The 222,636-nt window shown below is 42.2% G+C and overlaps 10 protein-coding genes across 25 annotated transcripts; 5 read left to right on the top strand and 5 right to left on the bottom strand.

Moving 5' to 3' along the window:
• Nucleotides 1–4,891: 4,891 nt before the first annotated feature.
• Nucleotides 4,892–44,811, top strand: atf6 (activating transcription factor 6). 2 transcript variants are annotated; one of them, XM_015971446.3, is made up of 16 exons: nucleotides 4,892–5,130; nucleotides 7,176–7,252; nucleotides 7,401–7,479; nucleotides 9,356–9,453; nucleotides 10,101–10,218; nucleotides 10,391–10,597; nucleotides 12,301–12,470; nucleotides 21,734–21,919; nucleotides 24,730–24,821; nucleotides 25,831–25,977; nucleotides 27,974–28,069; nucleotides 28,188–28,278; nucleotides 28,864–28,934; nucleotides 29,649–29,760; nucleotides 32,965–33,049; nucleotides 43,144–44,811. In XM_015971446.3, exons 1-16 carry the CDS (start codon nucleotides 5,031–5,033, stop codon nucleotides 43,338–43,340), a joined length of 1,926 nt encoding a protein of 641 aa, XP_015826932.3. In that variant the 5' UTR covers nucleotides 4,892–5,030; the 3' UTR covers nucleotides 43,341–44,811. The 2 variants fall into 2 exon arrangements, with proteins under 2 accessions (XP_015826932.3, XP_015826931.3); XM_015971445.3 differs by having other exon boundaries at nucleotides 28,861–28,934.
• Nucleotides 44,812–45,014: 203 nt separating this feature from the next.
• On the bottom strand, nucleotides 45,015–50,894 carry olfml2ba (olfactomedin-like 2Ba). 3 transcript variants are annotated; one of them, XM_015971441.3, is made up of 8 exons: nucleotides 50,487–50,894; nucleotides 50,133–50,396; nucleotides 49,863–49,970; nucleotides 48,906–49,058; nucleotides 48,286–48,511; nucleotides 47,185–48,063; nucleotides 46,846–47,022; nucleotides 45,015–46,768 (listed from the first exon to the last, which is right to left on the bottom strand). In XM_015971441.3, exons 1-8 carry the CDS (start codon nucleotides 50,655–50,657, stop codon nucleotides 46,155–46,157), a joined length of 2,592 nt encoding a protein of 863 aa, XP_015826927.3. In that variant the 5' UTR covers nucleotides 50,658–50,894; the 3' UTR covers nucleotides 45,015–46,154. The 3 variants fall into 3 exon arrangements, with proteins under 3 accessions (XP_015826927.3, XP_015826929.3, XP_070410226.1); XM_015971443.3 differs by having other exon boundaries at nucleotides 50,133–50,325; XM_070554125.1 differs by lacking the exon at nucleotides 50,487–50,894 and having other exon boundaries at nucleotides 50,064–50,349.
• A 189-nt stretch (nucleotides 50,895–51,083) lies between these two features.
• On the bottom strand, nucleotides 51,084–56,495 carry LOC107393225 (torsin-1A-interacting protein 2). Of its 2 annotated transcripts, none has more exons than XM_015971448.3 (9): nucleotides 56,357–56,495; nucleotides 55,682–55,776; nucleotides 55,514–55,588; nucleotides 55,238–55,378; nucleotides 54,942–55,088; nucleotides 54,709–54,861; nucleotides 54,457–54,585; nucleotides 54,176–54,349; nucleotides 51,084–52,364 (listed from the first exon to the last, which is right to left on the bottom strand). In XM_015971448.3, exons 2-9 carry the CDS (start codon nucleotides 55,740–55,742, stop codon nucleotides 51,598–51,600), a joined length of 1,647 nt encoding a protein of 548 aa, XP_015826934.3. In that variant the 5' UTR covers nucleotides 55,743–55,776; nucleotides 56,357–56,495; the 3' UTR covers nucleotides 51,084–51,597. The 2 variants fall into 2 exon arrangements, with proteins under 2 accessions (XP_015826934.3, XP_054586068.2); XM_054730093.2 differs by having other exon boundaries at nucleotides 56,381–56,480.
• Nucleotides 56,496–56,500: 5 nt separating this feature from the next.
• Nucleotides 56,501–68,563, top strand: LOC107393226 (torsin-1A-interacting protein 1). Of its 2 annotated transcripts, none has more exons than XM_070554127.1 (8): nucleotides 56,501–56,711; nucleotides 59,484–59,603; nucleotides 60,293–60,466; nucleotides 66,092–66,196; nucleotides 66,292–66,423; nucleotides 66,582–66,668; nucleotides 66,740–66,784; nucleotides 66,871–68,563. In XM_070554127.1, exons 1-8 carry the CDS (start codon nucleotides 56,654–56,656, stop codon nucleotides 67,656–67,658), a joined length of 1,509 nt encoding a protein of 502 aa, XP_070410228.1. In that variant the 5' UTR covers nucleotides 56,501–56,653; the 3' UTR covers nucleotides 67,659–68,563. The 2 variants fall into 2 exon arrangements, with proteins under 2 accessions (XP_070410228.1, XP_015826935.3); XM_015971449.3 differs by having other exon boundaries at nucleotides 66,546–66,668.
• A 585-nt stretch (nucleotides 68,564–69,148) lies between these two features.
• Nucleotides 69,149–75,143, bottom strand: LOC107393227 (uncharacterized). 3 transcript variants are annotated; one of them, XM_054730095.2, is made up of 13 exons: nucleotides 74,474–75,143; nucleotides 74,247–74,395; nucleotides 74,078–74,169; nucleotides 73,713–73,950; nucleotides 73,535–73,600; nucleotides 73,386–73,454; nucleotides 72,695–72,778; nucleotides 72,521–72,612; nucleotides 72,368–72,426; nucleotides 70,019–70,192; nucleotides 69,896–69,930; nucleotides 69,662–69,778; nucleotides 69,149–69,324 (listed from the first exon to the last, which is right to left on the bottom strand). In XM_054730095.2, exons 1-12 carry the CDS (start codon nucleotides 74,670–74,672, stop codon nucleotides 69,671–69,673), a joined length of 1,365 nt encoding a protein of 454 aa, XP_054586070.2. In that variant the 5' UTR covers nucleotides 74,673–75,143; the 3' UTR covers nucleotides 69,149–69,324; nucleotides 69,662–69,670. The 3 variants fall into 3 exon arrangements, with proteins under 3 accessions (XP_054586070.2, XP_015826937.3, XP_054586071.2); XM_015971451.3 differs by having other exon boundaries at nucleotides 69,149–69,778; nucleotides 74,474–74,672; nucleotides 74,834–75,142; XM_054730096.2 differs by lacking the exon at nucleotides 69,662–69,778.
• Nucleotides 75,144–78,700: 3,557 nt separating this feature from the next.
• Nucleotides 78,701–171,338, bottom strand: xcr1a.1 (chemokine (C motif) receptor 1a, duplicate 1). 3 transcript variants are annotated; one of them, XM_070554123.1, is made up of 5 exons: nucleotides 171,270–171,338; nucleotides 170,080–170,476; nucleotides 169,656–169,855; nucleotides 80,495–80,750; nucleotides 78,701–80,410 (listed from the first exon to the last, which is right to left on the bottom strand). In XM_070554123.1, exon 5 carries the CDS (start codon nucleotides 80,392–80,394, stop codon nucleotides 79,375–79,377), a length of 1,020 nt encoding a protein of 339 aa, XP_070410224.1. In that variant the 5' UTR covers nucleotides 80,395–80,410; nucleotides 80,495–80,750; nucleotides 169,656–169,855; nucleotides 170,080–170,476; nucleotides 171,270–171,338; the 3' UTR covers nucleotides 78,701–79,374. The 3 variants fall into 3 exon arrangements, with proteins under 3 accessions (XP_070410224.1, XP_015826938.3, XP_070410225.1); XM_015971452.3 differs by lacking the exon at nucleotides 171,270–171,338 and having other exon boundaries at nucleotides 170,080–171,223; XM_070554124.1 differs by lacking the exon at nucleotides 171,270–171,338 and having other exon boundaries at nucleotides 170,356–171,223.
• On the top strand, nucleotides 81,001–106,762 carry fyco1a (FYVE and coiled-coil domain autophagy adaptor 1a). 4 transcript variants are annotated; one of them, XM_015971455.3, is made up of 19 exons: nucleotides 81,001–81,096; nucleotides 81,496–81,555; nucleotides 82,196–82,306; nucleotides 82,658–82,764; nucleotides 82,904–83,029; nucleotides 83,387–83,493; nucleotides 85,814–85,957; nucleotides 88,161–88,254; nucleotides 88,348–90,801; nucleotides 91,973–92,065; nucleotides 92,617–92,735; nucleotides 92,812–92,979; nucleotides 93,819–93,971; nucleotides 94,075–94,295; nucleotides 95,276–95,429; nucleotides 104,050–104,136; nucleotides 104,212–104,422; nucleotides 105,104–105,213; nucleotides 105,335–106,762. In XM_015971455.3, the coding sequence occupies exons 3-19, from the start codon at nucleotides 82,246–82,248 to the stop codon at nucleotides 105,408–105,410; spliced, it is 4,485 nt and encodes a 1,494-aa protein (XP_015826941.3). In that variant the 5' UTR covers nucleotides 81,001–81,096; nucleotides 81,496–81,555; nucleotides 82,196–82,245; the 3' UTR covers nucleotides 105,411–106,762. The 4 variants fall into 4 exon arrangements, with proteins under 4 accessions (XP_015826941.3, XP_015826939.3, XP_054586062.2 ...); XM_015971453.3 differs by having other exon boundaries at nucleotides 81,003–81,096; nucleotides 82,193–82,306; XM_054730087.2 differs by lacking the exon at nucleotides 81,001–81,096 and adding an exon at nucleotides 81,115–81,286.
• ghrhrl (growth hormone releasing hormone receptor, like) lies at nucleotides 117,511–182,458 on the top strand. Its single transcript, XM_054730100.2, has 13 exons — nucleotides 117,511–117,635; nucleotides 156,232–156,337; nucleotides 156,724–156,831; nucleotides 160,331–160,422; nucleotides 161,030–161,133; nucleotides 173,212–173,344; nucleotides 173,458–173,608; nucleotides 176,022–176,082; nucleotides 176,272–176,341; nucleotides 176,549–176,640; nucleotides 177,374–177,503; nucleotides 178,895–178,936; nucleotides 181,008–182,458. The coding sequence occupies exons 1-13, from the start codon at nucleotides 117,582–117,584 to the stop codon at nucleotides 181,107–181,109; spliced, it is 1,245 nt and encodes a 414-aa protein (XP_054586075.1). The 5' UTR covers nucleotides 117,511–117,581; the 3' UTR covers nucleotides 181,110–182,458.
• Nucleotides 182,459–184,747: 2,289 nt separating this feature from the next.
• Nucleotides 184,748–196,573, top strand: LOC107393231 (fibropellin-1). Of its 3 annotated transcripts, XM_070553921.1 has the most exons (22): nucleotides 184,748–184,939; nucleotides 185,296–185,442; nucleotides 185,532–185,598; nucleotides 185,673–185,840; nucleotides 186,010–186,135; nucleotides 186,321–186,546; nucleotides 187,144–187,291; nucleotide 187,335; nucleotides 187,483–187,605; nucleotides 187,705–187,827; nucleotides 189,696–189,818; nucleotides 190,084–190,206; nucleotides 191,517–191,642; nucleotides 191,948–192,076; nucleotides 192,265–192,357; nucleotides 192,495–192,590; nucleotides 192,686–192,781; nucleotides 194,498–194,593; nucleotides 195,392–195,493; nucleotides 195,582–195,687; nucleotides 195,776–195,892; nucleotides 196,013–196,573. In XM_070553921.1, exons 2-22 carry the CDS (start codon nucleotides 185,305–185,307, stop codon nucleotides 196,089–196,091), a joined length of 2,406 nt encoding a protein of 801 aa, XP_070410022.1. In that variant the 5' UTR covers nucleotides 184,748–184,939; nucleotides 185,296–185,304; the 3' UTR covers nucleotides 196,092–196,573. The 3 variants fall into 3 exon arrangements, with proteins under 3 accessions (XP_070410022.1, XP_015826942.3, XP_015826943.3); XM_015971456.3 differs by lacking the exons at nucleotides 187,144–187,291; nucleotide 187,335 and having other exon boundaries at nucleotides 184,750–184,939; nucleotides 186,321–186,461; nucleotides 196,013–196,563; XM_015971457.3 differs by lacking the exons at nucleotides 187,144–187,291; nucleotide 187,335 and having other exon boundaries at nucleotides 184,750–184,939; nucleotides 185,721–185,840; nucleotides 186,321–186,461; nucleotides 196,013–196,562.
• Nucleotides 196,574–197,935: 1,362 nt separating this feature from the next.
• On the bottom strand, nucleotides 197,936–207,086 carry LOC107393232 (cytochrome P450 2J6). Of its 2 annotated transcripts, XM_015971458.3 has the most exons (9): nucleotides 206,751–207,084; nucleotides 206,494–206,656; nucleotides 205,109–205,258; nucleotides 204,876–205,036; nucleotides 203,874–204,050; nucleotides 199,924–200,065; nucleotides 198,795–198,982; nucleotides 198,573–198,714; nucleotides 197,936–198,444 (listed from the first exon to the last, which is right to left on the bottom strand). In XM_015971458.3, the coding sequence occupies exons 1-9, from the start codon at nucleotides 206,952–206,954 to the stop codon at nucleotides 198,269–198,271; spliced, it is 1,503 nt and encodes a 500-aa protein (XP_015826944.1). In that variant the 5' UTR covers nucleotides 206,955–207,084; the 3' UTR covers nucleotides 197,936–198,268. The 2 variants fall into 2 exon arrangements, with proteins under 2 accessions (XP_015826944.1, XP_015826945.1); XM_015971459.3 differs by lacking the exon at nucleotides 198,573–198,714 and having other exon boundaries at nucleotides 206,751–207,086.
• Between the last annotated feature and the right edge of the window lie 15,550 nt (nucleotides 207,087–222,636).

Below are 222,636 nucleotides of genomic sequence, written 5' to 3'. Positions count from 1 at the left end.
CACTTAATTAACCCACAGAAAGTTTCTAATGTAAAATTGATTTTAATCTCCTGTTTTCTTTCTCGGAGGGGATCCCTCCTGTGTTTACCTAATTGTTAGAATGAGTCCTGGTCTGGGATCCCCCCTTAGGTCCCCCCCTCCCACTCACACCCCTGTTCACAGTGCGGGGTCATGTAGGGGTGAAGCTCCTGGTACCTCAGGAGGTTATTCAGAAGTCAAGCCTCGCTGAGGCATTCACAATGTTGAACTGCGGAGCGGGCAGACGCTCCGTCAACGCCGGGCTGCTGACCACTCAGCAGGCCCTTTGGGCCGCCCTGCTAATGGGACAAGCCCCCCCCCCCCCCCCCCCCCCCGCCCCCAGCTCCACCGTCCTTGTAACGGCGACCCATAAAGGAACACAGGAGGATGCTAACCAAGATGAATGGCATTTTTTCTCTGCTCATTCTGCGCTAATCAGAGCTTTTCATTTGTTACGGCCTCACGCCAGCCCCTCCGCCGCAGCTTCCATTAGGGCCAGATAACATATAAATTCATTAAAGTCAAAGAGAGGCATTAAAATGGTCATTTGTCAGGTCTCCCTTTGTGTGTCCCTAATGGTGGCACATGGTTCAAGGCATTGAGATGATTTTAGATAAGTTTTTTTTCCTTCCCTCGCTCACAGGAAGAGAAGGACGTGGGAACAAAGAAGAAGAGATCTAATGCAAAGTCCAACATTGTGTTCTTTTACACGTTTTCTGACATAAGCATTAAAAAACATTCAAAGTCTTTGCTTCCCCCCTCTGCGTATTTTCACTTTTGCATGCTTAATAACATTTTTCAGATGTGGATTTCTTTTTTTTTTTTCATGTCAGTTACATCAAATGTTTTATTTGGATTATCTAGTCCATCCATCAACTTCAGATTGCAGCTCCCCCACTCCAGAACAAACTCATCGTCAGTGAAGCAACCCTTTGCGCTAATCCCTTTGTATTCACAGTCACATTCCCGCCAAACAATGTCCTAAAACCTAATCCTAAACCAAGCTCAACAAACCTACAGGCCACCTGTTTACAAGCACAGAGGAGCTAAATAACCCAACAGTAAAAAGAAATAACAAACCACCACCTTTCAAACATTTTCAAGTACAATGGTGAAAAAAATCACCCGTTCATCAATGCATTGGTTTAACACAAATTCCAAAGGATCAAAGTTTATTTGCCTTTTGCCGTTTCTGTTTCTGGCGGTCTGGATGAAGGTTCTGGCAGCGTTGTCATGGGAGATGATTCTCTCCATCTGCCTCCACTGTCAGTAACCCATCTCCATCATGCTTTATCAGAAGGAGCTGCACCGCCCCCCACCTTGCTGGACCCCCTTCCCCACTCTGACCCCCCCTCCCCTCTCCCTATACATAAGCCTGAGATGATAAGTGTCCTGACTCTTTGTGCGGCCAGGATAAGACAATGCCACACAGCACTACAGAACATCATCCATCTCACGGCTCATCAATCTGGCACACAAAAGATGAAATGTGGCTTGGGCGAAGCGTTCTCTCTTTGCTCAGAAGTAGCTTGTTTTTTCAACTCTTTTTATCTTTTTTACTACATTTGTGGACGATTAAGACCTTTATCCTCTGCTGTGTAAAGAATTGTTAGACTATAGCACCAAAATGGGACAAAAATAACTACACCAACAAAAAGTGTCTTAACTGTCAAGTATCGTTTAGCTTAAAAACAACTAAATTGAAGTTGGAAGTTAAAAAGTGTCTTGGCTTGAGTGTCCTGGGCTAAAAACTCTGGTAACTTCATCTGCCTTCTGTTTCTTCTCTTCATTAGGCTTGCATTGTCCCCAAACCAGCATGCTGCTTCATTTCTTTGTTCACTTCACACAGAGCTTTCATTTCCAAATGATTTCTCTACAAGCTATCATGGTGATGGTGATATTTGAAAAACAGTTTGCAGTGGAATTTTTTTTAACGGACTACAGTTTGAATTCTTCTGAACACAAATATGTTATTGAGACAGCTTTTGCTCTGAGTGTTTGAAAAAAACGAATCAAAATGTATTTTGGGCAAATCATGACGTAGAAAAGGGTAACGAGAAAAGTTAGGCCTTTATAAATGATAACATATTCAGATTTAAATTTCCAGTTACCATAGTATAGTTTTTTTTTTCAACACAACATGTTTCAAGAATCGCCTGTATGTTTAAAGGTTTGGGGCAGTCATTTAATCAATGCATTTGCAGTGGTCTTTAGTACAAATGAATGCCTTGGAAGCCATACTCAGGGGGAAAAAACAAGTGCCTGGTTCAGCAGAGAGTGGCAGAACACAGCAGGATTTTTGGACCCTTATTTCCTAATATTTAGAAAGAAAGAAAGAAAGAAAGAAAGAAAGAAAGAAAGAAAGAAAGAAAGAAAGAAAGAAAGAAAATTATCTTTTATATAGCGCCTCTCAAGATAAAAATCATGAGGCGCTTCACAAGAACAAAATAAAGTAAATTAAATATATATATATATATATATATATATATATATATATATATATATATAAACAAATATGGTTAAAATGAGAAATTAAATTGTGATTAAAAATGTAAGGAAACGGAGAGACAAAATTAATAGGAAATCAGTGGATCCCAGGAAAGGCAGAATGAGTAGAAAGAGCAGACTAAGGAGAGGGTAATGGTGGAGGTCACACCAAAGCCAGTCTGAACAGGTGAGTCTTCAGCTGCTTTTTAAAGGAGACCACTGGGTCCACTGATCTCAATATCAGAGGGAGAGAGGTCCAGAATCTGGGGGCCACAGCAGCAAATCTGTCACCTGGCCCAGCCATCCAGGTTTTAATAGAGTCTAAGCAGATGTGTAACAGATGTAGCTTGGACATCTCATGAGACTTAAAGGAGACGTACAATTGGATGTCATCTGCATAAAGATGGTAGGAGATTATTTTAAAAGAGCTCAGGATGTGCTGGAGAGGCAGATAGATGAGGAAGAGAAGAGGCCCCAGCACAGAACCTTGCGGGACACCCTGAGTTAGGGAGGTGGTGGAGGACCTAAACTTGGAGACAGCCACAGAGAAGGTACTCTCAGACAGATAAGAGGAAAACCACACCAGAGCACTTCCTGATAGGCCTACCCAGTCTCTCAGCCTATCCAGTAGAAGGTTGAAAAAGCACTGACATTTGCAACAATCCATTGAGATTTTTAACGCGCTCTGTTTCAAATAGTTACATCAATATTTTGCCTAAATATTACAACATGTAGAAAGCAGAATTGACTTGTACATGTTGGTTCAGTTAAAATACACACCAAATTGTAGAACAATGAGACCAAAAGCCTTAATCCATTTTGCTCTAATGTTCCATAAACCGGTCCTTATCAGTCTAACCTGGTAATCTGCTATCCACGTCTGTGCGTTAGCAGCTTTCCACACAATCAATATGATGAGCCTTGCACACCCAACATTAATTTAAAGCACCACTCCAATCAGACTCTTATTTTTGAACATATGGTTTATGCTTTCAGCACATATTAAGGCTCTGTAGGATCGCTCAGTCACAATGTAAACTTGCCTGGGACGTTATTAGGACTGCTAATGGTAATTTCTTAACATTTTTTAAATCACAATTGCCTATTTTTGCTCATTTTAAACATATTTTTAAACATTTTCTAAATGCTTTTTTATATTTTTACATTTTTTGTTTTTGTGAAGTGCCTCATGATTTTTATCTTGAGAGGCGCTATAGAAATGATGTTTTCTTCTTCTTCTTCTTCTTCTTGAGCAGCTGAGATTGCTGATTGGGTTTCAGACTGGGCTGTAGGTTAGACTCCGGGCAGATGGTTGACCTTTACATTAGCCTTCACCTTACAGTAATAAGTTAAGACAGACTAGGGGCTTGTTCTTTTTGAAAAGAGCTGAATCGGACCACCTCAGGTTAATCTCAGAATGGCCTGAAAGGCCCACAAGGGATTAGGCCCAGTGTGCACCTGCTGCTGATTTTTAACACACAGTGTCTTTCACTACTGAGACCAAGCATTTTTATAACACACAGATGAAGTAAATGATTTTGAAAGCATTTTCAATCAGAAATTTACTTTAAAGCTAGCATTTAATGTCACCATATGGACACATCCTTCTTTTTTGCTTTTGTGACACTTTAAGAAAGACCAAAAATTCAGTTATAGTCACTGCAGACCAAGTGATAGGACATGTGGTTATGATATTAATGTAAAATTCACACTAGATGTGAAACCTCAGCACCACATTAGCCTGGTGAAAGAAGAACCTGCCAAATCTGACGAAGAGGCCATGACCAAATTGCCCTGTAGGAGGTTTAACATGGGTTTCAAGTCAAATACAGTTATAAAAGTTTAGTTATTTTGAATTATTTAAACGTTTTCAATATCAACTTGCTTAAGGTGCATAGCTGCTCCACTTGAGCACAAACCGTATCACGATCATATTATGCACCCTAATGTACTAAACGTGTTTGTGTATAACTTGGCACAATTACAAGACAATCACAACTCAAGGTCCTCTTGTTTGTTTGACGTGTGCTTTGACAATGTTGTTGAGAAACATGAAAAGTCACTATAAGTAATGTTTCAGTTTAGAATTTCATAGAAATCATGCAATGTTCAAATTTTGCTCTCATATAAGACATATCAGTGTACACCTCTGCGTAAAATCTCACAGATGTGGGCTTAAAATATTCAGAAATTACTGTATAATTAAAAGTTTTAATGCGTGAAAGTCTTGTTATATGCCTTCACGCGCATAGATTATTAACTGACTGACTTCTTTTTCGAAATCAACTTGAGAAAACATACCACTCTGCCAGGCACGCTGTGCAATTCTGCCCTCTTGTGGCTCACTTGGGCAACCACAGCTGTTATGCAGAATTCTGGTCACTTACCCCTCGGCGGCACCCGTAGATTTACGGTAAATACAGACGTGTATTTAGGTGTCTGATGGGTAGTCTCTCACGGAGAATGTGACTCGTCGTTTAGGTAACAGTTTTTTTGCAAAGTTACACTGATGAGTTCAAAGGAAAATGTCATCCGACTTAATGCTAGACTTGGGAAATTGTCAACAATCGTCACTGATGGATAACGACTCGGGCATCTTGTCCATCGACCATGGAGGAGAGTGGGGTAAGATATGATTCTTCTAGAAACAACCACACAGGAAGTTAGCAACACGTCGCTATTTTACAAAGAAAATGTTTAGTAAATGACTGGGGAATATTTTAACAGGTCCCTTTTTAAAATTACCAGATTGTATTTGAAGTATACGTTTTGAAGATAGTTTCAGTATCATTTATGTCTCAGCTAGCCGGTTAGCATTAGCTAACCGTGGATGCTAAGATGCAAATATTAGCATCTTGACTAAAACTTAAAGTGCCGTATCTTAGCAGGTGTAAGAGGAGCACTGGAAAGTAACTACTCGGTTTTGAGGTTAAAAGACGTTCCAAAGTGTTCCACGTGTTTCGCATGATGTAACGATTATGTAACGTTGTATACAGGAAGACTATTCACATATGAATCACAGACCACATGACATGATCAGAAACGAATGAGTTTGAAATTTAAATCAGGAAGTTTTGTTTGCTGTGAAACCATAATTGTTCTTTAAATGTTCAAATGGGCCACGTGGTTTTGTCTTAAAAGCACTGGTCTAGCATGTTGGAGCAAGAATTAATAAAGAGAACTGAATAAGTAAAATAACGTGTGCCTCTCTTTGATGATTATATCAGATTGCTGATGTAACTGTGTAGCAATTATTGTTGACAGGGTTGTTTCAAGGCTTCAGTTAACCCAAACATTATACATCATTAAAATATTTGAAGGACAGAGCAAAGACAGTTTACATGTCTTACATAATACTGCATGCTTGATGATGTTTACATTTGCAAAACAAACTCCATCCAATAACAACTAACCTATAAAGTAAGTTCAAACTGCATAGCATCTCTAAAATCTTGTCTACTTATAATGTGCACAGTAAATCTATCCAACATAAAGACACACTTACACAGATAAACAGTTTATCATTGCATTTCTGTAATAAGCAGTAATCGTCTGGCCCTGAGGCAAATGCTTTGTTTGCTTGCTTTGTTGAGATGGACCTGATTGTAAAGCGCTGTTGCTAAATACCTGGTATTTTATAGTACGTTATGGTTTTTCCTGTAATCAATGTTTTCATACAACTAACAGCTTGTGCCCTTTTCAACTAAACAATTTACAAGAGGGGAGTAGTATTAGTTTTTTTTAGAAACATGGCATTAAAAATTTGACAAACTACCATTTCATCAACAGAAAAAATGTTTATACACAAATTGCCATCCTTGACATCTCCTGTCCTGTGTTTTGGCTAAAACCATTAGATCCAATGAACATCAAGTCAAATAAAATAAATGTTTTGCAGTTCTAGTTAAATGCATGATTTTCTTTTGCTGAGACATAATAATCTCGTTTATCATAAAAAAGGTTCCCTACTACTGGAAAAACATGTTAGTCACAGCATTTTGAGGATATTGCTACAGAAATGAATGCTTTCCTCAGCCTGAAGTCAGGACTAACATCAATTTACCACAACAATGCAGTGTTATTTTCAGATATCGTTGCCTAAAGCCATACTCTTCCAACATTTCACACAAACAGGAAAAAATGCTCAAGGGTGAAGGGCAATGCTCTGAGACTCTTTTCCTATCTTACCTTTTAAATAAAGCTGGATCACAGTCCGTCATCCTAATAAACTGAAACTTTTAAACAGGCCAGGAAGCATCAGAAAGTACTCCGGCATCTATAGTTCAGACCATCTCAGTGTTACTAATTTACAAAAGCATCAGTTATATGGCTTTATTTATAAATCCACCCAGTTAACATTTTAAATTCGTTCTGCAGGTTCAAATAAAAATCAGAAATTGTGGGGGGAAATAAATACCCGTGTGTTATTTTGTACAATGCCTGAAGCAATCCTTTTATTGTTAACTGCTAAATAAAGTTAAATCAAAACAAACTTTAAAAATGTGATTTGTGCATCTAAATTTTATTGACAAAACACTTTTTGGATGCAAAAAGACTTGTACTTCATGTCATGTTTGCAGTTTGTTTTCTTTCTTTTGTCATTTTTACTTTTGTCATTTTTAATTGGATTAGAACCAGTTGGATTGGTGTATTTTTGTTCTGCTACACAGATATAAGCTTGTTTGATGAGCTGGGTAACCTGGGGGATGCAGACGAGCTGCTTGAAGCTCTGGAGAGCGGCGGCTATGTGAGTAACCTCTGAATAAAGATGGAAAACAATGTTTGTTCACACTACAGGTTTATGTAATAGACTCATAATTCTACATTTGTTTTGGGTCCTTGCTGCATTTTACTTGAGGTTAAACGTTTTTCAAAGATCCTCGTTTGATTTTCAGGCCAACGCAGGTCCAGATCTGGACATTGACATCGATATTCCTTCGTGGGATGAAATTGAACCAAGAAGCACCTGCACAGGTAAAGTAACACTAGCATGACCATGCGTGTCACATCTGGATCAGAACATTCATTTATTTCACCTGAATGGAACAATATTGGTACAAGTGGTTTTGTTCATCTGTTGGTAAAATATAGGGATGCACCGATCAGGTTTGTTGCTGCCGATCACCGATACCGATATCAAAGAATGCTGATCACCGATCATCGATACCAATCACGTGGATTGGCCAGAAATTTTCTACAAGATTATGTAGTTTGTAGCACTCATTATAATCTGGGAATAAAGGAAATGTAACCTAATCTAAAATGGTCTGATCGGTCTGCTTTGATCTATTTTGAAAACTCTGATCAAAACCGATAGGGGTGCTATCGGCCGATTGGGATCAAATGCCGATCCATCGGTGCATCCCTAGTAAAATAAACAAGTTATGGCTTACTCCAACTTCACACTGGAGGCATCAGCAGTGCGGTATGGCGTGCTTCACTGTGCATCAGTCTACACCGGGAGAGTCTCAGCTGCAGAACGACTTCTCCGCCATCTTTCTCGCTGGACTCGTGGGAGCACAAAATCCCTCAAGATTTCAAAGGTCATGGTTTGTTTATTCCATTCGCCATTAATCCACAAAAAAGAAGAAGGAAATCACGTTGGGTATCACCGTTTGATGATGTCATTTATGATGTTGTTCCCCTCTACTGCCAGGATTAAAGACATGAAAAAAACACTACTGGAACAATACTGGGACCAATTAGGTCATATGTATCGACGTAATCTACGTATATATTAAATCACATCGCTACGGTAGTCTTCTATTTTCAAAATTACCAGACATTTTACACTGAAACCATGTGTGATTTCCTGTGTGATGTTAACTGCAAAAATGTTCATGTCCAAGCAGCTTGAAGTATGTTTATGTATTTAGCAGATGCTTTTGTCCAAAGCGACTTACAAGTGAAATAGAACACAATCCTATCTTTAGCGGCGCAGCGGGGCTAGGCAGCTCAAAAATAACCAATCAGAAAATAGATGGAAATGCCGTCTGTACCGCGCAACGCTGTAGTTTTTTAGCTGTAGTAAAAAAAAATGGCGTCTGGTGACAGCGCAGACGTCTTTCTTTAGAAGAAACGCTTTTGGTGATTCCACTTGTTGTTGTTGTTGTTGTTTTAAAGACATTCAGGTCATTTAGAACAGAGGAAAGAGCCGCAGCGAACTCCATTTCAGTCGCCATGTTTATGACAAACTCTGCGTTATGGTGTGTGACGTTACGCATGCTACTCGGTGCTGATTGGCTCGGTTAGAATTGTCACGGGGGGGGGGGGGGGGGGGGGGGGGGTATTTGAATAGGAGAGTTCCCAGACCCTTTCTGTGCAGAGTTAAACAGAGGAGGAGTCTGGCAGGCCAGGCTAGCTGCTTCTAGGATGAACCTGATCATTTCCACACCGCGACCTGTTCTGATCAGCCCCAAAGACTATAATGGATTCAAATGTTTTTTCTGCAGGAGAACTGGAAACAGAGTTTCTCTCCTTGAATACATTTAAAACCAGACCGAGATCCCTTGAGATGGATTCGCTGTGTTGTAACTGCCTTCTGTAATTTTGTACATAACATGTCTGTAGCTGAAAAAATTGTAGCTAACTTTTGCTGCCTCTTGGCCAGGACTCCCTTGAAAATGAGGTGTTTAATCTCAGTGGGACCTTCCTGGTTAAATAATTAATTTGAAGCGCCGCTGATGCTTCCAGTGTGACGTCGGGGTTACAGTTGTTCATTTCTTTTTATGTTGTTTTATGATTCTACTGAAAAAAGGTGATAAGAAATGTTAGGACCCAGGTTAAAAATATGCTGATTGAGCAGGTATATTTACGAGGTGTGTGTGTGTGTGTGTCCTTGTGCATCCAGATGGTGAGGTGAGCGTGGACTCTCTGTCACCAGCTCACACTCTCAGCTCCGTCCCCTCTCCTGCCTCTCTGGAAGTTTTGTCTCCCTCTTCTTTCCAAGTAAGACATGTCCTCCTCTCTTCTCCCCACCTCATTTCCTGTATTTGAATAAAATTTCCATTGTAAATATGTGTCATTGCCATTGGGGTTATTTGCGTATTTGCTCATCTTTCTGTGCCGCTGGGGTAAAAAGCAACATCTGTTCTTATAGTAATCAAACGGCAGCTCTTTGCATTTGGGGAGTGACACATACGGACTTGAAAAACTTATTAACAGACGCCATTAACACCTTGTCTTGGTAATTATTAACTGTCATCTGAACTGAGTGTCAGCCCCTCGTTAACAAAAGGTGCTGACAACATCAGCCACATTAGAATAATTTAGCAGGCAGATGTTTTCACAGCGTGTCAAAACAAAGACATGGGTCAGATATTTTACTCTGGACTGACAGTCAACACACGTATTCATTCTGCTAATCCTGACAATGCAAGGACACGTTTATCTGCTGTAAGTCTTTCTATGTTGACAAGGACACTTGATAGATTTTATCTAATGCATCTTAAGTCAGGGGTGCTGAGGAGGAGATATATATGTTTATTCATTTAAGTAATTCACTTTGCTGCACCACAGCTGATTTCTTACTGCTGGTTCTTAAAGAAGAGTTTATCAGAGTCAGGATCCTAAATTAAATCTGCTTCTCCATCTAGGATGAGGCTCTGTCTCCACAGCTCTCTCCAGTGTCCGTCTGCTCAGAGTCCAGTGGCTTTTCTGAAATCTCTTTCCCACCGAAGAAAGCAGCAAAAAGGGCCACTCAGGGGACGCGAGGTGAGGAAAAATCTCTGGCTCTTTTAGCACCAGTTTGAGTAAAAATAGACAAGAGTCTCATCAGAAAATGACAGTAGCATTTTGATAAACAGTTCTTTTAAAAAAAAAGAACTGTGCAATTATTGAGTTAATATTCATTTTTTAATAATCATCCCACTTGACCACATTGCAGTAAAAGCAGCTCAGCCTGTCAAAAGGCCCATTCAGACGGGAACAAGGATCGCCATCCAGCCCAGACCTCTGATTACAGCTGTGCCCTTGACCCCAGCAGCAGCGGCTCCTTTACAGGCCAAGACGATCATCATCCAGCCTCTGCAGACCACCATGCTGCCTGTGGTTAAACCCCCTCCAGTTACCATTCAGCCAGCGCCCCCTGCAGGTCAGAGCTCACACTGCAGCACTCTGAGCACAAAACCTTTCATCACTCAGCTTTGCACGTCAAACCGTTTCACTAGTAACATCTAGATGACTCGGTATCTCATCACTTAGAGGTAATACTATTTTAATGAAATGCTTTGCTATGTCATTTGGTTGGTGTTTAAAAAATGCTGTTTTATTCTTGACCAGTAGAGGGGGTGCTAACATTGGTTAATATGAAATCTCCAGCTTTAGTAAAGAGTACTTAGTAAGACTCATATTTTTTTCTTAAGAAGGTATTTTTAATTTTGGCTGGCATTTGTTATTGTCCGAAATATTCAGCCATGATAAACATTAAATCAATACTGTTTTCTCTGTGCTGCGCCTTGAAGTCGTGATTGTAGCTTGTAGCTTTTGTGGTTTAGCTTGCCTGGTGATGTTACATCAACAGTATCTAGGCCAGTATAAATACTTGTGTCATAGCTTGAGACCCCAGTGGGTGGAGAATCTGACCTCTCTCGCGGAGCAATAAAATTCGTCTTTTCCTTTTGACGTGGTATTGTCCAAAAGAGCAGATGCTTACAAAAGAAAATTCAAGTTCTGAGATGGATGTCACACCAAGCCCAGTTTGTTGACTGTTAGAAGTTCAGCTAATTTCTCAATGCTGTTAAAATTCCCTACAGGGGAACATCAATTATTCTTCAAAAAAAGAGATGATTTTTATAGATTGTGGGCAGTAATTTGTTCCTGAACTAACAGCTGCACTCAATATTTTTAACTGTTTTTGCTCTAGCTTCATAAATCTTTTTACATTTTGGATAAAAGACGAGGTGTTGGCAGCTCCTATATTTATCAGCAAATCTAACACATCCACATGATGAGCATCGACACGCTGTTTAGAGATCGGTGGGTCTGTCTGAGCGATGGTCTCTGGCACAGATTCAGGTTCACTCTTGGCACTTTCGGCGTGAAACAGAACATGAATCAACACAGGTTTGTTGAGGTTTTGCACGTTTATTTCACTTTAGGGCTGAACACACATGCATGTTCATGCTTAGTCACACACCTCTCAGTTTGGAATGTGAAGATTTAGGACCACAGGTCAAGATGGCGAACATCTTCTCCACCTGTACTCGAAGCATTTAGATCTGTGATAAAGACGGGAGGCTAATGTAGGTCACCAGAGGTGGGGAGAAGAGAGGTTGAGGGAGCAGGACTTAATTTAAACAGGTGGGTTAACATTTGTATTTATTCTTAAATCATTACCAGAGATTCACAGAAGTTTTATGAGTAAAATGATGAGAGTCCAGATCATCCACAGACCATACCGCCCCATAATCTGATGTGCTGTTTTGTAGTTTTAAGCGTTTATCTTGATTAGCTGCAGATTTGATTGCATTTCAATAGTTCATAGAGGTAAATCCACCCTCATACTTTGCATTTATTAAGTTAGTCCTCTGGGATTTAAACCTGGCGGCAGCATTTGAACAACCCTGATGGAGTTTTGACCCATCACAACAGCTGCATACATGCTAACATCAGAACACTGGTTAAATATGATCTTGTGTCATACGCAACTCAGTTTAACCCTCTAAGAACCAGAATGCACCCAGATGTAACGATAATGACAGTGTGCATTAATCAGTGTTTTCACACTTGAACGGATGATTACAGTATAACGTGCACCTGTAATTTGCTAACGTGCATACGCTGTGTTTCTCCCAGGCCTTCCTGTTGTGCTGTCTCAGCCAAGCCAGTTGCTGCAGATCCAGACGCCACACGCCGTTCCTGGTAGTGTGGTTGCCATACCAACGCTCAGCCAGGACAAGCCTGTTCCTGTAGCTGCACCGCCACTGGTTTCTGTCACTCTTCGGACCCATTCCTCAGATGAAGAAGTGAGTTAGTTAATGCTCAGATATAAGCTATATCAACAGGTGAGGACACAAACGTGCGCTTCAGCTGTGCATATTTTTGTTTACGTAGTTTAGATTTGTTTGCTTATAGTCAACTCTTGAATGTGAGACTATAGAAAAGCCTGGAAGATGAAGCCTCTTCTCAGTGACTCTCTTAGCTTTATACAGAGTCAGTCTTGCCTTTATTTTTTTGATGTGTTAATGTGGTTCCTAGTTGACCTATTTCTGTTCTCACACGTTGAATAAATAAAATAAGCCGTTTCTTCTGACGCTAAGTTTAGGGAAAAGTTAGTGATTTGTAAACATTTCAAGGCCCACTGCAAGACCTGACAGATGTGTGGTTGACCAAACAAAAAGTCAAACACAAGCTGTTTGACATCTTTGTGAAACAAGTTTTGTTTGAGTTTGGGCATTTTGGAAACACATGGCTTAATTTAATATCCTTGTCAGCGATCTGCCCAAAGTGGAGGAGTTTTACCTCCTTCTCTCCATTTTCCTGTCGGTTCTGGTGGACTTTAGGTTTGACGGTTGATTCCTTTAGTTGCTGTAGTACTGTCGATGTGCTAGTTAGCAGTTTCAAATGCAATAGTCTTTTTAACAATGTAAAATACCTTTAGACATAGTGTTTGAGTGCGTGCGCTTGCATGCTGCTGCACAATTTTGAATTTTCTACTCCGACGAAGATGGGCGCCGTTTCCCTGTATGAAACCACGGCATTGTGGTTTTCATGGTGACATGGATCCAGTCCAACCCAACCACCTTTATCTTAACATTATTTTGTATTATTTTCCTTATTTTTACAGACTATTAACTTTAATTTCTCTTAAAATGTAAAAAGTGTTGCTGGGAAGGCATTTGTTCCTTTTATAATTGTGATAATTGGGGTATTTTCTCACCAAAATGGGAAAAGTCATTACACTGCACGGACCATACCACTCAGTTTAGGCACTAATGGCATTTTATTACAGATCTCCAGACCAAGAACATTTTAATAGTACACAGAAATATAAAGATAAGTGTTATTGTTTTTGTGTGAGCAAAGAACACATTTTTTAAAATGAGCCAAAACAGTTAATGGAGAGTTCAAATTCAAAGATACTTTATTAATCCCAGAGGGAAATTATTAGAGTTTCAGTACACACAATTCTACAGTGGGGATGGGGAGCTGCTGACGTCAACTGGGGCTATAGTCGGACGGTGGAAGGAGTACTTTGAGGAGCTCCTCAGTCCCACCTACGCTCGTTCCGAGGAGGAACCAGAGCCGGGAGACCTGGGGATGGACTGTCCAATCTCGGGGGCAGAATTTGCTGAGGTAGTCAAACAACTACACAGCGGCGGAGCCTCGGGGGTGGATGAGATTCGTCCTGGGTATCTCAAGGCTATGGATGTTGTAGGGCTGTCATGGTTGACACGTCTCTGCAACATTACATGGTCATCGGGGGCAGTTCCTGTGGAGTGGCAGACCGGGGTGGTGGTCCCCATCTTTAAGAAGGGTGACCTGAGGGTGTGTTCCAAATATAGGGGGATCACACTCAGCCTCCCTGGAAAGGTATACTCCAGGGTACTGGAGAGGAGGGTCCGATCGATAGTTGAATCTCAGATAGAGGAGGAGCAATGTGGTTTTCGTCCTGGCCGTGGAACTGTGGACCAGCTCTATACCCTTGCAAGGGTGATGGAGGGGGCATGGGAGTTTGCCCAACCAATCCACATGTGCTTTGTGGATTTGGAGAAGGCTTATGACCGTGTCCCCAGAGTCACCCTGTGGGGGACGCTCCAGGAGTATGGGGTGGGTGGCTTTCTGGTAAGGTCCATTCAGTCCCTTTACCAGAGGAGCGTGAGTTTGGTCCGCATAGCCGGTAGTAAGTCGGACCTGTTCCCGGTGAGGTTTGGACTCCGCCAGGGCTGCCCTTTGTCACCGGTTCTGTTCATTACCTTTATGGACAGAATTTCTAGGCGCAGCCGTGGTGTGGAGTGTGTCGAGTTTGGTGGCAGGAGAATCTCGTCTCTGCTTTTTGCGGATGATGTGGTCCTCCTAGCTTCATCCAGCTCTGACCTTCAGCTCTTGCTGGGTAGGTTCGCGGCCGAATGTGAAGCGGCTGGGATGAGGATCAGCACCTCCAAATCTAAGACCATGGTTCTTGACCGGAAAAGGGTGGCTTGCCAACTCCGGGTCAGGAGAGAGGTCCTACCTCAAGTGGAGGAGTTAAAGTATCTCGGGGTCTTGTTCATGAGTGAGGGTAGGAGGGATCGGGAGATCGACAGGCGGATTGGTTCGGCGTCTGCAGTGATGCGGACGCTGAGCCGATCTGTCGTGGTGAAGAGGGAGCTGAGCCAGAAAGCCAGGCTCTCGATTTACCGGTCGATCTACGACCCAATCCTCACCTATGGTCATGAGCTTTGGGTAATGACCGAAAGAACAAGATTGCGGATTCGAGCAGCCAAAAGGAGTTTCCTCCGTAGGGTGGCCGGGCTCAGCCTTAGAGATAGGGTGAGGAGCTCGGACATTGGGGAGGGACTCGGAGTAGAACCGCTGCTCCTCCGGATCGAAAGGAGTCAGTTGAGGTGGTTTGGGCATCTGGTCAGGATGACATACACCAGAATCACCAGGATGTATGTTCTGTTTAGAACGCAGGTTTTTTGGGTGTCGTTGAACCTTTTGTGTGTTTATGTTGGGTGGGAGCATTTTTAATAATTTTAAAAACCTGTTTGTTGCTTTTTCTCTTTTTTTAAATTCTCCTTTTCTTTTGTATAGCTGTGTAGACTTAAATTTCCCGTGCTACTGATGTACAGGCACGTTCATTTTCTTGTTAGACTTCTGTTCTGCTGCAGCAGTTTCTGATTTCTTTTACTTGTCTGACCTTGTAGTTAAGTTGGCAAAACGAGTTCTACCACCCCACCCCCTCTGTTATTCTGCTTTATTGTTAGCAGAACATTTTCATTTAGCTTCACCACGACACTGCCAAGCCTTTGACTGGAAACAAAGCTGCAAAAATACATTTGAATTCATATAAAAACATGATGTAATTGAAACGTATGATTGGCTTTGTAATCAACGACGTTTTGGATAGTGACAGCATGAAAAGTGTCCAGGTTTTTATTGTTTAGCACTGAACAAAACCTCCATACACATGAAAGTAAACAGCTTCAGCCATTACCTAACATCACAATATTTTTTTTTGCGTTAGTCTGGGAAATTCTTCTAGAGTTTAACAATGTTGGGACTTGTCCAGTGATTGTGGGTACAAATGAGCGTGGAGACACTTTTTTGTGCCAAGCTGAGAAAATGATTGTAAGAAATTCTTCACTCCAAAATCCAAAACAAACATACCCCTTTGCTAGTTTTTAAGCCAATCAAGTCAATAAAGTTGACAATAGGTGATCCAAGGGAGGAGGGTGTCTGAACATTTTTATGATGAGGAGAATTGTTATTCTTTGTTTCTCAAGAGGAAATAGTAGAAGGTAAAAAATAATAGCGGTAAAGAGCTTTTTAAAGTTTACCCAAAAGGGCAGGTTGTGATCTCAGCGCTTCGGGGATTTCACTTTGAGAATCTGATTATTCACACACTGTGTGAGAGTGTGTGCTGCTGTGTTTGTACCCACTGCAGCTGTGCTCACTGAGGTTTGGATGGTGGTAAAATTACTCTAAAATGATGACATGTATGTGCCAGGTGTTGCTGTGTCTTCAGTATGCCTATGGGCCTCACTATATTTGGTCCGTATAAGCCCGGGTGTTTAAGTGGCTGCTGACGATTACACGCCTCAGGCAGGTGGTGTGAAGGGCGAACCCTTTTGTGACAGCTGTAAACAGCCATCAGGGATTGGGTCAGTGTGATGTTGTAGGCTACTACACAACCAGGGATTTAAGTGTGTGTGCGTGGCCCATGTGTGTGTGCTCTTGACAAAAATAGAAAGAACAAGCTGGAAAGTTGTTTAGGAAGAAACTTCTAGAGATGTAGTTCTGGTTGTAACTCTTACTGAAGAATTTCCTTTCAAGAAGTTGGTGCTCTGAAAAATTCTGGATACGATTACCTCCTAAGCAATCTTTAAAGGGGTCCTAGAATATTTATTTATCTTTACATTTGGAAACTGTTTTTTGAGCTTTTATATAACACAATGAAACTTTGTTGAGGCTCTAAATGGCCCAGGAGTCCTGATAAATGCAACCCTTTTTTGTAACGCCTCCTTCACACTGGAGGCATCAGCGGCGTGGAACGTTTACTTGCGTGCTTCGCTGTGTGCCAGTCCACGCTAGAAGAGTCTCAGCTGCTGAGCGGTTTCTCTACTGTCCTCCTAGCTGGACTCGCTATACCACAAAGTTGCTCAAGACTTCAAAGGTTCGTTTACGCCATCCGCTATTAAACAAAAAGGAGAAAGAAATCGCTTTTGATATTGTTTGATGCCATATATAATGTTTTTCTCTCCACTGCCAGAATTAAAGCCATGCAGAACACACCTTTGCCCTTCCCAACCAGTGCTGGGAGTAAATAAACCATTAGGTCACTTGTGTTAATTTACATAGGTATGAAACCGCATAGCTATAAAAGTCTTTTATTTTGAAAATTACCAGACATTTTACACTGAAACCATGTGTGATTTCAGTGTTTCCCCTAGGAATATTTCCAGCTGTGGCGGGGGGGAGGGGGGGGGGGATTATGACACGTCTCTAAAGTAAACATTTCTAGTGCAGAGTGGAGCCAACTCTTAGAAGCACTGATTTGATCTCATTTCAGAGAAAAATAGAACAGGTCAGATGCACCTAATAAATAAAATTACTAACAAACTCAGGAATCTGTTTCTTTGCTTCATTGTTCTGGTGCTGAGAATATCACTAATGCGGATCAAAGGAGATACACAGATAAATGCACCTCTTATTTATTATTTGGAGACTACATTTACTGCAGCTGGCAGAGGCAGAGATTTTTTCTATTGATACACGGAATTTACAGAATCATTTTAAATTTTAATAGGGGAAGACTGCAGGAGGCAGCGGTAAAATACAAGGGGTCCCCAGCAAAAACAAGAAACTTTACGAGTCTGATGAAACCCGCTGGTTTTCCTTCAGGCAGTCACAGGGCAGCTCCAACGACCCAGTGGCTGTGCTGGGTCAATGTTATCGAGCTCAGTCCGGCCCGGCGGTGAACGAGCCGAGGCGACGTCATGCTCAGCTTAAGAAGAGGTGTTATTTTCCCGCTTCAGAAGAAGCGTCCAACGTGTTTTTACGCTTTCTCCGAGACATGTCACGTCGCTAAGTTGTTAGCGCCGCGCGTTAACACGTCAATAGTGCAGCGTAGCCTGCTGGAGGTTTTAAGGGTTCAGATGAAAACACCCAACCTCTCAGGCTCTCACACATCAATCTTAAGTTGTCACTGTTGTGCTCACGTCGTAATACAGTATTAGATGCGGTTAAAGTCAGACATGAGAAAATGAATAAATTTTACATGAATAAGTGATGCTTAGCCTGGTGGGGGGAGGAAAACCTGGCCTAATAAGCACTGGAAGAAACCCTGTCAAGATCATCAACACTCATTTATCTTAACGCTATTGAAACATGTAAACCAAAAAGCATTATATCCACTGCTACCTTTCTAATTTTAAACTCAGTAACTTATGCTGTGACTTCACCTTGCCCTGCCTGCTCCTCCTTGCTGCCCGCCGGCTGTGATCACAAGCGACAACATAGTAGACATTCCCAGCAACCTTGTGGAAAAGGTCAGTACCAGCAATTCAATTCAAAGAAACTTTATTAATCCCAGATGGAAATTAGAGTTTCAGTACACACAATTCTGAGATCAGACATACATACATCGGCATAGACACATGACAAGAATTGGTGACTGGTCATTCGCAACCCGAGTCGCGCTACATTAATAGAGATCAGAGGGGTTTACATGAGGATTGGGTCAGGTGGAGGGAAAAAAAGGCACTTCAGAGTTACCCTCCACAGGGAGGGCAGCTTTGCTATGCAAAAAAACACCTCAGACAGAAATGCAACAGACTTCAGACATTACACAACATAAGTGTCCACTAGGTGGGGTTGTAGGGTTTGGGACTCTCCACACATCAGTGAATGCAGCCGCAATAAGCAGCGCTCGTCACCTCAGTCTGGACAGGGGTGGGAGGTCATTGGGTTTAGAGGGCACTTTGACTCCTGGAACGATTCAGCGGCCTTCACAGCTCGTAGTCCCGCCCAGGCTGGGATAGGGAGACAGAGTTGCCATGGCGACGGCAGCATTCCACATTTCTTCCGAGGGGGAGTATTCGTTTCAGCCTCAAAGGCTCATGGGCACCAGATTCAGATAAGAAATTGTTTTAGGGCCAGACAGAGATAATTTCCTCTCTGTCTTAAAGTTCTGTTGGTCCTCAACCTCTCTAAATCCAATAATGGCGTAATTAATCTTAATCGCATCCATCTTTTGTGCCAATGCATGAATCTCAGCCAATGTTCCAAGCTTACGACTCATCTTGACAATTATGAGTCTGTGCATTCACAGCGCGGTATAATCCATCCCTGAGCTCCGGGAAAGAGCCAATATTCCTCGACAGCTCGTTAATTTTCTGGTAAGCCAGGTAACCTCTCAGGCCAAAAAGCAGGAAACCTGACACCAACACCACGAATATCTACAGACAGTTGAGATAAGCAAATCAGGTTCCACTGTTTCCAGGAGTCCATGATATGCCCAACTGGATCCGTCCCAGAGGGGCACCTGGGAGCCCCTTCTCCCGTACTCATCGTTGAAAAAATTTTGTCAATCGCGTTGAGAGACTAACTGACTAGGTCCATTTTAGTAATTTCAGTTTCCAGTTTTCCAGAAAAAATGCAGAAACGCCGTACACCCAGAGACCGACAAAGAGCCTTGGGATAAGATAGGGAGAGGAGGAAAAAAGCGTCTGTACTCTCCAAGAGCCGGAAGAAGAAGTAGAACAGTTTGACTGTTCTACTTCTTCTGTTTGGCTGCAGTCAAACTGTCCCCAGAACAGTTTGGCTGCAGCCATTACAAAATAAATTTTTTGCATAAAGCAGGTCGAAGACAACGCAGACTATTTGATATGATACCTTTTATACCCAAAGCTGCTAATATTCAACAACAAATAAGTAAAAGTGGTGTTGAATTCTAGAACCCCTTGATAATCACAAGTTCCTCGACAATATTGTGGATGTCTGTCTGCTGGAAGGTGTCGTTCTCCTCTCGCCAGCTTTTGCTTACTTTTGTTGTTGAGCAGGTGTTTTTCATTTGAGTGACACCCAGTGATCAAATTAATCACATTTCCCCTTTTAAATTCATTCGATTTCTCATCTAAGTTGATCCCCACAAAAGCAGTTGGGGAAAACTTTCCCAGCGTTGACTTTTCCCACCGAAAAGTCAAGAGTTTGAGCCAGAATTGGTGTTAACCTCATAACCATTCAAGAGGACTCTATTGTTGAAAAATGCCACTCCGTCATTTTAAATGCGCTCGGCTCCAACTTCCCCTCCACAATCTCGTCATTGCTAAGGCAATATGAAGTCCCCTATTCCCCACTCCTCACTCCCAGCGTTCCCAGGCTTAGGCTGGTGGCACGGCTCCCAGTTTTGGGGCTGGGAGACGGAGGGGTTTCTCAGGAGACGGAACACAAATACAGCAATCCAAATAACTTAATCACCAGCAGAGCTATTAGGCCCAGGATACTAAAGATTTACCCCGAGGAGGGCGTTTGTGTTTAAAAAAGACCTGTGCAGTAGTGGCTGCAGACCGGATGAACAATGAAGGAGAGTCTCCGACATCAGTTGTGTTCATTTAAAAGAGGTCATGTCAAAATATGCAGTACATGTGTTTGCATGCACCTGTGATTTCAGTTTTCAACTCACTGATGTCATATGGGAATGAATGCAATATTTAGTTTATTCTTGATTTATTGATTAATTTATTTTCAATTGGCAGCACGTGTTTAATGTTTAGGCTTGTATAAGAGCAGGGATGCACACTCCTGGTCCTGGAGGGCCAGTATCGAACAGGTTAAAGTTTTAACCCTGTTTCAACACACCTGATTTCAATCAGCAGGTAATCAACAGGCTTCTGCAGAGCCTGATGAGCTGCTGCACAGGTGATGCAACCACTGGATCAAGTGTGTTGGAGCAGAGAAACCAGGATTGGGCACCGCTGTATTAGAGAAATCGTCACATAAACAAAGACTAATGCTGAAAACCATCTGTTTATGTGCAGAGTGACTTTGTGTTTAGGAGAAAAATGATTGCAGTTCCACTCGCTATGGATGAACTCCAGACCTATAGAGGATTTGTTTATGTGTCTAATGTGAGCTCGATTCTGAAAGATGGAGGCTCTCCATAAACACACCCCTCGTTTCAAAACAAAGGCATCTCTGGTGACCTCTTGACCACTTAGGTTGTGTTGTAAATGTTTACATGTGGGAACCAAATCGGGGGCATTTTGGGGCTTTTTGTTACTCAAGTAAGACAGCAATTATTTGTTTAAAGTGTTTTTAGCCTGGTGACACAACTCAAACACATGTTTATTTTTCTTTCTGTTCGTTATAAATTGAAACAGCAGTGAAGTTCATTTAGGTGCCGTAAATAACAAAGCCAATCCATCTCCTTCTGTTCCAAGTGCTTTTTTTTGTGTTTCTTTGATTTTTAGTTGCTTTTTAAAAATGTAAACGCAACATTTAACACCTTGTGTTGTTTCTAGGGTTGTTTACAACATGTTGCACATGTCCTGACCTCATGGACTGGATAAAACTCATAAATATAGAAGCAGTTATACATACTGATGCAATAATTTTCTTTTGCATTTCATGGTATGCATAACTCACTTTATACTTCTATGTGTTGTGTGTAATTTCTTAAGGAGAAGAATGTAATAAATGGAAAGCATTTTTTATGCATATTGACATAAAAATCTAGACAAATTTGGTGTCATGAGAATTAAAGAAAAATAACCTAATCAGCCCAACAAGTCAGGGACCATGTTGTCCATATTTTTCTTTAAACATCTTTGGTGTGTTCTTGCTGTGTTGAAATTCTAATTCCATCTTTTAGTTCTTTTTAAAACACAGGTTTTATTTTAGCCGCAAACGAAACGTTGCAGGTAAATAAAACCTTTCTGTGTTTTAAAAAGAACTAAAATATGGAAGTCAGGGACCACTTTCACTAACACTCCTTTTCTCTTTGAAAATGTGTGTTTTACACATAAAGGATGAAATAGGTGAGTTATAAATGAAGTCATTCATAGTTCTTTTATTCCGATTCTAGTCAAAGTTCTCCCAGAGGCAGCAGCGCATGATAAAGAACCGGGAGTCTGCATCTCTGTCTCGAAAGAAGAAGAAGGAGTACCTGCTCTCGCTGGAAGCTCGTCTGAAAGTGGCGTTATCTGAAAACGAGGTGCTCAAGTGCGAGAATGGCAACCTGAAGAAACAACTGGAGGGTCTGCTGAGTGAGGTGAGAGACTAGTACTACACTACAGGCTGCATTTCTGCAGAGATGAGGGAGGGAGTGCTTTGCTGAAGTGCATAAAAGTAGCCATCCATCCATCTTCATCCGCTTATCCGGAGTCTGGTCGCGGAGGCAGTAGCCTAAGGCAAGAGGCCCAGACTTCCCTCTCCCCAGCCGTCTGGGCCAGCTCCTTCGAGGGAATCCCAAGGCGTTCCCTGTTCAGGTGAGAGACATAGTCCCTCCATCGTGTCCTGGGTCTACCTTTAGGTCTGGTTGGACGTGCCCGGAAAACCTCACCAGGGAGGCGTCCAGGAGGCATCCTGACCAGATGCCCGAGCCACCTCAACTGGCTCCTCTCGATGTGGAGGAGCAGCGGGTCTACTCCGAGCCCCTCCCGAATGACCGAGCTTCTCACCCTATCTCTAAGAGAGAGCCCAGCCACTCTTCGGAGAAAACTCATTTCGGCTGCTTGTATCTGCAATCTCGTTCTTTCGGCCACTACCCAAAGCTCATGACCGTAGGTGAGGGTAGGAACGTAGATCGACCGGTAAATCGAGAGCTTCGCCTTCTGACACAGCTCTCTCTTCACCATGACAGACCGGTACAACACCCACATCACTGCAGATGCAGCACCAATCCGCCTATCGATCTCACGCTCCAGTTTTCCCTCACTCGTGAACAAGACTCCGAGATACTAAAACTCCTCCACTTGGGGCAGGACCTCATCCCTGACCTGTTTTCCCTCGCCCGGACGTGGGTCACTGGGCCCCCCTCTGAAGCCAGGCCTGGAGGTGGGGCACGTTGGTGAGTGCCTGGTGGTCGGGCTTTCAGCCATGGAGCCCGGCCGTGCACAGCCCGAAGTGGAAACGTGGGTTCCCCTTCCCATGGGCTCACCACTTGTGGGAGGGGCCAAAGGGGTCGGGTGCAGTGTGTGATGGGTGGTAGTCGAGGGCGGGGACCTTGGCGATCTGATCCTCGGCTACAGAAGCTGGCTCTTGGCACGTGGAATGTCACCTCTCTGGTGGGGAAGGAGCCTGAGTTGGTGTGTGAGGTTGAGAGGTTCCGACTAGATATCGTCGGACTGACCTCAACGCATGGCTCTGGCTCTGGAACCAGTTTCCTTGAGAGGGGTTGGACTTTCTACCACTCTGGAGTTGCTCCCACTGAGAGGCGCCGAGCAGGGGTGGGCATACTAGTTGCCCCCCCCCCCCCCCCCCATCTTGGTGCCTGTACGTTGGGGTTTACCCCAGTGAATGAGAGGGTAGCCTCCCTCCACCTACGTGTGGGGGGGGACGGGTTCTGACTGTGGTCTGTGCTTATGCACCAAACTACAGTTCATACTACCCACCCTTTTTGGAGACCTTGGAGGGGGTGCTGGGAAGCGCTCCTTCCGGTGACTCCCTCATTCTGCTGGGGGACTTAAACGCTCACGTGGGCAACAACAGTGAGACCTGGAGAGGTGTGTTTGGGAGGAACGGCCCCCCTGATATGAATTCGAGTGGTGTTTTGTTATTGGACTTCTGTGCCAGTCATGGATTTTCCATAATGAACACCATGTTCAGACATAAAGGTGTCCATATGTGCTCTTGGCACCAGGATACCTTAGGCCGCAGCTCGATCGACTTTGTTGTTGTTTTCATCTGACCTGCAGCCGCATGTCTTGGACACTCGGGTGAAGAGAGGGGCGGAGCTGTCAACTAACCACTACCTTGTGGTGAGTTGGCTCAGCTGGTGGGGGAGGGTGCCGGTCAGACTAGGCAGGCCCACGCGAGGGTCTGCTGGGAATGTCTGGCAGAGTCTCCTGTCAGAAGGAGTTTCAATTCCCACCTCCGACAGAACTTCCAAAATGTTCCAGGGGAGGCGGGGGACATTGTGTCTGAATGGACCCTGTTCCGTGCCTCCATTGTTGAGGCGGCCGACCGGAGCTGTGGTCGCAGGATCGTCGGTGCCTGTCGTGGTGGCAATCCCCGAACCCGCTGGTGGACACCGGCAGTTAGGGATGCTGTTAAGCTGAAGAAAGGGTCCTTTCAGGTCTTTTTGGCCTGTGGGACTCCAGAGCCAGCTGACGGGTACCGGCAGTCCAAGCGGAACATGGCTTGGGTGGTCACCAAGGCAAAAACCCGGGCATGGGAGAAGTTCGGTGAGACCATGGAGCAAGACTTCCTTACGACTTCGAGGAGATTCTGGTCCAGCATCCGGCGCCTCAGGGGGGGAGCAGTGCGCTACCAACACACTCTATAGTGGGGACGGCGTGCTGCTGACGTCTACTCAGGATGTTGTGGATTGGTGGGCAGAATGCTTCAAAGACCTTCTCAATCCCACCGACACGTCTTCCAGTGAGGAAGCAGAGTCTGGGGACTTTGGGTTGGCCTCTCAAATCTCTGGTGCTGAGGTCACTGAGGTGGTTAAAAAGCTCCTCTGTGGCAAGGCTCCAGGGGTGTATGAGATCCGCCCGGAGTTCCTTAAGGCTCCGGATGTTGTGGGGCTGTGTTGGCTGACACGGCTCTACAATATCGCGTGGACAACGGGGGAAGTCCCACTAGACTGGCCGACCAGGGTGGTGGTACCCTTATTTAAAAAGGGGGACCGCAGGGTGTGTTTCAATTACAGTGGGATCACACTCCTGAGCCTTCCTGGTAAGGTCTATTCAGGGGTTCTGGAGCGGAGGGTCCATCGGGTTGTTGAACCTCAGATTCAGGAGGAGCATAAAAGTAGCAAACTAGAATAATAAAAAAGGAAAAAAAAAATTGTACTTTTAGAGATGATTTGAGTCTGCCGTTTTTATTGCTAATCTGTTTCCATCCTCTTTCCTGCAGAACACAGTACTGAAGGCAACGGCGCCTAAGAGGAGAGCGGTGTGTCTCATGGTGGTCCTGGTGTTTCTGGTGCTTAATGTTGGACCGATGAGGTGAGTCCCAGACGGTGAACATCTGTATTCCTACATGTTCTCTGCACAGTAATTTGATTTGGTGTCCAAACCAGAAGAATGCAGATGATGACAGATACCGTCGCTCAACACTAAGTGTACTGCAGAGATTGCACATGTCTTTGATTACTGGAGGAAAATAAATGGGAAACCCCATGACTCAATGTTAGATATTTTATAATGTAAAAGGTTACTTAAAACAGAGATGAACATGTATGAATGATGTAACATTTTCCAATTCATTTCAGCTCTGAAATCCATTGGTGAATTTATGAGCGCTTGAACTGAACGTGGTCTAAATTTAGCCAGAGATGCATGACTGCATGTGAGGTGCACGTAGCCACAACGTTAGAACTAGGGTTAATTCTCAGTGGGATCCTATTTTTGTGTGAATACTGCTGCGTTCTACTGTTGCTGCCTTGGGATTTTATAGGACTTGGTGATTAATGAGTGAAAACGATTCAAAACCCTCCACTGGTTTGTTGTAAAAGTCCATATTTCTCTCCAGGTAGAAAGAGGTCAGAAGTATGCAACATTTTCTAGTGGTAATTTTTCATACCTCTGCTTGTAATAATAACAAATGTGACACATTGTAACCTGTAATGTAAAACCACATTTGGGGTTAAAAAACGAGTTTGATTCCACACATTTAACAGATGAAGGGATTGTGCGATTGCACAAACTAAACCTCCAACAAGAATGACAGCTTGTGTGTTTTTATTTCACAAAAATGTTTGTTTTTGCCCTGGAAATGTTGTTTTTCCACAAAGATATAAGCGTTTAGTCACTGGATCTGATCGTCTACTAAAGGGAAAACCCCCCTTTTCTTCTGTTTTTTTTTTTTACTAAACCTCAAACATAAACCTATCAAGCTCTGTGGAAAAATGAACTTTTTCTTTATGTCATCTCCGCTTAAGCCTTTGCGTTTTTTATTTGTCTTCCTTTCAAAAGTAAATCCACTTCTTGATCTTTTTCTATCATCTGTCATCAGTCTGTTTCAGGATGGCTCCAACACCAACTCAAAGGGTTTTCCTGTGCAGCCCAGTGGCAGACACCTGCTGGGTTTCTCACCAGAAGCAGACTCTGATGTGATGACAGACCCTCAGCCTAGCAGCAGAGCATCAGTGATGGCAAACGGGTATGAAGTCAGACCACACTAGCACAAGTCACATCGTCGTGTTTACTTTTTGTGTTCGTGGACCAGGAAACACCTGTGCATTTGCTCGGTCTGAACGAGTGCAGCTGATTTTCGCGTGTGTAAACATGAGCAGCAGCTGATTACCAACTTTGTCCGGTTGACTGCCTTTTGATTGTCTGCAGGCCTCCTGCTAGACTGCAGATACCTGTGTTTGAGTAACAAGGTGGAAAATTAAGGCCAGAGCTTGTTTGACATTAAGCTTTATATTGTTGGGAAGGGCCTATTTTTACAGGCTCTTGTATATTTATCTTACCTTTTTTTTAATGCCTTCAAGGCTTAATGGCGACATTTGATAATTGCATGAATAACATTGCTGTTTGGCACATTACCTGAACCCATACGTCAAGGGGAATGTTTTGCAAGGTGGTCAGAGCATCTAAACGTCTCCATGGCATTACCAGATTTCTGTTATGCAAAACATTCATCAGAGCTATCAGGTTTCTCAGCTACATTTAACCCTCCCACTGTCCTAATGTGTGTGACCCCTCGAGGAAAGTTGACCATTGAGCAGGGTTGATGGTTTATTCCTTGGGTCCATGTGGCAGGGGCGAGGAGTGAGCACCACCTCACCCCTGCCATGTGGACCTCAAGGGATAAACCATCAATCCTGCTCAATGGTCAACTTTCCTCGAGGGGTCACCCATAAAGACAGAGGGAGGGTTAAGCAACTGAGGCAGACGGGAACACATTAGCCTTTACAAATGGGATGATGGTCCCAAACGTGTGATTTGAGGTGGATCTGGAAGGGCACTACTCAGCCTAAAACAGTGCTGCACAGCATTGGTTAATTCAACTCACCTGAGCAGTTTCCCTGCCAGGGTGCACCCCTCATAGGCCAGGGGGGTGGGTGATCTGTATGCTGCGCAGAAAAAAGCTGGTGTTGCTGGACACTTAGGTCAGTTTTATGGCTTTTTGGCAGACTGAACCAGGAAAGGGCTGCGGGCAGCAATCAAGTACACCACTCCCGACCCTACCCTATCAGCGGCCACAGTCACAATGTTGGCCCAACTCAGCCTTGCCAGAAATCTCAACAGAGGAGGGACTAAAAAGAGGGAAAATACCGAACCGTGCTCTTGGAAAAGGTGGTCGGGCTCAGCTGCACTAACCCGAGTTACTCTGAGTAGTGCTCTTTGAAAACTAGCTTTTGAGAGATGATGAGCAGTCTGAGTTAGGGTCCCTCTGAACATGAAGTTAAGTAAGTGCGTGCGCGTGTGTGTGTGTGTGTGTGTGTGTGTGTGTGTGTGCGTGCGTGTGCGTGTGCGTGTGCGCTCACTTGCCGGAGGCCCCTTAAAAGTTGTGATCAGGCCACAGGGGTCTGACATGTCTCATGGAACTGTTTCCAGGGCATTCAGAGACTCAGTCCAGCAGTTGGCTCACATCAAAGAGGCCCAGGGGAAGGATTATGTTGGTGGTATATGTTTTTTCCTAACAAGCCCACCTCAGTTGGGCGCTGGCTGTGGACAGTGTAGATCAGCACCTCTGGGAGTTTAATCATTCACTGTTAGAGTCATTACACATGTGATTAAAGTCAGAGTAACGTCTGAGTGCCGCTGAGCAGGAATAACTTAGCTGCAGCGTATGGTAACAATTCTGCTGGGTGGTAGCACCAACCCTAACTCTGACATTTAATGATAATCATGTGCAGGATTTTACACGGCTTATGTGTTTGGCTTTGTGATGCAGATGTGAATTTCTGTGCATGAAGCTCTCGCACCTCAATACACATCAAAAACAAACTCAGTAGCATAATTTCTCTTGGCGTCATTTGGGCTACTGATATTGAAGCCATATTGGGTATTTTAATTACAAGCAAGGAAATTATCATGTTTTGCCTCATGCTTTGTTCTGTATACATTTGTTTTCATCAGATCAACTTAAACGTTTGGCTTGTGGAGGTGCATGTTTTCTGTTGTAACAGCTTCTGTCTGCGTTTTAGTGCTGAGGATAAGGCGCTGATGGTTGTGAAAAGCCCCATCTTTCTCAGACCGCCTCTCCCCTGCCAGCCTCCTGTCAACAGGACAAAGTGCATTGAGTAAGTGATGAAATGCTTTGCTGCTTTACATCAGTGTGTTTTTTTAATGTAGGGCCACCGAATCGCTCTGTTTTTATTTCAAATGAAAGAAGAAAAACTCAACATGTTAACTTGACAGGCTGGCCCATGAGTTGAGCGGTTGGGTCCATCGTCATGAGGTGCAGCACACCAAATCCAGGCGCAGCCTCAAACCCAGCAGACCCGTTCTGGTAAATGATCTCAGCATGCTTTTAAAAACACAAACACCCATCTACCTGATACTAGAAGTGTGTATCCTAAACGGAACTACTATGTTATCCAAGCCTGAACTTTTATCTAGAACTCGTGTCCTTTCCTTCATCAGTGTTCCTTCTGGTTTTTAATCCCTGAAAAAGTCAACATAGCACATGGAGAGCTAATGGATTAGGACCCCCTGCTCTTTTCCCATCACTTCTCTTTCTCCAAATCCATCACAGCAGGACCGTTCCTCACAGAGCTGCATTTAGGGCCCCCATTCTTTTAATTTCTGTGAATAAAACAGATGAATGTGTTTACGTCTCTCATGTTGAGCAGTTTTAACTCTCAAACGTTCATTTGGCTGCTGAAAAAGATTTTTATTGTACTTATTGAAAACTTTGTGTGTGTTTTAGAGTCATGTGAAATTAAATCGGCTCATATGCATGTGTGCTTGACAATGATCTGTTAGTGTGTTTATGTATTATACAGTGTTGCAGATGTTGTGTCGAGTTTTCTTAATTGTTTCATTTAATTGATATAAATTTGCAAAAAGTTGACTCGGTTTGTTCTTCCAGCAGAAAGCCGAGGATGAGGAGGCTGATGTGGCTCAAATTGTGACCGTCCCGTACGCTGAAACTACTGAGGAAAGGTGATCAAAGGTTATCCGATGAAAATAAATAAATAATGGTGTATTTGTTTTCATACAAACATGGGGGAGTCAAGTTGTGGATTTTACTGCTTTTTTTTATTTATTTTTTTTTAGCTTCCTGAAACCTGCTTGTGTTTTTAAAATGTAGCGCCCAGACCTGATATTAATCACCAAGACCTGGATAAGAATTTATTTTAGATTTATTAATGGTTACGTTTTTAAAAAGAACATTAATTTTTTTAACTTTTGAACTGATAAATATTCTAAAATCTAATTTTCTTATAAAATTCCTGAATTTGATTTTAAAATCTGCTGTTTTCTGTTGTCACATAGATTTTAATGGTTTACGTTGTTGCTGATCTTGCACCTGGAAAACACATTGAATTGCTTCTGTGTTTGAAATGTGCTATACTAATAAAGCTGCCTTGCCTAAAACTTTTCTGTTTATGAAGTTCCACCAATCCGTTATAGCTGAGAGGAGATTATTGCAGCTTTATATATGAAAAACTTTTTGTTTAGTCTCTGTAAGTATTATAGAAACAGCGACATTTCTTTGTTTTTCTTTATTTGTAACATTTTAGAATTTTTTGCCAGAATCTAAATATTTGGAGCTTGATAAAGGGAATCAAAGTTTTACACTAAATAATAATATTTGCTAAATGCATTAACATTTTCTTGCATTTCAGCGTTAATATTTGTGTAATTCCTTGACAGGACTCCGGGCAGTGAGCTGCAGGTTTATTATGCTCCTCAGCACACCTACAGCGACTTTTTCGATGAGCTCAATCGTCGCCCCGACACCTTCTACGTGGTGTCTTTTCGAAGGGTAAGTTCAAACTCATGGAGCACATGACTAATATCTAGAAGACAAATAACAACGAGCTCTCACACAGTCTGACTCAGTGTTTAAACTGATGACATAAAGTCAAACACAATTCAACTTTAATGGAAATTTTCCCTGCCTGACATTTTTGTTCCGTTTTTGTCCCAGTTTTAACTTGTTTTCAACACAATCATTATATAAAATGACTAATGCTTTATACCAAGGCTGAGGTTCAAATCTTAAATAATAAGTTTGGCTTGTCCTGAAAAAAGAGTCCTAATTTAAGACTGAAAGCTTCGGGATGGGTGGAGCTGCTCTTATCCAGCTGTTTCCTCCAGCAGGGTTCGGTCCATTACAGTCATTGTGTTTTAGAAATATCTAACATCCCCAGCTTTATTCAGTCTGGTGAGAACATTTGAAGCATGTGGTCAAAGATCATGTCCGTTTTTCATTTGCAAATCAGAAAGTTTTGGCTAGAACCTGCCATGGAAACAGCAAACAGAGTGGTAACAAAGGTGTGTTTAAAACCCACTCAGGTCAAGTCTTGAGTTCTGTTGCAGCTTTGCTATGCTGAAAAAGTTTTAAAGATTCTCCAAACTCCAACTTTTTTATTTGATTTTATCTCAATCTTGAATTTTAAATGGTAGGTACATTTTATTTTGTCCTGTACCCTTCTTTCATTCTTTTTGTCAAACTTCATAGCAACAGTATAAAACTGTGGCACTTTTGTCATTTCCTGGAGTAGCATAAAGAATTAGGGCCTTAAAAGTAGAGCTAACTGAATATAGATAGAGGGATAGGTAGATGGATGGAGAGCGAGAGGGGGGGGGGGGGGGGGGATAAATACAGGGTATCCTCGGGTCCTTAAAAAGTCTTAAATTTGCTTTTCCAAATTTAAGGCCCTTAAAAATACAAATAATCCTTAAATACAGTTTCCAAAGGTCTTAAATTACCAAAGGCCCAATAAACAAGATTCTTTTATTTCTATCAAATTTTCGTGAATTTCTAGTTGGTGTTCAGCATTTTTTGTGTATAATATTGGCGTAAGCGGAACCGTACACATTCAGTTGGTTATGAAAGGGTTAGGGGTCTATATTAAATGAGCACATTAGCTGATTAAGCTAGTGGGAGCTTGCGCCATGGGGAAGTGCAAGTTTAATGGTAACTAGATGGCTAGTCCCACATTCGCGATGTGGTTAGCACCGGTTCCGGGTAATAGTATGGTAATTATAGCTTAAATTTAATTTTTAAAATAGCTTAAATTTAATTCTTAAAATAGCTTAAATTTGGTCAAAGTGGCCGTAAAAAAGTTCTTAAAAAGTCTTAAATTTGGCTCCCTTAAACCTGCAGATACCCTACAAATAGATAGAAATAGATAGATACATATGAATATAGATATTATATGGATGCATATAAAGATAGATATAGATACATATGGAGATAGATATAGATAGATGGGTAAAAATATAAAAGATAAATGTAAATCAAGTTCTTTTAAGTAGTCATTCATTAGAATAATACCTTTGTTTTGTATTTAGTCTTGAATGGAAATCCTTAACCAATGCTTAGTGATGACATTTATTTTAAGGTTCTTTAAAATACTGTGATTAAGATTTATTTTTATTTAGATTAACCTTTTTACTTTTGTTTATTTGCTTAATTTTGTTTCCTGGGTTTCAGTGAGAAGTTTGTTTTGTTCCAGTCGTAATAGACAGCCAAAGCTCAGTATTTGTTTAGGTCAGACTAATCACCACCCATGGCTAACTTTTTCCCCAGGAGATGAAAACGTTTAACAGTTCATCGTGAATCGTTCTGGCCCTCTCCAGCAGCTGAAGTCACCCTGAGCAGCATTTGGGTTAGGGTTGGGTCACGTTTAGGTCAAGGTTGCTGTAAGCTATGCGTTTGTGTAGCTACAATGATGCAATGGAAAAAACACGGATCTTGTGGTAGGGAAAAATCTTGCAGCACTTTCCTAGTTGTTTTAGCACCTATAGCCAATGTTAATGTGCAGAGGTGAGATTGTGGACACACTGCCAGCTTTTGCCAACTTTAAATGGATCTACAACACACGGTTCAAGGAAGTGCAGTCTGCTGTCATGAGAGCAGCTGCTGGTACATCATTTTGAGAAATTGAAAGATTGGGCCCTGTCTTTCCCTGCCTCCATTCTCCTTACAGTTACACATTCTCATTTGCTTTTGCTGGCTTCTTACCTCAGGTCCACATTTGAGGCATCAGTGGTGCGAAACAGCTTAATCGTGTGCTTCGCGGTGCTACACCGGGAGAGTTTCAATAGAGCAGCTTCTCTGCTGTCGTCCTCGCTAAATTTGCAAGATCACAAAATTCACTTGTGACTTCAAAGGTCACGGTTTGTTTATGACATCTGACATTAAACCAAAAAGAAGAGGAAGATTTTGTTTGATGTCACTGTTTGATGTCATACAAGATGTTGTTCCTCTCCACTGCCAGGATTAAAGCCATGAAAAGCACACGGCAGCACTTCTCGATAGAAGCTGGGAGTAAATAATCCGTCGGGTCACGTGGAGACGTAAACTACATGGATAAGAAATAGCATTTCTGCAATAGTCTTTTATTTTGAAAATTACCAAATGTTTTACACTGAAACTGTGTGTGATTTCCCGTTTAGCCCTAGGTTATCTGCAGATACTGATGTGTCCCAGAAGCGGCTTGTGGCAAAAATAGAGCCACGGTGTGACTGTGTTTCTGGGCCAGTTTGGATCAAAGAAAAGTTTCGTTTTCCTGTGTCACAAACTATTTATTTCATTTTATTCTGTCACAATTTCATTAAACCTAGTTTTTGATAACTTCACTTAAACAGAATTCTTAAGTCTGCTTGACTCTGCTGTGCTCTTCAATCTTTAGATCATCGAGCTGTGCTTGTATTTACAGATTGGTGCAGATTTCATAACTCCAACATAGAACTGGATTCTTTTACATAAACTATGTAAAACTTGAAAACACACAACTTAGCTTACTTCCCATTGAACCATTCACAGTTCCATCGCATGGCCAACAGCTTCAGTTGTAAAGTTTCTGGTAAATTTTCTGGCTGTTTACTTTATAACATCTCCACAGCTTTAATGAATAACTTAAAGCTGATTACTGATAAACACATACAGCCAGCATTTTATTCACTTTCAAGTTCATTTAATCTTCCACCCGATGACCTCCTTTCTCTTTGTTCTCAGGATCATCTCCTACTTCCTGCCACCAACCACAACAAAGGAAGTCGACCCAAGATGTCTGTCGTGTTGCCAGCCATGAACATTAAGGGTGAGTTCTGCTGCACAGACACAACGTTTGGAGCATTTGGTCACTTAAGACTGCATGACAGATGAACGAGAAGCTGGAAACAGATCCACAAACGTGTCTCCCCACATGAATGCACCACTGCTGGTATCAGACGTGTTCAGGGACAAAAAGAAAACTACAGGAAATGTTTTTTTTTGGGGGGGGGATTAGATTTTTAGGTTGTCTTCTTGATTTTGTTGTTCATATAATGCTTCAGTGGAAGAGAAATTACCGTAATGTGTTCATTTTAAACTTGCTTTTTGACCTAAGACTAAAATTAACTTGTTTATTTTTAAACCTTTTAACCTCACTTTAGCTGAGAAAACGATAAATGGCCTGACTGTCGGTGTCTTGTTACCAGATGCTTCCTTCCTCTGAGCATTTTATACCATCTCTAATATCGTTCAGACTCTGATGCCGTTATATTTAGCAGTGCTACAAAAACATCTCTTTGCTTTTAGTTTATTTTCATTTCCTTATATTTTAGTGACTTTTTTTTTCTTTTAAAGTAAAAATAGTTACAGAATTTTGAAGTAACTTTAAGCTGTTTCCTCTGCCCTACTGGTTGAAAGTGGAATTACAACTGCTGTAAACAACCCTGCAGCACTCTGCTTTAGCTAGCTAACAACAAGCTAACACGAGCCAACTAATGCCAAAATAAACCATGAAGTCAAATCTTTTTTCTATGATCACTATTTGTATTGCTCAAAAAAGTGTTCCTTGATGTGTTAACTTAGAGTTTTCTATATGGACTTGATGTTTTGTTTGGAATTTCTAATTATTTGAGACTGACAAGAGCACAGTATTTTTTCCACTTTGGTGATGTAAAAGGAAAGTTTAGAAGTCTGTTAAACAATAATTCATCTTTATAAAGCCAGTTTTTGTTATGTATTAATCTTTTAGTCTGCCACAATAAGGTAATGTATTTAAATAAAAATAAAGTAAAATAAAAATCCATCAAAATGAGGGCTTTTCTCAGCCTTTAGTAGGTGGGATTAAAAAAAGAGATTTATTAGGTGAATTAATGACACCACTAGTAAAACGATCAGCACAGTTGGACAAAAATATTATTATTTGGTAGCAACAAAGTCAGGTCACCGTCGGTCTGTGATTTTGTAGTCTCCTTTAGCTCTCTCAAATTAGTGTAGACCATGCCGATGTTCACCAGGGGCGGCGTTAGACCCGGCTACTTGGGCTGAAGCCCCGGATGTTTTATGAAAAGCCCCGGATTTAAATCGCAGAAGTAACATGCAGTACCAAAGTCCAACAGAGAGGGAGCAGCTGGCAGTAGTTTGTATACAGCCTGCCTGAGCCTCCACCACTGAAGAAGAAGCCCTTCAGCAGCCGGCTTCTTCTGCAGTGCCTGGTTTCTTCTACACTCTGCCTGAAACGCATGAGTGAAGATGGACATGAGGACGTGTTTTAGCCAAAAAGTACCGCGACAGAACCCCAGCTTTGATGAGACTGGTGCTGACTCAGGTTTGTGAGTCTTATTTGAAAATCTTTGTTGTGCTGCTGGTTTGCCTAAAGTTAGCTTACTATCAGGTAACGTTGTTGGAGAAAGAAAGGGAATATTTACTATCATCTCACACTAAACACTCACAGGAACAATACTCTGCCCTGAATATGCTTAATATGTAGCTTCAGATTAAAACCTATGTGGTACAAGACATGTATATTTGATATTGACTACTGCGTGTCACGTGTGTGCATGCGTGTATGTGTGTGTGTTAAGCCCCGGATCTTCTTCAGTCCTAAATCCGCCCCTGATGTTCACTCTGGTTTTCCCTCTTTGCTTCGCCTCCAAAGACATTACTCTCATACTTTTACTTCCAGGCTCCACCATGAAACCAACAAAAGAGTAAACTTCTTCTTTTTCGTCGTCTTGTTCAGAGAGAGAGAGAGAGAGGGAGAGGGAAGAAAATTATCTTTTGTATAGCGCCTTTCAACATAAAAAAACACAAGGCCCTTCACAAGAACAAAAAATTTAAAAGATAAAAAATTATAAAACAAAGATTTAAAAGTACGGTTAAAATGAGAAACATTTGTGATAAAAATGTAAGGAAAGGGAGAGAGAAAATTAATAGGAAAGAGGGAAATCAGTGGCTGACATATTGATGATCGGCGAGCTGAAAATGTTAACTGCTAGCTAGGCTTGGGTGGTATCCAAATTGTAGTACCGTCTAGCTTCCTCCACATTTTACCAAGGTGTACGCTATTACCGAGACACTTTAATCAAGTGGAATTACCAAACTGTTGGTTTAGACCTTCACCGTTCAGAAACGGAATAACAAATATGATTACTACAACAACAATAACATGACACACATAATATTAAACGCAGCTATTAAAAAAATCTTTTTGCCTGAAAAACCAGCATGTTTACCGGCTTCAACCGCCGACTGCAGAAAACCTGCACCCGTTTACCACCCGGTTACTTTGGGGCTAGTCGCGACATCTGGGGAAGGCTGGCAGCTTATTTTCCACCAGAAAAGTGCATTGTCGTCTCTTTTAATAACAGGCTCCAAACTGCTACATCAGCTACGGCTCGCTCCGCTGCGGTGCCGATGGGGCGTTCTTCTTTTGCTGTCATCTTTTGTATCAGAAATACTCCCAAAGTGCAGAAGTTGTGGTTCTTTTATACACCGAGTCACCTGGTCCACGAGCTACCATTTTTCTCTCTGCGCGGTCACATGATGACATCACGTTCCTAAACTTTATGGAACGTCTCTAAAAGCTGGACAAAACATTTGAAACTATTTAAGTAAAATAGAAAATAGAAAATTTAACCACACCTCTTTTGTACATGAAACAACTTTTATTTATCTTTATTTATTTGAATGAGGCGACAGTGGCACAGGAGTTAAGTGCTCGAACTTAACTTAACCCACGTTGCCTGCTGGTGGTGGTCGGAGGGACCGGTAGCGCCAGTGCTCGGCAGCCTCGCCTCTGTCGGTGCGCCCCAGGGCAGCTGTGGCTACATTGTAGCTCATCCCCACCAGTGTGTGAATGTGTGTGTGAATGGGTGAATGACTCATTGTGTTGTAAAGCGCCTTGAGGGGTTCCAGGACTCTAGAAGGCGCTATATCAAATACAGTCCATTTACCATTTATTTATTTATTTTTAATCTTCGTCTCCTACGTGCAGTGATATTTTCATGGCAGTATTGGAACTGACACTGTAGCTATTTTTCAACATTGGCTGTATACGGTAAAGCCGCCCAGGCCTACTGATAGCCTAACAGCTGTAGCTGCATGCTAGTGATGAAACATGACAACACTTTCACATTATATTTGGGTCCACGTTAGGGATGGGTACCGAATTCGGTACTTTTTAAGGTACCGACCGAATTCCACAGTACCGACCGAGCACCGATTCACTTCATTTGAAACGGTGCCTCGTTTCGGTACCCGTCCTTCACAACGAGAACTTGCCTAGACAGCTGCGCATGCGCAAGAGCGTTGCGAGCGTCGCTGCGAGTGAGTTGTACACAGAGCAGCTCCGGTAGGTAAATAAAATGTTTAAGATAACGTTAGCTTGATTTGTTAGCTTCCGTTTCACCAATGGTGCGTTCGCTTTCTCCTCTGAACTCCGAAATTCCGACTAGAAGAACATGAACATGCTCTAAAGTTTGGCTTCACTTTACTAAATGCGACGGGTGATTGGGTGAAGATGAAATCAGTGACAACGATTTAAGTGTGAGGCATCATCGTTTAAATCTGCTCCAGCAGTTAAATAAACTGTTTTAAGATAACGTTAGCTTGATATGTTAGCTTCCTATGCCACCATTGTTATCATCTAATGGTGCATTCGCTTTCTCCTCGGAAATTCTAACTTCCCAGTAGGAAAAATCAAATGAAAAAGGACGGTAAAAGGAATGAAGATACACAGTAAATTTAGTTCACAGTAAAGATGTTTGCTTCAGTTTAATTATCAACTTATAAAACTACAAGGACGATGTTAAAATACAAACAGTTGTTTGTTATTTATCGTGATATTTATCAAATTTGGTTATATATTGAGAAAAATATATATTTAATTATAAAAGAGAATTAAAAATATTAAACACTCAAAAGTATCGAAAATTGGTACCGTTAAGTACCGGTATCGATTCGTAGGTACCGGGAATTAGTACCGGATCGATTCAAATGTCAAAGGTACCCATTCCTAGTCCACGTCAGATTTCTGAGCAGAGACGTAGCTTGTCTCCCTAGGTGGTGATCCCACTGTGCTTGCTTCTAATGGCTCGTTTGAGAAGCAGCTACCCATTCATTTGACCGCAGACGCGCAAAAGGAAACCAGCAAGAAACATTTTGACACTGACTTTTACTTTTGAACGCTCGGTGAGAAAATACCTTGGACTTTCTCCTTTGCGTTTGCTGCCAAATGTTTTCCTTTATGAATCATTAAGACACACAAACACATGTTCTTAATTTCAATGAGCTCATCTAAAGTTTTTTCAACGACCTTCTGATCTGTTAGGCTGTCAGCAGAGCGACCTGAAGTCACGTCATTCGAGGTGTCTGGAAAAAGGGCAGCAAACATTTCATTTTCTGAGCTTGTTCTGTTTGTGTTGTCATAAAGACAGCCTGTTAGTTTTGGCTGCTTATTTTTTCAGATAGATGAAAGCATCCTCTGATTTCTCCTCGTCTGCCTTTGGAAAAACTGTTATGATTGTTGTTTAAGAAAAAACAAAGGAGAGGGAGTTGGTGGAATATGAGCCTCTTAGTCAGCAGGAAAAGTACGCTCAGACATAAAAAAAAAGTATTTTCCTGGGAGAGTGTTGGATAAAGATTGATGAAAGTAAATGTTGTTCTTGGTTCATCTTATCACTGAGGAATGTTGAGGTCCGTATCGGTCAGACGACCCACTGAAATGGCAGTAAATAGTAGAATCCAAGATCTCCTCTTCTACTGATGACTGAAATAACCAGACAATGGTGGCAGTCACGGAGAAATATTAGGTCTCAGAAAATCCTCGTTTGACCTAGAAAGACAATTTAGGTTAGCACGATTCGTTGTGGATGCTTGAAAATAAAAATCTAATGTGCTATCACCTGGTTTATTTTTTTGCAAAGAAATGTAAATGTTTTATTTTGTTAAAGATAAAGTTCAAGTTTTTTTTTCTGCACATTTGCAGTGGTCTAGGATAAATTATAGGGATGCTCCAATCCGATCACGATTAGAAATCGGGTCCTATCACATGACTTTGAAAAAAATCATAATCGGGTGAAAAAGATCAGATTAATTGGAACAACAATGGCTCAGTTTTAATCCCAACAAGTTCTTCTACACCAGTGTTCTTTGTTTTTTGGAAGAAAACACCATTACATCACACAATTTACAGCAGGTGAGGATTCAGATGATTCAGACACCATAACATGCAGCTGTTGTAGGCTAACGCAGAGCTAACGTGTCTATGTATTTTGGTGGTGTTTAAAAGCGGACAGCGAAGGCAGTGGAACAGCCACTTGTAATGTGTGCATACTGGGTATTCAACATGCTGGAAAAGACGGCTGCATTAGAAGCAGCCTTCAAAACGAGCTACTTTCCCCTTCTGCTTTTTATCCCTTCCGGCGTCACCACGAGAACTCATCGGTCTGCATTAAGTCCCAGTTCACAGCGACGTCTCTAATAAAATCACAAAGCCAGCCAATAGTGAAAGATAAGTTCATAAACAGAGTAAATGCAGACGGACAGCAAAATGTTGTAGTTTCTCATTCTGCAGCACCTGAGCTGACCGCGCCGGTAGCTACGGGTGTTGTGCAGATAAAAGTTAGCCTGTCGGCCATGACGCTGCATGCCTCCCGTCACAGGAACACGCACCACTTGGTAGAGCAGCAAAATGAGGATGTAAACAATTAAAAATATGAGCAACTCTGCTTAAATATATTCATAACATGTTTTTTTATCAATATACTTCTAAATGAGGTTTTTTTTTTTTGGCAGATAAACTAAGGAAATAACATAAATACAGAATGAAAGAAATACCTAAATTATATAAATAATTTAAGGATAACTTAGATGTGTTTCCCTTTTTTCGAGTAATTTGAATGCTTTGCTGAAGTATTGGATTGTGACTCGATAATGGCAGATACTCAGAATTAAATGACTCGGACTCTGATCGGGAGCAAAAAAATGTGATTGGAACAGCCCTAATAAGTGAACGCCTTGTGAGTCTCAGTGGGCAACAAGCTCATGTGCTCCAGTTTCAGGAAGTAGGAGTGAGCCAGAGCAGAGGGAAGGGGAGCAGAACGCAACAAATTTCTGAGTCTTGTTTCCTGATATTTGGACATCTCGTCTCTGATTGGCTAACGTCAATGCAGCTCGACCACTGACTCAGTTTGCTCTGCATCGTTGATGTTTTATCTCCACAAATACAAGCCAGGAGGAGTTCTGATGTGTTGTGGAGTTGCTACTGCTAACAGTTAGCTTTTACTAGACACAGCCTTCCCCATCGTGAGCCAAGATGGGTGAGTCCGTGAATGCTCATTTTCAGTGTGATGTAGATCTGTCAGGCTTTTCAAATCCGAGCATTTCTCATATTTTCTATCGGCAGGCAGCTAATCTAGAAAAGAGGTGTAGATTATTTTCATATTCAGCCTGTATGTGAACTTCTCAGTGAACTTGGTCTAAATACTCCTTCTACCTCTTAAAACAAGCCAGTATGGCTAATTGTGATCCTTTATCACAACACACAAGGTGTGTTCCCTCCTTGGTCACACATGTCCCACAGAGGACAGCCGTCAAGTCGCTTATTTGCTCTTTGATGACGTTATTTAAACTTTAAAGCGAAAAGTGGGAATGTTTATATGAGCAGGATCCTTAGAGAAGCAGAGCCATGGCACCCTTTAGGAGGCACGATTGCTCCACGCTGGAGGATAATTCTTTCCAGCTCTCTGTTAGAGCTCTCCCATTGGAATGTCTTCGTTTTACAGCCACTAAATGGTTTTCATCTGGAGGAGGCGGATTGACTCTGCTAATCTGACGGATCCTGGTCAATAGCTAAATGTCAAAGTTAAAGGCTTTCATGTAGGCCTTTGTGTGTTTGTGTTTGACTTTAGCTGAGGGGGTTGGATTCACTCCGAACATTCTTCTGGCTACGCATCGGCTCCTTATAAGGACTGGAGGTTGTGTTTATTTAATGATCGGAGTTTGAAAGTAACATAATCACACGTAAGCGACATGTTTGGATGGCGATGGAGGAGAGGAACGTTTTGGGGGTGACATCATGTACAGGTGGATCGACGGAAGTAAAAGTAAACGGCGGTGACTCCCTCCTTCAGTCATTCTTCATGGTGTCAGATAAACAAGAGGCTCTCTGTAGGATTAGAGGTCAGCCCCTCAGATCTAAACAGAACACTTTCTAAAACACAACACCCTTTTATTTACCAGCTTAAATGTTTAAATTTCAGCACTATTTTAAGACATACTCAGTCCTCTGCCAGAGATCATCTGCCTCAAACGTGTTTGTAGCTTCTTTATAGGCCAGCTGTGTCCGTTCTGGATCTGAACAACGTGTCCTCGTTTGTATCTTCGAATGAACCTGAGCAGGATTTATTGTATGTGCTCAGTAAGATTAACTAGGAAGCAAGACTGAAGCTTTTGATAGGCCACATCATTAGATCATCCCAAAAAAACTAATTCCAGCTAATGACTGTTTCCTTCCTTGTGTAAAAAGGAGGAAAGGGAAAAAAAGTCCTCTCTCTCTCAGGTTTCCTGATGCACTCATGGATTGCTGCTGAACATTAGGCTCTTATCGGCATACAGCGGCTTACTGTGTGACTGAAACTTTCTGGAACATTTCCACATGGCACAAATAAGTGGCGGTAATAAGGCCACGGACAGTTGGAAGGCAGATTTGGCAGCCTCTTCAAATAGTTGCTGTTTGAAGGTGGACCGTGTGCTGGTGTTTCAGGTTTCACTGCTCAGGTTTCTCAAAAAGTTAAAGATCACTCTTTGATAATCTGTTGAAGGATGGATGGAAAAAAGAGGATGGGGTTAATAATGCTTGGCTTATGCTGACATATGGAATAACGTACATTTAATTAACTAAGCCCAAAAGTCTATTGACTTCCCCATTAACTGTACTTTTTGTTTACAGGGTATCTGCGGGTCCTTAAAAAGTCTTAAATTAGCTTTTCCTAATTTAAGGCCTTAAAAGTCCTTAAAAATGACAAATAATCCTTAAATCCAGTTTCCAAAGGTCTTAAATGACCAAAGACCCAATAAACAAGATTCTTTTATTTCTATAAAAATTTCCTGAATTTCTAGTTAGTGTTCAGCATTTTTTGTGTACGATGTTGGCGTAAGCGGAACCGTACGCAGTCAGTTGGTTGTGAAAGGGGGCTTTTTTTTTTTTAGATGAGCACATTAGCTGGTTAAGCTAGTGGGAGCTTGCGCCATAGGGAAGGGCAAGTTTAATGGTAACTGGATGGCTAATCCCACGTTCGCGGCTTGGTTAGCACCGGCTCCAGGCAATAGCTGGAAATTATTGCTTAAATTTAATTTTTAAAATAGCTTAAATTTGGTCAAAGTGGCCTTAAAAAAGGTCTTAAAAAGTCTTAAATTTGGCTCCCTTAAATCTGCAGATACCCTGGTTTACTATAGTGCATTTTGCCATTAGCCTGGCAAACCATCCTATGCAGAGCAAAATCATTGTGTTTTGGTAAATGACGGTCTAGACGAGAGGCATTCAGTTAGATTGTTTGTTGGGCCAAATTGTCATAAGGCTTTTGCCAGCGGGCCGCTCATTTCCATACTCCATCTCTTGTAATATACCGTTGCCTTTTGTTTTTTGTCAGTATGCACGCAGTTCAGAGCGATATTGTTTTCCAGGGGCAGCCATGCCCACACTGGCAACCCTTTGGGGGCACCACTGCTCCAACTCAGCACCAGCATTCAACAGCCCAGTTACTGCTCATTTTTCTCTACATTTGAATGAGTCACAGAACTAATAACGTGGACTGAATGTGCAGTAAGTCGACCCCTATAAAACAGAGGGAAAATATCCATCATGATCCTGCTTTATCTTTTCTGGCTTAAAACCCAGTTTTCTAATAATTGTTGAGATGCAAGCAGATAAAATGCAGATATCCTGATTTTTTTTTTTCATCAAACACTGAAGCCTCTTGAAAAGTTCACTGCAGGTTCAAAAGGATAAGTTTAGCCGGCAGATGAAGATGGATATTAACCATTGGTCCATCTGCAGAATCCTCAAGCTGCAGAAGAAGCTCCTATATGGTACTCTTTAATGCCGTGCACAGGTGTCTATAAAAACTGCTACAGCTTTTAAACTACTTGCAGCATCCAGACATTTTTAAAGACAGCCAGAGCTGCAAATCTGGGTCATGCATGAAAACTGAGTGAGGTGTGCTCCAGATGAGGAATGTTATCTCACCAGAAATGCAGCGGAAGGCTGCTGTTTTTAAGCCTTTAACAAAAGTGGTACTACGGTGTTTCAGTGTCTGGTTTTGAACGACTTAGAGGGATGTTTTTTCTCTAGTTTGACTGTGGGAGGCTAGGATCTGTTTCCAAGTTAAAATCTGTTTAAGGACAGCCTCATTACTTGTTTGAAGTTTGGGATGGTGCTGCAAGAACACGCTGTCTATCTGAAACAACAACAACCTGTACACATACGTGGTTGGAGGCTTTACTTGAACACAATAACCTCATTCATAAACAGATGACTTTCAGTCTTGCCTAAGCTTCTGATCCGCTGAACACAACTGCAGGGACCCTGACTCATCACCAGTGAATTCTGTTTCTCCCTCCCGTTTTTCAGTCAGACTTTTCTCATTTTCTGCTCTTAGGTTTGCATGTCCTGCTCTTGTTTAGGGTTGTTTTGTTTTTCTCCACGATGGTGAAATCCGGTGTCTGAGTCACCTCTGGACTCCACTTGTTCCCTGACTTGTTACAACAATACATCTTACTCAGAATGCAGGTTTTATTTTTAAATCATGTTTTCTCAATGAGCAGAAGGAAATGACTTCCCAGCAATACTAATGAAAGTTTGTGTTTTCTTGTTTTTGTGGACTGAGAGCTAACAGCCTTCCTCCTCTCTCCTCTCTGATACAGACAGCATCATCAAGGACGAAGAGTTTGAGGTGATGATGCAGATCGACTGTGAGGTGACAGACACCAGGATTCTCCACATCAGATCCTCCAGCATCCCACATTTACTGAAGGTCAACCACACGGACACGTTTTACCAACACTCCACCACCGACAGCAAGGCTGTGCCTCCTGTTGGTGTCCTAATGGGCTCTGCATAAGATCACTCCTCTACCAAACCCAGACCTACAAGAATAAACCTCAGTTAGCTCACGTTTTTATTGATGAAGAAAAAGATTAATCTGTGATTCCGTAGATTTTATGTGTTTTTGGTTTATACGGGCATGCTTTGCAGAACTGTAGTTAAAACACAAATGCAGCTTGGACTTTTGCACCGCTGAGCCTCGTTCCCGATCAGGGCTGACATCTGGGGCTAGTGTGTAACGAGATCAGAGCAGAGGCGGGCTTCTTGTGCAGCAACACCGACTTCTCCCTGTACCCCGGACTTCCTGTGTGAACAATAATTGTTTGACAGCAGGGAGCTGAGCACTGACCCCTGAGTCACCTCATCACAACAAAACACTTTCAGCTCCCCTTCAGGCAGCCCTTTATTTCCCCTCTCAACAAGTTTGGGTTAAGAAAGAAACATTTGTGATATTATAGTTTAGAATCAAGTTGTTTTATAATGAAGACGGGCGACCTTTGTTTGTCTGATTTAAACTAAGCTGATTTTTGTTTTTGTCTTGTGAAGTAAACCCTACCTGATTTATCATCGGCAGGAAATGATGCATTTAAAGAACTCAGGAAGATCGTCTGACGGCCTACAGGCTTTATTTAAATATTCCAAGTGCTGTTTGCAGCACTTTGACAAAATGCATTTAATACGTGATTTTTGAGTTTTGCACTGTTTATTTCCTTATATATAAATAAAAATTCTTTATTTTTTAAATATTTTATGAATGTACAACAATGTTTAAATACAACTCACTCTTTTGTTTTGTCAAAAAGAAATTTCCTACTTTTTTTTTCTTTGTGGGATTTTTATTGTAATTGTCAACAGAAACCTTTGATATTGTGTTTGTAAAACCATAAATGGTGGATGGCTACATTATAAATGTAAGTGCATACAGATTTCAGACATGCTGAGTTTTATAAGGTTACATTTTGTTTTTTAAATAATTTAGGGAATATTCTTGAACGGTCAAGTTGATGCTTGATGTGCAACCACTGTTTTGTAAACTAAAACCTGACAAATATTATCTACTAATTGTTACAATTTATCATAAGTTATTGGTTTATTGAAGTGCAGAGAAAGAGCGTTTAGTTTTAATGTTAAATGCCTTAGTCTGGAGCCCTTTACCGTGAAAACCTTTGATAATAGATATGATTAGAAATGGTAACTCCTTTTCAGAGATTTTTTGGGGGGGGAGCTGTGTTGACAGAACAGCGTTTACTTTTCTAAATATTTCTTCCAGCATCATGTTTTCATATAGTTGTTTTCAGCTCCTAAAAAGTGTAGAAAAGCTGTTATTGTTAGTTGCCAGGTGTTGTGTGAAGGTCCTTTCCTTTTTTCAGTTTCAAACAAACCCGTCAGAATTTGGATTCTCCAACCGAGCTCGAGTAATAATTTGTTGTGACTTGTTCTTCTGTGTGTTTTAAACCAAAATAAACACTGGATTTTCTTTAACTTTATCAGAAAACTGAGCACTTCGTGTTTTCTTAGTTTAATTTTTGTGTGAAAGGCTTGAGTGTTCGTGATGGGCCCTCCTGCAGCGATTCCAGAGAATTACAGCCTTTCACATTCCTTCTTTCTATGTCTATTTATTTTTCCATTATTTCCTGCAAATCTTTGGTTAAGCAACTCTTCCAGTCTTGAGCAAAACAAAGTAAACATCTTTCGTTAGCATTTCCCGGCTTTATTTGAGTAAAATCCTGATTATGGTGAGAGAAGAGGATTTATGAAAGCATAGACCTCGCTAGCCTCTTAACATGTTATGAACCAGAGAAAAAATAAATGTACAAAACATGACAGTTATTTTGTTCCTCGAATGAAGGAACCAATTTAAAAAGTTCCCTAAACTTTATATGTCTAAACAAGTCACAGACCTGTGTAGATATTTTCTATGTGGTCTGACCCAGCAATATACAAAATGAACAGTCAAAGCTTGCATACAGGAAAACTTGAAGGGATTTTTGGGCCATTTTGAATTATTTTTCTGAGTAAAAGTTATAATTACAATCCGGTCCATTGTAGATTGGTATGATCCTCTCATTGTCCATGTGTCTTGTTTTCCAAAAGCACAGATTTACTCTCACAAGTGGAACTTTACAGCTTTCACTGCAATGATCTACCTGATATTTAGATTGAATTTGAATCCCGATGGACACAGAGATGGAAATGAAATGAAGAAGAAAGGAAGAGAGGTGGGGAGGGAGTTACCCAAAAAATACAACAGGTAGAAGGAATCTGCAGAAAGGGAGAGGAAAAACAGAACCAAAATACAAGATAAGTGAGATCATGAGTGGCCTCTGTTCTGAGAAATAGCTTTTACTTCCTTCAGAGCGGCTATGAACACAAGACCTAAACGTACTGCTGCCATCGTAAATCTAAATATCACAGTAGTTTATGCAAACGTAGTTTTAGTTACTCATGCATGGCCATCAGTTTTGCATTACATCATTTTTGTTGCAGAAATACTAGAAAATCCTGGCAAAGTTGACCCTTGCACGCACCGTAAGGATTATGTTTTGCTACCTCTGGTGATACAATTGTAGACAACCATCAATGACTTCCTATGAGTGAAATAGCAAAATTTACATCTTTTTCATGGAAACACAATTCAAAATGTCTGTAAAAAATCCACTTGACTGAGGAATCTGGATTTGTTTTTTTTTTTTGTTTTTTTTTTCATACAAATGAAACTCTATAATGGATTTATACCGTTTGTACATTTGGCCTCGTCTGATTAGACCACATGGACTGATCCACAATCCATTGAGACCGCTAACACTTAAAACGACCCGTCACGCCTTCGCTAAGGGTCTACATAAGCAAACCTGATGTTGTACGTGACTTGGTGCCCGTTGTCCCACGCATACAGAACACCCTCCTTGGGATTGTAATCAATTTGGGTGGTGTAGGTGTAGTTGTTGATGAAAGGCATTCTGGGAATCATTTGAGTGTTCGTGTGTGTGTCAAAGGCATACTCCAGATTGGCGTCCCTTCGATTGTAGCTGTCAACAGCGTACAGGACGCCGCACACGATGAAGCAGTTCCCAAAATAGTTCCGTCTGAGCCCGGTCCTCCATGTGGTCTCCCTCTGCATGCTGAGGTCCGACGGATTCAGTCGACTCAGAACGACCACTTCTTGCAAGAAGCCCTCATCGTCCATCGCTGGGTAGATGATCCACAGGCCGCTCTCGTCCACGGCGAGGTCGATGTCTGAGTGGCTGCGCCAGTCCCATGGTGACGACGACTCCTCGAAGAGGGCGTCGTGCAGCATTGTCCAGGCGGCCACATGCCGCTGCCTCAGGTCAAACTTGATGATGTCCCTGGAGAAGGCCCGGTTGTAGAAGAAGGCCCCATCATAGACCACGTGGCCTGTACCGATCCAGTTGTAAGGAAGCTTGTAGGAGTTGGTGAAACGGCCTTAAAAATAAAAAAAAACATGAGATCTGTTACGAGAAAATAAAAAACGGCTTACAACAAACTCTTCTAACACTTACCTTGCTTAAAAACTTCCAGATTTTTAAACTCCAGGAGATTGTTCCCATAGTAGAAGTCCGTAATGTAAATTTTATCATCAGCAGACGTTGGATCTTTCATCCACGCTCCCTCCATCCTGCCGTAGGTGTTATGGGTGACTGGTTCAGAAATACTCGCCAACGTGTCCTTACAATCCCCTGAGAGGAAAACCCAGAGATGCGTAAGGGAGGATTTAGAGGTAGATATTACCCAAACCAGTGCCAAGGAATCAGAATAATCACAATAAGGTACATCGTGTGTATACAGGAGTTGTTTTTGGCAACATTAGTTGTGGTTGCAAACTCAAAATAACCATGTACCAGGTTTCCGTGAAGTTGGTTCTTCCTGTCTTTGCACCAGCTCCCGTCCGTTCTGGTTTCCTTCCTCTGCTTCTTCTTCCCAACTAATCTTGTATTTCTTTCTGACTTGAGCAGCTTGTTTGCTGGTGGTTGTGGCTTTAGTGGAAGTAGATATTGAAACAGGAAGATGAGTGTCATGAGGGAAAGCTGAGCCTGAAACGTAGGAAGAATTGTTTTCCTCCTGTGGTGTCGTGGCATCGGTCTGTGAGGAAGTGAAGAATGTTGGATCTGAGGATGGACGGCTGGTTGTTGAGGCGTCCGCTGTGATGTTTAGTCTAAGTCTGCTTGGATTCGCTGCTGTACTGGCTCTTATGGTTTGTGTTTGATCTTTTTGATCACGACTAGAGGTTTCCATCTCGGTAAAAGGTCCATATTCTGGTGTTACTTTGGTAACTTGAGGAGACTGGGGTGTTTCTTTAGGAGCGACACTTGAAGAAACAACTCGTGGTTTAGCCGTCGCAGGAAGTAGCCCCTTGGTGATTCCTGGAGTGTCTCTTTGGGTAGTCTGAGGTGACATATTTGAGGTCTTAAGTATGTCTGCTGTATTGTTTGATCCAAGTGTGACATCCCTCGTGGTGAACGTGACACGTTGCGTGTCTTCTTCTACCGACTTGGATCCGGTTTCACTGATTATGTCATTTTGAGTCTTTGAGATCAGCTCGGTTTCTTTTGGGTTTGTTGATTGGGCGATCTTGTAACTTTTAGCAAGACCTTTTATCTTTGGTCGATAGGATCTCAGTCCCACTCTGGTTCTGGGTCGAGGAGCTCGGTGCAGAAGAAGATTCTCTTCGATGAAGAGGTTAACTGGGCCATCGCCGCTGAAGGTGTCGTATTCAAAATCTAAAAGCAGAAAAGAGGAAGGTCCAGTAAAGTTTACACATCTTGGAGAAAAATGAACTATAAGTCACAGGAAGCCACAAAGCCCCAGCACTGATGCAGTAAAAAGGTGACTGCAGAGCAGCTCACAGACGGTTCTGTTATGATAATCCTCTGTCACCATCTCTCAGGGTTCTGATGTCCATGTTCTCCCTCTTTTCAAGGTGAGAGCTGGTTAAAACTTACAGTTCTCTCCTGGTTCTCCGTCATCTGCCACCATAGGATCTGTCTCCGATTTGTAAAAGGTCATCCCTCTGATGATCATTCCATTGGGTCCAACCTTCGAACCCTGGGTATTCTCCTTGTTCCTCATGCTAGTGGAGGTCGCCTGGGGTTTCACCTCAGTGACCTGACCAGAGCCAGCTGTCTGCAGGATGGGCGGATTCTCCATCATAACCTTCTCATCATACTTCTGTTAACAACAGAAAATACATTTAAAGTCAAAAAGATTCATTCTGCAAAAAGACGAGGCTCGACATCTGGATCTGTGTTCACTAATAACGTTATGAGATGTTTAATAAACAGCTTTTGCTCCTAATAAACATTTATGTTTGACTATGATTTGATGAATTGGTTCTTGAGATGAAAGTTTGCTCATTTCTTTGGGCAGATGTTGCAGATGTTAGGATGACCGAAGTGATTTCTGCCTGATTGTCTCTTATATGAGCCATTCTCATATGTATTTCACTCCTACTGTAGTTTAGCAGTTTCCTTTATACACAAATCAAAAAACTTTTGTGTTTGGTAAAATCTCACACTTGCAATGTTTTCCTAATGATCTATCAGTGTGGAGCTGTCACTCTTGCCTCTGGATTTTGATACGCTGCCGCCCTGCCAACCTCCTCACGTCTCCTCTTGTCCTGATGTTGATGAGGAAGAGGAGTTTCTGTCACTTCTGTCTGGGTGGAAGGACTCTCCTGAGTCTTCCCTTCCTCCACGGTGGGATTCAGAGACAAAACCTGCGTAAAGATGAAGATAGGTTCAGAAAGAAACAAGGACATGATTGTGAAAAAGAATTGCTCCAACTCTAACCAGTTGGAATTAACACACAGGTGAGAAAAATCCAAATGCATCAGGTAAAATGCAGGATGAACTCTAAACAGCAGGTCAGAAAGTTTCTCAAACATAAGAAGCTATGATCCATCCACAGTATTTTATTGCTTTAAATTGTAAAAGTTCTGGGAAAAGAACTTTTTTTGACTTTATCAGAACATTTCATGTTTTTATCCAACAATGCAAACACTAAACATTTCTGCTGAATCAGAAACAAGACTGTAAAAAAAACTATTCATTCACAAAACAAATATCTGAACTAATTCTGGAAGAGAGAGTCCTCTGTAAGTACAGTGTGTTATTGCTGCACCTGTTGTGGTGGGATAGTGTTCTGATTTATGATGCACATCTGACTTGGTGACAGCACAGTCCCAGCTGTTCTAAAATGAGCTGTGATCGGCTAAAATATTCAAGATGGGTGCTTTTGTTTGATTTTTATGTGATCTGGGTGGTCTGACTATGGGGGTGATTGACAATCTACTTGTCTTTTTGTGCTGTCCTTGATAAAAGCTGCACTAATAACGTTTTACAAATACTGGATTATCTTGAAGGGGTAAACTGAGGTTTTATTTCCAATCTTTAACCACTCATAAGAGATTACAGAAAGATGTCGCTGGATCTTAGATTATTTTTTTATGTCAGAAATGTTGCTCGATTTCTTTCAGAATAAAATCCTGACTTTAAAAAACACCTTTTGCATGTGTCTTCACCTTCTCTATGCGATCCACACGCTTCAGCAGCTTGTTAGTGAGGGAGTGCAGCTTCAGTAGATCCATTCCGTAGAAGGAACCCTCTAGCAGCTCAAGGATGGTGGACAGCTGCAATGATCAATAGACTCCATCAGAAGATGTCACCCTTTCAAAACACGCGTAAAACAAGCCCATCCCTTTCAATGTGGTCTCTGATCTCACATCAGATCAAAGGTTAGAAATCCATCACACTGGTCCAGATCCCCAAAGGTCTCCAGGAGGACGCTTCACCTCAACATGCTCCTTTTCAGCTTCCCTGAGTCTCTTCAGCCTGAACTCGCCCTCGCAGGGGTTGACCGCGGATGGGGGAGCGATGCAGGCGCACTTGCACTCCGGGCCGGAGGTGATGGTTTCCACGGCGTAGAAGTCCTGAGCGGTTGCGCTCCCTTCTTCTATCCTCCGGCAGGCGCTCCTGCTCAGGGGTCTGACAACACATTTACAGCGACAGTCAGAGCCTTCCGAGAGGGCTTTCACTTTGTCATAATCACCAAGCAGCTACAAAGAGAAGAGGATGGATACTTTTTTTTTTATTTCCCACCAGGCTCAATCGGAAACTTTACGCACACATTTATTGACTGCACCTACCTTGGAGATGATGCTCTCCTGACCTTCCACCTCCTCCTGCAGCTCCTCGTTCTGCTCTGCGCCGTTGTCAGGCTGAGACCTCCAGTCTGCATTTAGGGATGGTTTTGGTGCAGCAGACCCCCGAGAGAAAAACGCACAGCACAGCACGATAACATGGAATAACTTAAACATGCTGGAGGTCCCGGAGAGCAACCGCAGCCTGACAGTAATTTAAATGCAAGAGAATTCAAGTTTAAAAATCGTAACAGCGCATCAACAAAGCGAGATGTTGTTTCATAATGAGTGGAGGGTGGAGAAGCGTGCACCCAGGAGAGAAAAGCCCCGGTGTCTGTGGGAGAGCGGATAGGAGGCGGATCTGATCTCCAGGAAAGGAGGAGTGACCCAACCAGGACAAGCCCTTAATCCAAGTTTAAAATCTCCAAGTCACTCAAAATACTACATTAACCGCCCAGATATCACTTAAAGTTAACATAAATGGGGTTAAATATTCAATTAGCAGCCTGCTATTAGACTTATTCAATCACATCAGACAGGTGTCCTAGTACAGGTGATGTGATGCTGCCCTCCAGCGGTTGATTTAGTAATAACAGGATAAACTTAAAAATTAAAATTTTATTTGCAATTTAAGGCACGTTTAATTTATACAGTTGGTTTCATTCTTTCTGTAGTCTAACCTGTACATAGATGCAGATAAAATATATACATGTTCATGTTATGTTAAGGCATATGGAGTCTCTGGTGCTTTTAACATATAAACCTTGTGTTCTGGTGACTAAAAACGTGTTTTATCCAAAGAATGACGAAGACTTGTATAACAGCGGCAGTTGTCCCCAACAATTAGCAAACTGGAAAATCCAAACAAATTCCAGTTTCATTTTTCAAACCATTGAAACGACTTAAAAGTGCCCAATAGTTTTTTTTCATCATTTTTACAAATATGTTATTTTACAATAAGTCTTATTGAATATTGATGTGTTCATTTATGCTGAGAGATACTAAAATGTTTTTTAAACCACAACTAAAAGCCCCAGAATAAGCAGACTCCCCCTACTGACTGATATGTAGTGATTATTGCTCGGAGTTAAAGCTCAAATAAGACCTTCTGTGGCTTTTAGCACCCATCACACTCCATTCTTCCCTCTGCTGTTACAGGCAGAATAAGGTGTGAGATACGACTCCACAGTCCACCATATTTATCAAGATCCATGCTGTCAAAAGACACAGGGTGGCCGTGAGAGAGAAACTTCTTCTGCAGATGGTCGTCCACCATCTCCTCCACAATGCTCAGGTGAGTCTCGGCAGGGATGTCCTTCTCCTCGCCCAGCAGCACCGTAAAGATCAAAAAAGTATTTTTGTAAGCAGCGTTCTCGTGGTCGCAGTAGCGATAAAAGATGAGCGTGGAACCCGGGGGCAGCTCTTCAAAGCGGTGGATGACAGCCACGTGTTTGTCTCCCTCAAAAGCTCCCTGGAGCTTGTTGTCGATGTCCAGTTTGACTTGATCACTGTCTTGGCTGGCTTTGCTGGCTCCATCAATGCGGAGGACGGAGGAGTTGATAGCAGAGGAGAAAGCGTCGGACAGACTATGAGCCAGGCAGCACAGCGTCCTCTCAGCGCCGAGGCCGGCAGTCAGAATCAGACTCACCGGCTCGGTCGGCTGGGAGGTCTGGAGGTGCCTTTTCAGGTGGATCCTGCTCCGGTCCCAGAACTCTGAGCGCTGGTTGGGATACTGAGTCATCAATTTTTCCATCTTGTTCAGGAAGTCGTCTATATGCCGTTGATTGTTTTTGGGAGGTGGAGTTTTTGGCTGGGAGAAATGTTGCATCAAGATGGCAACAAGTACCACTAGAACCACCATGGCCATCACAAATCCTTTACTTCCTAAAGACAGAGACAGGAGGCTGAATGTTAATATTATTTTAGATAATTTGTCCTTGTTCATCATGTAATAACATACCACATTTTTCTGGAATGAAATGGCTGATTGGCTTAATTAAAATATAGATTTTCTAGTAATATTTTAAATGAGAGTAAGTACAGTCATGTCCATAAATATTGGGACATCGACACAGTGCTTACATTTGTGGCTCTATTCACCACCACAGTGGATATCAAATGAAACGAACAAGATGTGCTTTAACTGCAGACTGTCAGCTTTTATTTGAGGGTTTTTACATCCAAATCAGGTGAACGGTGTAGGAATCACAACAGTTTGCATATGTGCCTCCCGCTTGTTAAGGGACCAAAAGTAATGGGACAATTGGCTTCTCAGCTGTTCCATGGCAAGGTGTGTGTTATTCCCTCACTATCCCAATTACAATGAGCAGATAAAAGATCCAGAGTTCATTTCAAGTGTGCCATTTGCATTTGGAATCTGTTGCTGTCAACTGTCAAGATGAGATCCAAAGAGCTGTCACTATCAGTGAAGCAAGCCATCATTAGGCTGAAAAAACAAAAGAAACCTATCAGAGATAGCAAAAATATTAGGCGTGGCCAAAACAACAGTTTGGAACATTCTCAAAAAGAAGGAACGCACCGGTGAGCTCAGCAACACCAAAAGTCCCGGAAGACCACAGAAAACAACTGTGGTGGATGACTGAAGAATCCTTTCCCTGGTGAAGAAAACACCCTTCACAACAGTTGGCCAGATCAAGAACACTCTCCAGGAGGCAGGTGTATCTGTGTCAAAGTCAACAACCAAGAGAAGACTCCACCAGTGTGAACAGAGGGTTCACCACAAGATGTAAACCATTGGTGAGCCCCCAAAAACAGGAAGGCCAGATTAGAGTTTTCCAAACAACATCTAAAAAAGCCTTCTTCACAGTTCTGGAACAACATCCTACGGACCGATGAGACCAAGATCAACTTGTACCAGAGTGATGGGAAGAGAAGAGTCTGGAGATGGAAAGGACCTGCTCATGATCCTAAGCATACCACCTCATCAGTGAAGCATGGTGCTGGAAGTGTCATGGCGTGGGCATGTATGGCTGCCAGTGGAACTGGTTCTCTTGTATTTATTGATGATGTGACTGCTGACAAAAGCAGCACGATGGATTCTGAAGTGTTTCGGGTAATATTATCTGCTCATATTCAGCCAAATGCCTCAGAACTGATTGGACGGCGCTTCACAGTGCAGATGGACAATGACCCAAAGCATACTGCAAAAGCAACCAAAGAGATTTTGAAGGGAAAGAAGTGGACTGTTTTGCAATGGCCAAGTCAGTCACCTGACCTGAATCCGATTGAGCGTGCATTTCACGTGCTGAAGACAAAGCTGAAGGGAAAATGCCCCAGGAACAAGCAGGAACTGAAGACTGTTGCCGTAGAGGCCTAGTAGAGCATCACCAGGGATGAAACCCAACGTCTGGTGATGTCTGTGTTCCAGACTTCAGGCTGCAATTGACTGCAAAGGATTTGCAACCAAGTATTGAAATGTATAAGTTTGATTTATGGTTCTTATTCTGTCCCATTACTTTTGGTCCCTTAACAAGTGGGAGGCACATATGCAAACTGTTGTAATTCCTACATCGTTCACCTGATTTGGATGTAAAAACCCTCAAATAAAAGCTGACAGTCTGCAGTTAAAGCACATCTTGTTTGTTTCATTTGATATCCATTGTGGTGGTGTATAGAGCCACAAATGTTAGCATTGTGTCTATGTCCCAATATATGGAGAGAAATTCCATAATGACCTGTAAGAATCTCTGATGTTGGCAAATCAGCAGCTTCTGCAGTGGTTGGGCCAAGAGTGTCGATATTTGTTTGTCTCTTCGACTCTACCACAGGCACCTCCTGTAGAGGACGTTGTTGTAGCGAGCGTGGGGTCTGCCGTTTGTCTGGTTCTTCTAAAGCCGAGGCATTTTCATCTGTAACAAAACGCAAAAAAATCCATCAAGTCTCTTTAAAGCTTTCATCCACATGCTCCAAACCCCAAATAATCACCAGACTGAGTTTTCAGAGGGATAAGCCTCACCATCACAACTTTCTGTGTCTGTGTTGGTCGAAAATTCTTCATTCATCTCCGCTTTGGGTCCATCGATGTCCTTCTCTCCCTTGTCTGGTACTTGTGATCCTCCAGCCTTCTTTCTGATGTGATTTTCCTCTGAATAAACAGAAGTTTACTCAGCAGTTATCCTAAGTGGTTTTTATATTTGGATTTAAAGAATAGCTGTAAAATAACTCATTTAGATTTTGAAAGCTGAGAGTACTTAAGAGAAATAAGAACCTGCTGTATCACTTGGACAGCGACCATGGTTAGTGTCGGCCCTCTTATGTTCTAGTGACTCTCCTTTGCAATCTCCATGAATTTCCATATGAGGTTGGCGAGTTGCTTTCATATCTGTATTAAATAAATTTTCCCCATGATCTGAAATCGCATCTGTAAAAAAACAGAAATTAGGTGTGACCCAAATTGATATTTTACCAGTAAAGATTTCATTTTCCAAGAAAGAAATTTACCCCGTGGCTCTGAACCCAAAAGATCGCCAGTCAACGAGTTTTCAGAGAGATGAGACTGACGTTTTTCTTCCTCTGTTGTGCCTTTGGTCGGGTCTTTCTTGTCTGATGTTTGTGAAGCGGTTGTTTCCTTCCTGTTTTGGTCTTTCTCTGAATGAAGAGGAAACTTTAGCTAACAGTCTAATCACTTGTGTTTTCTTCACTTGTATTTAATCATATTCTATAAATGAATCAAAAAGTTCAGCTCTCCTAGTAAGTGAATTAATCTAAAAACTACAAATAGTGGTAGAAATAAGAACCTGCTGTAGCACTTGGACAGGAAGTCTTCCCAGAGATTGGGTCAGTTTTCTTATGACCTGGTGACGCTACATCGTAATCTGCGATGTTATTAGATTTCTGAGAGATTTCTTTGGTGATTTTATGTAAATGTTCACCGTCATCTGAAATAGCATTTACAGGCAAAACATAAATTAGGTTAGAGAATTTAGAGGCTATTACATTTCATCAATACAGTTTATATAAACACATATTTATTGCAAACCTAATGAGTCATATACGTTTTCTTTAATTATTACCATTTGATGGTTGCTGCTTTGCATCCAGATCCACTGTTTTGAGTACATTAACCATTTGTGTTTTTTCCTCGCCATCTATATAAAAACATGTTTATAAGAGGTTTTACTCATTTTGTAAATACAACTTACGATCCTGTTAATAACTGTAACAGTTATTTTATATCATACCTGTTTTAGCATCCTCCATGGGCAGACAGTCAATATCTCCGCTCCCTTCTTCCTCTGCCATGTCTCTGGGTAGTTCAACTTCGCTCTGGGGTTCACTGTATGGTTCAAAAACATAAAACCATAAGTATTAAAGCTAATTTGCTTTCACTACTAAAACACAAGCTGATTTATCTTTTTAATCTGTCGTTCAAAGTTCAAAGTGACGTTGTAAAGCAGCTGCTGCTGCTGTCACAGAGAAAATATTAAGCTAAACTGTAAAACACTCAACTCTCACTTAAGTTTTCTTATTTACAGTCCAGAGTAAAAAAAACTAATAGTTGAACATCAACGTTTAAACAACCAGAATAAGTTTAGTTCACGCTTCCCAGGCGTTAGAGGAACATTTAATTGTAAAGCACTTAGCTGCGATCATACTCTGTAAGAAAACGTAACCAGGTCAGATATCTCACTGAGCTGGAAAAGAAGCTTTAACAATATAAATTAATCGGACGTAAAATGTAGTTAAACCTTATTAATTAGTAAGGGGGTGGACGACTAGTACGCCTGTTAGCCCAGTTAGCTTCGGCTAAGATGCTAATTTAGCTAATATTAGCAAAGCAAGATTATTCTGTAAAATATAGGCTTGAGCATTAAAAACGTAATAATCTTAAAAACTGGTTAATAGAAAACCATTACCAGTTCGTAACATAAGTACTCAACACATTTCCGTGGACTATGAAGTTTCCCCTATCTCCAGTTACGTGTGTCAGCCGGTGTCAGCTGATAAATGTTGTCTTTCTACAGTAGCGGAACCTTCAGCACTGTCCTTGTTTCTGGAAACCCTTAAAACTAAACGGACGCATTTCCTGTAGAAATTCCCCTCTAAATTTCAGGGAAGTGTGCCACTTCGTCTACATGATGCTCCAGTTTATTGTTTAATTTATATTTTTCGTCGTCAATCCGGTCGTTTAGAGGTCAACTATAGATCCAAAGATGTCAAAAATTACGGCCACCAACCCCCCGAGACGCTCGACTCGGCATTTAGGGAGAGGTGAGTAAACTGTCCACCAGCTAGCCTAGTTTTCCTAGCTTGTTGCTCCACTTCTTTTGAAAACAAAACACAGACGAGTGCCTGTTGTAGTTACGTTCTGTGAATTTCATTGATGGAAATTGTTGTTGAGAAAGTGATCTGCGTTACAAAATGCGTGTAATTGTGTATTTTATTATTGGTTGGGTTTAACTTTTTTTTATCTGTGCAGCACTTTGGTCGGCTGCCATGCTGTTTTTAACCCTTACTCAACGTTTAAATTTTCTAACGTTAAAGTCATTTGAGCACAAAAAAAATGCACTTACAAAGCTTCCCATAGAAATATAATATAATATTTTATAAGTCCCAATTTTTTTACATGAATTTCATCCTTGGCTTCAGCCCTAACAAAATATAACAAAATGTGTGTGTTTCTCAGAATTAACCCCTTCATTGCCAGGTTTATTATCAAAACCAGAAGTTTGAAAACTACAAAAAATGAAAAAAAAAAATCAAATAATTTTTTGTGTGTTATGTCCAGATTACCTTTTTTGTGGGTAAGTTGTCACAGCCTTGGAGTGTCACAAATAGGCATAAAAATATTTTTTGCTCACTTTGTAGTTTTTGTGTGATGTCATATTTTCTAAAATACTCACGTTAAAGTCCTTTGAGCACAAAAAATGCACTTACAAAGATGGCCAGTTGAACACTATTAAAGCACATGAACAGAGAGACAGACAGACAGAGAGAGAGAGAGACTGCGCTTTGGTGTGTTGCTCACCGCGGTGGAGGTGAAGGCAAAGAGGGAGGACAGAACCGCTCTGCTTCTCATCTGCAGCAGCTGTGGGGGCTGCCCTGGCTTGTTTTGCCTAACTGTTCCCACAAGACACATTTTATTTTGGAGCAGCTCTTCTCCAAGGGCTAGTGATGTGAAAAAAATTGTCCATGGTGACAGTGCAGCCGCTCAGTCCCTCCGTGAGCTCCAGCACCACCCGCCTCCCTTGCTCCCTTTCTGCCGGGGCATCTTGCGTCATCTTGCCCAGGTAGGGAATAATACCCCAGGCATAAGAGGCCACATTGCACACCACCCACAGCTTGATGCCATAGTTTGCCGGCTTTGAGGGCATATACTACTTGGAAGTTGCAGCGACCTCTGAATCCGACGAGCTGTTCATCCACACATACATCTTCACCAGGGTTTTAGGCAAGAGGGAGCCGGCCCACCCGGAAGTCCCACACCTCCAGGAGGGGAGCGAGCTTGTACTGCTGCACCAACCGGCGTGCTGCCCTCAAGCAGTCACCAAACCGCACTGTTGCCGTCAACAAATGGAACCTTCGCAGGCTCATTGTGGCTCTGAAAATCGGCCTCTCCGTTTCCTTCCCCCAGAGGCTTGCAGTAGATTCCCCCAGGAACGGAGCACCCCCAGCGGGGACAAGCAGCCCAAGAAATGTGTGGAGTTCCACGTTGTCAACATCCATCCAGTTGTCATACTTTCTCCTCCCCTCTATAGTAGTGTGTTTAATTATTATATCAAGGATTGTTCTTGTTTAAAAAAAATCGAAGCTGTCCGCGAAGCGGGTGATCCCTCGACGGTGGAAGTGTGAGGCCGACAGAGAATCCTGATGTCAGGTGTTGATCTGCATTCAAACTTCTTCTCATGCTTGCGGCAGAAAGAAATTAATCTGGATCTGAGTCTCAAATGTACTTTTAGTCAATTGGTGCACCTGTGTAAACTGACCCTAATTGTATGTAAACAAAACTCGGCTCTGCAGGATTTTTTTTTTTGCAAATCAAATGTACGCCTTTGAAGTTTTTCAGCCTTCATCTTAACTTTCATCCATGCAAATGCTTTGTGCTTGTTGAAATAATAATTTGCAAAAGTAAAATTATGAGTGAGTATCTGAAATTTTGCAAGAAATCCTTAGTTTTTTATATAGTGCATGCCTTTGATGAATATTCATGATTTCAACAGTGTGCTTGAGAACCTCCCCCCCCCCACACACACACACCCACACCTGCACAACCACTCCAAATAATGATCACAGATCTGTCTTTTGAAGATTTGTAAAGTGCTTTGATCCCTGCATGCATGCATGCATGCATGCCTGCACAAGCACACACAGAGTGACACATGTCAAAATGCCATTTTGAGAATGAACAGAGTTTCTACTTTCAGTAAAGGCTTATTTATTAAGGCACACTGTAAAAACACAATTACCAAAAATTCAGAACACACACATGCAAACTATTGTATGGAATCTCTAAATAACACACAAACCATTTTTTTTGTTGCAAAATATGTATTATAATGGACAGTCAGAGGTAAAGAAATACAGCAGAATCATTAAATTCAAATGCAGTGTCAGTCATTGCCCTGCTATATATGGAGAAAATATGCCATCTATTGGAAAACGGTAAAAACTAAACATTGAATGTGTGACTGGTCTGGGAACACAGACAGAATAATATGTTTTAAAAATTATGCCAATATTTATGCTAGTTAGAAAAATATGATTTACATGAAAGTCAATGGCACAAAAAGCTTAAATATGCTGAACTGTACAAAATGATTTCCACGTTTTAATAAAGTAGGTTGAATATTTTTTCAAACTTTTTTTTGTAATTCCTTCCAAAATACACATCCTCCATAAAAATTAGATAAATTGCATTAACATAGCAAAAGTTATTCACAAAAATACACGTGTCAGCACAAAAAATGCTTTAATGTGAGGTAAGGTTTTAAATGTGCTTTATAAATAAATTTAGTATCATGCTTGTCCCTTTTCCCCACACAGCGTTAAGCGTTGAACCCACCCCCAGGGAGCCCATAAAGCGAACCAAAAGGCCATCAGAAGATCGATCTGCTGCTGCAGTTAAAGGTACCAGGGAGGTGGAGAATGGCTTGGAGGATGAGGGTGAGTACAGAAAGAAATTACTTGATAAAGTAATTAATGTGCCAAATATTGCATCCAACAAAATAAATAATTTTCTCTAATAATTTAGTTATTTTGTGTCACATAAGTCATTATACATCATTTTCAACATTATTAATTGAACATTACTATTATTTATTTTACCATTTATTTTCGATCCTATTATTTGATTTTTTTGTATTTGATTATTTTTCTAAAAAAATTTTATTGCTTGTGTTTCATACATATTTTATTTACTTTCACATCTGTTGAAAATGACAAACGGATATTAATCTGTGTCACATTATTTGATGAAATAACTTGGGGAAAGATTTGTTTTGTTGCAATGTTTGATGCATTTATTGCTTTTGAAATCAAAGCTGAAGACCCATTTTTATGATCTGGCGTTTAACTCTGATGATTCAAAATTCTTACTGTTTAATTTCTTGTATTGTTTTACTAACTTATATTAGATTTTATGTGTTGTTTTTACTTGTGTCTGTGAAGCACTTTGGTGCCGTGTTTGTGCTATATGAATAAAGTTTAAGTTTGATCAGGTGGAAATCGGGTATTTCTATATTTATTGCCATTTTTGTCATCAATCGGTTCTCCAAAGTTGTTTTTAACAGAAACAATAATTATGATAATCACCTTTAATTACATATTTCACCTTTAACTTTCCTTCTTAACAGACTCCCCCAGTAAGAAGCCTCGATTGGATGCTTTAGAAGCAGATGGGGATGGCACAGATGAAAATGAGATGGAGGTTCAGGAACCAACCAAAGAACGGCAAAAGAACGAGGACCAAGAAATGAACACTGAAGAGGTTCCATCAGATGAAATCTGGCTACCAAAAACAGGCAAAGGTCAGAATCACGAAAAACATTTCTCTACTGAATAAATCACATTGTCAGTAACGTCTGAAAATGTTTGGCTTGAAAGAAAAAAAAGATTTTAAAAAATGCTATTGCAGTTTTTTTAATGTTTTTCAGTTTTCTGTTTGTTTTACTGGTTTTTACATTAATTACACAGCAAGAACTAAAGTTATTTTTTTAATCTAAATCCTAATATGATACAGAGAGTTTTATTTACATTCTATTATTTGGTTATTTTCTGCACACAGTGTAATGAATATTAGTTTTTATCTTCTTTATTTATTTATTTGCTGATTATTACGCTGTGTGCAGAAAAGAACCAAATAATGGAATTTGATTAGGGCTGCAACAACGAATCGATAAATTCGATGAAAATCGATTACTAAAAGCGTTGGCAACGAATTGAGTCATCGATTCGTTGTGTCGCACAACTCTTCCAAAAGCGCCCCCCGTTCCCGCCCGCCGTTGCGCGCAGACCAGAGCAAGTCAGATCAGCGCGAGGGAGAGCCGCAGATCAGCACGAGGGAGAGCCGCAGATCAGCGCGAGGGAGAGCCGCAGATCAGCGTGAGGGAGAGCCGCAGATCAGCGTGAGGGAGAGCCGGTACCGGCAGATCAGCGCGAGGGAGAGCCGGCAGACTTGCGCTGCTGCGAACCGGTTCCGCATTGTTGCACAGCGATCCAGGCAGCTGCTTCCAGCGCACGGTCCATTCTCAAAGTGGCGCAACCAAAAAACTATAATTAGCACACGATCGTTCTTGTCCGCACATTTTCTCTATTTTCTGTCTTATTTGTGCCTGAAGCGCGCTACTGCGGAGCTCATCACCTGTGCTGTGGTGATGTCACCTCACGCAGCATCGAAAACGCGCTCTGCGCTTTTCGGTCAGGAGATCCCTTTGATCTGCTCAAAAGTAACTGATGAGGTGAAAAGGTAAGAATCCAGGCAACAGATTTTCTGGAGAGTTTAGAGGAGATGCAGGAAGATGAGAGACAGACAGGACAGGAAAATAGTTAAATAAAAACAAGAAAACAAAACAAAGTGTTGAAAAGTAAAATGTAGGTAGATTTATCTCCACTACACGTTTTTACCTGTAAAAAACAATAAGTTCTACACATGTAATATTTATACATCTGATACAATTCAGATCACCTTCAAAACTCTGTCACACACCCAGGGCCGTTTCAAGACATTTTGGGGGCCAAGGCAAAATGCCCCCCCCCCCCCAATAACCGGGCTCCCCAGAAGCCTCTGTGTAATTCATACCCTCTCCAGTAGTGTTAGTTATATGGTGTTTATAAAAGCCCCTCAGACATTATTGACATGTTCTAATATTATCAGATGAAAAACTAAATTATCAGACATGCTGTCTCATCTGCTTCTTTTATAAACTTGCAAAAAGTAACAAAACCATTTGAAAGCCACTATTTGTGGATTCTCTGAAAGTTTCCATGGAGTGTGTGACAACTTATTTTTTCATTGATCCTATCGTCTAATCTCACAGCTGAAACAAGCATCCTTAATAATCTGTGCACAGGAAGCTTACCGATGCTGTAGTAAAACAAAAGGTATAATAATTTATTATTTATAAAACCTTGTTGCAGCACTAAAGCAGAAAAATTAGATTTTGCATTAAATATGCAAAATATTTACATATGAATTGTTTTAGAGCCCTTTAATTGGCAGAATCTGATATTAATTTAGTTCTTACAAAAAATGGGTCCCAGCGTGGTTTGTGTGGCGTTGCCATAGTGTGACGTCATAGGCACAGACCCCTGTCCTCTTGTTTGGAAATGGAAATATGGTCACCCTACATTAAACAAACTGTCCACCCGGGCTTTTGCGCTGCACAGAGACGCTTCGCTGCCTACGACTGAACGTCAGTTGAGAGTCAGTCTCATGCAGACTGACCAATGAAGAGAGGGCCTCAAGTTAAGACCCTCTCCTCATTGGTCAGTCCACACGAGGTGGGTCAAAGGTTACTCTGGGCGGGTTACGTGTTGTCAGGCATTCAAGTATTGAGTATATTTACTGCATATTACAGTAAAATATTCTGTATGTGACCACATTATGGTGATCCTTGGGTCGTGATGATGGAGCCCTTGAATATTGTTGCCCAGGGTACAACAAAGTGTTAATCTGGCCCTGGTTCCACCGTCACATTCCCGCAGAAACTGGTTGATCACACCGGGGCCAGACTACTAGCATGTGGTTTTTTTTTTTTTTTTTTTAATCTTTTATTTTCATTTATTGACATTAAAATAAAAATACAATCAGAACTAAATTGCTGCAAGCCAAAATGAAAAAGGGGACAGAAAGAAGAAAAACTTATGTTGTCTGCCCCTTTTAACTAAAATAGCATTAATACAAATGAAATAATCATATGACTCTTAAGGAAATTGAACAGTATAGTTCCTGGACTTGTTGGCCGACAAAATCTCAACCCATGAATTTGAGAAAAAAATAGAAAAAGAAAACAAGTTACACAGAAAGAAGCATTAAGTTACAGATCTATATACATACATATATACACATACAAGCACATACTAGGTTAATATTTAGTTCCTTTAATCCCCCCCACCCCCCTCCCCTCACACATTTATGTAACGGATCTATATAAGTTAATTGTTTTATTTTTTATCTCTTTTTTGAAATTCAATATTGTTTTTGCATTCTTGAGTTCAGTATTCAATTTATTCCACAATTTAACTCCATATATGGAGACACAATGTTCCTTTACGAGTATCCGATGTCTAGGTATATTAAATAATTCATGTCCCTTTAAATCATATTTGCTATGTCTTTTTGAAAATCGTTTAATTAATCCTGCAGGTACGTTCCTTTTGTTTGCATTATACATAAATTTTAAAATATTGTAGTCCACCAGATCATAGAATTTTAGTGTTTTTAATTTAATAAATAATGGATTGGACGGATCTCTGTAGTTGCTCCTTGTGATTATTCTTATTGCTTTTTTCTGTAAGATGTAAATGGAATTTGTGTAAGTTTTATATGTTGTTCCCCAGATTTCAATGCAGTAGTTCAGGTATGGTACGATCAGTGAGTTATATAACAAATATAATGAATTATTATCAAGCAACCCTTTTGCTCTATGTAACAGTGCAATCGTTTTAGATATTTTAGTTTTGACACTGTTTATATGTAGTTTCCATGACAGTTTTTCATCAATGATGACTCCCAGATACTTGACTTCTTGAACTCTTTTAATATTAATCTCATCTATATTTAATAAAATTTCATCATTTGAATTTGTATTACTAAATATCATAAAACAGGATTTATCACTGTTTAATGATAGTTTGTTTCCATCAAACCATAGTTTAATTTTTTTCATCTCTGCTTGTATCACTTCTATCATCTGCTCAACATTATCTCCTGAATAGTAAAAAGTTGTATCATCTGCAAATAAGGTGCATTTTAATATATTGGATGCCTCAACAATGTCATTTATATAAATGATAAATAGTTTAGGGCCCAATACCGACCCTTGTGGTACACCACAAGTAATGTTATTTATATGTGATTTTGTGTTGTTTATTTGAACATATTGCTGCCTATCGGTAAGATAACTTGTTATCCATTTTAGGGCCATCCCTTTGATGCCATATTTACAAAGTTTTTTAATAAGAATTGTATGATCCACTGTATCGAATGCTTTTTTTAAATCAATAAAGATACTTATGAGATGATTTTTTTTGTCAAGGGCTTCCGATATTTCTTCTGTTAATTCCATTAATGCCATGGATGTTGAATGATTTGTTCTAAAACCATACTGCATGTCATTTAATAGATCTTCATTGATCAGGAATCGGTCCAACCTGGCAATATATAATTTTTCTAATATTTTTGAGAATTGTGACAATAAAGATATTGGTCTGTAGTTGGAAAAGATATGTTTGTCTCCACTTTTATGAAGTGGTATGACTTTTGCAATTTTCATCCTGTTAGGAAATGTCCCTGTTGCAAAAGATAAATTACATATGTAAGTCAATGGATGAATAATACTTTCTATTATATTTTTTATTAATGTTATGTCTAAACCGTCACAGTCAGTACTTCTTTTATTGATGCATTTATTGATAATATTTCTTATTTCATCACTAGTTACTGGACTTAAATATATACTGTTTTCATTGCTTTTGATATTCTCACCTATACTATAATTTGTTCTTTTTGGAATGCTTTTTGCCAGGTCAGGTCCCACATTAGTAAAAAAATTGTTAAATTCATTTACTATTTTACTGGTTTCACTAATTTCAGACTGTCCATTTTCAAAATAATTTGGAACAGTTGAAGCTATTTGATTTCTTTTTATGACATTATTTATTATTCCCCAAGTTGCTCTAATATTATTTTTGTTTTCTTCTAATAAATTGCTATAATATTCCTTTTTTTGTCTTTTGATTATAGAAACTAATTTATTCTTATATTTTTTGTATTTCCTTTCTGCTTCACTTGTTCTTAGTTTTAAAAAACATCTATATAATGTATTTTTTTTCTTACAGGCGTTCAGCAGCCCTTTTGTCATCCATGGTTTGTTCATCCTCCCTCTTTGTGTTTGAGTTTTTGTTTTACAGTTTTTGTCATATTGACTACATAATATTCCTATAAAAGAATTGTAAGCCATGTTTACATCATCAACATATACCACAATGTCCTCAGAAGCAAAAACGCTTTTAAAAGGGAGGGAGGAGTCCTAACTGTTGCTGCAGGCGTGTTGTGTGAGAGTGCAGTTATATACTGGTTAATATATTTTTGGGTTCAGTTGCTTTCATGTGGCCTAATGTGAGTCTATTTGGGATCATTGGAATGATCAGCAGCATTTCTTGATGTGACTTTATGGCAGTTGCCCAGGGCATCATCGCAAGGAGGATGGCATTCATTTACTTTTGTTTTATTTGGTATTTTTTCAGTCATTTTTGGAAATAGTGATCAATTTTGATTAATTCACAGCCTATGTTTAATTACATTTAAAATAAATGCCAACAGATGAGATCAAACAAAACAGATGAGAATTGCCCTTAAGCTGTTTAACTTGGACCAAGCATTTTAGGTCACAGATAGATGTAGCTTAGGGTCTCTGTCTATACACCTTATAAGACAATTTAGGTGATGGCATGTTGTTTTTCTGCTATTGAACTGTTTTCTAATAATGTTGTGTTAAATAAAGTGAAGGAAGGAGAGAAATAACGTTTCCCTAGCAGTTTTTAAAAATTTCCCCATGTAATCCGATTAATCGATTAATCGTGTCGAGACCCCATCCGATTAATCGATTATCCAAATAATCGTTTGTTGCAGCCCTAAATTTGATAAACAGCACTGAGCAGACGTAAAAAAGAGTTTCATTCACTTTTTCTTTCTATGACCAATAATGCAGCAAAACATTTAGCTTTATTTTGCAGGAAGATCATCATCATTTAGTTGGTTGTTGTTTTTATATATATGTACAAATGTATGCATCTGGTTTGAAAATTAAAGCTTTGTATTAAATATGAAGCTGTACTAAGAGCATTGTATTATGTATGTAAAATGATTCATGCTCCATAGATTTTATCATATCAAAAGACGTTGACAGTTTTGGCCTCTGTGCATAAAACAGGCGCCATCGGAGATGTGAATTTATCACCTTGTGTCTTCCTCGGTGAACGCTGCCCAGTGAGCCATTCACTAAAGGAGGATTCAAAGTGTGTGAAACAGAAAACGGGTAGGAAAAACAATCTAACAGGAATAAGACTGTCTGCGGATGCATAGATAAAGTGTTGCATTTGTTTAGAACTAAACTCGCTGTTTTTTTTACAGCGGTAATTAAAGATCTGGCACCCCCACACAAGTCAGCTTTCCAAGTCAGATCCCCAGAAAAAAGACACGATGTGCCGATCAGGAGCATGGCCGATTATAGGAGGACGCTGGAGGCCAAAGTTGAGATCACAGGTACTGATTGTTCTGCAATATTTAAAGTTTGATTCAAGAATGTTTTTCTCAGCACCTGTTGAATGGAATTTTATTTTGTTAAAGTTTTTACCAACCAGTTAAACATTTTTTTTTTTTTTTAGATAAGCCAAAAGTTAACCACTCTTATCGAACTGCAGTCCCGGTTTTAGAGAAGCCGTACACAACCAGACAACGTGTAAACCACATTCCAGCACAAAAGCAGACCATTCAGCTCCCAAAAAAAGGTATTTCAGCATCAGAACTGTAACTGAATGAGATGTTAGTATTTTCACTGATGTGAGATTGTCACTTTTAGAAGCAGCTAAGAAAACATCTGGAACCTCTGAGAATTCCTGTAGAGGTGATCTATTTGTTTCATTTCTGCCTTTGAGCCAAAGTTCAGTTTTATTTGCTACCATGAAATTGAAACATGTTTTTTTTTTTCAGGATTTATGTGGTACTTATGGCGTTTGGTTTTTCTGCTGCTGCTTAGCTCCGCCACCTTGCTGGCATACTCAATCATTCCTGAACTCCAGAGGTCAGCCGTTAGAGTGGATTATGGATCCAGAGAAGTGAAGCCTGAAATGTTTTTGGAACATTTGTTTGTTCTTGAAACTCAGTTCCCCAGTCAGCGAGTTGATTTGTGGAAGAGGAGCAAAATCCACCTCGAAAAGCACCTTAAATCAGCCCATCCAACCGGACCAGTCAGTCTGATGTTAGCTGCAGGTGTCAAAGCAGAAAGGACGCTGCGCTGCTTGGCTCATGGCCTGGCTTCCACCTACTCATCCGCCCTCAATGCCTCCGTTTTCTACCTGGATGGACAAAGCAAAGTCGGCCAGGACAGCGACGAAGTAAAGCTGGACATCGACAACCAGCTGCGAGCAGCTTTTGAAGGAGACAAACCAGTGGCAGTCATTCATCGGTTTGAAGAGCTGCCTCCAGGTTCTACCCAGATTTTTTATCGCTACTGTGACCACGAGACCGCGGCATACAAGCAGGTGTTCTTATTGTTTACGGTGGTGCTGCCTCAAGATGAGATCAGCAGTGAGATGAACCTGGAGCAGGTGGAGGAAAGTGTGCATGACTATACTGAAGAAAAACTGGTGAGCTCCAAGAGAAATTCAGCCTATAATCAAATGGATACTGACAAGTTTAGTGGACTGTGGAGTCGGATCTCCCATCTGGTTTTGCCCGTGGTGTCGGAGAATAGGATAGGGCAGGGAGAATGTCCGTGAAACCGTACATTTCATGTTTTAACAGGTTCTACGCTGTGGAAACATGTTATTTTCTGCATTCTGACTCAGTTTAAAGTGCTTAAATGATGCATTACTCTGTTAGAGATGAGTTCCTACTTGAGTTGTCACTCAGGTTTTAAAAGGAATATAAGTGAGCATGAAAAGGATTAGCATCATTTCATTTACTACATGTTGTATTGTTTTATTAGTCTTGAACGTGTTCTGTGAGTTTATTTTTTTTTGTATTGTCTGGCACTGCTCATCTGCTGTTTTTATGTATTTTCCATCTTCCCATTAAGGATCAAACTTATGTTAGTCTAAAAGTTGTCACTTTGTGCACATGCTTTTTGTTTCATGTTTATCTGGAGAGTTATTGGATCTGCAATATATTCACTTCATTTTTTTACTGACTCACACTGAAAAGCACTGAAAATATCTATTTTTGCTTTAAGAAGCTCTTATCCAGAGGACAGCTTTTTATATTGTCTAATTTTAGGAAAATTACAAAAATTAATCTGATGTTTCTTAGATGGGAATATTTTTGACAGCTGTTCATATTGGATATAAAAAGTTTGACTGTTTTTCTTTTTTAAATCAGTAAAATATAAATGAAATGAGTTGTACATTTTAAGGATTTGCATGAAGTGATAACATTCTAAAGAATATTTTTGACTGAAAAAATCAGACACAAAGTGTGCCTTAAATACACGTAAACATAAAATTGTTAAAAAGCTCAGAACATTTGTGCATAATCTAATATTGTAATTGTTGCTTAAAAATATGTTAAAGATTTTATATACTATTGTTTCCTGTGTTATGACTTTTTCTTGTTATTTCTCCTAAGATCAGTTTTTCCTTGACTTTGAAAAGTTTGGATGTTCTCAATAAAGTTTATTTTGATACTTCTGGAATGTTTGTTTTTTCATCTTACCTCTTTAGTGGTCTAGTGGAAGAATTTCCACCCTGGGACTGGGAAATGGGTTCAAATCCACGGTCAGGTCCTACAAAACACTTGGGACCCAAAGTCTCCCCACCCACTTGACACTCAGATTTAAGGGATGGGGGGGGGGGGGGGGGGGGGGGATTAAAGCACCAAATAGTTCCCAAGCACAGCCACAGCTGCATCTCACCGCTCCCTATGAGGATGGGTCAACTGCGGTGATTTCTTTAGTCTGATGATGACTAATGTGTATATCATTTAGAATCAGGAAGCATCACAAGTGACATTTTTAAAGAAGACGAATCAAAATTTATTTAGCGCCTCTCAATACAAAGATCACGAGGGGCTTCAGACGAGCAAAGTTGACCTCATCTGTCTGGACAGATGTGTGGGAAACAGTTTTACTTGTGCCTTTTTTTATATAAGGTATCAGGTGAAAACTGTTCAGATAAGAAACCAGGAAGCTAAAACTTAATAGAACGGAAGATCAATCATTTACCACAAACACCGAGTGAGTCACAATTACAGAACAGAATAGTTGAGAAGTCAGTTTTATGTTTGTGATCACATATTTTATTAGCTGTTTGCATAAGACCAGAACAGCACTCATGTTCCACCTAAAGCTGTTCCCTCATTGGGTTCAAGGAACAAGGAAGTTATAGCATGTTGAGTCACAGCCAAGGCTATTATTCAGGTAATGCTCAATCTGACCACCCTCCAGGAAGGCTGTTAAAATAAAACGGAGTAAATAATATGAACAGTAGTTTCAATAACAGTTAACACAAAAAACAACACACACACACTCCACAAGGTCGCCCAAACAGGAGAAAGATCAGTGCTTCAGTGTAGGCTGGTCCTCTTGAGCCAATTCTTATCATCTGATGCATCCCCCCCCATGGGTTACACTGCTACAGCGTTTAAGATAGAAGCATGCTGGAGTAAGACTTTAACAGTTTAAAGAGTAAGTTTGTAGAAGTGAAGAAAGTATCATGTTTTCAGCAAGCGCTTATTGATATTTGAAAGACAAATAAGTGAAATTGAAAGTGCTGGATTGCATTCTGACCTCCCTGGCCTAGTTCTTCTGAATCACAAACAGTCCAACAGTAACAGCTACAGAAAAGGCTGTGGTCCCGACCAAGAACATCACAGAAACACCTGTGATGAAAACTTGGACTACAGACTTCAGCAGAGGGTGTGTGAGGGCAAAGAGAAAAGTAAGGCAAAATTTGTTAATCCTCGTTCATCTTGGTAATAATTTCCAGCAAATTGTTGTTTTATTGTAGGAGCAGGGATTTACCTTATATTTTTGTGGTCCACTTCCTTGTGAATTATCTATAAGGTGACAGAAAAAGCTTTAGAGTTTTTCTTTAACATAAACATCCAAAGCTGGTGTCATGCAGATGTGTAACAACTCTGTTACCTTTTTTACACATTTGTTTTATCCTTCCCTTGTTAGCAGTCAGTCCAACATCCCAAACAAGGCTCAAGAACATCCATCCTGTGTACATAGCCATTACGTACAGACGCCATGACGTCGTCATGATTTCCCCCCGGTCATCCATCGAGCTGATAACTCCGAGGAAGATGAGAGCATCTGAGAGAAGAAATGACTGGATTCAGTCAGATCAATAAATAGGTGAACTAAATATTATTTTTTTTCCATCCATCCATCCATCCATCCATCCATCCATCCAATTATACAGGGTCGGGTCACAGGGGCAGTAGTCTAAGCAGAGAGGTCCTGACTTCTCTTTCCCTAGCCACTTGGGCTAGCTCCTCCAGGGAAATCCTAAGGCGTTCCCTGGCAAGCAGTGAGAGATAATCTCTCCAGCGTGTCCTGGTTCTTCCTTTAGGTCTTCTCCCAGTTGGACGTGCCCAGAAAACCTCACCAGGGTTAGGGTTAGGGTAGGAACTTAGATCAACCGGTAAATCGAGAACTTTGCCTTCAGCTCCATCTTCACCATGACGGATCGGTACAATGCCCGTATCGCTGCAGATGCAGACCAATCAGCCTTTAGCTCCGTTAACTTATATTAATATTTCCATTCTTCCAGGAACCCATGAGCCAACTGGAAAGGGAGGGGGCTTAGGCTTGGCGGAATCCAACTCTCACCGGAAATGAGCTCGGCTTACTGCTGGCAATGTGGACGAAGCTCTGACACCAGTCATATAGGGACCTAACAGCCCATATCAAACAGCCTGGTACCCCATACTCCTGGAGTCGTCCCCCCCCCCCCCCCCCCTCTCTGACAGGAGACTCCGCCAGACATTCCCAGCAGACCCTCCCAATACATTTGGGCCTGCATCTTCCCCAACCATCAAAGCCAACTCACAACCAGGTAGTGGTGACAGCTCTGCCCCTCTCTTCAGTGACCAAGATATGCAACCACAGATCAGAGGAAACAACAACATAGTCGATCATTAAGCGGCGGCCTAAGGTATCCTGGTACCAAGAGCCCATATGGACACCTTTATGTCTAAACCTGGTTTTCATTATGGACAATCCATGACGAGCACAGAGGTCCAGTAACAACACAATGCTAAGATTCAAATTGGGGGGGTTCACTCCTCCCACCCCACCTCTCCAGGTCTCACTGTCATTGCCCACACAAGAGTTTAAGTCCCCCAGCAGAATGAGATAGATTTTTTAAAATAAAAATGTGGCACTTTGTTGTTGTAAGTCAAGCTTGTTCCCGGTGAGAGTTGGACTCCACCGAGGCTGCCCTTTCTCACAGATTCTGTTCATAACTTTTATGTATAGGATTTCTAGGTGCAGCCAAGGTGTTGAGGGGATCCGTTTTAGTGACCTGAGGATCGAGTCTCTGCTTTTGCAGATGATGTGGTCCTGTTGACTTCATCAGACCATGATCTTGGGCTTTCGCTGGAGCGGTTCGCAGCCAAATGTGAAGCAGCCGAGATTAGAATCTGAGGGAAAGCTGGAGCGCGAGATCGATACACGGATTGGTGTTTGCAGTGATGCGGGCGCCGTACCGGTCTGGCAAAGCTCTTGATTTACTGGTTGATCTACATTCCTACCCTCACCTGTGGTCACAAGCTTTGGGTAGTGACCGAAAGAATGAGATCGCGGACACAAGCGGCCAAAATGAGTTTTCTCCACAGTGTGGCTGGGCTCTCCTTTAGCCCCAAGAGGGGCTAGGAGTAGACCCACTGCTCCTCCACATCGAGAGGAGCCAGGTGAGGTAGCTCGAGCATCTGATTAGGATGCCTCCTGGACGGCTCCCTGGTGAAGTTTTCCGGGCACGTCCAACCAGGAGGAGGCCTAAATGGAGACCCAGGACACATTGGAGGGATTATGTCTCTCGACTTGCCAGGGAACACCTTGGGATTTCTCCCGGAAGAGCTGGACCAAGTGGCTGGGGAAAGGGAAGTTTGGGCCTTTCTACTTAGGCTGCTGGCCTCTCGACCCGACTCCGGATTAGCAGAAGAAAATGGATGGATGGATGGATGAATGGATGAAAAAAATGTGGCAAAGATTTGTCTAAGTTTTCAGAATCAATGGCGTTTGTGTTGAGGATGCACACTTTGCTTTCATAAAAGCTGCACTGAGTCACAATTTAAAAGGAGTTCAACAAGAGGCTTCTGGAAATGGGGACATGGTTGTACATGATTAAATGTATTTATTCTGTAGCTACTGTGGTGTTGAGTTTCACCCAAAGTCTAACTTTTGCTTTGTCTTATTCCGCCAAAAATTATTTTCACAAAATAAAATCAGAATCCAGGTTGATTTGGATCAGAAGAGTCCACTTACTTGAGCAGACATGATGGAGAACAGAACACACCTGAACAAAAAGGTCAAGGACTTCATTTCTACAACAAAGCAGAAGTGAATCAAACCCTGCCGCACTAAAATATTTCTGAGTCAAATCCAACAGATTTTTTAAACAAAAATAAATTAACTTACAGTTCATGGCTGGGTCCTAAAGGCAGCAATGCAATCACAAACTCGATTAAATTAATTCCCAACACTGCACCAGCAAGAGCAGCAAAAGAAACCTAAAAATACACATTCAACACACTTTAAATAAAAAAAAACTTTAGACAATCTAGATGTGCATGCACATGAGACCTTACTCACTTTATAGGAAGTGGTCATGACAAGAAGGACTAAAGAACAAATAGAATTTGCAACACAAAGAGTGCAGAACACCACCACTGACATCTGCAAAAAGTAAACACATAAAAAAGGAAAAAAAAGGTAAATGTATGCTTGTTTTGGAGTTTATTTTGTGTTTTTCAAGGCACAAATATGCATAATTAAAGTTCCTAACAGCCTTTGCTTTTTTGGCATATGTGAAAGAAATGAACTCAATTTCATTCTATCTGCAACATATTTAAGTTTTCACTTTAGTGTTTTAATTCTGTAGAGCACTGCAGGGCGCAGCCTTTGCTGCTTACCTCTTAGCGTGTTTTAGGGAAAGACTGTGAAGGGAGGACACGACTAAGCTTTGACTAATGAAGAAATCCTCACATGAGTTTCAGCAGTCCCCCTTCATGACCGTTATCTTGTGTTTGAGAGGTAAACATGGGGATATCCACAGATTATCAGTAACATTCTGAAATGTTTACATTAAATAAAATGCTACTGAGCTTCTTTGCTCAAATGCTTTAGGATTTAGGGAACTAACATTTTATATGCCATTGCAAAATTTGTTTATAGTAGGAAGTTTTCATTTCAGCTCTATATTCAAAATAACAATGCTGGGATGAAATATTAAAAATTACACAAAAATAATCAGTTTTAACAAGAAAGTAATTAAAATTCCTACCTTAATGTGTTTATAAGGAAAACATCTGCTTCTGCTTGCAAATGAGACTGTTATTATAAGGGAAATTTTCTATAAAGAGAAATAGTGAAAAAAGCTTTTTATTATTTTTGCAATTACTTTGGATGAACCGCACAGAAACTTTTACATACCGTTTTTGCCCCCTCTAAAACACAGTCTAGACACATGAGCGAGATGCTTACTACCTGAAAGTCAGTCTAAAAATACATTCATGTCAGTAAAAATGCAGAAATGAAATTCCACAGAATGATAGGAAATTATAGTCACCGCTTCTATTTCATTTTTGAAAGGGATTGATGTTGTGCTCACCTCTGTAGTAGAAACAGTTGTGTCAGTTACTGCTGAAGTTAGATGTGATGCACTTGATGCAGTACTTGATCCACCCGTGCTAGATGCAGTACTTGCTGTGGTACTGGATGCTATACTTGATGCAGTACTTGATGCAACAGTTGGTTCCGTAGGACTTGGTGCCAGTGTGCTTGTGGGTCTGAGAAACTCGACACCGACATTCTCCCAGAACATTGTGAAACTTTGACTGAAAGTGGCCCTGTGAGATGCAGGATTAGATAACATATGTAAATTCACAGTCTGTATTTTAATGTAAACCAAATGAAAGCATGTTGTGCTTTTTATGCATCTGGATTTTTTGTTTTGAATTGTTGAACTAGTGTAACCTGAAGATGATGTCTCTCTCCTCTCCCTGTGCAGTCCAGTTGACGCTGAATAAAGACTTGGGTTGACTGTTTGCTTGACTAACTGATGACCCCTGAGGAAAAGTGTCAAAACAATGATCCTCTTCTAAAAATAATGCTGATTTGGTGCAGACTGTACAGCCCAACTTACAGATAAACCACCACATGTCAGAAGATAGGTGTTAGAGGTATCAAGTGAGATGAATTTTCCAACGGGTGGGCCTTTGCCACCCAAACTTCTCTCACGAGCCTGCAGCATGAAGCCGGTGAATTTCCTCGAGTCTTTGCTCTTGAGTGTAACTGAAAATTATAAAATAAGAAACACTGATAAGAATAAGAACAATTTGTCATTAACATGCTCCTAGAACCAATTCATACCTTTGACGGGGTCTCTGGTGTTCTGTCCAAGTTCGTAACTAACTGCAAATGGAGGTTCGGAGGTCTGAGGAGGAAAAAAGGTGCCTCCACTTCCCCTATGCTGAGGTAACATTGAGTCACATGCCTCTGGAAATCTACCATTTTGATATCCATATAGCTTTGAGATAAAATCAGAGCCAATCAAAATCCACAACCACATCTGTAAAATATACCGATAATTACATTTATCAGAATAACAAGGACATAAATCAAAATCCCTTCACAAGTATACCATTCATCATTGAGGAAACTAATCTGGTCAACAACAATTAAAACGTGCTCTTCTCACTAAAGCTTCTAAAGTCAAAGCAAGGTTGTCACCCTCTGAGATAGAAAGCAATCCTTATCTTCTTCCAGAAAGTCAGAGGAAACTTTGAGAAAGTTAATAAATAATAAAACTGCCTTCTTCTGTCTCCAACACAGTTCGGTACGGGGCGTGAGCTGGAAGGAAATGTAACAGCCAGGTGACCGAGGAAGCTGAACACGCCCATATCAACAAGTCACTTTTTGCTTTAGGATCTTTTTACTAACGTTTCTTTTTTTTTTCTAGTTGTTTATTGTTTGTTCCCCTTTCTTTGGGCTTTCTCACAAGAACTTTGATAAAAGTACCTAAACAAATTTTTCTCATGTGAAGTCTGTCATGATCTAAGATAAAGTTCTCTGATCAAACAAGAAGGGCTGAAGCCAAACCTAACAGCTGTTTCACAATTTAACGTCTCTTTATATGCTGCATGTGTCTGTGTGTGTCTATGTCAGCAACAGCCTACCTCCAGCTCACCTTTACGGTACAAAGTCTAAACCCTGTTATGACCTTTATAAACACAATTTAGGGTTTAACTTCAAGGCAGTTTGGAGGAAAAACAATGGAGCTGGATTGTGTTTCTATTACCAGGAAACAGAGTCAGTTAAACACGAGTTTTAATGACTTTAGATGAAAATGCTTGTTCTTTGTGGAGGTTCTAGTAGTCAAACACTGTCCGGTTCTCGTTATAACCCTAATCACAGCTTCAACATCATTAATGGGTTAGATGTTTGAGTGCAATGTGTAATGGGGTGCCATTTGTAAAGTCAGTCATAACTTAGCAGCAGTATTTTGGGTTATTTAGCCTATCATAAGTGATAAAAGGGAGTTAATTTTTCAATATCACATTTCTACTATGTTACTCAACCTTTATAAATGTTAAAGTTCCAAACTAAAAATGTATTTAGCAAGCTAAATATTTCATTTAGAGTTAGATATTTATTTTACAAATTAAATATTTAGGTCAGAAATATTTAATAATAATTATATTTATACAATTATTTATATTAATAACATTAGAATATTTAATTAGGCGCAGAATATTTAATTCAAATTAAAAGGAATTTCTGGTGCTGGAGTTAAGTGCTCACCCTGTAATTGGAAAGTTGCAGGTTCGAGCCCCGCGCAGTTTGTTGCTGTCAACGTGTTCTTGGGCAAGACACTTCGCCTCCCTTGCCTGCTGGTGGTGCCCGGAGAGACCGGTGGCACCAGTGCTCGGCAACTTCGCCTCTGTCTGTGTGCCCCAGGACAGCTACACTGTAGCTCATCCCCATCAGCGTGTGAATGGGTGAATGACTGATTGTGTTGTAAAACGCCTTGGGGGGGTTCCAGGATTCTAGAAGGTGCTATATCAAATAAAGGTCATTTAAAAATTTATTTTCCTAAAAAATATTTAGATCCCAGTTTGGAACTAAACATTTAGTTAGCTAAATAAATATTTAGGTTAAGCCCCAAAATACATATTTGGGGATCTAAATATTTATCTTGGTGAAAAAATTAGTAATTTGGAGCAAAATATTTAGGTCCAATCTAATTTCTCTCCTAATTAAATGTTTGCAAAAATAAATATGTTACTCTAATTTACATATTTATTTGGGAATTTTAACATAAAATGTATGAATTACATTATGAAAATGGGAGTTTGAAAAATAAATTCCCATTTTTTTTCTTTTGTGATGGGCTAAATAACCCAAAATCTTGCTGTTTAGGACTGTTTGAATTTACAAATGGCACCCCATACTCTTGAAGATGGCACACTGTCCACCTTAAAGTAGCTATAGAAAACAGGAAGATGCATTTCTGATTACTTTTGTAGTTTTTGTGACCTTTCACCTACTATTCTACTTGTCCAAAGGCAAGTTTCAGAAGAAACAGGACCAGGATGGAAACATAGCCGTGGCCAGAGATGATACGATTAGTCAAGCAAGTTCTGGGTCTGTGCTGGGGTTGTTGGAAAACTTGTAACCAACTTAAAGAGCAAGTCACCCCCTACAAGAAGCGTACTTCACTCCCATTTCATGTTTGAAAAATGCAACAAATGCTGTTGCCTTGCAGACTGAGAGGGTGGAGCCACTAACAAATACACACACTCACGACATTGTGACATCATAATGTACCAGTTTACATCATAGCATACCTCTTAGCCAATAGCGGTGGCAGATTTAAATTCAAATGCAGTGAAGAGTTTTTACCTGACAACGGCAAAACACTGACAGTTTCAGGCAGAAAATTTAAATTTGAACTAAAATGCACTAAAGTGCAAAACTATTGACTACACGTGTCTGCAGCATGATTAGACACGCATTTATATAGTTTATCAGAAAAAAATAGTTGATTTGGGGGTGACTTGCTCTTTAATCAGATCCCAGAACCACCTTAGCTGAATTCATTCCAGGAAGACAAGAAGTAGTTTAACTACAAACGTCCCCCAGATGATGGAGCTCTTTACCTTTTATCTGAGGGCTGGGCCTGGCCACGGAGGAAGCTCTTTCCAGCTTCCTGAGATATCAATACCAGGTGACTTTTCATTGCTTCACTCTGTAATGTCTAATGTTTTTTCTTTATAATTATATTATAATAATTATGAATTATTTTGATTGTGTGATAACATAATAATATAATAACAGGGACAATTTACCTGTGATGCTACAATATTCCTCCAGAGGGCAGAAAAGATAATTGGTCTTGATACAGGAGGGTTTTAAAGGAAAGTACAAATCCTGTTAAAGAGGTAGAGATTTAAAAAGGAAGTACCAAAAACTCTCAAGTTGGTATTAAAGGAATCTTGGTATTTTGACAAACGTCTTTTATTTTCTTCCATATAAGTATTTATTCAACACATTCAGGTAACATTTGGCATATTTTCATTGCTAAATACCTGCACTGATCTGGGTTATTTTGATAGTTAAATTGTGGATTCAATCATCCCTTCACCCTGCAACACACAATAACATGGTGGTCTAGCTGATGCACTATTGCATCATAACAAGAAGGTTGCAGGTTTGAATCCCAGCTCTACCCTTTCTAGAATCATGTTTTCCCTGTGCCCATGTAGGTTTTCTCAAGGTGCTTTGTTTTCCTCCAACAGGGCAAAAACACACACGATAGATGAAACTGTGAGTGACTTTGGATAAAAATCCATCCATCCATCCATTTTCTGAACCCACTTGTCCGCATAGGGTCGCGGGGGGGAGTTGGTGCCTATCTCCAGCGGTCAACGGGCAATCTGGTGGGGTACACTGTGGACAGAGAGCCAGTCCACTGCAGAGGAACACAGAGACACACAGGACAAACAATCACGCACACACACACGCCCACACCTAAGGACAATTTGGACATACCAATCAGCCTAACAGTCATGTTTTTGGACTGTGGGAGGAAGCCGGAGTACCCGGAGAGAACCCACGCATGCACAGGGAGAACATGCAAACTCCATGCAGAAAAATCCCAGTCTGGGAAGCGAACGCAGGACCTTCATGCTGCCAGGCAACAGTTCTAACCACTAACCACTGCGCAGCCCTTGGACAAAGATATCAGCTAAATTAATTTCCATATCTAAACATAGATATTAAAAAACCCAATGTGATAGGTATTTGTTGTTGCTGTTCTACTAAAGGTGTAGAATATGATAAAATAGTTTAGTTAGAAACTTAGCATCATTCTTTTAACTATTTACATTATAACACCATAGTTACCACAGTCCCAGGATTTCATGTTTATTTACTTGTTTACATTTTATTATAGTTTATCCAAAAATTTGTATTTAGCTGCTTTAAGGATTTTACATTTGGTAAAAAATCCCGATTTTACCAGTAAATCTTTTGCTACTGTTGCTTTTTCCCTTTTGTGACTAATTTAGGCATTATAAAAACAAATGAATCCAAGACTTAAACACACCACTTTATTATAAAATCAATTTAAACATCAATATAACAAAAACAGGTGATAAAATTAGTGAAAACCAGTCTTTAAAACCAAATCTAGCTTATAGAAATTGGTATAAATGAGGAGTTACTGTCCACTCCACTAGAGGCTGGTTTAGTTTTTAGTTGTTTTTTTTACTTTAACACACTCGACTTTCACAAACAAAAGGTTATTTCTGGAACAATTATTATAACGTGCATTGAAAAATAGCCACTTCATTTTAAAGAAGAAAAATAAAGACATTTGTGACTCATATGTAATGAAAGAAGAAAAACAGTAAACAAATTTAATACAAACTTAATCAGTTAAAACTTTGTGATATTTAAATAAGTTACAGTAAAGTAAAAAAAAACAACAACAACAACAACAAAATATTAACATTCATTACATTGATCCAATAGTTTGGCAAGCTATCCTATATGAGTAAATATCTGCAGACCTGCAGAGCAAACATTGCTACAATCGTTCTAAATTTTTAGGCTATTGATACGTGTGAGACTTTCTTACAAAAAAGGTTTAAAAGTTTTCTTCTTATATTCTTTAAAAGTTATATGAGTTTTACAGAATAACAAAAGGTGAGCAATGGAGCACAACAAATAGTTTATACAGTGTAAGAAATAAAAAAAGCATTCTCTCTCTAGTACATTGATCCACGTGAGGCCACGTTTTGCATTTGGAGTTGTTGTCCTGTTGCTAGATTTGGTTTTTTGAGCAATTTGTGCAGAATTGTCTTTAAGTGGTTCCTGAACTTCACACCAACAAATGCATAAAATACAGGATTCAAGCAGCAGTGGGAGAAAGCAACAAACCGGCAAACAGAGAATGCGTAGTCGAGCTGGATGCTCATTTCACAGTCATCAGACGGTAAAACATCATGTCGAGTCAGAATTCTCAAAAAGATCACCACGTTGTAGGGCACCCAGCCAACAAAAAACACCGTTACGATGCAGAAGACCAACCTGACTGCTCTGTTCCTGGTGTGGGACCTGGTTCTTGTGATCTTTATTAGTATTTGAATGTAGCAGAAAGCCATTATTGCAAAAGCAACCAAGAAGAAAACAACCTGCTGGCCCATTCCGACACTTTTCCACAGAGAATCATTGTATTCACAGCCCCAGGACTCTTCATCGCTGTTAGGGATTTTGATGAGAGAGGTGAAGAGCAGGGAGGGCAAGGCTGCTCCGATGCTGATTATCCACATTAGCACAGACACTAAAACCCCAGCACAAAGTGTCACAGTAGCCATGTCAGAGAGAGGGTGGACCACAGCTAAGTACCTGTAGATTGTCATGATGGTCAGGAAGAGGATGCTGCTGTAAAATCCAATGAAAAAAACAAAGGTCACGATTTTGCAGAGAATCTCTGAAAACATCCATCCCCAGATGTGGTAGATGGCCCAGAAGGGGAGTCCAGTGGTGAAGACAAGGTCAGAGACAGCCAGGTTGAGGATGAAGATGTTGGTTAGAGATTTCAGGTTTTCGTAAAAAGCCAGGATGACGAGCACAAGGATGTTTCCTGTCAGACTCAGAGTGATAATGATGGAGAAGAAAACTGGAACAGCAATGGATCCAAATTTGACCACCTTGTCTTTGTTACAGACTTCGTCTTCATAGTCACTGTCAGAGTAATCAGAGATTGCACTGGAGGAGTTATCCATTGCTAGTGATGGGGAACTTTCGAAAGACAGATAAGATGTTATGTGACATAAATACATAAAATTATTGTCTTTTATTAGTGCAATGTAAAGAATAACTTACCTCCTTTCTCTTTATGCTGATATGTAGCTGGTTGTGGTATTTGGAAAGAAATAAGTAGGTTGTGACTTTTATGTAACTGCTTGTGCTTTCACTTCCTTATTCGCTTTCTGGGATTCAGAACCACTGGTAAATCGAGAGCTTCGCCTTCTGGCTCAGCTCTCTCCACCACGGCAGACAGGTACGACGTCCACATCACTGCAGATACAGCGCCAATCCACCTGTCGATCTCACGCTCCATCTTTCCCTCAAGCTCCATCTTATGGAACACAAAGTAACGATCGATCATTTGCATGCAGACTGTGAGAAGTTACAGTAGTTAAAGCTATTACAACTATTAAGCTGCGTTTAAATTATGTTCTTTTCCACTTAAACAAAAGTAGAAGAGGTCATTTGCCTGTCGGTGATCACATGACATTTCTGTTTACGTGATTACGTCAACCAACCTTCCCTTCAGTTAAGGCCACCCACTTTCCTTATGCTGATTGGTCGGAGTTCTGAAACTCGCTTACTGATTGGACAATATCCTGTCTGTTCGTCAATTCTAGCAAGTTTATACGATTTTCCTTGAGTTTCTTGTTTTGGGTTAAGTCATATCTAAAAAAGTATGTCATCGTTATTAATATTCTTTTTATTTTATCTTCTATATTTTCAGAAACATATTACATTGATTGAGTCGTGGATTTTTGCTAATGTCACGAAGGCTTTCCTAAGTTTATTTTACGACGCCAGACAGTCAACTGGTTTTAATGAGTTTTATTTGTTAGCCGACCTGTTTTCTTTGCTAGTAAAAAGGTAATAACGCTGACATTTGGGGTTGTTCATCTTTAGCTTGTGTTTCAATCGATGTTTAAACCCGCCTTAATGGGACTGCAGTGTATAGATAATTTGACCACGGATGTTAAACAAATGGTTAGCTAGCAGTATATAACGCTGGCAAAATATGGCACTGTTAGTAATACCAGACGGAAACAGTAGTTTTATTCATTGTTTTTCTTTTTCAGATACGGATGCCAGTACTATTTTATTGTGAAAGGTAGACATAGCTGTACATATTTGAATGGGTAAGTAAATAGTTAATATACATGGAGTTGTTTTTAAGTTTTTTAATTTAATGTTGAAGGTTCTGCACGACCCCCAAATGTAAAATGTTCCAGTTGTTGGCCTTTTTCCTGTAACTTCCTGTAATCGAACAGAAAACATCCGCTGTGATTGTGTCAGAGGGCTTCTTTATTGTAACAAAGATAATGCTCACTGTTGTGATCAGGATGGATCTCCTAGTTATTCTCACTCACCCACTAAAGACATTACAATTCTGCTGAACTGTTAAGGAATGCGTTTTGCTAGTTTTCCTGTTTGAGTTTAATGAAATTAAACGTTTCCCCATCAAAAAATGAATTGATCAGACTCAGTCTTGTCTGAAGCTCGAGTCTGAATTATATCTGTCACAGCCTGGCACGAGCTAAACTGGGATTATTAAGGGAAGTAAGTAACAAAGTGCACTATATTCATCCCACGTGACACAACAGAAGAATCATCATTTTATCTTTATAATTGTGTCCTATTAAGTATAATGAGCCTCTTATTGATGTGTGACACATTTGTGCCAACCTGCTTTTGCCTCTGAGGCCATTGCAAAGTGTATTTAGAAGAAGTTGTGACAATCTTTTATTCTGGACTAATTGTAATTTTCTGATTTAGCAGGCTGGATGTGACCCTGCGACTCCTGGTTGCCAGGGAGTAGAGGAGGGGCCATGGCTGCTGGGGCTTCAGTCGGAGAGAGCCAGCTCCAGAGGATTATCCGAGATCTGCATGGTACATCAGCTGTGTGTGTGTGTGTGTGTGTGTGTGTGTGTGTGTGTGTGTGTGTGATTACATTAACACCAAGCATTTGCTGAAGCAAATAAAAGATACAAAAGATGTAGATGTGTTATTTTATGATCTTTGCACCTGGAACTCTCTGTCCTCTCCTAACTTTTTAACTTATTTGGGGAAATAAATTATTTCAGTTTATGCTTGAGTGGTGAAGGTGTGGTGGTGGTTTCTGTCTGCATGCAGCAAGACAGAGAACATGCTTAGGGTGTGCCCAGCACACTTGCCTTTCCAGTGTCTGTGATGTAAACAAGGCGAGGTTTCTTTCCTGACTTGCGATTCTTTGAATTTCAGAGGCAGTTGCAGAGCTTGCAAATGAGTTCAAGGAAAATGGAGAGCCAATCACAGATGACAGCACTAATTTACACAAATTCTCCTACAAACTGGAGTACCTGCTTCAGGTGGGAGTTTGATTTTAAAATAAATAATAATTCTGATGGAAATATCCTTTTGCTTATATTTAACTTTTGCTTGTATTTTACTTCTTATAAAAATGCTAGGACATTCAAAAGTTTTCATTTCCACAAATCTTTATTTCAGTTTGACCAGAAGGAGAAAACAACATTTCTGGGTACCAAAAAGGACTACTGGGATTATTTTACCGACTGTTTGGCTAAAACCAAAGGAGCCAATGATGGCATTCGATTTGTCAAATCCATTTCTGAGGTGCAGATTTGAAGTTTTTTTTACCTGAATCATTAAGATTTATGATTTCCGATAACCTTCAAATAACTAGCTAGTAGCCAGGTCTGTCTTGTCATAAGATGCTAATTACACCGTCCTCGTAAAACAAAGTCACATTTTTGTCGCTTTCATGTAATTTAAACCTCTGTTTCAAGATTTCTTTTAAAATTATATTAGTTGTTGGGTTGAGCTCTACAAGCTATGTTGTATTATTTTTGTATTGAGATTAAATATGTCTAATTTCTAAAGAAAATAATGACATAATGCAAATTGTTACTGTGTTCAAAGTCAACCTTTAAAAGGTCTGTGTGAAAGCATGTTTATTTTTTTCTTCACTAGTTGAAGACATCTCTGGGGAAGGGACGAGCATTTATTCGCTACTCCCTCGTTCATCAACGATTGGCTGATACTCTGCAGCAGTGCCTAATGAACCAGAGAGTTACCAGGTAAAACAGCCCTGGCCTGTGAACTATTTATATTTTAATCCAATTTAACGACTTAAACCTTCTTCTGTAGTTATTATGACTAGGGCTGATAATTGATAGGTTTTTATCAATATCAATGCCATTTTCAATTCTGTCTATGAATCCGACTCCTTATCAATTCCCGAATAGTTCATTGGTGGCCAAAAATGAACTGCACACGGTTTCCTGCACTCGAACTGACAGTTTATTTAAAGATAAATAATTATTGAACCTGGTATCATTTGTAAAGAGCTCTTCAAATGTCCTCTTTTATGCTCCTTGTGAAGGCAGAGTCATGTTCTTGTATGGTGTAGTGTTGCTGTAGTTTGTTAAAGAAGCAAAATCAAGTCGGACTTTAAAGATTAAAACAGTTGTCACACACACATTGGTGTGGTGAAAATTGTCCTCATTTGACCCATGCCCGTGGGGAGTGGTGAGCTGCAGACACGGCCGTGCTCAGGAACTATTTGGTGGTTTAGTCTCTGGAGTCTGCTATAGAGGTGTGTACATTAGGCAAATAACGCAAACATGATAGGATAGTGTTAGCTGGTTAGTTACCTGCAGTATTAACAGGAGAAGACGCTGCTGCTGCGTTGAAACCCACTAGTCCGCAGCGGGTCAAAAACACCACATTCTCTATAAGTTTGCCCACTTCACTGCACACTCCATATTTGTTTCCCTCTGTGATTGATTATGCTGCCTCACTGCCACCTAGGATTGACTGAATAGTGTTTGTTGTTAGCCTCAAGGGCCACCTGATGGCTTGATTGTCACCTGTAAGTCGCTTTGGACAAAGCATCTGCTAAACACATACATAAATATAAGTAATCCTGTATTTTGTTTGAAAATGCTTTTGCATATTCATAGTGTTTCCTCTCTTTCATGAAATACTTTGCAAGTATTGCAAGTTTCCCTGTTGTCATCCTTTCTCAGTATAACCAAATATTCGAGTGTTTGTGCCTCTTGGGCGCCATGTTTGCGGTTGAGTAAATGAGTAAGCTACACAATGTGTGTGGTGACGTCATTCATGCCGAATTGATAAGGGAATTGTTTGCAACCATGGCAAACGATTCCTAGGAATTGAAACAGTGGGAACCGGCTCTCAACACGAACCGATTTTCGATTCCCACCCCTCGTTAGGACGATAATAATTTGAGGCAAGTAATAATATGAATCAAGTAAAAGCATATTTCATAAAGATAGACACATGCAGTGGTCCTAGATTTTTCCAGAGCATTGGAGGCTTAAAAAAAGCCCTGTTTTTAATCTTCTAATAAGAATTCACCGGTGGATCTGAGTCCATCTCGGTGTTCATTTGGGATAGAAAAATTGTTTGATAAATATCATGGTAAAGATCGAGGGTCAGAGTTCTAGAAAGTAACTGGTTGAGAAAGATACTTTTTGAATTCAAAGGTCCAAACCCCTTTCTTCAGCTTTCCCCTTAAACTGCACCTCCAGAATACAGAAACATGGAACGCTTGTTCTCAAAGGTTTGGTTTTACATTTTTAACCCGTTGTATAACAATGTAGTATGCTAGCTAATACAGTGTGGAGTTTTGACGGTGTGAAATGAGGCATTTTTTAGCTTCCTTGGTGTATTCTTGACCTCAAATTCACAGCAGCTCAGCACCTCCAACAATCTGGGTAAACCCTACGACCAACAGGTCAAAACCTCTATAGCCAAGGCAACAAAGTGACAGACAGCTCTGCCGGCCAAACCATGACAGGCTTCATTCACAGACAACAGGCAAACCTAAACGTTTCCTATCAAGAAAAGAACAAGACTCTAAGCTCAACGTGTAAAGAAATGTGCAAACAGAATGGAACATTCCGTCTGTTACACTTGGCAGCCCGGCTCTGGCTTCACTTCCTGTTCAGCTGCTCCAAGCTAAGAATGAATGATTTGTGCACATAGAGGGACATTTTCAGAGGGGTGAGAGATGTTCAGAGGATCAGTTTAAAGGATGGATCATGATCCAATCATTGAGATTGGGACGGTCACAATGATCAAATGACAGTTTATTTTCAGGAATTTACATTTCAGAAGTGATGAAAATTAATTCTTTACAAAGCATTAAATGTATTGATTGCCATTGGTATGTGCTCCGGAAGAAAACCTCCTAACTGCACCTTTAACGGTTAAACTCCATTAAATGCATCCTATATTAATGAAGTTGCTTTCTGATTCATCCGTTAAATATGTGCATCATGCTACCTGAAGTCCCAGAAATGCTCTTTATTATAGTTTCTAGTTGTTTCACGGTGCTCTACACTAAGCTTTCTTTTTTCTTTCATCACACAGTGACTGGTACTATGCGAGGAGTCCCTTGTTGAAGCCCCGCCTTAGCGCTGACATAATTAATCACTTGTATGAACTCAATGAGGTCCAGTTTGATGTGGCTTCCAGAGGTCATGATCTTGATGCCTCTTGGCCAACATTTGCAAGGTAAATAAGAATATCTGAAAAGGCTGATAGGAATTAGAGAAATTGTGCAGCTTTTTCTTTTCTCTGTTTCATTTTCAAGCTTAATCAGGATTACAGACTTCATGTCTCTGCAAAGGATGGATAAGAAACATTCCTGGGTCCAGATTTAGGGGGAAGCAGTTGGAAATAGAGTGGGTTGTCCAGTAATCGGAAGGTTTGCATGTTTGATCCTGGCTCCTAGCAGAGAATGCTGCTGTTGTCTCCTTGGGCAAGGCACTTAACCCGCCTTGCCTGCTGGTGGTGGTCGGAGGGACCGGTGGCGCCTTTGCTCAGCAGTCTTGCTTCAGTCAGCGCGTCTCAGGGCAGCTGTGGCTACATTGTCATCACCAGCGTATGAATTTGTGTGAATGGATGAATGATACACTGTAGTGTAAAGCACTTTGGAGTCCTCTGACTCTGAAAGGTGCTATACAAGTGTGGGTCATTTATTATTTGAATCTGTATCACTTCTAATTAGGGCCTTACATGGACAAGCACCATCATACATTGGTGATCTTCTCAGTCCCTACACCCCAGCAGGTCCCTGAGGTCCAGTGACCAAACCCTACTGGTTGTGCAGTGCACTAAAGACCTGGGGCCTCATTTATCAAGCTTGCTTACGCACAAAACGGGGTTGGAATACTGCGTAAGCATCTTTCCACGCAAACTTTGGGATTTATGAAAGAAAACTTAGCGGAAAAATGTGCGCAACTTTAAGTTGACTAAGGACCTGGCTTACGCACATGTTGGACATGGAGAGCTCCTGCAGTGCTGCTGCTGAGAAGGATAAAATTATGAAACCCTGCAGCATTATCACTTGTACTGCTTCGTTTTCACACAGAACAAGACCCCCCACATGCACACACATGCGTGCGCACACACACACATGCGCACACACACACACACACACACCTGCGCGCACACTCACACACACACACACACACACACAGCCTGAAGCGCAGAATACGGAATGCAGAATATCAGCAGGGGGACAGATTGAGACAGAATGGCATGCGTCTGTGACAGTGTGTGTCCTGTCACTGTGACCCGACTGATCATGCGCCCTTGCTACTTGGACAAGGGAGATCTCCGTTTGGGTGACTGGTTAGCGTGCGTGACTTTCACCCGGGATCCTGAGGATTGAATCCCAGTTGGACCATTTTTTTATATCCGCCACAGATCTCTCTGAAGAATTCACAGCATTGACGGCTTCAGCAACGCTGTGCCACACTGTGGATTTTCTCTTATTTGTTTTGTAAAAGCACTTCCTTTCATTTCTCCACCTCACCCACAGGTACCTCAATTTCTGCTTCTGTGAAATTGTGCTTCCTTGATCTGCCTTGATCTACGGTCGCCATCGTCATTGGCGGAGCGCTGCAACAGCCGGCTTATGTATATCTATGAGATCCTCAAGGCACTTTGCATTCACTATATATGGCAGTAAGTAGGCGTGGTGAGGGCGGGATGTGACTAAAATGCAGCTGAGAACCTTTCTCGTTAGTGTCTGATTTATGAAGCGGAGATTGCGTGCAGCTGTGCGTACTCCATGTTTGATAGATCACAAACCTACTTGGCGTGAGTACTTGTTTTTGCCGAGCTTAAGTACGGTTTTAGTAAGGATTCTACGCAATGTGTGATAAATGAGACCCCAGAGGTGACAGATCATTTGCTGCTGTGGCCCCCAGACTCTGGACCTCTCTCCCCCTGAGCCTGAGATCAGTGGACTCAGTGGTCTCCTTTGGTCTGGCTTTGGTGTGACCTTCATCACCAGCCTCTTCTTATTCTGCTCTTTCTACCAATTCTGCCTTTCCCGGGATTCCCTGATTACCTCTTTTTATTATTTTTCTCTTTCCCTTTGCTCACATTTTTTAGTCACAGTTTTTTTTTACTTTTCCCAATTTTAAAATTTTTAATCATTTTTATTTTTCCCTGTTCTTGTTCTTGTGAAGCACCCCACAATTTTTATTTTGAGAGATGTTATATACAAGATTGTTTCTTCTTTCTTCTTCTAATCTGGGTCCAGAAATGTCAAACAACGAAAACTAAGTTGTCAAGTAGACAATCACTGCTGATCTTTCCACTACTCTTAATAAAGCTGCTATCAAACAGAGAAACAAGCTGAATTCACCACACAACTTCCCTGTCAGAGGTGTTTACAGTAAAATACTTTCCTTCGGGTCAACAGGAGAACAGTGGGAAGTGTAAATTCGCCCAGTCACATGTGGAAACCACCTAGTCGTAGTTCCAGCATTAACAGTCTGGCCAGCACTTACTCCCAGGTAATTATTATTTACATCAAAATCATTGCCTAACACTTTTAATGTGTACAATGCTCCTTCTTTCTTCTCTTTCTTATTATTTTGCTAATCTAGCAAGCACCAGAGTTCCCCTGCAGCCCTGACTACGGCCTGTTAAACGATCTGAACGACTCCCTTCCTGCCTGCGCGGAAGACGTCGCTGTAGAAAACCTTCGCCTGGAGCTGGATCAGTCAGAGCTGAAGCAGCGAGAGCTCTTTGTTAAAGTTCGGCAGCTGGATGAAGAATCTGCTGAGTACCAGGGAGTAATTGAGAAGCTCCAGGGGCAGCTGGACGTGTCACTTGCTGCCCAAGAAAAGCAATGGGCCTTGCAGGGAGAGCTCCAAAGGAGAGAGGAGGCTCTGTCCAGAGAGGTGGAGGAACTTAGGATTGACAAGAAAAACAGGGAAGCTCAGCGTGTCATGCTAGAGGAGAAGCTCACAGCTGCTGAGCAAAAGAACATGGAGCTAATGGCCAAGTTGGATGGGTTTCTTAACGAGAAAGGCCAGCAGGCAGCGAATCACTTTGATTCAGCACAGAAGATTCATGAGCTACTTGACAAATTGAAAGAGGCAGAGAAAGAGAAGATGGATGCTGTCACTGAGATGGTGGAGATGAGGCTGCAGGCAGAAAGGCTAGAGGAGGAACTAAGAGTGAAGGAATCAGCAGCAAAGGATAGTCGAGCTAAATTTCAAGAGTTATTCACATCTGCGTCTGAGGAAAAAGCCAAGTTGGAGAACAGGATGGAAGTACAGTTGATCACTCTGGAAAAGCAGCAAGGTGACCTGACACTGAAAGAAAAAGAGGCAGGCAAGCTACAGAAGCAGCTCCAGGATCTTCAGAGATCTCTAGGAGATAAAGAGCAAGAGTTGGAGGAGGTGAAGAAGAAGGCCCAGGAGGACTTAGAAGAGCTACAGAAGAAAGTAGCTACACTCACAGAAGAGCTTCAGAAGAAAGAGGCGGAGCTAGGGTCCAGCTCTGAGGCACTACAACAGCTAAAAGCCAAAAACCAAAATCTGACCACAAAGAGGGACGAACTGACCACCAGCCTTTCTGCCCATGAAGGTAAGATCAAAGAGCTGTCTCCAAGGCTAGAAGACTACAAGACACAGTGTGCTGATCTGCTGGAGTCAAAAGAGAAGCTGCAGAACACAGTGAGGAGGTACGAGGAGGAGCAAAAGGAGATGACAGATAAAAGAACAGCACTTGAGTCTGAGTTAGCAGCTCTAAGAGCCTCTGAGAAGCAACTCAGGGACCAACTGGACAACGCCAAGATGACAGTGGACGAGAAGGAGAAGGCACTACGTGAGGAGAACCGCAGGCTGGATGAGGGTCTGCAGCGAGCCAAGATGGCTGCTAATCTATCAGAGACAACACTAAAACGCCTTGAACAGGAGAACCAGAGTCTGCAAGAGGAGCAGGAAACTTTGAATGCAACTGTTAGTCGCATGCAGACTGATCTGAAGAATGTCCAACAGCAGAACAAAGGCTTAGAGGAAAATCTCGAGGCTTTGCACAAAAAAGAACTCTGTCTTCAAGAGGAGCTCAACGCTAAAGCAGAACAGCTGGAAAGCAAAGAGAAGGATCTTCTAAAGTTGTTGTCTGTTGTTGAAGTGTTGGAGACCAAGGAGAAGGAGCTTGAAATAGCAAAAACTACTGCAGAAGCTATGTGTGTCAGACAGACAGAGGTGATAGACAGGGTAACATCTGAGAAACAGGCAATGGAAAGTTCACAGCTGGAGAGGAGCACGGTCCAAGCCAAGGAGAACCAGGAGCTTACTGCCAAGCTAACTCTTTTTGAAGGCCAGTTGGAGGTCAGCATGAAAGAGGTGTCTCGGCTCCAGGCGGTGCTCATGAACTTGAAGGTGCAGATGCAGATTTCTGAGGAGGAAAAACAAAGATCTCAAGTACAGCTGGAGGTGACAGAGGCCCAAAGAGATGAGCTCAGGTCTCTTACTGAGCAGCTTAAATTGCAGGCAGAGGCATTAAATCAGAAGCACATAGCAGAGCTCATGGAGGGTAAAAACAAAGAGGAGGCTCTCATTCAACAGCGTGATCAGGAAGTCAAAGCCCATGCAGACCTGGCGAATTCTGTAGCCGCCATCCAAGAAGAGGTGTCCACCCTCAAGGCACAAAATAATAGGCTGGCTGTGGAGAACAACGAAATCCGTGAGGGTCTGCACAGAGCCAACACCGAGATGGCAGAGCTGGGGATGACCATCTGTAAGCTGAATGCAGAGAAGGAGGAGGCCAGGGAGCTCTGGAGGGGAAAAGATGCTGAGATCGAAGAGCGAGAGAGGTTGGTAGAGCGACTCGAGGAATGCAAGAAGGAACTTCAGCTGGAGAATAACCATTTCAGAGAGGAGCTGAAGCAGAAGGAATCACTTCCAGGGATTGTCATGGAGCTACAAAGGCAGCTGGAAAAGACCCAGAACCATATGCAAGGTGTGAAGGACTCCTGTCGAGAAGAGATAGACGCCATCAAGTTCCAAATGAGCTCAGAGACCATGAACCACCAGGTCAACTTAAAGGTGATGTCAGCCGTTACACATGTAGTACTGATGTTTCACTTTTTTATTCTTCATAGGGATGCGTCACAGAAGGTTTAAGTGTTTTAAACTTTATCAGACTTTACATTTTCTCTCCAAGATTGAACAAGTTTTCAGGATTTATCTGGTTTTTACATCTAGACCCATCATCAGACTCAATGTTGGTTAGTCCAAAACCTCATTAGAGATTTGATAAAATACACTTTGTGGTTAGAACCAGATATAACTGGATTACATACACACTGAAAGGTTTTTATTAGCTTAAAGTATTCTAGACAGGCCTGTCACTATCATCCTGTTTTATACAAATGAGATTAATTCATGCTTTAATCAGCTTTTATCTTTAGTTTACCTCATTTCTTTTATATTTCAAACTAATGCTGTTGATTGTTGCCTTTTTGCGTTACATCCACCTGGCTGCCCAGGCCAAATTCCTAGTTAGATTTTAAAACCAAAATGTGTCCACTAACAACCCACACTACCACACACAAACATTTTTAAATCCACTAAAAGTTAATGAGAGTTAAATGTTTGCAGTTTGCTTTTAGGTTGTATGTTTTAGACGATTATCTTAATTCTAACAAACCTTCCTGTTGACATGAAGCATTTCAGGGATGCCCAACATCATCGGCTCTTATTGGCATTAAAATGCAACATCTGAAATTCATTATGGGTTTTTACTTTTAATGACAAAACTTTCTGGGGTGGTGGTCGATGTAAGGACTGAAAAGTAAGGAGCAGAGATGAAGACTCGAGAGGCGGGGGTCAGATGTTCCAGGCAGGGTGAGCGGTGGGAGAGCAGGGCAGACACGGACTAAAAAATGGATCCGGAAGGTTATTGTTGGTCGTGATGGATGATCAGGATACCTGGAGGGCTCAAAGGGTGGCTAGCAACTTCCAGCTTGGTTGTACCCAAAGTGAGTAATCATCCGGCATCATGGAGTCGTCTAGGACAGGTTGCTGATTAGCTCACCAGTTCCAGCTGGACCTGCTCTGCTGACTGCAATCAATGACTTGGAAATTGTTAGTTGATGGCCACTCACCTCGACCGTGACAGTTAGACTATATTGGTAAATTGGATATTGGTAAAGAAAAAAAAAGCTGATATCCAACATCACTGTTTATTTAAACCTAAACTCCTTTTGCATTGCAGAGTTTGAGCGAGCAGCTTGAGCAGTGTAAAGTGAAGCTGCAGGAGGAGCAGAGAAAAGCCTCTAACTTGCAGGCTAAAGTAACTCAGCTACAGGTTTGTATCTTGGTGTCAGTTTGTGGGCATAAACTGTACAACTTCAGTAAAATTCAACCTGGGACAAGTGTGTAATATCCTAGCAGGAATAATATGTGAAATTATACAATATTTAATAATACCTGGTTAATGCATGTTTGTGAAATAGACGGAGATGTAAAATTCTCTTTAAAGGAAATGGAATCTGGACAGCTTGTAGCATTTAACACCATTTATTTTTCTGTACTCAGTAGAAACTGAAAGTAATTCTAAGAAAGTTAACAGAAAATTATGGTGTTTGTTTTGTTTTTTCTACCAATAATGAGGCCCCTTGATTACAAGCCTTCCCTTTGATTGCAGCATGTAGAATAGATGTGAAATGCCTTTGGTCCTACTTTACTGATTTGCTCTTCGAGCTCCTTTTGATATTAACCCAGGTCTCGTGTGCCTGTAGATTTATTCCAAAGAAAGCAGAAGTTTGTTTTAAAGTTTAAATAAATAACAACAGAACATGAATTACATCTTTAGAACATCAATGATACAGTGTATAATTTATCTGTTTTTTATTCAAGGGAGAAAATGAAGAATATTTACAGCTAATCAGTGAGAAAGATGCTCACATCATAAAGACAGAGTCCACCATTCGTGAGAGTGAAAGTGAAATCCAGCAGCTGAAGAACACAGGGAGCAGGTACAGGAATGATAAAGGATGCTTCTGGTTTTTTATCATTAGGAAACAACAAAACTGATTTGTTTTCTTTCCTCAGTGCTCAAGAGGCTCACTTGTCTTTGCAAACATTGTGTGAGGAGTTGAAGCAGAAACTGAAGAAAACGGAAGCTGAGAAGCAAACTCAGTATGTGCAGCTGACGGCAGAGATTGAAGACATGAACACAACCAAAACCAACCTTGAGGAGCGGCTCATTGAGCTCATAAAGTACAAAGTTTCTCTGACAAAATGTGTTTTCTTATTTGAGACCTGTGCTTAAATACTCAGAAGGATGTTTTTTTTTGAATAATTATCTCCTTAGAGGGGTTCTCTGGTGGCTCTGACAAGACAGAATCTGACTTTGAAGCCTGTTTAAATCTCAACATGTCCTTAATGACCAGGTCCCAGTTATGTGCAAATGCAAATACAGCTGATGGGAGTCAGTGGCATATATAAAACATCTGCTGATTAATTACTGCTAATGTTTTTTAAAAAAAAGCATTATTTAAAGATGAACACATTTCAGATGTGAGTTTTTTTGTTTGAGTTGTGAAGGTGCATCCCACTTGCTCCTGTGATCCCATCAGGCAGGATGTGCATTAGCGCCGGGCCCGAGCAGCTCCTTAGACGTAGGATATGAGGAAAAGACTTCTTTTGATTCTTTACTGAAAATGGATGTGAGGTGAAGAACCACTACTGTAGCAAAAATCATCATTTTTTCAATCTTCCTTTCAGTAGGTTCAGAGGCACTCCTGCCACCTCCATGGATGAAACAGTAAATCCATTCAACTCCTCTGACTTAAGTCCACATGATTTCAGGCTTTTGCACATTGTGCAAAGTTGTTTTGGTGCAAAGATATGTTACACAAAATATTTAAGGCTTCATGTTTGGTGGGTTGTAGAGCAGAGATCTCAGACTTTTTGCATCTCTCCTTTTACGTGCATATAGATGACGAGGGCAGATTCCATGAAGCAAAATAAATACCTTGCATGTTAAAAGTACAAACTGAAAACAACTTTCATTGAGAGATGTAACATAACTAGTGAATTTCCTTGAATTGATTCAGGGACAAAGATGCCCTGTGGCAGAAGTCTGACGCTTTAGAGTTTGAGCAGAAGCTGAGAGCAGAGGAGCGTTGGTGGTTGGTGGACAAGGAGGCCACCAACTGTCTGGACTGTCGAGGTCAGTTCACCTGGTATCTGCGCAGGCATCACTGCAGGTGAGCTAATATCCAAATGATCACACTTCACACCTTCTCGTAAAAATCATTGGAATAAAATTGTTCATTTGTTTGAAAATATTTGTTAATATTTCATTTTCAGACTCTGCGGCCGCATCTTCTGCTACTACTGCAGCAACAACTTTATTGCGACGAAGCACAATGGGAAGGAGCGCTGTTGCAGGGACTGCTACACGCAGCACAGTGCAGTGGTGGAGCGCTTCACAGAGGCACAGCTGACTCCTTCAGATTTGTCTCCACCTTCAGATGCACCTCAACCCCCACCTGAACCAGCTCCATACAAACCCACCCCCAGTGTCACGGGTGAGACACGTGTTCGTCACGCCTTTACCCAAACTGACCTGGCGTTTGGTCCTTAGTTGTATGAGACTCGAGCTGGAAATGTGAAGGCAGATTTGAAAGAGAGGTTATTTTCTATTCATCAAAAAACAGGAATTGAACCTTTAGCCCAAAAAACTTTTAGTACACCAAGGGAAGGAAATGACTTTTCAGTAGCTGGTGTCAGGTCGGTTAACTGTATGGATATAAAAGGAAGACTGCATGGTGAGGCAGTTGGTAACACTGCTGCCTCTCAGCAAGTAGGTTGCAGGTTTGAATCCCAGTTGTGGCCTTTCTGTGTGGAACTAGCATATTCTCTCCATGCATGTGTGTGTTTTCTTTAGTTGCACCAGTTTTCTCCCACAGGCCACAAACATACGTGTTAGGTTAACTAGCGACACTAAATAGTTTCTACGAGTGAGTGAGTGAGTGAAAGGTTGTCTCTGTGTGTCCCTTTGATGGACAGGTGACCAGTCCAGGGTGTCCCCCGCCCTCACCTCTTTCTCCGTCCAACCCTATTGTGGAAAAGCATCATAAAACAGGAGTAACGGATGAATGAGTGCATTGATGGATGAGTGGATGGAGAAAAAAAAGTTCCTTGAGAATCTGAATCTAAAGTTCAGGATGGGAAGGAATTCAGCAAGATTTTCTTGGACAATTAAACATTAAATTAATGCATTCACATTTTGTAAATTTTTGTTGTGATTTTTCTTTAAAACTGATCGTATTTTGAAACGTGCCCCACCCCCTTACAAACCAAAAACAAAACAAGGAATAAAAAAGAAAGCTGATCAGCAGAACCTCATCATATTCCACAAGATCAAATCTTCACGTCAACATTTTATAATTAAAAAGATCCAAACTGATCTCATGATATTAGACTTTGTTACTATAGGTCTTATGGTTTTAAGTGTTTTTATGTTTCACCTACTTAGCTTTTGTAATTCAGTGCCTCTTTTCCTTAGTTTCAGATCCAGGTAACAGATCTGATGATGGGGGTTTTGATGTCATCACAGAAGAGGAAGTGAACGGCGTCTACGACAGCGATACCACCTCTCAGACCACAGGAGGCTCGCTGGAGGGAGAACTAGACCGACAGCATCCTGCAGCTTATGGAGTGTGAGAACTACACTAATGTCTGAATGCATCCTGGTCTGTGGGGTTCACAAGCCTGAGTGAAGCAGCCAAAATGGCCACTTTATCTTTGGCAAGCCAGTTTATCATAAAATACTTAAACAAGTTTGGCAAAGCAAATGTGTAGTCAAAGACACACCAATTCACTTTTTCATATTTTTATCTTGAGCCAGAAGGAGCTCAGATGACTACAGTCCCCTCCACTCCTTGTGGGTAGAATAGGACTTGGGATCACACGTGATTATGCGTTACATTCTGGATGTGCGCAGACATATTGATGGCCTTACGAGTGTAAACAAACCGTGAAAACAAACAGTACGTCACAGAGAAGAAGCAGGTTTGGGAGAAAGGAAGTACAACATGCTAAAATCCCCCAAAGCATGTGGTGTATACAGGGATATGGTAAATAAAAAGCTGTGAACCAGAACATGGACAAAATTAGCATTATAAATGGTTTGGATCCATATGAAGGATCCGAGACCGGAGCACTGACGACAACTTGTTGCTGCTGCAGTTCTGCATAAGAAGAAGAAGATATCTTTTCTATAGCGCCTCTCAAGATAAAAATCACGAGGCGCTTCACAAACACAAAAAATGTAAAAATATAAAAAATAATTTAGAAAATGATTTAAAATATATTTCAAATGAGCAAAAAAAAGGACAATTGTGATAAAAAATGTAAAGAAAGAGAGTGACTAGGAAAGAAGAAATCAGTGGATCCTGAGGAAGGTGGAATAGGTGGGGAGAGCAGAACAAGGAGAGGGTGAAGAAGGTCATACAAAAGCGAGCTTGAACAAGTGAGTCTTCAGCTGCTTTATAAAGGAGTCCACTGATCTCAGGCTCAGGGGGAGAGAGTTCCAGAGTCTGGGGGCCACAGCAGCAAATATGTCACCTTTGGTCTTTAGCCTGGTGCGCTGCACAACCAGTAGGCTTTGATCACTGGACTTCAGGGACCTGCTGGGGTGTAGGGACTAAGAAGATCACCAATGGAAGATGGTGCTTGTCCATGTAAGGCCCTATAGACCAGAACCAGGATCTTGAAATGAACCCTGAAGTTGACTGGCAGCTGGAGGAGAAGCGGGGTGATGTGGGTGTGTTTGGAGGACTTGGTCAGAAGCCGAGCACAGGCATTCTGAACCACCTGTAGACGGTTCAGGGAGGTTCTGCTCAGACACGTGAAAAGAGAGTTACAGTAGTCTAAGCGTGAGGAGATGATGGTGTGGAGAAAAGTCTCAAGTTCAGAGCGGGACAGAATGGGACTCAGCTTAGCAATGTTCCTGAGATGGAAGAAGGAAGAGCAAACAAGAGAACTGACTTGAGAATCCAGGGTGAGAACTGGGTCAAAGGTCACACCAAGATTCCTGAGAGAGGGTTTGTTGTGAGAAGTAAGTTGACCTAGTTTAGTTTGATTATATGCGGTAAGGTCCTGCCATACAAGGGATTTAGCTGATTATGCATGGTTTGAGCAAAGGTTTCAAAAGGATTGTGCCTTTTCTATATTGTAATAAAACACGCTCCTTTAGGATTATTAATTGATGAACATTCTAAATATAAGTAAAAATTAGAGTATAAATGTCAGGATTCATGGAGGTGAGGAGCCAAACATCCAGGAGGTACCCAGGTCAAGTTAATTTAAATATTGTAACAATAAACTCCAAAGCAAAGGTAAAGGTTCAAAAAGGAACGAATCATTCCAAGGAACTGGCAGTGGAGTGAGACCTGAACTGGGTTTAACACTGAGGTTTAATTTGAGTGCTGATTGCTAATGACTGACAGGTGAGGCCAATCAACTGGAGAACTGAGGGAGGGAGGGAGACCATAAACTGAAAGAAAATACCTACTAAACAGGTGGTCTTTCTCAGTGTCAAGGTGCCTGACCTTGCGAGGCCAGGTGCCTTGCTTACGAGGACACTGTTCTTCCTTGGTCAAAGAAATCGGTTAAATGGAACAGACTTGCATCACATGACCGTGGCTTCCACGGCAGTCACGTAACGTCATGTGACACGAGAGATAACGTTATATTTTATACATATTATTTTCAATATAAATAACGAGACTTTTACCTTTTAAATAGTGTATATGTTTATTAAATAAAAAATATAAGTGAGTTACTACCCGCTAGCCACCGAAGCTGCTACTACTAAGCAACTAAACAACCATAGATAACTTCTTTGGATCTAAAAAGAAAAAACATTTTAAATTAGCTGACTTACTTTTTAACCTGAAAATTGTCCCCGAAGTAGCTGCCGGCTTCTGATCCGCCGTCCATTTGAAAATACTGCAGTGTATTCTGGGTAATTTTTGACCAAGGCTAGGCTACAAGACACCTCCCGTGTGTCCTTGCTCAGCTAGCTAAACGGCTAACAAACGGAGAACACACGCCTCGGTAGAACATAAACATTGGAACACGTCTTGACAGCTCCCGATGACGTATCTCCTAGGCAACCGGGGCGGGACCAAGACACCAAGGCAAGGTTCCTTGGCATTGAGAAACACCCAGGAACACTAAAAACTTGTTTACACCGAGTGTGGAAGGGATGCTGATGGGAATCTGAGCGGCTTCCACAAAGACTAGAAATCATTGAGTCAGATCAGAGCATTTACACCGGCTGGGATGGAGCAGATACAGAAGCAAAGCTGTGGAATCTTTTCGTATGGTTTCTCTTGTTTCTTTTCTGCATGTGGATCATCATGATATTGATAAAAATACATGAGCTGGAGAGGAAGTGAGACATGTTTCAGTGAGGTGCATTTCAAAGTTAATATCTTTATGCACTATTCTGTCGACTTCTTTTGTTGATAACAATGACGGGGACATTCGTTTTACAGTTCTTTAATTGGTTTTTAAAGCACTGAATGGTTTGGCTCCAGCCTATTTGGCAGATGTGCTGCAGTTGTATGTTTCCTCTCAGGCACTCCGTTCTGAGGATCTGTCCTTGCTCGTGGTGCCCAGGTCACGGCTGAAGATGCAGGCAGATTAAGCTTTTCCAGTGGCAGCCCCAAAACTCTGGAATAAGTTTCCACTACATATTCACCAGTCCTCTTCTGTAGCAGTTTATAAATGTATGCTGAAGACCCATTTTTATGAATTGGCTTTCGACTCTGTGGGGTAGCTGATAGTACTGCTTTTTTGTTTTCATTTTTTATGGTTCTATATGCTGGTGTTTGATTTACAGTAGATTTTATGTGTTGTGCTTTTACTTGGGTCTGTGAAGCCTTTTGGTGGCATGTTTGTGTCTGTAAAGTGCTATGCTAAGTATGCTATGCTAAATAAAGGTCAAGTGTGTGATAGTTCAGGAGGACGGGTGTGGCTTTTGCTTACCAGCTCCTCTCTACACGTGTAGTTGTTGATATTCCACACACGATCCACAACTGGTGTGAATAGGAGTCCTTATGGAAGCCGCACAAATTCCCGTCCGTTCCACACTCTGTGTGAATGATGCTTGAGGAATCAGCAGAGAATAATATGAAGCTCAACTAAACTAACACAAAGTGACAGGGGAATAGTCGTAAAACACACAGAAACACAGTGGGGAGAGGAAGCACAGTGGGGAGGGGAGGGGGGGGGCACACAGGGGGCACAGGACATGACCATAAACACTAACAGTAACTCAAAGGTTATTTTTATAAATGCAAATTGTTTAATGTTTTGATAACTAGATACTTTTATATAATTGAGCTGTAATATCACCAAAGCCTACGTCAAGACAAACTCTGAAACAAGTGTTTTTTCCCAGAAAAGAGCGGTAAAAGAGATGAGAGAGCACCAGGAAAGAGCCTTTCAGCATAATCTGTGGGATTTATTAAACATCTGCATAGCAGAAGGACGTTGGAGTGCCTTGGCCTTGATGCTGATGGCTACAGTAGTTTTTATCACTCCTGTGCTGTACATTTTTGCCATTTACTGACATTAAGTATGTATCCTTAAACTAGATTCTGCCCCACACATGAATTGTTTGTTGTGCGTAGACCTTTTATTCCAGTCTTTATTGTGAGATCAGATTGTTGTGTATGGTGTTGGTGAGTGTAATGAACAACAGTGAGTAGCACCAGAGACAGAAAAATGCCACGCTGCAGTCTGAATACCATGTGTAACGTTGTGATGAGTGCTCACTGCTTTGGCCATGTTGTTTTTGTACCCTGGGGCTGCCTCGTCACACCACCGGACACAGCTGAGGGATCCAGATAAAGCATGGCCCAGCTGGTTGGTTTTACAGTGTGTGGATCTCTCATGTCCTGGTTATGCTCAGATAAAACTCAGGAGACCAATAACACACACACACACACACACACACACACACACACACACACACACACACACACACACACACACACACACACACACACACACACACACACACACACACACACACACACACACACACACACACACATCCACTGGTGATGCTGAACTACAGTGTAGCCACAGCTGCCCTAGGGCATACTGGCAGAGACGAGACTGACAAACACCGGTCCCTCCGACCGCCACCAACAGACAAGGTGGGTTAAGTGTCTTGCTCAAGGACACAACAGCAGCATTCTCTGCCAGGAACCAACGACATGGGGTGACGGTGGCAGAGGAGCTAAGTGCCCGCCCCGTAGTCGGAATGTTGCAGGTTCGAGCTCAGTTTGTCACTGTTATTGTGTCCTTGGGCAAGCCATGTGTAAATGTGTGTGTGTTTGTGTGGGTAAATGACGGTGTTGTAAAGCGTTTTGGGGACTTCTAAGACACTAGAATGTGCAGTGTCAAATACAGGCCATTTACAACCTTCCAATTACTGGACAACCTGCTCTGCCTCCTCAGCTGCTGCTGTCCTTAAATCTGTGCAGCACAGGTGTGTTACAGATAATCAGAGTTATTGATCAAGACAGTTTATTCAGAGGATCTTTCATGGATATACAATCAAAGAGTCTGAGTACCCGGCCCGGAGGGTTACAGGGGTCCCACCCTGGAACCAGGCCTGGGGTTCGGGCCCGTGAGCGAGCGCCTGGTGGTCGGGCTTTCGCCCATGGGGCCCGGCCGGGCCAAGCCCGAACCGGATACATGGGCTCATCCAACTGTGGACCCACCACCCGCAGGGGGAACATGAAGGGTCCGGTGCAGTGTGGATCGGGTGGCAGACCGAGGCGGGAGCCTTGGCGGTCCGATCCCCGGACAACGAAACTGGTTTTTGGGACATGGAACGTCACCTCGCTGGCGGGGAAGGAGCAGGAGCTACCGGCTAGATATAGTTGGACTCACCTCAACACATAGCGTTGGCTCTGGAACCCAAGTCCTTCAGAGGGGTTGGACACTCTCCTTTCCTGGAGTTGCTCCGGGTGAGAGGCGGAGGGCTGGGGTTGGCTTTTTGTTAGCCCCAAGACTCTCTGCCTGTGTGTTGGGGTTTACCCCGGGGGACGAGAGGGTAGCTTCCCTGCGCCTTCGGGTTGGGGAACGGGTCCTGACTGTTTGTGCTCATGGGCCAAATATAAGTTCAGAGTACCCACCCTTTTTGGAGTCCCTGGGACGAGTGCTAGATAGTGCTCCATCAGGGGACTCCATTGTCCTGCTGGGGGACTTCAATGCTCACGTGGGCAATGACGGCATGACCTGGAGGGGTGTGATTGGGAGGAACGGCCGGCCTGATCTGAACTCGAGTGGTGTTTCGTTATTTGACTTCTGTGCAAGCCGCAGTTTGGCCATAACGAACACCATGTTCGAACATAAGGATGCCCATCAGTACACTTGGTACCAGGGCAGCCTAGGTCACAGGTCGATGATAGTCGTATCATCTGACCTGCGGCGGTACGTTTTGGACACCCGAGTGAAGAGAGGAGCAGAGCTGTCAACTGATCACCACCTGGTGGTGAGTTGGATCAGATGGCAGGGGAAGATACTGCATAGACCTGGCAGACCCAAACGCATAGTGAGGGTCTGCTGGGAACGCCTGGCAGAAGAACCTGTCAGGACGGTCTTCAACTCCCACCTCCAGCAGAGCTTTGACCGCATCCCGAGAGCAGTGGGGGACATTGACTCCGAGTTGGCCTTGTTTCACTCTGTGATTGTTGAGGCGGCTGTTGCTAGCTGTGGTCGCAAGGTGGCCGGTGCCAGTCGTGGTGGCAACCCCCGTACTCGCTGGTGGACACCAGAGGTTCGGGGAGCCGTCAGGCTGAAGAAGGAGGCCTACAGGGCGTGGCTGGTCTGTGGGTCTCCGGAGGCAGCAGACAGGTACCGGATAGCCAAGCGGGGTGCAGCAGTGGCAGTTGCCGAGGCAAAATCTCGGGCATGGGAGAGGTTTGGTGAGGTCATGGAGAAAGACTATCGATCGGCTCCATAGAGGTTCTGGCAAACTGTCTGGCACCTCAGGAGAGGAAGGCAGCAACTCTCTCACACTGTTTACAGTGGGGATGGGGAGCTGCTGATGTCAACTGGGGCTATAGTCGGACGGTGGAAGGAATATTTTGAGGAGCTCCTCAATCCCACCTACATGCATTCAGAGGAGGTACAAGAGCCAGGGGGCCTGGGGATGGACTGTCCAATCTCGGGGGCAGAAGTTGCTGAGGTAGTCAAACAATTACACAGCGGCGGAGCCCCAGGGCGGATGAGATTCATCCTGGGTATCTCAAGGCTATGGATGTTGTAGGGCTGTCGTGGTTGACACGTCTCTGCAACATTGCGTGGTCATCGGGGGCAGTTCCTGTGGAGTGGCAGACCGGGGTGGTGGTCCCCATCTTTAAGAAGGGTGACCTGAGGGTGTGTTCCAAATATAGAGGGATCACACTCCTCAGCCTCCCTGGAAAGGTCTACTCCAAGGTACTGGAGAGGAGGGTCCGATTGATAGTTGAATCTCAGATTGAGCAATGTGGTTTTCGTCCTGGCTGTGGAACTATGGACCAGCTCTATACCCTTGCAAGGGTGATGGAGGGGGCATGGGAGTTTGTCCAACCAATCCACATGTGTTTTGTGGATTTGGAGAAGGCTTATGACCGTGTCCCCAGGGGCACCTTGTGGGGGATGCTCCAGGAGTATGGTGTGGGTGGCTTTCTGTTAAGGGCCATACAGTCCCTTAACCAGAGGAGCGTGAGTTTGGTCCGCATTGCCGGTAGTAAGTCGGACCTGTTCCTGGTGAGGGTTGGACTCTGCCAGGGCTGCCCTTTGTCACCGGTTCTGTTCATTACCTTTATGGACATAATTTCTAAGCGCAGCCGTGGTGTGGAGTGTGTCGAGTTTGGTGGCAGGAGAATCTCATCTCTGCTTTTTGCGGATGATGTGGTCCTCCTAGCTTCATCCAGCTCTGACCTGAATTCAGCTCTTGCTGGGTAGGTTCGCGGCCGAGTGTGAAGCGGCTGGGATGCGGATCAGCACCTCCAAATCATAGACCATGGTTCTCGACTGGAAAAGGGTGGCTTGCCAACTCCGGGTCGGGAGAGAGGTCCTACCTCAAGTAGAGGAGTTTCAGTATCTCGGGGTCTTGTTCATGAGTGAAGGTAGGAGGGATCGGGAGATCGACAGGCGGATTGGTTTGGCGTCTGCAGTGATGCGGACGCTTAGCCGATCTGTCGTGGTGAAGAGGGAGCTGAGCCAGAAAGCCAGGCTCTCGATTTACCTGTCGATCTACGTCCCAATCCTCACCTATGGTCATGACCTTTGTGTAATAACTGAAAGAACGAGATTGCGGATACAAGCGACCGAAATGAGTTTCCTCCGTAGGGTGGCCGAGCTCAGCCTTAGAGATAGGGTGAGGAGCTCGGACATTCGGGAGGGACTCAGAGTAGAACCTCTGCTTCTCCGGATCGAAAGGAGTCAGTTGAGGTGATTTGGGCATCTGGTCAGGATGCCTCCTGGACGCCTCCCTGGGGAGGTGTTTCGGGCATGTCCTGCCGGCAGGAGGCCCCCGGGTCGACCCAGGACACGTTGGAGAGGTTACATCTCCAATCTGGTCCGGGAACTCCTTGGGGTCCTGCCGGAGGAGCTGGTGGAGGTGGCCAGGAAGAGGACGGTCTGGAGCTTCCTAGTTGGGATGCTGCCCCTGCGACTCGGACCCGGATAAGCGGAGGAAGACGACGACGACAATAATTCTCGCTCCCTGTGTTCTCTGGTGCATCCATTAAAATCTTCTTCAAATATATTCTTCCCTACATCTTATCGACAAATTCAAGTTGACAAAAATATGGATTCTGGCCCAAACTGCCTGCATTTGTCAGTGGAAGATCTGCAAAGAATATTTTAAGGAGATGTGGTAAAATAATTTCCAAACATACCATGCTCCCATTTGACTCTTTTTTTTTTTTTTTTTTTTTTTCAAAAACCACATCAGTGCATTCCCTCCCTTGCTGGATTGTTGTGATTCAAACATAAATATTTATCCCCAGCTTCCATTTACATTTATGAGTAGAGGCTACCTGCTGTGATCCAAAGCTTTTAAATCGGGCTTTGCAGGATAACAAAAAGTTTTCTTCAATATTTAAAGTCTGGTAATTGATGTTCCAGTGGCCTATCAGGATGCACGGGCACCAACCTGAGCATATAATCGTACAATTTTAATTCATGTTCATGCTGCTTCCTCCTGAGTTGTGTAATGGTGGCTGTGGTCATTTCTAATTCATCGTCTTCTTGCTTTTGCAGAGGTACGGGTGATGTGACCCCTGATGAAGATCAAGTCACCACTCTCCAGGATTCAGAGTTTAACCTTCTCAAATCAGGAGAAGTCACGTGAGTCGCAGTGCTGATGTCCTCCTAATCCCTGTGTGACTTTATGAGCCTCTGATTGAGCTTTAATTCTTACAGGATGGCCGTCCCTCTCAGCATGGAGGACATTTCTCAGTTCGGTGATGGTTCCAGAGAGCTCTTCATCAAGTCCAGTTGTTACAGTGTCATTACCGTCTCTGTGGCAGACTGTGGTCAAACTATCAGCTGGATGTTTTCCTCTGAGCCCAAAAGCATCTTGTTTAGTGTAGTTTATCAGGAGTCCAGCGACGTTCAGGCGCAACAGTCTAAGGTAGAGCTGTGTGCTTTTATTCTATCTCATGACCACGTTTTAATACTTCACTCAGGCTTTTGAAGCATATGCTATACACATCTAAAGTGTGTCAGTCTTTCTCTGGTAGTGTAGAAAGAGCAGCTGTCAAAAATAAAGTTATGGCATCATTTTAAAGCACTTAAAGAGGCCGAGTAAAAGGCTTTTCAGTCGCCGGAGAGGTGGAAAACCCACATGATCATTGAAAAGCAGAAGTTATTTTCAGGCCCTACCTGAAATCACACAGGCCTCCTACAGAGAGCAAGGTCATTTTGCTTGATTGTTCAAAGATGATGGATTGAGGAAAACCGCTGCAGGCTGACAGTGTGCACATTCTGCACAAAAAAAAATGTCAGCAGTTTTAAATAATTCATGTCACTTCATTTTTACCACCAGCGTGTTGCATTTTTCCTACTGTTTTATTCTGTATATTATTAGGGTTTGTTTTAGGTTGGAAATTAGACTTTTCTTGAACTTTATCAGCTTTAACAAACATAATAATGATAACTGAATTATAATAGATTGTATTTGTTTGAAATAGATTGTGTTTGTTTGAAATGCAGAGAAATAGATTGTGTTTGTTTGAAATGCAGAGGAGTGAAGGTTTGTTTGTTGATTATGGCTGGTTCTCTTGAGGCTTTAGTGTTTCTGTTCTGCTCTCAGGTGCTGATTCCTCTGACACGTTGCAATTCCCATAAAGAGACCGTGCAGGGGAAGCTGAAAGTGCAACACCCCGGCCTCTACACACTCATCTTTGACAACTCTTTTTCTCGGTACAAAGCTCCTAACTTGCTTAAAGAAAAATATCTTACTACTGAATATATGTCGACATTAGAATAAAAAAATATATTTTATGTATTGTGATATTTTAACCAAAAGCGTATCTTTTAACAGGTTCATCTCTAAAAAGGTGTTATATCATCTGACCATGGAGAGGCCTATTATCTACGATGGAAGCGACGGTCCTTGAACCTAACACCTGTCTCCTCGTGTCTCAGGGAAAGCTGAAGGCAAATGGACAAAATGACAATCCATGTGTGTTTTTGTTATGTTTTATCTGTTTCACAAACCAAGTATTTGAAAAAATGTCGCGTAACATTTGAATTTTAATGGGTTATAATAGATTTATGTGCTTTAGAGATGGTTTAAAAAATGGATGATGAATAAGAAAGAAATATCTATGCAAGTTTATTTTAATACATTCATATGGTTTTACTTCCTTTGGGAAATGTTATTCTTTGTGTCTGGTTTGTTTATTTAGAACTATTTCTGATTCATTTAAACATGGAAAACTGTTGATTAGAGACAAAAACCCTAGAAGTAAAAAATATAATTTAAACCAACCACTTTTAATAGGTTTGTGCAATTTTTATATACGACGTGGTCAAGAAAAGCACAAGTGCGCACCAGCAGTTTGCTGCTGGCCGGTTTTCAAGTTCAACATTACGCTTGCTCTCTGTCACTGGGAGAGAGAGAAGCTTACTTAACACCTCGCAGCTTTGTGCAATTCTCAGGATTGATGTGTCACGGTGTTTGCTTAGATATGTGTTTTTTAGAGAATATTGACACCTTACTTTTTAAATACACACTCTTTCAAACCACTATTTCTCATCCAGTTTTATAATCTAACTCTCTTTACCAGACCTGATGACTTGTAGTTTAAAATCATGTCTTCTAAAGTGCCTTTTAGTTCAGAATCTTGTTTTTTGTTATACTATTACAGTATATGAATAGAAACTAGTACACATCATACAAACTTCATTTCATCAATAAATCCTATTTTGCACATTTTATAGTATTTCAGGGATTTCCCTTTTTTCTTTTATTCTGGTTTTTCTTTCTTTAGATAACTATTTTCATTCTTGTGCTTGTAGACATCAAATACATTTAATTTGTTTTGGCAAAGCAGTAAGAAAAGGATTAATAGTCATCACTTTTTGTCTCAACCTTTTTATGCCAAGTCTCATATTACTGCACTTTGCAATAAAATATTTCAAATATTACAAACGATACTAAATCTGTCATTTTGCACTTTTAGAAAAATTTCTCAAACACATTTTTGTACTTTTGCTAGATTATATTTTGGAAATGAAACATTTGCACACATTATTGTGTAGAGGGTAAATGTTGTTGCTTTTAGGTAAACATGACAAGTTAACCAAGGCTACTGTGATGGATGAATCTAAGAGGATGGGATGTGATGTATGGTGATTTAATGGTGTGTGTTTATCAGAACCTTGTATCTAGAAGAACTGAGTTCTGGGTGTGAAAAAGGAATTTGGTTTGCATTAAACTATGAAGTTGATTCTTATCAAAACGGCATCAGACGCAATCATGTTGTGTTCTACGTACCCCTGAGGAGACTCCCTTTCGGATCCGAGATGTCGGGGGGGTGGGTGGGGGGGGTGGGGGGTGGTGTCGGGTGACCCCAGGGTACCGAAGTTGTAGAAAAGACAGCAGTACGACCAGGTCGGTCCAGGGTCGTCTCACCGGCTCACAGCAGATAGATGAAATCGTTTGCGTATAGAAGGACTCTAAGGGAGTCGGAACTATAAGCTTTGTTCTGCAGGAACCGTTTGCTGTCAGCTTCAGCGTGTAGCATGGTTTTTGACAGCTTGCCAAAAATGTTCTGGGTTAAAAGAGGGTTCACTCCAGATGGCCTGTCCGTAGCCTTCTTTAGAACTGACTCACCATCAAGTGAGCTCTGTTTTAATATTCTCATATTATGATTTCTTGGCCAACCGGGATGTGCCATGTTAAGGGGTGTTAAGCAAACCTCAGAACATCACGCCTTCTTTCAGACACAGGATGCTCTGATTTGTGGCTAAGAAAATATCTATGTGTCATGATGTTTAACTTAACTTTAATTTATCTCTAATGAACCTTGTGTCTGAGTGTAGATAATGATTCACTTATATCAAACGTTACTGATCATCATATATATAAATCTTTCAATATAATAACAATCATTTCAAATTTCAGTAGTTCAAGAATAGATTAATCAACCTTATTAATTTAAGCACAGATTAATCAAGACATTATTATTATTCATATAAATTTTTTTCATTCATTTCACGATTGATTAACTCGTATGAGCTGAAAATATTCACTTTATTCAAAGAGTGAGCAATCCTGTGGTGTTATCAAAAGAAGGCTTTGTTTGGGAACACAGCCTGACATCTTGTTCCTCCTGAAATGTCAATAAGGCTGCAGTATCCTTCGGGGTTTGTTGGGAGCTAGGATGTAAAATCCACTTTAGAGAATGGAATATATGTCTGCAGATGACTGGTAGCATGTAGGTCAATCTGTAGGTGAAAACTGACCATTGCTGGATGTTACAATTGCAATATACACTGAGTGTATGCATGGGAAATGTGTCAAACACACAGTAAAGAAGTAAAGGGGAGAATGATATTGTGATTTGTTATTGTCTAAATGTATTGTGCCTTTAAGAGTCACCACAGCCTTTTAAAATTGACCCATCATCCCCATCTGATGTCAGTGTGTTAAAATGGGAGGAGTTGTGAATTGTGAATAAAACAAAACTACAATGCTCAAATGTACAGAGCAAGTTCACAGAGAAACCAGTTGAAATATTCACTTTTTGTTATATTACAGCAATTTGTTAAAATCAAATAAATAATTTTTTTATGTTTATGTTTATTTGGCAGACGCTTTTATCCAAAGCGACTTACAATTTATAACCTATAGGGCATGTTGTAATCTGTGGGGGAAACCGGAGTACCCAGAGGAAACCCATGCACACATGGGGAGAACTTCTACTTCCTGAAACAGGAGTGCAAATGTGACGCGATACCTGCAACACAAACGTTATTTACTCCACAGAGATCGGCTCACAAGGCATTCATTTGTTCTAGACGTCACTGCAAATGTATTGAAAAAATGAGGGAACTTGGTCTTTACATCTATATGGAAACTGATCTGATACAATTAATCAGAAACTAAAGTGTTGAAATTTGATTTGAGATGTTTTGTTTTCAAGATGCAAAGTAGACTGTAAAACTGAAGGCATTTAGAAAATGTCCGTTGGAATGGATGCATGGATGGATAGATAATCTACTGTATCTGCAATTAGAACTGCGCTGCTCTGGATGGCTGCATTTTGGAGTAGCTCTGTTGACTATGTAAGTTTTACCTTTTCTTGGACATTTTTTCTTCTGGTGTCTCGGGAGGAATGGTATTTTTTTGGACATTTTTTCTTTTCTGTTTCTGGTGCTGTGAAGCTTGGAGGATTTTTACTGCTATTTTTTCACTTTTTTGAGCATTTGTTATGATGTGTAACCATGGTAACAAGCTGGTTTACAATCGGGAGCAGCTGATTAACATTGGGAAGGCTGAAATAATACCTCAACTGAAGCCACAAATCCCAAATGAGCTAAAACGCAAGAAGTGTGGGTGCAGAGCAGGAGCAAAACGGAGACAGAGAAAGAGGAAATTCAAACCATCTCTTCCATCGATCATGATGGGCAATGTGAAATCACTGGCCAACAAGATGGAGGAACTCCAAGCCCTTTCAAGGACTCAGCCAGAGTATCAGCAGTGTAGTGTTATGTGTTTCAGTGAGACGTGGCTGCAGGACCATATCCCCGATTCCAGCGTCTCTCTGCCAGGATTCCTGACTGTGCGAGCAGACAGAGATCTGAAGAGTAGCGGGAAAAGAAAAGGAGGTGGATTGGCAGTGCTTGTCAACAACAGATGGTGCCATCCAGGTCATGTTTCAGTGAAATGTCATCTCTGCAGCCCAGATGTTGAACTCTTGGCAGTAAGTTGTCGCCCATATTATTTGCCAAGATATTTCACCAGTGTTGTCTTGGCAACCGTTTATACTCCACCTTCAGCCATTGCTGAAAATGCATGTGATGCCATCAGTTCCGTTGTCGCTAAGCTACAAACCCAGCACCCCAATGCATTTGTGGCTATATCTGGTGATTTTAATCATGCCTCGCTCTCTGCTACACTTCCAACATTTCAAGTTTGTCAGCTGCTCCACCAGAGAAAACAAGACATTGGATTTGTGTTATGCAAATGTAAAGAATGCATACATGTCTAAAACAAGACCTCCTCTGGGCCAATCAGATCACAATCTTGTTTTTCTCTGCTCAGAATACAAACCACTTGTTCAGAGGCAACCTGTGACAAGAAGAACTGTAAGAAAATGGTCACAGGACGCTGAAGAAGCCCTGCAGAGTTGTTTTAAGACCACAGATTGGATGACTCTCTGCCAAGGATATGAAGAGGACATCAATGCCATGACTGGATGTGTCACTGACTATATAAACTTCTGTGTGGACAACATCATACCCACCAGAACAGTGAGATGCTTCACTAATAACAAACCCTGGATCACCAGTGAACTGAAGAATCTGCTAAATGAGAAAAAAAGAGCCTTCAAGGAGTGAGACAGGGAATTATTGAGGAGTTTACAGAAGCAACTGAAGATCAAGATCAGAGACAGCAAGGAGGCATACAGGAAGAAGCTGGAGAACAAACTACAGAGGAACAATATCAGAGATGTCTGGTCAGGGATGAAGAAGATCACAGGCTTCAAGCTGAAGAAGGATTGCACAGATGGCAGCCTGGACACGGCCAATGAATTGAACAAGTTCTTCAATAGGTTCAGTTTAGGAACAAACCCAGCATCCTCCTCGCCTGTCCCCAGCCAATCAGACATCCCATCCTCCTCTGATCCAACATTTTCCTGTCACACTCCAGCTCTTTTGTCCTCTAAGGCAGTCATGGACTCTTCTGGTTCTATAAATCTGTCTTCAACCAAGTCAGGAGAGGCTGCTGCCCCATTTACCTCCCCCACCCACCTATCTGTCTCTAGAAGTCAGGTGAAGAGGCAGCTGGAGAGACTGAACAGGAACAAGGCTGCAGGTCCAGATGGTGTCAGCCCCAGGGTACTGAAGGCCTGTGCAGAGCAGCTCTGTGGGATTCTGCAGCACTTCTTCAACCTCAGCCTGGCGCAGGAGAACGTTCCAGTCCTGTGGAAAACATCCTGCCTTGTTCCAGTTCCAAAGAAAACTCGCCCATCAGTCAGTGATGACTACAGACCGGTTACCCTGACATCCCACATCATGAAGGTCCTGGAGAGACTCCTGTTGGTCCACCTGAATAAGCAAACTAGAACATATCAGGACCCGCTGCAGTTTGCTTATCGCCAAGGAGTTGGAGTTGAAGAAACCATCATCCAGCTGCTTCAACCAATCCACTGTCATCTGGACAAAGCAGGCAGCACAGTCAGGGTCATGTTCTTTGATTTCTCCAGTGCATTTAACACAATCCAGCCTGATGTACTTTGCCAGAAACTCCAGAAGACACGGGTGGGGGCCTCAACTATCGCCTGGATTAAAGACCACCTGACAAACAGACCACAGTTTGTGAGGCTGAAGAACTGCACATCAAACCAGGCAATCAGTAACATTGGAGCACCACAGGGGACTGTACTCTCACCATTCCTATTCACCCTGTACACCTCAGACTTCCAGTACAAATCAGAGACCTGTCATCTACAGAAATACTCAGATGACTCTGCAGTTGTCGGGTGTATCAGAGATGGACAGGAAACTGAGTACAGAGAGCTGGTGGAGCGCTTTGTGGCATGTGTGGAAACAATCATCTGACCTTGAATGTGAACAAAACAAAGGAGATGATTTTAGACTTCAGAAGAAACAGGGTGGAGTCAAACACTGTTTTCATCAGGGGGGAAGAAGTGGAGGTGGTTGAGGAATACCTTGGAGTTCACCTGGACTACAGACTGGACTGGAGAAAGAACAGCGAAGCCGTTTACAAGAAGGGACACAGCAGACTGCACTTCTTGAGGACACTTAGGTCCTTCAATGTCTGTAGCAAGATGCTGCAGATCTACAAGTCTGTTGTTGAGAGTGTAATCTCTTCAGCCATCGTCTGTTGGGGTAGCAGCATCAGAAGCAGGGACCTGAAAAGGCTCAACAGCCTAATATATAAGGCTGGTTCTGTTCTGGGGACGACTGTGGAACCACTGGAGGAGATAATGCTGATTGATTGTTTGATTGATAATGCAAAGAAGGATTCGAGAATCAAGAAAATTATGGACAACCCTGAGCATTCTCTTCACAAGACTGTCCGACAACAGAAGAGTATCTTCAGTCAGAGGCTTCTTCAGTTTGGCTGCAACACTGACCGCTACTGGAGATCCTTCCTGCCAACAGCCATTGTAATATACAATAACTCTTTGATGACTTGATTATTATTATTATTCTGAGTTACTACAGCAAGCAATTTCCCTCTGGGATTAATAAAGTATTTTTGAATTAGAATTTGAATTATGTCATTGTCTTATTGGATGAAAGGATGGATGGATGGATGGATGGATATATAACCTACTGTATCTGTAATTATGTCATTGTCTTGTTGGATGGATGAATGAATGGATGGATGGATGACCTAATGTATCTGTAATTATGTCATTGTCTTGCAGGGATTCCCAAAGTGTGGTGCCCCCTTGGGGGTGCGCGAGCTGCCGCTAGGGGGTGTGTGAGGTGAAAAGTGTAATGGCTGCGGAGCTCAGAGAAGTCTGTCAAAAGTCACCATTAGCGTAGCCAGAAACTCATTTGTGGGTGGGCCTAAGAAAATGTAAGTGGGCCCAATAAACATAATTGAAAACAAGTATATTTTGCTTGTGTGTGTGTGTGTCCTCCGCACATGCCCTAGCTCAGGGGTCGGCAATCCGCAGCTCTGGAGACATATGCGGCTCTTCCATCCATCTGATGCGGCTCTCTGTGCTTGTAAAATAATGAATGGATATTTAAATAAAATGTTTTATATTTTACTGCGTAAATTTTACATCTGTAAGCTAATTCTAAATGTAAAGATTGTCTGCGTAAACCTGAACAGGTCCAACCCGGTCTACTGTGTGACCGGGTTGATGAATCACGCTTGTGCGTAATCATATCGGCGCTTTCTGAGCTGAAGACGATGTGAGATTCTGGGACTCTCCTCAGACGCCACATTGGAGACAGGAACAAGCACAATTCAGCCAAAGTTTCATCATCAGGGAACATTTTCTAAGTGAAAAGTCTCTCTGAGAGACCGGGTTTGGAAAACTCTCTTCAGTGGAAGAAATCTTCCTGCATGCGCTCTGGTTCTGCAACGCTCTCCAAGCCCCTCTCCACATCTTCAGCTCGCTGTGCACCGTACGTACACGCTGACAGTGAGCTGCGCTGAGCGGTGTCCAGCTCAGATCTTCAGAAGGAAATCTTTTCTTGAGTGATTTAGCTACATCTGCGATTTGCGAAACGAATAAAGTGTCAGTTCGTCTGCATGCGTCGGGGTAATTCTTTCTATTCTTTCTCCGTCAAAATCAACGGCCAAATACGGGAACTGTCCGGTCAACACAAGCCCTGCCTTTAACTGTTTTGTTTTCTTGTGAAAATTGTTACAAATTTAACTTGATTAACACCAGAGCCAGGCGCACAGCACCATTATCTCCGTCGCTGTAAATGAGGGGAAAACAAAATGATCGGATCCTTTTCTGACCTCCCCCACCTGCAAAGTTTAATTACAACAATCAAACGTGACAGAGATTTGTATTCTGAACAGTATAAACATGTTTTAAAAAGAAACATGACAAAAGTGGCACCTGCTCAGTAAAACCACCAACAGGGTGAAAAATATCAAAATGTTGTAGGCAGAGACGGGCTACAACTTCTGGATCCACTTTATATAAATCGTTTTATTGATTATCTTCTTATGAAAGATAACTTTGACGTACACGAGTGACCGGTACCGGCTGCTGTCACCTCTTGTGAGCAACGCTCTGCTGTCTGAGGGTAGGCCCCGCCCACAACACCGCGGCTGCTGCGGTGTTTTCTTTACTGTGGGAAACTGGTAATAATGGCTCTTTGATGGGAACAGGTTGCCGACCCCTGGTTTAGCGTGACGTCTGATATATATATATATATATATATATATATATATATATATATATATATATATATATATATATATATATATATATATATAGATATATATATATATACAGTTGTGGTCAGAAGTTTACATACACTTGTAAAAAATATAATATAATGGCTCTACTGAGTGTCCCGTTATTTCTAAAACTCTGATTTTTCTCTGATAGAGTGATTGGAACAGATACTTCTTTGTCACAAAAACATTCATGAAGTTTGGTTCTTTAAGGTCTTTATTATGAGTTAACAGAGAAAAGTGATCACATTTGCTGGGTCACAAATATACATACAGCAACATGAACTAGCAATTTTGGTGACTTAGAAACGTGTCAGTGAACTGATCTTCATAGCATGGCATCTTAACTTCTTGTGAGTGATTATGAGTGACTACAGCTGGTGACTTCTCTTAGGCCCGGTAAATAGGGCTCATTGGACACAAACGCCCACAAACGCTACAATGGGAAAGTCAAAGGAGCTCAGCATGGATCTGAAAAAGCGAATTATTGACTTGAACAAGTCAGGAAAGTCACTTGGGGCCATTTCAAAGCAGCTGCAGGTCCCAAGAGCAACAGTGCAAACAATTGTTTTTAAGTATAAGGTGCATGGCACTGTTTCATCACTGCCAAGATCAGGAAGAAAACGCAAGCTATCACCTGCTGCTGAGAGAAAATTGGTCAGGAGGGCAAAGAGTGAACCAAGAATCACCAAAAAGTAGATCTGCCAAGAATTAGAAGCTGCTGGAACACAGGTGTCATTGTCCACAGTCAAACGTGTTTTGCATCTCCATGGACTGAGAGGCTGCCGTGCAAGAAGGAAGCCCTTGCTCCAAAAGCGGCACCTTAAGGCTCGACTGAAGTTTGGTGCTGATCACATGGACAAAGATAAGACCTTCTGGAGGAAAGTTCTGTGGTCAGACGAAACAAAAATCGAGCTTGTTGGCCACAATGCCCAGCAATATGTTTGGAGGAGAAAAGGTGAGGCCTTTTAACCCCAAGAACACCATGCCTACAGTCAAGCAAGGTGGTGGGAATATTATGCTGTGTGGCTGTTTTGCTGCCAATGGAACTGGTGCTTTACAGAGAGTAAATGGGATAATGAAGAAGGAGGATTACCTTCACATTCTTCAACATAACCTAAAATCATCAGCACGAAGGTTGGGTCTTGGGCGCAGTTGGGTGTTCCAACAGGACAATGACCCCAAACGCACATCAAAAGTGGTAAAGGAATGGCTAAATCAGGCTAGAATAAGGGTTTTAGAATGGCCTTCCCAAAGTCCTGACTTAAACCCCATTGAAAACATGTGGACAGTGCTGAAGAAACAAGTCCATGTCAGAAAGCCATCAAATTTAACTGAACTTCACCAATTCTGTCAAGAGGAGTGGTCAAAGATTCAACCAGAAGCTTGCCAGAAGCTTGTGGATGGCTACCAAAAGCGCCTAATTGAAGTGAAAATGGCTAAGGGACATGTAACCAAATATTAGCACTGCTGTATGTATATTTGTGACCCAGCAAATGTGATCAATTTTCTCTGTTAACCCATAATAAAAACATTAAACAACCGAACTTCATGAATGTTTTTTGTGACAAAGAAGTATCTGTTCCAATCACTCTATCAGAGAAAAATCAGAGTTTTAGAAATAACGGGACACTCAGTAGAGACATTATATTATATTTTTTACAAGTGTATGTAAACTTCTGACCACAACTGTGTATATATATATATATATATATATATATATATATATATATATATATATATATATATATATATATATATACAGGTGCTGGCCAGTAAATTAGAATATCATCAAAAGGTTGAAAATATTTCAGTAATTCCATTCAAAACGTGAAACTTGTACATTATATTCATGCAATGCACACAGACCAATGTATTTCCAATGTTCATTACATTTAAATTTGATATTCATAAGTGACAACTAATGAAAACTCCAAATTTGGTATCTCAAAAAATTAGAATATTCTGAAAAGGCTGAATATAGAAGACACCTGCTGCCACTCTAATCAGCTGATTTACTCAAAACACCTGCAAAGGCCTTTAAAAGGTCCCTCAGTCTTGTTTTGAAGGCACCACAATCATGGGGAAGACTTCTGACTTAACAGCTGTCCAAAAGACAATCATTGACACCTTGCACAAGGAGGGCAAGACACAAAAGGTGATTGCTAAAGAAGCTGGCTGTTCGCAGAGCTCTGTGTCCAAGCACATTAACAGACAGGCGAAGGGACGGAAAAAATGTGGTAGAAAAAAGTGTACAAGCTCTAGGGATAACCGCACCCTGCAGAGAATTGTGACGACAAACCCATTCAAAAATGTGGGGGAGATCCACAAAGAGTGGACTGCAGCTGGAGTCAGCGCTTCAAGAACCACCACGAGGAGACTCATGAAAGACATGGGATTCAGGTGTCGCATTCCGTGTGTCAAGCCACTCTTGAACATGAAACAGCGCAAGAAGCGTCTCGCCTGGGCCAAGGACAAAAAGGACTGGACTGATGCTGAGTGGTCCAAAGTTATGTTTTCTGATGAAAGCAAGTTCTGCATTTCCTTTGGAAATCAAGGACCCAGAGTCTGGAGGAAGAGCGGAGAAGCACAGAATCCACGTTGCATGAGGTCCAGTGTAAAGTTTCCACCGTCAGTGATGGTGTGGGGTGCCATGTCATCTGCCGGTGTTGGCCCACTCTGTTTCCTGAGGTCCAGGGTCAATGCAGCCGTCTACCAGGAAGTTTTAGAGCACTTCATGCTTCCTGCTGCTGACCAACTTTATGGGGATGCAGACTTCACCTTTCAACAGGACTTGGCACCTGCACACAGTGCCAAAACCACCAGCACCTGGTTCAAGGACCATGGTATCCCTGTCCTTGATTGGCCAGCAAACTCGCCTGACCTTAACCCCATAGAAAATCTATGGGGTATTGTGAAGCGGAGGATGCAATACGCTAGACCCAACAATGCAGAGGAGCTGAAGACGACTATCAGAGCAACCTGGGCTCTCATAACACCTGAGCAGTGCCACAGACTGATCGAGTCCATGCCACGCCGCATTACTGCAGTTATTGAGGCAAAAGGAGCCCCGACTAAGTATTGAGTGCTATACATGCACATTCTTTTCATGTTCATTCTTTTCAGTTGGCCAACATTAGAGAAACAAACATTTTTTCATTGGCCTTTAGAATATTCTAATTTTCTGAGATACCAGATTTGATGTTTTCATTGGTTGTCACCTATAAATATCAAAATTAAACGTAATAAACATCGGAAATACATTGGTCTGTGTGCATTGCATGAATATAATGTACAAGTTTCACGTTTTGAATGGAATTACTGAAATATTTTCAACCTTTTGATGATATTCTAATTTACTGGCCAGCACCTGTATATATATATATATATATATATATATATATATATATATATATATATATATATATATATATATATATATATATATCCATGCCCTGATGTGGGGCTGGGGGGTGCGTCAACGTGGTCGGGACATAGAAGGGGGTGCGCGGCTAAATAAGTTTGGGAACCACTGTCTTATTGGATGGATGGGTGGATTGATGGATGGATGGATGGATGGATGGATGACCTTCTGTATCTGTAATTATGTCATTGTATTATTGGATGGATGACCTTCTGTATCTGTAATTATGTCATTGTCTTATTGGATGGATGGATGGATGGATCAACTGATGAATGGATGACCTTATGTATCTGTAATTATGTCATTGTCTTATTAAATGGATGGATGGAAGGATCAACTGATGGATGACCTAGCCTATCTGTATTACACCATATATGTGGCTCAGTCAATAGTCCAAGCTGCAGCTCAAACACCCTCTTAGCTGGAACGTGGAAAGACTATGATTTACCATCAAAATAAAAGTCTATTTATATTTTAGACCTTAGCGGTGGTGGTTGCAGACATCATCAGTGACTTTGAAATTTCCCATGGTATTACTGTCTCCACTTCCCTGCTCAGTTGTCGGATTGAAAAGGGGGTAATTCACCCGGAAGTATGGCTGGAAGGCTTTTATTTTTTTCAATAATTACCGGAAACTCCCTGTTAGTACCGCTGGTCTGACGGGTGTAGTATCTCCAGCTGGAGAGAGCATCCCGTTCTGGAGCGTCTCGTTTGGACTCAGGAGCAGGAAGCATGTCCTGGCTCTACCTCCGAGGGATTGTTCTCACCCTGTGTTTGGCTCGAACTGTGAGTAATTTATTGCATGTTTTTGAAATAAAAAAAAACGACTAAATGGTAACTTATGACGTACTTTTGCTTAAAAAAACACATGAAAAAACGAGAAACGTTCAGAAAATGTCTAAAAAGTAACGAGCAAAAGTCAAGTTAAAATGTTAAAGCAAACACGGTAGACTGCAGCCATGGAGAGGAGCTGAAAAAAAACGAATAAGCATCATTTTTATAACTCTTCTTTAACCTTTTTTTGCAACAATGAAAACACAACAGTCCTCCAGGTGTCTGATTTTTGGTTCAGATAAAATTTATATCTGTTAGTACATGCTGCATTGTAAATTCAAAGGCACCCATTGCCAGAAAACACAATAAAGTAATACAAGCAAAGGCCATTATGGCACAATCAGTTCCTAATATTAATGCATTCATTCAACAGCTTAGAATAAAAACACAGTTTTTGATTATTTTGCAGGTGAAAAGATCCTACATTTCAAAGTTAGAGTAAAACAATGACACTTAAAGCACATCTTTATTTGAGGCTCTAAACTCAACAATGGCTCAAGGTTTTAAAGCTATTTCATATGTAGAGCCTCTCAGGGACTCAAGTGGCTTTGTTTGTTGGGAGCCATGTGTTCTGTGGTATGTAGGCATCATCCTCTGAGGATAATTTGGGTCATATTGTAGCTTTTTTCATGGTGTACTTATTCTGCTCCACCAAACGTGCCCCTTTGGATTGACATCTCTTCATGTGTGTGCCTGTTCTGGATTTTGTTAACCCTAATGTGTGTGAGTGCATGTAAACGTGTGGATGTGTGCAAAAAACCTTTTGCTTTTTTAAAATGATTAACTTGACTTATTTCACGGTCTCCTTCAGCCAAGATAAATCAAACTGCATCCGGCAGCAGCACACCCCACCGCTAAACAAGTCACCTTGCTTGTGCTCAGGCGTGAGTCTTTCAGATGTTAAAGGCACAACTCCTGAGTGAGCTGATTAATCACAGGAAAAAAAAGCTGCACTAATTTAACTTATGTGGAAACGTTTAGAAGATGGGCTTATTTCTGAGTTTTGGTCAATTTCTGCATAAAGAAAATGAAAAATGTAACAGAAAAATGTCTGCATGCTTGCAAATTTGCTAAACTACACACATCTAGTACATTTTAATGCTAATTTACGTCTGTGCTTGGTTCATTTTGCGATGAAAAAGTACATCATTCATGCAGCAAATTTATTTATCATGTCACATTCATGTGCACACACAACATCTTTGTGGGGCTTTCCTTTCGCCTCACTAGTTTCCTCAGAGCAGAAATGTGAGAAGCAAGCTAACGGCTGCTGGGATGATCTGTTCACGACAAAGAAAATGAGAGCAGGGCACATGCTCATCACCTCTCCGTACCGTTTTTCAGCTCAGGATTGCAGAGGAATATCATCTTAAATAAATGGCCTGTATTTGATACAGTGCCTTCTAGAGTCCTGGAACCCCCCAAGGTGCTTTACAACACAATCAGTCATTCACCCATTCACACCCTGGAGGGGATGAGCTACATTCTAGCCACAGCTGCCATGGGGCAAACTGACAGAGGCGAGTCTGCCGTACGCCACCGGTCCCACCGAACACCACCAGCAGGCAAGGTGGGTTAAGTGTCTTGCTCAAGGACACATTGACAGACTGAGCGGGGCTCAAAACTGCAACCATCTGAGTACGGGGCGAGCACTTAACTCCTGTGCTATCGTCGCCCACAAAACACTTGCATAGGGGACTAATAAACATAAATTAAAAAAATGTGTTTTAAATGTTGAAATATGATGAAAATGTTGTGTTTAGACTAGCACCTGGAAAGGAAACAAAGGGAGGAAAGGGATTATGTTGTTGCTGCAAGGGAAGATGGAAGTTTAGGATATCTATCTTCATACAAGCTTAATCCGATTCACTTCACAGCCTGATTATAAGTAGTTTATTTATGGCTCTAATTAACTCAGAAACACTTGATTCAGAAGCCTCCAGATTATTATTCACTTACCTCTGATGAGCTCATTTTTAAAGACTGTTGACATTTTTCTTTGTGTGCTCATAATCTGAACGTCAGAGGCTGACCCTGCCTGTGCTCCCTGTTTGATTGAGAGAACGTATTTTATATTTTTAAATCATAAGAGTTCAGGAGCGCCAGATTCAATGTTGAAAACAGAACCTGCAAAGTGAACCCAACGCAGTGGCCTCTTTTTGAGATAGTTAATGGATAATGGACTTCACCTCTCAGAGAACATTTACGGCACTAACCAGGCAGAGTAGAGGGACCTTTGGCTTTTTCTTTAGTTTCAATGATCATATCATATAGGCAGACCCATTGCAGCACCCCCTCCAACACACACACCCAAACACACACTCTCCTCTTTCTGCTAACCTCTGTTTCTGTCTCTCAAGTGCAACGCAGTGTCTCACTTAATCACATCATGCAGCTGAAATGCGTGAACACATCATGTGCCCCCAGTGCTTGTAACAATCCAGCCTTGACTCATTTAATTCTTCACCCTCCATCTTCTGATATTTGCAGTCTCAGCTCCTCGAACTCTCACTCCATTTTCCAAATTGCATAAGATTTCATCACAGTGTTCCCTCATAGCAACAGCGCTTATCTGATGATCCGTTTAGCGTCTACCTGTCGCAGGTTCTCTGAGTTGTTTCGTGTGAGAGTAAATTTCTCAGCGTGTGAATGAAGTGGCGCCAAAGATAAAAGGAGACAAAATCAGACAACGTGAGATCAAAAAGCTGAAAACAAACTAGAAAGAAAACAAAGATTACACCCATTTCAGATAAAACAGAGAAAGCCTGACCCTACACAAAAACATATCTCAAAAATATTTTGTAACTTTTAGTCTGGACTCTAGAAATGTTATTTTCTAAGTCATTTTTCTTTCTCTTTCTTTAATGAAACGGTTTTATTTAACAAAAGAGTGATACGTGCTCCTTGAAATCACAAAGTCATGATATAAAATTGAATCAATCTTGTTTATGGCTAATGTAGAAAAAACATTAACGCAATTAATGTGGTTAACTTTAAAATCACATAATTAGCACAACTATTATTTGACATGGGAAAACACTCACAAAGCAACTGAGTTCACATTTCAAATGTGGAACACTCGTCTATGCAGCGGACTCAAGTAGGAATGAATGTCTTGTAAGTCATACTTAGGGGTGCAAAATAAACCAGTGCACTATTTCCACAAACTAGAAATGACTCACATCACAGCTGAGCTTCACACAGCAGGTTTTGGAATCTCATTTCTCTCCTCAGATCGGATAACAAAAATGCGAGTCTACCACTCACTTGCAATGCAGATGTTTTGTCTCTACAAATAACACAAGCCCAGAGGAGTTCTGCTGTGTGGAGACGTTGCTAATGCTAATTGTTAGCTTATAGCTGAGGCGTTCTCTGCTGTTTCCTGGACGCGTCATTTGGAATTCCAGGATGTCCAAGGAAGGTCCCGCCTGTCTTGTCTCTGATTGGCTAGAAAGGCGCTGAGGGAAGCCAAAACAAACTTGTTGGCACGCACGGAAAAAGTGGAGCAGGAGTCTCAAGTTCTGTCTAAAACTGTGACAACAATGGAGACAAAGTTGGCTGAAATAGAGGATTGGAACAGATGGAATAATATTGCTGTGCATGGGCTCAGTGAGCGAAAGGAGAACGCTTTACAATATATCATGACCCAGCTCCCACTTTGGTTCCCTACTCTGAAAGACGCTCCACCAGAGATGTTTATGTATTTAGCAGATGCTTTTGTCCAAAGTGACTTACAAGTGATAATCGGCATGTTGCCCTCGAAGCTAACAACAATAACAACAAACAATTTCCAGTCAATTGTAGGTGGCAGTGAGGCAGCATGATGAAGGGAACAAGGAGTGGACAGTAGAGAGGGGGGCGGGTGCAATGAGGGTGCTAGTTTATCGATCGATGTGGATCACATGGCAACATAAGCAGTCATATTTGGGCCATTACCATCTGTACCGGGTCGGCCCGGGCCGGGTAGCGTAGGTTGTTTGCATATCTGGGTGGCCTGGTATTTTTCCGGGCCAACCAAGGCTCATTCTCAGCCCTCTTCTCGAGGGGGTCTGCTTCAGGCCGACCAGGGCCAACACACCCACTGCTGACAGCAAATTCACACCTAACCCACTCACTGTTACCTGGCCGTTTACCTGACTTCAGGAGCCCACAGCACGTCCGTCTCAACACACCTTAAGTCAGCACGCGACGTATAACAGGAAAGACAACCATGTACGCTCACAAACAAACAAATTTGTGTAATCAGAGACAGAAATCTGTGGAACCAACGAGTCTGGTAACCGGGATCCTCCACCTTCTACGTCGCAGATGGTAGCGGAGGAGGAGGAGGAGGATGATGAGAGGAACTCACGTCCCCGGCGCAGCTGCCTGGGCCGGCGGTCTATCGCGACGTGGTTCCAAGGACCGAGCCAGGCGTCCATTAACATCATCCAGCGATGTTCCCATGAGTTTCAATGCGGCGGAGAACCGACGGTTTTGGAAAATGAACATAGCCCAAATCAAGCAGATGTTTACGCCTTTAATGAATATGACCACAGAGTCAGCGGAGGACCAGGAGTAAGACACCGGTCGAAACCGAAGGTCGGGATCCGACGACAGCTCACGCAACACTTTGTTCACCACACCCACGCGAACCACGGTCGGACCTTCGAACTCCACCCGAACCACCGTCGCTGGTGAAAGAGCAAAAGAGTTGTTATCATAGAAAGTGGAGGACTCCACTTCAGACCTATGCTCACCAGGATCCAAGTGATATAGAGAAACCTCTCCCACGTGGACCGTAGCACCCCGGGGAACCTTCACCCACAAGGTCGCAGATGGTAGGTCCACCTTAGCAGAAACAGAACCTTCAAAGCAAACTTCAGCTTCAGTAGCAGGGGTATTGAGTAACCAACGGTCGCCAACGATAACAGCTTTACTGCTCATCACACGCGAATGCGGAGTCACTGTCATAGGACATTTAGATGTATCAGACAACTCATCAACGCCACACACGACAACAGCCTCCCTATGTATAAAAGGCGTGCCTGGGCACATAAAGTGCAGACCACGGTTGAGAGAACACGCGCTCAAGTCCGGTACCAACCTGACGTGGGGCGCGTGGTCCTGATACGCAATGACCGGAGGCGTATGCAACTTGACATGAGAGTTGTGAACCCAGTTACCGACATTCACGACATCTTTCAACCTATAGATGTTCCGTGGAGAAATCACAGGTAAGTTGATGAGGAAGGCTAGCTCTCCCGCCTCTGGAATGACGGATAAGGGAATAGCACTGCCCAACGAGAAGCCTAGGTGAACCTGTAGCGTAATCAGGGCCTCAGACGTCACCCTAGCAACCGCAGCCCGGACCATGTCTTGGGACACGAGGTAAGGAGGGATCCTCCCCATAAGGAGAAGGTCGATTGAGGCGCTCACGTCCCAACCATAGTTGGCCAAACAAGCCGTCAGCATCTGCGTATGACCATAATCAACCTCCACAAACGAACGCAACTCATTCACGGCGGCTGTTGTCTTACGCAAAATGTTACTGTGAGTGTTCAGCACCACCATAGTTTGTTTTTCAGACACGCCCAGCTGTATCAGGGCACGCCGCTGCTGCAGTACCTGTTTACGCAGTTTTGGGTATTCCCTGCCAAGCTCATCAACATGTCGACGAACTGTGTGAATCTCAACCGAGTTGACGGCGGAGAACGCGAAATTTAAGAGATTGCCAATAATATTGCCGATGGAGAAAAGTCCGTCCAGGAAACGCTTTGGTCTTTTCCTGGTACCAGCAAGTTCACTGTTAGAAACTGTGAATTTTAGCGCTTGTTTTAGGATGTGACCGACATCGGCAACCGCATGCTGTGTCATCGTACGAGTCCAATGTTCACCCGTCTCCGACAGGTTGCCGAAGGCCGTCTTCATCGTATCAGTACATGCCATAGCGGGGTCGAATTGTACGAAGATCTTTTGCGAGTACAATCGATAGTCAGTCATCATTAGACCTGGGCGGTCTCGGAGTGCGATCCCCGAAGAGGGCCCAGGGCTATACAGATGCGTCAGAGGAGGCCGATAATCGGCACCAACCGCAGGTGATAGCAGGCCAAAATACACGATCAACAGAACATAACTCACCAGAGCCGGGAATGGAAACCAGGGGCGTTTCAGGTTGTAGCCTCGTGTGGTCACACGAGGGTCCGGCGCAGGTGGAGGTGCCGCAGGGCCACAGGCCCCCACGCCCTCGGTAGGCGAAACACCAGCCTCCGGGCACAAGGTCACCAGCTCCCGTCGCACGTCACTGTCACCGAAGTCTACCACCTGTCGTGCACGGTCGGGGTCGTCCCCTCCAAGGCTCCGGGCGTTGATGCGAGTGGCAGCCCCAACCTCAACACCTCCTTTGGTGGGCGGATCCCCCACCGCAGGGCTTGCTGGCACGGGTGCTATCCCATCGCAACCACTAACCACCCTTTGGATGGACGAGTCCCCCAACTCCGCGTGGAAAGGTCTCGCCGTGACCACGCAAATACCCCGGACGGCATGGGCATCCCAGGCGACCGACCGATCGACTGGTTTAACAACCCCGTCGTCGTCATCACCCTTGGAATCCACACCGAGGTGTTCAAGGGCCTCTAACGGTACCGGACTGGTCAAAGTAGTCCGGAGCGTCCAATCACTCAAGTCAAATTCTGCCCCAATGCGATTTAACAGGTCACACCCCAGCAGGAGTGGAAACGAGTCGACATCAGCCACCAACACCGGGTGTTGCACGGTCATGAACCCCACCGTGAGGTCGATGAGCGCCAAACCTTTGAAGGGGATCTTGACGCCAGTGATCGTTGGAATCGGCACCGTGCCGGGTGCGAATGCCAAGTCTTGACCCCTCGACTCCGCAGCCATGCGGACCTGCTCCCAAGCAGACCGGGACATGACTGTGTTAGTTGAACCAGAGTCTAGAGCCTCACAGTCTCTCACCCCTGCCATAGTTACCAGAACGTGAGGTTTCCCTGAGTACCCCCTTCTGACGATATCTCCAAGGACAATGTCCGAGTCGTCAGACCGACATTCGGATACGATAGGCTGGTGTCGTTGTTCGGTAGGCCAGGTCACCAGGCCTCCGAGTGTCACCTCACGAGCGCTGACAGTATTAACCACCCCATGAGTCACCGACGCCGCAGGTGCCGGCGGATCAATCATCGTGGTGGGCCTCAAGTCTACCGCCCTGGCCCCAGCCGCCGATTCACAGTGTGGTGGCGAAACCCTTCTTGCCGTCGCACACATGACCAACTTTGGTGTCATGTCAGTCCTCATCTGGCGAAGGAGTTCCTTCACCATCCGACGCTCTTCTGCGGTGGCACCCTCAGATTCACGGTCCCGCCCTCTGGCGGGGCTGTGACTCTCGCGTGACGCATACGGGGAGCTTGCCCTCAGAGGCGTGCGACCCCCGTCCGGGTGAGGCGACACCTTCCTGTAGGGCCTCGGAGAACCCCCCTTTTTCTCGAAAGAAACACGGCGGTTAACACGTCCCGGCCGCGGTGACTTAGGGGCCCCCCCGCGAGCAGGCGGTGGGGTCCGGGGTCTCTCCGGGTCCCGTCGCTTGTTGACTGATCGATATTGTTTGTCATCAGTATGCTGGCTCCCCTTTTTCCGAGGTCCAGCTTTAAACCCTTTTGGCTTGCGATCCCTATACTCAGCATCCTCTAGTTGCAGCGCGTCTCTGTCTCCTAACGCCATAATTGATGGATTGTTTGATCCTTTCCCGGTTTTACCGAACCGCACGAAGGCGCAGCTCGCCATCTGTCTGAGCTCTCTCATGGGCGTGGTGTCTGAATCCACCGTACCCATGTATGAGCTGTAGTGGACATGCTGATTTTCGAGGAATAAAGCCTTAAAACCTTTATCTTCCTCCATCCCATCCTTGCATTCCGTACCAAAGTACGCGTTGAATAGACGTTGATAATGTTGCAAGCCCGAGCAACCAGTCAAGGCTTAGAAACAGTGGTCAGAGACAAGGGTCACACAAGGGTCAAGAGGACAGGAGTTCAGGACTTGCTGGTGAGGACAGAACTAGGCAAAGGGTCAAAAGACAAGCTGTCTTCTCTAGATCCACCCATGGACACACCCCTGGGCCCGCCCCTTACTCCACCTCTGGCGGGAAAAGAAGGAATGGCATGGAGTGAGGAGAGGTCCAGCTGGACCCAGGAGCTCTCAGGAATGCTGGAAGAAGATCTACAATTTGCTACCAACATGAAGATTTATGACCTGTGCTCTCATTCCAGGAGTGCAGAATGTAACTTTTGTGCCCTCATGTGAATACTGCATGTAGTGAAATGATACTAAATGTCTTATGTAGAGCTAAAAAAGTGTATCTGGTAGATGACCCCTTGACCTAAACTGTCAGGAGAGAATGACTTGTGACTCTTGCATTGTTTAGAGCAGTCTCAGAAATGATATAAAAGGATGCAGCTCAGATCGAGCAGGGTTCTTCTGGGGAGTGCTTCAGGCTTCGTTCTTGGGGAGATTCTGAGAAGACAAGAGCTGGTGTAAACTGACTCTTATTTAATCATTTTGAACTAATTCCTCCGTGGGGGATAGTAGTTGTTTTTTACTTTACCCATTTTTGTATTTTGATTTTGTAATAAACCTTTTTTGAAAAAGAAACATAATCCTGATTCTTTCAGGTTTTCTCTAAAGCTTCACGTTTGGAGCCCTGGCCATAAATTGCACAGAGGTAAGCATGTCGAAGATCGGTCTCTGAATTATCAGGACTTACTTTACAGTTTATAACAGAATAATATAAAGAAACCTTAAGATAAGGGAAGTTTTAACTTCTCCCTCCTTGCGGGTAACGAGTTGTCTTAAGGGCGATAAAGGCAAAATATTCGAGGTTATTTTGGCTCTGATTGCAGGTTGAAAAAGTCTCTAATCAGCTGGAAGGTTGGATTAATAAATAAATTGATAAACTTATGATGGCCTGATCAACTAGCATAAATCATTTTATAGTTACCAACCTCCCACATAAGCTGTTAGAGGCGCAATTAATTCCGGGTAGCCCAAACAATTGCTGAGAGGCTTGGCTTGCCTCCAGACTTCTCTCTAGTATCTTAACCAAAAGGTAACGAGTTTAAAAGAAGTGTAGCACTCTGGGGCTGGCTATTCGTGCAAGTCATTTCACCTTTAAAATAAAAGACAAGATTCTAATTAGATAGTCCAAACCCGGATCTAGTACGATTATACTCGTCGATACACCCCCGAACCCTGATGGATGCACCGTCTCATAAGTTCTAACGGAACTGGGTTTTAAAGGAACCGGTAAATGGGACGGGCACGCGACATGGCGCCTGCAACGTGAGGCTAATCGGCGAAGGTTTAAATATTAGATACCGGACTATTCGACGTAGAACTATGTCTTTTAGGCTGATAAAAGCTTACGCACTATGGACCTGATAAGCTTATAACCTTGGAGCGAAAACCGCACCAATTTCTCGAAAAGGAAGGAAATTTGGGAGAACGGACGATTAACTCAAAGAGGTATAAAGAAATCACGGCTTTCCGACGTAAGAAAAGCCAAGGATAAAAGCTAGGCAAAAAATAAAAAGGAATAAAGAGTAAGAATAAAGAATAAGACGTGAAAACGAATAAAAATAAAATAAATAATAAAAAAGAGAAACTTTCAACCAGCCATGGCAGATAGATCTTTAACGGTAAAACCGGAAAATGTTCTCCTTAATGTGAGATTTGTCACCGGAGAAATAGCGACATTTCAAGGTGAACCACAAAGCGTTTTAGCAGTATCCTGTAACCGGAGCTTTCAGAACAAGGCCGAAACAGCTCAAGCCGCAGCGGAGCGCTGTCCGAATGCTGAAACTCAAGTAAAGAATAATCATGTATTTCCGTTAGTGGGTGATTTGGTGATTCTAGCAGAACAACAAAATGATCCTGTTTTTAATCAGATAGCGTGGTGTTGTTGGGAAAATCCAGCGAAACTCCCCACGGGCGAGCAGTGAGATCCTTCTGGGATTGCTTGAGCAAATACCAACTGGAACGGAACCTTTAGTTCTCACTCCATTTGGAGTCGGGCAGTACCGATGTGATCAGGGAGCGATGTACTCTGCTATGGCGGAGTTCGTGGTTCAACGGGCTAATAGTAGAACAATTTACTTCTTATCTAGAAGCAAAAATGAGGCAATTCAAATGAGACAGGCGTTATGTAACCGACTGGGGATCACGGAGCTCCAAGCGGAAATGTACCGGAGACGAGCTGCAGTTGAAATGTCGGACTCCTGGGATGAAGCCCAATCGGTTCCGACCGCGCCCCCTTTGTATCCAGCGCTCCGCGGGGAATTCCCTGTGAGCCCCGGTTCCGAGAGCGGATTTCCTCCACCCCCACCGAACCCGCCTGACGCGGTTCGGCCGGCGCAGTGGAACCCGTTTCTACATGTACAAACCCCTTCTCAGGTGCCCATGAGAGGAGCGGAGAGACCGCCCACTGAACAGCATGTTGCTGCGTGGGACAAAGACGAGACTCAGAGACGGTCAGGGGCTGAAAGGACTCCAAACCCAATTCCTTTTCCCCCGTTAGAACCGCATAGTCCCACGGCTCCTCCGAATCATGTTATGATAGGTCAAGAACCGGTGATAATTTTATCAGGCGAGAAAATAGATGCGGAGATCCGAGAAGAAGATGTGTTGATCTTTCTGAAAGATCCACAAAGTTCTGCCAGTACTACGTCCTCATTAAGTTCTCTGAGGAGACTTTTAGGGGCAGAATGCAGAAGTTCTATGATTCCGCTGGTAGATCGTAATTACGAAGCTGGAGAAATTACTACTCTCTTAGACAAGCAATTAGGGAATCTGGAAGGTCGTGTCAGCGCGATTTCCATAATTAACGTAGACCCTCATAATCCCGACATCTCTTTTCACCAAGCTTGGGAGCGGGTGGTGTCAGAAGCCTTGGATTTAGGAGCGCGACGGCTAGTGTTTAAGCTTAATAACAAACCCCAGGTGTGTCGGATAACTGAAGCATATGGTGCAGGTTTAGTGATTTATTCCGAAGCCTCTAGCAGGCTAGGAGACATCCCGGTCGTAATTTTAGTGGATAAGTCAGCCTTGCCGCGAGTAGAGAAGAAAGTCAAACATTGGTTTGAGGCCAGAGACAGAAGCAGCGAGAGTGAGGCTGAATCGGAGGAAGAACAGGGTTCCCAACTGGTGGTGCGTGGCACACCCAAAGGGACGCTCAGGTCAGAATGCGAATCCCATCAAAAATGCAGCACTCGGATCCCTGGAGGCAAAACACCTGAAAAAGTGAGTTGGTTATCCCCAGTTACAGCCCATGAGCAAGGTGAGAACAGAGAAAATGTAGAGCAGCAACCCCAGAGAGCAGAAAAAGGAGATGAGACAAATCCTATGGTTTATGGCATTAGAGGACTAAATAAGAAAAGCCGTCCAGTACAGATGAAATATTATGACCCTCAGGCACCTCCTAACATAGGCCCAGTTAGACCGGTTCCAGAACCAGGACGAGGCCAGTTTGCAATTAATACAGAGGGAGACCAGAATTATGCAGGAGAAGAAGCAGAAAATCCTTTTCCAGACTGGTACCCTGTAGATGGCTTCACGGCTTCAGCAATTCAAGCAGCGAAAAGTAGGGAAGAAGTCATGTTGCAACCAGGATGGGGGCAACCTTTTAAGCATGCTTATTTAGGCCAAGGATATGATTTTTATCGAGGTGGATGTATGGCTAGAGATTCGGCAGTGAAAACTCACTGCTACTCGCCGTGCAGCCCCTCCCAACCTTTGGATGTAAACCGAAGCACTCCGCAGGGAGGACAGCTTAATTCAATGCCTAAAGAGAGAATCCTAGAACAGGAATATTCCCCATATTGGCAAACTGCTCAGGAACAGTCAAGAGTAAGCTTAGGACATTTTGATCATACCATTCTGCCACAAAGAGCATCGGGTGAGACAGACGCTGGGTATGTACAGCGGCTTCAGGATCGAGGTATGACGATTGAACAACTTTCAAGTCCAGAAATTTCTCAGGTTATAGCATTAAAGAACGATCTGCGTTTAACCTCAGGAGCCTCGTTGATGTCCCTGGCGGAGAGTTCTCCCAGAGGGATTGGTGAGGATTCTGGGGAACGACGGAGGAAAGCTTTAAGCTCTGAAATCAGTACAGGAAAAGTTACATTAGCTGGGTGTTTGGGAACAATCGCAGGGCTTTCCCAAGTACAGCAGGAAAAACTTTTAGCTGATCTGCCCGGGGGATTAATGATGGCTGCGATGTGGCCTAATCTCTCCCCTGCAGAAAAAATCAGACAAGCGCAGGCGTGGGATCGCACGAGGGAATTTAAGCAGTCAAAAAACGAATTAGGACGGCAGGCCGGAAACAGATTGAAAGGTCAGATACCATCCCCTCTGCCCCCTCCACACCAACAGCAAGGGAGCCAATCAGTGAGTTCTCAACCGAGGCAACTCCCACCCAGAACAGAACCGAATCAGAACCAGAGAACCAGGGGCCAAATGGACCCAAATGCAAGGCCGTTTTTCATGGGACCCCCCGGCTGCCCTGTGGCTCGACCCAGGAGAGCGAATCCGGAGGAGTGGGCCCGAATGACCAGAGAACAGAAGGAGAAATTGATCCAATCAATCAAAGATTGGGACGCGAAATACCACAATCAGAGAAGACCGCCACCACAAAAGTAGAAATAATTGAGGCGCTCTCATCTCATACGCATTGGGATGGGGAGTGGCTTAAAGTAAAATACGAAAATACAAAATACATTTTAGATACCGGGGCATTAATATCAGTAAAGCGTGAAAATAATCCGATGGAACAAATAGGATACAAGAATGTGATACTCGCAGACGGCTCTGTACGTAACATGGCAGTTCATAAAGACGAACAGGGAATTCTTTACATAAAAGGTGCAGAAAACTTAATTAGTTTAAAGGATTTAGTTGAAATAACGAAAGACCCAGCGCTGCATGTGAGTTTTTTAGGTGAATTAGATATGGATAGTCTCATTAAAGAACAACTGGAGAAGACTAGTTTGGACCCGCACAAACTCAGAGAAATAATCCAAAAAGGTAATTGGGCTACACACAAAAATGATTGTGGCAGAGTAAAAGAACAATGCATTATTAAAGGAGCGATGCCTGCCAGGGAAAAGCAGTATCCGATCAGAGAAGGAAGAGATGAGATTAGATGTACTCTCGCTGAGCTTAAAGAAAAAGGGATAATCGAAGAGAAAGATACATTATCCACCTGTCTTCCCATTCAAGCTGTTCCTAAACCTGATGGCACCTACAGACTGGTACACAATTTAAAAGGTTTAAATAGAGTGACTCCGCACGACGTGCGTAAAACTTTTGACCCATACATGCAGCTCCGAACCATGCCTATTAAAAAATATAAAACATGCATCGATTTGGCTAACGGTTTTTGGTCTGTACCTTTAGCGCAAGAAAGTCGAGCTAAAACTGGATTTACATTTGAAGGAAAGCATTTTCAATGGTGCGTTCTACCTATGGGATGGGTAAATGCGGCGAATAAATTTCAAGGTGTCGTACAGTCATATCTGGAAGGTTTACCTGTCGTTCAATATATTGATGACATATTTTTCACGCATGATTGTGAAAGCGAACACCTGAAAACTTTGGACGAGGTGGTGACCAGACTGACATGTGCAGGATTCAAACTCAACCTGAAGAAAAGCCAGCTAGGACGCACAAAAGTTACGTTCCTAGGTTTTGAGGTGTCAGATTCAGTGGCGGTACCTTTCACATATTTACAGAACATAACACCCCCGCATGACTTACTGACGCTGGAAGGTGTGATCGGACAGCTTCAGTACATTTCCAGCAACGTCCGTGATTTTCGAAACATCATTGATCCCATAATGTCACTTAAAAAAGGTCTCAGAACCAAAGTGGGTCAGAAACTGGTGACGCACAACCGCAAACTGAGCTCACAGGAGCTTGAGACTTACCAAGCAGTGATGGTTAAAATAGGTGCTAATCTAGTGAATCTTTCAAATAGAGAGCATCATGAACCGTTAGCTGTAAGAGTGATTGTAGGACAGGATTTCACAGAGTGTTTATTTCAGAACTATGACAGCAAGAGTCTGATAACATGTAAAGGCTATAAACTCGCACCAACAGAGAGCCGTTACACGCCCAGCGAAAAGGTGCTGACCACCCTGATGAAACATAAAGATATGATGTTCGCTCTGGCCGGATCGCAAAAAATCATAATTCAATCTACTGATTATATGATTAAAGAACTTCGGAAAGATCTCCTCCCACAGGCGAGGGCCGTTTTACCCAGATGGGCAAAGTGGGAGATGTTATTGGCAAACCCGCAGATTCACGTGGAAGGAGAAACAAAACTTAAGCCTGACAGGAAAGAGGTTGTTAAAGCCATAAAACCAGAGGCAGTTTACTACACTGATGGATCTAAGAAAACAGCAGATGCAGACTTCTGTAAGTGGGGGTTTGTGAGACTGCTAAAGGACAGGAAATATCAACAAGCTGGACAGACTGTCGGATCCGCTCAAACTGCAGAATTGACGGCCGTTGTCATGGCGCTCGCTGACGCGTGTAAGCTGAAGCTCAGATCAGTAAGATTGGTCACAGACTCTAAATACGTTAAAGACGGGCTGGATGATCATTTAGCATTTTGGGAAGCTAAAGATTTCCAGAAAACTGATGGAGAAAGATTGGAACACGCTGACTTGTGGACTTTAGTATCGTGTTATAAGAAAAAATTACAGATTCAGGTGACACATGTAAATAGCCATACAAATGGAAAAAGCGAAGATGAAATCGGAAACGCAGAAGTGGATGAATTAGTACAAGCTCGCGCTTTGTTTCTACCCACAGCGTTTTTACAGAACAGGAGCGCTGCAGCTGATGAAGAGCTGGTGACATTTGCGCATAAAAATTACGGACACGTAGGAGTATTACGGTTGCGTGAGATTTTCAAAAAAGAAAAGATTTCTGTACCAAAGCTGAAAGAACTGACAGCACGAGTAAAAGCGACGTGTGAGTCGTGTAAAGTAAAAGGAGGGGCTCAACCCGTGATTTATGACCATTTGCCCATCATGTTTGATGTGCCGGGGGTGCATTTCAGCACGGATGTTGGTGAATGTGCCTCTAGAGGGGTGAACGGACATAAGTTCTTTTTGGTAATCAAAGATAATGGACCAGGTGATCAGAGCAAGATAATACCGCTGAAACGTGTCACAGGAAATACGGTCAGCATGGCCTTATCTCTACACCTGCCCCTCACGTGTGAGTCACTCCGTTCGGATGGAGGACCTGAATTTAAGAATGACAAAGTTTCTTGTCTGCTTGAATCGAGAGGGATAAGACACATTTTTTCTATCCCATACGAGTCCCACACTAACGGAATAGCAGAAAGAGCAGTTAGGACGATAAAAAATCACATCCTGACTAACCTGAGCTCCCGATGGGATACACCGGAGGGAGTTTCAGAACTAAATGTGATCCTTAATATGACGAAACTGAAAAGAACTGAGAAAAAAACTAACCCGGAACACGTCTCTGTGTTACAGAAAGGTGAAAGAATTTGGGTCAAAAGAGGACCGGTTCGAAAAGGAGATTGCATTAAGCATAACGTAAGTGGTCCCTTTATAATAAAAGACGTAACTGGGAACGTGGTTTTAACTGACACTGGTTTGCGCGTTCACCCTCATCAAGTTATAAAATAACTCTGAAAAATAAAAGTAGTTAATTGAAAAAAAAAATAAATAAATAAATAAATAAATAATTTTTTTTTATTTTTTTTTTTTTAATTAATTACTTGATTAAAGGTCATGGCTGGGCCAAAATCTAGTGAAGAAATGACTTGTAAGATCCCAGGTACTACGGGCCTAATTTTGCTAACGAAGGGGGATTCTGTTAAAGATTGTAAAGTGGCTATGTTTCCGGGCTTCATAGAATCTGCAAATGCGTATCGTTACGCGCAATGGGGAGGCTTGAAGCCGGGAACATGCGTGATATGCAAATCTCTGTGCACCCTAATTAAATGGTCGGGGCTCCGGGAGCAGAAGCCCACTCACCTGGAGAGAGGAACAGACTTGCATACAGGTGCGGTGGAGCTGTCTGCTCCCATTAAAATATGTTTTTGCGGGACCTGCTTGAGGAATAATCCAGGCATCATCTCCTGGCAGGTCTGTGAATGCACTCACAGAGGTGAAATCAAAGATGGGTGCTGTTTCACGAAGAATGGTGTTTTGACTACCTGCTTACCGACAAGCCAGCCAAGTATGTTTTTTGTAGGAGAGCTGCTCAGGAATCCTAGCCTGGTGAAGCCGGTTAGAGATTTATGGGTGGAAGCTTATCCATTTGTGTTCAAGCTCAAGACCAGAGAAAAAGGACTGGAAGAGCTTCAGGCTCGGTCCAAATTTGAGTCTATTAAGAGCTTGATATTAGGACAACAATTTGGTACGCTGGCTGATGCATGGGAAACAGGTACACAGATTGGGGTAACTCAAGAGAATAAAGACGACAGATGGGGAACTTATCTGTCAGGGACTCTGGACTGGCATACAGGATTGTCTGTTCAGGAGCCCCCAGGGATGCGTAAGCGTGTTACATCATACCTGGTTGAGCTGAAGAGTCTGGGACCAGGGGCGGAGCGTAAGTTCATGCCTTATCAGTTAACTTTGATAGAGGTAATAGACCTGTCGGGTCGCGTTTGCAGCTCGGCTGTTAACATAGTGACCACCCGGAGAGGAGAGGCATATTGGCCTAAGATTTATGGGACTGCTCACACTAGAATGTCTCGTAGAAGGCTGGTCTCCGATCTGACTCTAACTAACTAGAGCAGGGCGCTTTCATTTCCTGCTGATTTTTATGCTTCTGTCTTACAGATGTTATCTACGCAGAAGCATAAGAGGGAAAGCAGCAGAAAACGAAAAGTGGTCAGGTATGCAACTCCGGCGGGAGTTGACCCCAAAGTTAAAAAGAGAAATGTAAATATTCCGAAAGGAAAGGATTGGATAATAAAATGGATTAAATGGGCCTTTTTTATCCTTTTCGAATTTAGCCTCATAGGATTAAGTATAGCGATTGCATATGGGGTACATGTATATCTCCGAACGTATCATGTGTCCTCGGTGACATATAACATAACTCACGGAGGACCACAACAATTAATAGGGAATTGGAATGTATCCAAAATTAAGCTGTTATGGCCCAAAGAAGATTTTACTGAGAATATAACCACCTGCATGATAGCAACACAGATTGGATTCAAGATTTGTAGTGTAACAGGGAACAAAACTGGCTGCCTGCGCTTGCCCTGTGGAGATAATGGATTTGACCGGATCATGGCTACACTCTCCGTGACATCATTTTCTGCAGCAGAGCAGGAGGAGAAGAATGACACGGAGTGTGGTGAGACCGGCCCATGGGCGGAGTATATGGCAGTCTTAATGGATCAGACAGGATCCACAGAGCTTGATCGATCTTGTCAGATAATATTGAGGAAAAAGAAAATCTTAAATCAAACTTCAGGTGAAGTAGAGTTGTGGGTTTACAAATATTGCCTTAGAAATAATTTAGAATGGGGACACAACTTTACCACTTTCAAAGTGATAAAGATAGAAAGATGGTGGCCTCGTAGAATCGAATTTGGGTGTTTTCAGACCAAAGACAGTAGTTTAAGTTCCTGGCAAACAGGAAATATTACGCATTGGTATCAAAGATTATCAAGAGGGAGGGAACGAAGAGATGTTTGCCCGACCCCCCCTCCTAACACAACACTAAAATATGATTCCTTGTCCATGATAGGAGAGAGTAACATGTGGCAGAAAGTAAAAGATAATGTGATTAAATGGTTATCAAAAGTACCCCCTGCAATGTCTGATCCCCTGGCTGAGGCAGAGGAAGGTGAAGAGACCGTTCCTCTCTTTCTAGAGCCCGGTATGCGGGATAAGAGATCTACTTCAGACTTAGCTCGACTCTTACGTAAAGGTCATAGTGAATATGCAAACTACACAGGATATCAGAATTATATACTTCCCACTAATAGTACATATTTTAACTGGACATTTTTCTGCCTCCATAATGAGGTAGGCCTTCAGCCTCAAGGATGGGAACTGCATCCAATACGACACACTCTTTATACAGAATGGGTTTATGAGGTTCCTAATTTTAAACACCCAAAAGTAGTGCAATGGATGAAAAAGGATCAATCTGATCCCACTAACTTATATACAGGATTTCATGCATGGAATGAAGAAACTAGACTCTGTTTAACCAGGAAGGCGAATAATAGCGCTGTATGGCAAGGAGGCGAGCCACTTAGAATAAGGATCGCAGGAGCATATTATCAAAAAGGTACAGCTACTCCTGATAGTATAATTGAGGCAGACTCCATCTTCGAAGCAGTAAATGAAATGATTAGACCAACTCATAAGAAAGATTTTTATCACAGTCCCACATGGGCTAGAAATTACACCTTAATGCTTGAAGGATGTCAGGTGGAAGTCTGTAATAATACTAAAGGGTTAACTAGAAGGATGTGTATTTTTTGGTATTCACAACTATATGGATTAACAGTTGGAGGTCTGCGTCCAGACACATTGGGAGATCGAGAGTTTTTTAAACCTAGGCCTCCTTATCTAAACATAGCTACTTTAGGAACTGGAGAATTATGCTATAAAGTCTTACGAGGTTATATGCAAAGAGATATTCCAGAAGATTATAGATATTATAGAAAAGGAATGTACGAGACACATCCTATGACATACTGGTATGGAGAGGGATATAATAAGCAAAAATATGATTATTACCCCCAGGACACAAGGATTGAAGCAGAAACCTTTGAAAGAAAATTAGTGGGAACTAAAACTCTTGTGATGGAACATGGTCAACTTCGAGTTAAAACAAATTGGTTTTCTATTGATAAAACAAATACTTGGGAAGTAAATAATACAAAAACAGGAAATGGTCTTTTAGATCGTATAATGATTATGAATGATAAAGTTGGAGACTTAGTGCCACCTGGATTTACAGCGCCAGGAACGACGAAGTGGGGAGCGTTTAGTCTGGTCAATTTCAATTACCTTAACGGGTTAGGCATAGACCATCATGTGTGTTTTAATGAACCGAGAATAGGGAAAAATCCTCAACCTGAAAGATTCACAATTGACCCTGATGCACCCAAAGAGTTTCCTAACTTCAGAAATTTCCCAAATTGGGATCTGAGAAGTGGTTTTTGCTCACCATTTCGAAGATCGTTAGATCAGCAAAAAGCTGACTGGTTTGATTATTTTGCATATGGCATAAATGGCACATTACGTCATGTGAGTCTGATAGTACGTGGTGTGAATGAAATTATGAGTGACAGTGTAGTGCAGGTTTCTAACAATGTAATTCAAGGAACTTCTGATTCAATGGGCATGTTGGTAAAAGGAGTGAGAGAGCACATCATTAGGCCTGTCTGGGACGCTCTGTTCTGGCCCCTCTGCGCTCTAGGATTAATGTGTGGGGTGATTATTTTAATAATCGGTATGATTTTGGCCTGTAAAAACAACAAATGGCAGTTGACAGGAAGAAAGCTGTTAGGAGAAAGGAGAAAGGACCTGGTAGATCCAGATAAGATGGGAAGAGAGGTGTCAAGGTAGAGGGAGTATTAGCCCCCCTTCTTGTTGCTCCTGTTTAAGTGCAGGCCTCTCTGCACCGCGTGTCACTTGCTCCTTAACTGTCAGTCTGTAACTTGAAGTGAACAAATGGCTCATCAAACTCACCCTGAATCTGAGCTGATTGACGCTCTGAATCTGGAGGTATGTCAGGATTTTGTAACTATTTTATCCAGTTTGTCTTTAGGATGTTGTGGACATTTCATAACTGGTGTACACTTGTTGTGAGGATTATTGTTGTAAAACTATGCCTGCAGATAGGAATTGTAGTGTGGTTCTTCCTGCAGCTTCTGATGATCTATTTTCTCCTATAATTAAGAAGTGTTTATGCAGTAATGCAGTTACTTATTGCTTCATGGAATGAGTTATATATCTCATGTGGAACATATTTTATGTTCCTTCCAGATGGACTCGATTCGGCAGAATATCATAGAGGGATTAATCCCCTCCGCAGGTCCATCAACTGTTTTCTCTCTGAATGGCGCATACTATTTGTGCACCGTGAATCGCGGGAGGGATGGATTGCCTCAGACTAAGACAATCGGGCTCCAGTGTGAACATGCTACGATGAATAAACGCTGCGTGTCTTGCAGGTTTATTCAGTACATCCAGACCAAATGGAAAAGGGATTCAAGCGGGAGACTGATCAGGAAGACGACATACTAATGTTGTCCTCCCCGGGAGTACATGCCCTGCTTGAGCAGGCCCACGACGAGGAGCTGACAACGGCGCCCTCATCTGACGTGGCTGAAGAGGTTGTATCAGTAATGACGGCAGCTTCGACATGCGTCCCGTGTCCTGATGTGATACGTGAAATCCCTATGGTCTGTCTAAGTAGTGAGCCAGCAGGCATTCCTTCCCCTGTCCGAATTGCACCTGGGAGAGAAATGAGATGGAGGATTAAATCCCAGAAGGGGTGTTACTTTGTTTGTCAAGGCAAGATTATAGATTGCTTTCAGTTTATGAATATTTTGTCTGTAAAGACTGGATGGTTCGGCCCAGAAGTCTGTAACTCTTTTGGGACCGCACCTTTGTTGGATACGAAAAATCATGTTTTGGTTTTCAGCGCCAGCTTCCCACCTCAAATGATGGGATCGCTTCCGCGTGGAGAGGCTCCGGTGATGGATTTATCTTTATTCTTTCTGGGCGAAGATCCCACAGATGGGAGAAAGCAGTTTAAAGGTTATGTAACAACCCGCAAAGGGACCTTGTGCTTACCCGTAGCTGATGATGGCATTATGGTGAGAATGAGGGTTGATGTGGAGGCCACAGTTAGGTGTCTGAGTGTTCAGCCGTTCCTGAGTGAGATGGATGCTAGATTTATGAAAGCTTGCATTGCTGCTCTATCTTTTTATGGTCCTTTGCCTCAGTTCGTCCTCATGGGGGATGTTGCAAGCCCGAGCAACCAGTCAAGGCTTAGAAACAGTGGTCAGAGACAAGGGTCACACAAGGGTCAAGAGGACAGGAGTTCAGGACTTGCTGGTGAGGACAGAACTAGGCAAAGGGTCAAAAGACAAGCTGTCTTCTCTAGATCCACCCATGGACACACCCCTGGGCCCGCCCCTTACTCCACCTCTGGCGGGAAAAGAAGGAATGGCATGGAGTGAGGAGAGGTCCAGCTGGACCCAGGAGCTCTCAGGAATGCTGGAAGAAGATCTACAATTTGCTACCAACATGAAGATTTATGACCTGTGCTCTCATTCCAGGAGTGCAGAATGTAACTTTTGTGCCCTCATGTGAATACTGCATGTAGTGAAATGATACTAAATGTCTTATGTAGAGCTAAAAAAGTGTATCTGGTAGATGACCCCTTGACCTAAACTGTCAGGAGAGAATGACTTGTGACTCTTGCATTGTTTAGAGCAGTCTCAGAAATGATATAAAAGGATGCAGCTCAGATCGAGCAGGGTTCTTCTGGGGAGTGCTTCAGGCTTCGTTCTTGGGGAGATTCTGAGAAGACAAGAGCTGGTGTAAACTGACTCTTATTTAATCATTTTGAACTAATTCCTCCGTGGGGGATAGTAGTTGTTTTTTACTTTACCCATTTTTGTATTTTGATTTTGTAATAAACCTTTTTTGAAAAAGAAACATAATCCTGATTCTTTCAGGTTTTCTCTAAAGCTTCACGTTTGGAGCCCTGGCCATAAATTGCACAGAGGTAAGCATGTCGAAGATCGGTCTCTGAATTATCAGGACTTACTTTACAGTTTATAACAGAATAATATAAAGAAACCTTAAGATAAGGGAAGTTTTAACTTCTCCCTGCTTGCGGGTAACGAGTTGTCTTAAGGGCGATAAAAGCAAAATATTCGAGGTTATTTTGGCTCTGATTGCAGGTTGAAAAAGTCTCTAATCAGCTGGAAGGTTGGATTAATAAATAAATTGATAAACTTATGATGGCCTGATCAACTAGCATAAATCATTTTATAGTTACCAACCTCCCACATAAGCTGTTAGAGGCGCAATTAATTCCGGGTAGCCCAAACAATTGCTGAGAGGCTTGGCTTGCCTCCAGACTTCTCTCTAGTATCTTAACCAAAAGGTAACGAGTTTAAAAGAAGTGTAGCACTCTGGGGCTGGCTATTCGTGCAAGTCATTTCACCTTTAAAATAAAAGACAAGATTCTAATTAGATAGTCCAAACCCGGATCTAGTACGATTATACTCGTCGATACACCCCCGAACCCTGATGGATGCACCGTCTCATAAGTTCTAACGGAACTGGGTTTTAAAGGAACCGGTAAATGGGACGGGCACGCGACAATAATAGACCTGCGGGTCTTCAGCACGACCCTGTTTGACTGATAAGGCTAACTGTAAGCCAGGCCGTTGTGTGTTGTAGGTGTACTCTTGCCGAACCACCTGTTCTAGCTTTTCGTAGTCGTCCCCAATGTCGTTAAGCTTGCGATCAATGAGCGAACCCACGCCATCGGAGCTCAGTCTTATCACAAAGATCCTGTCCTCCATGGACATTCCCGGACACCGCCTAAAGTGGTGCCGGAGGTCGCTCAGGTACGCATCAACCGGGTACGATGTATCCGGCTTAGGGCTGAACTTCTTTACGCTCCGAGACATCCTGTAGATGTCCGGTTGAGGATAACCACGGTACATGTCGGGTGGAGGTGGTCCATATGGGCTAGGTGGCACCGGATGATGACCCTGACTTCTGCCAACCCCATCGGATGCGCTCCCACCCGCCGGTGGAGCAGCGTCCACAACGTGATGGGTCGGATGTGGTGCTTGTGATGTCCGAGAGGTCGAAGGCCGTTCGTCTTTCAGAGCAGACGCTCCCGCCTGCATTGCTTTCATAAGCGCCATTTCTTTCTTCAGATTCGCTACCTCAGCTTTAAGCTCATTCGCTTCCCGGTGTAGTTCCAAGTTCTCATGTACCACCATGTCCCGCTCCTGCGCTATCTGGGTCTTGGCACGTAACGCCACGTCCTTCTCAGCCTCCGCTACCATCAGCTGGTTGAGGATTGTTTCTCGTATACCTACCTCCTTCTCCCACAAATGCGACAGCAGGACCGAGAAATCCACCAAGACTGTTGTGCGTTCTTTTGCTCCAAGTGCCTTACCTGATGTGGGAACACGGCCTACAGTAGTCTCAAGTAACTCTAGCAGGTCATCAGTGGATCGCCCCCCCAGACCTTCCTCGTACTGGTGTTCTTTTAAAGTTGACTCTCCCACTACACTTTCCACGGCATAAATCACCTGGCGTCCTAGTGAGCCAGGATTGGCTTCTGCTGCAGACATCTTCAATTAAAATGTCTATAGAAGAAGTATTGACAAGTAAAAGTGGTTAATGAATGAACTGCAGTTTAGTTTTATTTTATTTTCTTCTGTCAGGCCAAAACCGTTAAGTAATGCCAAAACGCCAATTGCCCTTGACCTGCCCAAAATGGCCGGTCGAGCTACGTGTCGGGCCACCTAAGATGGCGGAGTTGTGCGCATGCGCTGTCCGTCACTCGGTGTTCCCCCCTGTAGCAGAATCACGACTCTAAACACCGGAGCGTTTATTAGAACCGCCGCTAACGTTACCCAAAAGTACTCCGTACCGGAAGGTTTAGCGGATTAAAGGACGCAGAATCGCTGCGTCGGAACGGCTTGACAGCTTCGCGGGACGCGTTCCCGAGCCTTCCACCGAGAGTGGCTAGTTAGCTCTTCGGCTAATGCTAGCGAACGCCCTGGAGCGACCAGGGTCTTAAAATTGCCCGATCAACCAACGGGCATCTCGCTCCGTGGTTAAAAGGGTTTCAACAGCGTACGCAATCTGGATGCAGTATCGCTCTACGGTAATAACCCGACTTACAGCGTTTACCTAGCAAGTCAAGCTACAGTAGGTGCTAACGAGTATTCCGGCAAGGAACAGCGTGGATCAGGCGCTTATTGAACGGAAATAAATTCCCGACGGAGTCTTCTGTCTCCGATTACACAAATGGATGCACACAGTGTCACAAACACCGCAACAAACAACAAACAGACGGTTCCAACGTATTAAAACAGGAGAAATGTTTACCCTCAGATGTAGGCCTCAAAATGGCCGTCAGCACACGTCAGCACTTAAGGTGTTTTGATGAAACAGCGCCTCCTGTTGGAGGGTGATGAATGTGCACCCCCCAGAGAAGCTGAAGGAGGAAGCGCTCGTCTTTTTTTTTTTTCTGAACTCATACACTGGACAAAAATCCCAAAATATGTCTCAAAATCGGCACAAAGTGTAATAAACTGTGCAGATATCATGCTAGGCTCGCCATATGTAACGGAATAGAGTGATGTAACTATCTAGAGTTGTATTTTAATACACTGTAAGTAGATCACTTGTTATAATCAGAAGATAGGCTGTTTTTATCATCAGGGAGTTTAATTAAACACTCTGTATTGACTTTGAGACAAGAAAAGAGAGAGAGTTGGGATCGTTTGAGAATCTTTAATTTCTTAATTATATATTCTTAACAATCTACCAGGACTAACTCTGTGATGGATGAAAATGGATTTGGATGTTGTGTTGGTGCGTGTGTGTGTGTGTGTGTATGGTTGGTTCAGACTCCTTAGGCTGACGTCATTGAATCTGGTAGTCTTTGTTATGACTAGATATCACGAGGCTTATAAAGTGATGACATGAGCTGCTATTTTGCCGTGTACGTACCCAGTGGGGGGCCTCCCAGGTAGATCAGGAAATGCCAGGTCTGGAGACCTCGGATGTGCGCTGGAGCTGGTCGAAACAGCGATTGCAGCGTTTCAAAGCCCGTCTGAAGGGTCGACCCCGGTACCAATCGGCAGCGTCAGCAGGTGCTCTTATTTTGAAAGGATGTCGTCTGGTTGTTAAACGACGAAAATCTCCAACTTCACAGTTCTTAGTTTAAAGAAGAAAACACATCTGGCCAGGCTGTGCTTTTCTTTGGGATGACGGTGAATAGAACTGAAGTCAAAATGGAACTGAGCTTAAAATGGCGTTGCCTTGTTTTATATCTCTGAATTGTTGATAAGTTTTAGTAAAGCGGATTGGACACTCCAAGTCAACAAGCCAGATTCTCCTGCGGCAGCCGAAAGCTCTGATTGGTTGGAACAATGTGTCATGCGTTTCTATGGAGATGAGGGTCAGTCTGTCTGCAATAGTCCTGCTTTCATTAAACACATAAATCATGACATCTTTATTCCACAGACCATTCACTTGATTAATTATTGATCAACATATGTTTTGCTTAATTTTTTTTAATCACAAATAAAGTACTTTGATTAAGTAAAAGCGTTCTTCTTCTGTTCTTCTGTCTCTTCTCCTGGAATGTAAATAGTCTGAGGAACACCCGACCTAGGCGTTTCTACACGGGTGTTACTGTGTACAGGGGCAGCTGTGTGGAGCTGAAAATAATGAACTTCATAACCTTACACATTAGAGCAAGCCTCTGATTGGTGGGTAGAATCAGCCCACATGGGCTTAAGACAAGGATGTGTGGAATCAACCGGGCCAGGCTGGGGCCAACTGGGGCTACCCGGCCCGGGCCGACCCGGTACAGATGGGAATGGCCCAATTGTCAGCTACCTACGGTTCCCATGTTCATTCATAAAATCCCAACCATTGATAATTTCTGGTAAGATGTAGTGTTATAGGAACTTGTGTTTTGGTCGCAAATTGCTGGTCACGTGTTGAAGTTGGGAACGTGCCGATTGGCTGAGAATGTCATGTGACCACATGAACAGAACACTACTACAGAAGGACTGGGACAGTGATTGATGGATGTTTGTATTGTGAGATAGAGGGAATTTATTAAATCCATTACCATGGACTCAAGAATATTTCCTTTTTTAGCAGGACTGAAAGGGGAATGTTACTACATCAGTTTCTCAAATGATTACTGACACTGAGAGTGTGAATGGAAAGTGTGTGTGTGTGTGTGTGTATGCTGTTTTTATATGTAATGCATTTGAGTTGGGACCAAGAAATGATCATGAATACAAAGGTAGAAATTACAGCTTTATGTTGGTTTAAGTCATAAATTGCATTATCATAGCTGGAATTAAGAATGGTGATTTACACTAAGCTACCTAAGAAGGCACATTTAAATATTCGTAGTCTTAGAAATAAACCAATTGATATTGCAAATATTAGAAGGTAATTTCCATATACTAGGAATTTCTGAGACTCATCTGGATTCTACATTCGAAGACTCCTCATTACATATACAAGGGTACAGCATATATAGGAAAAACAGAAATGCAAGGGGAGGCAGAGTTGCCATTTATATACAGGAGCAAATACCAGTAAAAACAAGAATGGATTTAATGTCGCCTAATATTGAAGCAGTATGGCTTCAAGTCCACATTCCATATTTAAAGCTGGTTTGCTGTTGTTACTGCCCACCCAATGCAGATTTTACTTACCTCGATGATCTATGTACCATGTTGGACAATGTATGTGATTGTCAAAATGAAGTCTGTTTTGTGGGAGACTTAAATATAGACTGGAACTCCCTGCAGTGTCCTTTTGAGAAAAAAAATTGCAAATTATGACTGGGGCATATGGTCTAACACAGCTTGTGACTAAACCAACTCGGATATGTCGTAGAACTGATGGAACTAAAACATCTACTTTGATTGACCATATTTTTACAAATTCTAGTGATCTTTGTACTTCAGCTATATCCATCTCAGTTGGCTGCAGTGGCCATAATCTTATAGGAATGGCGAGAAAAACAAAAGTTCCAAAAGGCGGACCTAAAATAATTGTTAAAAGATCATACAAATATTTTAGTGAAGGTAGTTTTATAGAGGATGTTCGTAATATTTGCTGGGACGATGTAATGTTGTCTAATAATTTAGATGATGCAGTAGAAGCTTCAAACAAAATATTGTCACAAGTAAGTGATAAACACACCCCTCTAAAAAAGAGAATGGTAAAAACTGTAAGAGCTGGTTGGATCGATGCAGAACTTAAAGACTGCATGGGACAACGAGATGAAGCTAAAAAAGTGGCAACTTATTCGAATTATGAATCAGATTGGCAGATATACAGAAAATTGAGAAATGATGTGACTAAACTAAATAAAAAGAAACCAAAATTGTATTTTAAAAATCAGATCATAAATGAAAAATATAACAAGAAATTATGGAGAATCCTAAATAATATGATGGGAAGAAGTTTTAAATCAACTCCATCATTTATTGAATCAGGGAATTCCTTTATAACAAAGCCACTGGACATAGCTAATCATTTAAACAATTATTTTTGTAATAAAATTGATCAACTAAGGAGTGGTATGGGGCAAACTGATAACTCAAAAGCAGAATATTTAATAAGGAACAATATTATGGCAGGAAAGAACTGTAAGTTTGAATTTATTGAAGTTACTGTAGGCCAAGTAGAAAAATTACTATCAGAATGCAAAGAAAAACCATCTGGTGTTTACAATATTGACCCAAAATTACTGAAGCTTGTTGCAAACTTAGTTGCTGGTCCTATTGCTCACATTCTAAATTTAAGGCCCTGTCCACACGTAGCCGGGGATCTGCCAAAACGTAGATATTTTTCTACGTTTTGGCCTGTCATCCACACGAAAACTGAGTTTTTTCACACGAAAATGGATCTTTTTTAAAACTCCGGCTAAAGTGAAGATCTGCGTTTTCTCCGTTTTGAGTGTCTGCGTGTGGACGGACAAAACCAGAGTTTTAAGGTCCGCAACGTCACTTTCCGCGACAAAAAAATGCTGACATCACGTGTGCGACCTGTGTTTACACTAGCCGACAGCATGGATGCCCTCAGAGCTGCGCTCGCTTTATCAATTGTCCAAGCACTTTTTGCTTGTTTGTTTTTGCAAGCGGAATTACTGCTCCTTGCAGAAGACCACAGACGAAGGACGAGGTTAAGAACAGGGGAAGTCCTGCCGCCTACAGGTCTGGCATGTCCTTAACAACGTATTTATCCTGGTACGTGTGGACAGAGTTTGTTTTTAAAACGCGGTGGTGTGGATGCAAGTTTTTGGAGGGGCGGATATTCGTTTTAAAAAAACGGCTACGTGTGGACTAGGCCTAAGTCTCAAGGAGAGGGGGTCTATCCACAGGCTTGGAAAACAGCAAAAATCGTGCCGTTACCAAAAAATGTTACTGCTCCATTCTGTGGCTCTAACAGTAGACCCATTAGTTTGTTACCTGCTCTGAGTAAAATTATGGAGAGAATTGTATATGAACAAATCCAAAAATATTCTTTCAATAACAATTTTAACACAGATTTCCAACATGCATACAGAGCAGGACACTCGAAGGCCACTGCTACAGCTCAGATGACAAATGATTGGTTGACAGCATTGGACAACAAAAGGTTAGCAGGAGCTGTACTATTAGATTTCAGTTCAGCTTTTGATGTCATAGATCATAACATGCTGCTGAGTAAAATGCAATGTTATGGGTTCGGTCCAGCAGCATTACTGTGGCTGAAGAATTTTAATGGAAGCTTCTCTGGGGTAAAAATGGTACGCTGCGGTGTACATCAAGGAAGCTGCCTAGGGCCACTCCTGTTTTCTATATACACAAATGACCTGCTACTGGTGTTACAAGAGTCAAAGATAGCAATGTATGCCGATAACTCAACCATTAATTCTTTAGAAAGTACGATCGAAGACCTTCAAATTGCTTTAAGGGAAGAAGTAGAATTAGTATTTTAGTGGGTCACTAATAACAAGCTAGTTTTAAATACTGGCAAGACAAAATGTATTGTCTTTGGAACTAAACACATGCTGCGGGATGAACCCAAACTGGATCTTGTTAAGGGTTTAACTGTTGAACAGGTGCGACAGACCAGACTCTTTGGTGTTGAAATTGACAATGAACTGTCTTGGGCTAAGCATATCACTATGGTTGCCAGTAGAATGGGGAAAGGCCTGTCAATGGTTAAAAGGTGTTGTCATATGATGTCTTCCAGCATAATTGCAGATGCTATAAAAACACTTGTATTATCACAACTAGATTACTGCTCTGAAATTTGGTCATCTGCTGCTGTTAAAACTGTAAAAGTTCTTCAAATAGTCCAAAATAGAGCAGCTCGTTGTGCACTTAGGTGCTCAATTAGAACTAATGTAAACTGGATACATAATACACTGTCATGGCTTAAGGCTTCTTTAATGAATTTGACCAGAAAAATGATTACAACAAATCTGCCGAATGTGTTGTATAAAGAGTTGAATTTTAGTTCGGATAATCACCATTATGGAACTAGACATGCCATGGAGGGCAGATTTAAACTGCCCAAAGTGAGAACCAACTATGGAAAATGTACTGTAACAGCTATGTCTGGCTGGAACACTATGCCAAGTGACATTATTTATGAAAACAGTAAATACCATTTTAAAGCTCTTTTGGAAAAACATCTTTTTGTGTACTAATTGGATTAGCTCAATTGTAATGCTAATGCTATTATTAGTTTACCTTTATGTATTTATTATATATTAGATATATTAGGTCCTTTGTAGGTGTGTGTGTGTGTGTGTGTGTGTGTGTGTGTGTGTGTGTGTGTGTGTGTGTGTGTGTGAGAGAGAGAGAGAGAGTTTATAATTTTTAATTGTATCACTTGGTGGTGGAAACTGGTGAAAGTATAGTTTTGTGAGCAGCATGTTGGATTGACTCAAGGAAGAGTAGCTGTACTTGTTACAGCTAATGGAGATCAAATAAAATACAAATACATACTCTAGTGTTGTTCAAAACAAAACTTAAAGCCCTAATGTACTCATCAGCCTTTGAATGAACTGTTTCTTATGCTGCATCGTCTCCACTGTAATCTGTGATGTAATTGCTCAACCTTAATTCTGTCTTTTCTGTTTAGCTCTAAACTATCATTTTTTCTGTGTATATTTTTAACTTGTGTTCTCCTGTTTATTGTTATGCCATTTAACGCCAGTTGTAAAGCACTTTGAATTGCCCCATTTTTTGATATGTGTCATATAAATTAAGCTGCCTTGCCTTGCCTTAAACTGACTGCGTGTGCAAAATATGTGTGTGTGGTGGTGGTGGTGTGATGGGTGGGTGGGTGGGGGGTGGGGGGGGGGGAGTTAGAGACTGCATGCGTGATATCAATTTTAGGCTTGTTATTTTATTTTACCTCTTATGTGAGCTGTCTTTAGTGAGTGCAAAGTCAATTTTGTTGTACACCTGTGCAATGACAATAAACTGATCTTGAATCTTGATTGCAAACATAAAAAAATCTCCATAGTGTTGCAGCTTTAAGCATTTTACAGGTGAAAATACTGAAAATGATTCAGTAATTAGACTGAGAGACAATCTAAAGGCTCAGGAAGCCTTTGCAGGTGTTTAGGATTCATTAGTTTGGGGCAGCAGTAGCTCAGGAGATAGAGCAAATTCAGTAATCAGAAGGTTGTAGGTGTAGCGTTATGAATATTCTAATCGTCTGCCCTTAACAGCTGCCCCTCTACACAGTAACAACGTGTAGGAATCGCCAAGGTCGGGTGCTGGTTTCAGAATGTTTACATTCCAGGAGAAGAGCCAGAAGGAGAAAAGAAGAACGCTTTTAATTAATCAAAGTACTTTATTTGTGATAAAGCTAATCGAAACATATGTTGATCAATAAATATCAGGTGAATGATCTGTGAAATAAAGATGTCATGAGTTATGTGTTTAATGAATAAATGGGACTGCACCAGACAGACTGATCTACATTAACATAGAAACGCATGACACATTGTTCTCAGCCAATCAGAACTTTCGTCTGTCGTAGGGCAGAATCTTGGTTGTTTAATGAAGTTGTCCAATCCGGTTTACTAAGATTTATAAACAACTAGGGGATATAAAACAAGGCAACGCCATTTTATCCTCAGTTCCATTTTCCCCTCAGCTCTGTTCAATCTGAGTTCCTAAGGAGTTCCATTGTCATCACTAAGAAAGGTGCAGGCTGGCCAGCTGCACTTTCCTACTTTAAGCTGAGAACTGTCAAGCTGGAGATTTCTGTCGTTTGAACAACAAGACGATGTCCCTTCAAAATAAGAGCTGAACTCGCTGACGCCTGCCGCTACTACTGGGAGTCGATCCGCAGACGGGCTTTGTCATGCTGTGACCGCTGTTCTACCAGCTCCAGTACATCTGAAGGTCCGAGGACCTGGCATTTCCTGATCTAACACGGGAGGCTCCAGACGGTACGTAGTCACGGCAAAATGGCTGTTCATGTCATCAGCTTCTAAAGCCTCGTGGTTCCTAGTCATAACAACCAGATCCGCCACGTCAGCCTAGAGATTCTGAACACACACACACACACACACCAACATGATAACATTCCAATCCATATGCATCCATCACAGAGTGAGTCCTGGTAGATTGTAAGAATTTATAATTATAGAAATTAAAGATTCTTCAACGATCCCAACTCTCTCTTTTCTTGTCTCTCAGTCAATACAAAGTGTTTAAGTAAACTCCCTGATGATAAAAACAACCGCTTCTGATTATAATATCTAGATCCAATTACAGAGTATAAATATACGATCTATATTTCACTACATAGGTTAGATCCTGGCTCCCACCAGAGAGTGCTGCAGTTGTGCCCCTGGGCAAGACACTTGACCTGCTTTGCCCGCTGGTGGTGATCAGAGGAACCGGTTGCGCCAGCGTTCGTCAGTCTTGCTTCCATAATTGTACCCGAGGGCAGCTGTGGCTACATTGTAGCCAGTGTGTGTGTGTGTGTGTGTGTGTGTGTGTGTGTGTGTGTGTGTGTGTGTGTGTGTGTGTGTGTACGGATGACTGATTGTGTGACTGAAGCGCCTTGGGGGGTTGTAGAACTTGAAGAAGGTGCAATACAAATACAGGTCATTTATCATTTAGCCAAGAATATCAATATACCATAAATCCTCTAATACAGGCCCGGGCTTGTAGTTGACTCAAGCTCATCAAGCTCCAGGCCTTTATTGGAAGGAGGGCCAGAATTAGAGGCAGGCCTCTATTTCTATTTGAGCAAAATGAACTAATGGTTCGCTGGAGTTTTTGACAATTAAAATTGCGCCCACATTTTCAAAGTTAAACACATTTCTTTTAACAACGGTAGTTTCTGCTTCAGCCATTTCCCCCCTCCCCCTGCGCAGCGGCCGCAAACTCACTGATGCGCCTGCAGCCTCTTGGAGTTCCTGCTGCTCTAAACATTAAAATAATTATTTCATTTTCTGTTCCTCACTTCTGATTACCTTCAGTGGTGTCTGTTTGTTGCAACCACCAGGTACAAAAACTAACTTGTTTTTATTTGACTAATTTTCTGTCCTGTCTCTGTTTATTATCTTCCTGCATCTCCTCTCAATCCTAAAGAAAAACTGCTACCTGGGTTCATATATATTCACCTTATGAGTTACCTTTGAACTGCAGTTCTAAAAGATCTACCGACCGCAAAAACAGCGGAGTGCTCGCTGCTTGGTGGCCGCATCAGTGATCGGTGCGTCACCGGAGGACAAGGTGATGCGCCCCGCTCCACAGCGAAACGCATCAGGCGCAAATAAAAGACAGAAAACATTAAAGGAAATGAACCGACATGAACAATCGCGTGTTAAATTAGTTTTTGAGGTGGCGACACCTGATTTGATAATGTTACTGTGGCCGTGCTCAGGACGCAGATCTACCGACCGCAAAAACAGCGGAGTGCTCGCTGCTTGGCGGCCGCATCAGTGATCGGTGCGTCACCGGATGACAAGGTGATGCACCCCGCTCCACTGCAGCGAAACACATCAGGCACAAATAAAAGACAGAAAACATTAAAGGAAATGAGCCAACATGAACGATCGCGTGTCAGTACCGACGCTCTGGCACAGCACGTTGCCCCCCCGAGCGCATGAGCTTGTCACCTGCTGACAGCAGGCTGCTGTCTTTTCCGAGAGCTGCATCTTGCCGGTCATTATCACGTGACAGCGACTAGTCGATGACAGGCATAAAAGGTCACTATAGTGAAGTCGACTAGTTCATACAACCCCTATTGCTCCCCATTGTTCTGCAGCATAATCAGCACGCTCTCTTTGAACTTGATATCAAATTTTCGCCTCCTCTTCGTCTCCGCACGGTTAAAGTTACCCTCGTGGTCTATCACTGGCAAATCAAAAGTGAGACGGATGACACAACCGCCCCCCATACTTGCTTGTTACCACATTCCACCCGGCCACAATAACAGACCGGCCATTATTCACCTCCGCCGACTCCGGCCAAAATATGATACCCGGCCGTTAATTGAATACAGGCCTGTATTAGAGGATTTACGGTATTCTAATTGTCTGATTTTTGAATGTAGGATTTTCAAAAGTTGTGATTGTCACAATTATAACAAATAAAGGCTCAGAATATCTGGCTTTGCATGGAATGAGTCTGTCTCATATATTAGTTTGCTGGTGGTGGTTGGAGGGACCGGTGGCACCAGTGCTCGCCAGCCTCGCCTCTGCCAGTGTGCCCCAGAGCAGCCGTAGCTACATCATAGCTCATCCCCACCAGCGTGTGAACGTGTGAATGACTGATTGTGTTGTGAAGTGCCTTGGGGGGTTGTAGAACCCTAAGAAGGCGCTGTACAAATACAGGTTACTTTCAAGGTTTAAGTTGGATTACTGACATAAATGAACTTTTGCATCATATTCTAATTTTTTGAATATTGGCTCAGACTCTGAAAACAAAGTCTTGGTGGCCTCGTTTACTAGAAGAAACATTTGAGAGCGACCCACACCAATGAACAAGAATATTGATTATGAACAAATTAATAGTAAAATAATGAGCCATTTAAGAACAGTTTAGCAAAATGATCTGTGAGTTCAGCAGCTTTCATCATCAGAAATGAATTTCAAATACATCAAAAAGAAAAATCAGCATTCTAAATTGTGCATGAAATTCAATTTAACAGGTTCCTTAAAACAAACCAGCTCCACTCACTTTGAAGTGTTTTGACAAACCTCGACATTAAAGGATGTAAGGCTTTATAAATAATTAAACCCAACCCCTGTCACTTCCAACAGAGAGGAAGTGCCATCCTTCTTTAGCATGCAGCTCACAGTGATGAGTATTATAACCGTCACTGGTGATAAATCACAGCTCAGACTAACAAACAGCATCCAGGGCTTCAGAGGAGGAGCTGAAGGGGAGAATGTAAATGTCACCATGATCCAACACTGATAGAAATTATAGACATTAGACAGTTTAGACTTTGACTATGTTATTAGAGATTAGACACTAACTCATACAGTATTTACCCAGTAAGCCCCGTGCTGTCTGGTGTTAAACACACAGTGACCTTTATCTGGGTGTGTTTCTGCAGCAGATCAGTGGGGTCTCCCTCACATGTCTGAACAATAACATTAAAATATTCAAGTCAAATTAGGACAAAAAGGAGGAAGCAGAAAGTTCCACTCATCTTTAAGAGACGGGGACATAATGTTTTTCGCATTTATCTAATAAAAATGGAGGGCAAAATTTTCAACCCAAGGGTTTGTAATCACATTTATGTTCTACCTAGTTTTGAGTGTAATATTTATTCACTCACTGTCATTTTCCACTGAAGTACATTCTACACAAAAAACAAAATCTGGCTTGTTTCTAAGAATGTCATTATTTTTGCGAGTGTGTGTGTGTGATGACAAAAAAAGCTGCACAGAGTTATTCTGTAGGACAAAACTGAATGTTTGTTTTATCCTGCAGATTTTGAGGCACAATGATGTTTCTGATTAGAATTTCTCAACATTTTATTCAACATTATTCAACATCAACAACTATCTAACAAGAACAACATTAGAATCTAATTTTATTGATTTACTTTTCAGCTAATTTCACGTGACCAGACGTTCAGTTCAATTCAATCCAATTCAATTCAATTCAATTCAATGCAATTCAATTCAATTCAATTCAATTCAGTTCAGTTCAGTTCAATTCAGTTCAATTCAATTCAATTCAATTCAGTTCAGTTCAGTTCAGTTCAGTTCAGTTCAGTTCAATTCAATTCAATTCAGTTCAAAGGCAGCAGTAGCTAAGGAGGTAGAACCTTGTGATCAGAAGAGTGCAGCCAGGGTATTCTGCTGTTGTGTCCTTGTGCAAGACACTTCACCCAACTTGCCCATGTTGTTGGTGGTGGTCAGATGGCACAAAAAGCAGCCTTACTTCTGCAGACTGCCCCAGGGTGGCTGTGGCTACTTAGTAGTTTACCATCTCCGGCAGACTGTGAATGTGCGAGTGACTAATGGAGTAGAGCTTTGAGTGCCTAGGAATTAATTAAAAGTTTCCTGTGCAAGAAAACCCAGCAGGTTGCATCGAGTCACTGACTAGTGTCAGTGTCTTTACAGTAATCCTCATACTAAGCAAGCATGCAGCAACAATGGAGAGGAAAACTCCCTTTTGACAGGAAGAAACCTCCAGATGACCCTGGCTCAGTATAAGCAGCAAATCTGTCACGACTCACTGGGGATCGAGAAGACTGAGCCGACACACACACACACACACACACACACACACACACACACACACACACACACACACACACACACACACACACACACACACACACACACCAATACATACACACATATACATGCACGCACAAAGACACACACATGCACGCGCGCGCACACTCACACACACACACACACACACACACACACATACACACACACATGCATGCACACACATACATGCACAACCATACACACACAAGCATGCACACGCATACAAACCCACACGCACAACAGATGAACTAGTTGTAGCACATTCTATGTTAAAGTTGTTTGTTGTTTTATTTCTGCATCAAAATCAGTTTTCTGAACTGAGATTTCAAGGAAAACTGCAGAATAAACTTCCCGTGTTTTCACTCTTCCCGATAATGTCACACCTCACTCAGTTCAAAGGCAAAGCGAACACTCAGTGGGATACCGTTAAATTGTCTCTGGTGGCTCTGTGCTGGTGCAGATGTGATTGTTTCCCCTACAGAGAAACTGTTGGATCCTTTTGTAGTAGAATTGTTTACAGCACTCAGCAGCTTGTCCTTTGGGATGCCTCCAAGAACGTTGGTGAGTCGGGGAAATCACGCTTTCACCAGAGCAGGATTTTGTGATCCCACAGGATCGTGGCTTCAGAGGCTTTGCTTCATTAAGATTTTGGAAGCACACAGGCATGTCTCGTTGGACTTCCAAAAGGAGACAGACATAAATGACCTGAAGCAAGGACCGTGTTTGACCAGTATGCAGATGAGTATCAGGGATGGTTTTGTTGGCGCTGTTTGTGTGTCGTCCTGCTGTGGTTGATTTGATGCAGATCTCTTTCACACCAGATGTGCTACACAAATAGCTGCATAAAAATGACACAATGTGGGGAAAACAAAATGCTAAAATATCCTCTAGGTTTTAGGTCATTTTGGGAATGGATAGGCCTCACAATGATGTGTTTTTTCCTGTATATTGTTTTTTTAATGGTTTTTCCTTTCCTTTCTTTTTTTAATTTGAATTTGTATCTACTTTATATTTTTTACACTCATGAAATGAAGTAGATTTACATTTCCTCATTTATTTTTTATTCACATTTTTAAGTCCTTTAACTTCAGAATTCCTCTATTTTTTTCTTCCAGTAAGAAAAGAGATATCTGTCTTAACAAAATATAAAGATATCCAACATTTATACATAAAATGCATAAATGGCACAGCGCGTCGGTATCTGACGCACAGGGGCTCGTCACCTGCTGTCTTTTCCGAGGACTGCACCTTGTCTGTCATTTTCACGTGACAGCGACTAGTCGATGACAGGCATAAAAAGTCACTACAGAGCAGTGAAGTTGACTAGTCGATACAACCCCTAATCAGACCTCTTTTTGTTATCATAGTAAAAAAGAAACATGCCGTTATTTATCACTGACTAATCTATGACCTTTATAACCTCCTGAGACTCAGATTGTTGTCTGAGTTTGTTTCAAGTTATTTCAAATAAGCAAAATCTCTTATAGCCAAGTCTTAAATGCAACTTTTAAAAAAATCTTTTTCTTGAGTCAGTATGTGCTAAAAAGACCCTTTACAGGCTTAATGAAATGTCACTCAGACCCCCACCATCCCCTGTGGCCTGAATACCGCATTTTCAACGGGCAGGCCGACACCTGTTGGGCTAAAAACAAAATGTAGCTGAAATACCAGGAGCTGCAGTCGCCATTGGCAGTGAACGGTTGGATTAAAAATGACGACTTTTGTAGTCAATGGCAGTGAATGAGTTAATATTGAATATTGGATATTGGCCAAAATTTTCATATCAGTGTATCCATAGTTAATCATAAATAAAAAATCTGTACAATCTGAAAAATAAACGGTAAAATGTTCTAAAGAGATAAAAGTGGTGGAGGTGGGTTTTTCCTTTCTGGGCTTGAGCTTTTTTAAAATAAAAGTTTGCATTGGAAACTAACTGTTTGTTTTTTGAGCTTGTTGAAACTTCATATATCCAAATTTATGTTAAAATCTGAAAAATCGCAAGAAGAAAGTAAATTTTACAGCTTTAAAGTGGAAAAAGAGATATTTTTGGATAAGTGCCAGGTGGTCTTGAGTGGGATTTGCACGTTTTCACACCTGCTTATCGCTTCAATACAGTCTGTTGATAAAAATGGGAACTGCTTCCTGCTGACTGATAAAAACAACAAAACAAGCAGGTATGTTTTCACTTCTGCATGAGATTCACTTTTCAGACCAAAATGGAAAATTAAATCATTTTTAAATGGTCCCATACATATCTCGCTGCTTTGAACCATTGCTTTTGCATATCTGTGTTGTGGAAACCTCTCACTATACAGACACTCAACACAAGTGTTCACAAGAGGCTTCTGCACTCAAGTCCACGCTGTTTCACTGCATTCAGTCTGATCAAAACACCCCTCTCCCTAAATCAAACCTTCATGTAAAGTTATATTTATTTCAAAGTTCACTGCATCTAAACATTTAACTAAACATTCCTTCCATGCCCCCTCTTCAGTCTATCTTACCTGGCATCTAGCCATGGCCTTTTCAGAAACGTAAATGTATTTATCTTTGTCAGCCTGAAATAGTTCTCCGACCAGTCAGATGCAAACATGGTTACTCTTGTTTTTATTTGTCAAGAAGAAACAAACAAGCTGAGGAATATGGATGGTAGCAAAGATAATCTTCTGTGTCCTCTGGGACAAACTCTTTTAATGAGTCATCCTAACACCCCTCACATCTGAGCACTATATTGAAAGATTGCTGCGTTTAATGTCACCAACAAAAATGGGTGTGTTTCGCCAAAACAGCACTGTTTTAGCAGGAAGCTACACGAGTCACTGCCCTTTTAGAGGATGTGGACTTTATTTTTAATGTACTACACTGTATAATTGATATTTTTTGCAGAAGTCATGTATTTATTAGAATAAATTTTATGTTTGAACGTGTTTAAAAGAACGTTGTTTTTTGTTGTTCCCAGGCTTCATCCCGTCTGCATCCTGAGTGTGAATACATATTTCAGCTGGAGAGAGAGGAGCGCTACTGCCTTCAGTACATCACTGAGCAGGGAAACAGAAGCTCAGAAGGTGTTTTTTCATTTGTTCAAAACAACCGGCAGCTCAGAAATTCACAAGTAGCAATTTGAAGTTGAAAAAATACATTAAACTTAATAAATACACTAAATACGTCACAGAGAATCATTAGCTGCCCAATATAATTTTCGTTGCCTTTGAATGTCATTATCACTTTGATTCATCAGCTGATTAAAGCATCACGGATAGTTGCAGTATGATTTTCAACATAGTTATACCATTTTAGTGAATAGTATAGTAATATTTAGTGAATTAGCAACAAAAGAAATGTTAGTTCCATTTGTCTGCAATGATTTTCCCTGATTTAATGCACCAAATGTGTGTTTTAGGCTCTTATTACTCAACAGGTTTAACCTTTCTCCTTGTAAATCTCTTAAAAGGTTGTCAGCCGTTCTGGGATGCTGTCGCCTGCTGGCCTCAGGCAGTCACCGGGGAAACTGTCCAGAGAGGCTGTCCTGCAGTTTTCTCCCTTTTCAGGAACAACACTGGTGAGCTACTGACTAATCACATCCAGATGTAAAATTAAACCCTAGCTGAAATTTCGTTCGGCAGAAATCAGGTGCTTTTATTTAATTATTTTGTTCATTCACAGTTATTTATTATAAACTAGCGTGTTTACGAAAATGCTATGCAATGCAGAGCATTCAAGAAAATGAGCAAAAGAGATGTATGTTTAGAGAGCTGCAGGTTAAATGCGTGTGAGATGTTTTTGTGCAACATCTGTACTGACATTGGATGACTCACAGGCATCATTTCTTAGTGAGCTTGAAGGTTTCTATGATGACAGCGTCATAAGAGTGCTGAGAAAAAAACAAGTCAAAGTTATTTTCAGTTGATTAATTTAATATTGAACAACAGATCAGCCTGAACAGTCACCCGTGTTTCGGCTGGTGTAGCAGCATCTTGTAAAAGCTTTCAGGCTAATATAAAACTCTCTTGTTGCTGTTTAAAATATAGATGCTGACATTTCACAGGAGGAACATTTCCTCTGATAAGACATGAAAGCAGCATGATGTCAGTCTTCTAACATGTTCACAAGAATATGCAGCACAAAAGATAAGAATCAGTCCTTAGGAAAATCTATGAGAATTCTGACTATTTTCAGCTTAAATCCAAACAAACCTGTTTTATCCTAACAAAATATTTACTTTAGTACTTATTGCCTTGGCCAGACTATCTCTGATGTCTCCCAGGTATACTGTACAATGAGATTAGAGGCAGGTACATGTTTCCAGACCATCGTGAGGTTAATTTAGCTGCAAACCCAATCCTGCAGCAAATAAATGAATTAATATGTGGGAGAAAATAAGAGTCTTGTAGAGAAAAATATTAAAGGTTAAAGCTGGGGTATAGTTTAATATTTTTAAAGTTACTTCAAAAATGGTTAAATGTGACTATGTGGCGCTGTTCTATGATTTAAAGTAGGTAATCTTTCATAATTTACATTTCCCCTAAGTCCCTCCCCTGGCTTCTACAGCAAATTAAATGATTTACTAGAGCCTACCGCGTTGACCTAGAGTTATATATCCACAAGAGAGAGCTGCCCAGTGAGAAAGGCCACAGTTCCCAGTATGCACTGTGGGGCTGATGGTGTGGCGACTTAGCGAGCAAACCTAGCCTGAATGCTAACTCGAGCTGTATTCAGCTGCAGTCAGTTTTTAAACGTCATGCTAACTGTGGAAGAGGAAGAAGGGCAACACAAATGAATTAATCTTTTGTGCAATGGAGCTAAGTGACTAGTGTAGTGTTCAACCTTGCATTACATGAGACTGTTATTTTAGCTTGTTTTAGTATTAGCAAAAATCGCTAGTCCTGTGGTTTCTGGCCAATTTTAGACGTTTCCCTGATTAAATACAGATTTTATTAAAATGAGCAATTAGCTCCTGCAGAACCCCGATGGAGGCTGAGGGGATAATTCAACTGTTAAAATCAGGTGTGTCTGAGCAGGAACACATCAAAAACAAGTGGCCACAGCATTACGAGGCTTTAGAGTTACAAGGCTGTTTGTGCCCACATACGTGGTGTGAAACATGCTTTTCAGCTTCTTCCAGAAGGGGAGGAGGAGCTGTAGCCATTCAGATTTCAAAATCTTCTCTTCATTGTGATGACTTCATGCTACGGACCGCAGCTTTAACACACATCCCTGCTTATCTTAACATACCATACCATTTCTATAGCACAATACAAGACAGCATGAGAGCTGACCAAAGTGCTGAACAGGCAGGATCAATTAAAACAAAAGTAAAAACAATAAGATAAAACACAACAATTAAAAACTATAAAATCATAATACGATAACATGAATCACGGTCTAAAAGCCAAGTCATAAAAGTAGGTCTTTAAACGAGATTTAAAAACAGACAGAGAGGATGCCAGCTTAACTGTAATGGGCAATGAGTTCCAGAGCATGGGGGCAGCATGGACAAACGCACGTTCACCTCGTGATTTGTAGGCCATCTGGAAATGCAAAGCAGTAGACGGTCAGCTGACCTCAACATACGAGTAGGTACATAGGGAGTCAGCAGGTCGGACAGATAAGGAGGAGCTAGGTGGTGTAGGGCTTTAAAAACAAACATCAATATCTTAAAACGCACACCAAATGTGATGGGGAGCCAGTGAAGACGTTTCAGGACTGGTGTAATGTGGCTATGTCGACTTGTGTTTGTTAAAAACCTAGCAGCGGCATTTTGGACAACCTGCAACTGGTTCAGGGCAGAGACAGGAGTTCCAACTAATAATGCATTAGCATAGTCTAAGCGAGAGGTGATGAAAGCGTGGATGACTGATTCCAAGTGCTTCCTCTTTAAGATCGGTCTTAAATGAGATAGGCGACGTAACTGATAAAAACAAGACCTCACCACTGAGTTGATCTGAGGAGTCATTGAGAGGTTGGCATCCATTTTTACCCCGAGGCTTATTACACACTTCTTAGGGTTTAAACCATCAAAAGTGGAATGAGAGCCAGAAGGATTGTGGGTATCAAAGACAAGGGACTCAGTCTTTAAATCATTCAGCCAGAGCTAATTGGCCGCTAGCCAGCTCTTTACATCTGCCAGACATGTCGCAAGACGAGAGTCCACATTTCCATTTTTTAGTGCCACGTATATTTGACAGTCGTCAGCATAGATGTGATAGTTAAGACTGCGCCGATGTAGGATTTTGCCCAGTGATAGGAGATATATAGAGAAAAGGAGAGGCCCCAGAACAGAGCCCTGAGGCACACCCCAAGGCAGAGGGAGAGAGGAGGAACAATCTCCAATCTGAACAGTAATAGATCTGTTAGATAGATAGGAGCAAAACCATTCAAGTGCAACCCCCTTTACCCCAGCCCAAGTCTCAAGACGGTCCAGCAGAACATGGTGGTCCACAGTATCAAAAGTTGGTGAAAGGTCTAGCAAGAGCAGTAATACCTTAGACCCAGCATCTGATGCCACCAGGATGTCATTTAGCACCCTAATCAGGGCTGATTCGGTACTATGGTGTGGTCTGAAACCAGACTGAAACACATCAAACAATGAATTACTGTCCATGTGAGCAAAGATTTGCATGTGAACTATTTTCTCCAAAACCTTTGAAAGAAATGGGACTTTTGAGATGGGACGGAAATTATCGTAAATGGAATGATCCAAACCTGTTTTTTTTCAATATCGGCTTTATTACGGCATTTTTAAAAACCGTAGGAAAATCTCTTTCTTTCTGTAACGCCACTTTTCACTTGCAACACAACGCTGCTCAAAACTAAATCAGAGAACAGACAAAACTCTAGTTTTATAGTGGGGAAACAATGCTTAACTTGTTTTAAAAATAGAAAAAATAAAAACCAGAAAAGTTACGAACTGTTCTGCAAGGAGAACTTGGAAAAAAGCAAAATTCAATCAAATGGTATGAATGACAGACATTTTAACTCTGAAGCAACCTTCTCTTGATCAAAATTCTAAACTCTCAGCTGCATTGCTAACTTTATGATGTCTTCCTGTTGATGTGTAGGATCAGTGAGCCGAAACTGCACAAGCCGAGGCTGGTCAAAGCCTTTCCCACCATATCATGTTGCTTGCAGTGTGGAAGATGACATTCCTGAGGTGAGAGTCGCTGAGACGAGACAGAATAAGAGGTTAAACGGACTCCAGATTAAGAGAGCAGAGGTCTGAGTGGATGTCAGAAAAGAACAGGGCAACAAATGTGAAAGAGGAGAACAAGAGGACAAATGGAATGACGACCAAACTGCAGAAGCAAGAGCCCATATAGGCTAAAAACAAGAAATCTGCTCAGTGTCTCAACAGATGCATGTGTTCCTTTTCAAATTTAAATGTGTGGACCTACTGGCTAGCATTGATCTATTCAGCTGTCAAGGCTGTCACAAGTCACTTAGATTGTAATAACTGAAATGATGTTATTTACAAATCGTGATGCTGCTTCTGGAAGACACCGGCGTTGGTGGCAGCTCGAGCAGCCCTTGTTTTGATGTAAACGGCCTTTCAAATGTTCAGAAAGCTTAGGATAGAAGGAGCTTTCTTGCTGTTATTTCAGTCATCATTTCTGCGCGTTTGCATCTCAAGTTTGACGGTTATTTGGTCTTATTTTGAGACATTATGTTCATTTTGAGGCCTGACAGAATTTTGAGAAGCTTTGATGTTTCAAAATCATGCCTTTGCATGTAAAAACACTTCCTTCTTGTCTTGCTTTTAGACCGAAGAGTCTTACTTCGCCACTGTAAAGCTGATTTACACCATCGGGTACAGCATCTCTCTGGGCGTGCTGGCTGTCGCCGTGCTCATCCTGTTGTTCTTCAGGTAGGAATGAAGCAGGTACAGAATTTCATCAGACTGTCACACACAGCTCACCAAAATCATTATTGTGATGCATTTCTATGAGTCTCAAAATAATGGATTAAATAACAGTCTTCATCTTTCTAATTTGGTTTTGGTGTCATTCCCTTGCATCGAATATGAAGCCAAACCATCCATCAGATCAGTTTAGTAGTAGAGCCATCAAATGCATCTTTCTTTTAACTGTATCAAATCTCCTGCAACGTTGATGATGACATGTCTGAGGGAAGAGCCACTGAGGTGAGACAGCTTAAGAGGTGAAATGGAGGAACGACAAACTCCAGATGAAGAGTACAGAGGTCAGGGAGAATGTCAGACACAGGAGGAGAAGCAGCAGGAAGAAGATGATTGCCAATTGAAAAAGGGAGATAGTTCTAAAGGAATCTGGAGGACATATAGGACAACCAAACTGCAATAGCAACACTGCAAATAAGCTATTCAGTGTTTCAAGAGTTGCATTTTTCTCTTTTGAACTCATACTCTCCATCTACACTACAGCCTCTCTCTGGAGGGGGTGGTGGCTGCTTTTGTGTTTGGCTTGTGCCTCTTCAGGTGTAAACTCTGTCTTGGCATTTTTGCAATAGTTTGGCACTTTGTATAATTTTTCTTTACAGCATCCATTTATCCATCCATTATCTATCTCGTCATCCTCACAAGGGTCACAGGGAGCTGGTGCCTGTCTCCAGCAGTGATCAGGTGAGAGGCGGAGACACCCGTCTCCAGTCCATCACACTGTCACACTGAGACAAACAACCACTCACTCACTCACTCACTCACTCACTCACTCACTCACTCACGCACACACAGAAATATCAAGTCTTCAATCAGTCTAACATGCATTTTTTTTAAATTTGTGGAAGGAAGCTGAAGTACTCAGAGAAAACCCATGCATGCATAGGGAGAAGATGCTAACTCCATGCAGAAAGGCCAAAGCTGCAAGCTTCTGCACTCTCATTCAGATTAAACTCTTGTATATAAGTTTGCTGTGGTCTCTAGTTTGAATCAATGTCTTGGGAGTTGTTATCTGTGGATAGAAGCTGTCGCACTTCTGTTTTGGCAACAAGTCTTACTCATTAATACACAGTCCATAAATTGAGTTATGTGTAATAAAGTGAAAAGACACAGGGAAAAAGAATTAAACACATGAAGATAACAAGGTGCAAAATGGCATAAAGCAAGGAGATCACCTGAAGTCTGTCAGTAATGAGAGAGAAACCCCACTCCCTTAATCCCATAGAAGATCTATTGAGAGAACTGAAGATCAAAGTTCATAAAAGAGGCCCTGGCAATCTTCAAGACAGGAAGAATGGGCCAGAATCACTCCAGAGCAATGCAGATGACTGGTCTCTCCATTCACGAAGCGTCTAGAAATGGTCTAGAATATTTTTCTACAAAGTATTAAATGTGTGGAACTCAGAAAAAAAAAAACAATTTTAATGAATGTTTCTGATTATAATCAGTCACTCTGGGTTTTTCAGTTTCTAAGAGAAAATACACAGTGAAAATCTAGGATTTGAAAAGCCTGAAAGATCTGTGTCACAATGTAACTTAACATTTATGAACTCATCTATCTTGGCTCACGACGGGGAATTCAGTTTCGATTCAATTCAATTAATAATAATAATTATCATTATTATTTATACAGCGCAAAATCACAACAAGAGTCGCAATTTTCTAGGGGTGGCCTTGGGGGCGCCCTTGGGGGCGCCCTTGGGAGCGCCCTAGGTCTCGAGGCACTCCACAAAGTAAACATTCCAATACAGTTCAGAAGACTGGGGAAGACTGATGTTTTAACGTCCAGGGAACAGCTGACAATGTCCTTATTAGAAGAGTCAATATTTGACTTGCTAATAGGGCTGCACGATATTAGGAAAACCTGCGATATTCGATAACAGTGCTTAATATTGCGATATCGATATTACTCGCGATAAATGAACAAATACTAAAGAATGCAGTGTTGATGTCGTCTGGCGTGTGATGGCTGCTCTGGGTTCAAAGCAAACAAAAACTAATGCATGAATTCCATTACAACATAACATTTCTATTGCAAAAATATGCAGCTGCACCTGCTACTGTATTAGCAGCAAAACAACAAACTGCATGCATGCAGTTTCTCAGTGACTTTAAAACATCACCACCACCATAAAACTTTTTCTGATGCTCCAAATACAGAAAAACATCCCTTACCAGGGTTTTTGAATAAATAAAAATATCTGAAAATAAGTTTAAATGTTAAATAATAGTTAACATCACTTAAATGCAACAGCAAGTTCTCTCATTGCTACTGAGCATTTTCTCCACTTATGTGGTTATGATATAAGGCTGTTGCTGTAATTGGGAAGTGAACTGTGCTGGGCCAAACTAGGAGAATATTAAGATTTTCTGAGGGAAAATAAAAAACAATTGTCTACCTTTCAGAAGAGGAACTGGCAAAAAACTACATGGAAAACATGTGAAAACATTTGTTTGTTTTTTTACCCCAAATTGAACAAGTTTACCTAGATCTTAAAAAGCAGCTCAGATGATGAAACTGCAACTATGATTCTGATAACAAGCTAACAAATTGAACTAGCTCCTCTTAAGATAACCGGCTAGCAGAGCTTCTGACTGACAGTTTATGTGCAGCAGCAAATCAACAATCCTGATTAACAAGGTTATAAAAGCTCATAAATGAAAAATCACTTTGATGTGTGGGGGAACTTTTCCAGGCCCTCTTTAGCAGGGTGGGACTGGGAGGAGAGTGCTGTAGCCTTTTAGCTGGAAGCTAACCGGAGCCTGGGGCTAACACTAGCGACATGAAGGTGGGTTGGTTCACCGGCACATGTTGGAGTCAGCCTGGTAAAAATGATTAATGACACCGAGCGGACTCACGTTCACGTTTGAAAGCAGCGCTGAATCCAGAAACATCAGCACAAAGTGTTGCTCTGAGTCAGCATGACAAACAAGGGAACAGCGCCTCAAACTATGTTCGGGAGTGGCTTTCCAAAAGGGTCTACGTAAGGGGCGGGCGTATTACGTGAACGGACCATCTGATTGGCCGCATATCAGAAGGACTACATTTGATTGGTCAAATAATACTCTCTGCACAGGAATTTCGTCCTTCAAATTGATTACCATCTGGGTTGGGATGCATCCTATGTCACTTGAATCTCTGGCAAAGGTTTTGGACTCCTCATAGAGCATTTTCCTGGCAACCTCTTGTTGTTCTGTTGTCAAATGGTCAAGGTTTACTGGTGGGTGCCAGAGAGGTGGAGTACACTCAGTTGGGCCAGCAATAATGTTATTGACTCCCACATCTGGAATAGGTTGGTTTGGACATTCGACATTCAAGATCCGTTCAATAGGCTGTAGAGTGCCTAGAAATGTTGTTTTTGGCAAGGTAATGTCATTAGTTACTGTGATCATTACATAGGGCTTGGTGCTTTGCTTTATGTTTAACAATCCTGTGCACACTTCAAGCTGCTCTAAGGACTGACTGCCCTCTTCAGCTTCAAACAGTACTAGATGATCAGAGTAACCCATGGTCGCTGACAGCTGACATTTCAGCCAAGTGACTCTTTGAGCAGGAATAACCATGTATTTTCCTCCTATCCTTAGAGGACAATGAGGCTGGCTTGGTCCTTTTGTTTGGATAAAGCTCACTAGTGCTTCGATCAGCTCTTTCAGGGTCAACAGAGATGGCATTGTGGAGTAACTTGACCATTGTTGGTATAGCTTTTTCCCTCAGTTATTTGTTCCAGGACATTAAAACCAATCAGTGGTCTCTCCATGGGCAAACTGCTGATTAATAGTGGAACACCGATAGACAGGTTGGGGTCTTCGCTCCCAGGAAGATTTATCACTATGGGTACCCAGCCATCAAATGGAATGAGGTCACCATTCACCGCATAAACTTTCAGTTCATCCATTTCCTCAAGGATTTCTGAAAATGGGTGTAGGGCAAGATCAGGCAAATACTTGTTCTTCCGATCCATGCTTATAATGCTGACTTGTGCGCCAGTGTCAAGTAGAGCAGTTACAGCCAAACCATTGAAATTGCACTGAATCAATGCTTTTTTTCCAATTAGTTTGGCAAGCGTTCCTTGTTTTGCACACTGGACTGAACCAATATTAGGCTGAGGAGATAGCTCTCCTTGCTTACAGACAGGAGCTTGTGTAGTTTCTAACATCGTCGTGTTGGGTTTTAGTGCATGGCTGGTTTGAATCCCAAAATTTTGTGAATTGTCTGGTTGGGGCTGTTTTAATCCGATCACTAGGTGCCCCGCTGCAGCGATCGGTCTGTGTTTCCCTGATTCTGTTGTTTACGTAAGCAGCCCACAGCTCGGTGACCATCCTTCCCACAGAAGAAACAATGTGAACAATCAGAGCGATTTCCCTCCACACAGCTTGGACAGCCATATGGTTTCTTCCTATCTCTTCTTCTGTTTTGGACAGGAGGCACAACTGACTCAGGCCCATGCAGCTGACTCTGTTGTCTCATTGCCTCCACCAGGTTTGTGAGCTCTTCTATCTTAGCTGTGAGTTCTTTGATCGAGTCTGGCTTGGTTTTGGGACTATGGCTCCCTTCCTTATTACACTCCTGGACTATGTTGAGTTCCAACTGAGCACTATGCGCACCTGTGGCATGTCTGCGAGCAGACCCCGTCCTCTTGTGTCTTTCACTTTTCTCACTAGTGATCCTTGTTAAGTGACGTAAAATGGTTTCGTCACTAACATCACTAGATGGCAACAAAGGTTTCAACTCTCGCCGAATGTCACTGTGTTTGTATGCTAGCCCTTGGTACACTGTGTAGAAAAACATCTTGAACCATAGCAGGAGTGTATTTTATTCCCGAGTCTGACAGTTTGGAAGTGAACATGACCCGCTGTTTTAATCCTATGACCCGATATAGGAACTGCTGGGGACTCTCACTCTCCTCCTGTCTAGCACACATCAATTCTTGGAAAAGTTCGGTACTGTTCTTTTCCCTGAGATGTGCTTGTAGAAACCCCTTAAACTCCCTCACAGTCAGGTCATCTTTGTTCATTAACATGTCCTTAAAAGTGCCAGGTTTTACAATTCTGAGCACACCTCGTATTATTTCTGCATCAGGGAACCCATCCTTTTGTCCTTCTTTCATCTGTTTACAAATAGTATTGTAGCTTATGTCTGAGGAATGGATCTTTCATGGCGGTTAAAACGAAGAGTCGGAGTACCCGGCCCGGAGGGTTACCGGGGTCCCACCCTGGAGCCAGGCCTGGGGTTGGGGCCCGTGAGCGAGCGCCTGGTGGCCGGGCTTTCGCCCATGGGGCCCGGCCGGGCCCAGCCCGAACCGGATACATGGGCTCGTCCAACTGTGGACCCACCACCCGCAGGAGGAACATGAAGGGTCCGGTGCAATGTGAATCGGGTGGCAGACCAAGGCGGGAGCCTTGGCGGTCCAATCCCCGGACAAGAAAACTAGTTTTTGGGACATGGAACGTCACCTCGCTGGCGGGGAAGAAGCCGGAGCTTGTGGCAGAGGTTGAGCGGTACCGGCTAGATATAGTCGGACTCACCTCGACACATTGCATTGGCTCTGGAACCCGAGACCTGGAGAGGGGTTGGACACTCTACTTTGCTGGAGTTGCTCCGGGTGAGAGGCGGAGGGCTGGGGTTGGCTTTTTGTTAGCCCCGAGACTCTCTGCCTGTGTGTTGGGGTTTACCCCGGGGGACAAGAGGGTAGCTTCCTTGCGCCTTCGGGTCGGGGAACGGGTCCTGACTGTTGTTTGTGCTTATGGGCCAAATATCAGTTCAGAGTATCCACCCTTTTTGGAGTCCCTGGGACGAGTGCTAGATAGTGCTCCATCAGGGGACTCCATTGTCCTGCTGGGGGACTTCAATGCTCACGTGGGCAATGACAGCTTGACCTGGAGGGGTGTGATTGGGAGGAACGGCCCACCTAATCTGAACTCGAGCGGTGTTTTGTTATTGGACTTCTGTGCAAGCCGCAGTTTGGCCATAACGAACACCATGTTCGAACATAAGGATGCCCACCGGTACACTTGGTACCAGGGCAGCCTAGGTCACAGGTCGATGATAGATTTTGTACTCGTATCATCTGACCTGCGGCCGTATGTTTTGGACACCCAAGTGAAGAGAGGGGCAGAGCTGTCAACTGATCACCACCTGGTGGTGAGTTTGATCAGATGGCAAGGGAACATGCCGCGTAGACCTGGCAGACCCAAACGCATAGTGAGGGTCTGCTGGGAACGCCTGGCAGAAGAACCTGTCAAGACGGTCTTCAACTCCCACCTCCGGCAGAGCTTTGACCACGTCCCGAGAGCAGTGGGGGACATTGAGTCCGAGTGGGCCTTGTTCCACTCTGCGATTGTCGAGGCGGCTGTTGCTAGCTGTGGTCGTAAGGTGGCCGGTGCCAGTCGTGGTGGCAACCCCCGTACCCGCTGGTGGACACCAGAGGTTCGGGGAGCCGTCAGACTGAAGAAGGAGGCCTACAGGGCGTGGCTGGTCTGTGGGTCTCCGGAGGCAGCAGACAGGTACCGGATAGCCAAGCGGGGTGCAGCAGTGGCAGTTGCCGAGGCAAAATCTCGGGCGTGGGAGGAGTTTGGTGAGGCCATGGAGAAAGACTATCGATCGGCTCCAAAGAGGTTCTGGCAAACTGTCCGGCGCCTCAGGAGAGGAAGGCAGCAACTCGCTCACACTGTTTACAGTGGGGATGGGGAGCTGCTGACGTCAACTGAGGCTATAGTCGGACGGTGGAAGGAATACTTTGAGGAGCTCCTCAATCCCACCAATGCACATTCCGAGGAGGAACCAGAGCTGGGAGGCCTGGGGATGGACTGTCCGATCTCGGGGGCAGAAGTTGCTGAGGTAGTCAAACAACTACACAGCGGCAGAGCCCCGGGGGCAGATGAGGTTCGTCCTGGGTATCTCAAGGCTATGGATGTTGTAGAGCTGTCATGGTTGACACGTCTCTACAACATTGCGTGGTCATCGGGGGCAGTTCCTAGGGAGTGGCAGACCGGGGTGGTGGTCCCCATCTTTAAGAAGGGTGACCTGAGGGTGTGTTCCAACTTTAGGGGGATCACACTCCTCAGCCTCCCTGGAAAGGTCTACTCCAAGGTACTGGAGAGGAGGGTCCGATCGATAGTTGAATCTCAGATAGAGGAGGAGCAATGTGGTTTTCGTCCTGGCCGTGGAACTGTGGACCAGCTCTATACCCTTGCAAGGGTGATGGAGGGGGCATGGGAGTTTGCCCAACCAATCCACATGTGCTTTGTGGATTTGGAGAAGGCTTATGACCGTGTCCCCAGGGGCACCCTGTGGGGGACGCTCCAGGAGTATGGGGTGGGTGGCTTTCTGTTAAGGGCCATTCAGTCCCTTTACCAGAGGAGCGTGAGTTTGGTCCGCATAGCCGGTAGTAAGTCGGACCTGTTCCCAGTGAGGGTTGGACTCCGCCAGGGCTGCCCTTTGTCACCGGTTCTGTTCATCACTTTTATGGACAGAATTTCTAGACGCAGCCGTGGTGTGGAGTGTGTCGAGTTTGGTGGCAGGAGAATCTCGTCTCTGCTTTTTGCGGATGATGTGGTCCTCCTAGCTTCATCCAACTCTGACCTTCAGCTCTTGCTGGGTAGGTTCACGGCCGAATGTGAAGCGGCTGGGATGAGGATCAGCACCTCCAAATCTGAGACCATGGTTCTCGACCGGAAAAGGGTGGCCTACCACCTCCGGGCCGGGGGAGAGATCCTACTTCAAGTGGAGGAGTTTAAGTATCTCGGGGTCTTGTTCACGAGTGAGGGTAGGAGGGATCGGGAGATTGACAGGCGGATTGGTTCGGCGTCTGCAGTGATGCGGACGCTGAGCCGATCTGTCGTGGGGAAGAGGGAGCTGAGCCAGAAAGCCAGGCTCTCGATTTACCGGTCGATCTACGTCCCAATCCTCACCTATGGTCATGAGCTTTGGGTAATGACCGAAAGAACGAGATCGCGGATACAAGCGGCCAAAATGAGTTTCCTCCGTAGGGTGGCCGGGCTCAGCCTTAGAGATAGGGTGAGGAGCTCGGACATTCGGGAGGGACTCGGAGTAGAACCGCTGCTCCTCCGGATCGAAAGGAGCCAGTTGAGGTGGTTTGGGCATCTGGTCAGGATGCCTCCTGGACGCCTCCCCGGGGAGGTGTTTCGGGCATGTCCTGCCGGCAGAAGGCCCCCGGGTCGACCCAGGACACGTTGGAGAGGTTACATCTCCAATCTGGTCCGGGAACGCCTTGGGACCCTGCCGGAGGAGCTGGTGGACAAGGCCGGGGAGAGGACGGCCTGGAGCTCCCTAGTTGGGATGCTGCCCCCGCGACCCGGACCCGGATAAGCGGAGGAAGACGACGACGACGTCTGAGGAATGGTCACCAACCTGTCCACCTTGCACCTTGAACTCTCTCCTCTGGAGGTAGGAGAGCTCACGTATTGAGATGATTTCCTCTCTAGTTGGTTGAGCTGTCGACTGGTGTACTGACCTTTGTTAGTGGGTGTGTCTGTGTTCTGAATCGGGTTGGGTAGGTGGTGGAGAAGAGGGCTCAGTTTGCTGGTTGGTGATGTTTTGTCTCAACATTCTGCCCAGCTCCTCATAGCTGTTGAGCATCCCTTGTAGCTTCAAGGTCTTGTTCCCTGAAGCAGTTCTGGCAGGACCTGGTCTTGTAGTCTCATTACTCCAGCTCTGTAACAACGGATCAATTGGACCAACATCATAAACTCTCCCACCAGTTTGAATCAGGTTACATATATCATCTTTAGCAGCAACATTAACAGGCTGAATAGATTGTATGCTTACATTGTCTCCAGCACTAGTCATATTACGATTCCTTACAACAGTATCAATACAGTCTTTCAACACTAACAACTCAACCATTCCACTGTCCTCTGATTCAAGTAAGTGCTTACTGTTCATGAAAGTACTAATATAGTCAAAGCAGCTGTCCTGGTCTTCCTCTTCGAATTCTCGTCGGTCTGGACTCGGAACTGAACCCACGTTATTGGCAATGTGGAGGGGCTCTTCAGCTGACAGAGTGAACAGACTCTTCTTAATGTCCCACACAAGTCTCCTTTCACTCATAGCCATGGCAACAGCAACTCTTTGTTTTCCATACGGTGAGTAACGACTGGTGAAGACTTGACCTCCGCCTCAGCTCACAGTTCCCTCTTATGGCGTCAACTAACCTGGTGGTCCCAGATATCATCAGTTGATCAGCACCAGCTCAGCAGATGGCGCCGATCCCGGACGAGCCCCAAGATTTGTAACGGGTCCCAGGAGTGGTAACTGCCGTCACAAGTAGGTTACCTGTATAAAGCAGGCGAAAGCAGAGTACTGAAGACAGGATGCCTCTCGTTTCCTTCCAGTTTACGTCTCTTTTATTTTACAAACTCATGAAATTATAGTCACACGGTTCATTTCTGTTACTCCATTTCAGTTCCTTATAATTTCACTCCAAACATACAACTTACTTCATCCCTCAAGTTGCTTCTCACAGCATTCTAGTCAGAACGTATATTTCATTTTAGGTGACAACACAGTTCTACTGTTGATTACTTTAAACTATCACTCTCTGCAAATAGTTCATATTGAGGTTCTCTTTTACAGTGTATAACTGAATTCAATCATAGCGTGCTATCTGCAATCATTTATTACCAATCAACCATGCTCTGTGTAAAACAGACTACTGGAATAAATTGATAAAATGTCCATGTGTTATATGATCTTACAAACATCAAAACAGGAAATTATTAACCGGGTTAAACGTTCAAACTTTGCCACTCAGTTAAACTATTCTTATAAAACACACTCTTTTTTTGTGACTGTCTGTAATACAGTAGAAAAAGTTCGCCAAATACAATCATACTCCTTTTTAATAGCGCTGAGACTCCCATTTCAACATAATAGTGGACACACAAACCTTTGTCACGGTAACAGCCGTTTGTTTAGTTTACTGGCCATTTGACCTAAAATGGCTGCCACGAGTGAAACCGTTACATATTAAACAGTTTTTTTTGTTCAATTTAACTAAAGCATAACAACGTGGCACTGACATGTATATAGATTACTACCAGATTAACAAAACAACACATTTTCTGACCTGTATAAAGCAGGCAAAAGCAAGAGTACTGAAGACAGGATGCCTCTCGTTTCCTTCCAGTTCACGTCTGAGGAAACGTCATGCACAGGCATCCCTTTATCAGTCCCCGGAACAACAAATCCATAAAAAAAGGTTCCGCTCTGACTTAATGTGTCCATATAATTTTATTTGTCTTTTAAACGCTTCATATTGAGGTTCTCTTTTACAGTGTATCACTGAATTCAATCATAGCGTGCTATCTGCAATCATTTATTACCAATCAACCATGCTCTGTGTAAAACAGACTACTGGAATAACTGGAATGTGATTTAACCAAAGATTTGTGAAGATTTACTCTCTAACCTGTGTTACAAGACCAAAAAAAGCAGACATTTACTGCAGTTATTTTAATAACCAAAAGAGTTTTTGATGTTCTTCATGAAATTCTTGTGTTTTAAATTCAATTTCTCTACAAGTAAGTTTAGATACTACACATTCATCTTACTTTCTTTTGGGGGGTACTATAAATAAAATTATATATATATATATATATAATCAAGATTTAAATGTGGCAATCCATTTCATAGGTGCTACATTTATTATTAATATTGATACATAAGATATGTGTTGTTGAACGTTTTGATTAGGAAACAAACACATTTTTTTCACAAACACTGACTCTGTAATAGCCAAATTACACACAAGCAAGTACATTTAAAATCAGTGGCATTCGTTACTTATTATGTCAAAATATATTTTTCTTTTTATTCCTTAAAATATGTATAGAATCAGCTTTAAAAATGTTTAATCTTTAAGTATTTTGAATATTTTAGGTTTTTCTGTTTTAAATGTTCTTGCTGTTTGCTCTTTATTCTTATGTTTTCCTCCTGTTTTACTCTTGTAATGAATGCCATTGCTGATGTGACACCAAAATGTCCTCACTGAGGGACAATAAAGGTATTTTCTATTCTATCTTTAGCCTTTTGAGTTTCTTTTTCACTGGGCTAAATCATTTTTCAGAGGCCAACAATAAAAACCAAAACGATTCGATTTGTGGAACGAATTGAGTGGAACGATTTGTTCCACTCTAGTTCACTCAGATGCTCACTGGTTCAAGCCAGATAGCTCCACCTGTGGGGTTAAGCTCTGAGCTGAGGAAGGTGTTCATCATTGAGATGACTTCTGTGTTGTTTTGTTCATCTTCATCAAAAAGAACAGTTGCTCACATAGGTATGTGCTGCTGAACATGGAGCACATTCAAGAAGCTATAGGGCATGGACTTGGGTCAGTGAGTCAGGGAGGAACGATTAAAACTGCAGCAGCCACAGACTCGTACTCTGACTTGAGCGTGTGACTACACCGGGGTTTAGTCAGCTCCATCTGGAGGTTGGTTGATGCACTTTCCACATCAGCTGCAAACAGATTACTGAGCTGTTGGAATCTCTATTTCTGCTTGAAGTCTGCAAATTGCCGGGTAATCTCAGCACTGAGTAGAGGAATATTTTCCAATTGTCTCAGAAAGAGGAGGTTATGGCTGCAGACTCAGGGACTGGTAGCATGCACGCTAATGACTCTTAACAGAAAGGATTTTTTATAGGTATATATTAATGATCGTTTTGTTTCTTTCTTCTTTCTTTCTAGTATTTGTGGCAAATGTGAATGTGTGTGTGACGGGATGAATAGTTCACTGTAGTGTAGTGTTTTGGAGTCCTCTATCTCTGAAAGGCCAGGTCATTTGTCACATCTCGCTGATGTCTATCTCAAATATTAGTTTCACCTTTGAAGTTGAATTACTGAAATAAATTATATTTAAATTTTTCGAGTTTCATCTGAACACGTTTTCTCCATGAGAGAGATCTTTAACTAAAAAAGTGATGTTTTTATTTCAGATGTTGAAATGATCTGATTGCATTGAAATGAATCAATGAAAGAGACCAAAGCTTGAATTTTCTTTTTCCAACAGGAGGCTGCGATGTGCCAGAAACTTCATCCACATACAACTCTTTCTGACTTTCATCTTAAAATCTGTGGCAGTGTTCATAAAGGATGCTACTCTGTTCTCGAGTGATGACACCAACCACTGCACCCTCTCCACAGTAAGATAATAAGACTTATGATGAATGATTTTGGGCAGATCTAATTTATGCTCCATATAATCACTTCTTCTGCATCGCTGTTTCTCTCTTTTCCTTTTTTCTTATCTGACCAGTTTGCCTGTAAGGCTTCTGTGGTCTTCTGTCACTACTGTGTGATGGCTAATTTCTTCTGGCTCCTGGTGGAGGCGCTATACCTCAACTCCCTTCTGCTCTCCTCCTTCTATAGCCGTCGATTTCTCTGGGGCTTCAGCTTACTGGGATGGGGTAAGATGCTTGAGGTGTGACTTAATGAGCTGAAAAGTGTGATTTAACCAAAGATTTGTGAAGATTTACTCTCTAACCTGTGTTACAAGACCAAAAAAAGCAGACATTTACTGCAGTTATTTTAATAACCAAAAGAGTTTTTGATGTTCTTCATGAAATTCTTGTGTTTTAAATTCAATTTCTCTACAAGTAAGTTTAGATACTACACATTCATCTTACTATCTTTTGGGGGGTACACTTACTGGAACTTTTTCTTTTCTTGTCATTCTGATTTGAAACATAATGTTTTAATTAGAAGGTTTGTGATTTATTTTTTCATTTGGTTTTAACAGTTTTACAGTTGAGACTCAGAGATTCTGGATATCATATTTAAAATTATTATTGAAATATTAGAAATTATGATAATAAATTAATTAATAATGGTGTTATGCATCAAATTTAACATTTCATTAGACCACCTTTAGCTTTGATAATGGCACCCATTTGCTGTGTCATTGTTTCAGTAGATTTCTGCAATGTCACAAGTTTTATTTCCATCTGACATTAGGCTCTCACTAACAAGAGATTATGGAAACAGGACTACTGTATTTATCTACATATCACCTTACTGTGTATGACTTATCTCCACTTGTCATCTAGAATCTTCTGGCGCGGATTGTAACCTGCAACAGCCATACAACTCTTAAACAGGAATGGGAGAGTCACTATTTGTTTAATAAATGAACTGCAGTAACCCCATTTGACCACAGGAGGACATTCTTACTTCATTCTTACATATTGCACCTTTAAATTTTTAGTTCCCTTCAGCTGGTTCTTCTGGCAGCTGTTAACTCTCCAATTTGCTTAATTAAAATCAGATTAATAACAAACAAAAGCAGACTAAAGAACCAAATATTCAGTTTAAATGAAGTGGAATTAATGTGATGTTAGAAACTGTTTACAAGAAAGTTTACGAAAACTCGTCGTCGTCTTCCTTCACTTATCTGGGTCCGGGTTGCGGGGGCAGCATCCCAACTAGGGAGGTCCAGACCGTCCTCTCCCCGGCCACCTCCACCAGTTCCTCCGGCAGGACCCCAAGGAGTTCCCGGACCAGATTGGAGATGTAACCTCTCCAACGTATCCTGGGTCGACCCGGGGGCCTCCTGCCGGCAGGACATGCCCGAAACACCTCCCCAGGGAGGCGTCCAGGAGGCATCCTGACCAGATGCCAAAACCACCTCAACTGACTCCTTTCGATCCGGAGGAGCAGCGGTTCTACTCCGAGTCCCTCCCGAATGTCCGAGCTCCTCACCCTATCTCTAAGGCTAAGCTCGGCCACCCTACAGAGGAAACTCATTTCGGCCGCTTGTATCCGCAATCTCGTTCTTTCGGTCATTACCCAAAGCTCATGACCATAGATGAGGATTGGGACGTAGACCGACCGGTAACTCAAGAGCCTGGCTTTCTGACTCAGCTCCCTCTTCACCACAACAGATCGGCTTAGCGTCTGCATCACTGCAGATGCTGAACCAATCCGCCTGTCAATCTCTCGATCCCTTCTACCCTCACTCGTGAACAAGACCCTGAGATACTTAAACTCCTCCACTTGAGGTAGGACCTCTCTCCCGACCCGGAGTTGGCAAGCCACCCTTTCCTGGTCGAGAACCATGGTCTCAGATTTGGAGGTGCTGATCCTCATCCCAGCCGCTTCACAGTCGGCCGCTAAACTACCCAGCAAGAGCTGAAGGTCAGAGCTGGATGAAGCTAGGAGGACCACATCATCCGCAAAAAGCAGAAACGAGATTCTCCTGCCACCAAACTCGACACACTCCACACCACGGCTGCGCCTAGAAATCCTGTCTATAAAGATTATGAACAGAACCGGTGACAAAGGGCAGCCCTGGCGGAGTCCAACCCTCACCGGGAACAGGTCTGACTTACTACCGGCTATGCGGACCAAACTCACGCTCCTCTGGTAAAGGGACTGAATGGCCCTTAACAAAAGGCCACCCACCCCATACTCCTGGAGCGTCCCCCACAGGGTGACCCTGGGGACACGGTCATAAGCTTTCTCCAAATCCACAAAACACATGTGGATTGGTTGGACAAACTCCCATGCCCCCTCCATCACCCTTGCAAGGGTATAGAGCTGGTCCACAGTTCTACGGCCAGGACGAAAACCACATTGCTCCTCCTCTATCTGAGATTCAACTATCGATCGGTACCCATCTGCTGCCTCCGGAGACCCTCACGAAAACTACGAAAACTCCCAAATAATAAATCTTCTCTCATTCGTCTCTCCAGAGATCTGCGTCGACGTTGTACTAGAACATTAGGCCAACAGAGTCTCACACTTGTTAGGCTCTAATTATGATATCAGTATGTCTTGATTAGATCTCGCTGACATTAATTTAGCTTTCCTCCCTCTCCACAGGTGTGCCTGTTTTCTTTATAGTTCTGTGGATTGGATCCAGGGTGTACTTCGAGGACACAGAGTTTGTATAAACTTTCAGAACACCTTCAGCTCACACGGTTGCAGATGCTGATATTTATCACTTAACCTTTAATGTTTGATTAATTTGATTTATCTGTTTAACTCTAAAATGGATGGCTGTATTTTCACTGAAGCTGATTTTATGATGTTGAAGAAAACTTGTGCAGAAAAATTATGTCTTCCTTTGCAGATGTTGGGACATTAATGAGGACTCACCCTATTGGTGGATCATCAAGGGACCGATCGTTGTCTCTATAGCGGTAACTATTCTCATCAGAGACATTTGAATTGGGCAAAAGGCTTTTTGTTATCCGAACTGAATGTAAAATAACTCATCTCAGACTGGTCTAAGTCAATTACACACCCAGCTGCACACAGCGTCGCCATGACACTTAGTAATCACGTCGGCATTAATGTTTTCTGCTGCCTGTCACAACATTAATGCAGCTTTTGTTTTGTGTCTCCAGGTTAATTTTATGCTCTTTGTGAACATCATCCGAATCCTGATGCAGAAGCTCAATCCTCGTTTGATCCAGTTCAATAACTCCTCTCAGTACAGGTACAGCGATTCATAGTCTCTCTCTCTCTTTCACCCCCCCCCCCCCACACACACACACACACACAGGCTCTTTTCTGTTTACCTAAATTGTCAACCGTCAGATAAAGAGGTTTCAAACAGAATTTCCATTTGTGTGCAGCCTTTATGTTCATGCTTGTTTTGAAATCAGATTTAGATTCCTTTTTTCCAGACAAGGTCTTAGATTTTTCAAAGTCTCATCTGAATGACTCATTTTTGTTGAACTCTTAAGCGTTTCCAGCTTAATGAGTGACACTTTTTATAATACTTTTTAACGCTGGGTCGACGCTTTGATGTTGAAAGATGCAGGAAGTGTAAAAACTGTTGATACACCTCAGCGTGCTTTGAATTATTCATTCAGACGACACCGAACAACAGCCTACTCAGTCTGGCCACGTCTTTTTTTCTCTCGTCAAGAGGCTTATCACAATTTCTAATTGAAATAGGCTTGCTAATAGATTGAAAGTACTCCTGCACATCAAGTATTCTAGACCTCATAAAAGACATATCTAGGTGAGTTAGGAGAGGCTTGCCTTAATTGCACCAGGTAGCTTAATACAGCGTTTCCATAAGTGTCCTTATGACTGACATCTCATCATCGGTACGCCCGCTTGCATTAGACGATCAGCAGCAGCATTCAAATGAGGCAGGCACTAACCGACTCCCTCAGGTAACTTCACCTCCTGCATCTGATTTCTTTGCTTCTGTGTGACAGACGCCTGGCCAAGTCCACCCTTCTCCTAATTCCTTTGTTTGGAACCCACTACATGTTCTTCAATTTTCTGCCTGACTACTTCAACATAAGCCTGCGCCTCTGCATTGAGCTCTGCATGGGATCCTTTCAGGTGCAAAAACATAAACATTGTAACCCAATCTGCTAATAAACAACCACTATAGCTTTTTTTTTTTTTGTCCGTGGGCACAATATAGGAATCACTTCATGGATTTAGCTTGAAAAGCTCACGTTTTTGTGTCACATGCATGAATGTACTTTAACACAGAAAACAAGAGTATTTTTTTTGTCTCAGAGGCATCAGCGCCTTGGGCTTCCTGACAGGGTTGTGGAAGGCGCTTTATAAATAAAGCTTTGATTTGATTGATTGATTTGATCCCCTAGAGGTGGATAAATGTACTGCACCTTCAAACTGCTATCCCTGCTTCCATAAGACATCTGGAAGCAATGTCCATCCATCCATTTACTTCCACTTATCCGGAGTCGGGTTGCGGGGGCAATAGCCTAAACAGAGATGCCCAGACTTCCCTCTCCCCAGCCTCTAGGCCAGCTTCTACGGGGATTCCCAAGGCATTCCCTGGCCAGTTGAGAGACATAGTCCCTCCAGCGAGTCCTGGATATTCCTTTGGGTCTCCTCCTAGTTAGACGTGCCTGGAAATTCTCACCAGGGAGGTGTCCAGGAGGCATCCTAGCTAGATGCCTGAGCTACCTCAACTGGCTCCTCTCAATGGAAGCAACACATATCATTCTTATACGTGCACCTCTACAATTCCAGTTACTATTCTCACGTTGTGCTTTTAATTCATATGTGTCTATTTTGAAGACCTAATTATATATAAGATATTTTGCCAACTCTGCACTTGTTCAACGTCCGAGTTGAACATGGAGATCCTTCTACAGTTGAAAAGCAGGTGCAAGGTGACTTCTTTGTCAGTATTTGAGATGCTGTTCATCAAGTTTAGTCCGTGGGCTTTTCTTTACTTTGTCTTTGAGCAGAAGGAGGTTGTTGTGGAATCTGTGTTTTTTGTGGCTGTGAAGGCGTTGTAGCTGTTCCATGATTCACTGTTACTTTGCATATTTGTAAACAGCCCGAAAACTCTGCTAAGTCTAGTTACTTACGTGAGCGCACACTTTGTGTTTGATATTTGTATGTAAGTGAATGTCTAACGCTATTGGCTAATGCTGAGCTATGCACAGTTCACATTGCATGGGACCAAAAAAATTTTAAAAATAAACTTGAATTATTGCCTACATGACATCACACAACAGTTGTGGATTTTTTTTAAGTGAAACATAAATCCTGAAAAGGGTACAACTCCAGATTTCTGCTTTTAACTTTGCTACATGTAAATGTGCACAGTTGTTTGTAGTTTTTGGAACATAAAGTGTTCCAGTGCAAATTATGGCCAGAAAAAAAAATCATATTTATCTTAGTTTTTTGTCATTTTTGCAAAATAAGTCCATTAAATTAAACATTAATTAAAAAGAAAATCTCTGTTGCAGGGTCTTGTTGTTGCAGTCCTCTACTGCTTTCTCAATCAAGAGGTCAGTGCAAATCATGCTATTCTCATGCATCACCTGTTCCCCCAAACTCCCAGGTTTCTAATTATTACAGCTCTCTGCTGCATAAAGACTTTCTCAGAAGGATGATGTGTCAGTAAGAGGTGAGAGGTGTTAAGTTGTCACGTCTTAAAGAGCAGAAACACATTTCCATTTTCTTTCCCCCATCGTTGCATAAAAAAGAAACCGGGTGCTCTTTGATAATCATTGAGATTAATGCAAGGTCAAAGTCTGAAGGCAACAGCTGTCTGTGTTTAAGTCTTCTGCTTCAAACCCATGTCAGCATGGAAAGCCACAAGGATGAAGCTCGAGATCATGAATTTCCATTTGGTTTACTGCTCTGAACTTTTGGTTTCTAATGTTCCTGTTTTGCTCCATTCTGTTTACCTTTTTATGAACTTTATAAATATGTCTTAGGTGTGTTCTTGCTGTGTCGTATTTCTAATTCCATGCTGTAGTTATTTTTTAAAACACAGAACAGTTTCGTTACCTGTTTTCCCGCTACGTTTCGTTTGCGGCTGCAAACTTCCTCAGGCTGACGCTGATGGTGGCGTCACTTCCTTCTCCGTTTATACGCGGGCAGCAGAGGACTTTGTCATCCTCTACTGCCCGCTCTCCCCTCTCCGACGATGCAGTCCCATGCGCGGTCCAATGTGTAAACTCCATCGTCCCTGTTCATGGTCCCACATCCACGTCTCCTTATCTCGATTGCTTCTTTTATCCATCTTTGGTATTTTTGTTGTTCGGTGATGACACAGGCCGCATAAAGTTCACATATGAGTCAGAAACAGAAGGCGCATAGCATTTATGGATATGAAAATAACCAGGCAGACCGACGGGACCCTAAACATAAACACATATAGGAAACCAACACACACAGACCAATATCTATTATGGACATCAGAACACCCCACCATACACAAATTGTCAGTAATCAGAACATTATATCACCGAGCAAACATGATAACAGAAGAAAGAGACCGTAAACAAGAGGACAAACACATACAACACGCTTTAAACACCTGCAGATACCCGACATGGGCAATAAACAAAGGAAAACAACAAACAACAACAGAAAGAAAAGAACAACCAAAGCAAAGAACCAGAAACCCAGAAAGGCAAGAACCAAAACCAGTGATAACCCTACCATACATCAGAGGCATAACAGAAAAAATAAGAGCAACAATGAAAAAACACAACATAAACACACCAACAAAGCCATACACAACAGTTAGAAACAGACTAGTACACCCAAAAGTCAAGATACCAGCTGGACTTAAATGTGGAGTCATTTACGAAATCCCATGCAAACTCTGCAATAAAACCTACATAGGAGAAACCGGACGCCAACTCAACACACAAACAATAGAACATAGAAAGGAGTGCGAGAAAGAGGCAAGTCGAAGACACACAAGAGCAGCAAAAGAAGAAGCAGAAAGTACAATAAAGAAGTCAGCCGTAACAGATCACTGCACAAGAGAAAACCATATAATGGACTGGGACAAGACAAGGATCATAAACACCGAACAACAGAAATACAAAAGATGGATAAAGGAAGCTATCGAGATAAGGAGACGTGGATGTGGGACCATGAACAGAGACGATGGGGTTTACACGTTGGATCACGCATGGGACTGCATCGTCGGAGAGGGGAGAGCGGGCAGCAGAGGGCGACAACATCCTCTGCTGCCCGCGTACAAACGGAGAAGGAAGTGACGCCACCATCAGCGTCAGCCTGGGGAAGTTTGCAGCTGCAAACGAAATGTAGTGGGAAAACAGGTAACGAAACTGTTCTGTGTTTTAAAAAAGAACTACAGGATGGGATTTATAAATATGTGCTTTTTTTTGGACTACCACTTTCACCTTTTCTTGGCAGACACTATTCCACACATCTTTAGATCACACTTCCTCTGAAAAAGCTGCTTCTGTCCTTTTTAATCACTTTTTTCTCTTGTGTGTGTGTGTGTGTGTGTGTGTGTGTGTGTGTGTGTGTGTGTGTGTGTGTGTGTGTGTGTGTGTGTGTGTGTGTGTGTGTGTGTGTGTGTGTGTGTGACAGGTGCAGAAGGAGGTCCACATGCAGTGGTTAAGGTGGCAGGAGAGGAGCTATGGGGTGGTTTCCCCTGCTGCAAAGGGCAGCCAGATGGACACACCTTTCTGACGTCTCCTTGTAGGACCGTCTTTTACCTGTCAGGATTTCTTCCTGCTCATGTTGTGTCTATCTAATGAGTTGTGGGGCACACGGTGTTATCGTTGGTGTTGTCGTTCATGCATCATTGAAGCCTGGGAGTGCATAACTTGTGTGGCAGACTTCTTCATTGATTACACTCCCTCTGCAGCCAGACAGGAAGAAGGGAGGTGAACTTTCCACAGGAGAGCGATTGTGAAATCCTTTGACATTTTGCACACATTCACAACCTACCTTGACAACTCCTGCCAGTTCTCATGAGCATCTTCCGAACTGCACAGTGACCACCACAAAAATAAATAAATGAATGGAGTTATTTTTCTCTCTCTCAGAGGAATCACCTGTTAAATTATTATCATTTAAATTCTGCTGAGCCAGAACCATAGCTGGATAATTATAGAGCTGTCATTAAAAGAGGAAAATGTTAATTGTGTATTTATTTTAATCAAGAAAAATAACCAGGAACACATTTGCATTTTAATGTACTCGTGTTCAGCATTTTTAAGGGTTGTTTGCATTCTCCAGCAATGCCTAGCTTGTTGACATGCTATATTCTAGATTTAGCTTTTGTCAAGTGACGCACAAGGACAAATGATCGTGATGAATTTTGTGCTGTTTATTGGTTTTGTTTCCTGGGTCGCATCTCTGCTTTACATGTTCAACACGTATGCACACGTTTGTGCTTTCTGTGGTCTTTTTCACTGATTTATCTGATAATTTATTCGGCTTCTCTTAATGAAAGCTTGCTAAATCTTGAGGCCAGATTCATTGCAGGGTTCTAGTATTTCTAGTTATCTGCTGCCAAATGCTTTTTCTGTCTTGCGCTAATAAATCTTTATCAGTATTCACTGTACTGAGTTGGCTTTTTGAATGCATGGTGACATTTGTTTATTTGTGCAGTTCAACCCTGCAGCATTTACGCTTTTTAGTTAGTCAATATACTCATTTATAACCTTAGACTGAGTGTAGGCGCTATAACAGACACATGTTTTGTACTTCCTCTACTTGATTACCCTTTCTGTTTATCTGAACATATTGACTCGGTGAGATAAAGAGGTTCCGTAGCTCCAGGCAGAAACATTTGTTCATGAGGCAGCTAATGATGTGAGAATACCCTAAAACATATTTGAAAAATACCGGTAAAAGCTAATGTTGTGACGTCATTCAGCTACAAGTAGTTTATGTCATTCTCAGTCAATGAAAAGATTGAAACAGTCATTTGAAATGTATTGTTTGCTTCACAGGATGAGCTTAATAAACGTTCTTTTTTTAAAGCAGTGGACTAAAGTTGGTCAGTTTGTGTGTTTGAGGAGGAAACAAGGAGGAGACAGCAAGACAAGTTCATTCTTCAGGTTTATTATCATCAGAGGGGCAAAAGTTAAAAGAAACAACATTAGTCTTTTTAAATAAAATTACCCCAGAATCAATTAAATTCCTGTTATTGAAGGGAAAGAAGAAGAATCTATCTTCATATAGCACCTCAAGACAAAAATCACAAGGTGTTTCAGAAGAAAACAATTAAAACCTGATTAAAAATCTAAAAGTGAGAAAAGAAAAAAAACTTGTGATAAAAATGTAAGGAAAGAGAAAATGATCAGACTACTTATTCACTGGCTCCTTTATCGTTGCTTTCTCACTTTTCCTCCAAATTAATTCTATGCAGAGGAAACATCTCATCTTGTTTCGTCTTCCTCTGCCTATCAGGGTTGCGGGGGCAGCATTCCAACTAGGGACTGTCCTCCCCCCGGCCACCTCCACCAGCTCCTCCAGTAGGACCCCAAGGCGTTCCTGGGCCAGTTCGGAGATGTACTTTCTCCAACATGTCCTGGGTCGACCTGGAGGCCTTCTGCCAGCAGGACTTGCCTGACACCTCCCTGGGGACACGTCCAGGAGGCATCCTAACAAGATGCCCAAACCACCTCAACTTACTCCTCTTGATATGGAGGAGCAGCGGCTCTACTCGGGGTCTCTCCCGAATGACCGAGCTCCCCACTCTATCTCTTAGGCTGACTCAGCCACCCAGCAGAGAAAACTAATTTCAGCCACTTGTATCTGTGATCTTGTTCTATTGGTCATTACCCAAAGCTCATGACCATAGGTGAGGACTGGGCGGTAGATCGAAACATGAAACATATTTTCTGCAGGAAAAAAAGTCCCGAAAGGATGGCTTGTTTACTGCTGTCTGACACATCAGATAAATGTTAATGCTCAGGGGTCTCATTTATCAAATATTGCGTAGAATCCTTACTAAAACCGTACTTAAGCTCAGCAAAAAAAAAAGTACTTACACCAAGTAGGTTTGTGATCTATCAAACGTCGAGTACACACAGCTGCATGCAGTCTCCACTTCATCAATCGGAGACTAACGAGAATGTTTCTCAGCTGCATTTTAGTCACATCCCGCCCTCACCACGCCCACTTACTGCCATAAATACTCAGTGCAAAGTGCCTTGTGGACCTCATACATATACATAAGCCAGCTGTTGCAGCGCTCCGCCAATGACATGGCGACCGTAGATCAAGGAAGTGCAATTTCACAGAAGCAGAAATTGAGGTACCTGTGGGTGAGGTGGAGAAATGAAAGGAAGTGCTTTTGCAAAACAAATAAGAGAAAATCCACGAAGTGGCTCGGCGTTGCTGAAGCCGTCAATGTTGTGAATTCTTCAGAGAGATCTGTGGCGTATATAAAAAATGGTCCAATTGGGATTCAATCCCCAGACTCCCAGGTGAAAGTCACGCACGCTAACCAGTCACCCAAACAGAGATCTCCCCTGTACGAGTAGCCAGGACACATGATCAATTGGGTCACAGTGACAGGACACACTGTCACAGACACATGACATTCTGTCTCAATCTGTCCCCCTGTCCGTATTCTGCACTTCAGGCTGTGTGTGTGTGCGTGCGCGCGTGTGTGCGCATGTGTGTGTGCATGTGGGGAGTCTTGTTCTGTGTGAAAACGAAGCAGTACAAGTGATAATGCTGCAGGGTTTCATAATTTTATCCTTCTCAGCAGCAGCACTGCAGGTGCTCTCCATGTCCAACATGTGCGTAAGCCAGGTCCTTAGTCAACTTAAAGTTGCGCACATTTTTCCGCTAAGTTTTCTTTCATAAATTCCAAAGTTTGCGTGGAAAGTTGCTTACACAGTATTCCGACCTCGTTTTGTGCGCAAGCAAGCTTGATAAATGAGGCCCCAGCTCTCTCTCAGTCAGATAAGATACATTTACACAAGAACCTTGTAGGAGGTCTTTATTAGTTTGGCACCAGCTTTGTTTGAAAGCTTCAGGATAAAAATAATTGGAATCAAACTAGTCTGCTTGTCATTCTTAAAGCTAAGTGGCTGCAACTTATTATAAAAATATGTTGTTCCTAGCTTGGTCTTTCAGGATTGCAGACTTGATCTTGCAAATTCTGCTGACCTAGGACAATGATTTAAAATGATCAGTTTTATTTTATTTATGTCAGAATTATAACCTACCCAGAAAAGAAGATGCATCTCTGTTTTGTTGTTTGACTCCTATGGAGGAGGGACATTGCTTTGGAAACCTCCCCACAGGGCTTTTCTTGTTTCCTCTTTAGAGCTGGTGTGGGATTTGTGGAATGGGAAGTTCAGAGCTCCGAGACAGGATGTGGAGTCATTTTAGGATTGTCCAGCCCCCCCACACACACTGACAGGCACACAAAACTGGAGTCCAGCTGCAGAAGTCCACATCTGAACAGAACAGCATCTGGATCGAGTTTCGGCACCCGAAAAGTCTTCATTCTCTCTCTGGTGATCCCTAAAGTGTGACTGAACATCTACCGGGTAAGTCGGTGAGGACAAGGACACAACCTTAGCTTCTAAAAACTTTTATTGTTGCCATATTTATGTTTATTTTAATGCTATTGTCCAAAAATAAAACTATTCCACACAAAAATCACAACTTTTAGTAGCTTTGAGTCCAGCATCTTTGGAGGAATACATTTCTTTTGTTCAGCTCTGACAGCTGGGGGCTTGATGTTAATGACAGGGTGCGTTTGCCTGCCTGGACATGCAGCAAGCAGGCTGCTTTCACACAAACTCAAACCTCTCCGCATAAGCTGTTGAATGCAATGCATTTTTAAAGGTTCTGATTAGCAGATGGTTGACTAACTTCTCTCCTTCCTGCTCTGTCCATGCAGATTCAGGTGATGTCTCACCTCTGGACCCATATATCAGCCTTGCTACTGCTGCTGTCAGTGGCTGAAAGTCTGAGCAGCCATGAAGGAAATGACAATGAAGTTATCAAACACACAGAGGCAGAGATCAGCAGGAGACAGGCAAGACAGGTACAAGAGTTGGAGGTTTATTGTTTTTCTTTCCTTGGATTTCAAGTGACCTCTTTAGGCACGATTATCTCTCATCTTGTTTGTTTTAGAAACTGGAGATTGAGAATGCCATCAGAAACGTCAGCGAAGCAACACCGAGCAACGCGCCTACTACATGTGTGTGTTTTCCAGTTTTGTCTTAATACACACTATTCGTATGGTTTCCCCTAACTGTTTTTCTTTTACCAAAGCACCAACCACAGTCTCCCCAACCTCCACCCTTGCTGCTTGGTGTCCAGGTAACCAGATGATGCAGGAGGCCGGAGCCAGCTGTGGCTGCCCACCTGGAATGGTGCAGATTGGTGACAACTGCACCTGCCCTGTTGGATTCGCCCTGCAGGGAGGAGCGGAGTGTAAAGGTGAGACTTGCATCAGGTGAGGACTTGAGTCGATGGTGTTAAAAAGTTTAAGGGGAAGCAGCTGTTTCAGATTTCAAATGTACTCCACTTTCTGTCCATTAATGCTTTTGACATCTGGTTGTGCTATATGTCATCATGCATCATGTTATCATCTATCTGCCTTCACCAGATGTTGATGAGTGTGAAGTGGAGGGGCTGGGGCCATGTGTTCCCCATGCCAGCTGCAAAAATAGCCACGGCTCATACTCGTGCGCCTGTCTCCGTGGCTTCCTAATGGGTTCTGGAGGCTGCCAGGGTTTGTCAGCCTCCGTGTGTGTGTGTGTGTGTGTGTGTGTGTGTGTGTGTGTGTGTGTGTGTGTGTGTGTGTGTGTGTGTGTGTGTGTGTGTGTGTGTGTGTGTGTGTCTTTGTGAAAAGCACAGTTCCAGATATTTTTATGTACATCATGGTTGTAATGTGTGTGTACCTTTCTGGTTTTACAGATGTAGATGAATGTGCTCTGGCTGCAGTGACGGGTCTGCAGGCCTGTCACGATGGAGCTGAATGCACAAACACCCTCGGCTCTTTTACCTGCTTGTGTGCTGTTGGATATGTGAAGGCGGTAAATGGGAAAGGCTGTGTAGGTAAAATGGATTGTGCCTTCTGCCATGCACATCTGTGGCATTATGTACAAAACAAAAGCTTCTTTTGTTCAAACGTGAAAAAGCCGTGCACTTACATTGGATTAAACCTGAATAAAGGTGACGACTAAACATTTCATTGCTGCAAAGCCTGTTTGATTATCAAATATGACCAACCAGAATGTGGCCTTTTTTATGTCTAGTCCTCTACGTATTTTTCACACAAACACATCGTTTGAAAATAAGCACTTTCTTGGCATCAAAATGTGTCTTTAAAATTCACAGACATCATATGTGAAATCCAAATGGGATCAGAAAATAACTTTCATCAGCTAAAAGACTCCCATTCATCTTTGTGGCAGTAGGGGACCCATGGTCCAGGGCTTCCTATAACGTGGTCAAAATCTGCAAAAAGTGAAATCATCCTTTTAAAACTGCATTTCGGAGATATTGGTCTGATTTTAAAATAACAGGAGAAATCTGTAGGAGAGTGAAGTGATTTTCACTCATGTGTTAGAATGATTGAGAAAAAAAAGAAGAAAAAAATACATTTTAAAGAACTAGATTCATCCTTCATTTACGTGTGACCAAAAACACCAGAAGAAATCTACTAGGGGGTCATTTTATCCCTCAACACTGCATTAAAATGCAAATTGCATCAGCAGCAGATGAAAGATAAAGTCAGTACCTCCTTCTCTTTCTCTGTCCCAGATGTGGACGAATGTATGGAGTGCCCAGAGTTGTGCGCCGGTCAGGGTGTGTGTGAGAACACGCTTGGGAGCTACAAGTGTATTTGTCAACCTGGTTACCGGGGAAACGGCACACACTGTAAAGTTAAGCAATCAGTGCTGACGTCTCTCTGTTTCCCACAGACAGGGTCAGCTTGCTTGAGTGTGTGCATTTTAATGCCTGCTATTAAGCCTTCCATTAAAGTGCTCCAGGGTGGCAGATTGTTTATGAAACGAGTTTTAAACTAAGCTTTGTAAAAAGTTAAACTAAACAATCACTGTGCTTTACTTCCTAGATGAGAACGAGTGTGTGTCAGACAGCCACAGGTGTGACACCAATGCTCGGTGTGGCAACACCATCGGATCGTACTTCTGCCAGTGTTACCAGGGCTTTAATGGGGACGGACACACTTGTTTTGGTGGGTAATGGCTATTATGTGGATGTTTTCCTTCAACATCACACAAGCGTTACACACTATCTGAGCTCAGCAGTCCTTCACGGCTGTTCTTGTTTACAGACATCAACGAGTGTCTTGTTAACAACGGCTATTGTGAACACAACTGCACCAATGAGCCAGGAGGGTACAGCTGCCAGTGCGCCTCAGGCTTCCAGCTGGACCAGAGTGGGCGCAACTGCACAGGTGAACTAACACTCCTGATCTATTTGCACCAACCGGAAACATGGGTGAAACTTTTGTTCTTAGGACAAGAGCAGGTCAAATCAAAGTCCTTTAAATCTGGACTGGAGTTCAAGAGATATTTTGAAAACAGACAGTCAGGTTTATCTCAAACTGGTGAAGGTGTGGAAGTCTGAAAACCCATTTTTAATGACAGTTTAATCGGTCACTGAGTTTTTCACGTAGGCTGAACATGAAAATAGTCTCCTACACCTATCTCCTGCGTTAGCTTCTGATAGAAAATAGACGGTGAAACTCTAGGATTAGAAAAGCCTGACAGATCTACGTCACGCTGTCTCTTAACATTCATGGACTCACCCACTCATGACGGGGAAGGCTGTTGTTGGATTAGTATCCAGGAATCAGCAGAGAATGTCCCAACTAATAGAAACTAACTGTTAGCATTAGCAACTTCACCACACAGCAAAAGCTCCTCCAGGCTTGTATTATTTGTAGAGAGAAATCTTTCACATTGCAAGTCGGTGGTTCAGTTATGTTTCTGATATTCAAAAAATACAACCTACTAGAGGCTTCTGCAAATGTTTAAATTAATTTATTATTTATGTTATTCTTTATTTAACCAGGAATGTCCCATTGAGATTTACAAACCTCCTTTTCCTCATGGAGTCCTGGCCAATAGGAAGCAAAAGAGTGTATACATGGAGTAAATGAGTGCCCCACACCTCTAATGCCAATATTACAAAAACTGACTCAGCTGCTGAAGTCATTTTAGTTTTTTCTAAGGTCCGTTGGCTGCGGAACGGCTTTAATAGATGCCTAAATGTTGGAGTAGCTTTCATTTATTAACTGTGGGAGTTCCATTAAAATCCATCCAGCAGATCTTGAGCTTTTTAAAACAAACACACAGATATAAACTTCAGAACCTCAATAGCATAGCAGGGTTGAACAGTCTGCAAAACCTTGCTCAGAATTTAAAAGAACAATAAAAATAATAATGCAGGACACGTGTTTAAGCTTCTTCAGATTCTTAATCCTGCAGAACTTGTCTGCTTTTGCTTCATGTCATCAGCTCAGTGATCTTGTGCCCCAGATCGTCTGCATGTTCATGATACCAGATACTGTGAGATCATTTTGCCTTGTTTTCTGGCAGGGGATTGTTTCTTTTTAAAAACTAGATGTTTTTCTTCATTTGTAAAGAGAATCTATTAGAAGTTGGTTATAAATACAGTTTATATCAAGTTTAAAGCATTAATTAATCATTTTTACATCAATATGGGTTATGAGGCTTGCTGCCACTGCACGTTCTGCTCCCCTACATCTTAAAAAATGATCCAACTGTCCTTTTGAGGTGTCTTTTATTCCCTCGTTTTGGCAATATGAGCTTGTTCTTGTGTGAAAAGGCAATTAAAATGCAATGATGTGTTAACTTCAGAGCCAGACATTTTTTCCTTCCTGGTGGCTTTAATCCAGTGCGTTAACAGTCAATAAACATTGCTTTGCAAACTGCAGGGACAGAATGAGCTTTAGGTTATCTCTGCATAGACTCTATTAAACTTAAAGTGGAATAACAAACCAGAGCAGCGACTTGTCCCTGCAGTCTATATCATGGTGCAGTGAGTTTCCATCTCTTTGGCCAAAGTAGCTGACCATATGCAACAGCTTGAGGACAAATTTAAATATGATGATTTCACTCCAAATGGCCGGTCAGCAGAGAGCAGCAGAGCATTCATTTCAGAAGCCACCGCTAGTTTTGTAATGAGCCCAAGTTTGTTTCTGTTTGAATAGAACTAAATGAAACATGTTATTTCTCCAGAGCCTAAATGAGCTATTTTATGCAGCTGTAACATGAGTGACTTCGATCCCTCCCCCAGATGTGGACGAGTGTTTGGCTCTAAATGGGACTTGCAAGCACATTTGCATCAACACTGCGGGCTCTTTCCGATGCGCCTGCAGGCCGGGCTTCCAGCTGCACATTGATGGGCGCACCTGCGTAGGTCAGTCGCTCTCTGACGCCTTTTCTCCTAATGCAACCGTTTGCATATTTTCAGTCGTTTAAATGGGCTAGGAGTCAGCAATTTACCAGCGTGCAAAGGATTCGTGAATATGTCCTCTCAATTTGCTCTGCGTGTTTTTGGGAGTGTGTCTGATTTCTGCTTTCATATAAATGGGGGACATGCAAGCTCATGCAACTGTGGTGCTCACAGGAGAGATGTAAGAGGAAACGTTAAAATGGCTTTTTGTTTTTGCCTTTGTTCATAGATATCAATGAATGCAAACTCCAGAATGGTGGCTGCTCTCATACCTGCTCCAACGCTCCTGGAGGATTCATCTGCCACTGCCCACATCCCCTTCTGTTAGACACAGACAACCTCACCTGCAGGAGTGGGTTCCTCTACACAGAGCTCACACTATTCTTTGTTTCAAAAAGACACATCTATAAATGTCAGGTCACCAAGGAATCACAGGAAATGCTGTGTTTTATTGTTTTATCAGCAAAAATTTTGGATTTATTACATCTTATTTCATGCTCTGAGATTTCACATGGTGGTAGTTGTCACGTTGAGAGGATGGTTTGAACCCAAAATGCAGTAACCCAGGATGACACGAGGCAGGAGTTGGTATAAAGTAAAAATCCTTTATTTAGGAGGAGAACCAAAATCCAAGGGGGCGAAGACAAAAACCCAATAACCAAACTAAGACAAAAAAATCCAAAAGTTCACCTTCTGAGCAGAAAACTACAGACTGAGACTAGAGAATAAAGACTACAGACAGGAGACTAAAGACAAAACAACGCTGACCAAGAAATACAATGGACCGACAACAACACAGAGACAAGACAGGGCTTAAATAGACTGGGAGGAACAATTAGGGAAACAGGAAGCAGGTGTGTGGAGTGAGGGCTGGAGGGAAGACAGGTGACAACAATCATCTAACTGGGGAAGCAGAACCAAAGGAGGGCAGATAAACACAAAACTGAACTAAAAGACTGAGGGAAGGACTCACACACACACAATCACACCCAAATACACTCACACACTGAATTGGGGAATGGACACGCACGCACGCACGCACGCACGCACACACACACACACACACACACACACTGAGTTGGGGACTGGACACGCACACACCCAAACAGACACAGAGCTGGAGACAAAGAGGCTGGAGCTACAACTGGAGGGGATGGGGATGATCGAATGCCTACAAACAGAAAACACACAAATGAGACGCAGACAAAGGACACATGAGGGCGCTATGAGACACAAAAGGGAATCTAGAGAGGGATGGAGGACACCAGGAGGCACATGAAGGAGGAGGCAGACGCAGACCATGACAGTAGTGGGTTTTGATGTTTACTGTCCTCTTAAATATTAGTTATATAAAAAATAAATTTATCAGTTTTTCAGTGATTAATGCCCTGCATGTAGTTATTACCAATCGTCAAATCCAAAACATTTACACAGATGGAAAGTACAACTTAAACATGTCTATTTGATCATTTGGAAGCTGGATTAAAGGAGTTTAGAGATTTTTTTTATTCATAGTTTTTGAAACTAAACTGGAACGATTCAATTCTTTGTCATATGACTTATTTATTAAAGCTGTGGCCTTTCATCTGGTCCAGGATGCAATGATGAACATAGTTGTGATCAAAGTGGCTTGTAATTCATCAGGTAATTATTGTTCAACAGACATCACATCCTGTACGCTGAGGAATGGCGGTTGTGAGCATGTTTGTACCATGACTGCTGAAGGCCAGGTCCAGTGCGGCTGTCAAGCCGGCTGGAAGCTGGGTGGCGACACCCGGAGCTGCGTGGGTGAGTTTCTCTCCAAACAGTGTGACTTCATACTTTTGTGTGTGATTTCATTTTTATTGTCTTAAAATATTTTTACAACATTTTATTAATTTTTTTTCAACTCAGAAACATAACTAACATCTGTCTTTATTTTTATTCTGAATTAGTTTATAAAACTGAAAGCAGCTGAAAACCGTCTCAGCAGCAAATCTATGAAAACAGTTGTGCTGTAACCAAAGTTTTGTGCCGAAGGTTGTTTTGTCGCTAAGCCCAGAAGGAAACAAACCGCCTCTAATGTGGAGTGCTTCTCTTGTCTGTCTGTTGAGACGTGAATGAGTGTGGAGACTTCACAAATGGAGGCTGTGAGCAGCTCTGTGTGAACCACCCTGGTGGATTTAACTGTAGCTGTAGAGAGGGATATGAAGTTCAAACGGACGACCCCACAAAGTGTAGGCGTGAGTCACACACCGCACACCTCGCCTCCTCTCTTCAATCATATGAAAAAATTATCCTAATAAAAAATATTATAAGTAACAGTTAATAGTGACAAGTGGAGTTCTCACCCACTTTGTCACACACTGACAAGCAGCACACATTCCCAGTGCTATTCCTGTGATTCTAATATGCTTCTGTTCTTGTCCAGCCGTGTGTGACCCACCATGCCAGAACTACGGGGTGTGTGTGGCTCCAAACAGCTGTGACTGTCCTCCAGGTTACCCTGGTGTGGGCTGCTCAGGTACAACCCACCTGTACACAAATATGAGACAATAAACCACAGTGTGAAGCTTCTATTGGCACAAGTAGTAAAATGCAAATAACCACATTGTTTTTCTTCCTCCATGCATAAACGAATTCATGATGGTTGTGTTACAGCCATGTGCTCTCCCCCTTGTGCCCATGGAGGCACCTGCATGCGTCGGAACATGTGTTTGTGTCCTTCTGGTTGGACAGGAGCAGGCTGCCACACAGGTGTTTGTAAACACTGTACTTAAACACCTCTTACATTATTTAGCTTTATTTATCAGCAACTGATTAATTTTGACAAGTCTTTGTTTCTTTTCCAGCTGTGTGTGAGTTGCCTTGTGCAAACGGTGGTCGTTGCGTGGGCCCTGAAACCTGCCAGTGTCCCTCGGACTACACTGGCTCTCAGTGTCTTACGCGTGAGTGAAATGCATGATTCAATTCAATTCAATTCAAAGGTACTTTATTAATCCCAGAGGGAAATTAGAGTATCAGTACACACAATTCTGAGATCAGACAGACATACATAGGCATAGACACATGACAAGAATTGGTGACTGTGGTCATTCGCAACCCGAGTCGCTCTACCTTAATAGAGATCAGAGGGGTTTATATATGAGGATTGAGTCAGGTGGAGGACAAAAAGGCACTTCAGAGTAACCCTCCACAGGGAGGGCATCTTTGCTATGCAAAAAACACCTCAGACAGAAATGCAACAGACTTCAGACATTACACAACATAAGTGTCCACTAGGTGGAGAGGTAGGGTTTGGGACTCTCCACACATCAGTGCATGCAGCCGCGATGAGCAGCGCTCATCACCTCCGTCTGGACAGGGGTGGGAGGTCGTTGGGTTTAGAGGGCACAGTGACTCCTGGAACGATTCGGCGGCCTTTACAGCTCATAGTTCTGCCCAGGCTGGGATAGGGAGACAGAGTTGCCATGGTGACGGCAGCATTCCACATTTCTTCTGAGGGGGAGTATTCGTTTCAGCCTCACAGGCTCAAGGGCACCAGATTCAGATAAGAACTTGTTTTGGGGCCAGACAGAGATAATTTCCTCTCCGTCTTAAAGTTCTGTTGATCCTCAACCTCTCTAAATCCAATAATGACGTAATTAATCTATCCCAATCCGTGCTGGTTCATCCACTCGCTCCTTGATCGCATTCATCTTTTGTGCCAACGCATGAATCTCAGCCAAAGTTGCAAGCTTATGACTCATCTCGACAATTATATGAGTTTGTGCGTTCACAGCGTGCTATAATCCATCCCTGAGCTCCGGGAAAGAGCCAATATTCCTCGACAGCTCATTAATTTTCTGGTAAGTCAGGTAACCTCCCAGGCCAAAAAGCAGGAAACCTGACACCAACACCATGAATATCCAGACGTCTTCAGAATCCTCTACAGACAGTTGAGATAAGCAAATCAGGTTCCACTGTTTCCAGGAGTCCATGATATGCCCAACTGGATCTGTCCCAGAGGGGCACCCGGGAGCCCCTTCTCCCGCTCTCATCGTTGAAAAAAGTTTGTCAATCGCGTTGAGAGACCAACTGACCAGGTCCATTTTTAATCATTTCCAGTTTCCAGTTTTCTAGAAAAAATGCAGAAGTGCCGTACACCCAGAGACCGACAAAGAGCCTTGGGATAAGATAGGAAGGAGAGGAGGAAAAAAGCATCTGTACTCTCCAAGAGCTAGAAGAAGAAGAAAGTTCACAAGTTACACCATATGGTACACCAAAAGCCTGTGAGCCATGCATCCATTATCTATACCCACTCGTCCATGGACTGGTGCCTATCTCCCGCAGTCTTTTAGCAAATAGAAGGGGTACACCCTGGACAGGTTTCCAGTTCATCTCAGTGCAACACAGAAACACGCAGGACAAACAACAAAGCGCGCGCACACACACACACACACACACACACACACACACACACACACACACACACACACACACACACCTAAGGACAACCTTAGAGAAACCAATCAACCTGCCTTATGGGAAAGTGTGGGGGAGCATGTCCCCCCATCCCCCCAAATAATCACATTTGTGTGTGTGTGTGTGTGTGTGTGTGTGTGTGTGTGTGTGTGTGTGTGTGTGTGTGTGTGTGTGTGTGTGTGTGTGTGCGTGTTTTGTAGCTCTGTGCACTCCTGCTTGTCAGAACGGAGGACGATGTGTGGATGTCAACAACTGCATGTGCACTGGAGGGTGGCAAGGAGCTCGGTGTCAGATAGGTGAGACTTTCTTCTCTTTGTTGCTTAATCTGGATTTATCATCTGTCCTATCCATACATTTCATTCAGCTTTCAATTTAGTAACTTCTAAAGTAACACAGATTTTGAAGGATGTAGAACTAAAAACCATTTAAGAAACTAAATTTTACCCCGTCAGTTTATTATGGAGAGAAGTCAGACTCAAAAGAACAGTGAATGTGTAACTTGTGATCTGTGACTTGTGTTGGGATTTGTGTGCTAAACTACCTTAGCAGTTGCTAGACAAGTCCTATTATTCAGTGCGACACATCAGTACATTTTAGGTCACTTTATCTTGATGCATGAACGTTATCGTACATCACTAGGCTGACCCATCTCTGCATGCACTGCACATTTGAAGATGTTCACAGCCAAATAAAGTGAAGATTGCCAACACCAGAGACGATCTGGCTACTTATCAGGTCCTTTAGTGAATAAATCAAATCATGACTCTGAATACAAGTCACAAAACAAGAGTTAAGCCACGCATGAATCTAGTCTGATTTATCTCCAAAATCATCAAAGTGAATTAAGTTGTGAAAAGCAATTCAGAATGTTTCTTAATTTTTTAATAACATTGTAGAGTATTGGATGTAAAACCCTGAAGGCAGAACTTTTCTCATGTCACCACAAAGCAAACACAATCCATTCACAGGGCAGTTGTTATTGCTGTGCTGTGTGGTGGTAGTTTTTTTCTGGTCACTGGCTCACTGTTGGGTGTACAGATGAAATGTATTGATTCACTATTTGACAGCATTCCTTGTTCTTCTGTCTTTTTCAGAGCCTGTTCAGTGTCAGAAGCCTTGTAGAAATGGCGGCGTGTGTGTGGGCATCAACAGGTGCCGCTGTCCCAAAGGGTTCACCGGCAGCCTCTGTGAAACAGGTTCATCCATCAATATGTGCATTTATGTGTATGGAGCACCGTTATCCTCAGCCGACATAACGACCTTTCCTTTGTGGTGTGTCTGCAGCTGTAATCACCCCTTGTGTCCCACCCTGTCAACACGGAGCCACATGCTGCCCTCACAACACCTGTACCTGTCCAGAGGGCACAGCAGGACTGCGATGTGAACGGCTGTAAGTTAAAGAACAACCAGTGTTTTACATTAAAAGTCAACTTCACTATAAATGAAATAAAATAACACAAACTGCACCCAATACTCAGGACGTGCCCTGTGGTCACCATGGTGGTCAGTGCAGCGCGTGCGGTGAGGAAGGCCTTCAGGGAGAGTTATGTTGATCGCTGTGGACCCTTGGGAGTTCAGCTTTGCACTAAATACAGGTTACTTGATTTCCTGCTGGGTTGTTTTGTTCATCAAGTTTAAACATGGTTACACTACATCGCATTGCAATAAAAATACCAAATGTCAGAGCCTTTCCTGTCTCGTGGTTGTGTTTGCAGGATAAACCAGGCCAGAGTTTATCTTCAGGCCTACAGGGTGGGCTACAGAATCCAGTGTCCTGACAAGAAGGGCAGATAAACACTGCTGCTACCCCTAAAGAAACGTTCATCATTTTCACCAAAGAGCCGTTTTGGAACAACATGCAAAGGCAAAGCCACTTGAGCCGCATCAAGGCAACCTCTAACTGTGAAATCAGATGAAATGGAATAAGTCTGAGGAACTCTGAGGGGAGTTTCACTCTTATATTGTACCCTGGTGTTGGACAGAACAGTGGATGAAAACTGTATTATTTTCTTTGGTTTGTGTTGACATTAGATGACTCTGTTTATAATACAGTAATAAAATGTTTAATTTATGCTTTAGGCTATAAAATGTTTCCATCAATTGTGTTATTGTGCCAGTAGTTAGAACAGTCTTATTGTGTGAAGATGTTTCATTGGTTGTTTGAACATTTTGACAGTTAAGGGCGTGGAACACACAAAAACACACATTTTAATTATTATTTCTCATTATAATCAGCCACTTTGAGTTTTTCATGCAGGCTGAATGTGAAAATAGTCTCCTACACCTATCTCCTGCATTAGTTTCTGATAGAAAATAGATGATGAAACTCTGATTAGAAAAGCCTGACAGATCTACGTCCCACTGTCACTTAACATTCATGGACTCACCCATCATAACTTATGTTAGTGTCCAGGAAACAGCAGAGAACGTCTCGACTAGTACCGTTATCATTATCTCTAACACATGGCAGAGCTACTTCAGGGTTGGCAGTTATGTTTGCTTTTATCACCCCATAGTGTCCGTTATTATTCTCTGTGGTCAAACCGAAAGCAACACCTTAATCCAACAGCTGAAATGTCTCCAGATTGCAGGTACGCCTGTTAAATTTTCCAGCAAAGCATCCCGCCAGTCTGAAAATCTGTTTTATTGAGCTCTTCAAATTAGTGCCAGAGTGATGCTGTAGCTGCAGTTTGTCACACGCAGCAGGCTTGAAAAGAATCAGGTGCTGCATTAAGGAGGTGAAGCAAATGAAATGTTTTTTGTGATCAGGTTCTCTCTGGGAGAAAGCTGCTGGCCTGAGACGCAACAGTCACACTTAGATTAGTAATGACTGAAACGGCGGGGCAGTGATCACAAGACTTCCTCTTTGGTCTGAGAATGAGTAAAATTTCTTTCAGCTCACAGGTTCTTGAATAATATTAATACAAACAAAATATCAATTTATTCTTGCTTATTTACAACTATCCAGGTGTGTGGGCGAGAGAGGCTGGGGGAGATGCTCAGTGATGTCTTTCTCTCTTTATAGATTTATACTCATCAGCTGAATAACAGCAATAATAATAATAATAATAATGATAATAGAAATAATATAAATTCATGATGTACAGCAACACAGACTGCAAAGTCATTTGTTAAATTATGAAAACATTTTATACAATCTTCATAAAACATGTGATTTTCTTACTGATGACACATTTAGTGTGTGTGTGTGTGTGTGTGTGTGTGTGTGTGTGTGTGTGTGTGTGTGTGTGTGTGTGTGTGTGTGTGTGTGTGTGTGTGCTCTGTCTTCTCGATCCCCATTGGGTCGAGGTGAAACACAAACCGTCTGCTCTGAGACATCTTCCATGTGACTGTACGATCTATTTTGCATCTGATGCAGCTTGCAAAGAAAGCTTTGGCCTTGGGGTCAAAAGAGAGGATGGTTCCTTGTGCTTTGCTTACCCCGTTGGCTAAACCGGGAAGCTGGCTGCAACTGAAATGTTCAGGGAGTGAACAATGTCTGTCTATCTAGATTTCTAGGATATGTATGAGGTACATACTGTATATTTGGTTTCACTGAGTGTGCTGCTAATGCAGGAAGCAGTGGAAATATAAAAATGTTAAACCAGACGCAGAAACCAATTCACACAAAGCACTCAAACGATGAAAAAGGACCCTTTTATTTGTTACTGAAGGAGTATAAAAACGTTTTGTGGATTAGGATGAACAGAAACAAGATCGACAAACAAAAACTCTACAGGCTGAGCAGGAGCAGAACATGTGCAGGATTGTTTTTTATTGGTGCATTGTACTAGAGTACACCAACTTTAAATCCTCTGATAAATTTGAGCTAATCTATGTTTTGAGGTGGATCTTATCAAGTATGATGATTATTTACAGGAACTGATAAATGGTTGCAGCTTTATGAGGTACAACTGCTGTGGCGTTGACAGTGTGTCATAAATCTCAAAATGAGTTGTGCAAAATGGATCTTAACGTGAAGTGGCACAAATTTCATATGGTTCTGGTGACAGAGTTACTCCAGGGCGGTAATCCATCACAACTTCTTTCCCAGCAGGCATGGAGAAAGTGAAGTGTTGCATGAAGGAGGTGAAGAAGAGGAAAAGCTCCATCCTGGCCAGATTCTCCCCAAGGCACAGACGTTTTCCTAAGATGTAAAATAAATAAATCAATGTAGAGATATCAGCACCTAATTAAAGGACCTAGATCCCTGGGATATCCGTCATCTGTTTCTTGGAAACCTCTGAGCGACATTCCAAAGTGATTTGTTCTCACCTGCAGAAAAAGGCATGAACGCTGGTTGTTTTACAAACTTGCCCTCCTTATTCAAAAAGTGTCCTGGATTGAAAGTAAAAGGCGTTTCCCACTGGTTCTTGTCATACAACACCGAAGCTAGATTGGGGATTATCAGCACTCCCTGGAAGAGGTTAGTTGATCAAATTAGGATGTATTAATACATAAAACAGTTTACTCTGACTGAACTGGTTTAATAGTTACCTTTGGGATGGTGTGTCCTCTCAGTTGAATTTCCCTGTTAGTGGCATGCGGTAAACTTAGAGGAACTATGTTGCCCATCCGTTGGATCTCATGGATAACAGCATCGGTGAAGGGCAGGTTTGCACGGTCTGCCATAGTTGGCTGCCTGGACTGTCCAATCACTCGGTCTATCTCAGCTTGAACCTTCTCTGTACAAAGATATAAATTGTGGTTGTTGATGACACTTGGAAACCAATATTACTGATCTCAAAGAAATGTCTTAATCCTCCCACTGTTCTAATGGGTGCAACCCCGCGAGGAAAGTTGACCATTGGGCAGGGTTGATGGTTTATCCCTTGGGTCCACGTGGCAGGGGTGAAGAATGAGCACCACCTCACCCCTGCCACGTGGACCTCAAGGGATAAACCCTCAATCCTGCTCAATGGTCAACTGTCATGGTCTGGGTCTGGGTCTCTTTGTGTTCCTCTTGTGTCCCCTGGTCTTCAGCCCTCCAGATATTCCCTCTCAGGTCCTGTGTTCCTTCAGTCTCCCCACCATTATTTCCGTAGGTCTATTATTCCAGGTGTGTGTGTGTTTATGTCCTCCTCCAGCTGTGTGTGTCCTTTCCCAGTTAGGTCTGGTGTCCTCTCCTGCTTCTCCTCCCTGATTAGTTATCACTTTCCCCTGGTTCTCTCCCCTCACACCTGCAGCTCATCATCCTCCCATTATGCCCCAGTGTATTTAAGCCCTGTCGTGTCTCAGTGTCTTGTTGGCCCATTGTTGTTTGTTGTTTGTCAGCGTTGTTTTAATGCTCGAAGTGAGGTTTTGTCTCGTCCCCAGACTTTGTGCTCTAGGTGAGCCTTTGGTTCAAAGTCTCAGGTTTTTGTGCTCCATTGGAGTTTTTTCTGTGTCCTGGATCTCAGGATTTTTGGATTTATTGGCTCGTTGCCATTTGGATTTATATTTTGTTTCATCCTACAAATAAACTGATTATTTCTTTATATCAACTACTGCCTCGTGTCATCTGGGGTTCCTGCATTTTGGGTTATAATCTCCTCCAAACCCTTCATCGTGACATCAACTTTCCTCGCGGGGTCACCCATAAAGACAGTGGGAGGGTTAAAAATGAATTATTGCTGAAAGCTCTCACTTTGGATCTCAGGATATTTTGCCATGTAGAGAAATCCCCAACGCAGGGTGGTGGATGTGGTTTCAGAACCAGCCACAAACAGATCCACAACACAAATGATCAAGTTCTCATCATCAAAAGTGTTGTCTTCCTGCCCCTTACTCTGAGGAAATATGACAAATACACTTTAAAATGTGCTACGCCTACTAACAGTAAAGAGCAACACAGTCCTAGCACAATCCTATTCAATACTATATAAACATGGCAGGAATTTTTAAATATCATGTTAACTAAATTAAGCAACGTGTTTTGGAGGCAGACTTTGTGAGCAGTTTGCAGCCGAGTGTGAAGCAGTTGGGATGAGAATCAGCACCTGCTCCTCTAAATCCGAGACGGTCTTGGGTCGGAAAAGGACAGAATGCCTTCTCCAGGTCAGGGACGAGGTCCTGCCTCAAGTGGAGGAGTTTAAGTGTCTCGGGGTCTTGTTCATGAGTGAGAGAAAGATGGAGTGCGAGATCGAAAGTTAAAGTCCCATTAGTTGTATCACTCACTGATATGTGTGCGAAAATTGTTCACCGCATTTGACACACGCATTTGCTCAAATTTCTTTTCTGAAATTATGTATTTAATAATGAAAGTAGTTTGTTTTAGGATGATTATTTGATGCTCTGAATGTTTAAGACAAAGCAGCAATGAATTTCAATTTATTTCAAATAATTGTTTGGTTGTTTGTTTAAAAGTTGTCGATAAAGGTATTTGAAAAAAGCATCACATCAGCCAGCATCCCTGCATGCATTGCGATCGATGACTCAATGCCCCCTGTTCGGCAATCCCGCAATTATTTGCACACTAGTGTACCACACACTTGAAGCCTTACTGCGCATTTTCTCCAAGTGCACTTTGCTGAAGACTGCAGGGTGCAGTACGAGTATTGGGTAAGATTAGCTGGACCCTGATTGCATTTTACATAGTTAGATTCTGTACCTGGAAATATTTGAGCCAACCTGCTTCTGGACCAGTGAATCCTATGTACTACCTTACATTGAAGTATGCAGTGCCTTGCACAAATTGAGGAGGAGTGAATATGCCTTAGGGTTGATTCCCATTGGCTGTTATTAATCTCCATGTTAAGTTCCTCAGACCAAGCAACACGAAGGTAATTAGATCGCACCCCAAACGTGGAGAGCAGAAAATTATAAAGTTTGGATATCGCTCCTTTCTGGGAGGGTTTAATCTCCATCATATCATCTAGCATAGTGTTCACAGGTACAATGGGAGAACCCATAAAATATTTTCTGATAAAGTCCCTGGCCTGCAGGTACCGGAAAAAATGTGAATTTGGCAGTTGGTATTTAAGCGACAGCTGTGTAAATGAGGCCAAAACGCCATCTACAAAAAAGTCCTTCACATGGATCAGCCCGTGGCTCCTCCATACCACAAAAGTTTTATCTAACAGGGATGGAGGAAAAAGCAGATTCTGGTCAAATGGTGAGTGCAAAGGTATACCCTGGGTTTTAATATGACACCTCATTTGAGACCAAATCTTAAGACAGTTTTTAACTATAATATTGCTAGTGTACAAATGCGGGCTAACATTTGAAGGGAGACACAGGAGAGAGAGCAAAGAGGCAGAGTCAGATGTGGCCTCCTCCAGTTGCAGCCAAATTGGCTCTGTAGATTTGGTCTGACACCAAAATAACATTGTGCGAATATTAACAGCCCAATATTAATACTGAAGATTTGGGAGGGCAAGGCCCCCCTGGTCCTTACTTTTCTGTAGAAGGCTCTTGCGCATTCTGGGAGGTTTTTGTTCCATAAAAACTGTGAAATAGAACTGTCAAGAGTCTGAAAAAAACTTTTTGGAATGAACACCGGGATGCATTGAAAGAGATACAGGCATCTTGGCAAAAAGTTCATTTTAATACAGCTAATCCTTCCTGCTAAAGAAAGAGACAGCATAGACCAGCGCTGCAAATCCTGAGCCAATTGCTCCAACAGAGGTTCAAAGTTAGTTTTAAAAAGTTTTGAGAAGTCCTTGGTTACATGGATACCCACATATTTAAAACTTTGCAGGATAGCCTTAAAGGGCGGACTAGAAAGTGGGTATGCCATTACAGCTGAGTTAATCGGAAGGATTTCACTTTTATCAAAGTTAAGCTTATATCCAGATATCTGTCCAAAGTCCCTCAGCAAAGATAGAATTGGAGACATGGAATTATCTGGGTCCGACATAAAGATCAATAGATCATCCGCATACAACGACACTCTGTTGTCACAGCCACCACGTTGAATGCCTTTCATGGCACTCGCCCTAAGGGCTGCCGCCAACGCTTCTATTGCTATTACAAACAAAGATGGAGAGAGAGGGCACCCCTGGTGAGTCCCGCGACCTGGGGAGAAAGGCTTTGAGAGATAATTATTCGTACGAACTTGTGCCAAAGGTGAAGTATACAATAGTTTAATCCAAGAGATAAGAGTGGGACCAAAACCAAAACGTTTTAGAGTATAAAATAAATAGGGCCACTCCACCCGGTTGAAAGCCTTTTCAGCATCCTGTCATGAGCCGGGGTGAGTACTCTCTTTCTCTTAACCATCTGTGAGTCTCTTGCCAGGAGAGGGAGTGGTCCAGCTGTTCCTGATCAGCAATCAGCGGGGTGTTTTCCTTTTTATGGTGGAAGGAGGACACAATTCGACGCCGGAAGATTGCCTCAGCTTGGTAGTAGCCAACCACTCGAGTTATCTCTAGTATTTCTTGGATTAATGTTATTCGTAGTGTTTGCTCTTAGTATTTTTGGATGTTGACCTTTCTTGCTTCGCCTGGAACTGATTTGGATTTTTTCCCCCTCTTCAGGATTCCTGTCGGCCTCTTTGGATACTTACCTCTACTCCAGGATTTGGATATTCAGCACGTGGACCATATCACTAACCTCCATAACCCACCTCTCATCTCAACCCAGTGCCCCATCCACCAGGACGCCACGCTTCTCTCCACCTATGCTTCCTCTCCCACGCTTCCCCCGACTCTCTACCTCTCCCTCCTCTGGCCAACATCTACACGCCCCACAGTAAGTTTTGCTGAACACCTCTGCCTACAATGGACTTCTCCCTCCTCCAGACGCTAAGCTGTCGTAGCAGTTCCAACCACAGACTTATCTGTGCATCCTAAGTTCCTCCTTTATAAATAAATCATTTTCCATCCGTTTTTGGTCTGTGTTGCATTCTGCATGTCTTGGGTTAGGTACCTTCCTCCAAACATGACACATCCATAGATTTGACCAGTTCCCAAGTGTCAGATGATGAAGATGAACACAGAATATTAAGTAAGCACCTCACACTATGGTATGGATGTCTGGTCCTGACGAAACCTGTTTGTTCTGGATTAATAATTGAAGGTATTACCAATTCCAAGCGTCTCGCCAACATTTTGGCCCAGATTTTAACGTCTGCACACAGTAAAGAAATAGGGCGGTAGTTACTACAGAAGCGAGGGAATTGAATTGGATGAATGGATGGATGAATGGATGGATGTTTTAGAGAAACAGACGTACACTCATTAGCCAAGAAGCCAAAAACTAAAGCCAGCCTTATGAGAATGTCTAAAACTAGTCTTGTAGGGTGAAGCTAATCTCAACACTTCACAATTTTTCTCCAACAATTTGAGAATTTTCTCTATATCAAAAAAAAAAAAAAAGAAATGATGCCCACAGAGACAAATAAAAACATTTATGGCTGCTTCACAAAATGTCACAAGACATAAATGATCTTCATGAGTAATATGTGAGTATGTCTACCACCAGGTGGCAAGACGGAATGAGAGGTAGGTAAGAGAGACTAAGGGACTGAGATTTAACATGGATGTCTGATAGACTGCAGGTTCAATAAAGCTTGGAGAAGGAATTTTTGACTACTCATGCTAATTCCTGGTACAACGGCCGACTATTACAAGTATCTCTGTGTGTAGCATTGGTCACCGTATGAATCTCGTTCAGGTAGCAGTCAATGTAGTCCTTTTGCTCTGAGGGATCCCAATTCTTCTTGTGCTCATTCAGCTCTCCTCGTACAAAGCTCTTCACGTCGCACCAGATCTGTTTAAGAGTCTGATGTGGACCCGGCAGATATCTCATCACCAGAGGGAATGAATTGTAGAGCTGCACAAAGACACATAAACAATTTATCAATTCTTGCAACTGCCAGAATCCGAATTATGGTGATTCCCTTTATATGGCTGTGTTTCTGAGGTGTAGCTTGTGATATTATGAATTGTTTAAAACAAAGGTATTAAATTCTGGGCCTGGAAGGCTGGTATCAAGCATACATACCACCAACCACTGGATAGATTTTAATAAAACTATGAAAGTTTTGTTGGGTGGGTTGATTAACTTTGGAGTAATGGGTGTGTATTTACAGTAAGTATACAAAAATATGTAATGTAATGGGAAACAGGCTTCAACACAAGCGGCTGTTTTCCACTTGGTCCTATGCTCAGCCAGTGTCTATTGATTATAGCGTCAGATTGTTTTTGGATGCAGTGCAGGGGTCAAAAATTGACCCCCTCCTCCTAAAACTACATCCATGAACGTGACTTCCACTGACTTGCAACACGGATGTTTCATCTTCACAAATAACACAAAACTGGAGGATTTCTGCCATGTGGCAAAGTTGCTAATGCTAACAGTTAGCTTCTACTAGCCAAGATGTTCTCTGCTGTTTCCTGGCACTAAACCAACAACAGCTTTCCCCGTCATGAGTCAAGAAGGATGAGTCCATGAATGTTAAGTGACAGTGTGACGTAGATCTGTCGTGTTTTTCAAATCCTTGCGTTCCGAAGCTAATGCAGGAGAAAGGTATAGGAGAATATTTTCATGTTCAGCCTGCGTGAATCAGAAATAAGATTTTTAAAATGTTTTTTCAGTGTTTCACACAAAATGTCATGCAATCAGTATTAAGCTTTAATCAGCTTTAAGAGACAGTACCTGACTCCAAATAGAGGACTGAATGAAGAGGGCTTGGTCAAAAAGGAGCATCAGTTTCCTGAAACCCTCATTACTGTACTCAAAGCGATGACCAAAGACCAGCTGGCAGATGATGTTGGAAACAGCGTTGTTGATGGTGAGATGTGGATTGAATGGCTTATCTTCAAAATGAATCAGAACATTTTAAGTACATGGTGCATTTCTATACAGTGAATGTGTTTAGCTGTATTTACTTTTAAAGCCTCTGAATTCTTCTGCACAATGTGTGAATTCATCCAGGATGACAGGTTCAAGAGATTTCTTTCCAAAGCCAAAGTATCTGAGGGTAGAGAGTGCAAAACGTCTCTGCTGTTTCCAGATGTTTCCGTTGCTGAAAATTACACCTAATAAGAAAAACAAGAGGAACAAAACAGCCAAACGTATTCACTGAACATCAGGAGTTGAAATTTAACGTCTCTGTTTGTGGTTTGATCTGAAAACATCTCAATGGAAGTACAACGTGTACTACTCAAGCTGTTCCTGTTCCAGACCACTGCTCATTGTTTACAAAGTTAAGTTTATTACAGGACAACTAGATTGTGCCTCAGCCTTCAGTTCAGATAACAATTAAAGTCACTGCAAATCACTCTAAGAGATGAAAGAAGAAATGATCTTTTATAGAGCGCCTTTCAAGATAAAGTTCACAATGCACTTCACAAGATCAATAAAAATAAAAAAAGATTGAAAAAGATCAGAATAAAAATGGGAGAAAAAATTACAAATTTGGATTAAAAAATGTGAATACAAATGAAAAAGAAAAAGGTAATCATGGCATTCCAAAAGTGACAGAATTTATAATGCCAGCACAAAGAAAAGCTATTGAGGAAAGACTTCTTTTGAGATAAAACTACAAGCTTTGTTCTTTTTAAACTTTTTAAAGCTGTACTAAGAATTATTTTCAGAAACTTCTCTGAGCCTCCATAAAGCACATTAAACTCTGTTAGGGCTCAAAACGGCCCAGGAGCCCTGAAGTCTTGCAAAGCCACGTTCCTCACAAGAAGCGTTACCGCTTTACAACAATCAATGTTTGCACCTCCTAACAGACATAATGGCTGGCGTATAGTGCATCATCGTGGTGGAGCCATGTGAGTTTTGTGGCTCACATATTATGAACAAAGAATACGTTCCTCTTCAGCCTTTTTGAAAAGAGATCAACTGGCCTCCACCCAGCCGGCTGAGACGAAAATCTGTTTCCATGTAACCTTCCCTACAACGTGATTGAGATTTAAAATGTTTTGTGATTACTTCACTGCAGAATTTATACTCATTTCACATTTAATATTCAAAGCAATTAAAATCAGAGCATCCAATTAGAAATTTAAATAAAACAAGAATTCAGAAGTCTGAATTTTATATTCGTGGATCATACCATGAACAGACTCTGTCAAGCAGACAAGAAGCAGTTCAGTCGCATTTTGCAATGCAGAAAATTACAGAATCTTACACTAACCAGTAATCACACAAAAGAGCTGAGAAATGAAATGATGCAAGTTTGGGTGTGTGTGTGTGTGTGTGTGTGTGTGTGTGTGTGTGTGTGTGTGTGTGTGTGTGTGTGTGTAAGTGCAGTCTGCTCAGTTACCTAGTCCACCTGCTACTTCATTCTGCAGAGTGAGGAAAGGGCGGTCAACCATGCTGTCTCCCTTTGTTACCAGGCCTTCGGTTACAGCCTCATACCCATTTAACACCACGGCCCATTTCTGACCAAACTGCAGGCTGAACACGTCTCCATGTGTGTTTGCCAACTGAGGTGAGCATTCAGAAAAGAACAAAAATAATGGCTCATAAACATAATAGGAGGACAAGCTTAGCTAAAAATATTAGAAGGTTAGTTGGTACCTCCATGAGACTCTCATGGGGCCTCTTTTGGTCCATGGTGAACAAGTTACCCAGAATTGGAAGAGTTCGAGGTCCGGGAGGAAAGCCAGCAGGTCGACGGTTTCTAAGAAAATCTGCAGAGATGACAAAAATAACCATAAAGATGAGCAGACTTTTTAGATCCCACTCAAAATAGGATACACATGAGGCAAAAAAAGAATCCATACTAAAAAAACAACTAATTACAACTCTATGTCTAACTCAAAAAGGTGCCTTTTGTTTCTGCAATGAAAGGCAAATGCTTTGTAGGAGAAAACATCAGAACTGCCAATTCTCCAACAGGATAAGGCTCAGTTTGATTGTTTCACAACAAATATGTTACCAATTACATGGACTATGATCTCTATTGCTAATAAAAGAAGAAATGTGTAGATTAGTTCATCCGTAACACGGAAATTAAGCAATAATTACACTGTAATTAAACTCTAGCTAAGAAGCTAAACCACTGCCCTTCCAACTGGAAAGTTGGCAGGTTAGTGGCTTTCTGTGGCTGCACATTAGTGCCCTTTGGCAAGAAATGGCAATTCAATTCAGCTTTTCAATTAAGTTGATTTATGTAGCGCCAAATCATGACAAGAGTCATCTCAAGGCACAAAGTAAAGATTCTGACTGGGTTCAGTTTATTATGCCTGTTAGTTAAAAGTTTCCTATAGAAGGAACCCGCCAGCTGATTGCATCTGTCACTGACTTGTATAACATACAGAAAGTACAGAAGAAAATGCAACATGGTTCATTTGTTTGTTTATTTTTAAAAAGGATGCCTTGAAAATTATTATTTTTGTTATTGTTATTATTATTTAGGATTTGGTTATTATCTGTTGATGTAATGCCACTTTTTAAACAAACAATGGCAGAAAGAAAAATCATTTTAAAAACAAATTCCTATTGCAGAATGAAACAAACCCTGATCTGAGTCATATAAAACTTTTAAGGCCAGGACACCTGTGTAAACAAATTGTCCTGCTGTCACATTCTGCCCCTGCCCTCCTGACTGTGTTTCTCTCCTGCCCTGATTAGTCCGTATTGTTCTCACCTGTCCCTTGTTAACCTGCCCATGTTTCCCTAATAAGTCTTCTGTATTTATACCATCTGTTTTGCTCCTGTCCTTTGTCAGATCAGTGTTGCTTGTAGTCCTTGTGTTTTGTTCCTGTCGTTCCCAGTCCTCCATTAAAACCATTTTACTTTTACTGAAGCCTGCATTTTTTACCTCCTGGTCAGCTCTGCCACACATGGTCCGCCGTCATCCACACCTACATCGTGACACCTGCAGGCATTTGCTTCTGAAGCATGGCTGCTTTCTTTGATAATTGTGTTTTGATTAACTTTGAAAGCTGCATTTGCTTTATACTTGTTCAAATTACAATATGCAACAGTAAATTTGTCTGTAACTTTAAAAAATTTGCAGCACATTTAGGATTTATTCAGCCAAGCGTCCTACACAGGCATCTAACCTTAAATCCCGCCCTCCAACCCTCATGGGCAAACCTTTCCTCTGATTGTCATCTACAGTCATAGGTGCTAGTAAGCCATAAGTACATTTATAAGTGCATAATCACACAAAAGCACATATTAATCTATTGTTTTATGATTTTGCACTATTTGATTTTTGGTGAGAATTGGCTTTTTTATGAAAACTGAAAAAAAAACTGTCACAAAAATTATGAAAACACACATGCACACTAGTGTATGACATCCCTTAAGAACACTCAAAACAATATTTGTTTGAAATGTATGTTGCATTGTGAATCCAGGGGCCACAAGATCTTAAAAATGTTAATCACTGAAGTGCATTCAGAATCAATGCCCTGCCATTCATAGATAATTCATGACATTTGGTGGGGAAAAAGTAAAAACAACTATTTCAGGGTTAGCAAGCCCATCACGCCCATCTACTTCACGACCATGGGTCCGTGGGAGGAGTCTTTTGGAATTTGTTCAAGGAAGGTCCAGCCTTTCTCACCTCTGATTGGCTAGAAGGGCTCTCATACAATAGGCTTTTTCATGTAAGAGGAAACACTTTTTCCAAAACTTCAAATGAACTTGTATTAAATCTTGTTGCATTTTATCACATTGTTAGAATAGATCTATCTATCTATCTATCTATCTATCTATCTATCTATCTATCTATCTATCTATCTATCTATCTATCTATCTATCTATCTATCTATCTATCTATCTATCTATCTATCTATCTATCTATCTATCTATCTATCTATCTATCTATCTATCTATCTATCTATCTATCTATCTATCTATCTATCTATCTATCTATCTATCTATCTATCTATCTATCATCTATCTATCTATCTATCTATCTATCTATCTATCTATCTATCTATCTATCTATCTATCTATCTATCTATCTATCTATCTATCTATCTATCTATCTATCTATCTATCTATCTATCTATCTATCTATCTATCTATCTATCTATCTATCTATCTATCTATCTATCTATCTATCTATCTATCTATCTATCTATCTATCTATCTATCTATCTATCTATCTATCTATCTATCTATCTATCTATCTGTCTGTCTGTCTGTCTGTCTATCTATCTATCTATCTATCTATCTATCTATCTATCTATCTATCTATCTATCTATCTATCTATCTATCTATCTATCTATCTATCTATCTATCTATCTATCTATCGATCGATCTACTTTTGCTGCCTCTTGGCCAGGACTCCCTTGAAAATTAGGTTTTTAATCTCAAAAAGACCTTCCTGGTAAAATAAAGAATAAATAAATTAATTAAAGTTAATTATCAAATCAAACTTAATTTATAAAGCACCTTACAGGCATGACATGTGCCACCAAAGTGCTGCACAATTTAAATAAAACAGATAAAACCAACAGGGACAGCTAAAAACCAACAATATACACATAACAGAATAAGAGCATGTAAAAATTGCAGCAACAGCTAACCAACAAAGTTAAAAGCCAAATCATAAAAGTAGGTCTTTAACCTTATCCACAGTTTTTCTCAGTTGCTTTCTCACAACAGAATTAAACTTTGCACAACAGTTGGTTCAACCTCCACAACTTGTAGTCATTTTGGCACAACCTAGTGGCAGTTTCATGTTCATTTCGTCCAAAGGCAAATGCCTTTGGACATGAAGCAGTTGAGTAAGTACAAATGTCTAAAGAATGGTCACTTTTGACTTGCTATTCATCACTATCTCCTTGCTTTTATCATGAATGTCACAATTATTTATACTTGTACCGGCTGAACAGTCATTGTCCTTTCAACTAATAGGCTTGATTTCATTGCTTGTGTCATTGCACTCAAAACTGTTGAACATATTGTCAAACAATTTGTACACCCATTTTGAAAACCCTATGTTTAAGGAGTTTCCATGGAAATCTCCATAAATTACTTTTCTCAGGTGAACCTTATCTCACACTAATGAAAATTGGTGTGTGTCCTGGTGATAATTGGACGATGTATGTAGTGGTTTGGGATAATGTTAGCTTCCATCACTCTGCTGTAGTCAGGCAGTGGTTTGCAGCACACGACAGGATGCTTATGGAGTTTCTTCCTCCTTACTTTACATTCCTAAATCCAATTGAGGAGTTTTTCTCTTCCTGAAGGTGGAAGGTATATGACAGGCATCCACATACCCAAATGGCCCTGCTAGCAGCCATGGATGCAGCTTGTGATGACATCACAGCAGAGTCCTGCAGAGGATGGATTTGATACTCCAGACGACACTTTCCCCGATGCATCAATGGAGCTGACATTCCCTGTGATCTTGATGAAAATATGTGGGCAGACAGACGGGAGCGTATAGATATCAATGATTGATAAGCAGCAGTGTCTGTTCAGTTTTTTTTTTGTTTCATAACTACTGCAGTAAGGTTTACTGTCTGAGTGAGTTTATGTTTGCTGTAAAATGTTTGTTTTACTGTATTTCCCCAGTTGCACAATGCTATGAACAGTTTCAATTACAGTTTTTCTCAGTCACTTTGGTGCGTTTCTCAGAACACTATTAACATTTGCACAGCAGTTAGTGCATTTCTCAAAACAATTAGTGCAAACTGCAAAACCTAGTGGATAGCCTGCAAAAGCATGTCACACGCTCAAAATTGATAATCCATTCCTCAAAAGCAAGTATTCATGTCAATGAAACTGTCGGTGCCATCAAAATGAAAAGTCTTGACACCATCTTTATGAACAAGATAGTCAAATGGCTTTGTCATGTTTTCACTATGACAGTTTATAATTTCAGTGTTTTCCATTGCAAGAATATTTGGTGACACCTGAAAATGCTCAAGACAGCACTATGCCCTACTTGTACAGCCATTTGAAATGTGCAGTAAAGTTACTGTAGATGTTATGGGAGTTTTGGGAGTAACTGAGACACTGAATATGTACGTTTTACATTTTTACTGTATAGAAGTGTTTGTAATTCTACAGCATTGTGCAAAAGAAAAATATGCTACAGTCACTTGTTTACTGTAGAATACATGTAAACATAAAATCACCCTTTTGGTAGAGCTGTGCACAAATGTGAACAATATACAGTACATGTAACAGTACATACAGTATTGCACAGTACTGTAACATACAATTACAGTAATTCATTCTGTAACATCCAGACGTTCCTGTCTGTCTGGCCACATATTTTCATCTACATCACAACGGATGTCATCCCTTGCAATGCAGCGAGGAAAGTATCTCCTGGAGTGGCGAATCCATCCTCTGCAGGACTCTGCTGTGATGTCATCACAAGCTGCATCCATGGCTGCTAGCAGGGCCATTTGGGTATGTGGATGCCTGTCATATACCTTCCACCTCCAGGAAGAGAAAAGCTCCTCAATTGGATTTAGGAATGTAGTGTAAGGAGGAAGAAACTCCATAAGCATCCTGTCGTGTGCTGCAAACCACTGCCTGACTACAGCAGAGTGATGGAAGCTAACATTATCCCAAACCACTACATACATCGTCCAATTATCACCAGGACACACACCAGTTTTCATTAGTGTGAGATAAGGTTCACCTGAGAAAAGTAATTTATGGAGATTTCCATGGAAACTCCTTAAACATAGGGTTTTCAAAATGGGTGTACAAACTGTTTGACAATACGTTCAACAGTTTTGAGTGCAATGACACAAGCAATGAAATCAAGCCTATTAGTTGAAAGGACAATGACTATTCAGCCGGTACAAGTATAAATAATTGTGACATTCACGATAAAAGCAAGGAGATAGTGATGAATAGCAAGTCAAAAGTGACCATTCTTTAGATATTTGTACTTACTCAACTGCTTCATGTCCAAAGGCATTTGCCTTTGGACGAAATGAATGTGAAACCGCCACTAGGTTGTGCCAAAACGACTACATGTTGTGGAGGTTGAACTAACTGTTGTGCAAAGTTAAATTCTGTTGTGAGAAATGCAACAAAGCAACTGAGAAAAACTGTAAATATTATCAAGAGTGCATATGAAGTGTCTTGATTTTCCTTTACAATTTATGGTTTTCAACATGCCACGCATACTGTCCAGATTTGACATGTCATTTGGAAGCACCTACAAAGAAATCCATCACAATGAGAACATGTTCAAACCATTTGATTTTGTGACCAGAGGTGCTAGTGTAATGACTTGTAATTGTGACAGCCCTGACACTTTGATTGATATAAGTACTTGCTTTTGACAAATATATTATCTGTTTTGATTAAGGGACTTGCTTTTGAAGAATTGACTACTTATTTTGAGCAACTGACTTTTCTTTTTGATGAAGTGACTCACTTTTGCAAGTTATCCACCATGTTTTGCAGTTTGCACTAATTGTTTTGAGAAGAGCCTTAGTAGTGGTGCAGAGATCAATTCTGTTGTGAGAAATGCACCAAAGCAACTGAGAAAAACTGTAAAAACCTCTACTGATGGGGAGAGCCTAACGGTTAAGGGAAGGCCATTCCACAATCTCAGACCCGCTACCGAGAACGCCCTATCCCCTCTTGTCCTCAGCTGAGCTCTGGGAACTGAGAGCAGTAATTGGTTCACAGAACGGAGTGCACGAGCAGGAACACATGGCTGTAATACCTCTGATGAATAGGCAGGGGCCAACCCATTCATTGCCTTGAACACCATTAAAAGAAGTTTAAAACTAATTCTAAAACTAGCTGGCCGCAGAGAAGCCAGTATCGGAGTTGTGTGTTCATACTTTCTCTTGCCTTCCAAAAATCTTGCTGCAGCATTCCGAACAAGCTGTAAGCGAGCTGCAGTACCCTGACTTACACCAAAAAAGACAGAGTTACAGTAGTCAAGGCGTGAGGTGATGAATTAATCACTGTATCAATTAATTAATTCTTTCATTCATTCCTTAACAGTCAGAGCATCAGAGATGGTGCGGTGACCAACGCACGAATTGCGTCATGGCTGCTGCCTCTTCAAAGCTTCAACATTGAAGTACGCTACGCCCAGAACCGCCGTAGCCCTCTTGGCATGGGTTTGGCTGCGTGCCATCACTGCTCGGACGACGCCGTCACGTCAGTCCTGCCAGCTAGCCCTCCTCAGACTCTTCTAAACCCCAACCACCACTACTTCAACCAGTCTCTCTGTGTGGACTTGCCGACCGTGTACATCGATGGCAGTTCTTTTCAACACGGTGATGCGCCTAGGTCAGGCGTGGGTGTGGTCTGGTTGCACACTGACCAGAAGGACTCCCGGTGTTACTGGTTGGGTCCTAAGACCTCACAGTTTGCAGAAGTGGCTGGGATCTTGATAGTACTACAACTTGCTGTGGTCCATGGAATCCGTGAGCTGGTGATTAGCACCGACTCGGACTATGCGCGTCTCAGTTTCATTTGTCATCAACCTTCTTGGAAGAGTAATGGGTTCCTGACCTCAAACCGGAATCCCGATAAACATCAAGACCTCTTCATGGCTTGTGATGCTTGTAACGGAATGAAATGACTGTTTTCCGCCTAAAAGTCATTTTCCCCCTCTCCTCTGACACAGAACTAATCTGCATGGGATATTGCCTCAAGGTCTCATGCATTTGCTCTAAAAACTGCTTTCTTTCCAGCTCAAGAGAAGAATGAAGAAAAGGACTCTCTCTTTTTAATCAATCAAAGAACTCTATTTTTAATAAAGCTAATCAAAGTGTTAGTCAATAATAAGATGTGACCAATCTGTGAAATGAAAATATTAATTACCTTACTATAATCCTATAGAATATAATAAGTAATATAACTTTAAATGTTTCCACTAGGACTGATCTCACGTAGCGTTAAGACATGACACATTGCTTTTACTGATCCAATCAGAATCTGCCAGATCTGACAGAGACGTGGTTTTGGTGGTGCTTGGTAAATCTGTCACCTTTTCATTCGACCAGAAACCAAAACATCCGAAGTATAAAACTATGCCCATGTCATCTTTAACGCCGTTCAAAGTGTTTTAGAGAGGTTGACGGAAAGGCCAATCCGTAACTCTTCTCTTCAGCCGAACGACAAGCTGGAAAACCTGTTGCTGTTCCACCTGCTGCACCGGTTCCTTTCAGAATAACAGCTGAACCAGCACAACCCCGTTTTGGGTCTTGTTAGATGCCAATAAACTGTTGTGACCCGGAAGTATCTCAAGATTGGACTGGTTGGCTGTCGCTGCTGTTCTACAAGCTTCGGCTCCAAAGGTCCAAGCTGGACCTCTACACCTCCTAATCTAGACGGGGACTTCCGCTAAGGGTACGTAGACCGACAGAATGGCGTTGAATGTGTTTATGAATCTCCTAATCAAAGCTTAGCGTGAAGACATCACCTTCACTCCCACCAGAACTAATCGTTTCTTTGGATTTGCTGGTTCTGAACAACATTCCACACTACACCATTCTCCGTCTCATTTCACCTTAGCTACACCATACATTTAGTGTTAAAGTTAGTCTAGTTTTAATTTGTTTAGTAATAAATCTTTAATCTTCTAAAACTTGACTCTCTTCTGTCGTCTCTCGGTCAATACGAAGTGTTACATAATCCCTGCAATAAAAAGTTCCAATCTTCTGGTTAAAGGAACCCAAAGGTCCATCAGATTGATTCCATATTCATTATGGAATCTCATGTCTTATGGGTCATTAAATAACATGTAAATTATCTCATTACACGCCCTAGCAACGTCACATGACATGCACATCTATTGGCGTAAAGTCAAAGGACATTCTTGTGCCCCCGGAACTGACAAGGATCTGAACGACCTTGCAGACTCTCTTGCCAAACAAGGTGCGGCCGATGGTACTCCATGGGTCTTCAGCCCCTTGAGGCTCCCTGAGGATGTGTCTTCTCGGTCTGACCCACCCCGTGTGTTTGTCTTGACTCGAGCTCAGGCCGCTAACGCATCCACCTCCAAACCATCCGAGGGTGTTGTATCCGTTCAACCTGTCTTTTCTGGTAACGATCTTGTCAGTCTTCAGTCCCAGGACCCTGCTATAAGCAGGACGATCCTGTACCTTTCTGATCCTACAGCTCGTCTGCCTTCTTCCGTCGAGCTCAACTCCGTTCCTGAGTTCCGTGCTCTCTTTCATATTCGTGTCACGCTGAGAATGGTTGAAGGGTTGCTGATGCACGCCTCTGAAGAGAAGATGTTCTTACATTGGCCAAGGGTACGTAGACCGACAGATGGCGTCTCAATGTGTGTTATAAATCTCCAAACCAATGCTTAGAGGGAAACATCATCTTCACTCCCATCAGAACTAATCGTTTCTCCGGATTTGCTGGTTCTGACATATTTCACACATACACCATCCTCAATCTTGCTTCACCTTAGTTACACCATACACCTAGTGTTAAAAGCTAGTCTTGTTTATTTTGTTTAGTAATAAGTCTTTAAACTTTTAAACCTGACTCACTCTCTTTTCTTGAAGTTGAGACGGTGTTGCTCAATCTCTACAATAAAAAGATCCAATCTTCTGATTAAATTTACTCAAAGATCCATGAAGGTGATATTTCATCTTTCGTGATATTTTACATTTTATGTTTTCTTTTTAAATGTAGGAACTGTCACGGGGTGAGTAGAAGATGGTTAGGACCCAAAATGCAGATACCCCAGGATGACACGAGGCAGTAGATGATATAAAGAAAAAATCCTTTATTTTGAGGGATGAACAAAAATAAATCCAAAGCAGGGAGCCAAAATTCAAAAACCCTGAATCAGGAGAACAAAGCTCACTTAGAGCACAAACTGGGGATGAGACACAATGCTCACACAGAGCACCAAAAACCACGCTGATAAATACAATGGACCAACAAGACACTGAGATAAGACAGGGCTTATATAGACTGGGACTGGAGTGATAGGAGACGAGGAGCAGGTGTGTGGGGAACTGGCACAGGTGAAACCAATAATTAGAGGAGGAGCAGAGAAGGACACCATACCTGACTGGGGAAGGACTCACACACACACACACACACACACACACACACACACACACACACACACACACACACACACACACACACCGAGCTGGGGAAGGACACGCACACACACACACACACACACACACACACACACACACACACACTGAAATAAAAGACCTATATAAACTGAGGTGGGGAGACCAAAAGACCTATATAAACTGAGGTGGGGAGACTAAGAGCCATGAAGAAAACCAGGAGGGAGCTGGGGACAAAAAGGCTGGAGCTACAAGAGAAGACACATAAATGAGACGCAGACAAAGGACACATGAGGGCGCTTATGAGACCCAAATTGCTGACTTTTGATTAACCGCCTTCAAAGGATTTACCTCCTCCAAAGGAAATTATTTACTTTTGGCCTCTGCCTGGGAAATTACATCTCGCATTCTCGACGGAGACCCTCCAGGCCTCTGTTATTCAACGCCAGGTGGTCTCTGCTGGACCACCATGCCCTTGAAAAGGGGGGATATGTAGCGTGATGAATGTCCATTTCTGACCTAAAGGCCCTGCTCTATTTGCTCTGCCCAAGCAAAACCATAAGTTTCTGACACAAGCCTAATCTACAAGATATGGGCCAAGGCCACTCATGCTCTGTGCTCTTATCTAAACTGTTGCTTCCTCGGACAGCACAAGAAAGAAGAAAGAAGACCAAGATCTCTATTAAATAATAATTAAATAACGTCTGTTAGTCCAAATAATCATGTGAAGCTAATGTTCAACCAATCTGCAAAATGAGAATTTTAATTACTTGATATTTTAATCCTATGATAATATATAATAAGTAATATAACTTTAAATATTTACACTAGACTGATCACACGTAATTTTAAAATCACATGACACGTTTCCTTTTTCTGATCCAATCAGAACCTTCCAGATCCGACACGAGGCGTGGTTATGTTGGTGTTTATTTTGTTGTCAAATCCTGATTCGGCCATAAATCAAAACATCCAAATTATAAAACTATGCCCCACGTCATCTTAACTTGAGTTCAAAGCGTTCTAGAGAAGTTATCGGAGTGGCCAATCCATAACTTGCCTCTTAAAGCCGAAAGAACCTAACGACAAGCTGGATTAAATCTGTTGCATGTTCCACTTGCTGCAACGGTTCCTTCAGAATAAAAGCTGAACCATCATGACCCCCTTCAGGGTCTCGCTGATGCCAATAAAACTGTCGTGACCTGGGAGTAACTCAAGACTGGAAGGGTCGGCAACTGCTGCATATCTACAGGCGTCGGTTCCAAGAGGTCCAAGCTGGACCCCCGACATTCCGGATCTAAATGGGGACTTCTGTTGGGGTACGCAGACCGACAGATGGCGTCTCAATGTGTGTTATAATCTCCTACCAAAGCTTAGAGCGAAACACCATCTCACTCCCATCAGAACTAATCGTTTCTCCGGATTTGCTGGTTCTGTGTCACGATTTGGGGATGCTGGACCCAAAATGCAGTACCCAGGATGACACGAGGCAGGAGATGAAGTAAAGTAAATAATCCTTTATTCGCAGGATGAAAACAAAAGTAAATCCAAAGGCAGGGAGCCAAAAATCCAAAAATCCAGAACAAGAAAAACAAAAGCTCACCAAGAGCACACAAACTGGGACGAGACACGAAGCTCACACAGAGCACCAGAACACGCTGACACACAAACAATGGACCGACACCAAACAGAGACAAGACAGAGCTTAAATACACAGGGAGAACAATTAAGGAAACAGGAAACAGGTGTGTGGAGTGAGGACTGGAGGTTAAGGCAGGTGACACCGAACTGAAATGCAGACAAAGGACACATGAGGGTGCTAAGAGACACAAAAAGGAATCCAGAGAGGGATGGAGGACACCAGGAGGCACATGAAGAAAGGGGCAGATGCAGATCATGACATCCCCCCCCCCCCCCCCCCCCACACACACACACACACAAGGGGCGGATACCAGACGCCCAAACAAGAACAAACAACCACAAGCACAAGACAAGACACAGGACACAAAAAAAAACTAGAGGGAGGGAGCGGTATCTCCAGCGGTCAATCAACGGGCAATCAGGCGGGAGACACCCTGGACAGAGAGCCAGTCCATCGCAGGGCAACACAGAGACACACAGGATAAACAATCATGCACACACACACACTCACACCTAGGGACAATTTGGACAGACCAATTAACCTAACAGTCATGTTTTTGGACTGTGGGAGGAAGCCGGAGTACCCGGAGAGAACCCACGCATGCACAGGGAGAGCATGCAAACTCCATGCAGAAAGATCCCAGGCCAGGAAGCGAACCCAGTACCTTCTTGCTACAAGGCAACAGCTCTAACCACTAACCACTGCACAGCCGTCTGGAAACATCTCAACATTTACAACAAGAGGAACCACACGTTTCTCCTACTAAGTCTAAAGCAAAGAAGAGACAGGATAAAAATAAGAACATCTCCAGTCCTCAAACTTCCTCAGATCTGGAAACATTGGAGAAATTATCGTTTCCTGACCTGTTGGCTGAGTTTGAGACAGAAAACAGGTTTGATGTTCTTCTGACAGATTTGGATTTTTAGAAGGTCGAATTGTCTAACGTCACCAAGCCAGAAGAGGAAACATTACACATTAAGAAGACTTCTGGTAAGAGACACAAGAAGAAAAGGACTGAAAACCACTCCACCATTGAACTGGTTACAGAAGCTATTCCTGCAGAAAGTGAACTACCTTCTGTCCCAACATCCTCTGGGTTTGAAGCTCTGCAAAATCACATAGTTTCAGACCAAAATGACATTCCTGCTCCTCTAACTACAGATTTAGATTCAGGTCTAAATCTGCCAGTTTCAGAGCAGCATGAAGTTTTATTACCACTTATAGAGGAACCTTCAGAGGTCGTGGAAAGCTCTGTACCTTTAGTACGAGAAGAACCAATGGTTCTTCCAACTAGGCCCAAAGGAAAAAAGAAACTAGACAAAAAGAAGAAAGTCGTCAGAGCTCAATCTCCCTCAGATTTGGAAACACTTGCTGACCTGCAGAGTGGATTTGAGACTAAAAACAGATTTGACATCCTACGAACAGCTTTGTCCTTTGAAATCATGGATTCTACTTAATCAAAACTCCTACAAAAACTTATTGCAGGAGAAAAAAAGGAAGCAACCTTAAACATCTGACACCTGCCTGTAGACACCCCTGGCTCTTGCATGTAGATACTCTATCTCAGGGGATCCACCAATGATTTTGGGCCCTTCACCAAAGGCCACAAGTAAGGGTGTCAGTTTGTTTGTAGTCTCCTGGCACCATTTTTTAGTTTATTAGGTAATGGATATTTTATTATGTTATTAGTTTTTAGATAAAGTTTTAGCTTATTGGTTATTAGTGAAACCTCTAGAAGAGCACGTCCATCCAGGGTGAGTAAAAATCCCTTTCCTGACACACACCTCTGTAAAAAAATAAAAAGACAACACAAGGACTATTTCACAGAAAACACCCGTCCAATCATTTCTATGTCTCCTTGTGCTGCGTGGGGTTGGGTGCTCCAGTTTGCCCCCAACCCAACATCCTAAAATACTGATGGATCTGCTCCGCTTGTCTGCAAGAGATGATGTTTATTTCTCCTGAAGAAATTTAATTAGCTTCTGTCCCAACGTCCTCTGAAGCTGTCCACAATCAGTTTTAGACCTAAATGAAAGGAATCAGTTCAAAATCAGTTAGTTTCTGCAGAATAACAGTAGCCTGGCCTGCCAGACTCATCCTTTGTTTAATTCTGCACAGACCTCTTTGAGGATGAGTCTGGTAGGCCAGGCTAGAATAAATCTGACACAAACACAAATATAAAATAAAATAAAATAAAATAAAAATACACTCCCCTTCGATGAATCACCACCTTAATGCGGTGGAGGGGTTTGCGTACCCCCGTGATACTGAGGTCTGAGGTTGTCATGGTCTGCGTCTTCCCTCATGTGTCTCCTTGTGTTCTCCACCCCTCTCTAGATTCCCCTTTTGTGTCTCATAGCGCCCTCATGTGTCCTTTGCCTGCGTCTCATTTATGTGTCTTCTGTTTGTAGCCCTTTAAATCATTCCTCCCAGGTCCTGTGTTCATTCAGTCATCCCCAGCTCCCTCCTGGTTTTCTTCATGGCTCTTATTCTCCCCACCTCAGTTTATATAGGTCTTTTATTTCAGTGTGTGCGTGCGTGTGTGTGTCCTTCCCCAGCTCGGTGTGTGTGTGTGTCCTTCCCCAGCTCGGTGTAGTGTGTGTGTGTGTGTGTGTGTGTGTGTGCGTGCGTGTGCGTGTGTGTGTGTGTGTGTGTGTGTGTGTGTGTGTGTGTGAGTCCTTCCCTCAGTCTTTAGGTGTTTTATAGTTTTAGGTTTATCTGCCCTCCTCTGGTTCTGTTCCCCATTTAGATAAATTGTATTCACCTGCTTTCCCTCCATCTCTCACTCCACACACCTGCTGCCTGTTTCCCTAATTGCTCCTCCCAGTGTATATAAGCCCTGTCTCTGTGTTGGGTCGGTTCATTGTGGTATTCTGTCAGTCTTCTCTTGTCTGTAGTGTTTTGGTCTCTAGTTTGGTAATTGGACAGTTTTGGATTTTTGGCTCCCAGCCTTTGGATTTATTTTATTTTCTTGGCTCATCCAATAAAGAATTTTTTCTTACCTTCACTCCTGCCTCGTGTCATCCTGGGTGTCTGCATTTTGGGTCCTAACTATCCTCAAATCGTGACAGAGGTTATCAGGGAGTCTCTGGTGTGGTCTCCCATGACAACGTGGTCTCAGGTGAGGGGTCAGACTAAAAGTGATTCTGTTTAAAAAAGAAGACAGTAAGCACGTTACATTTCACCAAAATCACGAGTCAGTATTTAATGACCAGTCTAAGGCCCTGTCCACACGTAGCCGGGGATCTGCCAAAACGTAGATATTTTTCTACGTTTTGGCCTGTCATCCACACGAAAATGAATCTTTTTAAAAACTCCGGCCAAAGTGAAGATCTGTGTTTTCTCCATTTTGGGTGTCTGCGTGTGGACAGACAAAACCGGAGTATTAAGGTCCGCAACGTCACTTTCCGTGACAAAAAATGCTGACATCACGTGTGCGACCTGTGTTTACACTAGCCAACAGCATGGATGCCCTCAGAGCTGCGCTCGCTTTACCGATTGTCCAAGCGCTTTTTGCTTGTATGTGTTTGCAAGCAGAATTACTGCTCCTTGCGGAAGAGCACAGACGAAGGACAAGGTTAAGAACAGAGGGAAGTACTGCCGCCTACAGGTCTGGCATGTCCTTAACAACGTATTTATCCGGGTACGTGTGGACAGAGTTTTTTTTTTTAAACGAGGTGGTGTGGATGCAAGTTTTTGGAGGGGTGGGTATTCGTTTAAAAAAAAAACGGCTACGTATGTACAGTCTATGGTGTGGACTAAGCCTAAATCACAAACATGCTTGATGCAGATTCGGCTTCATGTTTTTATGTCACAACCAAAAGCTGAAGCACCGGTGATGGTACTCTCAATAATGAGACGGGGTTCAACTCCCTGTGGTGCCTTGCTCGTTGGCCTGACATTTTAATGCAAACAGAAATTCCATCAAACTCCTTTTAATCACCAATATGTTCTGTTCAGCATCTCAGAATTCAACGTCATTCTGGCTACGGAAACTGGGTCAAACAAGTTTGAGTCAGACATCCTGTCATACTGGTAATGTCAGATCTGTACACTAGTAAGAACTTTATTTTCAAACATATTCACTTAGACAATTATTCAGTCAGAGTTGCATCATATAAACTATTTGTTTGATTGAAAAAGGAGAGGGGGGGGGCTGTCCTATGGGAGACGACTTCTCACCACTCACTCGAAAGGGTTGTGTCAGAATTGCAACCTAAATCTCAGGGATTGCAAAGGAGAAAGCCAGGAAGTGTAAGTGCAAATCTGGTAGTGAGAGCAAAGCTCTGAGCAACAACAGTGAAACAAAGGAAATTGATAACAAAAATACATAGAGGCAAACAGAAAAAGGAAACATACTTTATTAGTCATTTGAAGAAGTTGATTCAGATAGTAAATTTTACTTTTGAAACAATTTAATTTTCCTTTAGTCGATATGTTCTGTCAATTTCTTAAATGTTGTTTGATCGTCAAAGTGTTTTTCTTGATCATTTTAAGAAGCTGTGTTACAACCCCTGCTACTGGAAGAAAACGAAGAACCCATCCTCTTAGGAAACTGCCGTGCCAGTGCAACCAGCTGATTGGCTGCTTCAGATGTTTCTGCTGATTCCCTTCTGCTTTGTTATTGGTGTGGCTGTGTGCAGCCTGGATTTTAGGAGTGGCTGCACCTGTGCAGCCAAAAAAGGCCGCCAAGTGCAAGTTGGAGGGTCTCAGGAGAATCAGGAGTTGAGGCTGATCAGAGGGAGCACCTTTGGTAGCTCTTGCCTGTGTGGCATTTTTGGTGAGGCCTTTTAGAGGCTTGGTTTTAATAAAAAA

This window comes from Nothobranchius furzeri, chromosome 8, assembly GCF_043380555.1.
Source record: "Nothobranchius furzeri strain GRZ-AD chromosome 8, NfurGRZ-RIMD1, whole genome shotgun sequence".
In the NCBI taxonomy this organism is placed as follows: Eukaryota; Metazoa; Chordata; class Actinopteri; order Cyprinodontiformes; family Nothobranchiidae; genus Nothobranchius; species Nothobranchius furzeri.
Note: the sequence above shows the minus strand (reverse complement) of the source record. Positions and strands in the feature narration are given on the sequence as shown.

Coding starts and splice junctions, on each gene's coding strand:
- atf6 (XM_015971445.3), top strand. CDS start 5,031: ATGTCATCCGACTTAATGCTAGACTTGGGAAATTGTCAACAATCGTCA. Junction 7,253..7,400: donor CTCTGGAGAGCGGCGGCTAT/GTGAGTAACCTC, acceptor TTTGATTTTCAG/GCCAACGCAGGTCCAGATCT. Junction 28,279..28,860: donor AACCCAGCAGACCCGTTCTG/GTAAATGATCTC, acceptor TTGTTCTTCCAG/CAGAAAGCCGAGGATGAGGA.
- olfml2ba (XM_015971441.3), bottom strand. CDS start 50,657: ATGTTTAAGTTATTCCATGTTATCGTGCTGTGCTGTGCGTTTTTCTCT. Junction 49,059..49,862: donor GTGTGGATCGCATAGAGAAG/GTGAAGACACAT, acceptor ATCTTTACGCAG/GTTTTGTCTCTGAATCCCAC. Junction 48,512..48,905: donor CAGCGTATCAAAATCCAGAG/GCAAGAGTGACA, acceptor TGTTGTTAACAG/AAGTATGATGAGAAGGTTAT.
- LOC107393225 (XM_015971448.3), bottom strand. CDS start 55,742: ATGGCAGAGGAAGAAGGGAGCGGAGATATTGACTGTCTGCCCATGGAG. Junction 54,586..54,708: donor CTGTCCAAGTGATACAGCAG/GTTCTTATTTCT, acceptor CTGTTTATTCAG/AGGAAAATCACATCAGAAAG. Junction 52,365..54,175: donor AACATCAGAGATTCTTACAG/GTCATTATGGAA, acceptor CTCTGTCTTTAG/GAAGTAAAGGATTTGTGATG.
- LOC107393226 (XM_015971449.3), top strand. CDS start 56,654: ATGTCAAAAATTACGGCCACCAACCCCCCGAGACGCTCGACTCGGCAT. Junction 66,424..66,545: donor GGCCAAAGTTGAGATCACAG/GTACTGATTGTT, acceptor TTTTTTTTTTAG/ATAAGCCAAAAGTTAACCAC. Junction 66,669..66,739: donor CATTCAGCTCCCAAAAAAAG/GTATTTCAGCAT, acceptor TGTCACTTTTAG/AAGCAGCTAAGAAAACATCT.
- LOC107393227 (XM_054730095.2), bottom strand. CDS start 74,672: ATGTGGTTGTGGATTTTGATTGGCTCTGATTTTATCTCAAAGCTATAT. Junction 72,427..72,520: donor TTAGGACCCAGCCATGAACT/GTAAGTTAATTT, acceptor GCTTTGTTGTAG/AAATGAAGTCCTTGACCTTT. Junction 69,779..69,895: donor GTGGACCACAAAAATATAAG/GTAAATCCCTGC, acceptor CCTCTGCTGAAG/TCTGTAGTCCAAGTTTTCAT.
- xcr1a.1 (XM_070554123.1), bottom strand. CDS start 80,394: ATGGATAACTCCTCCAGTGCAATCTCTGATTACTCTGACAGTGACTAT.
- fyco1a (XM_015971455.3), top strand. CDS start 82,246: ATGGCTGCTGGGGCTTCAGTCGGAGAGAGCCAGCTCCAGAGGATTATC. Junction 104,137..104,211: donor CTCAAATCAGGAGAAGTCAC/GTGAGTCGCAGT, acceptor TAATTCTTACAG/GATGGCCGTCCCTCTCAGCA. Junction 105,214..105,334: donor TTTGACAACTCTTTTTCTCG/GTACAAAGCTCC, acceptor ATCTTTTAACAG/GTTCATCTCTAAAAAGGTGT.
- ghrhrl (XM_054730100.2), top strand. CDS start 117,582: ATGTCCTGGCTCTACCTCCGAGGGATTGTTCTCACCCTGTGTTTGGCT. Junction 173,609..176,021: donor CTTCAGCTTACTGGGATGGG/GTAAGATGCTTG, acceptor CCCTCTCCACAG/GTGTGCCTGTTTTCTTTATA. Junction 176,641..177,373: donor AATAACTCCTCTCAGTACAG/GTACAGCGATTC, acceptor TCTGTGTGACAG/ACGCCTGGCCAAGTCCACCC.
- LOC107393231 (XM_070553921.1), top strand. CDS start 185,305: ATGTCTCACCTCTGGACCCATATATCAGCCTTGCTACTGCTGCTGTCA. Junction 192,782..194,497: donor TGGCTCTCAGTGTCTTACGC/GTGAGTGAAATG, acceptor CGTGTTTTGTAG/CTCTGTGCACTCCTGCTTGT. Junction 194,594..195,391: donor AGGAGCTCGGTGTCAGATAG/GTGAGACTTTCT, acceptor TGTCTTTTTCAG/AGCCTGTTCAGTGTCAGAAG.
- LOC107393232 (XM_015971458.3), bottom strand. CDS start 206,954: ATGGATTCTTTTTTTGCCTCATGTGTATCCTATTTTGAGTGGGATCTA. Junction 206,657..206,750: donor CCCATGAGAGTCTCATGGAG/GTACCAACTAAC, acceptor TGCTCACCTCAG/TTGGCAAACACACATGGAGA. Junction 198,983..199,923: donor AAAATATCCTGAGATCCAAA/GTGAGAGCTTTC, acceptor ATCTTTGTACAG/AGAAGGTTCAAGCTGAGATA.